Here is a 218,852-nt window from a genome sequence, read left to right as displayed (position 1 = left end):
TGGTTGGGTTTTGTTTGTTAGTTGGTTTTTGTTTGTTTCAGCCTTGTCCTCGGTCTGTATTTTATCCCACGCTAACACTACAACTTGCACCTGTAAGTAGCAGCCCACTTCCACGTCTCACCAATATGCAGGGTGCAAGGCGTCACTTCGGGTGGTGTAAAGGGAGGGGGACAATACGGCTCCCACAGGTTGGGTAGAGAAGGGAAAAATCACCTTTAAATGAGAAATTCTTCTTCCTAACTCTGAACATTTCTAAGCCCGAAAAGACGTAGCAACAGCAAAAGCCACACACCCTGCTAGGCTGGAAACTAGAGTGCTACAAACACCCTTGGGACTGTTCTGGAACAAGCTCCAAAGAGGAGCAAAGAGCCTTGCCGTTCTTAGGGCAGAGCTTGATCAGCCTCCGAAACCACTCTGAAAGCTGGGGAGAGGCCTCAGCAGCTCAGCAGGTCCCTCACACCACACTGTTTTTCTACATTTTACTACTTCTGAGCCCATTACGATACACCTGGCCGATGTCGTCACATAGGTCTTCCCTGGAAGTGTTTATTCCAATGTAAATGTTTCGGTTGTGATTAAGACTAAACCATGTTTTCCCTCAAAGCAAAAATTTAAATTCTTTGTTTTATGTGATGAATATCCTGCTTGCAGATCTCAGGCTCAGAGGTAGGAGTTATCAGTGGGATTTTTAAATATTTACCAAAAGGAGGAAATTAAACATTTAAGGCTTCGTCTGAGTAAAAACACATTCACTGCTGGGAGTTATGCAATTAGTGTAGCAATAGCAAAGTAATAAAAAATATGCGCAAAGATTAAAAACTGATTACCATTTAATTACTTACAGCTAAGTGATCTTTACTGCATTTATTTCTAAAAAAAACACCAAACAAGAAAAAAAAAAAAAAAACAGGGTTTACTTGAAGGCCCAGAGCAGCACCATTACAGAGATGCAATCTAGTCTCCTCCCTGTCGTGCTGAACGTTACCCAGACTGGCTTCAAACCCTGTCTCTCTCCTGCACCATCCTGAGTGCTCTCTGGTGCCAGAGGAGGATATCACAGCCACTGCAGAAACATGACAGTTGAGCTGGTAGGTTACTTCCATGGAGAAAGTGTTAGCACTGACCATCTGTTATTAACCTACCAATTTCTGCTACCAAAAACAACAACAACAAAAAATAAATCAAAAATAAATCTAGGCTTATGAATAGCATAACTATGTGAAGACACAAACTAAGTGCATAGTCTCACTGTGGTCCATATTAAACGTTGAAAGACTCTAAGGAGGAAAGGGATTCATTTAGAGTTTCTGAAGGTCAACAATTTGATAAAACAAGCAATATCAAATATCACGCATGTACTAACATGCAAGTCAGATGTTTTCAGTGTATGGCCTCTTCTGCCTGGGGAATGACCAGACACTGCAGCAGGCAGAGCTGCAGTGGCATGCCTTGTGCAGTCAACAAAACAGCCACAGGCTAAGAGCATGAGTGGTTTGGGAAACTCAGCCACTTGAAAGTGATTTTGAGAAAATGATGCAGTAGTTCAGTAGTTACAAATCTGCTCTGCTGCTATTTTTTTTTTTTAAGGGCAGTTCTTGATACACAGTAGCAGCTCCTAGGTACCATTTTTAAGGGAAAAAAGTATGTTTTCCATCCGAGTAATTTCTTCAAAGACATTTTAGTCTTTTTTTTTCCTTTCCTTTTTTTTCTTTAAATGAGAAAAATATTAAAACATACTTAATATTAGACAGTTGCTTCTATTAAAACAGCCAGTCTATTTTCTTTAGCCAAAGCCTAATGAATGGAACACTTTAATTAGCTGTTCACATACTCATAAACCCTCAGATGCTAACAGATCACCTTGCTACCTTTATTGGTTGTCATTCTTTCCTGTCCAGTACAGTCATGGCACAGAAAAGCATTTGGTTCTGCAGGTATCATGACTTCAGTAAAAGCAAAGGGAGGTCAAAGTTTCACAGACAGCTTTGACGACAAAATGCAAGAGCAGCCAGCCAAGTACCTGCACAGGGACTCTGAGCAGCACAACCTGCTGGGTGCATTTCAGAGCACCCTAGCACATCTCACCAAGCACAGCAGCGTCTGTGTCAACCTTGTTTGTGTTTTGCTGCTTTTTACAGCACATGATAAGAGAGAGGCAGCATCAAATTGCATTGAGGAACAAGCCAATCTAAAGAGGTACCAAGAATCCTGTAAATCTCAGCTAGAAGCTAAATGCCTGGAACTCCATACATCCCCTGGGTGCTCCCAGACTCCAGCGAGGGGGAGGAAAGCCCCAGGAGTCTATGGCTAAGATGTGATCAAACCCAGCATCTGTTCAGTGCAAGCAGCACATCATGTCATGTGGACAGAGTTTATTTTGGAGGTGGAGCTTAACATAAGTCCCTGGCATAATTTTTCTTTCTGATTCTCCCCCTGAGTATAATTAGCATTTTACAGCATCAGCCACTTGTGTTAGATTGTGACTATCTAAACACAAAGCTTGGCAATCCAAGTAAATGCATCAGGATTATTACTCTTGGCTCTTTCAGAAGGAATGGCAGCTGGTGCTGAGAAGGTAAGGGAATAAATGCCGCCAACTGAGGTCCCTCTTTTTTTCAGCAGAGGAACAAAATCCACAAACAGACACAGCTGTTTAGCAAATACTTTTCCCTTCAAAATTGTTCTGAGCTGGAGAGAGGGCATAGTGGTAGCTGCAGACTGCAACAACTGCTGTTTTCCTTCAGAGGGGAGCTGAGGACTGACATATCAGTTTGCATAGAAAAGAGTGTATGTTCATGCTGACTCTCCCAAGGTAAAAGAGTATAAGCTGCTGCCATCAGGCTGCAAATATGCTTCTGAGTCTAGTTGCCCACAGCAGTTGCCAGTGAACATCCCTGAACTGGATGAGTAGAAATCATGCTCAGCCACAGAGGAACCTCAGGACTGTGGTCTATCCTACCATCTGCTTCACTGCTGCCTTGATTCTGGAAGAAGATAACCCCTGCCTCACCCCAAACCACTGTGGTTTGACCATTCCCTCCTGTCAGTAAACCACTTGGTCACAGCTAATCAGTTATGTGCCTGCAGCCATAGCCACATAACCCTTCCTGCTCCTGCAGAGGATCACGGGAGCATGCTGGGGACAGAAATGTCAGGGAGAACTCAGCAGGAGCAGCACTCACAGTGATGCAAGGCTTCTCGTTTATCTGAAGAGCAGCACAGAGACATCAGCTGGGACAGCCACTGACAGATCATCCTTAACAAATCATCTCCATGCTGACGGATGCTTTGGAGCCATGGCTGGGCTTGTCATCACTGTGAGGAATGAAGCTTTACATATCTGGCTGCAGCTGGGAGTCCTGACCCTCAGATCCATAGCAAGAAACACTCATTTCTCTTTCTATCTTTGGAGATGAACCTTTCCTGAATCTAATCTGCTTTAAAGAGATGTGAGGACAAGAAAATGAAAGAAGATTTATAATCTCTTTTGATTAAAAGATAAGAAGAATCTCTTGAAAGGTGATTTCAAGGATGGAAAAAAGGGAAACCATAATCACAGCTGATTCACATGCTTCTTTATCTCTTAGTATGACTTGGCTGCTCTTTTCTTGACCGTCACATGGAGAGCAAAGGGAAGACTGAAATGGTCTAATTGGGAGCATGATGAAGCTTTCTGTCCTATATATAAATTTTCATTTTAACATGGTGTTTCAGTATGATTACTGTATTTCAAATGTCAACTGTACTTGGAATAAAAATTTCCAATGCATACATTACTTTAAATATCCCACTTGTATTAAAAGCAATACTTGTAAGGGATGATAAAAACCTGTGATATCCAGATAACAAACAGTGAACACAGAAGAGTACCCACATATTTTTAATTACAGTTTAAGTTTTGTGTTTTGGTTACCTCAACCAATGAAATAAATCACCATTTTTACTTTTCAGTTCTCATACAGCATAATGCTGCAAGCATACTTTAGATAAACTTTGAAAAACAATGTTCAAATGGCATAGCTTTATTTTCTAAAAGGTTTAAAAATGTTTGAGAAAATACAGGTAGTGTTAAATGCTGCCAGTTTAATTGCGTCTATTTTAAACAAAATACCTTTGTGTTGATTTTAAGATGTTCATTGTCCTTCTTTCAAAAGTCAGGTCCCTTGTGAGATATAATCTCATCTCCCAATAATATGTAGGGTTAACTGACTAACAATAGTGCAAATTATATCACATCAGACTAAAAATATGTGGTGGGTTGGCCCTGGCTGGGCAGCCAGACTCGCACCCAGCTGCCTGCTCCCTCCCCCAGCTGCCTCGCCACCAGCTGGGCAGGGGAGAAAACGAGAACAGGAGCAAGAAATCTCCTGTGCTGAGATAAAGACAAGGACATCACTTAGAAGTTTCTGTCAGGTGCAAAACAGCCTTGATCGGATAATCTACATTTATTATCACTTGAGATCAATATTTGAGTCCTCTCCATGGGCAGCAGTCCCTTTGGCGGGGTTCCTATCCTGGAGTACCTCCTCCTCCTTTTCCTCTGGCCTTGGTGTTCCCCCTCCCCTCTCTGTCCGCCATTTTCTACCCTCCTGTAAATACACCTTCCCCATGGCGCCGCCATTTTGGCTGCTGGGCCCGGCAGAGACCTGCCATGGGCCTGCTGGAGCCTGCTCTGTCCAGCACAGGGCAGCCCCGGCCTCGCCTCACAGAGGAGCCCTGCAACCCCGCTGCCAGCACCTTGCTATTTAAACGCTAAACAATATGTTATTATTCCCATAGAATGATTCTTTTTCATTATTTATAATACTAGTGTTTGTTTCTGAACTATTTTATGTTTATCTCAAGGGAAGCAATTAAAACTAATGTGGAAACAGTGAAAAGCACCAAACATTTTGGAAAGCTTCTCTTCCCCTTTTTATTGCCTACATACTCAGTCACACATGCCTTAATGACAAGGACCTTGAGGTACTGCTAGATCTAATCAGAAACACACAGTAGTAACACAAGGGTCTTACTCTGCGCCTGGGAGTCTCCTCTCTCCAGTCAATTCTGAACCACAAATACAGTTATATACAACACATGACATGCAGTAACATTTATTTTAAAAACTGTAATAGAAAAATGTAGATGATACCAGTTTTGTTGAACATGTTGCAGAAGTACCAACCCAGCAGAGTGAACTATCTCTTGCCTGCACAAACCAACAATCGTGTTTCCTACTCAGCCGTTTATGACTATAGCTAATTTGCAGGACTCGGGTGTATTTCTAAGCTCCTGGATCTTGGCATATGTGCAGCTAAATTAGGAGCCCACACAAGGCAGGACCTCCTTATCCTCAGGCCTTTGTTTCTCTCTCCCTTGAAGGAAGGAAAGAAACTTGGGTGTGCAGACAGTGAAGGAACCAGGAGCATCCTTCAGCCAGGTCAACACTTGGCTGATGGGCGCACCAAGACCTTGGCAAATACTGATCTTTGCCTCTGGAGCCAGTTCTCCTTTCGCCATCATGTGTTTCACACATTTAACCTATCTATCCAAAATGCATTTGAACAGAGCAGTCTTGATTGGAGCACTTTACAGGATGGAGAGCCCATCACTTTCTTGAGTTTGTTCCAGTGTTAAAAATTTTCATCATTAAATGTGTCTTACTTTTCTTTGTACATGTCTTCAGCCCCCAGTCATTAGTGCTTGATTTGCTTTTTCCTGATAAATTAAAGTGCCTTTTGATACCAATATTTTAGTTCAGTTAGGTTTACGAAGATACTGAGAATTATTTAATGATGCTCTTCTCTGAAATAAGCTAAATAAACAAAACTCTTGCTGCAAGGACTTTATTCAGTCTTTGAACTTCACATTTTTTTGACACTCCCCCTTCTTCCAAGATAGTTTAAAAGCCTGGATGTCAGAAGTAGACCCGGTATTTCACCAGGTGAAATTAATTTCCTACTTTCACTGCCCTACTTGCCAATCTAAGGATTGTGCTACCTCTTTCTGCAAGAACATCTCTTAGGATTGCTAACATACCACATTGAGACACTTGTCCATTCTGACCTGTTTCTCCTCATCAGACCTGCAGCTTTCTGAGCTAAATTACTGATTCTGAAGATATGTCCACATTCCTTGCTCTTAAACACCTAACTTCACATTTGTCTATATGGAAAATACATTTTGTTTGTAATGTCTCACTGCCGTGTCTTAGTGCTATTTGCCATCTGGCAGTTTTGTGGCAGTCCACATTTTATCAGCCACAGTTCTGTATTTGCATTTGAGTCCTGATTATTGTCAGATCTAGTACCCATCTCTGCAAAATCTTATCAGAAACTCTCCGTTTAGTGATGATGCCATCTTGCAGGCTACTTCGTGAGATCTTGCAATTAATCTATTTAAAGTACACCTTATTCACACTAATTATTGCTAATTTCTTCTTTGGCATCACAGGCAATGCTTCACCAAATGCCCTGTGAAAGAAATTATATCTGCAAATTGCACCTAAAATTAATTTCTTATGGTTTACATCCTTATATTTCAGTTTTTAACTGACTCCTATATCATCCATTTTATTATTTTGCCTAGTGCTTAGGGTCAGCATGTCTGGCCTGCTACATATTTAATTTTTTCAAATATTGTTAGCTAAGCATTTTCTCGTGATCCTGGAATTTCTCAGGTTATATATGTTAATAAAAATGAACATCCGTCTGGAATTGTCTTCAGCCTGCTCTATACCACTCTTGACCAAAAAAAACAGCCAATTCTCAACCTTCTGAAAAAAAGAGTGAAACAGGACAAACTGACATAGATCAATTTTGGACATTAGTGCAACTCAGTAACTATACTGCCTAAGGAGCGAGTTTGGCAGGACATCCATTTTGTACTTAATTCTAAACACAAGAGTAAATCCATCTGTTTTAGCAGAAAAGGAAGGAAGGCATTAAAAGTGTTCAAGTCTAGCAGTATGTTCTCCAACAGTTGTATGTCATAGCATCTTGAATTGCTCTGGGTGACAAAATATAGCTAGTCAATCCCCACATTTTTTTCATGAACTTTTCTCATATGCTTTGTAGCTTGCCTCATGAGAGAGACTTTCTTATAGAGCTAAAACTGGCTCTGCAGCTTGGAATCGCTTGACACGCTGCTCATTGCCTCCACGCACCCTTTGCTTCTTTGTGCGAGAAAGGAATTTCTTGAGAAGCATTTTATTTTGGGGTTGTACAATAAGTTTCAAGCTGTAGTAGTTTTCCATCCAGTCACTGCTGCTCACAAAAAATGGCTGAGAATTGTTAAAATTATAACTCTTGGGATCAGTCACGAACTAAGTCCAGCTCCTGGTTATTGCTCATTTCATCTGCACTACGAACAACTGGACACCATGCGGCTTGCTTTCTCACATCTCTGCATTGCTCTCAGAGCTCAAATTCTTTGTTGATTCACGCTGCCTCTCCTGGCTGCCTGTGGGCGTACTGTCTGGTCCTCAGGGAATTACAGTGAATATTCCTTCTGCTAGTTTGCTCAAATCCACTGCTTTGCAGTCCCAGGTGATTTCTGTTGCAGCGAGAAGCTGTGTTTCATGTTTACTTTTGTGATGGTAAGACATTGCTGCAGCCTGCACTTCCCTGACCTCCTCTGTCTTTCCAAAGGTGATGTTTGGTCACTTACTGCTGCAGTTTACATGTTCTTTCACCAGCTGCTCCATAGGAAGGCTTCCCTCTGGGTGAATCCACTCAGACGTGATGAAATAGGGTAAGCTGTCCTGCATTCCTATGCTTACCAGTATATGCCTTGAGAACTGGAGGTGGATCTGCCTGCCTGCTTTCCATCTACAACTATGAAGAGAGATGCTCTCCTCAGTCCTTATGTGTTGTTATGAAAGCACTGCATCCTGCCACACTGCAAGAACAGTGCAGATCATGTTCCTTTGAGGCTTAGAGATACACTGGGTGTATCACACAATAGGAAGCCAGAGCATTGTGTTGAAGATGTTTTTATTTTTATTTTTTTATGGCTTGATGAATACATGAAGGGACATAAAGAACATGGCAGATGAAGATAAAGCTATTAGGATGAAACATTAAGGAGCTGAAATAATGGATTATTCAACCATGCTGAGTCAGGCACAGATAACAGTTGTTATAGGGCTTCTCTGTGTCCTTGTGTTAAAAAAAAAAAAAAAATGAGTCAGGAACCACCTGGGAGGAAAAACCAGTTAATTTGGTGAGCTTGCTGTGTATAAAGATCCTGGAAGTAGCACTGAGCTCACAGGCTCAATGAACCAAGGTCAGAAAATTCAGCTACTGGTGGCATTTGAAGTTGCAAAGTTTAATAATGCTTTTTGAAGACATCAGTGCTGCAGGGCTTTGTTCAGATTCTACAGCCTTTGCCAGCCTGCAAGTGATGATTAAGCTTTTAACAATGGTACCCTGCCTGTTGATGACAATTTTTTTCCATTAGAACATTTAAGCTTTACATATTTATCAGTCAAAAATTGATTCATAATACAATGATACACACCCATTGTTTAAAAACACCATAAGCACACAACTTAATATTTTCCCTTGACTTGTTAAAATACTATCAAACACTTGCAAGATTCTATTTCAAACAAAATAATTCTCCTCCATGTCTTACAAATCTTCAGTGAAATGATCTTACCCAGTATCTCTCTTTAGCTTCAACCTCCTGGTAGGGATAGAGTTGGAATTTGCACCTCTTTGTTCAAGCAACAGCATAACTGATTTGGACACGTGCATTGACAGAGGACGACACCCCCAGCTTTAACAAACATGAAAGGCAGCTGTGATGGTCCAAACACCCACTCAGTGTCCAGATTCTCTCTGCCGTCAGTTGTTCAGTCACAGCTTAGAGGACTGAGCAAAACACATTTGCACTGCAGCACCTGTCTCCGAATTCCAGTGTAAATGTACACTGAGCAAACTGACAATCTTTGCACACCCAAAGACAGATGGAGCCTACTGCATTCATTTTTGAGAAAGGCAAATAAAACAAACAAACAAAAAACATATTGACATCATGGGATTTCATGTCACCTATGTTTTAAAGACACCCGATGAAAACTCCTGTGGTTGGAGCTATATCTGCAGGAGTTTTCTATCAGCACCTGTAAAAGCATTAGCAGTGTTACATCCTCCCAAAACCCGTAGACCTGCTACTGCTCCACAAACATCAACCTCAGAGCACTGGACGTTGTGAATTCCTGTGAATATTGTCTAGGCCTGTGTTCCAACCACCTGATATTCTGGGCAAGATCCAAAATTACTGAATCCAAGGCCAAGCTCAAGAATGTCTTCAGTGGGAATTATGTGTGATACGTACCCATCACTTGGGGCACCAACTACACACAGAAAAGACCATCAGACTTTCATGAGAGAATTTAGGAAGTCTGAGTCCTTACAATGGTCACTGATTAGCTCAGGGTCTCATTTGTGACATGAAGAATTCATCCCTTAAACTGACTTTCTCCTGCTGATGACTTGATGAGTTGCCGATGAGATTAAAAACCTTTCTCCATTCCCAAACAGTTATGTTCTTGAAATGAAAACTTGTTTTGGATGTTCTGTTGCATCTCTCTGCACCTTTTGTTGTCATTTTTTGGAAACATCAAACATGACATAAATTTTGCAGCTTCTGTATCATCTGGTAGTGCGAATGATCCTGTGATGTCAATGTCTCATTAACACTCTTTATTCTTTGGATTAAATTAATTCTGTAGTAACAGAAACAATGATGATCTCAGTAGGGGCCATGCTATGTAATGTATCCAATGTTGCCAGTGCCCAGGGAATACACAGGGACTCCTTTGGTTCTCTGTGTCGTAAAACAATTATTTTTCCTAACAAATTCCTCCAGCATCCTTTCCTGAGCAATTTCCAACTCCATTCTTTCTGTTGTTACTTGAAAACATCGTAAATTTCTACCTAGACATCTAGTCATAATGTTTCTATGAAGATGAATCATTTCTATAACAATTCCTCTTGAAGTCGTTATGTGTTCCTTCCCTTACTTTACGTACTGTAATAGGTTTCAGCAACATCAGAGAGGAAATTGGGCAGTTAGCAGACTGACAGAATCTGCCTCATTAGCACTGCCTGCATTCATCTACTACTCTGTTCAAACTTTTCAAACAAGGCTTCAACACCCACCCAATAACTTAAGACCGTATGTACTTATGGGTCTTCATGAGTTATTTTGAAAGTAATTAGTTAAATTGTGCCTCTTCGTTGTTTCATATGATTACTACCTCATTCATATAATTACTTCCTAACTTAACTATTTTGAGAGTAAATTTCATTGTACATCCTGTTCTCTGAGTCTCTTTAAATGATTATTTCTCAATTGCCTGCCACACTAAGAGTCTTCCAAAAGAATTTAGAGACACAATTTAAAGACAGTTGATGTCATCAGTTGTCTGTAAAACTGTACTTAAAACCATTTTAAACATCTGTTCTTTTGACTAAATTGTTTTTGACTTTGTCTCCTGCACTGAGTAGGCTACGCAGAGTAGATTAATGAAGCAATTTGAGTACATGTTTAATAGTGGATTCCATGTTTTGGTCTTTCAGACCTAGCCTCCAGCTTAGGACAGCTGTACTTCTTGGATCTTTTCTTCATTGGTTTGCCTGTAGCCTCACAGATGCAAGCAATCTTGCTATGAGGTTGTTTGTTGTTATTATCCTTAGAAATATAAAAATATTTTCCTAATAATGTTCATGTGGGAACAACTTCTGAAAAAAAAAAAAAAAAAACAGGCTTCCATAGCTGCTGTCTTCCTAGTGGTGATGGTGAGGATGACCATCATTGTATCATTTTGCATTGCTATGTCTGAATGCAACTAATTTACACTTACGTATCAGCTTATGAGTTTTTTTGTTCTCTCAAAAATTTGTTTTTCTGAAGTAAGGTAAGTCCTGTCTCTGCTGCTGATCCACCCCAGCCAGCCTTACAGATTTCCCAGAACTCTGTCCTTTCACAGTGGCTACTGCCTTGCTCTTTGGACAGCTTTTTCGTCATGATACTGATGTATTTCCAATGATACTCAGGCCGTGGCATTTTACTCACACTCATGTTATCCACCGCAGTCTCCAGAGGTGGAATCAGATTGTGGGTTCTGGCAGCTCTCAGAAGGAGACTCTCTGAATTGTCTCCCCAGGGACACTTCACTGGCATCTGGAACTTCTGAAATTCGTAACAGAATTTCCGATGTGAACTGTACATAACCCACGATTTTAGAAAGATGTCTCCTTTTTCACACTCACTGTTGAGTTCTGTTGATTAGACATAAATCTGCAAAAACCTGTGTTTTGTTTTTTTTTAATAAACTGCAAATAAAGTTATTAGTACCGTGTAAATAGGAACAGTAACAGCAGGTTTATGAACAAAACTGGCACCTTGGTTTTAGTGACTATATGGAGAGGTTACAAAATACTCCGCAAGTGATACAGATAGAGCCTGCCAAAATGAATGTTTCCCACCTCAGATTATACTAGCTACCACAGCAGGTCAAGGGAAAAAAGCTATGTTTAAAGACCTGAAGAAAGCAGGCGTGCTTCCCCCATTAGAAAGTGTCATAAAATAATGAGAGAGAGAGAAGTCAAATCACAGTTATGCCACTTCTGAAGACAAGACTCTGCATTTGGCTGCCTCCAAGTGAGGCAATTAGAGACTCTAGGATGTTTGAATCATCTTTAACATCTCCCCTTTGCTACAACCAACTCATACAGACTCTTCTCTGAAATAGACATCCTTTCAGATAACAAAAGTAAAAAAGTCCTAGATGGCTTTGAAAGAAAAACATAGAAATTAATCTCACCAAAACTGTGCAGCAAAGGGAACAAAGATTCTCTTGTTTCAGAGGAAGAAGACTCTCACTACAGAATGCAACAAAACGGGAGGGGAACAAAGAAGTGTTTACTGCAGTTCAGATCTGACTTTTCTCGTTATCCATGGGGAAAGTGAGAAACGGAGGAAAGCATGGAACCATTAGAAAGGCTAAAAATATCAGGAGATGCACAAAGCAAAACATTCCCCCAGATGAATAAGTTTCCCTTTGATCAAACAGAAAAAGATACGAAAATGTGCCTCTCTTAAACAGAGCAGAAACGAGAATACGGAACACAAGCCGTAATGGATGAGGAGTCAGATGAAAGGGCTGAGATGAATTTCAATTGCATGAAGTGCTCCATTTTTATTTTTATTTTTCTGATCTTATGCAACTCCCTCACAATTAGGTAATTGCTTACTTAGCTCCTGCACCTCTCCTGTTAAGACTGAATATAGAAAGCTGGTCTGCTGCTGAAAAAAACTGCAGTAAGAAAAGATTGCTATTTTAATATTGATAGTGATTTTGGTAGTAATGCCAACAGGAAATGGAATAGGCCATTGACCAGAGAACACCACCAACAATAACCTGTCTTGGTGAAAAAGCTCATGGTCCAGCTAGTAGTTATTAAATCACGTATACAAGCTTAAATATATGTACAGCTGCTGTATTCTCAGCTTCTCTTTAAAGAGCCACTGTTTAAATATTGTTTCCTCAATGTCTGCATATTTCCTTCTTACCTCTAAACCAGACAGCATAATTAGAGGGCTCAGGGCACAGGCAGCCCTTGTATTTACCTAAATCATAAAAATAAGATAGCACTATTATCAACAACCACATTTATTTACAAACAACTAGTGGCCACATGTTAAATTTAGCTAGTTCCTCCCAGCAGAGAGGGGCCTTCCAAAAATGATCTTACAGAGCAATGAACCAAAGTTCATTAGCTCAATGCCAAGAGCAAAGGCAACACAAATTGTTGCCCTGCTTGAATCAACTACCAGTACTGTACCTGGCAGAAAACCACAAATTCACACTAAAAATGGATGGGGAAACAGGATATGACTACATTTGAAGCCAATATCCTGGACAAAGAAGGAAAAACCTGAAAACTGCTGGATCCTTGATCTAAAAGGAAACTGCATGAATCAACTCTGTAGCTCATCTGGGCAGTTATTTGCTTAAAGAAACACGGAAACTAGCCAAAGAGGAACAAACAAACAAATAAATAAATAATAAAAAGGCACAAGGCCAAAACAGTGCCATGACCAGAAGCTGTATGGCTGCTCCACTTCTCTTAGGGACAGAGCAACTAATTACATAATCTCTGCATTTTGGCAGGACTTTATTTTTTCCTGAAAACTCATCTGGAGTTACGGGAGATTTCATAATTGTTGGCCCCGCCACTCACTGCCTGAGCAGCACTGATGCTAGAAAAGGACTTTTCCTGTTTGCAGTGCAAGGCACTCAGACCCCGGGCTAGGAGCTTTCCCTTTCTCCTCAGCCCCAGAGGAGCAGATTCTTTTCCCCTGTGCTGCAAAACCCCGCTGGGAGGCAGGTAATGCAAAGCATGAGTTAAGCAGAGGACACTGGCAAATCTCAGACAACCTCACTGCAACAGGGCAATAGAAAGATTCAGCTCTTCTCAAGACTTTTCCTTCTTATAGCTGCCAGAATGAAAATTCTTCTTTCCTCCTAAAGTCAGAGCCCAGCAAGTAATGTTAATCTTATCTCTTCATGTTCCCATGCTGGTCCTTTCCCTCTTTTTTATGCTGCTTATTTTGCTGAATGCTCAACTCAAGAGCAGTGCTGACAGTGTTGGTTTTGACAATGTCACTTCACTGTTTTTTGGAAAAGTCAAATCGGAGACATCTCCAGAGTTAGCAGGTGACCGCGTTATTAGCACAGTGCAGCTGTGCTGTCCTTAACTTTTATACGTATGTGACATCAGTAGTCAAAAAGCAAAGCCAGCAAAGGTGTGGCATTTTTCTCCCAGAAATAGATGATGACACAACTCCTAACTGTAATGACATACAGTAAATTAAAGTTAGAAGACTTGTCCCCAGTATACATTAGGCTCCAGGATTAAGCTTGTTTTAGAAATGCTGGCATGAGAACAGTCACACTGGTTCAAAACGAGAATCCATTTTAGCAGTGTTCTCTCTTACAAAAACCATTTGCAGAGTCCTCCGGAAGAGCAGGAACTAAGCAAATTCATATGGTGCTTCCCCCTAATGCTGACTACTGTCAGCTTAGGGAACTCTCTGCCCCTGCTGTAGTGTGTTCAGCATCCCCACGGATCTCTTTCCTGCACTTTTCCAGTCTCCCTGGAACCGCTATAAACTTCCTCTATCACAGCATCCTTCAGCCAAGTGCTCTGCTGCTCACCTCCTTGAAGAGCCACCTCCTTTGGCTGGACTTCCTGCCCCACGGGCACCTCGCTTTGTTTTCACTTCATGGCTCCCAGCTTTTGGGCAGGAAGAGACGACCTCTGCCTGCCCTCCCACAGTGATCCTGTTCTGGTGGGTCTCCAGCAGCACCTTTAAGATGTCTCTTCCAGGCTGAGGAGTCTCAGCCTTCGCAGCCACTCCTGACAGAAGCTGATTTATGCCTTTAGTTGTCCTTGTTGCCTTCCTGTGAATCCTCTCTAGGTCTAATCTACCTTTTCTAAGACAAGGGGACTGGTACTGCACAGTACACAGAGTGTAGTGAACTACAGTCTTACACAGTGACCTTGTATTTTCTGTTTTGCTGTCAACTCTTTTCCTAATCATTCTCTGTAGTTTCTTCTTTTTACTCTGCTGAGCACCAACCCGACATTTTCACAGAGCTATCTATCAAACTTTAGATGTCTGTCCTGACTGGTGGAGGTCATTTGAGAGACCATTACCGTAAACATGAAGCTAGGACTGCTTTTCTTTTTCCTCACGTGCGTCACTTTACAGTGTATCTACCTACCTTCTGAGTGTCACCTGCCATTTTACTGCCAAGTTTGATAAAGACCTTCTAAGATTCTTCATTATTAGCCACTGCCTTCAGTATTTCGAGTAACTTCATGTCATCAGTAAACTTTGTACCTCAGTGTTCAGGCTCTTTCCAAGGACACCCAAGCATGTGTCAAACAGGGCAGGATCCAGCAGAGACCCCTGTAAAACTCCACAGGGAACCCGGGCCCGTTACGAGAACTCGCTCGGAGAGTCCACACCACGGTTCTCTCATTTATGCCGCAACTGGGACGTGCATTGTGCCAGGTAAGCTACTTTACTACCTTTTTATTTCCTCAGCCCCCAGAATGTTTATGTTAGTAACCATCACAGCATTTTATTCTGTTATTAAAGATCACAGGACAGAGGAATCCCTTGTGGTAATGTTAAAGTTTCCAGCGTTATCAGTGACAATATGAGAAGTACCACAAAACCCAAAGGTAATCTCCTCAAAAAAGAAAGCCAGCAGAGGAGAAATAGCACAAGAACTGGCTGATATCCAGGCAGATAGGAACATTATTACCGAGACACCTTTGCCATCCATCCTCCCATGTGAATGACACAAAGTATGATGGGCTGGTACACAGATCAGGTCCAGTGGAACTCGTGGATACAGTTATTGAAAACAGAAAGCACAGGGGCATCTGGCTATTTATTATTCAGGTCGTTCCAGTGCAGGCTTGTCGTCTGCTTTGAAAGCATTTAAGGTGTTTGACACGATGCAGAATGTAACAAAAGCAAGTCAGGAATTTTCTAGTCTGCAAAATTTTATTAAGCAACAGCTGGACAACTCTTACAACTCCAAATCATCAAGGAAAAAATAGGGCAATCAGTCCATCTCTCAATCATGTAGACAGTAAAGAATTTGGACAAACCACATTTTTATAGGGAAACCAACAATGCTTTCTAGGCACCTCCTGCAAAATCTAGTACACAAGATACATAAAACGAGAGGCAGACCAAAGTATGATTTAAGTACAATGGAAACAAGGTATATCATGGTATATTGAGGAGGGAAAAAAACCAACAAACAAAAAAACCCCACGAGATTCCTGAAAATATGTTTAAAAAATTGTGTAGGTATGTAAAAGTACACAAATTGTGTACCAAATTTTCAAAAGCCTTAAGAAAAACATGCCGGGCTTGCTAGCTTAAGAACGCATGCGCCTGCATGACTATGTGTGCTCATTAAATAAAAAGAAATGGAAAAGAAATCCAAAATCATGTTCAAAGTTGTAGTACCAAAATAATGCATTTATAAACAAATGCAACTCCACTACTTTTTTTCAGGAAACACTACAGTGCCTTTTCAATCAGATGCATCTCCATGCTGTGCCACAACACCATATATTTTATCTACAACAAACAACGAGATCTTGAACAGACAAACCCTTTCCCAAATGCACAACACAAAAAAAGAAAATGACAAAATGAATGAGGAAACAGTGAAGTGAAGGGAAACCAAAGGCAAAACACGTATCAAGCAAATAAAATAAATGAAGGGAAAATTAGGAAAGTTCTGAACAAATAGCTTGAAACAACATAGAAAGAATTACAAACCGAGTGCTATCTCAATGAAATACTTGAAACTCAGGTGTCTGCACACTGGTAGAAAATGTTTCTCTTTTAATGTTAATCCATATTACCAGAAACAACCATCGATTTGGACAGTAAGAAAAATACTCCACAAATAAACAACATTTGTCAGGATTCAGAATCGCTGAAATTAGACAACGTTTTTAAATTTGTAGTTATGTAAATAGGAGGGCAAAGATTAAGAATAAACTGGCAGGTTTTAATATCATACCATCTAATTTTTTCATTGAGCACTTTGGACAGGTAAGTATTCAGTGTTTTCATTTATTTAATTTTAACTCTCACAAAATCATGTTGTTTTGATCCTGCAGTCAGCTAGCTCTGGGTCAGCAAACCTTTGCATTTGCATAGAGCTTCATAACAATCAGTTTGCCTGGAAGCACAAATCTGTCATTACAGATCCATATGAAAAATCAAAAGTTAAAGGGTGAAGTTTTAAATTTTCATAGCAAGAATTGCTTCGCTGAATCCTATTTTATTCTCTTATTTGGTTAATTGCTCTTGTCTTAAAAATCTAACCTCCTAAATGTACCAACAATCCAGCTGCCCAAATAAATGTTCTCCTAATACATCTTCAGAGGTACCAGGTAACATGCAAAGCTGAGTCTTTTAATCTTAAACTTCTCTGCAGGATTTTTTTGGATGAAAATTAAATAAATATGAAGATAAAATCATCCACATAGCCCATCGTTCACAAGTAGTAATTAATCTTATTCCTTCAAGAATGATGCATGTGAATTCCAAACCTTCAAGAAGGACCTGTGGTGCCTACCTGCAGACTACTCCCAAGGGCAGTAGGACTCCAGACTGGTATGTACTGATGGAAGATTGTGCTTGCCTTGAAGGTGAAGGGACTTAAAAATGAAAAACTTCCTCTACCAGAATTGTTCCATTTTTGAAAGCAGTGTGATATTATTTGCTCTCCTATATTGGGAAAAACAGTATGCCAACCTCTAAATAAAACCAGCTCAATCTCCTGTGAGGGAGTCCTCGAAATGAGAATAAAAGACAAAATTCTGAAAGGCTACTGTGGCCGCAATTTTACTTCTAGTGTTCTTTGGGGGGGCTTATACAGAATTGTCAATATAGTTGTTGGTTAATGCTTTATGATTTTCTTAAGTGGGTATATGGGTCAAGTAAGTCATTCTTACCTTATAATCATGCAGTGACAGTAAAGTACATTTGGAGTCAGGTTCCACTGTTACGTATCTTGGTGTAACCACCCAGTGAGGCTAGAAGCTGGCCCTTTGTTAGCACACCAAGCAAATGGCTCATCTGTTACTCACCTCCAACTCAGATTTGCTGGTCTGGAATGGTCTGGGCTCTGCAGAAACGTGTGATTTCCAAACTGTTGCTCTGGCACACACATTCTTAAAAGCTAATAAAAGCTTACTCTGTCTTCTCTCCTTTTTCTCTTAAGTCAGCTTTAGCACGCATTGCTCCCTTCACACAAGGATTTAAACTGTTGCTGACAGGTAACAGGGCACCAAGATAACATAGGATTACACGTGTCAGGCTGCAAAAAAAAAGCAAACGCACAGAAGTTGTCTGAGGCAACAACCAGGCAAGCTCCCAGATTTGTCTGGAATTTCTGAGAGGACACTAAAAAAACACACCAAGGAAAGCCTGGGCCTGTGGAAAGTGAAGGCTCAAGGCAGGTGTCTTTGTCTGACACCTGTGTGCCTTCTTGCATCTTCATAGAAACAATGGAACAAAACCGGAGAGAGAAATGTGGAATCACTTTTCTGTGGCTACATCACAGCAGGCTTACTAACTGGATGAACCTATGCGCAGATTTGCTGTCAGACAGTTGATATTCAGGCAGTTCGTGGCACCTGTTACTGCTGCCTCTGGAACTCAGTGCAAAACTATTAACGTGCCAGTTCCTTTTCTGACTCTTTCATCCCCCTCCCTCCCATACTTTCTTGGAGCACTGTAGAAACATGATATTCCCACTGTTTCAAGATTGAACTGGTTACTGTGTGTGTGGTGCACTTCATGCAAGACTGCAAGTACCAATCTTCATACTCTGTTAGGAGCTTTATTTTGAGGATTTTTTTTTTTGAACGTATCAGGTTTTCCATTGCATCCCTTGCAACTCCAGTGGAGCAGACTCTTGACTCCAAATGGCCACCAGCTGACACGGTGGAGCTTTCTCTGCCTAAAGCTGCTGCAGCTAAACCTGCTGCTCTTGGAGCTGAACTGGAAGGAAGAGTGGAGGAAGGCCTGCTCCGCCAGGTCTTTGGTGGAGCACCTCAAAGAGGCCAAGGTGCTGTAGGCAGTGTCAGGGCTCTGCTCAGTCAGCCCTGTGCAGCACTAGCTTGGTGCCAGCAGCACTGTGGCTGTGCTGGAATCAGCTGAGCCCAGCTGAAGGAGTGTGTTAGTCTGAGCAGAGGGAAACACATCCTGCTGTACTCTTTCTTGTGCCTCAGCCAGCTTATACCAAGCTAGTTTGTGTGTCTCTGCACAGCAATGAAGTATGCCGTTGTTAAACACTACTAAGCTATGCGATGAACTCCTTACAAACTGAGCCTGTATTATACCCTCTTTTATCACGTAAGCCACCATATTTTATATTTCAAGAAAAAAAACATTGTACTAAAGAAGAAGGAAAGCTTTATATTTTTAAAAGCACTCCCAGCTGAAATATATAGTTTGAAACACAGGAGAATACACAACGCAGAAGGACAGATTTCTGCAGGTCCCAAAGAAGTTGTCTATACTCTTCGTAGTCTACACAGTCCCCCAGAGCAAACTCACTGCTTTCAGCTGCCAAAAAAATATTTTTGCCTGCCTGAATTATGAAATTTTGCATAATATCTCACAAAACCAGGTCTTCCTATCTGCATTTTGAACTTCTCGCAGCAAAACATACTGCTAGCAAACAATTACTTACAAAGATGCTCTTTAAATATAAATAAGAAAGTGTGTATAACTCACCGATACATAGTAATAAAATAATCCCTAAATCACTTATTACATTACACAAGATAAATAATTTGTCTTCTGGACGTTAACAGGAATTCTGCATTAAATTATTTTAAAAAAATCCCTCAAAAAAAAAAGGCAAAATAAAACAAACAGCAACATAAAAACCATAAAACCCCTAGGACTGTCACAAATATTGCACAAACAAACAAACAAAAAAAAAGCTTTGGAAAAACATACTCAACCACTGGAAATTACTGTGTGTATAAAAGAACTACATATTTCTGAACACCTTGCTACATTCTTCCTAGAAGAACTTAAGTTATCTACAGAAAACCTGGATTTTACTAACTCAATATAAAATGTAAAATCTATCTATTGGCTGAATGCAACGGCAATCTTCAGGACTTAAGTGATTATTTTGTGGGGAGCTTTTAAATTTGTTTCTTATACTGCATCTCAATGAAAAAATAAAAGAACTGCTGCTTTCACTTGTTCTTTGTATAATTTAGGATCCAGTTCCATTCTCAGAATTTACATAATTTCCACTCATTTTTTTTAAAATTCTACATATTTGAGGACAGTTTATATTTATTATAGTTTTATATCTCTAATACTGGGTATTCCCTACACTATTAAAATCCTCAATTAAAGGGACTCTGTCAAAGTAATTTCAAAAAGACAAAAGAATTATCTTATTCTATAATACCTTCTGACAAGTAAACAGGAAGATTGGAAATTGTATTTATTTTCCCGATTTATGATAATTATTCTTTGTGCTTTGTTGGGCCAAAGAACAATGTCTCTTTCTGTGCCAAGGATCTTTGTAAGTGCTACCAGAATGATACAATCCCAACCTTGGCCAATGAAACCACATTACTAATGCTGTCACTTGATATATCTGGTTTCAGTTTCTGTTTTCACATTAGCATAAATCTGCTGATAATTGGAAAAAAATGATTATGAACCAAGTAAAGAGGAATACTATTCCCTGGAAGGTTAAAGAAACTGCACACAGAAGTCCTTCTTCTTAAATTAGGTTTTGTTCAGAAAAAAAAAAGAAAAGAAAAAAACACACAAGAAAACATTCATGTTCTTTGCATGTGATAAAAATGTTGGCTTAAAACTACACGCAATGTTCCTTTCAGCATGCCTCGATATGTTTCTTGTCTTATGGCGTTCAGCATATGCCTGTTATATTCTAATTAGGGTCTGACTGGTTAGCAGAGACCTTTGGGCAGGAAAGGACACTCATCAGCCAACTTTCCTTCTCGTGTACTGAAATCAATGGACCCGAGAATTCAACCGACTGTCTGCACAGCGTGTAACTCGATATAAACAAGGGGCTTAATAGTGCTTCCTCCACAAAAATCAAAGAGAACAATTTCCACAGATTTAAAAGGGAACAGGACCAAATCCATTTCGGTTCCTCTGTCCCACACACATTACACATATAGGCAGGCAAACTGCTGAGTAAGTCATGCATGTGAGAAGGATGCCCAAATGGGCCCAGACAACGGATAGAAATTCAACAAAATTAATTAATTAAAGCAAACAGCAGTCTGTTAGATGCCAAGGGGAATGTTGTGCCTGACATGCAAGCAGAAGCTGCTGAGCTTTGGCATAATACAGGCATGGAGCCATCTATTCCCCCCTCGTTCTTTCCTGCCTCTACTTCCTCTCTCCAAGGAAACCACCTTGCAGAGGGTTCTTCCTGGACTCACCCTGCAGGACGTTACCTGTGGATGATCTGCCTCGTCATCTCTCTTGGCAGCAACCTGAAACTCCTCTCTGACTGGTATCGTTCCCTCTGTGCTGCACAGCTTTAGAAGCCTCAGCAGAGCAGAAGTTACTACCTCACTGCGTTTTGGTAACTTCTGCTACAGCAGGGTCCTCTCTTCAGTGATATGTTTGTCTAGAAGAAATCAAGTGCAACACAGATCTGTCCTACCACTAGAATTTTAAAAAAGCAATGAGAGAATCACATCTATTCATCTTAAGTTATACAGTTTTTCAAGTAAGAAGTTAAACCGGATGAAAGACAAAGACAAAGCAGCCATCAACACCTCAACCAACCTATCTTCCTCTGTGTGCCTTTCATGTCGAAAGAGTAATTTCTGAAGGAAATCTGCAGTTGCATTTTGTAATCTAATATCCAAACAATTACATGAATGATTATGTTTTTGTGTATTACTGGGGAAACTGCTTCCGTATCAGAACATATTCCATAGCAAAATGCAGTTAAGGAGGAAAGAGAGAAAGCAATTAAACATGTACACAAAAAATGGACGACACAGAAAATCTTCTGTGCAAGCAACCCTTCTGAAATGCTCAGCAGGTCTGCATGTCCACCAGAAAAAAACTGCAGCCAGAAAGAGCTGTGCTACTGTTAATGAGCCTTCACCTGTAACACTCCATTTAAACTTTGGCTTGCCACTCTTATCTGGAGCATTATATTCTCAAACAACAGTCACAAGGACTACTCAAGTAGGAAGGTGATAAAAGGGATGACTCCGTCCAATTTTTCCTTCCACTTTTAACTCATTTGTTCTCCTGCCAGACATGATGTTGTTTCCTGTAATGAAATTGCCTTCCTGATCAAATTACTTCCTGTAATGACTTGCTATGCTTCTGTCTCCTTCCTAATTTTAGCACAGGTACAATGTTGTGGAACTCAATTTGTATTGATTGCTAAGAAGATGAATACACTGGGCCTTCTCATTCACTTGAACAACTTTGTTTATAAAGTGTAAACACATTTAAATGAGGAGCATGTATAGGAGTGGCCTTGGAGGTACATCTGGCCACACTGTACCTCTCCCAGCTGCAGGCCAAATCGAAGAATACTGCTGATCAATATGAGCAAAGAAGCTCATAATTATTTCTTCCCGTCTTTTCTGTCACCCAATGAAAGATGTTTATCCCCAATAACAGCACACAAAACAAGCAGACATCAATTTCTTTGATACACTGGGTTTTAAAACCACCCATTGGTAACAGTTTTGTTTCTCTTCTGAATAACACATCATTATTTATAAATTAAATATTGACCTACATAAGCCTCCTTGGAACTTGTGGTGCTCAGTTATTATCAGAGATCAGAGAAGAAACATGTGTCTTCAAGTATTATAGCTTCTTTTTTTTTTCTTTTTTTTGCTGCTATCTTTGATGTAGTAGTAGTAGTACAAACTGGACCAGAAAAAAAGTTATGTTCCCTGTTTTAAAAAGAACAGCATGATATAAGGCAGTCTATCAAAAAGAGCAGTCTTTTTTAATCCCCCTATGAGCTTACATCAGCTATTGTAGCAAACACGGCAGAACCACCACAACAAGCCAAAAGCCACACTTCTCCACATAACACTGAATGGCTCTCAACCCTTTGCTCTTTCTGAAACCCAGCACGATGCTTTAAAAAAAGAAAACACTTGAAAACAAACAAACAAACAAAACAGAAAAAAGCCCCCCACCCTCCACCCCATGACTGATTAGAGTTAATGCCCTTATGTTGGGCACCAAGAGACTTTTCCAGTTTTACGGCCTTCTTCGCTCCCAGGCACCTCTGTGCACCTAAAGCAGGCTGCTCTGACATTTTCCGGTTTGGACTTTACGAGCAGGTTTTATCAACGTTTTCCTCTCTCCAGTCTCTGCTTGTTCATTTGAGGCGTTGAGTCACATTAGCCAGAGCAACAGCAAAGGCTTGCACTGCAGAAAATGGATACTGAAAGTCCAAAATATAAGCATTGCCATCAATCCTTCCAAACTGCATCACCTGGGAAGCAGGGGAAGAGGAGGAGGGAAGGAAAAAGAGAACAAGGTCAAAAAAAGTGAATCACAGCAAAGAAAACAGAGAATAATGAAATGTTTTTACTCTTTTGTAAGAACACTTCTGTTAATCATCCTCAACTAATGTGAGTGGGGCTGTTCACAGAATGGGGTATGAAGCCAAAGAAGAGTAATACTGGACCACACAGAGTACTTGACTGTAGTATTTGACTCTATAAATTCAGCTTTTAAACATGCTAGACTCTATAAAGCACGGGTGTAAGCAGATTGTTACCAATGACTTCAACAGATGTAGGTCACACCAACATCTTTCTTCCAGCAAGAAAATGATTTTCTCTTGGAGAGATCCTGACATCATCCCATGAGGAAAAGAGATTTTGTTTTCAAAGGAAGGAGCTTTCAGGGAAGGGGAATAACCAACCTCCTGACCACAGCACTTCACACCCAATAAGCTATACTTCCTCTTTTGCATAAATTTCCCTAGCACATAATTACACTGAGAATGAATTAGCAGAGGGGCAGTGGGAGCTGCTTGAAATGTAAAGCGTGGCGACTCAGGTTGTTCTGCTGCAAGGAATATCTGAAGTTTGGCCTCCTATTGCTGCTTTTTCATTTGCTTAATCAGAAGCCCAGATCATATTTTTCCTGCAGTGAAGTTCCTTCAGCTACAATGGAGGCTGTCTGCAAGTGGGGGCAGGCTTTGTCCCATCACCAGCAAAGCCTATGGCCAGCATGGTTTTACACGGGCACGTTTCCATGGTCGCTTCCTTTTCAATGAGTTGTTGCAGATGGACAAAACCAAGAGACTACCACTGGTCATTACATTGGATATTTAAGACACTGAACTCCCAAGTTAAATCAGAGGGAGCTGAGAGCTTTGACGTTTTTAATAAATCAGAAGAGATGTTCAGAGATGGTACAACTGAACTGGGAATTAAATCTATATCTCCCGAGATTCAGTTTGGTGTCCTGCTTATTTGTATCAATTAATGGCCTGGTTTTGATGTGGTAACATCCCATTCAGGCCAAGGTGAGAGAGCCTAAAACTAAATACTTTGATTTTCTGAACTTTCCACAAACTCCTCTACCCACAGGCCATACGTAGCAGGCCACAAGCTGCTCTTGCTAGGGGAAGGTCAGAGCTCCCGTTCGTTCCTTTAGGATTAAGAACCAGCCCCAGAGGCCTGGGAACTCATGAGGGGAAATTTTGAACAAGGGAACCTAATTGTATGTCTATCTGTCTTAGTTATCTGTTGAATGGAGCTGATCTGTGTAACTATCACAAGAACTGAGCACTGCTCATTAAACTATCATCTGCAATAACTGACTTCAAATGCAACTACAGCTGGGGAAATGTATTGCATTTTCCCTTGCACTTTATTACAAAAAACATTTACCTTCAGAAGTAAAAGCCAGTCAGATTAAAGGAGGCCTTTGCTCCTATGACTGACTGGAGTAATTCAAAACATACTTGGTAAATGTACTTTACAGCTGAACTTTGCCCTTAGTTCTGAATCTAGACGTCTGCTTGCTGGCTTTTATGGATTACTTTCTGTGCATAGCAAAGTTTTTTCAAAGAGCCGCTAACACGAGCTAGAGGCACTCTGCCACACGAGGGGCAGATGGCATTCTGGCCCAGCTTTCCCCCCTGCCCTCCCACCCGCAGCGTTTGCTGCCGCCCTCCTACCTGTCGCCCTTCCAGCTCAATCTGGAAGTTTTTTGCAGACTCCTGGGTCACCCGCCCTCCGAAGTCCAGCTGGTAGACTTGCGTTGCCTCGTTCCAGAGCGGCTGCTTGTTGGCCATCACATACACAAAGCCCTGGCTCCCCAGCCTCCCGTCCTCCTTCTCGCTGGCCTTACGGCACTTGAACTCATCCAGCTCACTGGCTGTCCTCAAATTCCTTTTGGTTTTCCAACCCTTTTTGCTGCCCTGACTCTGGTTCATCAGTTCGTCCCCACTGATAAAAAGCTCTGGCTCGCTCTCTGAACTATCCTGAAATTCGTTTGTCTTGTTCAGCTTCTTGGACTTCAGCTGGTCTTTCTGGCTCTTGACTTTCTTCTTCTCTCTCCCCAGCCTCGGGCTGGATATTAGCGAATTGAAGTCAGTCAGTGTCCTCGCCTCTTTTTTGACCTTGCCCTCAGTGATAGCCTGCACGTTTCCTTCCTCAGCGCGACTATCGAGTCGCTTCCGGCTCTTCTTGCCGAATTTGTCTGTCCTTTGAGGAACAGGGCTTTCAGTCAAGGAGAGCACCTCCTGGAAGGTGTCCGCCGTCTCCACCATTACCTCTGTGCCCACGTGGCCCTGAAGCTCTGCCGGCGGGGGAGACATGACCGGCTTCTCCACCACGAGGAGCGGCTTGGGGGGCAGAGTGCCCTGGGGGTTCTGCACGGGTGGGCATGCGCTGTAGGAGCTCCACGGGTGCAAGGCTATCGGTGGCAGCTGTAAACTAGAGCAGGCGCTACTTCCCGGATACATGGGCGGCAGAGGGCAATAGGAGAGGTTGGGCGGATAACCTGGCTGAAGCACTACGGTTGGCTCCTGCTGTGCAAACTGTGTGGGGGCCAGAGCTTCTTTGGGGGAGCAGGGGGGCTGCATTCCCTGAAGGGGGGGGGCACTGTAGCTTCCTGGGTATGGTACTCCAACCCCATAACTCGTCTGGAAAGTGGCAGTGGGACTGGTCGGAGACTTAGGGGAGACGAATGGCACTCGAGACATATCCAGATGCTGCGCTTGTCCGATGATGAGAGGAGCCGGTTTTAGAGGGTTGGGCACTGAGCTCTGAGGTGTCCTTTCCTGAGGAACCCATATCTCTTCACTCACCATAGGGTCCCACTGGTAGGGCGGTGGCCGTTTTACACTGATGGCAGCCTCCGTCAAGGCCACGGGTACGTGCCGTATTGATTTTTCCACTGGGCAGTGCTGAGAAAGGGCCTCATCCTCCGTGAAGGCGGAGTTGATATAATCCGCCCGGTCACGGGAATTGTCAGGCGGGCTCAGCAGGTTGTAGGAGGACTGGGAGGCCAGAGGCGAAGTGCTGACGGAGTGAGCGAGGACAGAGCTGTGCTGGGAGCCACTCCCCGTGCCCAGATCAGGTCTCATGCCACCGATACTGGAAGTGCTGTTGCTAGCGTTGGCGTTAGCCATGCTGCCCATACCACCAGCGCTCGCAGTGCTGCCGCTGCTGCTGCACTGGCTGCAGGTGTACAGGGCGGTGGGTACTCTCTGCTGGTACTGCGCCGTCACCACGCTGCTCTTGGCTTTGGGGGGAAGTTGCAAGGTGGCTCTCTGGCTGTCCACCAGTTGGGCCATTTTCAGTGCCGCCTCCCTGCTGTTCCTCCGCAGAGTGGCGTGAATGATAGTGCTGTCCAGCCTCTGCGCAATGCTCCTGCCCTGCGACAGCTGGCTGGCGATGTCGGGGTACGGCGGCGGATCCCCGGTGGGGATGGAGTAACGGGGAACCGTCAGCCGGTTCAGGGTGGCGCTGGTGCAGGGCTGCTGCATCTTCTTCTCGGCAGCGGTGATACGCAGGGTGGCGGAGCTGCCGGGCCCTGGCAGGGTGTAGGTGCCCTGGGCGCAGAGCATCCGTGTGCGAGGCCGGCACACCTCCTCCACGTTCCCGCTGCTGTCGAACGTTGTTATCCGCTCGTACCCCAGCGGTGGCTGGTAGTGCCCGGCCGGGTAGAGGGAGAACTCCCCCTTTTTCAGGCAGAGGTCGAGGGGCGGCGGCGGGGGGCCGGGCGGTGGTGGCGGGGGCCCGGCGGGAGGAACGGTGCCGGGGTATGGTGGCGGGGGGTTCATCTTGTTCAGCTGCAGCTCCTGGGCGGCCCCGAAGATGACGGCATCGCCTTCCACCAGCTGCGGCCCCGGCCGCGGGGCCTTGGCCTTGGGAGGGGGCTCGTGATCGCGGTCACCGTGGTCCCGGAGGTCGGCGAGGGCCATGGCAGGGGGTGGCGGGGCGATGGCAGGGGGCGCAGGGATGGTGCGGCCCAGCTCCCCGCTGGCCGCCGCCGCCACCGCTGCCATCGCCCCAGGGCCAGGGCCGGGGCCAGGGAAGCGCCCTGGGGCCCCCGGGAAGGGTCCCGTCCCCTCGCCGCCCGCCTCGGCTGGCGGGTTGGCCAGCACGTCCAGCTGCACGTTCTGGTTAGCCAGCAGTGACTGCACCAGGCCGATGCTCTGCGTGGGCGACATGGCCTGGGCCGAGCTGTGGATGGGCGCGATGGGGATGTTGACGGTGCAGGGCGGGCTGCTGGCGGGGGCTCCGGGCGCCCCGGGCACTGCAAGGAACAACACATCCAGTCAACCGATGGCCTCCTCACATGTGGCGAGGCCGCTCACATCCTGCTCGCCCCAGCCCCTGGGCCTTTGCTGAGCGCGGTGCTTAAGCAATCACAAGGACAGCAGGCGCCAAACCTGGGAATGTTCCAGAAATGCCTCACGTGCCATTTGGTTTTCTCCAGCACTCTGCGGAAGGCATGTGGGAGGCTAAAAAATGCAGCACTGGAAAATTTCATGGCAGTGTTTACGCGAAATTCAGGAATTGGAGAGAATTGTTTTTAAAGCTAGTGAGATGAAAAACATGGCCTGTCTTTTGTACTTTGTCATTCCGCTTTACCTTTGACTGCTTAAATAGCCTGCTTATCTTCTGTACTTGCTTAAGCGCTCTGCTGTGTTTGGATGGGCTGCTATCAGCCTCTGAAATCAGACATTAGTTGGAGCAATTAAGCGAGCCTATCTTCACTGACTCCCATTGCACAACAGCTGTTGATCAGCTTTAAGTTAACTTCTAGCAGTGGTGTTTCAGGGCCTTCGTTCAGCCTGCACTGATTCCCATGGACTTTCCCAGAGCAATGAGTGTACCTGATGGGTCCGACCTACCACTCACTCATCATCCAGTTGTAACTACCATAATCAAAGGAATAAAAAGTTTTCTGAATCGCGACTCACATTACTTTTCAGGCAAGTTTTTTGATAATAAATACATTAACACACAATAGAAAAGAAAATCCACTCACAGACCCCTGGCTGCTGCCACTTTTTCTTTGGCCTTTGTACTAGGACCACCCAACGTGGCTCCCTGACTTTCTCTAGGGCTGCTGCTATGTGATGGTGGGGCACAAAACAGTCCCCACCTGCCCAGGCTGACACTCTCTAGAGCCAGTCAGGCTAGAGACCGAGCTTTACGCAGAGGATGCAGTGATGCTCCTCAAGCCTACTCTCTGATCTGATGGCAATTTGCAGCTCTGACTTAGGTGTTTGACGAATAGTGTCTTTAAAAAAATAAAAGTGAAGGAAAAGAAGAAAGTGGAAAGTTTGCACTGAAGGCACTGTATAAATCGTTAGTATAATGTCCCCAAATTCAATGAGCTTAGGCAAACTGGAGAATACAGACACCAGCTGGCCAAAGGGAAGTATTATTATCCCTTGAGTACAGTGAATGACAAAGCAACACAATAAAAGAAGGAAAATGAAACGGAGGGAGGAATATGATGGAATGAAATACAGACAAAACACATAGAAGTTATTGAAAGCAAGTTCTTGTGGAAAAGATGTGAGGAAATAGAAGGGAATCCAGAAAGATTCAAGAAGTAGGTATTATAGTCAGGGCACTTTCAGCTTCAATATTTGGTTGGGCTGCAATCAGAAATGCGAAAAGAAGCAGATGACTATATGAAAAGTTTCCCATACATGGTGGTTAACAAGTGACAGTGCGGCAAGAAGCAGTTCTGACAATTTTAAGCACAAAGCATGGAATTTGCTCCAATTGCTTCTGCTAAAAGGGCCCAGACTGATTCCAACAGGAGCTACCATTGAAAAGCTAGAGAGCAAAAGGGAAATGAGAAAGTTGGAAGCAAGTACAGGTGCAGAAGTCAAAATAAGAATTAACATAATAATGAGGGAAAAGGGTAAGCAATATATAAACAAAAAAAGAACCTAAGAATGTTGCAGAGTCCTTACTAGTTTTCCTGTATTAAAAAAAAAAAAACGAAAATGATAAGTGAGTTGTATCCATGATCACATGTGTGTGGAAATTCTGTGAAGACTTCTGATCTGCAAGATGCGATCAGGCAAAGAATCCATTAGCCATAACTCCTCCAGCCACTGCCCAGTTCCTAATTAATTTCTAATTAAAATTCTAGTCACCTATCCATACTCTATAATTACATCTTAAATAGCATTAGGTTCTTACCAACATCAGTCACCCCAGCAAAAGATAGTAGGTGTACAGATGTTTGTGGCTATGTTGGCTAGCTTTTACAGTAACTCTGCTCATTGCTTTAGAAGAAGGCTGACAGCTAAACTTCACGGACCCTGAGGCAGTGTGATTCTGTGCCTGGCTGGCAGGCCATGCACTCATCCCAATGCCTGCAGGTTAGCAATTTATCCTCCAGAGGCTGAAGTGTAATTGTTAGCTTGGCTTGAGCAATCCCGAACGTTGCTGTCATGGGTATTAAGCCTATCCAAATAACACCTCATTTGTGATGGTGTTGCATAATATCCCAATGTGTTTAAATCCAATGTTTTCTCATTTCTCCAATGTTTTTTAATTGATTTGTTTGCATAATTTGCAAGTTAAATCAATTCGCTGTCCGTTTGCCTTGCCAAGTCTTTACTGACTACATTAAAAAGCACCTGTCCCAAGCGTACTTCACTAATAAATTCCACTGCCCAAGAGCAGCTTTCTACTATTTTTGTTCTTGTTGTGGTTTACTTGTTTTAAATCTGTTATGTAATCATTATCTACACTGCAATATATTTTCCTGTTAGTGTAAGGCACTTTCTTCCATTATATACATGCTTTAAGAAAGGGTATCTCCAAAAGGTTTTAAAATTTAAGTAGTCAAGTCAGAAATGAATGTTCATAAGAAACTTCAAAGAAAAAAGTGGCCAGAAGAGGAAGATTCTTATAGAGGACTGGGTAATGTGACTCTTCTATTACGTTTCTCAAAGAGCTGGAACAAAACTCTATCAATTTTCCCCATATTTCTGTGGTGTTTACCAACTTTTGATTCACAATACTGTTTCAGCTCTTTTAATAATATAAAAAGAAATGATATTGCAGATCCAATTCCCATGAAGGGACAAAAGAACTTTTTATTTTTTTCCTATTCAAATTTTCTATTATGTCTTGTATGCTTGAATCAGGTTTCATACTAGAAAATGTTATTACTTTTTTTCAGATCTTTCTGAAGAAACTCTTTCTTCAAATCCTACAGGTTCATATCAGGTAGACATAAATTAAACAAGCCAAGGCTCAAATCATGAGGGAATGGGCTTCCTTTTAAGCACATGAATATTTCTTTAAAAATTCAGAGAACTACTCTGATGCTTGGGTTAGTCACAAGCTTGGGTGCTTTCAGCAGTCAAAATGATGGTACAAAATAATGTGAGAATTTCTATTTATTTCATTAGATTCTATCTCAAGCTTATAATTGCTTTGCAGTGCTCACACTTCTTCCCCCTTAAAGAGTACTGGCTGTCCATGAAGGCCACTCCTATAGTTCAAAAAAACTGTGACGTGAGAAACAGGAATCCCTCACTGATGTGAGAATTCTGAAATTGTATTATTTTAACTTTTTGGCAATTACGTATTCATTTTATTTGCATGATTTTTTTTTTTTTGATTGCAGAAGGTCTTCAGTACTTTTAGTCCACACTCTTATCACCCCACACGTATCTGTCACACCCATATCACCTGCAACCAAGCCTTCCCTGCACTGCTTGAATGTTCTGCTACCTTCCACCTCAGGGAAATTAGAAATTCCTTCCTGACCCACCTCGTTTATACAACATACTATTATAGCCTCTCTGTAAGACTCGGTACTGATAAAAATCCAAATGGGCTTTTAACACATCTCAAAATGTGGCTGAGTAAGTCAGGAACCTCCCCAGGCTCCTGTCAGCAGATTATGCCTTGATGCCATCGGGTCACAAGAACAACCCTTCTGGGCTTCTGACACAACATAATTCTGGTCTACAAAGATGGGGAATGCAAGGCTTCCATCTACAGAGAATTCTTAGTGAACTAAACAGAAGATGATTAATGTTCCAATGAACTTGAAACTTAGCAGCTCTATGTGGATTATACTTTCCATGTATTTTTATAAAAACAATGTCCGTAATACATATTAGCCTTGTCCTAATTCTATTCTACAGGACTACATCAGAGTAAGGGATTTTGATGTGTGTATTTACCAGAGGGAGCTAGTGACACAAATGATCTGTCCTCCAGCTAGCTTAACCCATAATTTGAAAGACCTCCAGTTCTTCCTTACCCGGTAAATCATCTTCATCTTCACTGAAAACATTTGGATTAAAGACAGGCAGGTTAATGTAGTCCATTGAAATCTTCCGCACTTCTGGGAGATATATTGTCATCTGCCTGGGCTGAAGGTGCAGCAAACTGGTTTTATATATTACTGGAGACAGAGTATAACAAGAAATAAAAAAAATAAAAGAAATCTGTCACACAAAGAGCATCTAAAGCTAAGAGAGAGAATTAATTCAAAGCAGATAGAAGGGTTATGACTATTGTTATATAATTTGTTTATGAACAAATGCATGTATGGGCCATTCTTAACCAAATCACTATGCAATGTTATTTTTGCATAAATAGGATAAAAAGGATTGTTTCTTTCAGCTATTTCTCCTTAAACAGAAGCAGCTTCTCTTTAGTTAAATAAGCTGTGGAAATAATAAATTACTTCATCCTGTATTTGCATCTATATTTAGGAAAGGAAAATATTTCTTCCATTCTACTTTTGGAACTCTTGACCACAGGACTCTACAGACTTATATGAACTCAGGGGAAAACGGGCAAGGTTTCAGAAAGGAAATCTGTTGAGGGTTACCACAGAATGATAGAATCATAGAATGGCTCAGGTTGGAAGGGACCCTGAAGACCATCTAGTTCCAAGCCCCTGCCATAGGCTGGGATGCCACCCACTAGATCAGGTTGCCCAGGGCCCTGTCCAGTCTGGTCCTGAACACCTCCAGGGATGGGGCATCCACAGCTTCTCAGGGCAACCCGTGCCAGTGCCTCACCACCCTCTGAGTGAAGAATTTGCTCCTGTTATTACATATAAAAAAAAACCCTCCTGGCTCAGGAAGTCTGTGGGACCTAAGCCTTGAAGACTGGGAGAATATCTGAAGGAAATACCTCTACACACTTACTCCACGCATATTTACTTACTCCACACTCCTACCATACGTATTTGTCACTGATACTGAGAGAAAATTGAATTAGAAAGACATCTGGTCTGGCACAGTAGGGTCACTCTTACACCATCTTTTGACAATCATTGGAAATGTGGTTGTCAAAAAGTGATAAATGACTTGAAAAACAGAGAGGCTGGAATTAACCTGAGAGTTTGTGTAACACTTTAGTAAATAGTGAGTGCCATTGCCCTATAGTAGTAACACTGGTTGACCCCAGGGTGACAACATCCTGAGGACAACCTTTGTTTGGAGGCTGGGTCAGAGAGGGTTGTCTTGCCAGGAGCTGAGACTCCATGTCTTGTCTGATGGTAGTCAGTATAGACACAGAAGATACCTGTTTAACTAATTCTGCATCCAGGGCATCATTATGTAGTCCTGACCTACGTACATAATTCAGCTCAGGAACAAATACATTTTCCAAAGAGCTCTTAAAACTCCTATAATTACATTAGTATTTCAATTCAGAGCTCAGTTCTGCTACTAATTCTAGGTGGTACCCTGTTCTTTGCTTAGCCTTTTTCCTTTCAACAGGACTATCTAGGGAGAAAAGGCCGACTCAGGAAAAAGTTGAGACTAGACAATTTTTACTTTTAATGAAGGCTATCAGTTTACTGATGATCCAGCAGGAGAACCATGTGAATATTCTAGGCATTGATTTGAAGAATCTTGAGCACGATGCTGTAAGAGTTTTTACATTATTTTGGTATAGTTAGCAGCTAAATGACTAGAAAAATTGGATTTTAAAAAATACTTCTATTACAGTAACTAAAACCCTGTGATTTTTACAGTCTTGCAAAAATTTTGTTTATTCTTTTTTTTGTTGTTGTTATTGTTGTTCAAATACACTGTAAAAATTAAGGTCTGGACTTTACTATTAATTAATCTGTTCATTACAGCTGAGACTTTGTTATTGTATTTATTTGTCATCTTGTTATTGTATTTATAGATTTGAATCTCTTTTAGCTACAGTGAAAATTTGTAAAATCTAATTTCTACTGTCCACAGAAAATAACTGCTTTGTTAAAGAAGATCTCTGATCACCTAAAAAGAATCATACAGCGTAAATTCGTTATTTGTTAGAAACATTGATATGCAAAAAATCAAAAGAATTTACTTTTACCTGCACCAAGGTTCGTTGGTAGGAAAGCAGCCAAACCCACAATTTTAAATTTGGTTCCCCAGATGTTAGATGTGACCTGAGCAAGGTAGTTGTGCTGCAAAGAAAAAACAAGATATTTTTCACCTGATAAAATCTGCATGAAGTTCTAATAAAAACCTGCAGGGCAGTAAAGCTATTGCAAGTGATAATACAGTTGAAGCTTCTTTTATTTTACTGAAACAGCCTAAAGTGTCTTTGTAGCAACTATTATACCCAGTCATTAAGAAGCCTCATTTTGATATCTGAACACCATCAGAAATTATGTCAACAATCATACAGGCTACTTAAAGCTGTTGAAGTGCAGAAGAACATGATAGCTGCTTAGTGAGAATAAGACTGTTTCAGATGTCTGCTTCTCCCACACAGTAAGAGTCCAGCTATTTTGTATTTCAGAAAGAAATGCTGCCTGCCCTTTGGTTCTATGCTTAAAAATCACTTTACAGCACAATAAATAAGACAGAAATGAATTCATAATGAGCTTCCAAAGCAGTTTCCCAAACCACTGCTTCCATGGTAATCAAATTATGGCTACAAAAGATTAAGAAATTTTGAAGTCCAAGAGTTATGCCATCAGCATCAGGAACAGGATCTAAGCCTTTGCTCTCCTGTGCTATTCAAAGGACTTTTGGTTTTATCTACCACTGCTATGTAACTGACCGAGAACATTTTAGTATGAAGGAAAAAGTGAAATGACAGAATGGAAAAAAAGCAACTGAAACAATAGAAAATAAAATGAAAAGAATTCAGATCGGTATTAATGAAATGAGTAACCCAGACAGTTTTACAGGCTGCTAAGTTTCATTTACCCACAGAACGTGAACAACACAAAGAACACAAAATGCTAATTTCTTGCCTTCCTTCCAATTAAGGCTGTTCCAAGCAATTATGAAACAGAACATTTGGCCCTGTAGAGCAATCATTTCCCTGTCTCTGCAGAATCCTAGCAAAGCAGAGAACTATGGTGGCATTAGAACAGCTCTGCAAAAACTAAGAAACACTTTCACATATACTTTCAAACAGCCAACAACATCAACTAGAATAAAATCTCTCACATGGATTCGCATTGGCAGAAGTAATTGGGGAGAGACTTATCAAACAATGCTTGATACTCCATTGATACTTTAGACCATCAATATTGACTTAGAAAATGTGATTCTATAGGTGTGCCATCTAGTAGATGTAATTAAATGAAACTATTCTATTGGTGATCACTGGATCTATATCATAGATTGCTGCCTCTGGAAAGTGATGCATTTGGGCTCAGGTCTGGTAACAATGCACACAATACCTGAGTAATATCTTCTAAAGGAAACTCTCTTCGGGTTAGGCTTGGTGAACCAATAGAAGGTTTCCTTATTGGTAACCTTGGAGATCTTGATATCTCCTGCGCGGCTCGTGACATCTTTGGAGATTTGCGAGCTTCTATATTGATTCTGCATATAAAGCAATAATTAGAATCATCAATTGGCATGCAAAAATGCAAAAAAATCCGTGTCTTGGATGAATATAAAGATGGTAATGAAGACAACTGGTATGGTGTTCTCTAGATGATTAGTGAAGACTGCATAGTCTACAGGACGGAGAGTTATGGTTCAAATTTTGAAGACATAAAAAGCCCAACACATTTGCAGTAACTCAGATCGGATGCCTTCAGATTCATTTAACAAAGCTTACAGCAGTTCTACCAGATGCAATATATCCTCCACTAATCCATAAAAAGGTGTAAGGCTGAATTATTTCAGCTCTGCAGACTTTGAGCAAAGCCTCAAGAAATGGAAACATGACACTTGAGCTGGCAGATCTCTGCAATAGCACAGCAAACCAAGGCTCCACAAACTTCATCAGTGCTCTCACTCTAAGTCAAAAGTTACTCCTAGCCCATGTTATACAAAGGGAGCCATGAATAAGGGGATCATGCAACCGAAAAAGATCATTGGTGGCAAAAATAAAGAACAAAAATTATATTTGAAAAATACACTCTTAGAAAACGAAGACAACAAGGTTCTTCATTTCCCTGAACTATTTCTGTTTTAGGCACAGGAATTCGTGGTTCTGCTGTCAAGGACTACTGAAATAAAACTTTGGTGATTTACACATTACATTCACATATAAAGGGATGCATTTCCTTTGCCTCATTCTAGGACAGTCTCATACTATAAAGTCTTTGGAAAAGCTGCAGCTAGAAGGCCTCAGTGCCACAATCCTGCAACATGAAGCTGGCAGACAGACATCAGTGCCTGTGAGAAGCATCATGGACATCAGTGAGGCTGTGCAGGTGGGAGTTTCTGTCTACACACATAATAAATATGAAGAGCTGGCAGGAAAGCACCAGACAAATAAATAGCTTAGAAACTTGTTTTTCATATTGTTACAGAGCCCGGTCAACCCAATGTTTAGGAGGAAGTTTGCTGAGTCTTCCTTGCAAGGTTGCCACATCAGCAGTGCCACCTAGGCCAGGATCAATTGTGTGGACTTTTGAACTTTAAAATACCCCTGAGAAAGTACAGGCGAGGGATTAACTAGACCAGGGATTCTAAGCACAGAGCACATAAAAACATGGACTATCTAACACAGGAAACATTTAGTGGTGTCAAGAGTTCACATACAGCAAAGGCAGTGGTTGGAGACTTCATAAAGCTTTTCCTTGAGACTGCTGGGGAAGAATGGTGCCTATTGTTTCCCATTACTTTCTGCCCCACAACTTTCCCCAAAGTCCACCTTAACGCCAGTCTCAGATCACTGCAGAACTGCACACTGCAGAGGACCCAACTGCTCCTATCTGCCCAAAGGAGTTCACTTTTAACTTTCTGAGGTGTTAAGACACTGTTTAAAGAAAGAAAAAAAAAATAAAAAAGAAAAAAAAAGAAAAAAAGGAAAGGAAGAAATCTTTTCATCATCTTTTTTTTGGCAAAAAAAGGTGATGAAATATCCAAGCAATGATTACCTGGGGAGTTTGGGTGATTTGCTAGCTCGACTGATTTTGGGAGACTTTTTTGCTGCCCAGTCATCACTCAGTTCGATATCGCTGGAGTCAGAGCAGTTGCAGCTGTCAATCACAGTGGAAATCAAGCTGTTTCCGTAGATTTCATCTATCAAGACAGGCCCCAGAAAATTTAAGTGCTGCTTTAGAAAACTGGTATCAATTACAACTATCAGTCATCAGAAGCATAAATCCGATCCGCATGCAGTAGACAAGATAAAACTATACAGACATAATTAACTGTTCTTCACCTTGCCTTGTATAAAGTCCAAGTTTCCAATGGTCTGAACTCAAGTGCACATGATTCAGACGGGTGAATCACATTCAAATGACTTCAAAATAAAGACTAAAGAATATTTTCTGCTATTAAGACTAAAGAATATTTTCTGCTAATTAGCAATCTATTCAAAATACAAGAAGTTCCCTTTTTGTAAGACAGAAGACTGTATGGTATAATTTGAGAGGCTTGAGCTTAGGTCATGCTAAAAACTTTTTCTCATCAGAAAAAATGAAGATCGGATGCTAGCTTCTATATTGCATACACAGATTTTCTTTAATTCTTGAGGTTTTAATATCTAAAGTCTGTCTTTCTAAATAATTTTTTATACAGAGCTACAATTCACTTCTACCTGCTTTTCCATCTGTTTTAGGATCCATGATGACAAACTCTGGCCGCAACTTGCTGATACGACGTCCTTTGAGGATGGGCACCAGTCCCCCAAGATATTCCAAGTACAGAGTATAACATGGACCACCGACCTCTGGGTCATCTTCTGTCCGCTTCATCGTGCAGTGAAGCCGTTCATTGCCAGCTGTTGGGTAGCTGACAAAATCTCTCATATTGTTTGGGTCTGGGATAGGAGGCTTAATTAAATGAAGGAAGGAAAGAGAAAGTTTCCTATAGGTTATTGGTTTTTTTGTCTGTGGCAACTTAATCCTGACATGACTAACTGAATTTGAATCCACTTCTAACTTGGCAGCTCAAGATTAGTACAGGTTACTGCGTGAGATATGCAAGACCCACATGCAAGACAGAGGTGCTGTATACTATTTAGTTAGGTTAAAAGCAGCTCAAAACTACAAAACTAAAACTAATTACATCAAAGAGAAAGGTAGGACTTGTGGTCGGAGAATTGAATTAGACAACAAACCTGTATTGAAGTCCCAGCTCTATCACAAACTTCTGTTTTAACTTGGGTAATGTGGTCAACAGGTCAAAGTCAGAGTATCTCGCCTCTTGCTGTCCCCCCACGTGAACTTAGCAACTCTTGTTCCCATTCCTAGTTAGTACTGGTGCATGCTATGCCACTATGCTACGATGCTGTCAGCTCTGGAAAAAACTTGTACCTCTTCTATCATCCCATTCCTTTCCAAGTACATGACCCATCTTTGATGAGGGCCTTTTTGCATGCTGTGTTGAGAAATATGAGCCCAAAGCTCAAGGTGGGTTACTTTGCCCTGCTTGCCAGCAGGCTGTATTAATCCATGAAGAGCTCAGTCCTTAAGCAACTAAACTGCTTTTGTCTAAGACAATACAGCCTCTACGACACAAATACTAGTAATGTGTGCTTCTTTACCACTATTCTACTTAATGCTCTGTATCTTTGGAGATCAAGGAGTCATGGTTACAGTAAGGTATTTACTCTTCTTTGACAAGTGGAATGTTTCACAATTGCAGAAATTGCCCTGATTTGCAGTACACAAATGGAACTGTGTTGAATCATTATATTATAGGCATAATTTGGTCTCATTTAAGCTTGGCCAACTCCACAGATTTCAAATTAGCTATTCTAGATCTATATTGTTTTAACAAGGACCTGAAACTCAGAGAAAATGCTGTAATACACACACAAAAAATACATAACACAAAAATACATATTTGAATGTAGGCCATTTACTAGCTAATGCTCTGGTTTACAGGCTGTAATAAAGAGTTTTGAAATCCTGAGATGTGCCGGAGGGCAAAAATACGAAAAAATGGGGTTGAGCAGATGGCTCTGCAAGCAGCCCTGCTAATGTACAGGAAAAGGTGTAATAACTGCTTCATTTTCCCATAGCACTGCTGGAGCAGTAAGGTTAGCAGAACTCATTGTCAGGAGAGATATTTGGGCAGCCACAGGTCTTACGGACTCATGTAACATGCAGGGAGGCAACAATTTTGCCACTGTGAATCTCTCCTGAACTGTGACACAGTACTATCGTTGGCATGAGCTTCTTTGGTAGTCTGCATGAGTCAACAGCATTTTGTACCCTTGGGACACAGCGTATTGTGTCCTCGGAAAGGCCATACACACAGTTTAGCACAGATCAGGGTGTGAGCCCTCTTTTCAGATTTTAGTAGGCACCACACTAATCACTGATCCATGATGTCATTGAAGAGAGGAATTACCCTTAATCAACCTTTTTTATCGTAATTACATGGAGCCAGGATTTTATCCTTTGTCACTTGGGAGCAGCATAGGGGAAGAAAATCAAGCAACCCCTTCCTCTTCCACACATACACATGCTTCTTTCCTTTCACCTTGATTGTTGGTATGAAGGCAGTGGTGAGGTACGAGCAGAGTCGAGGGGGCAGGGTCAGCTTGCTGATATCCTTGTCATCCCGCAGACAGCTAGCGATGGTCTGCTGGCACAGGAGCTGCAGACTGGAGACCCTGTGCTCTACTCTGACAACGTATAACGCCGGTCCAGAAGCCATCAGCAGGCGTGAATCCCTGTGACCCCAGCAGATCGAGATGATGGGACGCTGCATGAAGAGGAAGAGGGCATAACTTAAAAAGATCATACACTTTCACCCAAACAATTGTGCAGGAAGCGTTCATACAAGTTCAGCACCAACTATGTTCCCTTTCATCTTCCAGAAACTTAAACGTGCACGTTATTGTCCACAAAAGTGAGAAAAAATGTGAACATCTGAAATTATTGATAACAGTGGTTGATATTTATATCATGCTTTTTACTCACAAGACTTAAAGCGCTTCACACAAGGAACTGTCTATCCATTTCATGACCCAGATGGGGAAAATGAGGCACTATGAGGACATGTGACTTAAAAGTCACACAGTGTTAAAAAGCAGGATCCTTTGAGGCCCCATCCAGATTGTTTTTTCAGTCATCTAATCAATCTTCATCCACTGGTGATGGCTCATAGTTTACAACTGAAATTCAAACTACATGCCCAGAGACAATTAGTAGACTAGTGAACAAAATCCAATTGGTTTGCTTGTGTTGCACTGAGTCTTCTGCCACACAATGTCTTTTTTGAACCATTCCCAGAGGAAGTGAATTGTAAAAGACCACCATGGGCAAAATGAAGAATGGCCTTTTTGTCTCCTGTTTGTCCACACTGAAAAATGTCTAAGTTCATGGCATTAAGCACAGAAATAGAGTCAGAGGTGATTGGGACAAAGTGTCAGAACTCAGAGCCATATACCAAAATTCAGCTCAGCCCCCCCTTTGGACATCATTCTCTGCTGAAGGAATATGAAGAGTTTACATGATAATAGTGAGTTGTGTGCAAATTTAGAACCATGAAAAAGGATTTCATTGCAGGTCTCAAGTAACAGCCTGACTAAAAACTGAACAGACTGGATAATCTAATGAAAACCAGCTCTTAAGAGATATGGGAACCTGTTTTTAGCAGGGGGGTTGGGCTCGATGATCTCAGAGGTCCCTTCCAACCCCTAGAATTGTGTGATTCTGCGTGATTCTGTAACATGAGTATACTTGTGCTTTGGGGTGCAAGATGATCCTCATGAGTAAAGCTGTCCCACAAACATCTCTGAGCTCTTTCCCAGACAGCTACTTGTGCTTACAAGAAGTTTTCTAAACTATCATGCTAAACCCCATCTTCTTGATGCACAGCACTGGTGTGTTGTGACCTCTTATAGCACTACCACTATTATTTTTGCCCTTCAAGAGGGTTAGCCGCAGCCACATGTCATCTCCCGCCTTCAGTGTTGCAAAACTCTTTACTTGCATATATACACATACCCTATGGAATCTCAATCCCACAGCTGCTATCTCTATACTATATACATATATATATATACACAGCGTGTGTATATATATATATATGTATACATATATATAGTATATACATAGTGAGAGGAAGAAACACTCACTCCATGAAGAATACTGTCCAGCGGGCTGTAACTGGTGAACTGCAAAAGGTTTACTCCTTCCTGTGAAGGGCTCCCTTCTTTTCACGATCCTTGACATTCAAAAGCTTAAGCGAACATATTCTTTAGCTAATTATGAACTGTATTTACTGAAAGGTCAGGGTCTCTTCGGAATATCATAATGTAGCAAACAAGAATTAACTACGTAGAAGATAAAAGTCAAGGCACCATCAGTAGTAACCTTTATCCACTCCTCTCCAGTAATATGGTACCCAGATACACAGTTTGGATCAGCCCAGAAGTTACTAATCTAGTTTGGAGTTAGAAGTTACTAATCTAATTAGAAGTTATTAATCGAGTTTACAAATTCAAAATGCTTAAAGATGAGAAACGAGCACAAGATGTTTTTTTTTCTGTGAATCCCATAAAGCAAAATGCAGTTACACAGAATGACATTGATGTCTATCATCAAGATAAAGGACTGGATGACAGAATTTTTTCAGAAGAAAGATCTTCCCTGCTACGTCATCTTATCCTAGATTTAAATTTCAAAGAAAATATTGGTTTTAAAGTGGTAGGAATAAAGAGCTTCAGAGACAACGCTACAAACAGTTCTATGGGGGCAGAAACCTTCAGGCTGACTGATATGCAAATGAAAAGCAACAACATGTGAACATTATGATTTTCACCATAATTGCTAAAGGCATTTTGTAGTGGAGAACTTCAAAAGAATTGAGAAATCCTTCATGTACCATGAATAATTATTACATAGCTTGTCATAACCATAATTTGTGGGACAGAGTCTCGGATTCGATGAGTGATCACATAAAATGTCCCTACTGATGGGTATTTTCATTATTTGAGAGTGTGCTCAACCCTCATACTGCCTGGCAGTAATGAGACAGTTCATGCTGCTTGCAAAATAAATATGATTGGAAAGGCGCTGACAAAAGTTAGGTACCTGCCAGTTATAGTGTACAACAGCCTGAGGAAGGCACTAGGAGAAGTGACCCTGATTTCCTCAAGGACTGACTTCCAGCATGGGCAGAACTATCTGCCTGATAGTTACTGTGGGAACCAAACCACATCCCTCTGGTCACACTGGATCAAGCAAAGCTTACCTATAAATAAGGTGAGGGAATAAACAAATGTGTGACTTAGCGCAAAAACGTTTATTGCTTACATGAAGTTTAATGCCAGAAGAGATTATGAAGTCTAATATCCCAGCTATCATAATTCAATACACCACACCCAGACAGCCCTACCATGAAGTCTAGCATTTCAGCTATTACAATATTATAATACACCAAGATAGCCCTCTTCTCATCCAGTTATCTGGATCAAATGAAACCATGTCTCTCAGGTTAATGCAGCATGCAGGGAAGAGCAGAGATGCAGACAGTATCAGTGCAAAAACCTGTGCAATCTAAAACATCCCAAGGAGGAATTTTTTCAGTAGCTTTGAAATGCTGCGTGGGACCTTTGGCAATAAAGCACTGTGGAGCTAAGGAACAGTTAGAAAGCCAGAAGCCAAAAGACTCACTGCATGTCTCACTGCATGATTTCATCTTGAATTCCCAATAGGCAATCATAACTCACCCATCTTCTAACTTTTGAACACATGACTGCATTATTTAGGTATTTTTTATGTACGTGCATGCATTTTTATGTATATGTATATAACAATATATGCATGAGTGGGTGCATGTTTAAATAAACGCACACACATAGAATCATAGAATGGCCTGGATTGGAAGGGACCTTAAGGACCACCTAGCTCCAAGCCCCCTGCCATGGGCAGGGACACCTCCCACCAGACCAGGCTGCCCAAAGCCCCATCCAGCCTGGCCTTGAGCACCTCCAGGGATGGGGCATCCACAGCTTCTCTGGGCAGCCTGTGCCAGTGCCTCACCACCCTCTGAGTGAAGAATTTCCTCCTAACATCTAATCTAAATCTCCTCTCTTTTAGTTTAAAACTGTTCCCCCTTCTCCTATAATTAACTGTCCATGTAAAAACTCCCTCCACATCTTTTTTATAAGCCCCATTTAAGTACTGAAAGGCCGCAATGATGTCTCCCCAGAGCCTTCTCTTCTTCAGGCTAAACATCCCCAGCTCTCTCAGCCTTTCTGCACAGGAGAGCTGCTCCAGCCCTCTGATCATCTTTGTAGCCCTCCTCTGGGTCTGCTCCAACAGCCCCACATCTTTCTGCTGCTGGGGGCCCCAGACCTGGATGCAGCACACCAGCACAAGGGCAGAGCAGAGGGGGACAATCCCCTCCCTCCACCTGCTGGCCATACCTCTGTTGATGCAGCCCAGGATGCAGTTGGCCTTCTGGGCTCCAAGCGCGCACTGCTGGCTCATGTCGAGCTTTCTGTCCACCAGAACCCCCAAGTCCTTCTCTGCAGGGCTGCTCTTAGTGTTCTTCTCCTAGTCTGTGCTCACATCTGGGATTGCCCCAACCCAAGCGCAGCACCTTGCACTTGGACTTGCTGAACCTCATTAGGTTTATGTGGGCCCACTTATTTAGCTTGCCCAGGTCCCTTTGGATGGCATCCCTTCCTTCTGGTGTATCGACTGCACCCCTCAGCTTGGTGTCATCTGCAAATCAGCTGAGGGTGCACTCGATCCCACTGTCCGAGTCATAGATAAAGATACTAAACAGATAAAGATATAATACCTACAAGGGAAGAACTGTTTGTAAATCATGACATTTCCACTCTTCCATCTGTATATTTAGTCTGCCCACACACCTCACATTTTAACCTTTATATACTCAGTCTCATCAAGTGGCGCTTGTAAAATATTGGTTTGCCTTTGTGTACTGATTCCCCAGGCAGGCCTTGCCTTCTTTTTCTATGGAATGGTCTGTCCCCCAGTACTCCTCAAGTCTAATATACAGCAACACTTCATTTTCAGGGGAGGTCTAGGACTTACAATGAGGTTCAGAGAAAATTAGCTCATGATTAAAGGCCTGGGGAAATAAAAGATCACCCAAATGCCAGATCTGACCTGACCTTTAAATGTACTGCTCCAATAATATTTCTCAATAACTAGGCTTCCCACTCTTTCCCTTGAAGGACATGGATATGAATCAATTACTACTGCAAGTCAGTTATTAGCTGGCTTCAGCTAATAACTCCAAACTATGCAGAAGAAAAGCAATTGATCTGCCATGTCCGAAGCACAAGTATTGTTCCTTATAAAGCATGCATTTATTTCCATTATTTCGAGTGGGTTTAAAAGTCAGATACATCTACTCAATGCCATTCATCTGTCTCTCTTACAGGAGGAAACACAATTTATCTACTTGTCATCGCTTGTATACAGTTCAGTCAAAGACAACACTGTTCAAGCTGTTCCTTGCTGCATTCCTTCAGCCCAGAAATCCTGAGCTATGTGGCTTGTCTGATGGTTGCACTTGTTCCTTGATTACTGGAACTGGAAGTCCCACTGGTAATGAGATAAACAAAAACAGCATTCCAAGGCAGAAAGTCCAGCAAAGACTGGGATTTTTCTCAGGAGAAATAACCCAACTGCAAAATTGTATCTACTGAATGGCACGTACAAGTGAAAACCCTAACGGACACTGTCTGCTTTCTCTCACTGTACATTGGTGTTGTGGAGATGCATACTTTGCCTTTCTCCCAGCTTTTTTTCAGAGAAACCAGAAGGTGCAATGGCTACAGTGCCCACCTGGCTCTTCTGAATTTTGTGTGCACATCTCTGCACTGCTGTAGAGTTCAAGGATAATTGTTGGAAAGTAATTTAACATCTTCATTCTTCTGTTACCCATATTTACAGTGGGAATAATATTAACTAGCAAGAGAATTGATGGTGATAAAAGCAATAAAGACTATGACATGGTCAGAAATGCTGTGGCCTTACATGATTTTTCATGCAGCAAACTCATTTGATTTGCAGATTTTTCTTATATCCTCTGTTTCTACAGTGACTTTGTTGTTGTTGTTTAGATTTCAATATAACTATGAGACTCCATCCTAGCAGAATGAAACTGTACCTAACCAAGTATAGAAAGACAGGCTGTATTTTGCAGTCCTGATCATGACCCATTTGTGTAGCAGTCAGAAATGATCTTATGGCCTATACAGAAAACACCAAGGTCCTTATTGATATCCCAAAGAATTGTTACGCCAGATAGTTCTAAGCTGTTGCTCTTGTTTTTCATCCTGTAACTCTTTTATTTCTGTAAATAAAATCTTTGAAAGTTTGGTGTCATCCGATGACAACTAAATAGGATTAACTTCAGCCAATAGAAAATGAAAGACAATGTTAATTCAGAAGCAACAACCCTGAACACTGTATGTGAAATAGATGAAGACAAAGTAAGCAAGGTCAGCTCAGCTGGGTAACATAAAAGGCAGCCTCTTCTCTCAAAGTCCTTTTGATGTGAATTTAACCTAACATTGCACCTTCCTTCTCAGGCCTTAGTAAAATAGATTTTACACAATTATCAGGTTTCTGCAGAAGCACACTGTCTTAAATTTAACTGTTCAGATGCCAGGACGTTTCCAGCACAGGAGCAGTCCATGAAACGTCATGAGGGCTTCTGCTGACAGCAGCATGGTTAAAGAAAGTGGGTCTTCTCAAAGACTCCCCAGACCTTCTACCATAAAGATTTAGCCTTTGGTACAAAACTCTGGATTAGGGTTTAAAGTATTACACTGAGAAAAATGTGACTACAGCTTTTCTGCAACATATCTTGTTGTCCGTAAAACATCTGATTCTGGAACGTGCTGAGCTCAGCTCACTCTTCTTCTTTGCACTTTAGGTCTAATCTGTTCCTACAGCAGTTACACAGCAGTATAAAATCATAGGCTAATGTAAATTTACTCTAGGATTATAAATGTATAGATGAGATCAGTATCAGGGTTTCTAAATCCATGATCTTCTTCCCCGGTTCCTCTTTGGGACATGCAAGAAAGAAAATCGTAAAAAACAGAGAAGGAAACTGAAATATAAGCAAAAAATGTGAATCATCAAACAGAATAACTTCACACGTTTGGTGAAGTCAGTAGATAGTCAATTTTTAAGTGGTCCTGCAGGAGACTCTTGAGTTTGAAGTCCAAATAGAAAGACATGAAGTAGTTGTATCCACTCAGAAGTGAATTTTGTGACAGTAGGTATGGTTCATTGATATAATAAATAACCTGTTTGCACATCAGATGAGAAATTCTGAAGTGACAGAACTCAATTGCAGCGTTTCCAGGAAACAATTTTAGCAAGACTGTGACAGTGTTGAATGAGGCCTATTAATATTATTCCCATCCCTGCTTATTGCCAGGAAAAAGTTATGAGGATTTAACAAATAGCATAGGAAATAAACATTCTTCCAATAAAAAAAGAAAAAAGAAAAAAAAAAGAAATTACAACCAGCAGGGCAGCCTGCACTTTTAATAACAGTTTTAAATGCTGGGAAAGCAGGACCATGAAAAAAGCTGTCACCTAAAACAACTGGTCACATTTTTAGTTCATCAGGTTGATGTTTCTATACACAGGGGCGAGAACAGAAAGTACTAAGATTTACAGAAATTGATAGTATATTTTTGCATAGTTACCAGCTGATCAACAACCTTTAAGATATGTTTTTTTTATAAAATAAATAATCAGTATTGACTCTTGGGAGTCACAATATGGACCTGTTTTTGATATAATTGCTTCCGATAACATAAAAGTCTGGTGTGACTTTCTGAAGGGAGTTCAGGAATTTTGTCAACATTCTTTCACAGTTCAAAGCAGTTTGACCCTGTGTAGCAGAAGTCCTTCATTTGCCTAAATTTTAGCAATGCTTTTTCAGTTAATTGCACTATATTCTGCAAATATATATTTTTCAGAATGTCAGGGTGGCAGGCTGAAGCCCCAGTGCAGAGAGCTAGAGACAGTTATAATATGCTAACTCTATCATTCTGTTTATGAATATTATTCTTCAGTGTTCACTTGGATACTTCTAAACAAGTGCAATTTCCCTACCTAGCGTTTTATCGTCAGCAAACTGGGTTTATGAACCGTAAAATCCTACACTGAAGGTGCTTAAGAGAGTTAATCAAATGATATGGAGGATGTCAAAAACATATTAAAGCTGGAGGAGGAGGTGGCATATAAAACACCTTTAAGGGAACCATGACAACAGTCATCATTGGGATCAGTAAACTGCAGTACCCTAATCTATTCTACATTGCGGTTTGCAGTGACTTTATGCTACGTAACATACCAGCCAAGTTGCATATAAATCCCACACCAGTTTTAGATTGACTTTTGCTATAAACAATAAAATTTCTTGTTTCCTGAATACCCCACCAAGATACACAGGATAGACGAACAGCAGGAACAGAGATAGCTGAGTATATTTTACTGATAAAAATTTCAGACATCTGCTTTATCAAAGGACTGGGACAGAGTACCACATAGTTTTGCACCAGTAATCCCCTATTTTCTACATTTGTTGTTGCTTTACTTTCTTTGACCTTCATATTCAGAACAATGCTCATTTGGAATAAATGTGCTTTTCCAGTCACACATTTGCTGCTTCAGAAGAAACAGTTTAAATAGAAGAGTTTGAGACGTGGAAATTCTTTTCTTCTATTTGCTTTCAATAACCAGTGATGAATTTTATGAAATCCCATTACAAGGCTGCCTGCCATATTATAGAAAACTAATGAATTTACTTTGATGAATTTGTCATCAGAAAAATCACTGGGACCACTGACTCATTGTCATCTTTGCATATACATCTTTGGAACAGATGTACAGAACAACGGAAGTTACTAGCAATAATTTTGCAACAGCAGTCTTTATCTGGTTCTGTTAGTAGACTGAACACTTTGCAGTGTTTTAGCATACCTATTATTTAGGTGATAATATTGTTAGACCAGCATTCAAATACATAGAAGCATGAAGTCCACATAAGCAGATACAGGTGTCTTTCAAGACCCCCTCACTTCCTCCTGCAGCTCAGTAAATATGAATTTAAGTGCACTAAATAAAGAGAATAAACCTTGACTAATGACAGGAGAGGAGTGGCTTTAATTTTAGGCAGGTTTATGCCTAAATTTTTTAAATTAACATAAATATAAGAGTTTGATTGATATTTTTAGCCTGGTTTCCTAAGGAAATGAGACTCTGTGATATTAATTGGTGGTTTCCATCTCCCTATCTTTCACTTCCATCCTTGCTTAGTAACCTCTGAAGCTGTAGGCTGTCATCAGAAGTTGAAAAAGAGAGGGAAATCTCCATGATAATAAAATACTGCTAAAATTTCAGTGAAAATTGGCAGCTGGAAAAGCAGAGGAGCTCTGGTTAATTATTTTCACTATGAGACATACTGCATTGTGGCGCAGTTACCTGTTCTGTATGACCTGTCAGTTTGTCCTATGAGTACTCATTTAATGGCAGAATAATTACCTCTCACACCAGCCACAATATGTGCTTATAAATAGAATGGAAAGGAGAAGAGCTGAAAAATATGAAACGAAGGGATGTTGGAAGAACTAGAGGAAATGAAAGCACTGAAGCAAAAGAGAATTTGAGGTTATTGCAAACACATTGGGGGAGAGAGTAATAACAGATGAGTCTGTACAGATGTACATCTTAAGGCAACCTGTCCCCATCCGTTCCACTGCTCAACCAACAACTTGATTTCACAGCTCAACACTGAAGTGTTATACCAGTTCAACAGCTAACATGGACATACTGTATCCGAGAACTAAAGTAACAGAATACAGTTTGTTTTTAACCTGGTCTGGGAATGAGCTGCACCGGTATAAATATGTTTTCTCCAGAAGTGATCCACTGGGGACAGGGCTGTGCTACTTTGCTTAAAGGGCTACGTTTACAACAATAAAACTGTGTGTATGGGTAAGTCTTCTAGATACCTAAATCGGCATTACATATCTCTGCACATATTTAGGTTAGCTTTAGACAACGTTATTTTATACATTATAGAACAAAAGAATTCTATCTAAATTAGAGCACTAATACTAATAAGCACAGCTTAATGCTAAATGTAAGTAAACACAAAAGCTCAGCAGCTGGTTTACTGTGTCATCCTTTTGTATCCATCTCAGATCACAGTACTGAAAAGGAAACAGTAATAGACAGTAACATCATTAATCAGAATTAAGTAAAAATATCTAACATTTTTTGCCACTTTTGGATTTCAAAGTTATTATAAATTAAGTTTCACTAGTAACAGTCAGAAATCGGGATGGAGTTGTCTCTATTCTGCAAAAAAAAAGAAATAAACTGTAGAATGATGTTCCCTGTTTTTTGAAGTATCAGTGAAGACTTATGAAGCACGTGCTCCTGTGCAACACACGTGTTGACATTTGCTTGTCAAGTAACATAACCAAGGTTACAGTGAAAATCTGTACAGTACGTGGGAACAGAAACAAGACTTCCTAATTCACCCTTCTCCATTTGATGCCTGACAAGTAAAATATTGCATCAGATCAACTGATAATACGTTAGGAAATTATAGCACTAACAAAGAGAGAATAACCTTGTGGTACTGATACTGGACTTGGAATATTTTAGTCCACTTCTTGGCACTGCTACAGCATCAAGCAAGTTATCTAGATTTTTGTCCTCACCCATTTCCTGTGAATAACCCCATTTCCCTTTTCTATCTTGTCCACTCATTGCCCGATGGTTTTAGGAAACAGAATGTTTCTTATTTCATATCATACAATACCTAGCCTTAGAATCAGATGTACTCTTGGATATCTACTGTAATACAAATAATTATTTACAGTGCTTTTATATATATATTGTATTTTCCAGTTCACTAAGGACATTTTGCAATCGTTTTCATATTGCAGGTCTACACCTAAAAGCCAATGTGGAAAAATCATGTCAGTAAAGCATTAAGGACTGACTTAAAAAATACCTCCTACCTGCACAGGTGTCTCCAAAGTGTAGATATGTTCCCCACGCACGTTGTAGAACTTGACAAGTGCGCTTTTCAACAGGGAGCCATTGCTAAGTTCAACAAGCTGACACTGCTTCTCCATCCCTGCTACTGCAAGTAGGTCTCCTTGCGTACACCACTGGACCACCACATCTGAAAGAGCAAAGATAGTTTGCAGTAACCAGTTACTAGAATCAATAGGAACAGTGCTTGCAGATGCACAAAAGTGATTTGATAATCTGAATTATACTCTCAGAGGTAACTTGTGTACTTAAAAACCTAAATCTTTTCATCAAAATAGTAGCAAACATGCTGTATATGCACTTCTGAGAATGTCTCTTCCTTTTTATTTTGTGGATTACAAAAAAATGTATAAAAAAACACTAATTTCTCTATCTCTATAATGAGTATAGAATGTAAATCAGTTGTTGTTCCTAAATACGTTAAGTACAAGAATTTATTTGTGATGTTAAAACTGGTGTGGAAGATACAATGTGTATAGCTTTGGGCTAAATAAGTGAAATCAATTTAATGCCCAGATAAATAACCTCACTGACTAAGGGAGCAGCAAATACTATTTGGAGAAGCCTACAGTGCAAAAAAAGCAGCATATTTAGCGATACTTCATGTTCTCACTCTGAATTTAACTTATAAAATAACCCAAGTTTTGTAACATCAAACTTGAAAGCCTTGGATTTTTGTCCATAAACTCATATGGCCTCCAAGTCATAGCTTTTCATTTGACAGGACTTCTGAAAATCTACTCCTTTGTCTAGCAGAAGTTTGCCAGAAGCACACAGGGATTGCTTAGTCTCTCATACACATGGATATGAATATACATATCAGTTACTTCTCCTACAGGCACCTCATAATGAGGAACGCCCACAGCTTAATTTGGGGATGCTAATTTCAAACCGTTATATCCTCCAGCTCTTTGTCACACTTCAACAAGAGCACCAAAACAGTATTTTGTGTTTCTGCTTGTGTTTCAAAGGCAGATTTGCATGTGCAAGGAATACTGAGCTAGTCTATAAACCTTTTTACTCTTAAACCGGAGGTGAAAGGCAGCTATTTTGTGCTGAGACAAAGTGACGGTAAAGACAAAACTTTTGTGCTCTGGGATGCTCAATCTGCCAAGAACCTTTTGAAGACGCTTGTGGGCGAGAAGCTGTCTTCAAATGAAGAAGCAGGAGAGAAATAAGAGTTGGCAGGAAGGATCTCAAAATTGTTTCAAGTTGTCAACTTGTCATTTTCAGAGACTTTTATGTGCAATTTAAAATGGTTTTGTATTATTTCAACTTTCTGATATTTCTCATGGGAATCATGCTTCTGTATGTATCAGAAGCAAGATGCAGGTTTCTCAAGATAATTTTTTCAGAGCTAGGCATTGTATGCCTCTTTTTCTCTTGGACCTTGGCCCTCTAAGTAATCTACAATGGAATTTCATCCATCTTTCTCAAGAGTTTGACGATAGGTATTTTAAGAATCAGTGGGGCAAGCAGATCAACTCCACTTCTGGTAATTAGCTTAACTCCACAACTACCGAAGTGAAACAAGAATCTCATTTGGCTAACTGTCTTCAAGTAAAACTTTCCATTGATCCCCCTATCAAGAGAAAGAGGAGTGATTATTGTGTCCACGAATTTTCTCTCTCTCCAAACTCCTAGAGCAAGGCTGTTGCAAAGGCAGAGAAGTACCAGATGTGGTCCACAGCATTCCCCTGGGACAGAGTGACTCCACAGCATGTTGCACCACCAATGGGGTTTTAGACTAGTTAACCTTGAGATAAAATAGCTCAACGCATAACCAAGTCTCTGTGCAAGCACAGAGATTAGAAATCAGGTGGACATTTCATCTAGGGTACTGATCTGCAAATGAATCAGTGGATCAGAGTCATCCCTCAAAGCTACTTGCCAACCATCACAGATGTGAATATTAACAACTCTTTAACAGAGAGCACTCCAAATGTGCAATAGCTCTGCAGGTAGCAGCTGCAGCTAACTAGTACACCTAGTTTATGTACTTCAGTAGGTAGCACTGAGAATCACTGAGTTAAAAAGTATGAAAAAAGAAAGCATACAGCTGAACAGTTCAGGACCTCTGCTAGAATAGACAAAACTTCCAGGAGTGTTTAAGCTGGATGAAGAGAACTTGTATTTGGGTAATCAAATTCTCATCCAGCAGCAAAAGCTTTCATACATCAATTTAATGTGAATATTGCCAGTAAAATGACAGCTATGCAAAGCTAGTAGAACAGCAAAAATATATTGGTATTGCATGAAAGAGTTTTATAGTTGCCTGCTTTAAAAATACATTTAGTAGCCTACAGCAGCCCATAAAGACAAGGGCATCTGCTACAGAGACCACAATGCAATACTTACACATTTCAGACAGAAACACATGAATTGACTCACATACGGTACTGAAGATACACTCTTAGCTGAGCTCCAAGTGGCTGAAGAGGATGGAGGCCCTGTGCTGGGTGGGTTGCACATTCTTACATGTGATAACAACCAGCAAAATGACAGTTGCTTGACAACATTTTTGATAAGAAGGTACAGAAAATGTGTATATCTATATAACAACTATATGTAAAATACTTTTCATCATACAATGGTTAGCTTCAAAACAAGACAGTGATAACCCAATCACCTTTCTCTCTCTTACATGTTCTGCCAATCCAGCAAGATGTTGCACATTCTTCCTCTACTGATGTCAGTGATGTAGTCAAGTTTACAGTCCATAAAAATATTTCTACTGTAGCTTGCGCACTAATATTTTGCTAGTGGAAGGTGATGTAATTAAGGGATCTTCTATCATTAGTGAAACAAGACATCCTCAACAAGTAGGAGCTCCACAACTCTAAACAGTGAACAAGTTTCTCCTACTGCTTCTAGCCAGAAGCACAGACTAGATGCCAACTCAAGACTACTCACCCAATTTACTATAATTCTATAGTGGTGCTGGGCACACAGGTGGATATCACAAGAGCTTCTCTAAATTGGTTCAGATTTTCCCAGACTTTAAAAGCAGGCTTTCTGGCTGAACTAGTTTTCTGGATCACAGGGTTGCCTCATGAAGCTACTTTTTGCCAGCCACATGCTTCTTGTGTTGGGACAGATGGAAGCAGGAGTGGGACAGAATTCTCAAAGGTGACTTTTTACCTCCTAAGACTCCTGTGAATAGCCGATCACCCAAAAACTACTGTGCTGGAATTAGCATAACTTTTCACCAATATCATACAGTTACAGAAAAGCTAAGGGTTTGCTCTGACAGTTTAGATTTCCTTTTTTTTTTTTTTTGCATCTAATATAAAACTGATTTACCTGTAGAGATCAAAAAGAATCAATGGAGCCCATATTTATGTATTCACTTATGTGCCTTAGTGAATTAAAACTTCTCTGCAGGCAAAACACTATAAATTTTACTGAGGGTGCTGGCAAGGTAAGGGACTTTTTGATAGATAAGAACAGTAAAGATTTCAATGTAAATTAAAGATTTTACATGGAATGCTGATTTTACAAACATTCACACATATCACTTAGCAAGATGGTATAGTAATAATCAGTGGAATTTTCCTTCTGTCAGCATAACTTGCCTCTTTATAATCAATAATTTTAGAAAGTTTCCAAAATTTGTAAGACATTCAAAAGAGTGTTGTGATTCATACCTGGTTACTAAAAGCATGGGAAGAGACATTGTGAATTAAATATATAAACAAAGTGTTATATAAGAGGGCCATTGACACAAACAAGCATAAACTTATTAGCACATTCTGCTGAAAAAAGGCAAACAGATCAATTTGCTCTAGAAAGCTCCCATAAAAACACTATCTCAAAAATTTAAACATTTTTCCAAATACAAAAAAAAATCTATTAACCAAGCACTGCTCCTTCACCAGCAGGTGTCAGTGCTGATAACGGTAATACCAGCAGCTGAGCTCCGGGTGGTAAGAGCTCCTGGGTTAAGAGAGATGAACAGAAAAACATAACCTATACACACATAATTAAAAATACAAGTAAAACAGAGCATAGGAAGGGGGTGAGATGTCTTCCTTTTGTACCTTTCAACCCTGAGCGGATGATAGTAGGAGAGAGGTCATCGTAATTGTTCATTAAACTGATGTCTCCTGACGTGAAGCTGACAGTCAGTAGTGGCTTGGTGTTCTGCACTGGGACTGGGTATGCGGCTGGTCCATCTGCAAAAACAAGGCTCTGGAGTGAGCGAAAAGTGAACAACCGAAGTAATTACATCCAGGTTGAGAGACACTGTAATTAAGCTTGTCCTCATCAGGAATGGTTCCAAGCCTCAAACTCTACCCGCTTATTTCTGTAATGTCTGTAAGCAAAAGCAAAGCAGGTGTAGCTAGTCAGTTTGTCTGGTTTTGTGAAACCCCAACATTTTTTCTTTTTGCATTTTCACTACAGCAAATCCAAAGAAATTTATGGATCTTCTGTTATGATGCATAAAGGTGGTTTTCTATATTTTTTCACTGTGAGCTTCCCAAATTGAAAGCTGGTGCTTTGGAAGGTTTCCTTGGGCCCAAAGTTGTAAGACAGCATAATAAACAGTATAATCATGCTAAAAGCTACTTGTTACATAAATTTTCTGCTTAGGCAAGTGCTGGGGACTCCTGAAGTCACTAGAGACTTTGTAAGAGCTTCTAAGAGAACATACTGACCTTTCACAAATTACTGTATTTTAAATGTTAAGAGCTAGGCAGCAGCATAAAAAATTGCATGCCATCCTTCACAACAGGATCCAATGCACTCAAAGGTGGAGATGAGCTCAAATGGAATACTTTGCTTCCCAAACTATCTCTAGAAAGTCTCTGCTCCTCTGAGCTTACTTTTCAGCATTCACCAAAATTCATTTGTTCAAATACTTAATGACCAATATCACCATCTGCACCATTCACTGTTTAACTCATTTTTTTTTACAAACTTCGACAGGAGGTGCTGCTGGCCCCTGATGAAGTGCTCACAAGGCCTGACCAGCACCTCTTCAGTCATCAAAAATAGCACAGACACTTAAAAGTAATATTGCTTCCTGAACTTGTAAAAGAGATGATCAAAAAGCACTTCAGAGAATGGTATCTAGTAATTAGCAGCTCCGTGTGTGTATATAGTTTGGTAAGAAAAAAACATCAAACTTGCAGTCCTTCCTACACTTCTGTGTGAGTCAAAGGCTTGTCACCTTTGAGAGGTTTATGCTGCATCTGCTCTAAAGAAAACACATCATGTTTGGGTAATCATTAAAAGTAGACTTGTAGGCTTCTAACGAGTACACCCACCCCCTGACTGACTCAGAAAAAGCTAGCACATTTGGATCATTTAAGTTCTCATCTGTGTACTCTGCAACTTCACCATCCCCCAACTGGATTTTTAAAAAACAATAAAAAGACAATTTAATGTTGTTCCTTGTCTTGCATTAGAAGCTTGCTAGGAAACCTGGAAGTCTGTTTTCTTCTAAGGTAACAAATCTCACCAAAAGTGAGACATGAAAGCCAAACAAACCTCAGGCCAAAAGATGCTAACACTTTTTTCAGATGATCACATCATCTTCTATCAGTATTTATTAAATACATACGTTTATTATATTGACATATGTACAGGTGATTCTGGAAAAGATACATTTTTGGATTGGACCCAGATTAGACCTAAAACTGCAAGAGTTCTCCATTCAGTGGTTCAGATGTGAGACGCACATTCAGAATCATCTATAGCAATTACATATTCAAATTTTCCATGATTCAGTACAACCACTGATATAATAGCCCTTAATTTAGTTCAGACATCATATACTGGAACACAGACACAGCTTACCTACATCTTATAGAATAATCAACAGCATTTACAAAAAGCATTATTACTATTACTTGGACTGAGAAGGATGGGGATGAAAGAAGCAATGACATATCCTATCCCAGACCATGCACACACAGTGGTCTGCTAGGTCTTTGCTATTTATGATTTCCAAATAGTTTAAAATCAAAACATGTCACACAATTAGTTTTATACTTAGCGGTCAGGAAGGATTTCTGCCAAACTGGCAATGTGCTCTGAGGCATGGGAATTAGTAACTCCAGACGGCTCAAGTTATCCTCTTTCTACCACATGTAGTTGCAGGAAATACTTTTATTTCCATTCTTCTCTGAAATTTATTGAGCTATTTTTGTCATGACTATCAAGGATGGGACTATAGTTATGAGTATTAACTCCGCTTCACAGGATACCTTTAAAGATGTAGCACCTTCTGCCATGTCTAGTACGGGTGTCTTTGCACACAAATCAATATAATAATGCATTCAGTTTTGTGACTGTCCTCTGACTACCTCCATACATATGAACCACTGGAATACATCATGTCTGCTTATCAGTGACACCTGATGTGCCCTTATCTAGTGTTTTTCACTCGCCCTCCCAAAAAGCTTTGAGTTTTGTGCTGTTACCTCATTTGCACAATTGGAGGCAGAGCAGCACAGATGAGGTATGACTCACAGCAAGTCATACAGCAGGGCTACTGGCAGAGCTGGGGATGAACCCACTCTCTCATACCACTATTCTGCTCCGTCTCTGACTGTACCTCAACAGGAATGCACTGTCTTTCCTCTTCTACCAGCTTAAAACCATGGCCATCCTGCTGTTACAGTACAACATGACCACTCCCTGGTGTTCAAGATGTCTTTATGACCGTCGGCAAAGCTGAAGCAGAAGGACCTGCAAACAACCCTACCTTGCGGTGGGGAATAGTCGTCGGAGTCTGTGTCGCTCTCGCTGCTGTCCTCCACCAGGAAGCTGGGGTAGTTCCAGGACATGCTGAGGATGCCATCTGACTCGTGAAGGAGCACATGGGCCAGCATTCGGCCATGGCAGTCCATGACGATAACCTGACCATCAGCAGTGCCAAACAGTACCTGAAAATAACAGAACAGCCCCCAGTCCCATCAGAGGTCAGTGACCGGACCCTCCTTTGAATGCATCTTGCAATTAACCTGCCATTCTGGAAATAAATTAAAACCAAAGCAGCCAGGGGTTTGAACTGATGCCATAATAGGACACTGCAACCCATCAAAGATGTATATGATGAATGAAGACTAAGCAGCAAAATCTAATTTGCCTGGATTCGGAAAAGCCAGAAGTCATCGGACTTCGTGTCTCTTGCGCGTAAGCATTAAAAGCAGCTTCCGCTGACTCAGAGACAGCTGACATGGGAGAAAATTTGTGTCCAGTTAGTACTTGTGCAGAGTAGTGAGCGATGAGAATCTACAAACTGCCGTAGTTGTTTATTTTATTATGTATCTCAAAAGAAAACATGCAGGCCTATTTGATGTTTCTTGCAAGAGAAGCTGACAGAGGAACAAAAAGTGACAGGGTCTAAGAGGTAAACTCCTAAAATCTGTGAGCGAGTAATGTCTCACAGTGGGATTGATTTTGTTCACTTTAATATGAGCCATTGCACTTTATTTGAACTTGGCCATTACTACCAGTAAAGCAAGCTGGTAGAAGGGCTATCACAGACTCTAAAGTATTCTTGGATTATACAGAAATTTCTAAAATCAGTGGCAGAAATTATGGTATGCTTCAGTTCTAACAAAATCAAAAGACACATCTCACAAAAACGAAATCCTAGCAGAGATATCAAACAGCTCGTGAGAAACAGAAAGCTGAATAGAGGAGGACAGGTTATTTGACTGATGAGCAGAAAGAAGGTGGGAGAATGTCTTCCAAAAACAGAGGCAAAAACAGTATGATCACTCAACTGGAAGTAGATTATTACAGCCTAGGAGGAAGGCAATATGTTACGTGTTCAGGAATAGTGAAGAAGAGCTTCCACCCACCATTTCAAATACAAAATGGGTAAGACAAGGGTTTTTTTCATGCCCTTAAACTGCTCTGTAGGCAATGTGTGCTGATTGAAGTCAGACTGACGGGAACCTACAATTTCTCTTTTATGAACATTTTCTGTCTTGAGGTTTTGAACAAGTTAAGATCCTGTATATTTGATGAATTTTAGAAAAACTTCAGGAAATAAGGATTAATAAATCCACCAAATGATAAATGCATTAGCCAAGGCTGTTGCTGCTACCACATAATTCCAGGCAAATAAGTTTTAAAGGAAAATTAAAGGCACTCATCAATTTGAAAACTAGCCAGCATTTAAAAGGAAGCTAAAAGGAAGGTCAAATCTTATACCTGCCCTTCAGTCTACTACATATTTTGGTTTTATAATCACCCTTTCACATAACTTGATTTCTCCGTTGCCATGTTAAAGAAGTGTACAAACTGAAGGGCAAATTGTCTATACATTGGAAAGAAAATGTCTGAAGTACAGGTTTTATCATTTCTCTGTGAAGGGACGTGTAGATTTAAGATTCTAACAATTGCATACCCAGATCAAAAATTCATCTAGCCTTATATCTTATCTCTAACAGTGATCAAGTATTTGGAGAAGAATAAAAGTACAGGATGTACCGAGCAGGCACCTTCCCTGCATACTCATGTAGCTTCAGATAAAAAATACAACCTCTTCTTTGTTTAAAGCTTGCTAACTGGTAATTTCACTGGGTAACCTTTACCTCTTAACACTATGAGAAATACAGGATAATTGTCCCCTATCTATGCAATAGTACTTACATAGAAAGCAACTGTCATTGCCACTCTTTTGGAAATTTCAGAAAGGAAGTCTGGCTTTGAAGGTCTCAAACAAAAATAAGAAATACTACATGTTTTTCTACAGGTGGTGATCAAGAAACACAGAAAGTTGCAAACCAGAGGAGGGATTCAATAAGACGAACCCAAGTGAAGTTATTAACATCTTAAAGAAATCAACGGAGTCATTTCACATGAACACACGCAACCAAAAAGCAGTACATGGCTTCCTTAACTGTAATCACTACATGATATGAATATCCTTATGTTAAACAGCTGCTGGGTTAAAACAGCAGGTGAAGTTTGTTATGAGTCTCAGACTTCTATTCTTAGCTATAAAAGTAAATTAGAATTATAATTAGAATAATTCACTTGGAAGGGACCTACAAAGACCATCAAGTCCACCTACCTGACCACTTCAGGGCTAACCAGAAGTTAAAGCAGATTATCAAGGGCATCATCCAAATGCTTCTTGAGCATTGACAGGCATAGGGCATCAACCACCTTGCTAGGTAGCCTGTTCCAGTGTTTGACAACCCTCGCTGTAAAGAAATTTTCCCTTATATCTGGTCTGAACCTCCTCTGGCTCAGCTTTGCACCATTCCCTTGTGTTCCATCACTGGATACCAATGAGAAGAGGCCGGCACCCCTCTCTCCACTTCCCCTCCTCAGGAAGTTCCAGCGAGCAACGGGGTCATCTCTCAGCCTCTTTTTCTCCAGACTGGACAACCCAAGAGTCCACATCCTCTCCTCACAGGACATGTCTTCCAGCCCTTTTGCCAGCTTTGTTGCCCTCCTTTGCATATTCGAGATGAGGCCGCACCAACGCTAAATATAGCAGGAGAATCACCTCTTCTGACTGGCTCGCTATGCTGTATTTAATGCATCCCAAAATGCAGTTTACCCTCTCAGCTGCCAGGGCACGCTGCTGGCTCATATTGAGCCTACTGTTGACCAGTACCCCCAGAGCCCTTCCTGCTGAGATGCTCTCCAGCCACTCGTCTCCCCGTCTGTACCTGTGCCCAGCATTACTCCATCCCAGGTGCAGAACTTGGCATTTGCCCTAGTTGATTTTCATGCCTTTGATAATTGCCCAGTGCTCCAGTGTATCTAGATCCCTCTGCAAGTCCTCTTGCTCCATGTACCACAAGCAACCAGTCACCAGCCAGATGGTGCCCCATTCACTACCCTTTGAGCTCTACCACCAAGCCAGTTCATCACCCAGTGTAACATGAACCCGTTTATCTCACAGATGAACAATTTGTCCAGAAGGGTGCTGTGAGGGACAGTATCAAAGGCCTTACTAAAATCCAGAAAGATTACATCCACTGCTTTTCCTTCATCCACCAAGTGGGTGACATTATTGCAGAAGGATATCGAATTAGTAAGATAGGACTTTCCCTTCATGAGCCCATGTCGACTATGCCCATGTAAGATCGAACATATGTAAGAACTCAAGCTTTCATTGCACACTCCCTTTCCTTTTGGTCCTTTATTCTACTCTTCTTCCACTAGCATCATACCATCTCTTTTCATGCTTTTCAACTGCTTTTTCTTCCACAATCAGTGTATAACCACTTTCATAATCTACATTGAGAACTCTACAAAATAAACTCTACAAAGCCCAAATTCTACAGGTTGTCATTGCTAGATTCTCACACCACTTTCAACCAAGCCTATAGACTAGCCTTTTAGCAGTCTCCTATGAGTTTTTATAAGTGCAAAATAGCTAGATAGAGGAGGCAAGACTTTCTGGTGTTTCCAAAAATATCATTATATGAGTTCTGTCTCCTAAAATTCTGTAGAAACACTTTCTAATTGGGTAGGAATAAAATGTTGGGACTCTTTACCCAAAGTTTAGTCTAATCTCAGTCTAAAGCTAATTCTTTTGAGTAGCACTGCCCCCAATTCATTTAAAATTATGAACTTCTACATTAATTTCTAACTCAGATCAGAACAGCTGCATGCGGGCATCTTAATTCTTGCACTGGGACCTAAGATAGCTCTTTAGCAACTTAGAAATGTCAGAGGGTACTCCTTATCTCTTTAGCCAAGCTATAGGTTTCAAGGAGCAGCTTTAAGTTTTCAGGTTATTGTAGCAATACAACCTTTTTGAGGAAAGCATTTATCAGGCTGATAGCCCTGCTGGCTGAACTCCTGCTGAAGCTGTATAAATGTCTAATGGTGTTATCATCCATAACATTACCCAGGCTATAAATGCCATACTCAAGCTACGTTATGTCAGATGAATAAAGCTCTCTTGACCTTCAGAAGAAAAGGTCAAGCCACAGGGTATACTTGAAAGATCCAATGGAAAAATTAAATGGCCGTATTTTAGCTGCCTACATTCATATTCTTCAGGTATTTGCAGATCTATGAAGTCTGAGGGAATGATGGAAAAAGGTAATGAACAAGTCATACTGGTTTGTTAACTCTCAAATACACAAACTAAACAATAATAATAGTGATTAAAAAAAATTCCAAGTACTTATTATGAAGTGGTCCTTTGGCCCTTTGTTCTGTTCTTCTATTTGTTTCATCTCCCTTCCTTTCACACTGTTCATTATTTCAACTGTTATTACATGTATTACCGCTTGCAGAATTGCATTTGATGAATAATACAAAATCTGATAATAAAACACCTTAAATCACATATACATTTAAAGTGTGACTCAGTTAGACAACACAAATACAGTTATTTCCTTGCAAAACATATCAGACATAATGAGTCCTGTACTGTAGTGAAGCTGTAGCTGATTAAAGGTCATATGAATGCAGGAAACAAAAGAGGTACCATTTCTAGAGCAGTCTCCAATGGTGCCCTGACGCTGTATGCTTTGAAGGGAAAACTGATAGACAGCACTATGATAATTCATTCGACATTTTCTAAGCACACTGAGAGCTGAAAGTTGGGTTAAGTCCTCAAACACAGGTGTCTGGGTTCCTCATGAAACCCACGCCTGTGTTGATTTCTATTTATTATAAAAAATCTGTCTATCTGAAAAACAACCTTCTCTGGAATCTGCTGACCTCTTAGCCTCTGAGGTAACTTGTGATGAGTTTCATAAGCTAGTTTTGGTAAATAAAGAGGGGTTTCATCAGTTTTGAAACTATTATCCATGGAATTATCATTCAAGACGGCAATACCCTTTAATTCCCAAGATTTCAAAGTCTTCAATTTGCAGCCAAAAATGCACCAATTCCTAAAAGGCGTGGTAATCGAAAGTTGGGTTATTCCACTCTGAAGTTATTTTTTTATGAAGAGCTGCATATTAGAACAGCCAAGAAGCTAAATAATTCAGTTCAAGAAGAGCAACTCGAACCTGTTCCGTGACTTTGGTATGCATGTATCTGTTGTGCTGAACTGCTGCTATTCCCATAAGATCTGTTGTGATGCTGTAATGCATCTGGATCAGATACAGTGTTAGTATAAATGGTTTGGCAGCACTGAAATTTATGGAGCTATAACAGAGTAACCAAAGATCTAGTGCACTGAAGGTCCAGCTCAGGAGGCCCACTACTTCATAATTCAACTAGAATTTACTAAAGATGATGTTATTTTGGCATGAAAATTATTTTGTTGTTATTTAATTTGGTTTAATGTCCATAAAATGGACTCATCAACAGTAAGAATGCTCAAGCTTTATGTTAATTTTAATAAACCACTACAGTAGGAATGCGGAAGATCCCACCATCTTTCCACATCTGATCATACACAGTAGATGAGAAAAGTCTATAAAACATCACAAATTAATTAAGTAAATGAAGCTGTGTTGAGTTCTACCTGCAGAAAATCTAGCCACTGTTCATTGCTACATCATAGCCTGTCCTCATTGTCAAAGAAGCTTTCCAGAACTAGTCACTTTGACTTTCATAGTAACTGAGGATAATCCAATACCAGAAATAATGTTTTTGATGACTTGATATAAAGAGTTAAAAGACAGAATTACTTCCGATCTAACATTTGGGTTGTACAAACTGAATAGTCAATAGTGCTGCAGAAGGATATTGACAAAATAAGATGTTGCATTCATGACATATATATCAACACTGAAGGTTTCAAATGTTGCTAGTCAAACAAAACTCCCAGGAAATCTGGTCAATACATTTTTGGAACACGTGCCTTCTACTAAAGTATCAGGGCAATGACCGAGTCTTTGTTTAAAGTTCATGCCGAAGTCAGGATAGCTCTTTTTGAAAGAGAGTCCAGTACTATGATGCTACAGGACCAGAAAAGGAACATCTGCTATACTTAATGATGGACCAGGATTTTTAAAAGAATCCCTTTAACTTTTTAAGAATGTACATTTGACAACTGAGGGAAGCAAAACAACTTCACAGACTCAGCTAATTAAAACAAAATTGAAAATGAATATATCCTAGTATTATTTGGTTATTTTAAAATCAAAATTTTTACAGAGACACAGCACTTCCTTGCTGGTCTCCATCTGAGGGCACTAGTCAAGAGACCTGGTTTGGAAAGGAGTAAGCAAAAGATGCTTTGCAGTTCTCAACTCCTGAGTCTTCTAGTTCTGCTTTCAATTTTCTCCATTTTCCTTTTAGAAGACAGTGACTTACCCTGCACACAATATTTCAAGCAAGACCACAGCATTGACTAATGTAACAGTACTGCAACAGTTTTGTACTCCTTATCCATTCTGATATGCTCTTAGGGTCTCTGACTGCAGGTACTAATTCAAGTGAGATCCCACTAAGACTAAGAGACAGACAGGTCCCAACTATAAGTTTAATTTAGAATCCAGTGCAAGTTGCATTGACAACTTGTATTTGCATGTACCAGTTGGATAGAGGGACTTGATGAATTTCAAAATAACCTGTCCCAGGACCCCTTTTTAATTTCATCAGACTGTTAGGAGTTTCTTAACAGTGAAATAGTAGTCCAGGGCACAAATCTCACCAGCATCTTGTGACTAAGGAAATTGTGGATGATCTCACAGTGCTACTGTTCTTACCAATATTTGGTCTAAACTTGCGTTTTAAGAACATTTTCTACACATTTTTTTCCACAAACTCTAGTTGAAGGCCTCCAATTTCTCTCATGGTTTTTTACCTGCTCTGACTTAATGGCTTCAAACATTGTCCACAGTTGCATTTCCAAACTTTGAAGGATTCCTCTTTTACCACACATTTTGCAAACCTTGCTTTTTCAGCATTTTGTTTTACTTTCTGCCTTTCTGGTTCTTTTTCTGTCTAGCCCCACATCTGCTGAAACCTTGCTACCATTGTACCAGGTAGCACCAATGCTGCCACTAACTGTTTATCCTGTGTACCTCTGAATTTGCAGCCACCTTGCCTGATGTTTGTCTCACTGCCATTCCTCTTTCAAATTTTAGACCTGCCTTTATGCGTTTCCTTTAGCCTCCTCCCCCTACACCCTCAGGAGAAAGTCAGCACTGAACTTCAGAAATTAGGTTCTGCAAAAATGCTAATAAAGTCAACTGTGTGCGTTTGCAGTGCCAGAAGATGCTGAGCAGTTCAAGAAAGCTGAATTAGTTCTGTTTCCCTTAATTTAGCCATCTGGCCAAACATTCACATTCATGCTAGGAACAAGCTTTACAGTCATCACCACAATGCCATCATACTAATAGAGATAAATCTATTTCACCGATTCAAGATTAACTGAATTACAAACTGATTAATATACAAAATGATGGATCAAACTTCTATTTATGTAGATATGCTTAGTAGTATGGGAGATATGTGGAAAACGATTGCCTTTAAATATTTCTGTTCCCTAGTACTAGCCAAACAAAAAAGCCTGCCAGTCTTGCAAAGGTTGGGTTAAGACATTTTGCAGTCCGTTTAGTTGCAGTATTAGCATTTTGCATTTTTTGTGCTCTTCTTGTTTATTTTTTCTCCATCAGAAAGCATGAGACAATGCATTAGCAGCCTCTTAGGATACATAAAAATGTGAAAAACATTTTTTTTTCTTAGTGTGGTATCTCTGCCTTTATTCTTTTTACCTCACAATGCAGAGGGAAAGAGAGAACCAAACAGAGGGAGACAGCTGCTTTTCTGCTGAATACTTTTTATTTCCATTAAAAATTGAACTGCTGTAAAATGATTTCTTGAACTGACACTAAAAGAGACATCACCACAATTCACACAAAAAACTCGGGTGGCAAAAAGCACTAGCTTTTTTTTTTCTTTTTGACTGACTTTTTGTCGAAAAAAATGACAAGAATTTTCTGTTTCCTTTAGAAATGAGGAGTTGCCAGGCTGCTCATGGACAATACACCATGAGATCATCCAGCTAACTGCATATATACAGAGCACTGAAATTCCCATTTGAGACTGTTAAAACTTTCAGAAACAGTGCTGGTTTAGTTACCTACTTTCAGGCTTGTTCTTTCTCTCCCTTACAAATTCCATAGGGTTTAGATAACTATTATAGAGCCCTCAAATGAGAAGACAAAGTAAATACACTGGAGATTCTGGTGACAAATCTGTTTAATACAGATTGAAACTCTAAAACCTGGGGATTCAAACCACACTGGCTTTATTTCTCTCTAAAATAGTGTAACATAGTTGAATGACTGTAAATGAGATACAGCTTCACACTTTGTTTCAGAAGTCAGAAACACCAGTATTTTCTCAAAGCAGGATCTCAAATTATACAACTGCTCTGGACATGTGAGGATGGAAGCAATTGTGCAGGTGAAGATAATGTTATTTGAGGCAATCTGGCAAATTACAGAAATGATTATTATATGCCCCTGTAATTATACCCACACTGATTCTGACTTGTATATTTACTGGCACACACACTTCTATATTCTTTCTTCACTCGAGACATTTTTTAGAAAGTATCCTATAACAGATTTTTCAGTGAAAAGAGCAAACCTTCTATATAATGTTTACTTAATTTACAACATGCCTCATTTTACTCTAGGCATTGAAAAGAGTCACTGTTTTATTTTTTTAACCTGTGTTATGTTTCAAATTGCATTTAAAGCAGCATGCAAAATGAACTAAAACCAGCAGCTGGAACATCTTCTCCAGAACATCTTCTGTAGCTTTTAACAAGGACAGAACTCCAGGCCTGGACCCACACCAGAAGTGTGTTGGAACGCTCTTCAAGCAACGTGGTTTTCTGTACTCTCACTAAACTCTGCCAGGAAAATGCACACATACATATGAAGAATGTATTCTTCACATATATCAAATTATACATAGCAACAAAAAGAACTATTTGGTACTGGTAGGTGGGAAAATGTAATTAGTTTTACCAACAACCACTCAATCAGGCAAATGAGTCAACTGACACCCAGAGCGCTCACATACACTTGGCAGTCTCCTGTACTGTTCCCAAGCCAGGGTTTAGCTATTTCCTGAAAGATATGTTGTCTGCTGAAGTTAAAATCACCTTCGGAGTTTTAGAAGTCAGAGTTTTTGCTGGGATTTTTTTTTTCCTAATTGAAAATGATATTACTTAGCAACAAGGATTGCACTCTGGACCAGTGAAAATGCAACACAAAGTATTTTAGAAACAATGTCCTTGCTGTTTTGACTTTCATAATACAGAATCAAGAAGCTCCAGGGTCAAGCTATATGCTGATGGAAGCAAGTGCCCCAACTGCATTCTCTTTCTAGGTCTTGGGTGTTGGCAGAGAGGGGTAACACAGCACGGGCAGGAAATATGTAGAAAGGGTGAGGTCAAGTATAAGGGAGTCAACAGGGAGATACGTTGAGTAATAAACTGTTACCAAAATGAGGCACTGAAGAAGAATGACTTTCCTCCCAAAAGCAAGGAAAGCAGGGAAGGATTAACCCCTTTCCAGCTGATGCAGCTGTCCACAATCCCTGAACATCAGAATACCAACAAGAAACTGGCTCCTGGACAAAGAGCAAAGAGCACAAGTTGAATCCACCACACAGGATGACACCCTGATGGAAAAGGGTTTTGGGAATAAAGAGATGCTGTTTCCACTTTCCATTGGTGCACTACCTCTTGTTGACAAATCTGAGGAAAGACCATATGGTATCGCTTACCAAAAATACCACCTTTCGACTTCCGTTTACTACATGAATTGGCCTTGCTTTCCCAGACAAGACCTACTGCGGAAATCCACAAACGTCCTCTTCCATATTCAATCACTATAATCATTTCTCCCCATGCATGATTCAGACTATGCACAGGCATGAAAATCATACCCAAATTCAGGACCCATGTTGGCTCCCTGTCTTGTTACTAACATCCCCAAAAATTCACAGATCAAGTTGCATTGTTAACAAGGTTTAAACTAACCATGCCAGCAGCTGCATTTCTTTTGAACTATAATCATCACAAAGCTCTGGATGAACCAAATGAGTCCTGGGGCCAAAGCGTTCTCAGTCAAATGGCTTTGGAAACGGAATAACACAGACTGTTTCTGATAAATGCTCTAAATATTCACAGTTTAGAACATTTTTCCTGTGTAAGAAAGAAAAACTTCTACTCACATGCTGTTTCCTGACCAACTCAAAATGTGACCAAACAAATTAAAGGAAAATAGAATTCTGACTTTTTATAAATGACTTTATAAATGACTTTATATAAATGACTTTATAAATGATTTATAAATGACTTTTCAGGAAGAAAGGTGATTTCTGCAGCAGGTGCCATTTTTGCCTGAACTACCTAAAAACCAGCATAAGCATTTGCTGCCACTTTGCACAGGTAGACCGCAAATCCTTGCGCCTACCGTTTGCCCCAGAGCTGAAGCATAACACAATGCTGTTCAGAAACACAGTTACAAGTGAGTGTTCCTTGTCCCAAAGAGCTGAAGACTTCAGGCTACATGAGCAAATCCTTCTATACAAGTACTAGCAAGGTGAGCAGAGAAGCAAACTATTCCTGTCTTCCTGACATTTCCCACAGAAAGACTGGCAGTGTGTCTATTTGCACTCACCTTTATTTTGCTGATTCATATACTGACGGTCCAAAAATGTGAAACAATACTGGGTATAAAAATGCTAAGTGGACACAATAACTGAACGGCACAATGAGTCTTCAGCTCTTTCTCCATCTCGGGTTTGTCATTTCCATTAACATCCTTTCTTTCTTTCTGACAGAGGAAAGACGTGCACAGAGCTTAATAAACCTTAGATTCTTGCCAGCTAAAATAAGAATATTGTGACCTATCCAAGTGTCATGCCAGATCAAGGTAAAGAGTTAGGAGATAGAGTGTTGAAGGTGATCTGAACATCCTTGTACATTGTGCATCCAAGAGGATGCAGAAATCCTTTCTGCCATTTGCTTTTTGCAGCAACAAACATTAAATCCCTTTATCCTGTCTACAGGAGACTGCAACGAGGAGTGAAACATTAAAACATTCGTATTCTTCTTTTCAGACAGAGTCATTAAGGGAAAAAAATTCTTTGCAAGACTCATCTGATACAATGTTGACATGAAACATTGCAGCAGCAATGCGAAACCATGAGCCAGGATGCCGTCAGCACGTAAACAGCCCTATCTTACAGCCCTCGTGACGAGAACAAATAGCTCCATCTCGCCAGCTCTCTCAGTGCCTTGCCACTATAGACAGGTTGAGGAGCATCAAGGGAAATATTAGGCAAGGCACAGATGAAGCTAGTGGGAAGAACAAAACACATTGAAGCATCACCTTGTTGCTCTGCTCCTTCAACTATCTGTTCAATAATTGTGCATTATTGGCCAGGGTTTCTGGCAGAAGAAAACCTTGTCTGGAATAAACCCACAGAGAGATGCTATGGCTCCTGGAGCCGCAAATGAACCCTAGAAGCTCCAGAGAGAGCATATTTACTTTCTGTCCTCCCCAAAACGCAAGGCAAAGCCTATAAAGTCCTCAGCTGAGTACTAAAATCTGCAGTAAAGCCGCTTATTGCTAGTGAGAAAAGGAGAGCACAACTGAAAAGAGACACAGAGCACCAAGCTATTTAACTCTTTTGCTTCCTTCTTTTTGTAAGCCGTATTCTCAGCAGAATGATGCACGAACAGCTACTTGAGACAGAAAAGCGAGAAAAGACAATGTTAATGAAACTATATATAGACACCAGAAAAGAAATCTATTATTTCAGAAATAGCTGCATAATGAAGCTTTAAAACAATATAATAAAAAGAGATGGGAGAAAGAAAGGCTAAATAGCACTTAAAATTCACATTACTTTTTTCACATAAAAACTGTCTGTCACTATTACGTGGCATTGTAAAAATCAAGTCACCAAGCAAAGAACAAAACCAGTGTTACTGGCTTGCAGTATGTATAAATATATAAATCAAGAATCACAGAATCACAGAATGGTTTGGGTTGGAAGGGACCTTAACGACCATCTAATTCCACCCCCCCTGCCATGGGCAGGGACACCTCCCACTAGACCAGGTTGCCCAAAGCCCCATCCAGCCTGGCCTTAAAGACCACTACAGCCTATGAAAAAAACATTCAAATATTCTAACTATATTAAAAAAAAAAATCATATATTTTGTCTATAAAAGGGTACAATAGGATAGTAAACATTCATAGAACACTTAGTGTAAGCAAGAAGAAATAATTTTAATATCAAATCTGCCACAAAGACCTGAAATGCTTCTAAAAATAGTCCAAAATATCAAGACAATTGTGTTGGGTTTTGCTTATCTATGTGTTTTATATAACAAACAGATTTATCTTAAAAGAAGTTTCTTTTATCTGTCCTCTTTTTGCATTTTAATGGTACTTCTCAATTATGGAGCATGCAATGTTAAAATTCTTATATGATTTAACCATTTTCTGAAGTCCTTGTGGCTTGAACAAACCACATAGTTAATTAATGACACTTCTTCAATGCTATAAAAAGCCTCTAGCCATTTTTTCCCAATAATTTATGTAATTCACCCATCAATGAAAATAAGTCTTTCAGTTTTTCCTCAACAACTGTACCTTACACTACAGTTTTGGGCAGCTCTACTTATTGTAAATACATATGTAGGGTCACTTGATAGTCACTGCACCCAAAATTGATGAGGGAAAAGATGTATTTCTACGTGTTAAGCAACAAAAATAGAGGTATTTCCTGGCATTTTATAGGCTCCTTTATCTGAACCTACAAAGATTCTTGGTAGGGACAAGGAACATTCTAATAAAGACCAAAATCATTGCTTATACTTTCAAATTTTACCATCTGTAATTTTTTTTCCTTTTGTCCTTCCAAACCTTCCAATACTCATAATGATTAAGATACATATTTCCCCTTCCTATACCGCCCCAGTCGCCTGTTTGCCTCTTTCATCATTCTGTCAACTCATTAGAAGGCTGTCTTCGAGATGTTTTTTCCACACAGCTAGATGTCTGAGCATAGTTATACTTGATCCGTGTGACTCCTGCAATAGCAGTGACTGCCTGAATCAGATGTGAGCTACAGCACCTGATTAAAATCAAAATGATAGGGGGAATGGAAACACAAATTCCTCATTCCAGAGCATCAGGCAGAAGAAAGCACAGGTGGGAGGATGACATCTTGGCACAAATAGATGCAACATTTTCAAGCACTTAAAAATTCCTTATTTTTAAGCCATGTTCTGGAAGCTAGGTAAGGCTACTATTCCTACTTTCAGTGTAGGGGTGGTTTAGAGTAACTCTTTTGCTGAAAAGGCTGTAGCAACTGCAAGTCATGGACTGTGGATAAAAATGGGGGGATCCAAAAGCAAACTGTACTCAAATAGCCGTGGATTTATTAGTTATTCCTCCCAGGGACTAAAACCACACCAAAACCATAGAACCAGACAGGCAAACTCATGAAAAGCCTGGTGCCACAGTAGCCATTTGACAGTGCTCCTTGTTAATTAGCTATTACCTCCAGGCCTGAGATTTGCTAATGCTGTGATGACTTGGGGAAGATACTGACATGACTAAATGTCATATTACGAGCTTATGACTATGAAAATTGATGCCTCGTGAAGGTCAGCAGCAATCTGCATTCACCTTGCTGGGGCTGCCTCAGCCCAGCCCCTATCAGGCCGGACAGACCAGGCAAAGGCGAGTTCGGTTGTGGAGTCAAGGTGGGAATCACCTTGGGGAAACAGATCTGCCTCAGCTGGGGGGAGTCCTTGTGGACTGCACTGCCGGACCCAGAGAGGTCCAGGCTCCCCTCCTTCACGTGAGCTCCTCTCTGGGTGCAGGGCTCTGCCCTGAAGCATGGGGTGCTCCCGGCAGAAGGAAGGCGCTGCGACCTGCCTCTGCTCTGTGCCTGCCAGGGAAGAAAAGCTGAAGTTTCTGTGGTTGCCATGGGAGTAGGGACGGCGAGCGCCGGGAGCAGGAGTGACTAACAGCCTAGAAACTGCCTTCCTGCACAGCTACTGCAAGCTACAGAAGATTAAAACAAAAAACACAGACCTCCTGCACCCTGCATTTTCAGACAAAACCATTTTATCTGCAATTGGTCTCATAGTTTTTCTTCCGATTTCTCATAAGACCTTACAGTGCACACAGTATCTTTTCCTAATGCTGTGCTTGTTTTCTCTTCCACCAAGATCAGTATTCTACACAATTAGACACATAACAGGTTCAACCTAGGGGCCTTTATTCACACATTCTTAGGACTAATGTACTTTGTATTGTAGTGGGACCATAAAGAACAGTTAATATTGTGCCAGGTGGGATGCGAATCACATTAGTTAACTGCTTGTACATTTATTTTCAAAGCAAACAGAAGGAAGTTCACGTGTACTCATTGTCTGACATATCTTGGTCAAAGAGAATCCTGGTAAGTCTCTGAGTTTCCACTCTACATCACCCTGAGGAAGTACGCTCTGTAGCCTCCTGTAGCCCTTGAAAAATCAATTCAAAAAAAAACAGAAAGGGAGGTCACATTCCTGAGTGATCCCACCCATCCAAGTGTAACACAAACGTCACTCTGCTCAAGATATGGAGGACCCAGCCCTGTGAAGTTTTCATATTGTGTGTATTTGCTCATTATCCTCAAGAGTCCATTGGTATAATGGGGCTGTGTGCTTTGGCCAGAAGCGTGCTCTGGAGATAGAGTATACAGGAATAGGAAACCGCTAAAGCCCTCCACTCTGGCAGGACTGCAGAAATACAATGAAAATGACAAAATTAAATTCTAGTCCTCTTCAATTAACATGCAGAATTACAATCAAAAGGCCTTTGTTTAGAACTAGCTAAAGAATCCCAAGCTCAATGTCCAGACTCAAGACCTAGGTGTGAACTACAGCAAAAATCTGCCAGTGACCTTCACAAGATCATCTGTTGACACAGGATGGTGAGAAAGAAAGCGTTGCAGTCAACCACATTGTACCAAGTCTCCTCTGACTCATAGTAAGTTTGTCCCCAACACACAAGGAGAAAAGACTTTGGGACTCAGAAAGACTTTGGAAAGTATTAACTACGGAGTTTCAACCACAGGTGGCATCAACCACTACCTTGGAGGCCTCACGCACAAGCCTGTATCAGAGCACAGGAAGGACAAAAATCCAGAGGGCACATACGCTCTACCATCATCACAGACACGGTTAAGAGTTTGACTCTCTATTTGCCATATTTGACATGAAAGTATTGCTAACTCACCTTTATGTCAAAACAAGAAGATGGTTAGCAATACTATAGCTCCAACCATTCTTCTCCTCCACCAGAAAGATAGTTGTAGGAAATTCTCTTCTTGCAGAACTGCCAGAGAGCAGCTACAGCAGTCAGTGACAGACTACTGGTGTCAGACAGATGGGAGAAAAGACAGAAAATGAGACTGGAAGCAAAAAGGAGGATGCACGCTGCAGATGACTGAGGGAGAAAGTTGAGAGAACTGCAGAGTGAGGTGAAAGAACAGTCTATATTGAGTGCATTTTTAAGAAGACAATAGAAAAATAATACTGAACAGCACATTTCCCTTGGAAATTTAGCTCTCCAAGTTAATTGTGTCAGAGGTCAAGGTGCTATGGGGTGTAGTTTTCCAGAAATACTTTCAGTAGCAATTTTCATGGTACCAGAGGGGTGACAAAAATAATAATACAAATTTAAATTTTCACATTTACCTTTCACTCTCTGTACAGAGAAATCGATTATATTAGGCAATAGGGAAGATGCTGAAGCTACACTATACTAGAACATTCTTTTCTCATTTGCACAGACAAATCAGGAGAGAAATTAGATAAGGAGATAAGTTAGTAAGTGTATCCATTTCTGTATGAGCTTATTTGTGTGTAATAAATGCAAAGTCTTTTTTCCCCGAAATTTCAATTTTCAGTATGAACAGAGCATAGTCTCTCCTAAGAATCTCAGTGAATTATATTTCTTTGTGTCTCCAGAGACAAATACATCTAAATACATATTAGAAGATCTCTTCTCTTCACCAACTCTGGAGAACAGCACAAGGATTCATCATCAGTTAACATTCAAACCCCATAGTTTGGAGAACTGTGGAGATTAACATCAAACCTGTGGCTGGTTTTGGTTTCTATTTCAGTGAGTTTGTCAACAACAGAATCTCCTAAATCAAGCAAGTGATTTTCACGCAGCTGGAACTGGCCACTATGTTCACATGTGCTTATCTGGACGCTGAACAAGTGTTTGTTTTCTGGAATAAGCACTTACGGAGCATCCAGTTTAGAAAGTACAAACATATTGGCTAATTTGAATTAAAAGGCAGTCAGTCACCCCAAATTAAGCACTCAAGTGATATTTCCAAATACAGCAGCGAACTACAACCAAGAATCATACAAATGGGGTAGCCTCATATTTAAAACATAAGACTGAGAGCTATTAGATGTTAGTTTCTCTCCTACTTCTGCTGCTTGTCTTTTCCTCTTGATCTTGAGTAAATTATTTATTGCTAAGACTCGAATCTCCCTAGATTCAAAAAGAGGCAGTTAGACTCCCTGGCTTTAAAGAGCAGTGTTGCAATAATTAATTCATTATTCTTTACAGAGCACTCTAAAATTATTAGATGCAGCTGTAGAAATGCATATTATTAGCACTACTGTACTCCACTAGCAATTCTCAAAATAAGCCTGCATATATCTTGTATGGATTTGTAGTATTCTGAATTAAAGTCAGTGGTACCTTGAGTCCTGAACTAGTAGGTTGTCTGGAAGGTGTAAAATGAAGAAAGGAAAATAATCTACTCTTGATCATAATGCAGATTCTCTTCGCACTATTCTACTCCCATCATTTCTTTCAGTACTATATTTCACACACATTAACCATAACGATAGCAAGTATGTGGAAGGGAAGACCATTCCGCAAAGGTCAACAGCTGAATGGCAAAGGGCCATTGCAAATTCTGCAAATGAAACCAATGGGCTAGCTCAAGCCCCACTATAAATGGTGAAGTGACCGGTATGATACGCTTTATTAGAAAAGCTGTAAAGAAGATTTTTTTAAACCGTCTTTTTCAAAGCTCAGCAAGTTTTGGGCTCAATGGTTAAAGAATGGCCTTTTTAAAAATGATGTGTTTTGCATAAGGCTGAGAGGCCCCTCTGACACAGTTTGATCCCTTTGCTCATGAGAAGGCAAACATCACTGTATGTCAGTTGAACTGCTTTTGCTGCAAGTGCAAACTGGGCAGCTCTATACTGAAGCAGCTGCTCAGATGTTTACTAGTCTATGCTGTATCTCTGCTCAAATACATATTTTCACAATAGCTGCATCAATGAATTAGGGGTACAATTACAGATTCCCATCTCAAACAACTGAGTCTGAATAAGACTGCATGTGAATCAGGGTGAAAACAGACGATAGGCAACTTGGTACATTAGTATATTTGACTAATGAGAACAATAGGATGGATTTAATTTTCACTATCTGTGGGAGCACCAGTTTTGACAGAAACTGTTCTTACAAAGTGGACATTTTATTTAACGACTTTTTCAGAGATGTATTCTACAGCATACCACTGCAATATAATTAACAGCTTCTAAAAGCCCCATTACCTGTTGGTCGTCTGGAGTCCATATGCCACACGTGATCTGACTCTCCAAGTTTATTTCTGAAGACCAGTGTCTTTGTCCGCTGACTGAACCGACCAGCACAAATCCATCTCTGTAGGAGATAAGGGCTTGAGTCCCATCATGGCTCCATGTAAAGTCGCTTACCTTAATATATCAAAGATAAGAAAATAGATGTATTAGCCATGGCGTAATTTTTCATTGTTTTGGTAAAAGGTAGCACTGCACAGAGACAGGCAGGACAACTCCTTAGCCCAGTAGCAGTTCTGATTTCACGGCTATCAGATAAAGCAACTGTCCTTGCAAAGTGTCTTTGACACTTGCATACTCCTTTCATTAAAGAAATGTTTCATTTTCTCCTGCACATTTCAAAAGGTATAAAGTACTATTCATTGTCCTCTTCATTTTGTCACTCGGGACTTGATCATTCTGGACTGAAGAGAAAACATGCATACCAACCTGTGCCCCACGATCATTCACAAGCTCCACAGACCATCTGCCTTCGTATTGTATCCAAACAAATATTCCTCCATCTGCATCACAGGTTGCTAATTTCTGAAATGGTTCGTTCCATCTAACCAGCACAACCTTAAAAGATTACAAACAAAAACAGCATTACCAAAACTGTGTAGAGTGCTAACAGCTATTTTACAAGAAGCAGTTAAACAATACTGCAAAATAAACAACATTGCATTTAAATTCCGAAGAAGATGTACAAAACAGTAATTTTCAGCACAGCAGTAGGCGTCTCTCAAGAACAGCTGGAATCATTTTGTCATGACTGTCAGCGAACACAGGCTCTCTCCCCAATCAGGCCTTTTTGGAAGGCATCACATGCTTTTAAGAAAAACACACACTACGCTGGAATGTAGCATTTCATTACAGAAACGGCAAACCGAAGGCCCCGTACCCAAACCACTTTCAAATTTTCCTCGTCATGATTTCCCTCATCACAATCTCCAAGGCTCAACTCTGCAAATGAAGTTACAAGCACTGATACAAGATCAAATCTGAATACTCATGTCACCAGTGACATGAAAAAATTTTCTAGAGTCCCAGCTTGTTAAAATACAGAAATTTCATAGAGAAATTGCTTTGCTTCTGAGTGCAGAAGGAATACAAAGCAGTTTTAGGCTCTCTACTTTGTGCATTAGAGCTATCTGAGCTTTTCTGGAGAACCTAATCAAGTCCAAAGCTGCCAAATTGCTCTCTCATTTATAATTAATATCAATTTAACAAACACAGTATCTCTCAAGGCCTCAGTATAGAACTGAAAAAAACCACGTCATCCTAGTGCCTGAAGCAGAAATTAGCTGTAAAACCATTTACCTTCTGTTAATGACTTTTTCTTAGAGCCTTTTTTCCAAATTAGTTCTATTTCAAAAACATTCTGATATGGTTGGGATGCTCACATTCATACACAATGAGCTTTTCCGCCAGTTACGATACAGAGATATAGCATATACAAACAAAGAAAACAAATATGAAATTCTCAATCAGTAGAGTGTTATTTCAACTACTTAATGGGCACCCAGATCTAATGATGCTTTTTCATAAATCTAAATAGATAATTAATCACTTAAAAGAGACAGAAAGAGAAGACTTTCCTGAAATATATTCTGATGTTTACCGGGAAGCAATGATGCTCCTAAATGTTCCAGTCCTAAAATGAACTCTGTGTACACAGATCCACCAGACTTCACAATGAAAACAGCAGTTTTCAGAATTAGGATATAAATATGCATGCCTGAAACCAAAACTTGACAGCTAAAAAAAAAGATGCTCTTACACTTATTTAAGGAGCGCTACATTTATTCGCAGAGTGCTATGGGTCACAACTGCAAAACATGCAAATCAGTGCAGCCCTCCGGTCCCGGAGGATCAACCCTTGAACGATTAAATGGCTAAAAGAAAACTGTTTCTTCATGCATACATAAAGATTATAGGAAGAAGTGAATATGACTAACTACACCCTCTGTTGCTATGCAGCTAGGAAGAATCCCGTTTGGGATGCTGCAGAAAAATGCTTTGCTTTACTTGAACCAAGTAGAACCCAACGCCAAGGTGCTCGTCCTGCCTACAGTTGGGTGGATTATATTGTGACACTTCATGGATTGTGTCATACTTGCTTTTTTTTTTTTTTCCTTTTTTTTTATCTTTTTTGTTTGTTTTTGGAAGAGCAGTAAATAAAATATTCCAGCATAGTAATATAAGCAGCTGTATTTTGGTTGAGGATTCACTCTAGCTCTTCTGTCTAAACAAGAACAGCACAAATTTTTTCTTTTTTTTTTTTTCTATTTCATGTAACTCATATGCACACAGCCATCATTTCAGCCACCTTGAGACAAAACATAACCACTACATAATTGCACTTGCCAGTATTGCCTAATGGCATTAGCAAAGTGAAGAAAACCCCATACATGACATCAGGATAACTGAAAAACCTGGCTTTTGAAGGTTGGCAGCAGCTAAGGCTAACAATAATTCTATATAGAATTGAAGGCACTTATTACCACTGAAAATCAGACCTTTAATGATTAGATGGTCCCCACACTGGACATTTCATAGATCAAACAAAATAAATTGCTAGAGGATTTAGGAACAAAAGATAAAACTAATTCAAATACCATTATGCTTTTTGATGAACACCATCAAAGGTACCACTATCTGCCTCAAAATTGCCCTGCTTTATCTGACAAAGATTTGAGACAAGCATATGATTTTATAGATTAGACAAACCAGCTGACTTAATGATATGAATTATGGGCAAAGTGACAGGAATTACCTTGATGCGATTTGCATCTTTTCTATTTTAAATAGGAATCTTCTTAAAGCTAGAAGATAAGTTCTGAATCAAATGCTGTTCTACCTGTATTTTCCCTCAATTTGACAAAACATCCAAGGACACATTTCAATGTAAATAATATTACCAGTGCTCTCCTCCCTCCTTCCCAATTAGTAACTTCCAAAACCTCTGTCTGGTGAGCTACAAAGGTCAAAACACCAATAAGCCCCTGGCTTTAAGAGTAATAATCTTACCACTTTATAATTACAAATGAAAATGAGACAACGATTTTATATGACTTCTGATAATATGCTCATAAGGAAGTCATTTTGCAATTTGAAAATTCAACTTCTTAAAACACAGAGCAAATGCTACCATTTTATGAGGTCATTTTAAAGCTGTTTTCATCATTTACATTTAACACCTGACTCCAGGTGCTGACTCTACAGCTGCTTTGGGTATTTCCAATTGCATTTGAGGCACTTAACATACTGAAGCAGAGACTAAGAAAAGAAGAAGGTCTGCCCTAAGTATTATGACAACTTTTGTCTTTTATGTTGGTTAGAACATAAACCGTATGAAAACACGTTCCGTTGCCAGTGCACGTAAACGTATAAGCTTGAACTAGCCCTCCAGAAAGAAGAATTTTACTGCTAGCCCATAACACAAAGGTATCGTTACTTTCACTAACAGCTTCAAGTCACAGGGGCCCCATCTTTACTTCTGCTACCTTTATGGTTCTCTGCTTCTCATTCAGCATCTTCCCACAGGTACTCAAGGAATAAACTGTTTTATCTTGTAATGAAAGGAAAAAAAATGTTGGCATGCCAAAGAAAGTTATCTGTGGGCCGTGTGGTCTGCACCGCCTTTGCATACTGGCTATTTATGTATTTATTTTTTTTAAATTACCTATAAAATTACCAATTGTCCTTGTTCTACGCTATAAAAAATTTGTATTACAGACATTAATCAGCTTCTAAATTGGTATCTCATGCAGAAGGCGATCTCCCATAAATAAAATACCAAATAACTCCTAGCCCAATATACTCATTTAAGTACAGCGTAAAGGCCAATGTATCATACCAAACAGGATTCTTGCCATGAAGTTCAAGGAGCTTTTGAATCAAGGTCTTGCGTTTTCTTTGAGCTCCTTTTTAGACAATGCTTAGTAGTGAAAAGTTTATTGAAAAGAGGAACATTTAGCATCATTTATAGCTCTGTTTTAGTTGCCAGCTTGAATTTCAGAAATTAAATTTAGTTAATGTTAAAGATGCTAGAAACTCTCCCCAGGAACTGACTGCATATTATAAAGAAGAAGAATGAAGGCAGGTGTTTAAGTATCTGCATCAACTTCAGATATAAATTTGGTTGGCTAGTTACAATTCACTTTTTATCTTTTGCTGCTTTTGATTCTCTAAAGGTACATGGCTATTTACCAAAGAAAGGTATATACTACATAGAAACTACCATTATTCCAAAGCACGTAGACAATTTGTAAGAAAGCAGGTGTAATTCACTAGGTGAAACAGCAAACGCACACACGATTTTACAAACCATTCCAGTTTCTGCTTTGAATTTTTATTTCCTAGAAGAGTCCAAGCTTGCTAATGGCAAGCAAAACCCCAGCAGAGACCAAAGAAGCCAGGATACAAACGCGCTGGGCTATCACATTCCCCTCACGCTGATGGGGGGCGTGGATTCCCATTTTGAGAGCGCTTCCCCGATAAAGCCACTGTGAAGGTATTTGTTCCTTTTCTCCCATTGAATCCCACCACGCTAATGTTCAGTACCACATCCTTAACATCTTTTATTCACGCATGCATACAAGAAAAAAGGAAGCTCGGGTACAACTATCCTTTCATCTCCATCTCTTCTGGTAATATTGAGATATTTGCAGTGTGATGGACATTCGTTCTCCTCCGTCACTCGGCTTGGCACCACTTTCCACTGTGTATGGGACTAATTGCCGAGCTCTGCTAGTGTCCACCAACTCAGCAGTGAAACCATTCATCTCCAAAAAAACCTTCTGAATGAACACGCCTTAATAAGAGATCACGGAAAGGTGGCGGCACAACTTCTTACCAATGGATATTCCTTTTTGCTGCTGCTGTTTCAGACAAAGTTATCTAACGTCACATAAAATACAAGTCATTAAAATTATTCTAATAAAGAAGAATCCTCTAGTAGAAATCTTTGAAGAAAATAGCTAAGTATAAGGCTGTACCTTGAAGTTTAGAGCATTTACAATGTGAAAAGAATGTGAACTTTAGGTTGGGAAATGAAAAACTTGAATAAATGTGAAAGGTTTAATTTTGGAAAATTGTAGATATAGTATTTTCCTGTTCTGAAATTTCTCTGTGCAAATTGTTTCCTGCACTTTTTATACATGTATGGCAAATGTTAAAGGATTATTATGGCTTTTTAAAAAAAGTATGGAACTTGGAAAAATCACCAAAAACTACATGCTTTTGAATTTTTCTTTCCAAATGACACATATATATGTAGTTTTATTTATTTATTTAAAGCTTCTATTTTGATTAATGTTCATTTTCAACCAACCACTCGGCATTGTAAAAATTCTAACCATCTCTAAGGAAAACCCAGCCACCCTCTGGGAGCATCGGCAGCCTCCCTGCACCGCAGTCAGGACCTGCACACCATGATCATTCCTATCCATGGTCAGTAACACCACAGCTGGTGAAATCTTGGTCCTTGGAAGCCACTTGGTAAACTGCAATGGATTAGAAGCATAACTTGATGGTACCTGGGTTTAGTAACTAGCTTCGTGGTTTTAGTCTAGCTTTCTTTCAGCCCTCTCCCAGTTACATTCTCTCTAGTCATCTCAGCTGGCCCAAGACTTGTTCCTTACAACATTAAAAAACTTGTTTATGCATAAAATTAAAGTGGAAAACACTGGCAACTAATATGCATTCACTTCCACTATAACGGAGTAATCAAAACAAAAATAATTGATAACACTTCTCAATAAAAAATGTTGTGCAAACACGAACAGTTTATGAACAACAGTTACTTCTTGCCTTCACAGACACTCCATTTGGAAAAGGCCTTGTCATATGGCAAAGGAAACACCTGTTTTATTATGATTTAAAAGCACCAGACATTTATTTTTAAGATTACTTAATTATCCTTTAAAATTTCCATTTTTATTTTATTCTAAAGTTTTTTGGTCCATGACTTCAAATAACAAAAGGAAGTCCGATCAGTCACTGGCCTGGAAGATCGTTAAGTTTCTTAGAAAGACACTGCCAGAGAAATACCATCATCCAGCTAGTAACGACAGTATTTATTAAAGTGTTAGACCAAAACTCTTGAGTAATCTCAATTTTGAGGTGGCAAACATATCATTTGTAGTAACTCTGGCTTCTTCCCAATAGAAGCCAGGTTTGGTGATTTAAATTAATTACATAATATTGAGGGCTTTTTCCCCCATATTTTATAGCACAATACTGGACTTCGCTAAAATTTATGATATTCTGAGAGCTTTTCTTATCCCTAATTTCACTAGAGTTTTTGGAGGAGGTAGCTGAAAATATTACAGCAATCAATATTCCAAGAGCAGAAGTCCTTAATCTAGAATGCCATATGATATTAATTACTGAAATCTTACCTCTGCAGTTCTTAAAATATGCCATCTATAATTGCTACAGAGGCAAGGGACAAACATCTAGAGAAAATAAATGAATAAATAGCTAAAGCAATTATCAAATTTAGGAAGATGTTATTACAGAAAAAAAGTGCAGGCACTGTAGTGAGTAATTTTTTTCCACCTCTGATCCTCCATCCATTTTACTGGAGAGCATGCATACGCTAACAATACAAGTCTTCCTCAGCATTGCTCTTCCCTTAGCAACATAAGCTATGGAGATCTGCTTGTATATGGACTACTGCAGCAGTAAAGAGTGGAGAACGCTTGATGGGAAATACTCGATCACAACATGATTTGCCACACGAGAAGAGCTGAATTCCTTTATCTGGTGCTAGCATTTCTGAAACTAGCAGTGAACTAGGCATCTTTGCAGGGTGCAGAGGATTTGATGCACTATAACTCCACTGAGCACATACAGTATTACACAACCGGTGCAATTGCTGGCCTTTCTTCCCCCTTTAAGTCATACTAATTTTCTATTGCTACTGAGAGTGTTGGTATGAGTCCACCTTCCGTGCAGTGAAGGCAGAAGACCTGACTGTTCCTAGGATAGAAACAAAAAAACTGCAGAGGGAGATTGCATTTCATAATGCCTATGAGTACAGGACTCAGTCTATCTGAAGGCTTCCTCCAGTCCTGTACTTTTAAGGAAGCACCTACATTTTTAAAGGAAAATACAAGGCCTGGAACAAAGCATTGGGAAAGAGGACTGGAAAATCTATCTAGAATTGCCCAAGCATCAAGATTTGCTATATTGACTAATCATATTATGCAATCCCCTAATAAGTAGATTGATCTTCACTCATATTTACAAACATATAGAAATGCATGCACATAGTGCATGCACCACACTGGCCCACACTGCTTTATGAGTGACAACAAAGATGAAGAGATGTGTAGGTATACAGCAAAGGCAAAAGACGAGTGTGCAGGGGGGAACAAAAATGAAACACAAAAGCAAAGGGATCAGAGGAACCAATAACCACCTCTATTTGCTAATACAGTTCAGTGTAGCTTTATACATTATATATAAAGACACATATAGTGTATTATGTATTTTACTTACATATAATATGAGTGTGTGCGTGAATGCATACACCTATTAAATCCTTGAGGAAACTACATCGATCTTGCACATTTTGTGACTTGTTAGCTAATCCAAGTGAATTTTTATAATTAGAATGCAATTTAGAAGTGACAACAGGTGCCCAAAATAAGCAATAGCAGTTAACAAGCTGTTCCTTCCCTCTTTAGGTTTCCTATAAGCAATGCTGGGTTCTGAACAGATTCTCAAGGACACCTCGACTCCAGAGCCCCGTTTCTGACTCCCTGCCCATCAGTGCAAACAAAAACGGCTCAAACAAGGGTTTCAGGCTTGCTTCCCAAAAGAACCTGGGAAGTGACTCACTTCCCCACTCGTGAAATTCAGGAGGGAGACCTGGAGCACAGCAGCCTGGCTGCAAGCTCTGCCACCGCTTGCTTTAGCTGGGACAAGCTGTCAGCTCAGCCCTGCAGGTTTCTCACCACTGTAATAGGCGATAAAAGGTAATCGCTGTAAAAATCGCAGCTCCTGTCTTGCAGCAAGACCCATCCGTGCAGATTTCATATGAATTATCTACGCGTGCTCTGTGACAACCAGTGCTTTCCACGGGAAAACGTGAGTTTTTAGGTGTTCTAAAAGATGGAAGAAATTTTGTGGTTCTGGACAGCCCGCAACTGAACGACGATTCTCTGTTAATTTTCAGGAAAATTGGTTCTGCATATGCTTATTTCAATGAAATGCAAAGTTCATCTATTTTTTAAATATCAGTATTCTTAAAATAAAAGCTATTCAAGTCTCTCCCTCCTAATTTCCCATACTGTAAATAAATTGCTTGCAATTTTTCTTCCTTTCATCTTCACTCATGATCTTTACTTCTTGCCATGGTAATAGCATCATGATAATTCTCTCCATTCAAATTACTTCAATTGTGCAGATGAAGAGCATTATGTAGGTATTCTTCCTCCTAATAGTACTAGACAAAAAATCAGCAGATACAGTAGACATACAGCCAGACTACCTCTCTTGGGGTGGCACACCCAAGTTCCTATCCTACTTTTCTTATATTGCCTTCCCTAATGATACCCTCAATGTCTCTCACACACACGCAGAGCTTTGACTTTTTGTTCCCAGAGACATTACACCCAGGTAGAAGTGCTTCGCTTTACATATGTAGCTGTCAGTTTCCAAGGTACAATACGCATAAAGGAATTAAGAAGAAAACTACTACTATTAATAACAAACACTGTGCTGCAGCTGAAGAACTGTAAATTTAGAACAGTCAGTGTCTAAATTTCTTGCTTTCTTTCCCCATCTTTCATCATTTTACTAAGCACATCAAAGTGAAATCACAGCTCCCACTGAAGAGCATGGGAAAAGCTTTCCGAGAGCTGGCGTTAATGAAGGCGACTGAGGAACATTCAGACAGATTGCTCAATTAAGAAAAAGAAATGGGGTTTTCTTCCTATAGTTGGGAAAGTAGCTGTACCATGGATAATTTTGCATATTTGGGGTTAAATTTGTTAGGGAGGGGAAGAGATGGGACCAGAACTGTATCAACAGTCAAAGACTGAACCAGTAAAAAAGTTTGTTTTTTTTTTTTTTAATCTTACACCATTTTCTTCATGCCTTGGAGCATGCACTGCTTGAAGGCATCTTTGGGACATGTCTGATGTGGAGGAACTCAGCCCACCAAGACACACAGCAAGAAAAACATCGTAAATCCTTTCCTTGGCTTCAAAAGGGTTTTCCTGAGCTCTCCAGAAGCAGTTATGCTGACTTTCGTAGCTTCCTGCAAAAGCAGTGACAGCTGGAGCAATTCGTGCTGACCCAGGCTTAGATACCGATTTCTCACTTTGGAGCACAGGGAATTCCTGGGAAGAGGCTGAGTAAAACTGCCAGCTCACAGCAGCGGCTGCATGCGGACTGTGGTCAAATGGATGGTGAAGACATTATCCGAGATAGATGTTTCATTACCAGAAAACACCATCCAAATTCACAGAATCACAGACTGGTTTGGGCTGGAAGGGACCCTAAAGATCATTTAGTTCCAACCCCTGCCATGGGCAGGGACACCTCCCACCAGACCAGGTTGCCCAAAGCCCCATCCAGCCTGGCCTTGAGCACCTCCAGGGATGGGGCATCCACAGCTTCTCTGGGCAGCCTGTGCCAGGGCCTCACCACCCTCATACTGAAAAATTTCTTATAGCCAAGCTAAATTGCTTTCAGTTTACATCTGTTGCCCCTTTTCTGTGTATACAGGCCCTGTTAAAGTCTTTCTCCATCTTCAGAGAAAGAAATTCTCTGTCTCCTTTAGTCTAAATGATAAGAAAATTAACTTTCTTCCTGGAAAGACTGAAGTAGCCTCCAGATATTTCAGGGGTGGCCTTTAATAACCCTTACCTCTGCCACTGGCATTCAGAAAAACTACTGTCACCATCTATGTGCACTGACGGCATTGCAGCTGCCCACAGCCCGCGGGCACGCCTGCTGCAGTGGGCAGCAGCTTCCACTCCACATCCTACATTAAGGGTCTGATGCTTTATCACAGGATTCCACTTTTTACATGAAAAAAGTATATTATTCTGCCAGCAGCTGTCAGCTTGCTTTTTCTGCTCTTCTAAAAGGAGCTTCAATGGCTATAAATTCTATTTAGACAAATAAAGCAAGATTCATGTGAGAGATCGTATAAAAGGTACTAACTTTAGTGTTTTAAAAATACAGAGAAATTCTCACAAGGTCCAAATAACTAACTTTTCCTTCCCTTCCCTTTAACTGGAAATCTAATTTCGTGGTATAATATTATCAATAAGCTAAGTGTGGCATGTGTCCCAGCTGGGGACCCAACCTAAGTGTGATCAGAGGGGAGGCTGGACCAGCCATGAGGTGCTGACCCTACCAGACCTGAAAGATCCAGGTCCAACTCTGCACCTTCTTCTGACCACAGACTACTCTGTGGCTTCATGTGAAAACCTACTCCAAAGCAAGTACATTTCACTAATTCAAACTAATTACTAATACAAACACCTCAGGTGTTTGAAACACCTCAGGCTTCAGAAACTATGTGCCATCTTGTTGGATGTTCTCATTTTTTCCCCTTTCCCCTTTTGTGTTTTCTTTCACAATGCTCAGAGCATGAATGAGGCTGGCAAAGACTCAGATCATCTGTTCAGCTCCAGAAAGAGAAGAGGCCAGGGAGAAGCAGACCAGTTTACCAGCAATAACTCTGTCAGTAAGCCCACAGGAGGTAACCATTCTTGCCCAGGTAGCCAAGAAAGCCAATGGCTCCTGGCCTGCATCAGAAATAGCGTGGCCAGCAGGACCAGCGAAGCATCTGTTACTTCGTATGCAACACTGGTGAGACCGCACCTCAAGTACTGTGTTTCGTTTTGGGCCTCTCGCTATAAGGTGGACATTGAGTTGCTGGAATGCCTTCAGAGAAGAGCAACAAAGCTGCTGAAGGGATGAGAAAACAAGGTATTTGAGGAGCACCTGAGGGAACTCAAGTTCTTTAGTCTGGAGAAGAGAAGGCTGAGGAGAGACGTCATCGCCCTACAACTACCTGAAAGGAGGTTGCAGCGAGGTAGATGTCAGTCTCTCTTCTCAGGTTACATTGACGGGACACACAGAAGCAGCCTCAAGTTCTGTCAGGGGAGGTTTAGATTTGGATGTCAGGAAAAATTACTTCTTGTAGAGGGTGGTAAGGCATTGGAACAGGCTGCCTAGAGAAGTGGTGGAGTCCCCATCCCTGGAGGTATGTAAGAGATGTGTGGATGTGGTGCCAAGGGACGTGGTTTAGTGGTGGGACTTGATGAGTCAGGCTGATGGTTGGACTCAATGATCTTGAAGGTCTTTTCCAATCAAGACGCTTCTGTGATTCATCCACTCTCCATGCGAGCAGCTGGTACCCTTTGCAAGTAACAGTACAGTTGCTCATACACTGGGAAGAGTGTTGATGCTCCCCAGCAAGTTTTGTTTATTTGCTTTGCAGATGAATGCCACGTATGCCTATTTTTAAAAGGTATCTTGGGGATGGCATCCCACCCACCACATATGCCTATTTTTAAAAGGTATCATACAGTTGGCATACAATCCCCAATGGAAGGCAGTCTGACCTTTAAAGGCACTAGGGGATGATTCTGGCAAGTCGGCAACTGCAAGAAAAACTTGTTTGATAACTACTTCGAGGATAAAATGTACTTAGCGTGAGTAAGAAGTCTTTTTAAAAATACCTAGGCTGTCAACATCTCACTGAATACATTTAGGAGCCTTGATAGTAAACTGACAACACGAGGACTCGAAAAGACTCTAAAGCTTTACAAATCTCACATTCCTTAAGTCATACACTTAATCTCAAGAAATACGTGCCAAAAGTGTATTAATCCCAATGTTAAAAGGATTTGCCACACCTGTTCACCTACCTAAGAGGAACGCATCCCTGGTACCCCTCACAGGTACAAAACAAGAAATGCTACACACCTACAAACGAAGAGGCTCGCAGAGCCAGTCCCAAAGGAATTATTTCCACTTCAGAATCACCATGCTTAATTGAGGCTTCAAAGAACTAGAGCTGTAGGGGACATTGGACATTTTCTAAACCAAATTGGAATGGCTACATCCAAGGCATAACCAATAAATGCATTTGGGCAGTTGAGGAGCTCTGTCAGATCACTTGTCAGAACTGGAAGTTGCATGCAAGAAATGGAAATGAGATGTGATACAAACATAAAGTGGATGGCAAGATGTTGTTATCTGTTTCATTTGAATGTTATCTGTTTCATAAATTTTCATTTAAATAAATTTCCTAACTATTCCTTCAAGGGATGTTAAGGAAAATAGTTGAGTATAATCTAAGGAAATGTATTAAGGCACGAATTCAATCACCCATAAGCACAAGCTATCTGTGTAGTATGTTCTTGGAGGGGAAACCGGTAGAGGTCTGCTGCTTCTCCCATTTGAGAGACAAGAGAACTACAGTGATAAGGCTTATAATTTTATATGGTCTGCTCTTGACTCACATCCCTTCACAGGAAGGCTTAAGTTCCAAAAGCTCTTTCACAAAAAAGATACCTGTTTCCATGGAATTTGATTTTATTTTTTTACAGCTATGTCATGCTCACTTCCAGTGAGGGAAACTCCTTTGCAGTATGTACACTGCTACCACTGTCTCTAATTAAGGGTCTTCCTATCCTGAAGCATTCCTGCAAGATACTTCTATTTAATTGCCTGTACACACTCTCTAAAAGTGCAGAGGCAATCCCAAGTTCCCTAAAAATAAATCAAAGCTGAATGTTGATAAGGACGAGCAAAGGATAAAATAGCACTTTCATCTCATTCCTTTTTAAGACATAAGATTTTGCTTTGCTCTCATTTCTGTACAGATAAAATCAGCACAGTACAGAAAGGAGAGACTAAAGAAAGATCCACCACTGTTAGAAATAAGACATGCAATAACCAAGCAGAGCTGAGAGTTCCTTGGGTTCAAGCATTTGGGTTTGAACGAAATATGAAAACAAACAAAAAAAAAGCAGCAAATTTAAAATTCTTCCTTATTTAGCCTACATTATATTAAAAGTCCATGAGCACAAGGCTCATTTAACTAAGGTCTCGTTAAGTCACCTTACAGATGATACAAATCAAGACCACTTAACAGCATCAACATTTACATTCATTTTTGGGCTACGTAAAAGAAAGTCCTGTAAATGTATTTCAAGCTTTAAAAACAAGAACTAAATAACACTTAGTGACATCCACCTATGCACTATTACCATATATTAATTCACAGACAATGCACATCTTCGTTAGAAGTTCTAAGATGAGGGGGCGAGAAAACCAACCTAAATCCACCACACAAGACTTTTTTTTTTCTTCTTCTCAGGATAAAAATTCAGAAAAAACATTGGATGCAGATCCTGTAGCAGATCCTATCTATGGCTTTTATTCCATCTGTTCTTCCTAAAAATATGCAATCAACTAAAAAGTATTATATTCAAAACAATGGATCACCAAATAATCACACACACACACAAAGACAGGATAACAATAAACATTACTGAAAACTATTGAAATGAAATAGATCTACTCAGCTTTCTCAAAAGCAGTTACTTGGGGAATCCTTACTATCTACTTTGTAAATGTTACCTTGTTTGAGAATAACCCCAGGGTAGTGAATCACTGGAAAAAGTCAGTGAAGAGTCTAGGACAAGCATTCTTCCTTCTATTTGATCTTTGCAGTTTGGTGGTGCATTAAGAAGTGCAGTAAAAACTTGAGTTGTTTTTATTTTTTTTTCCAGCAGTGTAAACATAAAAGACCTTAAAATTCAGAGGCACATGTCAAAAACTGTTGTTCAAATGTGATTATTTCTCTGACAGCTACAACACTTCTACCTTTACTATTTTTTTTTCAAACACAAGGAAATAAAAATAATCCAAACTTCAATAAGAGCACAGATCAGCACTTCAAATCTATTAACATTTCTCAGGTGATAATAGCTGTGCACTAATCTAATTAAAGTGAGTTATAAGGCAGAATGGAGACAAATAGTATAGCTGGGCATTTCACTGCTGAAGCGGGACTATTTTACTATCCCAAATTGCCAAAGAAATGCTAAACTATCGTTATCCTGATCATGAAGTTCAACGATGAGACCTCTAAGTGAGTTACGTGCAATTGTAGAACATTCCTAGCCATCTGAGGAGTATCAGGGACTGTAAATTAGTCACAGAAACTGAGAAAAGAAAGCATTTGTATAATCTTTATTTGACTGCTTGGGCTGTCTTTGCATGACCCACAGAGACACCGAGTTCCTAAACCTTTTGTGAGAACGATGAAATTTAACCAAATTAATTTGCAAAGGCAGGACAGCAGCTTTAACACCCACCGTGAAGCCACCACCTGAACCCCAGCCAGCTGCCCCTGCGTGGGTTTGTGTATGTGATGTTCAGCTAGCAGCATCTGGAGCAGCTCTTCAGGTGCCTGTATAATTGCAGACACGGACTTAGAAAATGAAGTAAAAAATGAAATACAGACTATCTGAAGTGCTGCCCCTTGTTCACTTCCCACACACAAACCCAACAGTTCTGGTGAAGCACCCATCTCAGTTCTAGTCAGCCGATCCATCAGGAAAAAAGCACAGGCAAAAGTAAAAGCAAGCACAACTCTGAAGCTGCTAACACCGTCATCCTCCAACAGTATGCAGACCGACCTCACACAGCTGTCGCTACTCCTCTGTGCTTCTTGGCAGCAACCCTTGGTGCAGAAAGGATGGAGAAGTTTTCACGCTGATCCTGTCCCTAAGCAGGACAAGGGTGCAACCACAGCAGTGCAGGTATATTACCCAGAATCCAGGATGACTGTCATATTGATTAACACAGATAAAAATATCCGTCTAGAGCTCAACAGGTGTTAATTTCCACGAAAGTGAGCACAAATCAGTGGCTCCCAAACTGCAGAGCTGATGGGAGGCCGGGACAAGCAGCTGGCTGCCAGTCAACAGAACTGTATTAAATAATACAATTTACCAACTCGTCATCGAGCGTGTCCACCCATGCGGGTCCGTGAGAAAAATTTTAGCACCTCCATTACCAAAGGTTGTCAATCACTGACAACAGGTATCCTGACTGCATACATATCCAGAACTAGCTAAGACAAGCTAAAAAGAGAAAGAGCTGTTTTCCAGACTAAAAGAAATGGAGAAAAAGGGAAGAAGGCAGAAAAAGAAGGATGATGATAAAGAAATGAAACAAGACGAAAGCAAGAAATTGCTCTTTTTTTGGGGGGGTGGGGGGGTGGGGAGTAACACTGATGTACCTCCCTTTATTTTTATTTTAGTTACCACCATCTTAAATAAGTTTACTATTTAGAGTGCATAAATATGTCTGGTTAAGCTGAAGTCTGTAGTCCAGGCAGTTATAGTTAAAAATTTTCTTTTTTCCCCCCTCAAAGAAGTTGCTATGTGGCGTAAACCTACGCTGTACAAAAGCTGCCCTTCTGTCACTCGAACGTCTCCACCCACAGTTTTGGTGCAGGGACCCTTCATTTTTTTTTCCTTGTGATCTTCTGCTTCACACGAAGAGTTCAGCATATTTTCTGACCTTGTTCCCAGACGTCCCTTTAAAGTAATGCCCCTGGGAGGTGAGAAACCCTCCCCGCTGCAGTGGTTTGAGCAGCCAGCAGCACTGCAGCCAGGCAGGGTCCTCTGCTGGCCCTCACCGCCAGGAAGGGGAGCCAGGCCCCCGCTCTTCTGATGCTTCTCTTCTGTGTGTAAGGGACTGTGGCAGGGCAATAGGTCAGTTACTGGTGAAAAAAAAAGCACTTGAAGAGCTGTCGTTTGGAAATGCATTGTGCTCTAGCCAGCGGTACAAAGATGACAGCCTAAACACAGAATCTCTCCTTCTCTCTCCTCGCAGAGGAGACCACTGGTTGCACAAAGTCATCCAACCTTGCCAGAGTGCATCTGCTTTGTTAGGGATGACAAGAAGTGAGTCTCAAAAAACAACTACTCCGTACACTCAAAAAAACATCCAGTTTGCCAGCTGTGTATATATAAAAGTGACGTAAGTGCAAACTTTTGCACTCAAAACACACACACACAAAGCTCCATGTTTTCAGTACACTTCATGTTTTTCTTCCAACAGATTAATCTTTTAAGAAGAGGCGAAAAGATGGTTTTATAAAAAGTTTATCATCCTTTATTACAGCAACATTATTTATGAGGGTGAAGGCTGTCTAGCTCGGAATGGACTCAAGCCTCCACCCACCATTTCAGCCACAAAGATATATTTCACTATTACTCAGACACAGGGAGAAAACTCCTTTTCTTCTTTGTGCAGAGATTCCTCTCCTTGATGAAGCTCCTGAGAAACCTAAGGTTAGGACTGTTTACACTAGCGTATAACTTTCAGGTATCTGCTGCAGTATCTACAATGACGAAAGGGATGAGCAACTCGGATAACCTTGGAAGATCTTCAGCATTACCAGACAGACCCCTGGTCCCTGCCGGCGAGGAGAGGCAGGGACAACAGCTACATGACCCATGCGCTGGAAGCACGATGAATCTCCCTGGGCTCTTTTCAGCTTTTACTTTGAAGCAGCAGCCATCTCATAAGTTTCTGAATTATCATAATCCCCAGCTGTGACCACGATACAAATAACTAAAAATCAAAGTATTTACGAGCAAGACATTCAGTTTAGCATATCATGATAAATAAGATACCAGATACCTACCAGGAATTACTTTGTTATTATATATTACCAACACAGAGGCTCTGATTCAGGTTTGAGATACGCTGGCGCCCACTTCATCTGCAACGGACGCACTACAGACTTCCAACAATATGAACACCAGCTAAAAAAGTGCAATACTCTACGAAATGCCAAATAGCAGATTTTTAAAATGTCACCCCTGTTTTGGCTGGCCTGCAATTCTGTACGGACTGTATTCACAGCTAACCCTGTTAGCAGCTTTGTCTCCATTTCTTATGAAATAAAAACTGTATCATGATGCAGCTGGCCAAGTGACCAATAATTTTACTTCTATTTGACTTTCCAGAGAACACAAGGGAGCAATAAATAAGGAGTTCAATCTGTTACACAGATAGAAAGATTGCAACAGGGAAACTGGACAACCCTGAAAGGCAAGAATTGCTGCTGCTCTTTTTTATCGCTGTAGCATAAAGAAACATCGACCAGAAGAAACCCTCACGTTGCTGGAACTACACAGCCCATTGAAAAGGACAGTCCTTTAAGTTTTTGGTCTCGAAGACAAAGCAAAAAGCAGACTAAGGAAGCACTGCAGGTATGGCTAGCTCTCCCAACACGTAAGATGACTGTACTTGTTCAACACATTTGAGAGGGCTGAATCACAGTTCGGGACTGCAATCCCTGTGTGCCCTAATGTGACGTAAGGGTCACTGTGAGGCTACCAGATGTTGGCCATGAGGATGATAGGAAATGCACACCTGCCTGCCTAGGACAGCACCCAATGCAAATGTTAACAAAGGTACTGATTACCTGTGGCGCAGAAAGCAGTTTTCAAGGAACTGAGCTAAAATTGACCTGTTTCTCAGATACCAAGCGAAACAATATTCAACTTCTAACAGTTCAGCTGGTACATGAACCACAGACTAGAGATGAAAGTTGTCTGATCCACATCCGAAAGCCTGAGCCATTTAGCTTATATAAGCATGGCATCACTGCAAAGTAATTTTTATAATCTAGACAGTTTATCCTTCAGTTCACACAAAAAAGAGAGAGGAAAAGTGATGAGAAGTACATAAAGTTCTGCTCTTTTTTTCCCAGGAGAATCTTTAAGAAAGTTTCACCAGGCAAAACATTTCTACCAATTTATTTCAAAGCAAAGATATTGCCATCTAAATGATGGTTTTGACCTGACAATTTCTACATTTCTGTCAAAGACCTTTAAAGAGTTAGAGTTACCAACTTGAAAACAACTGCCTCAAACAGTTAAGTGTACATATGCCCAGGTGCTATCCTCACCTGTCAGCAGCTGTGCTACCAAATCTTCTGTATCAATTCATTTCAACTTGCCTCCCACAACAAAGCTTTCTTCTGCCTCCACTTTGACATGCTCTCTCTAACTCTTCAGCCATTATCTGTTATTCTCTTTGCAAACACTGATTTTCTACTATTCATCTGCATCATTTCTGATGCCTTTGAGAAAAGAAAAAAAAAAGAAAAAAACACATTTATATTAACCAGAAGAACAATGAAATAAAATAAGATTCTGCAAGAAAATGTAGAACACCATTAAAGTATTCAATACTGTAGATATACAACGTGCATTTAACACAGGTACCATTAAATAAACACTGCCATAATGCAAGAAGTTGTCCACGTGCGCTCCAGGCTGTTCTTTCTGACTGCCACAATTCTATGAAGTCCAATTTCAAAGCAAAAACCACTGACACCGAGACATTCCCTCATCAAGCAACAATGGCATTACCTCAGACTGGGCTGAAGAAAATATTTTTCTTTATTCTGTGCAAAATTTTGCTTTCTTTCCTGTTGATAATTTACAGGTTTGAAAGTAATGGTGGGGTTTTTTTGTTTGTTTTTAACATTCTTAAATGGATTTAAAAAGCAATGTAAGTAATTGAAGATTATGAGATATTGGATTAAAATAATAAACAAAAAATATGCATACTGGCAACACAGAGTCATAAGAAGAGTCAGCAAGTACTGGAATGATGTGGAAAAAAAAAGAAGGGAAGACACTATTAAATGTTACTGTAAGTAGCAGGATGATATTCAGGAAACCGTATTTTAGATTAAATATCAAGAAAAGCTTCCAGCAATGAAAGTAATGGTTGAACAATCTTCCAAAAGAAAATGCAGAATGAAACCAAGCTTTGGAAACACTTCATACGCATTTTTACATAGCATTAGAAAGTATATTGCGGAGGCTTACTTTGTTGTTGTTAACTGACTACACATGGCTATTGCCATTCAGTGATTACACTGCTAGAAATTACTTTCTTATTCATTTACTGAGATTTAAGCAATATCTTTTATCAATAACAAATACCTTTTTTTTTTATTTTCTAACGTTTATAGAACTATAACACTTCAAAGCTCCCTTGAGTGCTGTAGTGTTGTGCAGATATGGAATAGAGACGCATTATTTCAGGACGTGGTAAAAAGGAAGATAGTACCCTGGTTTGTGCATGAGGGCAAGGTGAAATGATCTGTGTCTTTATAAACTATGATTAAATCACGATGTTTGTGTTTATCTGTAGACTGGGGCTCAAGATGATGGCTGCCTAAATGGTCTGCAAGTTGTCTGCATGATTGCACGCAGATCTGCAAGCAATCAGCCATTCCAGTAGGGTTTGTTGCGTGCGTGCTCCTCCTTAAGCTTCAAAATGTCAGTGTGCTGGCATTTTCAAAGTACAGTGTCCTCCTATAGAACAACGGATAAAGTACGGGAGTCATTCACTTTTTCCAAAGCCATTCCACAAAGCGGCGACAGCACCAGCAGCTGACCAAACAAACCCTTTTGGAAATGATTTGTTCTTATTACTAAACATCCAGTGATCGTTGAAGGGAAAGGGAGCTAATCTTATGAGGTGGTTCTGAGCAGATCATGTCATAATATAGTAATTACAGTGTCTCCCTCCTCCAAAGAAGGTAACAGAAAAAAGGGAGTTTTTTATTTTTTTTTAAAAAAATGACTATTTGTTATTATTACACTGTAATTCACTCATAGTACGTTTCTGTAGAAAACACCAGCAAAATGTTGTTGTAGCCGATTACGCCCATGGTATGTGTGATGCCAACACCTTGCCCGCTGCTTTGCGTGGGCCGCGGAAGGGGCACCCAGCCAACACTCGTGACACTGCACGTGCCGACAAATCTAAATTCAGCCTCTGAAGAACAATTTTGTTTTCAACGCAAACTCCACTCTGTTTGAAGCTGACACCTTTGTCAATGGGAAAGAGCATGAGTCGGGGAGTCCTGGATGTTGCACCTCAGCAGACAGCAAGGGAGAGCAGAAGAGGCAGGCTGCTGACAACCCCCTGTGCCCATCCTGACCGACAGCCTCACGGGATCTTGAAATATTAGATTCATCGGCACTAAAAATAAAACTGCCTGATGTGGACTCGTACACTGCTATTTTTTGAGGACTTGTTAGTGTTAGGTCAGAGGTTGGACTAGGCGATCTTGGAGGTCTCTTCCTACCTAGATGATTCTGTGACCTATGCAGGGAAACCACGATAGCTGAGATACTGTAACTGAGCCAGTCACCTAGAGTTTCATTTGCAGTTATGAGCCAGTTAGTTAACACCATTTCAACAGAAATTGTAATGGCAGCCTTTATACCTTTCCCCAAAGTCTATGATTACTGCATAGGCACAATGTACTGCCCTTTGATTTCGTAAAACTCCTAAGCAGGATGTTTTTTCCCCTATCATTTTACTGCTTCCAATCATCAGGTTTGTGTTATGGTTGTTATTTGAAGGCCAAATATCAAAAAATTCCATTAACATTTTGGAATTACCTTATCTTCTGTCATTTAAGTAGAAATTACTTTTTTTTTTTCAATATAGTTTTCCTTTATCAAGAGGATTTGATTCCAAAAGTCCTTTCATGCCTTTGAATGATCTTAAAATATCATGTTGCCTAAAAAGAAGCCCAGCTCAGAGAGTAGCTGTAGACCGACACTGAGATGAATGCACAATTTCCAAGGATGTTGCTATCAGGTGAAATGACAGGACGGCATGAGCTGACTGTGTGACATTCGGTAAGTATCAGCCACACAGTCAAAACCATTTAGGGACAAATATCATTCAATACAACTGAAACCCTGACAAAAACGATCACTGCCATGTATTCGCATGTACATGTAGGCATGAATGCACATCCAGAAAAATCACACTGGCTGTAACTGCACAGAGGAGACACGCGTTTGTATTCTGCCAAGACAAATCTTCCTTCATTTAGGGTTGCCTATTCTCTTCAACAATTTATCTGAGGACTGCACGTAAAGACAACAGTTGCTTATGTCATGCCTCTGAGTCACTCTCAGTGAAATGAACTCCAGAATGCAAATGCAGAACATGCCCCTGCTTTAAGGGCATGGATGAGATGAAGAGCTTTTACTCATACACATAACGTACATACGGCCAAAAAAAGCCACGCGATACTGGCTACCCAAATTCAGAGTCACGTCAGCTCCTGACATTATTGCAGTTCTGGCATCCCGCACCCACACGCTTCTGTTTAGTCACCCCAGAGATGCCAGGCACCACTGCTACGATGCCCTGGGCTGCTCTGTTCAGCCAGCCCCTGGGGACACCTGTATGTCTCTGAACTCAGGGATCCCCCAAACAGGACACCCTGTAGGATTGTCACTGAGGTTTGTGCTACTGGGAACCAAAACTATTCTCACACCTTTTATACAAACATGACACGAATTACAGCACTGAACCCCTGTCTAACACTTTACCCTGGGAAAGAAGAACAACAACCAGCGACGGAACAGAAATGTATTCCTAGTAGCTAGAGATCATCTTGAAAACTCAAATATGAGGCTTAACATCCCCTTCAAAATTTGTCAGCATGGATTACAGCAGCTGTAAATATTTCTGATATTCCTTGAAACAACCCTTTTAAAACCTTGTTAAATTCTTCAGCCTAACAACTTACTGCCATAGTGACTTTTTATAATTTAATCATAGATCTGAACAAAAATTTCCTTTTACCATTTTGAAATTTGCCAGTTTTTCATTTCCCTATCTACCTGCTTTTATGCTTTAAGACAAAGAAATCAGACACTATCCCATTCTATCTTCTCTATTACCATTTACTGTTTTTTTTTACAGCTTCAGCATGTGTCTCCTCTGACTCATCTGCTTTCTAAGGCAAACACTCACGATTTTCTTCAGCCACTCTCCACAACCAAGATTTCCCCGATCTTTATTCAGTTTCAGCTTGTGTTCCCAGAACTCCCACTAACTCCTGAATACTATTTTGAGGTGAGATGAGGGCGTTCTTGATATAACGGCTTTTACTTTTGGTAACATTCTCCATGCTATTCTTTATCACTTTTCTTAGTCTTAATGGTACACTTTCAGAATTACCAGCATCTTTTTCTTCTACTACTGCATTTTTTAAGTCAGCTGCATACTGAGGGGGAGTTTTCTATTCTGAGGTCCAGCTCTGTCCTCAGATCAAAGCCTCCATGGAAGGTGTATGGCTGCCTCATAGCTCCCTATGATTACGGATCAGACACCATTTATACACTTCTGGATTCTGCCTTTTGGCAGGGCTAGCGGGGCAGGCACAATTCTACTCTTATGTGGTTTCACAGCATTATAAATGGACCAGTCCGCAACAGTTTAAAAGGGTGAATTGATTGATATATCACTGTTAGAAGCTAATGGGTTAATGTGCCTTTTCTTTCCATCTCCTACCAGTTTTTGTTAGACCATCTGCATAGGACAATTAAACTTTTGAAGAGTCAGCTAAATCACATGATTTTTTATCTTTCCTAATGCCTTCTTCCACTTCAGCTTCGCATGACACCATTTTCTTCCGTGGCAATCTTGATGGCTGGAGACTGTGAATCATGATGTGTTGGTGACTACCATTTCAGCTCATTTCCCAGCCACCAGCATGGACTGCAGGGGCTGTAAGTCTCCAGGTGCTTCCTAGAGCCTTCTAACAGATTTAGTTTCACATTTTTATTGCATTATTTCTAATAAGAATTAATTTATTTTTGTCTAACACCTTAGTCATTCAGTCTTGTTCTCTCTCAACAAATCTGGATGCACATCTGCAGCGAGGACTGGTACTGATAAATAATTGAACATCTCCGCAATCCTCTACTGTGCTAATTTGCGCCTTCTGCATGTCCGCTACTCCTCTCACCAACTTCAGGCTATGTGCTCCACCATCTGCATTTCACTCTGCATTGAGTCCATTTTTCCCTGGTGTAGGATTATCTTACAGTGCTTATTTTCCTTTAAGAGTCCTACAGATGAAAACCTTCTGAAAAGAGGGTTTTTCCTTTCTCTCACAATCTGGCCAGTCCATACGAGGTGCACGCAGACGACCGTAAGGTTACTGGGTCCTTACTGCGGCACTCCAGGGCAGAGGGACAGTCAAGGACCTGCTGTGGCTGGGAGAACTGCTGAGCCTCGTCCTTCCCTGCTCCTCTCACATGCAGCAATACAGGGAACAAATGCTCTTGGTGCATGGGTTTGTGTAAGGAAGCACTATCCTGCCCAAACCTCACATTTTACTGTAACTTTCTCCACATTTGTTTTGTCTCAAAGCATAAAGGGTGACAAAGAAATTTCATTTGTAGTTTAACAGAAAACAGCTTCAAGTATTTTTCTGCAGTCATCAGGGGTAGAATAATGGATATTAACAGTTCAAAAGACAGGAAGACGTACAAATTTAATATTTTTAAGACAACTTCATACATTTTGGGCTTGAGCCATGACTTTTCGATGCTTGTGCAAAGACATACTATAGACCTTGACAAGAAAAGCAAGACAAGTAATTAGATGGTCCCCCATGGTCTCTTTCGTACAAGATAAGAAGAGTTAATAGCTCCATGCTAGATTCAGGCTGAATCACTCTCTTGCTCTTTGCCCTGCTCACAACATTCATACAGTATCTATACATACAACACTACAAACATGATGTATCTCCCTTCGTGGCCTCCAGCAGAGACATGAGGAGAACATGTAGGGTATGGTAACAGTACAACATGTGCTTAAAAAAAAGGAAAGCTCCACATTGCTTGATCTTTTAATTATTTATAAGTGTAACACACCTTCACATTCCACATTCTTTAGCCTGAACAAGTGTTTATTAGACTATGAACAGGCTCAAAATAAATGACATTTGACTTGCTTTAATACAGGGCATTGCCTTCCATAAAAGTAACCTGACTTGACAGCTGCACTGTGCAATACTACAGTTTTCTAAACAACAGGGCTGTGATGCTTAAAGTAATTTTTACTGTAGCACTGAACAGAATGAACTTGGTTCAGCCGTAAGCAACATGAGGTATGCGTGAAGCAGTACGAACTGCTATATGCTTTCAACAACTTAGAGCTGTTGACTAGTGCCCGTGCAGTGCTTTGGATCTGTGCTGCACAACCACTCCCAGGCTGCTCAGGTCAGAACTGCCAAGTGCCGTGCTTTAGAGCAGACTCAGGAAGAGAAGCTGGATAAATTTTCTTCAGTGGGCAAAGCTCCCATCTCTGCTGCTTATTCCCACGCATGTTTCACATCTTACTGTTCCTTCATTTCTGCCAGTGCAACTGCGCAAGTGGCCACATGGTAAATCAGATGACAGAAATAATCTCTAGTAATAACTAAGCATTGCTGAACTATGGCACAGAATAACAAACCTCTTGAATGAGTTCTGATACCAAAAAGCTGTACATAAAACTGCGTGCATGCTTCTTTGGCACCAGTGCAGTGACAAAAGCGCATGCTGGCAGCACAGTGGGTCACGTTCACCCGATGGTGATGGCCTCCTATGCCCAACTCCTAACCAGTCCTGTCTGCCTTGGTAAACTCCAGGGCTGAAGGAAGGCTGGAGCATGGCATAGCTCCCAAACCCATGTGCCTCCCAGGGCAGCTTTCTGTACCCCTTGCCAGGAGTAAGCCTGTTGCTGAGGTAGGACCCATGGTGTGGAGCACCCCGCCTGGGGGAACACAAACTTTTTTGTTTTTTTTTTTTGTATTTTTGTTTGTATTAACAGCCCAGTAGTCTTGACAACATCTAACACTGAAGTCATCTCTGGCCATCAAAATCAATTCGAAGTAGCAGGAAGGCATCTATGAGTTAAAAGAGGATTATCTGCTGTTCTCATCACTAGGCTCACACATGCCTCAAGATTCTTTCCTAACTATACTTGGAGAAACATTCAGATCATGAGTGAGACTGGTGAATTTTGGGGGGATCTTAGCACTTCTATTTCGGGTGGAATCTTGCCCCAAACTGGCAGCACAACCAAAAACAGAATTGATGATTGAAAGGCTTATTTTTTTCTCCCACAGCACTCTTTCCATCTCCCACATTCACTATAAATAATGCACAACTCTCATGTGAAGTGAATTAAAAAAGGTTGAGGGCCAGAAATATATACTCCACAGCGTGCCCTACAAAAACTTTATTTTCAGGCAGCTAAGTGTTCCAGGCTAACTTGCCACCCACTCAGCATGGACCCGAAGCTAGAGGATATGGTAATTCATCCACAGCGAAGAGATTTTCTTCCTAATTGGCTTTCTGTGAGCTAAATCTGCACTGCTCAAAGACTCAAGCTGTGCATACTCTCACTATTCAACATGACTCTCATTTTAGCCTCATCCCTGCTTATACAGTCCAAGCATTTGGAGGCTGCATAATACTGTTGAGCACTTCTGGTGAACCTCAGAGCCAGCAACCTGACTCTCTGGATATGCAATATACATAATTCCTGTTTTTTTCACAGGGAGCTATCACTACCCAGCAAATGGGAACAGAGCTCCAGAGAAAAAAAAAATGATAAAACACGTTTTTATTTTTTAGTGATAAAGAACTGCTATTTAATTTGTAGTCACTAGCTAAGAGGATTGCAATGCCGTTCCTAAAAAGAGAAAGGAAAATTAAGGGTCTTCCATTGATCACATACTAAGATTATTTCAACAAACTTCTTTATATTTTTTTGTCCTCCTGCTAAAACAAATCCATAGCAGTTAAACCATCTTTCCTGACTACATTCTCTTTTCCTGAAGCATACACCATCTGTGCTTTGGTGTCCACTTTATGCCAGCACTGTGTAACATTACCCACGACATACAGTACCATATTTTGTTCACTGGGGAAGGTACCCCACGACTGATGGCTGCTGGGGTAAGGGCAGCTCAGCACTCCTGCGGTGCTGCTGTTGCTTCTTGCACCGTGTCCCTGGAAGTGTTTAATCTAGGACAGAAGTTCTCAACTTGGGAGCTGTGAATAGCATTCAGGAATTACAACCGCCCTCTCCTAGCTTAAAATAGATGAGAGGAGGTAATCCAAAGAAAATGTTTTTGTAGTAAGTGGTCAGTGCACAAAGACGACCACTCTGTGGCACTGGACTGAATGATTTGGAACAGCTCAGTGACTATTTTCAATCAACAATGCATTGAGGCAAGTATTATGACCACAGAGAAGTATTAAAAAAGCAAGCACATCAACTTGGCAGAGCAATTTTAAAGACTCCTCAGCATAACTGCAGGCACATCATAAGAAATGTAGTCAGCCACAGAGCCAGGCTTTCAAGGAAGAACTGCATCATAAGGCATACAGGTAACAGCCCTTTCACAGTAAAGCAGCACTATATGGAAATGCAACATAAAATGTGATTTATTTAGTGTCTCCAATATAATGTTTTGCAGAACTTTATTTTCCCTGAAAAACATTCAGCATCTATATCTTTTCATCCAGATTTGAGACAAAAGAATGTCAAAATACTTTACCCAAGTCTTTGCTTGTGTTACCTCACAAGGACAGGTTACCAAAGATGAGCTAGGACAGTGACAACTAAAGAAAGAGGCAGAAAGAAATACTGAAGTCGAGAGAGATACCAGACTCTGAAGTTCACAAGTACACGGCTCTTCAAAACCAGCAGAACTGGGCTTGTTCCCAAAAAAGAACATCTGAGAGCTTTAACCTGTTCTCGTATCAACTTCACAGCAGAGCTGGAAGGTTTGGTTCAGGACCAAACTCGCAATGGTGAAGCAGCAGCACAGATGCAGAGCTGCAGAAGGAAGTTGTACAATCTGCTGTGCTCCAGCAGGGACTCACATCTACAAGCATCGGACCTCAAGTACAACACAACAACAAAAAAAAAAACAGGAAGGAGATAAAGATCTTAATCTGATGGGAGAGTTGGTGGCACAGCAACAGCTTGGAAGCTTCTGAGCTTCCCTCAGCCAACTGCCTTTTGAGTCTGACTACTTGCTCAGACTCCTGTGGATGAGAGGATGCACTGATTTCTACTTCAAAAACAAGTAGCAAATGAGATACTTTCTTGACCTTTATAGTACATATGACAGCATCTCCTCCTCTACCAATAACATACCAAAAACTTTCTGACCTGAGAGTGTTCCTCAGTGATTACTTTGACAGAATGAGAAGATGAAAGGGTAGGAAATATAACTGTACAAAATATAACACACAAAGCACTCAGATACAATTACTTCTGTTTGTTGCCAAATACCTTGAAATGGATTCTCATTTGAATTCAAGTCCAAATTCATAAATATAGATGTGTGTTATAAACCAGAATCCTAAGTCTATGGCACTGCACTGACGCACTCTGTGCTTGAAGAGAGCTGTGAACAGTAAACAGTTCAAGAATAAACAAGAAATAAAAATGCTACCTAGTTCAAACTAAGTGCAGCTGTATAAAGTTCTTAAAACTTCCGTGTAACAACGTAGGAAGATAAAGGTGCTGTTCTGCAGTGCCTCCCTGCCCAGCCCAGTCTCTCACCTGGCCGTGTGGAGCCCCGCGGCCTACGTGTTGGCAGCACAAGCGACATTATTGCACCAGCTACACAATGCGTGCTCGGCACCAGGGGCCAAGCCATTCACAACTGCTCCATAAGGCCAGACTCTTCTAAACGATTTCATATAAACTGTGTGTCACTAGGGAGGCCTGTGTGCCTTTGAAATGACTCTCTATGAAGTCTGAGTCGGCCCGGCTGCAGACGCAAATGCGCCCAGTGCTGGCTGCACAGTAAGTCAGGGTAACAGACAAAAGCTGCCACAGCCACACTGTACCTATTACACGCAGCAAGTCCTTCCTTTCTTCTCAGTTTCTATCCTACCACAGTTACACAATGATTCAAAGAGGAGAATGAAATAGCCACCAGCGAGATACAAAGAAACTGTCATTAATAACGCTGGCAGTATCTTTGGCTCTTATGTAAACTGCTGCATTCAGTGAGCTTAATGGCCTCTACAGAGGGTGGTTCGAGATCATTATCCCCAAATTATTGATGAGGAAAATAAAGCACATTAAGGTGAATTCAGTAGTCTGAAATCATACAGCCTGTGAGGCACAGGGTTTGGATAAAAACCCCTGCAGCTGTAGTCCCAAAACACCATCTCCAACAGGGTGGTCAGTTCTGGTCATTAACTGCGCAGGAAGAACAAGGAAGATCTGATGCTGTCGTACACTGACTTTTAAATGGCACCAGGCAGATAAGGCAGTGGCAATTCTGCTCTGATACTTTCAGGTTCTTGTATGCTATATACTGGGTCAAAAGGCCACCTGAATTCTGCCATTTTGACAACTCCAAACAGCGGATTTTTCTACCCTAACGGCCCTTGCATGTTGATCTGACGTCTCTCTGCCATATAAACCAACAGAGTAACTCACAATGTCAGCAGCCTGGTGCCCTGTAGACCCGCATCTCTACACAATGCTGGGAGATATTATTGGTGGGTTTCACAAATGTTTGCTGACAACAGAGATTGGTGAATGCAGGGTTTCATCACAGCTACAGCAGACCATGTTGCTTAATACTGATATGGTCTGCCTTTTCACACCACGCATAAGGTTCTTCCTCCACTTTCTATTCAAACTGTCCTTGGCCACCATCCTGTTTCTTCCCCACCCCCAGATCATCCTCTGACCTCACCCCCTCCACTCCTCACGTCCCAAGGTCCTTGCAAAGAACCATCCGTCCCTCCATCACTTCCTCCATTTTCCCCATTGCCAGTTCCTGCTCAACTCCCCTGCAGGGCTTCCATTTCAGACCCCTCCTGCCCTCCCCAATATACTTTGGCTCACCTCTCCATCTCTTTTCCTAGATTTTTTCAGTCCCCCCCCCCTCCCCACCCCAGCTCTTCCTCACAAACAGCTCTGTTGGTCTCTCCTCCCTCTGGTGCCTCCTTTCAACTTTGTGCACATCACTTTCATCTCTACTGTGCTCCCTGTTTTCCCTATTCCCACCCTGAGCTCACTTGCCTCAATGCAGAAGCAACCAAAGCAGGAACAGTCCAACCTCATCCTTGTAGCATCACTGTATGGAGCCACTTCGTGTGCTGGTCAAGTTACATGTGCACTGGTCCCACAGAGATGGGAAGACAGTCAACAAGGAAGAAATCTTCAAAGATCTAACAGCTAAAGATTACAAGGAGTTATAAATTGGTCAATTTAACAGGCTTGGAGACAGAAATCCCTGTTCCATGTTACAGAGATAACAGCAGTGATCAAAGAAAAAAAATATCATCCCGAGCTAGATATGCAGCTCATAAAAGTTTCAGCCCAAGTGGTTCCAGCTGACACACTTGTAAGCACTATAAAACACAGCGTCCTAATGAGAGGTGTCAGACAACCCCAGTAACAGGCAGAGCTTCCACCTAAGAGTAGCTTGCTGCTTTACCCAGGACACCAAGGCATAATTCCCCTCCCAGCAAAGCCTCCTCTGGTAACCCTATCTGTACTTATTCCAAGGAGCAGCAGCAGAAGTGTCTGCTGTGCCCACTCTATTATTCACACACTAAATAACAACTTTATGTATGCTTTGCCCCTGAAATACATCCTCTGCATAGAAAGTTCACAATATGGATTTTCCAAGCTAAATGAAGCTGTACCAAAATAGATCTATTAATATTCAGTGAAATTGCCACAGCAGTATCAGCTTCTGGTTTGCACACTATTAGCATACAACTGTTGTCTTCAGAAATACTTATTTTAAAACAGTAAAACCTTCCGAAATTAAAATTACTTAACTTCAGATAGGAAGATGTTGAGATGAGCAGCAGGGGAAAGAAGAGGTAAGGACTCCCTCTTTGCTGGCATAAGTTTGGCTGAGAGAAAAAAAACTTTTTTGAAAATTCAGTATAATGATCTCAATGAAGGTAAAGTATTTGATGCAATTATATAATTTACTTGATCTGGCAAGTTTTTTTTTCTTTTTTCTTTTTTCCACTAGACTCGTCTACTTGCTGCGCACTAAGAAATCAGAGGCTTTGAATCGTGGTGACATTCTTCTCCTTAGCAGGTCCTCTCTAGCAGCAGTGAACATCAAAGCAGTATGTCAAAAACAAATTAAGAAAGTTCTGTTGTCAGGCGAGAACTCGGTAACTACACATATTACAAAAGCTACCTCCTGAACACTCCCAGCTTTCATCTGGCTGTCACACACGTCTAAGTACCCAACCCATTAACTCTACATACTGGCTTCAAACTCTTTAAATTATACTAAAAGTTCAGCCTACAGTAGCATCAACAGCTGGCAGCCCAACCACCCCAGGCATCTGTGACCAAAGTAGGACCTTGACTTCAGTAAGATGTTACCTCATCACACCTCTGTTTTCTACCATCTTTTCTTTAAAGAATATTTGCTAGCATTCAGAATAATGGTGAATTTTTAAGTGCATTCTTGTTCCAAATAAAGTGAATAGCGATGATCTGGGTCTGCCTGTAGGAATGCTGTGCAATCTTAACTGTTCAGAGAGTATATTTTAGGAAACCTTTTGTAAATATCACGCTGCAATGACTGATCACGCACCAATAATCCCAAACGGTAACTGTGGCTACGTTAAAACCTGGAAAGCTGACCACACAAAAATTCAGCAAAAACTACTCATAATAGATCCAGGTTATCTAAATTACAATGATGTAATTCACTGATGTAATTCTGGTACGGAGTCAATGGAATTAGTCCAGATTTACATAATGTACCAAAGACCAAACCGCTATAAATTGTCCGCAGTCCACTCAGTTTTTTCACTGTGTGCTTGACCCAGCACTGGGAGCAACAGGTCAAGAGCATGAGCAAGAAAGCGTGAACCCTTCCTGTGCCCTGGAGAAGCTTAAAGCTCCAGCAGCACCTCTGGGACACCAACAGGGCCCTGCTCCGCATTGTGAACAATGCTGATTACGCTGCTAGCATTGCTAGACACCGATTAGAGCTGAAATGACACGAGGAAGCTATTTCAACAGGAGGGTAAAGTCAGAAGCGCTGATGGATGCAGAACTGGAAATTAGGAACTAGTTGCTTGAACAGGGCTGAAATAGGGATAATCAGCTTGGTGTCTCCCTGCTTTGCATTGCTGTAAACACAGAGAGGGCTTTGCATTTTTCAAGCAATTTAAAATATTTTTGGCTCCTATCAAAACATGCTCCTAAAGAGCTTAATTTACTTTGCTTGTTTGAAATTTAGAAATGCTGAGATGCCAAAAAATCCCACAGAGTAAGGACAGAACTTTATTTTCAGCTGAAAGCATTTCAGCTGACGACAATCATCTAGAATGGAGAGAAAACCTTTCCAGAACAGTATTTCTGTGATTATCTACACTAAATCCAGAACATGACCAGTGCATGCAAAGCCCACTTGGTCAATTATTTTAGATAATTTGAAAACAGTGAAGTCACAGAGTTTCATGAGGATGTATGGTTTAATTATAATTTCTATTAGTCTAACTAAAACCTCCAGTCAGCAAGTGTAGCTCTGGTAACAGAAGTGTATCAGAGACATGTCCTCAAATGGTGAACACTCAAATGATGCTGTAAATCTGCTAAAAATACACAAGCTTTGCAAATAACTATTGCTTGGATTTGTACACACATACAATGATGTTTGCTTTCACTTCAATTAAAATTTTTTCCATCGTGAATAATCCATTTAACTAATCAACATATGAATTACTCTAAGGAACACTTCATTCAGTGGAAAATTAAATACAAAAAGAGAGCAAAAAGTAATTACAGGAGGACATTAATAATCTGTCGATTTACTCCTTGTCTTTTGCGAAGTATCGCAGAGCACAAGTATTAAGAAACTTTCAGCATTTGCTGGCTGTAGACCAAAAGTAAAAGCTATGCCAAGCAACGTGAAGAGTTCTCACCTTACCAGATCAGTGCAAGAGAATTAATTTTAAAAACGATTTCTGAAGGGTCTTTCTGATGTTAAATTATAGGCTGTCTTTTGGTCTCAGACACTTTGAAGCATCTACAAAGACACACCAATGAAGTTAGTAGAGGGGCTTGGGATTTACACCACTATACATAAAAACAATACTGGATCTTTTCTTAACAAAACTAAGCAAATAACCAGATGACTGCTTTTTTTTTTCTCATTTTTTTTATTCATTCAACAGCATGCCTAAAAAATAAACAAACAAATCCAGCAATCACTGAAGTAAGATTTTTTTTCCAGATACCGAAAACCACACTCAGCAATAGTGCCCTGCTTAATAAAACAGCACGCTGGGGTTACTACAGAACAGCCTACACGCAAGTTCACAGAGGAGAAAAAGTTGCTGACCTCAAAAGGTCTGCTTGACTTCCAGCATTATGGTTGGAAATATCTAACGCCTCATGAGGGAACACCAAGACCAGCAGCTGCTTTCCCTCACTGACTCCCACTCCCTCACCCCACCGCTTTTTCAGCAAAAAATACTCATTAGGCGGAGGTGGTTAACTACAAGGCTACAAGGCATGGAGGTATTTTCTTTCAAGAAAACATCAAATGACAAGATAAAGATGGGAAGCATATCAAAACACAACCACAATACAGTCACACAGTCATCTCCTGATATTTGTTAGATGAACATTCTCTAAAAGTTTGCTGCAGATCATAAATAGGTGTTAAAAATAGGTCTAATATCATGAATTCAGCATTTCAGTCCAAATGGTTACTACAAATACATCAGTATTCTAATTTAAAATCTCACCTTCTTCCATTTAAAGATTTGCCCACACTGCAGTTTCAGTGAATGGTCCCATCAAAGGCTTATTTTATACCCGAAGGATTATAAATCTATGCACGATATATGCCATGTGCATATGTCCATATGCCATGTATCAAATGTCCATAGTATAACTCAGGATAGCGATATAATTTTTTTTTTAACAAGAGTTAGGCAACAGCAGAGCAAAATATTTGTACAAAATTAAGGAAATAATTCTTATATTACGGTCTTCAAAGCGTAAAGGGCAAATCTACTGCATTTAATCAGTTAGCTACTCAAAGATGTCAGATTTTTTGGGTAATATTTCCTGTGAGGCCCACAGAGTCTTCGGTTCGTATGAACAGTCTTCAGTTCATAACAGAAAACCCGGTTACAGAATATCCTTAACGAAAAAAGCTTAGTGTAGAAGTATGGCTAGAGCAACCATTAATGTGTACGTTAACACGGTCAGAAATGACTCATCGTTATATCTGAAAAAGCTTCAAATTCAGAGACTGAGTAACTAAGCCTAGAACTGGAATCACAGTTTTTATTGCCATCACATGAGAAGCAGTAAGTTCAATCTAAGACTTTCAGGAAAATGAGCAAAAAAAAAAACGGCAAATGGTTTCTCTAAAGAAAAAGGGGTCGTGGGCAGCCATCCCAAACCCTTTTTCATCCCAAAGTGTCCTACAGAGAGTCACGACTAGATTCATTCAAGAGCCAGGAACGAGCTGCATGTACGTTGTATGTGGTTGTATGAAGTTGCTGAACTGAATGCTTGCACGTATGCAAAGACTTTAACCTGAGATTTGTGTGTTTCCTTACCAGGTAAAAGCATGGTTTCCCCTTCAATAAACAAATGGTTCAGTAGCTGTCAGTTGAGTAACCACTGCCTCTAGTCTACCAAAGAGATCCTGCTATTTTCGAAGTGAGACCATTTTACAGATTAAAAGACACCTAGAACTGCCCCCAGCTTTGGATCAGTAATCCTTGTGCAGGCGTAGGAAAGAGGGAAACATAAGAGAGATTTAACTATGAATGAAATGCAAGCAAAAAACAAAAATGGTTGAAGTTTAATACCTCATGCTTTCCCTTAACCCTCTTTCCACTGCTACAACCTAGGAACAGAGGCTTCCTTGGGAAACAGCTTCTCCACAAAGGGTCATCAGCTTCTAACAGCCCATGACCTGTACCACACAGTCAAGAAGGACTACTCTGATTTATCCTAATAGCCAGAATAGCCAGATAATTATGATTTTTTTTCCTTCCTTTTACACCACTTGCATTTTCTGAACTCTAATCTGAACGTTATAAAAAACAACACATTTGCCAGGGTGTTCCAGAAGGGTGATTCATAGCCAGAGCAAACCTCCTCACTGGCAAGCGTGACCTGGCAAGACCCATGGCATCCAAAGTACTCGGGGAAACACCTGCGTTCCCATAGAGTACGACAGGCGGCACATTCCTTCGGTAGCAATAACACTACACAAATTCAGAGGAGGAATGAGTCATTCCTCATTCTGCTACTTACAGACCAAACAGAATTGGTTTGAATTTATGATAAAGCTCTTGCTCCAGCTACAAAGCATACCCTGACATTACAATATAAACCGGTATGAATTTCAGCATATGCATTTACCTCCTCTTTTCCATCTACTTAAGGTCTAAGACACTTTATCAGCAATTATATCTCCCCCAATTATCTACTCTTGCCTGTGCCCCCTGTATATTTTGTTTCTTGCAGTGATTTTGGTTGTTTACTTGCTTTCCAGCAGCGTATGATTAACTAGAAAATGATTTCTTTTCATTATCAGTGCCTATTTGAAAGCTCCAAACTAACAACCACACTTCAAGCAGACAAATGAATCAGGCTGACAGCAGCCCCTTCTCCGGGCTCCAGCCGAACGGCTCCTTAAGCACGTGCTGGGGTGAGCACGCAGGGGTCTCTGCTGAACACAGCCAAGGGGCACACCTTGAGTCATAATGCTCTGGAATTACACCCCCAGAAGGTGGGGCTTGGTGGTGGTGGGTTTTTTTGTTTGGTTGATTTTTTTTTTAAGGGAAAAAAGAAATAAAACCCACAGTCATCCTGTTGTCCCCAAAATATTGTAAATCCCTTCATTCAGAAGTAACTGTCCTCAGGTTCCAGTCCCATCTCTACAGGTTGCCAATGGGTCTGTTTTTCATGTCTTCTACATAGATTACATTGTACTGTTCATATTGGTATCTGGCTTATTTTGTGTTGGTAAACAGAGAAAACCAATATCTAAGAGAGAATGAAACCTCTTCTATACTAGGAAAGGAACAAAGTGAGCTTAGATCTAGCTGCAGTCTCTCATTCAATTTTTAAATGAAAGCCTGAACATGAGATCTGGGAAATACTACTTGTAATATCACTGGACAACCAAGTGTGGTTTGAGGGCTGAGGACAAGCAGAAGAGCAGTGTTCTGTGGTTGAAAAAAAAACGGCTCCACCAACCCACACGGAAGAGGTCTAGCACAGCCCAGAAGACAGCACAGCAAGTGGGGCAGGAAGGAGTGGGCTACAAAGGGCCCTGCTGAAGACTCTCCCTTGTGCCTACTATGCCTTGACAGGTTCCTCCCGAGTTTAGAGCTGATACTGGAGCCGTAAGCAAACCCATACTGCTTGAAGTTGTTTAAAACATCATTGTTCAGTGTCAGAGAACCAGCAAAAAGCCTTAAATTTACAGATCACTAGGTGGAATTCAAACTAGATTCCCAGCCAGAAGAGCAGGGAGTTGAAAAAATGACATTTTAAGAAGACTGCCAGTCCTTTCCAACAACGTACACCAGCGAGAAGACAGGTAACACCTGGAGAAAGGAAGCAAATAACTCTTCTAAACTCGCATCTCTTCCTTCCTAGATGGGTTGTGAATATAATTTCTCTCCCTCACGCTTTCTGGTGTTTCTTCTCCCAATTTCTCCCGTTGGCGTTCCTGTCAAACGCCAGCCCTTGAGCACCACGAAATATAGCGGATAGCATTTTCCTCCCACATAAGGATTGCTTGGCAAACCCCTTGTGTCCTCAACAGGAGAGCAGATGCTTTGCTCTGCAGAAAGCCTAGAAATTAACATATACTGGAGAGTGTATGCTGAAACAGCAAACCTGCTCAAAGCTGGTTAGGCTTCCCCCTCACCACTACAGAGCATATTTCCAGGAATACAACCTTACTCAGAACAGGTCTTCAATTCCATGGTGGCTGCTGTTGCAGCTGACTTATAACAGACCAAAGATTTCCAGTGGTGAAAGAATTAACTGCTGCTGTGCTCTTGCTCAACCTCAGTTATCCACATGTGCATGCTAGACATAGGAAGTGACCCAGAGCACTCAACAGGAGTTTTATGTTCATTATAATACTAAACCTTAAAATGCTCTCTTACATGGCTAGTCCAGAAAGAGGCTGTAGAGTCAGACAGAGATAAGTCTTGAGAAAGATACAGTCTAAACATGACGAGCGTAGAACTAGGATCCTAGAAAAAATAAAAAAAATCACATTATAAAAACAGAAAGAAATCTGAACTTGTATTTCCTATTTGGAGCAAAATATTAGAATAACAGCCCCTGCTTTATTTCCCAAGTTTGGTTCCAAGTCTGAATCAACTGTCCTGATCAACTGTCCCTTGAAGATAAATCTTATCTAATAAGTCTAAATACTAAAAAACAGAGAGAAGAGCAAAGAATCACAGAGTTATCTAAGTTGGAAAAGATCCTCAAGATCACCAAGTCCAACCATTAATCAGACCTACTGAGTCCCATCAATAAACCATGTCTTTTAGTGCCACATCCACACGTCTCTTAAATACCTCCAGGGATAGGGACTCCCCCACTTCCCTGGGCAGCCCATTCCAATGCTTGACCACCTTCTCCATAAAGAAATTCTTCTTAATGTCAAATCTAAACCTCCTCTTCATAATGTCTAATCTAATCTCCCCTAGCACAACTTGAGGCTGTTTTCTTGCATCCTATCACTTGTCACCTGAAGAGCAAAGGAACAGGTGGAAAGCCACTGCTGACCTCAAGAAAACGTATAACGAAATACATCCAGGGAGAAAGTCTTTTTGTATGGGAAATCAGTTTTAAGACGCATAGACTGGTATGAACTGGGATAATGACAGAGAATAAATACACAAGATAGAATATTACATTTATAGAGCAGTAGAATTACTCGGTTTTAGTTTTTTTTATTAAATTATGCAGCCATATAACACAATTAATTGAACTCAAAATAATTAAATTATATTAGAAGCCAATTAGAAGAACAAACTCTTCAAGCAGACAATTCAATTATGTTACTAGTACTACGGGCTTTAGATACAAGAGACAAATTCAGACCTTTCCATCTCAAGATAAAGTACAGTTAATAAGGTGAACAGATGACTTTTCACACACTAATTGCATAGGTTTGAACTTCATGCATCACCTGACTCATTCTGTCAAAAAAAAAAAACATGGATTCAACATCAGCATCTCTTCCAGTTAATGACCTAGGGGCAATCCGAAAATTCTTCCCACAGCAAAGCACTGTATAGAGTAATTATGCACAGCATACCCACACCAGTATTTGTGTAAATATATCTTATTGTATACATTGGGGTTGACACAGACATTGACAAGGGTACTTTAATTTTTTTAATTGTCTTTTAAACTCAATTAAAATTAACAGTCATATATTTCTGCTTATGAACGAATACTGGGAAACCTGATGAATATTACACACTGGTTACTCTGGTGTCCCTGATGTTCTGTGCCATATGGGGTGTACCTTTTTTCTTTTGTTTGCTAAACCTTCGGGGAGAAGTGAATCACCTCTAAGCAAGCAGGGAGCGGTGAATTCTTTCCATTTCAAAGGGAATTTTTCCATATGATACTGAAAAACTAACCAGCAGGGGAATACAGCACCATTTGTTACCCTTTTTATTCTATTTAGAGATTCTCTTTTTCAATAAACTGCTCTTTTTAACTGAAGTCCTGGCCACAAGGCTGTTTGATTTCATCAGGAATAAATGGAGTGCTATATATAAACCGTTTCATCTGTTTTTCTAAAGAGGTCTGTCTGTGGTTGCAATGTAAGTGGACACGGGGAATGCCATCAGCAAAATCAATGGAAATATCCCACATAACAGCTTGAAAAGCAGTGCTTTGAAAAACAGTTTAAGGATGACAAGATCATTGCACAAACCTGCTGCAGCCTTATCGGTCTTTCAAAGGGTTTATGTAAATGTATTTGGCATGAAAAATATTACTGCACACGTTATAAATGACACCTCTTAATATGCAAACATTACAGTCGCCTACATTTCTATGTATCATTATAGCAACCAAAATGAAAAGGTACTCCTAGTCAGTACTCATCAAATTGACCAAAGCCCGTAGGGACATACTGTTGTATTTGGTTCCCAAAGGTAGTCCTTTCCACTAACATTAGGGAAATAAAAAACATGGAATAAGACAGCAGAACTGACAGTGGTCCAACAATGGTCCATCTGATTTCTGCAACTGAACACTAGGTTTAAAATCTGTAAGGAATACCCAAGAATACCCAGTTACACATGAAAAGAAACATTACTAAATATTCCAGCAGAGTAACGCACCTAAACCTGAACTGCACCTAAACCTGAACTTAAATTTTGAGACCAAAATGTGGGCTTAAACACTCCCATGGACTGGAACCATAACATTTGGTTCGTCGTTTCACCTTCTGTCCAATATTCAATATTTCATAGCACATATTGTGCTACCCCAATTTGAGCTCAGAGAAGTTGTGGAGTCACAACTCTTGGGGATACCCAGGTCTGCTCCAGCTGATGCTCCTTTGGACTGGGGGGATGGACTGGACAATCTCCAGAGGTTTCTGCCAGCCTTGAATATTCTGTGATTCTGTACAGTTACACTTTCAGATAAACTCAGCAGAATGAGGCTTTATCCCATTTAAATATTGGTGCTTGAGTGGAGGCTTTTTTCCAGAAACATAGGTGGGCATAAAGAAAACCTCTACAGAACTATGCATTTCATGTGCAAGCACAAAAACATGAAGTGGTTTGATTTTGGCACAGTTAGCATTACTTGCGTGGGATACTTTAACAATAATAATAAAAAACACATTTACATAAGAATTGGCAAGCCTTGTATGCCACTATAAAAGATATACCTGTGTAGGCTACAAGAGGCTAAAACAGGGAGATTTGCAAAGGGAAAATCATTTTGTTCAGTGTGTAAGACTCTTCATTATTCAGTTCTGATAAGCTGCAGTCAAATACAGGCTAGGCAGTATTTTGAGCAAAATCCTTCTTTGTTAATGTTTCAGGAACTTTCTACTTTTCATGAAAGTTTGAAAGAGTGCCAATTACACAGTTCTCTAAAGCAATCAATGAGTAAAGGGAGGACAATTTGGATAACGTATCTTTAAAAGCATTCTTAAATACATTGAAAGGAGAGGAGAGCTGAAGAACATTTACAATGGGATACCTTAGAATACACACACACAAAATGTTATTTCCCTCTTGTCTTCTATACTATCTTCATGAGTAAGGTCTGTCTCAGGTCTACAGTGTGGTCAGAAAAAGCCTAGTTATAAGACAACCGTTGACATAACTGTGTTACCAAAACCCCTAGCATAAATGCATCCGTACAGCACACCACAGTGTTAACCTAACACTGTGAGATACGACATCAAAGCCTACTTCAGGAATATACCAGATAAACATGCTAACATGACCCAAAGGGCATTATAGCCCTTTTTCTTCTCTTTCTTTCAATTCCTGATGTGTAAGATCCCGAAGCCAAGGAGGCACAAAAGGGCATTTCTAACCTTGTGCTGTCCTAACCTCTTCTCCCCTCATCACATACATCATTCACAAGCCACCAGTTCGTTGACCACCTAACACCCACCATATGCATCATTCACAAGGTCTTGTCAATTCACGTACAAGCCAACGTCAAGCTCACAACTTCAGCAGTTGTGCCAGGTCCACATTAGCAAAGGATAAGTGGATATGTTCATTTAAAATATTATTCCAACCAAGCCTTGATGGACTCCAACGACTCTGCACGCACTGTATTTTGGTTCACGTACCCCATGGTTCATCCTGTAAATAGTTCAGGATATTTTAGCTTTAAGCCTCTCTGAAGTCTCACTGAAATAAAAGGTACACAAAGTGTTTTCAGGATCTGATTATCTTCCTGTTTATCTTTTTCTTTCAGCATCAATTCTAAATTATTTTATATTCACATAAAAATATTTACATATCACAGAAAAACATAAGGACAATTTTTGAAATACATTTGGCTTTTTTTTTTATACCCAAAATGAATTATTTTTAATTCTCCTGAACAATAGATATTAACTACTTTCTATTTTCATTTCTGAATCTGGAAAGCAGGAAGGAGTGTTTTTTATTTTTATTTTTTAACCTTTTCTGCTTTGACCCCCCTCCCCCCCCCCAGTATCCTTATGCTGAGGCACACTGCTATTTGCCAGGAGGTAAGAGGGAAGATGAAATCAAATGGGAGATAAGTCACACAAATGGAGAGGTAACAGACTGTGAAGTGCACTAGCCAAAGAAAACAAGTACATACATAACACTTTCTTCCTCTGCGGTAATTTTTTTTCAGATGACTTTTCTCCATTTTACACCAAGTGCTAAAGACCAGTAACCACTTTTAACAAAGTGATCCCATGACCGGGGCTATACTGAAAGCGTGATTTTAGAGGTTGAGTATTGCAACTACCTATCGGAAAGTCCTACTCATTAAGATTAACTGGAGGTAAAAGCGAAAACATGCTGAGGACAAGTTAAAGTTAACATATAATAATGCAAATATTAGGAAACGCCAACCCCTTGAAAGTGCTTAGATTATTGCCTGTACAATTACGTATTTATCATATTCTGTGCTTTAAGGCAAAATAGTATTGTCCAATGCACTCAGAAAATATTGCAAATCTCTCTTCAGATTTCACATCAGAATATCTGATTTATCTTAAAAAGTCACAAATTCAGAAAGCAAATCTCTGAATTAAAAGAAAGCAACATTTTCCAGCTGTGCAACACATGAATTTGGGATGGTGAGTCCAAGCATGCACATCATCGTCCCCTGCCTGTTCTGCATGCAGACACTGAAGCAAAAGTTGCTGCCCAACTTTGCACACCCTGGAGGCATGCTGCTGGTCTGTCCTTCACCAACGTCCCAAGCTTTAGACATAACTTTTTGCTCACGTTGTGCACCACTTACAACATGACCTGTGCAAGGCAAAGGACCCAAAGAATGATACCTAAGAAATACAGTATTGGTGTAGTAAAAGAGCCATAACACATATGAAGAAAATTTGAGGACAGACTAATAACCTGAATTCTAACATTAATTCTCCTTTTCTTGACTTCACATCCTTACTTTCTTTGCAAATGAACTGTTTTGTTTTCCTTGACTTTTGTATCCTCATTTTTTCTTGCTACAGCAAAATACACAGCTGTTACTTCATGACATGAGGGTTAATCATGATAGCAAATAAACTGTGGGAAATGAAAATCCCTGAGTCTATCTGTTCTTAGGTATGGACAGAATGCAATGTAGAGACCACACAACCACGTGTGTAGAGTTATTTGGGTATATTTTTGTGCCATGGAATTTCACCATGGCAAACTCCACTGTAGATTAAAAGGGAGTGGAACTCAGTCAGCAGAGCCTGAAATTCAGATAATTGAACAGAGCAGTAAAGCTTCCAGAAGATTCAAATGTGCAAATACGTATTTGCAGGTTTGGCTCTAAGATAAGTCTCTAAGGCTGAGTATCTACATTTTGCTGCTGTTTCTTTTCCCTGAGCCTTCTGTAGAAAAAAATTATTTAAGTCAGAAAAAAAAATCCTTCCACAAAAATGTTTCCATTCATTTGGGTAATGTTCAGTCATAGGTAATCAACAACGTTCAGTAGCAAAAAAGCAGACATTTACCACTTGATTTTCCAGGCACTGAAATTTTCTAGCAAATGGAAGTCATGATTAAAGTCATACAGGACCATTAGCCTAAGTAGAAGTAGATGCAGCACCGCACTCTCCCACAGCAGTCAACTTGGCCTTTTCAAATGCAGATTGTTTTCAAATGTAGAATTTTTTCAGATAATCCCATATACGTGCACCAGGATGTAGCCACCCAGCACTAACCCGTATCTGCCTGGATCAGTTCCAGGAATGGCTTTCATCCTTTACTCTTCCATATTAACAGCTCTTACGGATCAAATTCTGGAAGGAGTATGGTACATTTGCATACAAATGAGCAGTGCTATAATCTGGTAGTGTCATCCTCTGCCTCCTCTGGATAATTCAGACTCTATTTTTATTTCTGCAGCAGATTATCTCTGTGTTTCAAGTAAGCAGATATATTGAAGGTCTTCCCAGGTGATAGCCTGATTCTACCGATGAGACAATTGATATTTCAGCTCAACTGGAGATTGTGTCTTTAAAATTAAAAAATGAGGCTGGTAACGAAGTGAGACAAAATGTAAACTGCAAATTTATGAATTTTAGATTACGAGAAAGGGCTATTAATCAGAAAATTAAATATTTACAACGTTTTGTCTCAGCAGGGGCTAAGTGCAGTATTTCAGGATTTATTTATAACAACATAATTACAGGGACTGGAGCTTTCAGATACACCCTCCCCCCCTTTCAAGTACAAATTTCAAGTTCTGACCTTCCTGTACTGCAGAAATACCAACTACCTTTTTCTTCCTTTTTTTTTTTTTTTTAAATGTTGTAAGGCTTTCTAGGTAAAGCAACAGATTCAACCACAGTTACACATGAATAATACAGTATATACCAATATAAGCAGGTGCAATACTTCAAGAAAATTCAGAACTCAGGAGGGTAAGCCTAGGTATAAATTAAACTGAAATCAGGTTACTAAAATGCTGAATATCTTGCTTTAAATCATTCCTTTGTCCCAAGCGATCGTAGGGCAATACTGCCTCACATATTGTAAAAGCTCCCTGAAATCTCATGCATCATTCAAAAATTTTGCTTATCTATCTGTTTAAGGATTAACGTCTATGGCATCTTCCCCCACTCTTTTTAAGCTATCAGGGACTGATGACTTCTGCTGCGTAGCAGAGAATTCCATTACGAACTGCACCACAAAGGGATGGTTGTGTCCCTGCGCACCCCAAGGACCAAAGACAAGATCTGGCTTTAGGAAGGATGACAGCCTCTTCTTTCTAAACAGCCACCATCCTCCATAAAGGAAAGAATACACCACAAGGAATGGCTTTGCTAATCCACCTAAAACATTTTCTTTTTATTTTCTGGCTATAAACAAGGGGGAAAAAATAAAACATTGCAATCAATTTTTCTGTCTTTCTAAATTAATCAGCCTGATCCAAACCAGAACACAATAAGACGGAGTCACAATTCTCCTATTACTAAACAGCTCTGCAGAAGACAGATAGTTCATGTATATCAACTACATATTTCTGACCTCAGAAGAAACCTAAACGCACAAAATTTAACATTTGATTCAGAACTCTTAGCATTTGAGGGTTTCCATCTTTAATGTCAGACTTGTTTCTGATCTTTACAATATTTTGTAAATTCACCTCTTGTTCAGATGAGCTCATGCGATAAAAAATTCCTGCATGAAGCCTTCAGCAGTCTGCTGGGTCTTACTTGAGCATCAAACTCAAGAGCTCTCGCTCTCCTTAAGGTTTGGGCTAAGGAGGGGATGGTGCTTATTATTTCTACCGCTAGTCATGTTAGTGAGACTTAGCTAAGATGAGGATCCCAATGTGCTAGATTTTGTGCAAATACACTGTGACAGACTCCCAGAAGTTTAAGATCTACAAACAAAAAGATGGCAAAAGGGAATTAATGCTATTCACATTTTATGAAGGGAGGTAGGGGTGGAGGGAAGAACACAAAAAAAAACATTATCACCAAAACAGTCACTACAAGACTGATCAGTTGGACATGGCCTTGAGTCTTGATTTATTGCTTACTGAAAGACTGTCTGCCTCCTCTGTGAGCTTTTATAGATAATGGTGAGGAACACCACAGGTCCTGAGAGCTTCTGGTCTCCCACTACAAGGGGAGAAGCATCCCTGGCTGTAAAGGAGCAAGCTGGAAAAAAAAAAAAGACCTTTTATCCACACACAGAAAGCTCCATGCAAATGAAAAGAGCAGAAATAATTCACTGTAAGGAAATGACTGAGAAACTACCTCATCTAATCACAAAAAGAAAGACAGACTGGAGAAAGCAAATCCTCTACATTCAATGTAGAAACCAAACTGGCTAGGCTGAACTGACACCAAAGATGCAGCTCCCAGGAGAGCCTCTAAACCAACAAGAGTTTACTCTGAACCTTGTATTTACCACAGCTGCTAAATAATCAGTACCACATGTGCTCATCTTTTTTCAGTTTCAGAAGAACTCAGCTGTTCAGCCAGGCATTTTGCTGCTGAATAGCAGAAATGTTGCCATTGTCCCTGAAACAGCCCTAATGGATGGGAGCCTGACCTATCCTGTGGTTACGCTGGCTTAAAATAACACCTTCACCTTCTCCCTTGAGCTTATTGGCAAACTTGTACTTTTAATTTAAGTACCCTTAGAGTTCCTTTTTCCAGGCTGTAGCAATGCAGGGTCATTATTTCTTTCACCTTGTGGGACAGCCCGAGCAGGATGTCAGCTTCTATCAAACCGCCTTCCAGCCACAGCGTTCCTTGCCTTTCTTTCCTACTTCCCTTGAAAATATTTGGTGGTTTTGTGCTTCTCCTTTCCCCTTCAAATGGCATTCACAACTAAACTCAGACCATGTTATTACCTAACCGCTGCCACATAAAACCCCAATGACTGGCTTAGCAGATTAATATTTACAGTGCGCAAGACTGAAGTGCCCGCAAACTGCTAAGCAATCGGAGAAAGAAATGATGAACAGCTCACGCAGACGATAATCCTTACAGTAAAACTGACTCTTGAAGGGAAGTAATGACCAGTGCCTTTTCCTTCCCCTAAGGAATTAGTTTTCCATGGGCTCAGCAGACCCTCCCTGAAGCTGCTAAGCGCTCAACCTGCTGCAGAGAAAGCAGCAAGGGCACAACGGCCTCCTTGCCTCTTAAGATCCTCTTGGCTTTAACATTGAGGATCAGCATTAATAAATAACTTGGTTAGTAAGAGCAAGTTTAATGAGCTAACATCAATTACCTCATATTTGCTGCAGGCTAAGAGCACACGCATAGAAAATGACCGTGAATTGGAGAAATGAGCAACAGGTCTTCGTCCTCCCAGATCTGTTCTCATGTCCGAGAGCCTGTGCAAGCGCTCACCACCTTGTAGTGTTTAGGGAGTACAGCCCCAGTCCAGTCTCACTGGCTCCAAAATGAGACAATTTCAAAATTATGTCACTTGCAGAAGATTAATGCCTATTACTGGCTTTTACCAGTGCAATTCCAACCTTTGAACACCTGACTCAGCTTGATGCTTCATCATTAGCCTGTACTGATATTTTTATTTCAATTTCTCTAAAAGTAACAGAGTAGAAAACACATTTTCTTATTTTTTAGCACCTGTCAGTGTCATATGTGAAATGGACGTGGTTCTTCATAGCTGCAAATCCTGACACACATCTCCATGCTTATGTGCAACAACTCTACCAAGCGAACCTTGTTAATGAATCCCTTACTACATGCCAATCACTGATCTAAACATTATTTTTAAAGCATTCTACAAAACCATAGGCAACTGGTGGTGACTTTGCACTTAACATGAGTTAGCACTTCTGGCTAGTCTTTTTACTTTTGAACACCATCTATTATTACAAGTGCTAATTACAAGTTGGTTTGGAGGCTCCCAGAATAAATGCAAGCAAACCAGTCATTCTGTAGTATGAAAGGGAGGAAAACCCACTATGTGGTTGTATAATTAAAGACTAGCTCCCAATGCCTGTGCATGAAGTACAGAATTCATGTCACACAGCCCAATTTAATTCAGGAGTTTTGTGACATTTGTGCACTCCGTATTTCATCTGTCATAGTGTTCTTTCACAATTTTTAAAATACATTATGCCCACTCATTTCAACACTAGAACAGGTGCAACATGCCAAGCAACAGCCTAGTACAATTCTATTTCAGATAAAATGTAAGCATTTCATGAGTGAGAAGACGGCTTACCAGCCTGTCAGATGCTTTCAAGTTCAACGCACCAAACCATTTGGGCATTGGACTCTTCTCTCAGTTAGGATTAAAGGTATCATGACACAAAGAAGCTCAATCCAGAGCTACTTTTTCAGTAGAAATAAAATGTGACAACTGTCATCTGCCCTTAATATGCAGTGTGCAATACAAGATCCTATAATACTATAGAAACATTTTTTTATTACTAACTGATCATCTTAAAGAAAAAGCCCTAAAAGACAACTATTGCATAGAATATTTTTAAGGATGTGCATCTTTTCACAGATACATTACTTAGTTTAAAGCTAAAACCATGACTGATTCTATTGGAATCAGAAGATAATTTTCACAGCCTTTGGAGGGCTCAAGATTTGACCCAAAATTTGTGGTTCACCCTCAAAGCAACTGATGAGGCGACAAACTCAGTGTGATAGCGAAGCCAATTCTTGCACCTTGCTTGGGCACTGTACATCAAGAAAAGGAGCAGAAGTAATGCAACCCTTCCTCTCATCCACAACTGCCACTGCACAGGCTGTGCAAAGGGGCCAGTTTACCGCTGTCCAAAAGGAGACACTGGAACAACTGTCCCAAAATACAGAAGCATTAAGCAGCCTTCGGCCCCACTGGCTTTACTGATGCCACACCAGTTCTCCTGAGAGCACAATTCAGCTCTCTTTCTTAGGGTTGCCTGCCCAGGACCGCAGGAGCTGGGATTGCTGCTGAAGCCACGCTCTCAGCTCAGTGCTCAACTCAATTGCCACTCTTCCAGCTGAATACAGATCAGTGCTGACAGGCTCTGAAGTCAGTCTCACCCCAACGCTAGGCTGCAAAAGAAAAAAGAACCTCAACCAATCCATAAGAGAAAGTAATTGCATAGAAATGCTGTCAAGTTAACACTCCAAAATTAATAACTTATTTTGCACTATTAAAATGCATAGTAGCACTGTTCCCCTACAGGCAGAATACAAATCAAGTTTAAGGAGGATGAGCAAAAACTAAATCGATTTTCACCGAGCTCCACACAGATGAATTCACTGCTTAGATTTAACATTCATTATTTATCTTCTTCCTTTAGAAAATGTCCTAAAACCTAAAAAATATAACAGGTGACAAACTCTGTACCTGTTCTAGGCTCTAAAATGTAGGCAGCCTACGAAACAAACCAACAAATGCACCCATGCGTGCACCTCCAAGAAGAGCCATTATGCAGAGCAGCTTTTTCTTTTCCATAATCCTAACTGAATGCATTGATTTCCCAGGAACTTAGTGTAGCCTAAGAGATTTTTATGCAGTGTGTTTAATAGGTATAACTCAGCTCCATTGCACTTACATTTTCATCTCTCCACAGTCCATACATAAGCGGAAAAATGACAGCACTTGCTGAGTTGTCTGCTCATGTAAAGGACTGGTGTGGGGCACTTTGGGTAGTCAATTCAGCAATCACATTAAACGCTACTTCAATTTCCCTTTCCCCAAAGGGAAATACTGAAGTAATTGATTTTGTGAAAATTCTGCAGTCTTTCATTAGAACAACGACAGACAATTTTCAAAGAGCTCCGACAGTATCGAAAGACAACACTGGGAGAGGAGCATCTGGCTACCCGAGCACACAGCTACCGGCAGCCAGCCCTAGGGTGCCATTAACTGCTACCAGTTCATCTGCCTCAGCCTTCCACGTTTCTCTCCTCAGTTAATGTTTCAGTAGTACTTTGAAGCAATGTACAGATTATCAATACTATTGCCACTGGATACCCACCTAGAGGTAAAAATAAAATATTCCAAGGGCTTACAAATTTCATTTCTTCAATGAAATGGAAACTTCAACATCTGGGACAAAAGGAATGTGCTTTTTTTCAACTGCAAGAGATTTTTTTATCCAATAAACGCTGGTTGACCAAATTACCAAGTTACTACAGTCTGCACTGAGCTGTTACAGTTTGTGCCATGCTCCTGGTCACACTGGATGATGCCCAATGTAGACATTCATAAAGAACTTCTCATCACTGTTCACACTGACATTAGCAAATAGCTGAAATAAATACTAGCAATAAATGAATTTTGTTTTGATATAAAATCAGATGATCTACTTTCTACTCAATCTACTCATCTACCTTCTTTCTCAAAATGACCACGTAAGCCTGTTAGCTTTTGTAACTTTCGATCTTTTTTTTTTAATTAACTTTGTTCAAATGGTTTCTTTAAGGTTTTCAAAAACCAGAGCCACTGATTTGAGTTTGTTTCCTAGTAGACTCCTAGAGAACAGCATCCAAGACCAAAGCCCCACAGATAACGACAGAATTTACCAGCACTGGCCATCACAGGTCTGCTGAAAAAAATTAAAATCAACTGATGTTAAAATAAGCCTATTAATCACCATTGAGCTTGGTGTCCTAACAAGAACTTAGTACAGCTCCAAGGCATCAACCAAACCAAAACAAACCACCATTTACTTCCAAAACAACTCAACAGAGGCTTCCAAAGCCATGGAAAATGTGACTACTGAACGACAACTCAGATGAAAAATAAGCTGCATTTCTCAAGTGAACTAAAGAAAGTAAAGCACTAACAAAAATAGGTCATAACAAAAATAGATCCTGCCTATAAAAAGAGCTATCAAGTCCTGGCCACGTGCAGATCTATTTACTCCCAACTGAAAATTCCTGGAAGCCATCACTTAAAAAGCAAGGCTAATGTTCCCACTCTGGTGGGAACATTACTTTTCAACACCATCAAATGGGAGGAGGCACAAAGGCAAATGGGGTCTTGATGGACATTTTCTTCCTCCTTACAGTGAGAGCTCCAGCTTTAATCTCCTTGCTCTCACCACACTGGAACACCACAGCGATAAAAGGGCAGCCAGAGCCAGCTTCCTTCATGCTCCCTCCGGTCAAGTCAAAGCATTTAACTACACAATGCTTTTTATAAGATTTCGTAAGCAAAGTTCCTGCCGTTAATACCTTTTGCAAATGGTCATTACTATTAGCACCATTTTTTTCCAAGTAAACATCTATTAGATTCCCTACGAAACATTTCTTTTCCAACTGACTGAAGCCATGTAGCAACAGCTGACCAGTTTCAATTTCTGAATTTCTTCCATTTATGAGCTAATACGGAAGCCACAATTGGGTGGTTTGATTTGTAAAAACAGCAGACAGCACCTTTCCTCATAAATGGCCATCTAAAGAGTAAGCAAGTACTATCTAATTGAACAGAAAGCTAATTTTTCTTACCTAAATTTGTTCAAAATAGTAAAAAGAACTTAAGCTTTCACAGTATTTTCTTTCTTTAAAAAGACCTATCAAGGTAAAAATTTGGTTCTTCAGATGTCAAAAGCAACATCCTCTCATGCGTTTAAATGCTCCTATTAAAATATTAAATTGCTCCATAGAAATCAAATTTATCTTGTAGCATGCCGCAAGACAGAAAGACTGTCACAGCTGAACTGTAGATGGATTTTCATCCATCATTTATAGGGACACTAAGGTGGTGGGGCCATATGAGAAGCAAGGTCTGGTATCCTATAAAACAGTAACTTCTGCATCAAAGCAGAGTCTAAATTTTATAAGTCTTCATGGTCACAGGAGACTCAAGTGTTATCTAAAACTCTCATATGGAGAATGAGGTAAAATATATTTTATTACTGTTGTGTCACACGTCAGAGAACTAAAATTAAATAAAGCATTTCATATTAAAAGTTTTTTTTCCTAAATGAAGAACATACCCATGGCAGTTGAGAAAAAAAAAGGAAAGAAATAAGATTTATGTCAAAACACTGGGACACAACTTGAAGGCTTGAAAACAGGGAAAACATGCATCAGTGAAACCAGCATCATAAAGATATATTAAGTGATTCTTAGAAGAATGAAAAAAAAAAATCCACCCTGAGTCTCGGCTAAGCCATCTATACTAAGCAACACGTGATAAAAGATTAAGAAAACGACAGTGAAACTGGAATTGGGGCACAAATTCATGCAAGTAAATAAACAAAGACTACTGGTCCGAAAATAATAAGCAACACTTTGCACTTACGTAGCATTTTTCACATTCAAAACACTGCAAAAACACCAACTAACCAAAATCAAAACATACTATGCCATTAGAAAAAAGCTGCAGTTCAGCTCAAGCTATATCAATAATTACAAATGCAAGTCACAGAATGAAGTTCAAAGAAGCAGACACAATTTCCTTCAAATGGAAGTTACTTCTCGCCTTATCAAGCCAACTTCATAGAAAATTCAGTAGGGTCAGCCAGTTAGATTGCATCTCTTGGATCATACAAGCTTATTCTGCCTGTTAGGAAGCAGGCTTTTCCTCTAGAATCCTCTCAAAAGTGCTTTACCTTGTCTAACTTTGCAAACCTGCAACAATCCTGTCCCTCAGTAAGCCTTCAATCAAATTTTGTCTGTATCCTTTATCAAAAGCAAATACTGCTGTCTACAGCCTGCAGCTAAGACTGAAGAATTGATTTTAAAATAGTATTTGAGTAATTCTAAAGTAACTTTAAATTTCAGTGCTTTACATTTTAGTACCAATGTCATCATCATTTTAAATCATGTACCAATACTGAGGTATTTATGCACAAAGTCCTGCCAAATAATCCAATTTGGATGCCAATTAATCTAATTAATTTTGTTCTCCTAGTTAAAAAAAAGTTTCTTGGACAAGAGTCTGCAGATCCCATCAAGAAAACATTAGTAAGCATCCCCGTGAGTCATAAATACCAAATATCTACTCAATCCTGCTAACGAAAGACCCCACCGAGGTTATTTCCGTAAAGCATTCTCCATAACAAGATAGGTTTAATCAAGTGTTACCAAAAAAATTCTATTTTACAGCCAAAGGAGATGGAGCTCCAAATTCACATGAAGGTCTGAAGCTTTGGCTGAGGTTGGTGGGGACCTCTGGAAGCCATTTGGTCCAACTGCTTGCTTAAGTAGGGCCACCTAGAGCAGGTGGCCCAGGACTATGGGCTTTTGTAGATCTCCAGTGCTGGAAACTCTATAGCCTCTCTGGGCAACCTGTGCTAGTTGCTCCATCGACCCTTGTAGCAAAGTGCTTCCCGATATTCAGGAGGAACCTCCTGTGTTCCAGTTTGGGCCCATTGCCTCTTGTTCTGCCACTGGGCACCACTCAGCTCTCTACTCAGACAAAGAAAAAAAAAAATCAGCCTTCCCAAGGTCTTAAAGGAAAATGAAGACGAGTTTGATATTTCAAAGAAAATTTAAGTAAAAAGTAACCTCATTTATGTTCATGTCTGAATTTCTTTGCCAAATTTCTGTTTTTCTGTTTCCCAAAACAATGTTTTATAGGTTTTATCCTTTTACCTACTTTTGAGTATTGGCTTTTTTTCTGATCTTTACAAATTTCTCCTACTAGAATCTCCTTCACCTACTCCTTGAATCTTAATGAGTTCTCAATGGAACATACTAAGTTGCATCATTTCCATACATTTATTTTACTCCATTCAACAATACGGATATTAGGCATTTAATATCTTATTAAACCTCTCTTACTAACCTAAAAAATTGCTTACCATTCTCCAGGTAGACAAATATTACTGAATCAAGGGATCTGCCAGGTGAAATCAGAGTAAAGTAGCCCTATCAGGAAACACAGATGTCTTTATGCCACTATACCCAACATGATCAAAGCTGGGAACGTGCACACCTCTATCAAGATCCACAGGTCTTCCCCTCACGCATTAGATCTTTCCGATAAAGGCAGTCACCAAAACTACTTGGTGGAAAACAAATCAATACTTCAGTACATCAGTATTACTCTGGAGCAGGTTTGCAAAACGGCACATACCTATAACTTGGTCAAGAGAGAGAGAAATCAAGTATGCTGCCTGCATAACACATTTTTAAATGGTCACCTTTCAAGTCAAATAAAGATTATCTTATTTCTGTATCTTATAAATAAAAGCTGTAGATATGAGAAAAACATCTTCAACACAGTTACTTCAAAAATATATTTCCATTAACTCAACAAGTGAACTGCTTCTCTGAATTGTCAATCCCATAACAAGCCCCCACAACCTTCTAGCGAGCAGGTAAGTAACTTCTGCCCAGTTCTAAGGCTTGATGCTGTTTAAAAAAAACTTCTCCAAACTGCACGGGATGGGGTTACTGAGCATAGGCACATGCCTCTTCACCACAAAATTCACTAAACAGTTACGGTCTCAAAGGAAGACTGATTCTGGAAGAAGTCAAAGTACGCTTGCCGTATTTGTTGCTTTTCTTCCCTAACTCCCCTAAGTGGAAAAGTAGCTTCCCCGTGGACCCTTCAAATCTCGACCAAAGGCATGGCTGTGACAGAGACAGCTCTGGGGAGACCCCAGGACCAGGGCCATCAGGTCAGGTGGCACCCCAGAGGACACGCACACGAAGGCTATGAACTTCCAGGAGGGAAACGCGGCTTGCCAGAAGAAGAGATTTAGGGCAAGCCTCTTGCAAGGCCTGTGAAGACGTGGTCAGAGCCAAGCAATCCAGCACCTCTCAGCGGTAACCTTGTCAAACCAAACTCCCTTTTCTCCCATGAACAAAGAGATCTCGGTTGCAGCTCCCACCTGTACGTACAGCGCTCCAGGTCTGCCAGTGCGATTCTGACAGACTGACTGACTGAGCTTTTGAAGCTGTTCAACGTCTTTTATCTGCGTACGTGCGTGCTGAATGCAGCCATCCTTCATGCTGCAAAAAATCATCATCTGTCGCCGCTGTTTTGACAAATATTACACGGAACAAAGAAGTAGGAACTGTACTGGGAGTCCACGTCAGGTCCTCTATCCATCACCGGTTAAAATGTCCCCCACTAGACTCTGTTTCAAAGAAACACATAAGCTCTAACTATAATAAGTGGTAATTGGCATTATTACATTGGCCACCATTCACAGCTGTAAGGGGGTGGAAGAAAATAGGGAAAACAGAAACCATCATTATGCCACTGTGTGGGTTTTCGTTTCTATTATGTGTACTTCTTGTGCCTCTAGTCTTAAAATGGATATAAGGCAACTTGAAAACACATCGAGAGTACAGAAAAAAAAGAAAATTCAAATGGATGGAATAGATTAGGTTCTGTATGAGCTACAGACTAGCACTATTGAAACGAGGAAAATAAATCACTATAAAGGGCTTTCACATAGGTCTATTAAATAATGAGTGGCATGGAATAAATAGGTAACAACTGTTACTGCTTTTTGCAGTGCAGAAAATGAAGGTCATTGAAGCAAATGAGACGGATGGATATTCAAATAACAAAAGAATGTACTTTTTCACAGAACTCGTAGGTAAAATGTACAATTCATTATATATGTCAAAATTTTAAACAGATGCAAAAAAGCAGTTAGGTAAAAGTGGTGCGGACATAAAGTCTGCGCACCTGGCCCAGGAAGCTCCCGAGCTACAGACTCCTGGAGAGCAAGGGGCTGCGTTGGGAAAGTATAACTGTGAGCTCACCAGTGCCTCAGCTCTCTCCTACACGTTGGTACCAGTCATTTCCAGAGAGGCAGGACACTGCCATCTGCACATTTGATCTCATACTCTATGGATGCTCTTTACTACTGTGGACAAAGCCTTCAGCATCTAGGACTGCATGCTGTCCTGTCTCAAATTGGAGACACGCAGGCAGCCACAAATTAATTCTAAAAATTGCCAGTTGCAATTGCCAGCAACAAAGCAGACAGCTGCACATACACCTGTTTCTACAACACACCTCAGCACAGCCTTACCAGGCCAAATGCCCCAAACCACAGTTACAGTGAATACCCTAACACCTTGCAAGACTCCTTTCATTGCATTGCCTCCAGAAAGTCCAGGCAGAAAACTCTGACCCAAACAAATCCATCAGTAAGCAGTGGAAGTCGAGTTGGCACACCAGAAAGTGGAACAGAACTGTTTCACAAATATCTATGGGCTCTGGAGCTGATGTAATTGAGATGAATCAGACCAGCAAGACAAACAGACACTAATTGCCAACTAAGGCTGAAGAGCTCCTCGAATTCCAAAATGAGAACGGAAACTACCAGGAATACAGGAAAAACGGAATTTGTAAATGCCAAAATGACAGATAAAGTGAAAAAAATACTGTTGACTATTGCTGTTCCATTTTCAAACAGCAGCTTATCAGAAAGCTCTGAAGACTGCGGTGTGTTTCATCACAGCCACAAGCCAGTACCACACTAGTCGTTTTCCGAAGTCTCACATAATACTACCAGTGAAGAACAGGAATTGAGATATGCTAAATTTAAGGTTACATACCAGGGTGTAAAAGACTCTTCCTTTCATCATCCTCCTTTTACACCACACTCCTGTATAGTTGAGCATAGGTAGCATCAATCCTTGTGTTCAAAGCTACAGCGAACAGAATGGGGCTTCCTATGGGTATGATGAATTTTGATTTATGAAGACAGCTTAAGGGCCAAGAGAGCTTCAATAAAGTCAAAGTTCTGCTTGATGCAACAGAAATTGCTTCTTTATATACTCTTAGCTATTTTAATTAATGTATGTTTCAAATGAAAACAAGCAACTTCCAGCTTTCCCAAGCACACATTTCACATAAACAGATTTAAAAGGAATGAAGGGAGAACGGCAGAATATGGTAACAACTGAAAACATTAAAATATTTTTAATGCAAAAGGGTGTTATTGCAAGGGGGGAGAGGGAGAGAAAACTACAGGAATGTTACTTGAGAAAAACCAGCAGTGGAACTAAAGATATACTTATTATTATTGCTAACATTAAAATACATACCTAAATAGGGCAAGTGGAAAAAATAACAGTCAGTAAGAATTCCATAAAGCAGCAACTATGCAAAGCAGAAACCAGATGTAGATTGCCAGAAGGTTTAATAAAGGAACAGCATAACGGTCAGGGTGTGTTTGTTTTCAAATGGGTGGATCCTACCAAAAACACCAAGCCACGTGTTAGGCTTTTCTCCAGCCCTCACTAACTGAACCTGCTTTGGGATGACAACTTGGCCCAGGTGAAGTACTACAGTTTGGATTACAGACCTGGCACCAACACAGATTTCATTTAAATGATCTTATAATAGGTAGGGTCTATCCGTAGAGAAATACTTGATTAAAAATAGGATGTTTTAGAGAAGCATTTGTATTTGGTCTTCACTTGTCCATAGCCTTCAGACAGCTACAAGGGGTTTTCTGGGGAAAGAAGAGAAGAAATCAGCAACACCAGAAAAATCCAAAGCCTCCAGAGGAGGCATCTTTTTCACATTCTAGACCTCATCCTGCAAAACATTTTGGTAGGTGGGTCTTCTGTGCGCAGTGGGTGGGATAAAGGCCCTGATGCCATAAATCCAACCAGAGAAAGCAGACCTGTGTTTTGGAAAAGCAGCGTCCTGACTCGTACCAGCACCACAGGCCCCCTCCTTGCAGCCAGCAGTCCCTAGGCAGGCAGAACAACCCAAAGGCAAGGGGCAGGGAGGTGCCAGCCTGCTCCTCATCGCTTACAGGACCAGCGTCCCGCATCGCAAGGCGGCTTCCGGCCGTGTGCAACAACTTGCATCTCTGACTAACATTTCACCATGCCCTTCTTTTCTTGTCCTTTTCTGGCTGCCTCCACTGCGAGTCTTGTTTCTTTCAACAGAGCTATTTTTATCTGGTTTGGGTCCCTTCCCTTTCACTCTTTTAGCCGCTACCCGTGTTTTTCCCATTCCTTTGAGTAGCTGGGAACTAATCCCTTTGTGGGTGGTTTGCAAGAGGTCTGTTGAGTTTGTCCTTGTGCCCGATTATCTTATTTTTTATTTTTAATCTTGCCTGGTTGTGTTTTATTTGGCAGTTTTATGCAGGGATTTGGTTTTAGTGTTTCATATCTGTTTTAATTCAGCCCATAGATGCCTCACAATAGGAAACTTAAGAAATGAGCTAAAATAAATAAGGATGACATTCAAATGGTTTCACACCACACATGGGCAAGAACAGAGTTGCTGCAATAAAGCATTTCAGTGATAAATGAATTAAAAGACCCAGACAAGAGGTAAACATCCAAAGGCGCCATTATCTAATGCCTTTCATCTGAAAGGACCCTGGAGCACTTTATTATATAGCTTTATAAATAAAAGGAGATCATAAAACAGATTAATATTCTGAAAGATCTAGCATGCTATTTGTACTGGAGTTTGTCATATACCCACAGCATTTTACAGCCTTTGGATGTCAGACAGTTCGGCATCCTGGTGACTGAGAGTTCCTGCCGTGGTCATTTCTGCTCTTTAGCTTGACTCAGTCTCTTACCACCGGGGTCCTTCAGTGACAAAAACCCTGCAGAATGGGGGAAGCAAACCCAAATGCTCTGCTACTGTCCAGCTACAGGAACAGCCGGTCTCCAGCGACAGAGCAGCTGCAGCACAGAGCCCTACCATCACACACGCAGTGGCTGGCTCCTGCGACTGTGTAAGGCACAACACTTCATCCCTGCCAGTGGGAGCAGGGCAGTCACATCTCCTTCCTTAGCACAGCCTTGACAAAGCATGAATGCTAGGGCTCCGCATTCCTAGCACATTCAGCAGAACACAGTAAAGAGCATAGCCTACAGCTCTTTGGTTAGAAAGATCAGACGTTGCTGGTCCAGATACATCACACCCCTCATTGCTGCCAACGAGAAGCGTGGTTTAAAATCCCCATCTGATCCCTTGGAACAACGCACTTAAAAATGACAAGTGATAGGAAATTTCAGAACAGATCCCACAGTTATTAGCCTCATCCTAGCCACCCAGAAATGAATAGAAATTGGTGAACAGCCTTCCGTCAAACAATTGTGTGGTTGCCATGATCAGCCTTGTTCCAAAAATTGTCAGCTGATTAAAAAAATCTTGGAAGCATTTTTTATTTCGGAACAGGTCTCTTACTTTCAACTTAAACTATTACTGGCTTGCAGAAATGGAAAATAAAGATCTTCAATTTTCTTTCAAGTATTTCAAGGTTTCCCCTCCCTATTTATTTCAAGTAGTGAACAAAGAAAGCAGCCTTTCTTTAAGAAGAATTACAAAGATCAAGAAGATTGAGTAGCATGGTTTTTGAAAAAAATATTTTTTTTAAGTTCAATACTTTCAAATTGGGGGAAAAAAATCTAACTTTTTCTCTTTATCTGCTTAATTTTTTTCCTCTTCTAAGAAGTAGAAAAAAATAGGCAAAACAGCCGCAAAACAAAATAGAAAGTTGTCACTATCTACAGAGTGGATGAATGTTTTACATAACCCATCATGACCCATTAAAATGAGTACTGGCCATGGGAATAGTTAATTAATAAATAATAACAACCCACCTTTCTCTACTATGGAAAATTATTAGGGAATAATTTCATTTTGCAACAAAGATAGCTAAATCTATACTGACAGAGGCAAGATACCCACAAGCACCACAGCACAGTACAGTGGAATTGTTACTAAAGAACACTTGTCCAAATAATTTGAAAAATTACCCACCATCACATTGGATAGTGAACCCCAAAAAGCCCCCTCCACAACCACTTGGAAACACGAAGAGCATTTAAAAAAAAAAATGCTTTACCCACTTTTTAAAGCCTCCTCTACTGCTTGCACACCTATCTGGAACTTTATGGGCCTCTGCCTCACTCTGGCAATATAAGGGCTTTAAAATGCACCTCCAGCCTTAAGGGTGATTTATTTAACAATAGCAACTGTTTACTCAATAAATTTGCACCCTATGTGTATTCAAAACTCACCTCTGCTGACATTCAAGGTAAGAAGTTATCACTGCAGAGTTAGCATAGTAAAGAAAAAAAGTATACACGCTTTTGTTGTTCCCACAACCAAATCAATCTCTTTGCTATTAAATACAACAGTTCATGCCACTGCATCTGCTTAAGACCACTGAAGACCCTTGTTGAAGAGACGGCATAAGAGACCTGGCCTACATTAATCTACAAAACCTTGATTACTGGTGAGGATGAAGAGCTCAACTTGATTTTCAGTCTAACATGGCATTTGCAGCACTGGTGAGGATGGAGCTAGTTTGTGGTAAACTGTCTGCATTTCTCAGGGGACTCCTGAGTTAGCTGAAAACAAGCAGCTCCTCCCCACATGCTACCTTACGTTCTCCAGCTTCCAGGCCTTCCCAAGGGAGCCACGCTAACGCGCTTCAGATTCAATTACCCATCTCTGATTCGCGCTCTTAATAACCACTGCAGCACATTAAGTACATCACAAAATTTTTAAAGAACACTTTAAGAGTCAAGCTCAACAGGACGAGTTAGATCTAACAACTCTAATGCCGTCAGTATCAGCACTGAACTCGGTTACTAAAACCTCCCATTAGCAAGAACTCTTACACCTCCGCTGGGCGCGATCTGCATCACTGGAATTGTTCTGAAGCTCCGAACAGGTAATTTCGAAGCTGACAGACTTATTGCGACTGAATCATAATAACCTGAATATAAAATACAACTAAAAAAAAAATCTCCATACTCTGACTGTTATAAGCCTTAAGTTTCAAGTTTTAAACTTAGCGATGCTATCCATCAAGGAATAGCTCAAAATTAGCTAGATATATGCCACAGAAGCACTGCATTGGTGCCCACGTGCTGTGGGGCCACATATTACTCATGACCAATCTCTGAAGATGAGTCATGAACATTTATTTTAAAATTGGCTTGTGAAATCAGATCCCCAGAAGAATACCAAGATGGAGTGACAAAAGCAAATGCTTTAAGACCAAGAAATGCTGGCTGTGTGGAATGATATAATATCTGGGCATATAAGAAAATTAATTAATTCTTCTTCACAGCTCCAAAGATGTTAAAATCATTACTTCCATTACTCAGAAAATGAGAAATACACCCTGATTATGGTGAAAAGATCAGCAAGAACCCAATTCTCCACAACATTCAGCTGCCTTGACCGCATGACTTCACGTATCCTCAAGCGGTCCGTGTCCTTCACTGCATATTTATTGATTTTCAAAGCAAATAATACAGAGTTTGTTCAGTAAACCATCCCTCATCTACAAGATACCACCCATGCACTCAATGGATGAGAATTCAAGAAAAAAAGGATGCGGTCAGATAATTAAAAACTGAATCATAATGCATATGTACAAACACAAAAAATGAATTGACATGGTAAATCAACTGCAGATAATTCTGACATTTCATAACTTCTGATAGCTTAATCATCCTGATACACAGTGGATGTCTGACAAATTGTTTAAGCTTTCCAAAAGAAAGAAAACCTTCATGTTGCTCCTGACATCCACCATCAATCCACAAAATGACAGGACTGATACCCACTATCTACATTTAACTAACAACTATTAAAGTTGTCATCTCTGGTTTTGATCACTCACTACAGAAGATAAAGCTATTCTGACCATAACTTGATAGTTGTGCACAAAACAAAGGGAATTTGGGACTGCAGAACAATAGGTCCAACTCCAGGGTCTGGCAGAAAGTCTTGTTACAAAAACAGCAGGTTTTTATACTCTATCCCCTCCAGTTATTCCTGTGCCTTACATCCAAACAGTCCCAAACTCCCACCCAACCCTCCAGGTTGCTCTGTTCCCCAGGTCCCACTCATTCCCACCTCTGCGTAAATTCTCAACTCTTTCCCTGTTCTTATGGACGTTGTTATCAGTTAATGAATAATTATAGTTCCCTACATCAAACTGGTTAACATATCCCCTACTTTAATAAAAACAACAAAAATAATAATGGGTGCTCATCACATAAAATTTTCAATTTTCCAACAGTAAACTAATAATATAGGAAATCTTACAACTTCTGGAGAATGAGTGGAAATAATGCTCAAAACCCAAATGCTACCATTATTTGCAACAGTAATTTAAGAACAACATTTTAATAGCAATCTATTTCTAATATTACTAGTAGTATTAGAAAAATCAACCTAAGAAACAAGGCAGCTTTGGTATTAAAAAGTTTTCAGTGTTTTGTCCTGAAGATTACAAACATAAGGACCACAAGAAACTTAAATAACAGCTACCCCAAAATACCAAGTTTAAAATATCTTAAGTGTGTCTTATCATTTTCAGACAGATACACTTGCTATTAAATCTCTCTGCTTTTCAGTACTAAAGCCTCACTCTGAGAAACTGCCTTAATAAAATATCTCAAGTGAAGTAACAAAATGCCTGTTCCTGCACAGTGATAGTTTTCATCTTGGGTATATATATCAAAAAGGTGTTTAGTTTCAGTTGTTATTACCACTGAGTCTTTACGACACTAAAAATGGGCAACTTGTAGGAAAGTAACACTGAAAGTATATGAATGGCTATAGGAAGAGCAGGCATTATTTCCTTCAAAACAAGACAGCCGAGCAAGCAAAATAGAGGAACAGAAAGCTTAGTCCTTTCCTTCTTCACCCTTCAGGCCCTGAGCAGTGAGCTGGCTGAGTATGTACAAAGTGACCACAGGGACTACTGGAACTGTTACCACAATTAACCCAATGAGATTCCAGTTTCATGTAGGGCCTTCAGTAATACATAATAATAAGGTGCCAAAGCCTAATTTGAATGTGTTTAAATCAACAGAATGATGTTATGGACACCGTAACACCTAACAATTTGAATAAGTAGTACTTATTAAAATGACAATGTTCTAATTTGTTAACCCTCCATGTGGATACATTTCTTCTGTAGTAAGTATTTACAACACAGGAGGACAAATTTTAACCTTAACCTTTCTTAATTTGAAACACCGTTTCATAGAATCATAGAAACACAAGGTTGGAAAGGACCTACAAGATCATCTAGTCCCACTATCGTCATATCACCAGTACTACCCACAAAGCTACTAAATCATATCTAGTCCAGGTGCTTCTTTAACACCGCCAGGGACGGTGACCCCACCACCTCCCTGGGCAGGCTGTTCCAGTGCCTGACCACTCTGAGAGAAACAGTTTTTCCTGATATCTAATCTAAATCTACCTAGGCACAACTTATGGCCATTTCCTTGAGTCCTATCATTAGTTATCTGGGAGAAGAGGCTGACCCCCTTCTCATCACAACCCCCCTTCAGGAAGTTTTAGAGAGCAATGAGGTCTCCCCTGAGCCTCCCCTTTTCCAGACTAAACAACCCCCAATTCCCTCAGCCGCTCCCCATAGGACTTGTGTTCCCAGGCCCCTCACCAGCTTCATAGCCCTTCTCTGGACACGCTCCAGGGCCTCGATGTACTTCTTGTACTGAGGGGCCCAAAGCTGAACACGGTACTCGAGGTGCGGCCTCACCAGAGCTGAGTACAGGGGGACGATCACCTCCCTGGTCCTGCTGGCTACGCTATTTCTAATACAGGCCAGGAAGACTTCTCATTTCCCTCAAACAAAACCAACATATATATTCTAATATATAATTCTCAATAAACAAGTGCTAAGTTTTTAAAATGTTTATAAATATTGCTAATATTCAAGAGACCCTATGACATGCAGACTTCTCTCACAAGTGGAGTGCAGGGTCTACACTCCCTATTTAGTAAAAGGACTAAGTCTGAAGAAACTGCAGGATATTATTCTGGAAGTAGTAAGAATTCTGGAAATGCAATGAAATTTAAATAAATCCTGTATAGGGTTGATAGCATTCCATGAGAAAAGAGCAATTCCTACTTTAACATCTGTGATCAATGGGGTGTCTGCAGGCAAAAGTAGACTTGTTAAGATGACATACGTGAGAAAGCATTTATCTTATGCACTGCTAAACATAACTTATGCTAACTGCTCACTTTGTACAGTAAAGCAGTCTGTGCCAGTAACGTAACATCAAATGTTCTTCCATTTCATACACTTGCTTCAGTACTGGTCCACTTTGGTCATGAACTATATTCCTGTAACTCATGCTGTAACCAGAACGAGAAGTGACAGGTACTTGCAAACTGCAGCCCTTCTTAGCCACTTAGTCATCCTCTGCATACTTTTAAGGACCTCGTATTTCAGGGAACCACATTTTGAGCATCCAGTCTCAGAAGTAAATACAATTCCTCCCACGGCAACGCATTAATTAACAAGGTATTTAACCTTATCACTTGAGTGCAGCTGCTGAAAGCACACCTTTCTCATAGGCTCCCAGAATACTTCTGAACCAAGGAGCAAGACATTTCTGAGACTGGTTCTACTCCAGCTACATCTGCGTCTCTCTCCCACACACACGCAGGTACATGCACTCATTTACCCAAGGTAGTGCTGATGTGCTGGCTGCAGATTTATTGGCAATTCTATTTTGTCTGTCCTTGACAGAACAGTTTCTTGCCATCTTATTTTACACACATTTGAGCCAATGCAGTAATTAGGGCACTACTCTCTTGTGACACAATTTCCCTCAGAAGTCAGATCTTCCCCTGCCTACATTTTGCATTTATGACTTCATTTTACTCGGAGCTGCAGATTTATATACCTTACAACAGACTTATGCTCTGCAGCTTCTACAAAAACTGCTTTCCAAGGGGCATGGGTTTTATTGGTCCTTGTGCCATGTGAACAGTTTCTTCCCCTCTTCAGCTGCTTAGCGAGGAATTTCCTTCTCAAATTCTGCTTCCCTTGTTAAGTTATCCTCACACCCAACAGCTTTGACTTTCTGCATTTTAATCATCTCTACCATTAATTCCTTGTGAGGATTTTGACTGTGCTCTTCAACTGCTTGACAATTTAGAGTATCATCTGGATTTATCCTGAGAAAGATGTTCTCTGCCTCCTCTGGCACATCAGTTTGTTCTTTCATTTTAGCCAAAGTCAAATTGCATCTCTTCATACTTCTACATCTGTATCACTTCCTGCCTGCCTCCAAGAGTTACGGTTTTTGATGTCACTCCACCAGTTTAGAACCAAAGGCTTTCACCTAGATTTACAGACAGCTTTCTGTTGTCTGCAGAGAGCTACCAAAAATGCCAATTGAGGCTCCACCAATGCACATCCTCCACCACCGACCTGAGAACCCTGCTGTTCATCAGGGTGCGTGGTTTAAGCTCCTTCCTGCTGGCATGTCTCTTGAATAGGAATGAATCAACTGTACTTTTGAGTTCCATTACAATCTGACTAGGCTAAACAAAGCTACAATTTTCTTCATTAATAACGTCATCTTTGTAAATTTAATTCCCTTAAAATGCAAAAAAAAAAAAGGGGGGGGGGATGTATAGGGATAGTTTTCCAATACACTCATTTCTCAAATAATTCCAGAGCTGGACTGTCACAATTCTATACTGAAATCTTAAGACTACCAATTCTATTTGAAAATTCACAAACATAAGGTTTCTCAAATAAAGTTAATTATTGTTACTTCCTGTAAAATTTGCTAGACAAACAGATTACTTCTCTTCAAAGAAACTTGTAATGCAAAGAGAATACTGAGAATTCCCTCAGAAATTTTGCACATGTTCATAAGAGACGCTACGAGAGTAGAGATGCTGGTTGCCCAAGGACAAGTGCCTGTATTGTTTTTTGTCTATCCTACTACATTCTGTCTACACTTGACAAGCAATTACTTGGTGCTTTATGTTCAATTATATTGTGAAATGTTTATAGTTTGTAATGGGTATCTTATCTGTTCAGACTATCTGTAATTTGATGAATTCCTCTGGGAACCGTTTAAAGCAAGGCAGTGTCCTTAATGACTATTAAGGCTCAGAAAAGCTATCATAAAACCTGATTTCTCCACTATTCAAATGCTCCGCAGATCCTGTACCTATACATATACAAGGCCTTCACAATTACATATTTAGTTGTGACTTTCCTTATTAAGGTGCTCATATACCAAGCTTAGATACGAACACAGCAGTAATCTCACCTCTTTACTATACCTATAGGGTTTCTAATCGTTAAACTTAAAGAAAAGGCTATGAAAGACTTTTTGCATGCCGTGGAACATATTTAAGCTTCATCAGAAGTCTGATTTAAAATTAATAATTTAAAATACTGGTAAGAAAAAGACTAAGTAATCCTCTTAATGAAGAGGATTAACATGTATTTTAGCTCTTTTAATGCTTGCATTAAGAAATTAAAAGCACACAGCCTAAGCCCACACAGACAGTTCAGAAAAAGTTGTAATAAAGGAGCCTGCATAAAATCTCAGTGTTTGTCCTTTCTGCAAATAAGGACTGAGAAAAGCCTGGCAACATTAGTCACAAAGCAAAAAGTTAACAGAACCAACCCGGTCAGGCACAGGACCCGTTCTCCTGCCGGTCCCTTCTCACAGAAGCACCAATTCTACCTCTCTCTGCAGCACTATATATATATATATATTTTTTGTGGCTACAACCATTTGAGGACAGAGGAAGGGCATGGTTTGTAGACAGATTTCACAACTTTTATTGTATTAGCTAGCAGTGTTGTAAAAACCAGGCAAGCTTTCAGAAATACAAGCGCTTGTATGCCCAAAAGCATACCTTACTTTTCCAATTACACCAGCTTGCCTTAACAAAAACATAGTAATTCTGCCTACAAGCCTTGTCCTGTCTTCTCTGTGCAGTGTCAGGAAAGCAGAAGAGAAGATCTGCAGTACCACTGCAGTTTACATCAGCATGTGCCTTGTACCAACGAGGCGCCTATAGCCAAAAGGCATCATTACGGCATCTCTCTACCTCAAGATTTCTTAAGCGTTCACAAACAGCAGCTGTTCCAGACGTGTCTGAGGACAGCGACTGATACGAGGTACCCATGCTGTCGGCTCACAAGTCAAATCCTTTTTTTTCTAACCGTAACAGAAATCACACTTAAGATTCAAATGCAAGTTACAATTAAAGCAAAGTTCTGTTTTGTGGTTTTTTTTTTTAAATCTGTATTTTTTCCTATGTTCTTACCAGTAACACTACAAACCAACAAACACTGCTGAGAAGGTTTATTTGTTGCTTTTGGTTTTAATGGACTTGCAGAAAGAGCCTGCTCTGCCAGAATTGCTCTGAACTTTCGCACGCAACCCCCAAAAGGTAGGCAGACTAAAGGAAAGCTTTCTTTGTAATACAGGAAAAAAAGGATTTGTAACCTCCTTCCACTCTAAAACAAAACCAAACCAAGAACTGTCCAGAGACTTCCATAACAATAGTAGTATGAGAAGCAGCATTTATTGAATGCTTTTTGAAAGGACAGTGTTCCTTTGAAAAGCTGTAACTAAAAATAATTCATTTGACACCTTAGCTGAGATACATTTACATCCCTTTTCACTTCCAAATCCTGTGCTAAACAAAACGGTGGTTTTTTTTTTTTCTGCAGCTACAGTCATGCACTTGGACACTCCAAGAAAGTCAAATAAATGAGCACTTCACTTTATGTTTACAGTAAAAATCGTTATGCATACTCGCTAATGTATTCAGCATGTTACTTAATTCACTGGATCAGAATTTGCATATCCTTGCACTACTTGGTAATGTTTCAGTCCAGCAATTAGCATACTGAATCTTACTAAATACATCAAAAATGACTTTTTAGTTCGCACAATGAAAAATATACACCTGCAAAACATTTTAAAATACTAATGATTAAGAAACATCAAGTGCCATAGAACCATTAGCATCTTAATACACTAGACACAACAGAATCTATTAAAATAAATGCCTACAACAGCACCATCCAACCAATTTGATTTGCAGGCATCTTGTAAATCTTTCACTGGGAGAGAAGATCCCTGTAAAGCTAATTGATGTCTACAGAGGATAAGGTGTAGGGTGTTTTTTCTTTTAATCATCTTTCACAGACCTCCTTGGAAATAGCTCCCCTGAGACCTCAGGATGGACCAGATGGTATTGTAAAAAATTATTCAGCCTTCAGAACCTACTGGTCACACCAGGTGAAACCCTGCCCTTGCTGAAATGACCAGGTATTTTGCATTTAATCTGTAATTTACTACAGAGTCAGAAAAGGAAAGTACTCAAGTACTTTTCTAACGCTGTTTCCCAATACAGTCAAGAGAAGCCACGTGATGTCAAAATCAGAGACTTCTACACATCACTCCAATTCCTGCACAGCATTGCGTTTACACACGCAGGGAAGGGGAAGGAATATTTTAGGCCACCGCACCTCAGCAGCTCCCTGGCTGCCTTGTGGTACAAGGGCACATCTCCCCGACTTCTAGCCTTTCTCCCACGCTTAAGAAACCCCCAGACCAGCAGCCTCCACCAGTCTCTTCTCAGAGGCCAAGGGAATTGCTCCAGAGCCAAACAGAACCGTGCACCTCCGCGGCCTTTCCCACCTGCTCCATCCACTGTGTGCCCCGAGACACGTCCCCTGCCACGGCCAGGGACGGGAGGTGCTTGCTCCTACCACACATGAAGCAGCCGCAGCTGCACGGCACACGTTTCTCCTTCCTTCTGCACCACAGTTACCTCTGCCTTTGATACACATCAATTTTAATTTTAATTGTTAGAATGCTTACCCTTACGTTAATGAGAATCAGGATTATAAATATTTTTTTTTTAAATAAAAGGGATCTGTCACAAAATGTGCTATTTTCACTTCCTGCCATAGAACAAATGGAATATGCTTATTTTTATCCTTTGTTCTCCCTAGAAACTACAGAAACATCAGGCTGTTAATTAAAGTAATATAGCAGCCACTTCCTAGCTTCCAATTCTAATAACCAACCTTGAAGCAAATGAAAAAAACAACCTTGGCTCAAACTACCAAGCATTTCAGTCGCAATTACTGTCCGATGCGATGAATCATGCGAATGCACCACTGCAACATGCCTGTCAGTAACGCAGTCCTAGGGATTCTTCATTCCCATTTGTTCTGATATGTCTGTACCAGCATGCCTATAGCAGAAAAGGAGCTGTGTACCAAAAGGTTTCAGTGAATCTTTTCAGCAACCATAAAAACATCACAGAAATACATGACTAGCACCCACCTTCACAACCTGCTTAAACACAGGCTCATGTTCTTGCCCCTAAGCAGTGCTGCTTTTACCTTTTCAAGATTTTCACCCTAAAACTGAAATATGACGTACTGCTCTGCCCACAGCATATTACTAATTATACCCCAAACGGAAAGCATTTAGCTTCTGTGTTTTCACCTCTCCTGCTTGTTCATTACCGCATTTGATTCTTTATAATTGAATGCATACTAATATTAAAGCAGCAATGTATGTCAGAAAAAGCAAAAAACTTTACTTGTCACACTAACTTTATCCCAAAGAAAAATGTGCAGATGTATAAATCATTTCTGAGAACAAGATAACACAATGCAATCCCGCAAGTGGTCATTGAAATACACAGGCACTTACATTTTTAAGTCAAAGACACCCTTTGGGCATTTTCTGTACAACAAACGCAACTTTAGTCAGACACATACACCAGGACATGCTTGTAAAATTAGCATTTTTCAATGCATGAGGTGATACACAAAAGACAAGGTTGCTGTTGGCTTCCTATTAAGATGAGAAGGGAAAATAAAAACATGTACTATACTACTTAAGCAAACATCTGCAATAAGTGCTGTTCAACACTTTATTTAAAGAATTTTTCAACAGATCGTTTCTTTAGAAAACATCTTTCCTTCTATAACTATCCTCTTGTACATTCCACTATTTACCTCTAAGTAGTACCAACCCTTGCATTTCAGTTTCATTCCTAGGAAAACCAGTAGGATTATTCCATAAGAGACAGGACAACACTCAGTAAGCCTGGTGAAAAGTATTTTATAATGCATCGTCTCGCATTACTACACCAATGCCCAAAAAGTACCACAGCAGGAAAATTTGACAGCAGCCACAGACTCACCACAAAGCTAGCTGCTCTAAAAGCCATTTCCCTTCTTCCTTAGGTAGGGCACATTTTTGACACCACCACAGCAGCCTTGTACAGAGAAGTGAATGACCAGAATAGAGACCACCAATTCTTACATTTTCTGCTACCAGAAAGACTGTTTACAGAAACACAACCCTTTTTATTTATGACAAGCTTGACTCAGCACAATTTAAGAGCCCAAATCAGGGGAAAAAAAAAAAATCACACATTTTAATTTCATTTGAGATTCTTGTGCCAATCACTGTGAGGGGAAAGGATGCACAAACAGCACAGCTCAATATACACAGCAATGATGCAGCGACCCAGAAAGAGAATCTCATGGCCGATCGCATTAAGTAAAGCAAAACTAGCCCAAACCAAAGGGCAGCATGCACATCAGCATCTTTTTCACTTAACTGGCACATACTTAAGCCTACCCTTGTATTTTCACATTCTGCAACAAGATTTCACGTTCCCATGAACAGCACTTCCTCTGTTGTTTCCAATACACATATTATGCAAAAGCAGAAAAATAGGTGCCCAGTTCACAGAATAGTTAGAGAAGAAAATAAGGAGAAATGGAAATGTGATCTTTGCATCTCGCATTTCAAAAACAAAATCAAATCTGCAACTGAAAGTTCTACTGAGAACACAAGGTGGCCCAGAGCAGACTGCTAGATTAAAACACAGCTCCTCCCTTCAGGAAGAGGCGCATTCAAGTTTTTTTTGACTGTATTCCATACAAATATGTACATGAATCTGTCTCTCATCTATAAACATAATCTATGTAACATACAATACACCCCAGTCTATACATACCTGTGTACAAAGTGTGTGCAAGTAGTTATTTAAGACTAAATAATTATGCCTCACTGCTTTATTCCTTAAAAACTGGATCTTCATTGGTATTAACACAAGAACCAAACCCATCCACCCCCCAATCTTAGGTGCTACTTATGTCAAAAGGGCAATTTGTATTACAGTCAAACAAATAAGTAGCACAAAAGACAAGAAAAAGAGCATTGTATCTTTGGTTTTAACTTCAGAACATATGACATTATTCCTCCTGCAGATCTAGGAGCAAAGCTTTGATACAGACAAACTCTTTTCGAAGAGCATATCCAATGCAAACGTAGCTTAACTAAAACACACGCTTAACACAGCAAGAAAAGAATTCTTACACCTGCCCTTAACAGCCTGCACACTACTGGGCATCCTTGACACTTCCCTTGAAGCGTTATGCAGAGAAACAGATAGATGCCTGGAAGACAATAAAGCACTGCTGAAATACCAGCTTCTACCAACAGATTTACCCCTTTCAGAAAAAATACACTGAAGAGGTTTTGTATCATTGTAATCAGGACAATGCCTTGCATCCTGAAGTTACAGTATTGTACTGCAGGGCACCTTGTCATTTTTCTGGTATGTCCCATTTGTTCCATTTACTAACAAACTTAAATTTTCCTGCAGGTGACAGCTACGACGACACTGCCGCCTGCTGCAGGACAGTCTGGTATGCAGTTTCTGAAAACTGGCAGGCTATATCTGAGCTCCTCTCTCACCCCTCTGCCTTTCCATTACTCTTCGAAGCCAGACTTTAATGTTATGCAAAAGCAGTCAGCTATCACAGTTTTTAATGCTCTTAAATGCATTTGTCGAGTTTGCCTGGAAATTGGGCAAACTCCAGACCTGCTTCCAAAGAACATCCTCACCATAAGCCTCAAGCTTTTCAATCTATCAAAAAAACCTCCAAACACATTTGGATTAGTCCTGAGCCTCCTCCATACTCCTCCCCTACCAGGTTACAAGCAGAAATGCTCTACAAGAATTACTGCTATTATTTGCAAAGCCAGCTCCAAGCTCGATCGTTAAATCGTAACACACGGTTTGCTTACCTCGCTGTTGTGGCCCCTCAAATTGAAGTTGATTCTCTGAGGGGTGTTCCGGTCCCTCCTGCAATGGCTGGAAGTAAAAGTGACGCCTACAACTCCTCTGCCATTGCCTGTTGCCAACCAGCCTTCCTCATAGTACCGCCTCCTGCACACGGGCTTCTCCTTCTCACTTTTGGGAACTCTCCCTTTCCAGGAGAGGCAGAGGATGTTGGAATCGCTGCAAAGAACAGGCCCATGTTCCACTGCTGCATACATGCTTTTTAAATATTTTATTTTTTGACATAAGAAAGTGATGTGTCTAGTGCACAAAATTTAAATCAATTTATTTTTTTTTTTATTGATAAGACTGACCTGGGATAGATCATTGAAAGGGAGGAGGATGGGGTCAGTGTTTATAAATATCCACCAAATGCATAGTGAAAAATTCCTCTATAAAAGATGATGGCAGTTGGCTAAGAAAAAGTAACGCTTAAAAAAAAATTCAGGTTCATTTTTGTTTTCGAGTCTGTAGAGTGAGGGTGCACTTATCCTTTGGAGAAACAGCTACTTCATAAGAGGCGCTCAAGAAATGGTTAAGTCATCTTTTTGCTCAACTTGATATAATCTTTATACAGCCTGAGATTCCAGTTTAGCGTAATGCAATTCCAGAGACAAAGAGTTGCAAATGTGTAGGTTTCAAGTAACTTAAGGCTTTTAAGATTTCCTCCAGTCAGATTTTCTTCAAAAGTTCAGTTGCAGAAATTTAAACACACGCACATACATATATATGTATATATATGACATTCATCTTTTCCAAGCTGCCCTCTGGCATATCTTTTCCATCTGATGTATTTCTGCTGCTAAAGCTGAAAGAGATTGCATAAAGGGAAAAAAAGGCACACAAACCGTGCGAAACAACAGACCCAAACTTGTGCAGGCACTGGTGTGCCAGGCCAGATGTAAAATCCCTCTTGAACTGCTCGTTGGACTCAAAAGTTTTTGCAATCCAAAGCCAATCCAATTTTCATTGCAGCACTTTTTTTCCACCAGAGACCCAACACAGCCTGAACTGTTTATCACGCTATCTTGCCTGCTTTCCCACTTTTTGCCGCCACACACGAATGAAAAAGAAACCCCCTCTTCATTTATAGTGGAATCAAAAACACTCTAAAGCTTTTAGCTTTCAAAGCAGGTAAGTTTGCCTCAGGTGAACCATGAAGTTGTCTCTCGTCCAAAACAGGCTAAAATGTCAAGCTCGTTTTCCTTTACTTTTCCCTTTTTTTCTGCTACAAGGAATCACAGACTTTTCATCCTACTGTAAAAAACAAATGCCAGAATTAAAGCACATCAAGTAAGCGCTCTTTCAAAATCTTCTAAAATTCAAGGAAGGAAGAAATATAATCATCTAAAAAAGAAAAAGAAGCAGCATTAAAAATCTGACTTCCTGGTTTCACTATTTCTCTAGGTATTCTCCTTGCTTGTTTGATCGGATCTTTCCTTCTTGATGCTTGTCTACAGCACAGATTCATAGTTCCAGACACAACATTTGCAGCTGTACAAGAAGGAAACATATGAAGTATTCCAATCGTTTTATTTGAGTAACATTTATGAGCTCAATCAATTAGTATTTATACCACACTAAGTGAAAAGAGGAAAAAGGAGAGGGAGAAAGAATATGCAAGGCGATGAGCTGGTTAACTCAAGAAGGATGACGAGGTTTGCTCAGTTCAATGCCCAGACTTGTCCCATAGTTCCTCAACTTACTTACTTCCAGTCATCATTACTCAACACGTGGTCACGATTTATTAGTCCATTCACAAACTACTGAGGCCAAAGCAAAATGTGCCAAAGATCATACATTATTCCTCTGCAATAGCAAAATCAGTTTCCTCTGCCCTCGGTATTCTTCTGTTTCCCTCACAGTTATTGATTTAGATTGTGGAGGTATTTATTAGGCCTTTTCAGTGTGTAGCGTGTTTTTTCTTCCTCTTCTTGCAAACTTTTTTCACCCGTGAAGACCATGGGGAAAGCTGAACATTACTGGCAGGTGTCTTTTCATGGGTTACCGATTCCTGTGCTGGAAAGGTGCTCCATCTGGTTCTTAAATTAATTTTCATCAATTGCAAAGCTCTCAGGAATACGCAAGAGTAAGTCTATGTGATGACAAGGACATGTGCGTTTTCATGTACATGCAGTACACACCAGCTCAATCAATCTGGTACTCAGAGCTGCATCTGCCTTCTCAGCTTAGCTGTGGTAATCTTGTAAGACGCCCGACATTCAAAGCTTGAAATCCCTGTGTTCTTCCAATTCTGAAAGACAAAACACACACACATACGCACACAAGAAAAAGAAAAAAGTGAAAAAATAAGAAAATAAGCCACAAAACAACTTTGATTACTGTCACAGTAGTTCCTGTATCTCTAAGAATTATGTTTAAGGATTTTATATAGGGCTCCTATAAAATATATGTTGTATATAGATACACGCAATATTCAGACACATAGTACGATATTTTCTTTTTCACAATTGATATGTATAACTAATGAAATGTATCCAGGAAGGATACACTATGAAAAAATTTTGTTGGCCACAGTCACTGGGGAAAACTCTTAGGAAATGATTGCAACTTTGTGGGGCAAGGGTCGGGAAGGGAGGTGACAGCGGCAGAACAGATGCAGAGTTAGATCCCAAGAGACAAAACCAGGATCACAGACTGGCTGGGACCTCTGGAGGCCATCTGGTCCAACCCTCTGCTCAAGCAGGGCCACCCAGAGCAGGCTGCCCAGGACCACATCCGGGCAGCTTTTGAAGATTTCCAAGAAATTCTCTGTAACATCTGTAACATGCCCAGAGATTTTGTAACATCTCTGAACAACTTGTGCCAATGTTTGATGATAACCGTACCCTCACAGTAAAGTGCCTCCTTATGTTCAGGAGAAGCCTCCTGTGCTCCAGCTGGTGCACACTGCCTTTTATCCCAGCACTGGGCACCACCAAAAAGAGCCGGGCTCCATCCTCATTGCACCTTTCCTTCAGGTATTTATAGACATGGATCAGATTCCCCGCCCCCCAAGACTTTTCTCCTCCAGTCTGAACAGTCCTGGCCCTCCCAGCCATTTTTCATATAACAGATGCTCCAAACCACGAGGAAGTGTGTTAAAAGTAACAGTCCCGAAAGAATAAAGCAATCATCTGTCTTTGTATTACTGCTTTCAGGAAGTCTAAGGTGCTACAAAATTAAAGCCTAGATGTTTGAATAAATACAGATGGACTTTAAAGACTACTCAAATCCTACTTAATTCTCCATTTGAAAAAGTGGAAAAAATTACCCCAATTCTGTTTATATGTAAAGCGTATAACTAGAGTAAAAGAGATCAAACAAAAGGGTGCCCAGGATATTCCAGAGATATATCTGAAGTGCAAATGAACAGTTACTACATCTATACAGATACTGCTAAAGGGAACTCATTTAAATTAAGAATTGCATTTGTTACATTCATTGGAACTGTAAAAATGGTCTTGTCTATACTACATATAACACTATTAATCTCACCTTTTGAGTAGCTAACTATTTTTCAGTTTAGCATAGATGTACCAATAATAATTTAATAAATAAACATGGATGGATAGGTAGATAACAAGGCAAGGCCATAAGATGGTTTACAAAACAATTTGGCTAGCAAACTTATCAGGAAAACTATCCATGAGGTTTGGTTAGTCGTTTCAGACTTTTCAGCATTACAACTAGCCAAGATTTAAAAACAATAGTTGTTACCTTTTTTTCCCCCCCCCATCATACCATGAGGATGATATAAGAAATGCTATGTAGATTTCCCAGATCTATGGTGCTTTTCAATTGCATTCCAAAGACAGTTCATATTACAGAAAAATCAGATAAAAACTTTCAGAACGCAACAGTTTGAAGAAGAAAAACTGCATTTATCGTATGAACAAACTTGATCCTGTACCTGGAAAATCAGAGCTATTATTTCCATACCCACTGGCGTGTTCCTCCTGAACAGATTTGCATTCAGGAGTAAACATTTTATAATACCAACATCTATATTATGATGCAAGCTTTATCCTACTGAGACAACAACACTTTTTATTAAGAAGTCTCCGAAACATCAGTAAGAGCAGTATGAGTTAAGTAAACAGAAATGTTTGAACTGTGAAAGTACCGTAACTTCAAGCGGACTTTAAAATACAACTGTAGATCCAGTGGCTTTGCACAACCTCTGAATGCAATTTCTGTCCTCAATCACTGCGTTAGAAAATCAACAAGTTTGAGAAAAGGACCCTTCTAGATCTTGGCCAGCAGATTTCTCTCATCTGAGTCTCATTTGCCGTCACTTTCAGGATTAGAGAAACCAAAGGCTTCTCTTCTTAAAAATACTCTTAACTGCATCAGGAAAGCTGGACAGGGAGAGATGACAAAATCTAAGTACAAAAGGAATAAACTCAGCTATTATTCAAATATCTTTCTCTCCAGGTATACCTTTCTCCTGCCTACAAGACAGGACATTTGTTTAGATCAGTGAGGGCCAACACTTCCTTTATGTTGCATTTGAATTCAGCAGGCAAGTTTAAAAAAAAATACTGCTAAGACAGTAGCGTTAAGTACAGAAAAGATAAGCCAAATTAAGATTATATATTAAGGTTTAATTCTTTCTATTCCCCTCTCCTTCATTTCTGCCCACTCAGTATTTCCTAAGAAATAACCTAATTAAAATATTTAAATGCTAGTCTTCCCCCAAGAAGATCAGTATCTGATTTAGACACACGCACCCCTTCTCTTTTGCCATCACAGCAGTCCTACAGTCCTGCTCTGTTCCACTAGTTCAAAGCAAGCTTTTTGCCTTCTTTTTCCTCACAATAAAATACAAATTAACAGTTACTACCTCTGTTGCAAGGCATGTGGAAGAACTAACAATAAAAAGTATTACATAAGAGCTAGCTGTTATTTGTGTAATCTTACCACTAGTAAGAATTCAGGCTGGGCTCCCCATATAAAGAGAACTTAGTTTTTCAGATGAAATGTTCAAACTAAATTTCCTACTGTAGGATTTTATAGCCAGGCTTTATGCACCTATTCTTTCAGGGCAGGGAAGGGACCAACCCTGGAAGTTCACTAGATCCTGAAGAAATATTTGTGGTTTTTTTCCCCTCTGGTAAGTTATTTCTAGCACTAGTCAGACACTAAATATCAAGAAATTGCAGTAATGTACTTTTACTCTCACTTAAAGGGCAGATTAAAATTCCTGTTCTGGGAGATGCTACTTGAAACCATTCTCTAATACTGCTTTGAGTCTAAGCCCAGTGATGTAAAACATTTCTTAGGCAGAGATATCTAATGAGACAAAAACACATTAGGCCTGCAACACGGGAAAAAAAAAAAGGATCCACAATTATTTGATTCAATTTTGCTTTTCCAATATAGCTCTTCTTCCACACAAAACCAGCAAAAAGTTATGTTCACACACTACAGGAATAAATTCAGATATTAATTTAAGTTAAAAATAATAAAAAAATATTAACAGTGGCTCTCATATTTCAGTGTCAATATTTAACTCATCATTTTTACCTCCTAAGTGCTTCTGTTCACTTATATAAAGTGCAAGTGTTAAGCCAGTTAGACAACCAGAAAAAATATTTGCTTGTTCTCATGCATCTTTCATTGAGGTGTCTCTCTTTTGTTGACAGAAAGAAGTCATGCACAGCCAAGTGTACCAATACTGCAGCAAGCTCTTCAGCATTTTATGTTTATTGAAAACCTCACTCTTCACAGCTTCAGAATAGAGTATCTGAAGGTGACGATATAAGGAGACTGGTAAAAGAAGGAAAGCAGAGAAGGCAAATCCAGGTAAGCAAGTACACAACATTTCTAAATTATCTTAAAAAAAAAAAAAACACACCTCACAACAGGACACATTTTTAAGATTCTGACCACCCAGCAACCTTATGGAAAGAACTGTAAGCCACAGAGTCTTTGAAAAGTCAAGCTACCAGATTTCAGGCTTTTTCAGCCTAACCAAATTTCCTTCCTGTCAAACTTGCATGAGGTCAAAGGAAACAGAAATTTTCCCTCCCCTTGCAGACTAAGATGGGAAAAGATACACATCAGAATCCATAAAGATGGCAAGACACTGAGAAAATGGGAAAAAATAAACTTAAAAAAAGAGAGACCACAAAATTGCATTTTGATCTGAAGGATCAAACCACAAATTGTTCTGCACAAGCTGATGGCAGATGATCCCACTAGCTATCAGACAGTGACTGTGGGATTAACCTTCAAGGTTACTGCTGAACACAGTACTACACAAGTGGCACTTCTGATAGTGCAGTCATTCTATGACAGGCTATACACTTCAGAGCTGAGAGATGGCCAGCTGACACTTGATTGTTTATGTAACCCAACTCACAAAGTAAAGTAAGTTAAGAAATCCTATCCAACATCCAACTATCCAATCCTATCCAAGTTATTTAACAAAATAACTACTCAGTTCCTAAAAGGCTGAAGTAGATAGAAGAAAAGATAACTCATTTGGGGGTGAGATTTTCTTCCTACTAAAAAAGAGACAATTCCATAGGGATAAAATGTAATTTTGAACTGAGTAACTACCGATTTTCCTTTTTCTTTCACTCATCTCCTCTAATTATCCTTACTTCATTCACCTTCCATTGCACTATAGGCCCCATTGAGGTTCTGTATTTCTTTTGTATTACAGAACAACATACAATTTGGAGGACAATTCTAAACATATACCAATAAGGCTGTAAAAATGTTCTTCACTCCTAGGTAGAGAGAAGAAATGTCAGAAGACGTTTAATGTTTTTTCTGTATGTTCTTAAATGGTTCTCTCTCCACAGCTTTCATCCCTGGGTAACTCTAGACGTTCCTCCCCTGCTCCAAGACAGCTGCACGGGCAGGGCAGGACAGTCAGCCGTGCTAATCGGAGATGTGAGGAGGTTGGTAACACCACCAGAGCTGCACAGAAACAGATCCACAGCAAAGGCGCAACACCAGGCACTGTGATCCTAACTGCCAGTCCATTAATACAGACGCTGTACTGTCAGTTATGCACTGTGATATATTGTTAAGCAAATAAAAGAGATAGAAAAACGCATTTGTTGGCATATGGAGAGAAATGAAGCTTATATTAGCGGCTGTTCAGCAGACATTTGTTGTGAATACTGACAGAATTGACTTCAATGCAATGTTCTCACACACAACCACCTCCTCCACCAAGTAAAAATACTAATAGCTGAGCATAGCTGCTGTGCTGAATGACCTTCTGGGCTTCTTTTAACAGGGAAGGCAGCAACATTTGTACACTTTGTACATTTCTAAAAGCAAAAGACCTTTTCTCATGCACAGCTGTCTTATATGAACGATAAGGGCAACATTTGTATTATTTCTAGAACTATTAGATCTATCCCACTTCTGCTGCTTGATGCTACACCATCTGACTTAATGGGGGTTGCATTAAAAATACACTTAGGAAGAACAAGCAAGAAAAAATTAAAAATGTCTTCAGGAAAAATACTTCCAAGAAAAACACCGAGGGTTCTTAAGCAAACTGTTAGAAGCTATTAACTGGCAGTTGCCAAATTTACACACACATTCTCCAGAAGGCGGAGGCCTGGAGACATGAAAGACGGTAAATTGTTAAAACCCGGCCTCTGGAGGAACTGAGGTAAACAAGCAGTTACGTCGTTCATGAGAAGTTAGAAGAGATAAAGGCACTGCAGAAATTGTCTCGCCCAGCCCAAAAGTTAAAGATATTTGATCTAAACAGAAACTACCAAAACATACAGAAGAGATAATACTTAGCCTTTTGTTTTTAATCACTTACTTTAGCAACTCTACTTGAGCTGATTAACTATTACACCTATTTTTGAAAGGCCTGCTGCAAGTCCCTTTAATCTGTTACTGGTCAAACACTCCCAGATGCAAGAAGCTGAAGACATTTCTTCTCCTCACCACTTCCTTCTGAATCCTCACATCACCATGCCCTTATTTATGCCAGGACAATCATTCAAGGTGCTTCAATGTGAACTACATCAGGGAAACGATCTAATTCGAAGGCTCAGACATGAAGCTTCACAACAGCTTAACCGACATAAATCTGGTTTGCTGGATTCAGTCCCACTCTCACCTTCCCTTGAAACAACCCAGGCCCCTCCAGCCTCTCCTCAGAGAGGCACTAGTACTCTCCCAACCAAACAGTTCAGCAAGCTGAGCTAGCCAAAAACACATCCTCCTAAAACAGCAACTGACTTCTATCTGGATCAGTGCCTTGAATCAACTGACTATACACATGCAGCAGCACCCTCCTGATGCAAGATTGGGGTGGGAGGTAGAGTCCACAGCAGCCTAGATGGCTCACTTTGAACTGTACTTAAAACACTTTTTTTTTTTGTTTCAAGCTGAATCAACCCCTAATGCAGTCCCAGCATGGTCCCACGTTCAGCTGCACTGGTAAAATTGTGAAGATGGAGCCGTACAGCAGAAGGGAGAAACGAGAAATAGGGGAAGAGAACTTGCAACCACTATTGCCATTTGAGTACTTTCTAGGATAAAATTTGGGCACAGAGAGTTTCTAAACTCAAGGCATTGCCCTCATAAAGAAAGAAAGCAAAAGCTTGTCTCTTGAGGGATGAATTTGAGATGGTCACCAAGATGTCCTGGAGCAAAGGCCAGGACACATACCTCACCTACAAATAACCTGAGGTGGGCTTAAACACCTCAGATGTTGAAAGAGATGTTTCAAATGTACAAATGAAGCGTATTACCTTTTTAAACAAAATGGAGATTTACACCACTGAACCACACATTTAAAATCCTTAGAGCCAAAAAGAAATGTAAAGTGTGACCAAGAAATTCCCTTCACTTCCAAGTGTGAATCATCTCTCTCAAAAAAGGGCCAAAATCTTCACAGCAGAGAACGCTTACACAATGTATACTGCAGAGGACGATCATTTAAAAAAGTGAAAACAACTGTGTCTTGGTAATGACATTCAAAAATCTTCACCAGAGCCCCAGCTCTTACTACCTCTTTTCCACTGAACTGACTACTCTGACCTTGCCTGTAATTACAGAGCACTTTCTTTCCCTGAGGAACTCTCTGCAGCCTGCAAACATCCCTCGAGCCTGCAGCAGTTCTGTGTAGTTCCTAATTATCTCCAATATCTGCCCACAGGCTCTCTTAACACTTTCTTATGAACATACGTTGAAGTTTTGCTATCCTCCCCCAAAATCCCAATACACCTTTGTATGTGACACTTGCGTTGCAACACTGGAAATAAATAATAAAAAAAACAGGAGGGGGAGCTGACTGAAGAAAACAGCAGGAGCCACCACTTTTTAAAATTCAGAAGAGCCCCATAAAGTAGAATTATTTCTGTTGGACAGCAAGACGTGCTTCAGTCAGAAATTTGCTAAACAGGGGGTATCTACTCAATGTGCTGTGGAGCAGTCCAAGTGCAGTGTGTTGCAGCAGGGAGGGACACGGCATCAGCCTGAAGGGAGGGAGCTCCAGGTGATGCTGCGAGCTGAATCACAGGCGTGAGGCTGACCACGGGTACCAGCTTCCCACCGCCCAGCCCCTTGCTGCCAACAGGCTGCTCCGCTCGAGCTGTGAAGCAAGGCACCTCCCACAGAGTGGGATGGATATTTTAAATATTTTTTTAAATGCAAAAAGATCAGAGACACAGTTTTCAAGGAGTTCGGATTTCTCAGTCTTTGGGTGGGGGAATCAAGAACTTCGCTCTAGTCTTGACTGTCCCTTTAGTGTGCCATAACTGAACATTTCAGCCTGTGTTGGAGGACTTGCATCCATCTCTCAACCACTGCTTGGAGGTCTAGATGTAGAGGACCTCCTTCAAGGTCCCTACCTTCACATAAAAGAGAACCAAAGCTAAGGAACAACTTCGTCTCCTCCCCATAACTTCTGTTTCAATTCTATGTTTTCTGCTCAGGGGTGTGAAAGCTTATGCAAAGGGCTCTGGGTTAAAAGAGTAACGCGTCATGAAGACAGATTCAAAGAGTGGTTGCCTTATAGCGACCTTGAGAAGTGAGTCTCTAAAGAGGCCTTTGTAAAACCTGGGAGCTTTAAATGAATGCTTGCAACAAGCACAGACTTGGGTACAGAAATGACTTGTCACACCAGCAAGGCTTGGAGGGCATCCGATTAGCTGTGCAAATAAGTGCCCAGGGAGGTAAATGATGGTTTTGAAATGCTTTGTCTACATTAATATGGCAAATGTCGACTGGTCACCTCTACAGAGGCAATGAGGCCAGCAAGAAGCAGGCATCCTCTCTCTATGCACAGTAATACTCTCACGGGTGTTTGCCAGAACGGGAGATCCACACCTACGTAAATTGGTACAGCAGTCTTGTGTCCAAGTGTTTTTACTCTGTAAAGGTCTTCACAGTTATCATTCTCTCTTCATCCTGGCCAAGTGCTCCTGTTAGACTTACGAAAGATTTAGGTACATGGCAGTACGCTATAGCTGCAAACAGCTCTATCATTCAAAATGATATAAAATGTGTTAGATGATCACAGATGAACAAAGATGTTCAGAAACTCTGGAAAAACATGTTCAAGGAATTAGTTATTTTTAAAAGAAATTCAAAAATTTCATTTAAATGCTGTCACTGTAAAAAAGAGACTATTTCAATTTTGTTTATAAAATTCATTTTTAGAATTAAGTTAAGATTTAGTTGGGATGCCAATTCTTCCCATTCAGCTTTGTCAATCTGCAAATAAGCAAGCCTTTAACAGGTATAACTTTTAATATAAAATTTATTCATTCAAAATTGTATTGGTATATCTATTTCTTAACATGTTAGCATCCCAAGACATTCAAACTTCATATAAGTCATAACTGCAACCATCAGATAGCACTTGCTTCTATTTATAATCCCAAAGTTATAGAAAATATTCTTTTGAACAAACAGATTTCATCAAGAAAGAAATGTTGTAGATTGACTTTTTTTTTTTAAGTAAAAGTAATATTCTCACTGCTTTATAACTAGTCCTTTAATTGCTTTTCACTTGTTTTTCTTGGGAAGTTATATAAATGCAGTAACTGCCAACTTCTTGGATCCAATTATTTCTCTTCTTCTACGCTACTCTCAATACCTTTCATTATCTTCACCTAATCTACGCTAGTGAGATTTTCTGTTGAAACCCAGCTTCAGAATCTATGAAGCATAAAAATCAAAAGGGAAGATTCATCGTAGCAGCTAAATCTACAGCTTCCAGATAGTTTTTTTTTTTTTGCCCTTTTCTCTTATTGAACATGATAATAAATTCCTTAGGATTCCATCACATTTACAAATTCTACCCAAAAGTAGCAATTAGGAAAAGAAAAGGAATCTGAGGTCACTTCATAAATAATTTTGACTTGAACACACTCTATGTAAGATGGCTTTAAAATTTCTTTCTACACCTAGCATTACTAGATACTTGTACAATTATTTTTCTATTTAGTAAATACTTCACAAAATAGCTCCACATCTGTATAAAAACATAATATTCGCTATATTCAATTATATTTCTGTATGTCTATAGTTAAAGGGTGAAAAGCAGAACACCCAGATGGAAAAAATAAAAATAAAAAACTAGTAACACACAATCCACCCTGACCATTCCCACTATGAAACTCCACATCTGTAGCGTAGGTTCCTTTTCTATGTTGAAAATTCTGCTTGCAAACTGCTCAAGGAAAATGCTGCTGCTTTTTCTGGTAAGCAGCTTGGCAAAGTAACATCTTAATCTCACAGTGTCAGTGGTCCCCTTGAGCTCACAAAGTCTATTAAAACAAATTACACGAAAACATCTTCAGGAGTTCAGTTCTACAGCTTAGGAGGATCAGTATATTTCAGCTTCTTCTGAGATTCAGGGAACATAAGATGGTATAGTACTTCAGTATCTAATGCTGTTACGACACTGTAATACTTTCTCCATTAACTACATATTACCCACAGACCATAGAATAATAGGAGGCTAGTCAGAAAAAGCTACATGCTTTCTTGTTATCTTTATTAACTAGACTGCAATGAAATCTACACCACAGCATCTGTTTGAAACAGCCATTACATTTGATCTCTAGTAAACAGACGCACAAAACAAAAAAGGCAGACAAAAAAATATGCAATACAGTATTTCATAAAGCTGATGCAAAGGTTCTGAAATAGGATAACCCAAAATGACATTTTAAGAAAATTCTACCCCAACAACAAAAATGCCATTATCTTCCACTTACTGTTCTACAGAATGACAGCACGAAACAAGGCTGATGAACAAACAGAAATAACCATGTCAGAATACAGAAATTCTATTCTTAAAACTAAAAGAATGAAAAAAATTAAATTCGGAAAAAAATCTACTTGATTCTAAAACATCAAATAATACTCAATACAGATGGTGATTTCATTGATTAAAACCATAAAAAAAATACAAGAGAAATCTGTTGTACCTTGCATAGAATCAAAAATTATTTGTTTGCTTAAAAACAGCCTACCTTTTTCTAAAGCAATGTAATAAAAAGATATTACACTTAAATACCCTGTCTTGCCTATAGCCATAGACCATCACAGCAACAACATCTGGTCCATTTAAGTCTCTTGCATATATGAAATATTTGTTATTTCTAATGGATAATTTTGTTATTTCTACTGGATATATATTTCTACTGTAGGAGACAGCATTAACAACATTTGTGATTTTTTTAAGGGGAAATACCAATGAAATGATAACATCATATCCAATCATCAGATTTCTTTTCAGTTGCTAAACCGCAATTACTATTTGAAGCCTTGTAACTATTTGAAGCCTTGTAACTGATAGAAGCAAAAAAACACTAGAGAGCTAATACTATCACCCCATGTCCTCTGTTGATTAAAGTTTGAGAAGCTAAAGCTCACATCTGGAAAATGCTACTGCATTTATTAAACAGATATTTCCATGACTTTTATCACACCCAGTAACGTGGGTTTTTATAAAAGTAATACACAAGCTTTAGTTTGCACTTCTATGCTTCTAGATTTTCATTTCAGATGAAGAAGTCCATCTTACAGAGAGCAATAGGAACAGTAAAATAAAGCTAGGCATGACTAGATTACAGACCAACGTGCCGGAGCAACACTGAGCTGCAGAGATCTGATTACAAGCAGCATCCCCTGCTAGGCAGCCAGTCTCCCATGGGGACAGGGAGCACACACATTGGGATGTTCTACACTAAAGCAGCATTTGTTTCTTATACAGAGCCTTACAGATGTCACAGGATTATTGCTGCTCAGTGCTTCCCCATTTAAGTATACCACAATTTTTAAGCAGAGTGTAGCACGACACTTACAGTTTCATAACATTCCCCTTATACAATGTGTTCTGTGATTCTTGGATCTGCTGCTCTCCTTGCAAGAGCCAAAAGGCAAGTACAAAGAACAGCTCTCGGTTGAGAGCGAATATCCTTTATTACTGCTTCTCAGAACTGTGCCCAAAATGGCCAAAGCTCTAACAGACTTGAGTTTCCTTTTAGCCTACCTTCTGTAAGCCCTCATGCAGTTGCAAATAAAATCAGGATACACACAGGTCAGCTCTGTTCAACATTTGTTGCTTTATTTGCTCTGAAGCAGAGCTAGAAATAACTGAAACCTTATCAATTTTCAAAGGAAGCTTCTATAATTACATCGGTATGCCCTATGGAAACACTACTGGGTTTCTCATAGCAACCTTCAATGATTCAAGCAGCTAGCCCTGCTCTTCCCACAGCATTATTAATACTAGGAGCGCTTCACCCTTCTCCAGCAGCAGCAGAACAACCTTCTTAAAAAAACATTTCTGTCTATGTCAGGGCACTAGGACATTTTGCTCTGAGAGCAAATAAGGCCTTACTATTATCTTTAATTACGATTTTTCACAGCACTTCACAACAAAGTGACAGAGTCTTGGCTTTTTTAATTCTTAGTTTATTTTATTGCAGCACTTTAATTACACTCAAACAGCTCACTTTTTCACATTCTTCCATTATTTTTAAATAAAATGTTCTCCTAAATACACACAAAGTTCTGTAACATTTTCAGAACTGTTTTATTTAAATTTGGTAGTGACATCTATTAATATTTCCTATCTTTTGGAATCCACCAGTTTACAAATGTTGAAGTTCTTCCTCCTTAAGTGACTGCACAGCTGACATGGGACAGCAGAATTGCTATTATCAATGGTAATTCAATATCTTTATAATATCTCTTAAGGAATATTTCTTTACAGCAAAATAGCAGCATATTCAGCATACAGCAAGGCAGGATTGCTTCTATAAGCCCTTTCTCAGCACTTACGATGTCTTGAATGCACACATTATAAAACCTTTTTAGCAATCTTGTAAGGTAGCCGAGCATGATTCCTGTTGTAGCAGATGAAGAAACTAAAGGCATAGGCCTACAAGGAAAGCAAACTGTTCAAAGCAGCCAATGCCACAAAGATTTCTTAACCTCCAACACTCCCAAGACCTACTGCAATTTGTTTTCCCAGATTTGGTTGGTCCTCATCCCTCTTCTCGCTGCCTGGTGCCTGTCTGACTCCTCCTTGGGCAGACTCAACACCTTAAACCAGCAGAAAATAAATATCTGAAAATAAAGTGAGGAGTATTAACTGAGCTGAGGGAACTGAATCAACTCACTGAAGGGTCAGCTGAGCATCAGAGCTGCAGCAGGCAGGACCCACAAGGCTTGGGTGTGGGGACACCTTTTAGGAACAGCAAGATGTTAGATCAGTCCAGCTGGACAGCAGACATTCTCCATGGGACAGAGATGGAGCATCTTCCTTAACACTGCAGGGGAAGATAGCATCAAAATAAGCAGCAAGAGTTTACCATTACCAGCATCCAGTCTGTGCTATGATCCTGTCACTCAATCAGAACAGTTCTTCTGATATTTTCCTGTTTCCATCTAGCTTCAGAACTTACCTGTTACAGATTCACAGGAAAGGCCATAACCAATATTCTGCTTTTTGTTCTCCTATTTAAAAATATCCATCAACATTTGGTGAAACACATTGTGTGTCAAAACACTCCTCCTGCAGTTCACTGCAGGAAGATACACACTCAGGCCAGGTTAATTCAAAACGATTTACCGCATCCAAGTGTGGTTATTATTTCAATCATCGAGCAAGGAAACTTGATTTAAATATATAATTTTGATTCTGCATTTCTGCTCCTCCCTTTTCTGACAGAAAGCCTATTGCTAGATAGCAACCTTAAACTGATGCTGATTTTCAAGCAAGCATAGCTTACGCCCCACATTTGATACTTATTTTGCTAACTGGAATGCCATAATGCATTCCAATTTAAGTAATTACATAATTTAAACACATTTATTCAGGTTGATAATTTTCACATTTGATGTTAATGAACAGTAAATGTTCCTTCCCATTTTCTGGGCCAGATGTTCACTGAACTGCCATATAGGTACCACTGACATACACTGTAGGCACACCCCTACCACTGGAAGTACACATGGAAACCCATGAGCATTACAATACCCAGTCTAGAACAAGAAATTACCACTGCCAACTGTCAAATCCAATCTCACCATGGTTGCTGGGGCTAGAAAAAAAAAGTTGCAGTATTGTAAAGGATTACAGTTGAGGATCATTTTGCAAACTCACAACAGTGTCAGGTTGGTTTCAAAAGAACACCACAATTCCATTTAAACAAATCCAAATTTTTGAGATTTAGGCAATGTTACTTACAAACAAACTACATTAGACATTTTGGATGCACATGCCTTTATTATGTTTTGCATTAAAAACTGAATTATAAGTTTGGTTTTGTTTTGTCTTGTTAACAAAGGAAGCGCTATCTTCAGCTAGTAGACTGAGGTGACTGTTTCTGGACACTACATCCCTAACAGAACTACTAGATCTCAACATCACATTTCATTTTCACTACACTTTTAAAACGAGCCTTTTCGCAGTTTCTCATTTTAAAGAAAAAAATTCACAGAGACTATACTGAAATAAACACACAATTTTCTATCTGTGCCTACTGAAGAAAATCCGTTGCAAGCTGATATGCCCCTTCAGCAACCTGAATCCAAATATTTACCCCACGATTTCCCTCATTTTGGTGATCTGATATACTTTAAAAATTCAACAAAAAATAGTTAAGCAATACATAGTCATCATACTTCTTAGCAAAGCTATTTTAATTAAATTTGATGACTTATGCTAAAGGCTAAATTTACTACAAAACTTAGATATAAATTAGCACTTAAAATATTTTTGTGTCCTGTCTTAGCTACTCTGCAAATGCCCTCTAACATATCCCAGTGAAAAATAAAATGAAAGAAGTTTGGGCTACAAAAATCTCCTCCTCCATTTAGGAGGCATCTGGATTGCCACCACAACACAAAAAGGTTCTCAATCTCAGTTTAAAAGCTGGCAACAAAGATAAGGCTGAGCTAAAAAGTCAAATTATGGAGCGAACTGTATGAGATGCAGGCACAAATTCTCTCCTAATGAATCAGCAGTGGAGTGGTGATAGTCTCCACCAGGTACAGCAGGAAAAGAAATATCAGACTGTCACAGCCAGACTTCAGCACGGTTTGTCTGCTAAAGCCCTTTAGAGAGACTAGGGTGTTTTTTTGTTTTGGTTTTGATTAGTTCTGTTTTTTTGTTTTGTTTAAACCAGGAAGGGAGAAATTCTTCATACCTCAAATCTCAACATATGCAAAGTTTCACATGGTCAAACGTGGCATCAACGTCACTTCTCAGACACTTAGAGAGGCCAAGCGGAAATTAGTAGTTCCGCCTTCTCCCCCACCCCAAATCAAAGCAATCTACTTGCACAAACACGAGAAGAAAAATTTTAACATGTTATTTGTCAAGCTCTGCAGTGTCACGTGGCAGCAGTACGGCCAGTCTTTAGAAGCTGGCTCCAACTTGAGCAGTGACTAATCTGCTCCCTTCCCGCAGAGATCAGGTCACAGCATCACCCACCAGGCAGCTCCCTACGAGCCAGAGGGAATCCCTCTGAGGACAGCAGAGGCACAAGGAGCAAGTCTCCTGGGGCAATAAATTAAGGCCGCACAGGGAGCAAGCAGGTGCCTGTTGTAGAAGAGCAGGATAAAAAGATGAACACATGGGATTTAAGCCATCTCGTTTCGAAGCCATGGTGCTAAAGCTCTGAATCAGACTTCAGGCACGGTATCAGTTTCCTGGGCTGAGTAAACATGCCAAGAGCACATACTACACTGTCATCTGCCACCTAATATAAGGGATGATGCATTAGCTTCCTAGGGACACAGGGTGGGGAAAAAATCTGTGCCCTTCATTCTAACAACAACATTTAGAAGACACTCTTACACTCAAAGAAGTAAAAACATAATCAAAATTATTGAAGCAATTTTTACGAGCGTGCCGATGAAATGTTAAATCATCTGACATGAGAAATGAGATGTTCATAAAATCCAGCAAGATAATCCTGTCTCAATAAATGAGACACTTTACATTCATATAGGGAGATGGAAGTATGTTATTAGAAAAAAAACATAAGCAAAACAGAGATAAAATACTGATGAAAAAATTAAGACGGCAGTGATTCCTTTCATATTATTCCCATAACGACCCAACTGATAGAAGTATACAATGTGTTTGCTTTAAAAAATGAATACAAATTGCAAACACCTGAAAGGAGAGTGTTATCCTCATGCTAGATTCTTTCCAGGCATTTTCCAGGATCATTATGATTCTATGATTTTTGGCTGTTGTTGTAATCATATACCATAGCTGGGGCCAGGGGAACAGGACAGAACCAAAAAATACCTCTTTTCAAACAGTATGCCCGTCCCAGCTCCAAAACTCCATATAATGAGTACCTTAATTTAATTTTCATTTCTGCACTACACATACATGCACCAAAAACTAGCAGTAGAAAGCAGGAAATGACCTTTACAGCTTATCAAGACTTAGGTTCAGCAAAATATCTTCCCGCATGCTCAAAGTCCGAACACGCTTGGATACTGATGATTTTGCTCATAACCACAAAGAGCCACAATGTTTGACTGAAGGATGTTATGACTACCATATACTACACAAAATGAACTTCCACAATACCAAGGATCTAACAAGCCACTTGTAATAAACTTTCCTTTTCTAGCTGATAAAAAAAGCTGCTATATTGGAGCAAATTCAGGCTTTCCTCTGGCATCATGTTAAAGAAGAGGCAACTGTCCCAAGGCAGATTTAGATTTATCACCAGCAAGAGAGAACATCTTGTTTATAATTAGACTCATCACTAAGGGTTTCAAAATTTAGAGGACAAAAATCAAACAGACTAAACAAATTACTCTAAGAAAATTTAAGCTTTCTCCCACTTTGTTTGTAAATATCAGAAAAATTATGCAGAAGATATTCCATGTGAATGGATGCTAGGGCAAACAGCTCTCCAAGTCTGAAGTATCATAATGTTTCTTAAGCCTCTGATCCTCCAAACCACACAGAGTGGGGGATATCTGCATATTAAGTGTGAAAATATATGTGTACATATAGTCTGTTTTCGTCAGAGTAGTGTTTTGACTAAGTCAACACTAGAGTTCTGGGCCTGAAATTTTCCAGAACACTGAACAAAAGGTCTTTGGCTGTCAGTTCACAGCAAGCGTGCTGCAAAGTGCACTAGATATCTTAATGTTGCCCAATAAGCTGTGCACTTCTGAGGGTTGTATTTGGTATGGAAACCAGCATCTCCCACAGCTTTTTATTACTCCTCCCTGTTAGCACTTATCCATACTTTAGAACGGACAGCTTTGAAACATCCCACAAGAAAAGCTTGAAAGAGAAGACTGAAGTGCTACAGTACAGGCCACCTAACAAACATCAGAGTACAGACAGAAAAAGTCTTCAACAGTATCACTCTGAGGAACAATGCACAGTATCAATAGCACAGCCACAGGAGCTTGTCCTGAAAGAAAATCTCAAAAATGCAGAGGGACAAGGCGAGAAACATGACAGGGGTATCATCTTTTGACAAATTCAAGCCCCTGAGAGAACCCTGAGTTCACTCAGCTATTCAAAGATGGCAACTAAACCTCTACAGAGTGAGAGAGTTAAGTCTCTCCAAAAATAGAAAGGAAAAAGAGAGGTAAACAAGACACCTTACAAAGAGAGCAGGCAAGCAGCTCAAGGCAAAACACCCAGGAAGCCTCGCACCACAATTTGAAAAACCTAGCAAGGAAAATTATCATGAAAGAATGCAATTTTGTTTCTCCCATTTCTAGATAAACATCTGCAGTGAATCACTGATGAGTCTCAAAACAAGAAGCAAGGACCTCCTTGCCTTTTCTTACTCCTCTCCACGACCTAGGGATTTTGTCTTTGCCTCGTTGCCTTGAATTCTCCTTTTTGCAAGGTCTCTACCTGTACCTGAATAAAGAACAGAACAAACATATCAAAAGAATAAACACATCAAACCTATTAACATGTGGCTGCATGACAGAACGAGCATCACACCTGTAGCATGAATTTAAGTCTAATGACAATAGAAAATCCTATAATTACTCTCTCGGAAGGGAGTAAAGGCAGGGTGGGGATGCAAGAAAAAACAAGACTGCTTCCACCAACACCCAACTCCTTCACACAAAATGCAAACAGTTCCATTTAGAAGTTTAGGCTACATAACCTTAATGCTTAATTCTGGCCCTAACCAATCTATGACAAAGATAGAATGGATTTCGCATATCATATACTGTACCGTTCAAACAAATTTAAGGCATAATAGCTGAGTAAATATCAAAGAAAACTGTTACAGGAATTAAGAGTCTGTCCTCCAGAAACAATGCTAAGCAGGTAGGATGAGATTTTCAAGCAAAGAGCATCCCTGCTTTATTCGTTCTGTTTCAGCAAACACAGACATCACACAAGAATCGTGAAAAATGAAAACACTCCTTACCCAAAAACCTGTGGCCAAAAGGCATCTCTATGGATTAAAAAAAAAGCTGAATAGTCAATAGCCGTGTTTCCTACTACACAGGAGAGAGAAATGCACTAAGCTGCCCAATCAACCCTTCTGTCACAAGCGCATCCTTGCCAATGAGTGATCGATACAGGCTCGTCACTGCTAACACCCAGGGCTCACAACACACCGCATTTAATTCAGTGAATCAAGGAGAGGGTTCGAACTGTTGCTATCTGCTACAAACAGGTGGAGGAGTATATCAACTAAAGCAGTGCTTTAGTGGAGATGTCTGATTACGCCTCACACAGGATGCATTTTTTGCCAGTCTTTTCAAATAATCATTACTTCACAGCATCATTGCTCTGTCTGATGGTTTACAGACATTAAGAGACATCCTGCAAGCTCACAATCCCAAGAATCACCAAGAAGCAAAGGAAATAGAGTCGCATAACAGTATTTATTGCTCACCCTCTCATAATTTGCTCCCCTCCTTTTTTCCATTTTTTTTAAACCTTTACCCAGCCTACTCATCCTCAGTTGAGTAAATGTTCGACTTGCGCCCAACTACGTGATGGTTTCTTTTAATATGACCCTGAACCTTATATCTTTAATCCAGTGTCCTGAAAGTGCTACACTAGCCTCAGCAATCCTAGGAAAAGTAAGAAAACAACATTATTCTAATAGCATACAGCTGAGTAAAAGACAATTATGCACCTCAAGGCAATACAGAAGGTCATGACAGAACTGGGAGAAAAGCAGTCCCAGTCTGCCGCTGTAACCATCAACAATGCACAACAAAAATAAAACCCAAACATAACTGTCAACTTCGACTAACACAGGTTCATTTAAAAAAAAAGAAAAAACATTTCATCAGAGTACTAATCTACATGGGACTGCAGTTGCTTTCTAGTATGTTAGATTTGTGTGGCAGCAACCTCTTGCAGCCTGCCTTTGGCTTCCCAGTCACAAGACACTGCTACAGTAAACACCAGGCAAGCAGAGGCAGCACCTCGGACATAGCCCAGGAATTACTGGAATACCTGAGGTTATCTGGCAGATAAATGGGGCTTCCCCTACACAAAGGACTCTGAAATCTGATTCAGAGGACTCACACACTTATCTATTAGGAAGGACTGGATAAGATCCAGAAGTCATTAGGGTGTCTCAAACGAAGGTAAAACTCAACATCATTAAAATTAAGTGAAAATAGGACAGAACCCTTTTCTAAAGATAGATCTCGCTGTGCAGCCAAGTATGTGTGCATGCAATTGTTATTTATTTCTAAGCTGGGACAACTTTCCAGCTAGATCCTTAGATCAGCTAACATAATGAGGTGTTTTGAAACAAAATCAGAAGATTTCTTTCCCAACTGCATTTGCTATAAAGATGTAGAGGAAACAAGGAAGCAATTATAAAACATATTCTCTCCTACCATACCGCAAAATTGCAAATTTCAATGAAGGGAAACCATGAAATGGGGTCAGAACTCTTAACCAGAAAGATGGGAAGAAATTGTCCTAATCAGTGAAGAAAAAAAAACCACAAAACACAAAAACAAGCTCACACACACATAGCCTAAGGACACAAGCTCAGAAGTCATATACTCTTTAGTACATTCTCCAGCACTTTCTCAATCCCACCTGCATCATCTCAGGCCTAATTTTATCAACAGCGTTATCACCCTACGTATGGAAAAATGCATTCAACAATGTAATTTGGGGTAATCAAAAGAGAGACAGAACTGAGCATTATCGGCATTTAAAGATCTTCCATTGAATGCTTTCATACTACTCCTGCCAGCGAAAAAGGCAGTAAAGCAAGCCTCTTAAAAATATTCCAGGGGAGAATTCCAAGAGCTTGCGTAAGTGTTAGGCTCAGAAAGCAATGAAATCTTCGTCTACATACCCAACAAATCAAAGCAAAAGTAAACACCAGTGAAAACAGACAGTTCCACATCAGTACGGACACTCAGTCATCAGGTGATATTTGTCAAAACTGTGACAATGCAGCTGGAGGCAAATCAGTACAACCCAAATCCTCACAACGCATCTCTGCCATTACATCTTTCCTTTCTAAAACCTTATGAGTAAAAGATCTTCTCCTGGAGACTCATAACAAGCCCGTTATCACTTCCCATGCAAAGGTCCCATGATTGTTTTAGGAGAGTGCTCATTCTCTGCCCAACAGGAAGAAAACTGGCCATTTCCAGCAATACAGATTCTCGTTTTTCACTCTCATCCTTGGACAAGAAGGAAGAAGACATTCAAATGCAAACCAGAGAACAAAGCTTTCCCAGTATTTCTAGAGCTTCAATAAGCAATGCTATTTGTGATTTTAAAACTGGCAAGAGCTCATTCTGTCACCACAACACTAGACAATCGAATCACAAATATTTTTTCTGCAAACCAACTAGAAGTTTCCTCACACCAGAAGCATTTAAACCACATTCCAAAGGGGAAAGGGGATGAGTGAATTAAGTGAAGCATTCAACCTCCCGATGATAGCGACTAAACACTTTTGCATCCTGTGAAAACAGGACATTATCTTTTATGAAATCCTGAAGCATTACTGGTCACTTCTAGCCCGAACAACCACTGTTCTGGCTATCTGCTCTCTGTATTACTAACAACAATTGCAAAACTCACCAACACGGCACTGAAAACAAAACTATTATGAGACTTTCCAATATAATCTTCTTAATCACCTCCAATGCTATAACATTGTTTTTACATCAGTGGTCTCCCGTTTATCTCCTCTGAAGAACAATTTCCAAGACAATTCCTTTATTAATAAAAAGAAGTGCTTGATCTTCTGGAAACGTAAGGGGGGACTAATATTGTACAGGCTCCTAACATACATACATAGGAGCATAGTACATACTCCTAGCACTAGTACCAAGCTCAAAGCGTATGTTTTTAGACAGCATACTTTCCTCGATCTTACCACAGGTCCAGTGAAGACTTCCAAACCCCCCAATTCTCTTTGCAACACTGGGAAACGATGTATATTGGATTTAATATATGTTCCACAGAGGTATTCTACTGCTATAAAGAAAAAAAGAACAGCTCCTCAGCAGGTTGGCAAAATCTGGAAGGAATCCACCTCTGAGAGGTCTGTAACTCAGAGGAAGATGACTTAATCACTTAATCCTATGATTTGTATTTGCTTTTAATAGAACCCTGTTGCTGCACAGAATTTTTTTTTGGTTCACAGAAACAGCCTATTCTTACTCGAGGTGGCCTATTATCATAATAGGGCTTGCTATAGGTATCTTTACAAGAACCACATCTCTTCCCCCATTTTTAGCTCCACTTTGGAAAAGCTACAAATGGTTCCAGATCTTATACTAGTAACATAAGCTTGTTCAATTTTATCCCTTGATCGTTCATCCAAGACAGCAGATTTTCACTGCATAGCTTCCCATGTCTTTATAAGATTCAAATGCATTTATTTAAATCTCTCTCCTAGAATTCAACTACCTTTATTGCTTCATCTAATTAATTTCGTAGAGTTACCAGACAATAGGAGCTGTATCCCCATTTTCTGTTCCGATGAATTAAAAAATAAGAATACAGTGCCTTAAGCATCAATGAAAACATCCTTAAAGATCTACTAACAAACACCAACAATGAAGAGGAGGAAGGAAAAATCCAAGCCAGGGATAAGTTCACATCAAACAGGGAAAGTGCTAGGAAGTCTCCAGAGCAATCTAAGCCTGGAAAAACAAATCAAACCCAAACAACGATTTACATCATTCTTTCTTTACAATCAAAGTGAAAATTCAAGTAATGACTACGGGAAAGAGCCATTTCATTACATACCGTTCTGTTTACAAATTATTCAGGAATGTCTTATTCTGGGAGGATGACCGTGTGATAAAAACAGGTATAACACCAGTCCTCTGCCATTCAACTACAGAAACTGCACACCAAGATTTGAATCAAGACTTTTTCCATTCTTCTAAGTATTCACAAAACTTTCATGGGCTTGCAACCTTTCTGCAGATATGATTCATATACGGATATGAACTCTGAAGTCTGTACAAAAAGATATATTTCTAAGTTCAAAACTGTCTGCAAAATGGAACCTGAGAACTGCTTAATGGAAATGCAAAGTGTAAGCAAATTGGACATTACTAGAAGTGAGATGTTCTAACAAGTTATATTTCCCAGTAAATAGGATAGAGTTGGCACACAAGGTCTGAAATTCCAGATGTACCTACAAAGCAGTAAGCTTTATCCTGACAAGTTTGGTATCAAATTTTAAAAATTAAAAATACCAAGCTTTTACACTATGCAAAGTGAAAGGAGTGGAGGAATGAAACTTTTAACCTGGCACCAGAGTAACTAAAAATGATCACTTGTGCTTTTGTCATTCTTGCACCATCAGATGCTGCAGATGCTAAAGCTTTCGAGGGTAAAAGAAAAAGAAATGCACAAATTCACAACTAGTAAAAGCTAAATGATTAAATACCAAATCATCTGCTCAGAGACCCCTAAACCATATCCTGCTAGAAGCTGGTGATACTTCCTTCAGATACCAGCTACGTGTATGCCCTATGATACTTTTCCGTAGCCATCTGCTATACTCCACTGTCCAAAAGCCAAGACACTGATGTAGAAAACATCTTTGGTTTGAGTTCACATACTGTTCCTTGGTCCGTATTTCTATGCACGGGAGAAAGGAAGGTAAAATATCTAAAGCTGCTTCAACACCTACACTGTTCAATTCCCTCCTTTCCAAACACTATGTAGGGCACTTGTATGGCAGCCAAGATATTTATACAGCAGCAGTTCTTAATATACTTACATCACTCATGAGAGCAGGGGAAGACACCACAAATATATAACTCTTCCTCCTTCTCCCTTAGCTGAAATCACTCCCCCTTTCAAGTTTTACTTAACACCTAAAATAGCTTTCTGAGTAACATTTCTGATATTTTTATACAACGTTAACTATTATCCACAGCCTATCTTGTCTGCAACAGCAGCTTCGAGTTAGTCAACCTCCCTTTCATGTATTTTACCCAGATATTAGACAGGTAGATCTTCAGGGTTGTGTTTTGTTTTTCAGTTATTTATAATTGTAAGGATTTCCTAGAGGTCATTTCACCATGCCACTGAAACAGGGAGACCTGTTCTTTATTGCGTACAGGCAGTAGGAACATTACAAGCGACACTTAGGTGCCCGGCAGCTCAGGGCTCCCACTGTGTGGGCACCCCCCCAGCACAAACATGAGCGCACGTAACCTCTCACGCTGCCCTCTCCCAATTTAAGAACCTCGTCAGCTGAGGTCTTTTTCCAACTAAAGAGCCTCCTGCGGACTGTGATCCACCACAACCACAGTGGGCGACCAACCTCTGCTTTTCGCAATGACTTTATTCCTGCTTGTCTTCCCACGCACTTCTTCGACAATATTTTTAGTATACATGCAAAACACCTCTTTTGTTTCATACTGCATCCAACACTCATTAGTCCTTCCTGCAGTTTTCATCTGCTTAAATGGTGCCAAGTAACACCAGGAAAGTAGTTGCAGTAATTTTCTTCAAATGGCTAAGTGAATAGATATGTGTTTGGCCTTCTTCTAAATTTTACTTTGCAATTATTATTCAAACTAATGAAATGAGATATTTGAAGATTTTATTTAGGAATCAGTTTAGCTGTCAAGATATTTGCTTCAGCAAATATTTAATGAGCAGAATGTCTTCAAAGGAGAGGACTCTATTCCATCACACATACAAAGCAAAAAGAGAAGTGACAGGACGGACTGATAGCAGTACTGAGAAGTGCTAAATCTCTTCTATTCTAATGGGAAAGTTAATCTTCAAACGCACGTTTTGCAAAGAGTGCTCTGCACTAGACAAGGACATCAGGGATGACTTGAACCCAGGAAACTAGGAGAGCATATGACTCCCAGCAGCATCTGCTAGCTCTCAAACTGTGCAGGAGACAACATTCACAAACAAACCGGGACCTCCATGGCATGCAAACGGCCCAGGTTTCCAGTGGGAAGTTCTCCAGACCAGCTTTGATGTATTACAGCTATATCAAGGATTTGATGTGCAGCTGAGGAGCACTAAGGTCTTTTGTAGGTATAAGCACAAAGCGAGAACTATTATTATAGACCATTTAAAAGATATTAAACTTTTAAGTACTGTGAAGTGGTGTAAACAAAGGCATTAGTTAAAAATAACACAGAAATAACCGATCAAGTATACAAGCAAGGATGAAAACAATGGCCCCACACACCCGAGAGCGGGGATGCTGGGTCACAAAATGAAAACAAAAATATGCAGAAAAGTTTCCTCTTGGAAACTGGAGCTCTTGGACCTTCCCCCCACCCCCACCCCCCAAGTAATTTGAATCAATGCAGATCTAACAAGTCTAGATCCTACTCTGCCTACAAGCATGCCCTGCTTAGTCATGGAGTCAACTGAAGTCACTGGTGACACCTATAAGGCTGTCCACAAATGCTTCCTTACAGTAGATAAGCCCTAGTCCCCCATTAATAAAAGGAATTACAGCTTAGACGCAAGTCACATGAGCTATTGTTTTTGGATAGGATCACAAGGAGTTCCCATATAAATAGAACCGTAACACTTCCAATATCAAATGTTTTGTGTATTTCCTAACTTGTACTTTTATCCCTAAATGGCAACGCTTTTATTGTCTTGCATTAAAGCACAAATGAATGGTTTTCTGTTCTATTTAAGAAACCATCAAACCACTATAGAGGATCTCAAGTCTTAAACTTAACTGTCTATTAAAATGCACCCATAATATAATTAGTGATAATAATCTGCACACTAAAATTGGTAGATATAGTTGGAAAACAACTATTTTAGAGTGTGTACAGTGGACCTCTAGTACCAGAAGTTTGTTCTGCTACCAGATGCATTACAAAAAAATAGGACAATTAAGTGGAAGAAACCCAGTCCCAAAAATAAATAAATAAATACATGTGAGATTCCAAATCACTGTGCCTGACCAGCTTTCCAAGTTGAAGAGGAAGGAAACCACAAAAATAGGAAGATCCTGGCTACACAAGTAACTCATTCAAAATCCCCACACCTGCCTCTTTCTAATAGGTATCAAAAGACATCTGTACAAACACTCTTTGTAGCCAATCTCTGTGGAAACAGGAGGTGTGCACCATGATTACTTCGAGTATCTGAACAGAAACCTATCTCAAATCATTCTCTAACTCATCGCTGAATTTGTTTAAGTCTTCTGCAGGGTCTCTTCTGACACTAAGCAGAGAAGTCTGCTCTACTTATAGCACAGGCCTAGCTCCCAACCTTGGTATGGAAGGTACAGTACGAAATGACCTCAGGTGTCATTAAGCAAAAAAAAAAAAGTACAACAAAAAAAATGTACAAAACAAATGTGAGTTTATCATTTTTCGTAGTAAAAAAATCCTATTTTATTGTTCAACCTTTTTATAGGGTTTCTTAGAGCAATCATAGGCAGACAATGATCTCTTTATGAGCACTAGATAAGATTAGAATAATTACCCTCAGATAAGAAAAGAATAATTACGCCGAATTCTTTCACAAGGTGTTTTGAGACCTACTAGTGAAAAGCACTTTTAAAACGCTGTGTATTTTAAGTATGCCTAATAATTACATAAAACAAGTACTACTTTTTCCTAGAGGCTAGTTATAAACAAAATTACTTTTATTTGGAAGTTCAGCAGAACCAATCATTCTGTAATAGAAATATAATTCAGCGAGATAAGGGAAGTTACATTGCAACAATTTTCTTGCTGGAAACCTAAAAGAGAACCACTTAAATCCGTTCATCATCTTCCTGAAGAAAATACATTGAATAAACAACCCATCGTGAACTCAGTTCACAAAATAAACAGGCTTTTTTAGAACAGTTAAATATTTGAAGGGTTTTAAACATCTGTTGACTAGGTGAGAACGAATTCCACAGGCTGTTGCTTGAGGCAGCAACATATTGTACAAAGAAAAAAATAATAAAATCCTTTCCATGAAAGTCATTCAGCTGGAGTCAGTCAACAGTTAGAGCTGTCAGTTTTGTAACCTATTCTCAGTTTTTAAAGTATCTATCCACACGCACACCCACTACCTCCCCTCAGCCCCACAAACAGCGACAGCCACCTCCTTACAAAACCCCACTGGAGGCAGGGGGAAATACAGAATTTCTTGAAACAGCCCTACCACACTTGACATTCACATCGCCTATGAAGAACGAGGTCCACTCGTGCAAATCCTCCTGGTGAGAGCCGCCAGCAGGCTAGGAGCTGCTGGCACGAAGTTGTTTCTCGAGCCGGGGTTGCAGGATCGAGCTGTCCGCTGGCGTCCCTAGGGACCACCAGGATTTTGCTATTACAAAAAGACCTGTGATGGCATTATCGAAACAGTTTGACCAGAAATCTTGATGCAATGAGAAATCTGTTCCATTAACACGTTTTTAAAAGAGAAATGTATTATTTAAGCTTAAATAGAAGTAGTTAAAGGTTAGTGGTTCTTGTAATCGTCTTCGGAGGTGTCGATAGTATGGGAAAAGCCTCGCTTTCCTGAGCAAGTTTTTGCGAATTCCGCGCAAGTCGTCGCCACTCTGCCTTCCGTTAAAGGGCTATTTTAGGCTGGAAGCCTTGAATTTCAGGACTGACTTTCGCAGCCAGCCGTTAGGCAGCGGGTTCACCCCCCACAGCCATCACTCCCACGGAGCTCTTACCTAACCCGGCACGGCACGGCACGGCGCCCCTCGGCCGGGCGGATCTCACCGTGGCAGGACGCAACGAGCGCCTCCGGGAGCGGCTACACCGACCGGAGCAGCGGCACCGGAGGCCTCCTCCTTTTCCTTACCGAAACCCCCGCGGGCACCGGGGGGACACCGGGGGGTTCCGGGGGGGGGGGGGGGGGTACCGGGGCTGAGCGGCAGCGGGGTTTAGCAGGGATATGGGGGGGGATATTTAGGGGGTAGGGGTTGTACCGGCGGCCCGCCGCCCAGCTCGGCGCGGCCGCAGCCGTTACCGTGCCGTTAACGGCCGAGCCCCCCGCCCGCCACCGGCTGCCCTCCCGGGGCCGCCCACCGGAACAAAAGGACGGCAGCTGCGGAGCCGCCCGCAGCGGCGGCAGCCCCCCGTACTCACCTCGGTGGTGGCGGTGCCGGTGGTGCCGGCGGCGGCGGCCGCTCGCAGCCCCGGGCCCCCTCCCCGCGCCCGCCCGCCCGGCTCCGTCTCTCGCCGCTCCCGGAGCGGCGGCAGCGGCGGCGGCTGGGCCCGGCTCCCCCGCCACGTGACCCCGCCGTCACGTGACCCCGCCCGGCCCCGCCCACCGAGTTCGGGAAGGGGAGGGGGGGCGCGCAGCTGAGGGGCTGCCGGGGCTCAAAATGGCGGCCAGGGGGGCTGTGCGTGGGGCTCGGGGGCGCGGTTAGGGACAGGGCGGTAGGAGCAACCCTTAGCGAAGGGTGTCAGCTAGGACGCGCGGCCTAACGGGTCGGGCGTCCCGCAGAGCGGCCCGACAGCCGAAGGCGGGCTTGTCGGAGAGGTGGGACTCCATTTCCCAGTGTGCTAGCACGGGCATCGCCCGCCCGTGAGCTGAGGAGAGCAGGGCCCCTGAGTTACCGCCGCGATTGCTGCCACAGGCAGCGGCAACAAAGGAGATACGCCCTGACCGGCAGGCTTAAATTGGTTGTTCTGGTGTTCAGCATAAAATTTTGAGGGGCTAAAAACACTTACCGCTATCACTGAATTCATTTATCAGCTCCTGGGTTTAACTGAAGCCATACACACCTTAGGTCAATTGCAAACTCACTGGCTGTCATGAGCATCGATTTTAGGTAACAGTTGCAAAAAGCGTCACCAAGAGGTTTCCAAAACACGACCGCACCTTTAACCACCTTTGTATTCCTGTCCTCTTCCCCAGCAGCACAGGAACTACTACACACAGTAACTGCACTGCCTGTTAGTCTCTTCCCTCAGCTCTGTCAGAAGTCCTCTGCAGCTGGGTTCAAAAATCCCAGGAGAAAACTCTGCTCGGCATTTGTTCACCAGCCACCATAAACTATGATCATGACTTTGAGTGCTACCTTGCAGTGTTCCTACCCATCCTGTACCCTAGTACACGCTGAGGACTGAAGGAAAATAAACAGGAAGGAAGACTGACTATCTCATCATCCCTGGAGCTCATGCCATCAACATAATACCTTCATTTTCCAAAAACAAATTCACACAGATGTGCACGAGTCTCTGGAACAAGAACCAGAGGCTGTGTTTAAACCTTGCAACAAGGGAGCAATGCCCCATATTTTTTCCTCTGCATGTGTGAGTCAACAAGTCCTGATTCCAGATCAGGGAGAGACTACAGCACATGCGGAAACAGAATAACAGCAAGCTCAAATAAAGTCCGTGATTTGAGCGACTGGAACCCAGGAGTATCCCTGCAGTTAAGAAATAGCCTCAGCTTCCAAAGCAAAAACAGAAGACGAAAACCTTTATGCTTATAGCAATGGTTGTCCTGTTCTTAATTCATTGGAGAGTTTCACAGACAATCTTGCTCACTGCTTCAAACACAAATTACTCATAGTTTTTCCACATGAAAACTTAACTCATTTTTATTTGTTTTATACACTAACTCTCAAAGGCACTTTCATGTAACTAACCTCACATTTTTCCTCTACCACAGGGGAATGCATCAGAGAAGGAAGCAGGTCAGCCCGCCTGGGAAGGTTCCCCAAAAGAGCAAGGATTTCCTCTGTAGTTGAGGAGAATAGCCAGGCTGACTGACAATTAACCAGAGCCTCCAGTTGACTGGCTTTTGTTCCAGCTTCCTCCTGCTGCATTTTCATTGTAGAAGCAGTTCCATCCCTTCACGTCCATTTTTTTTCCCTCTTTGAGGAGCTTAATGTAACCGGAACAGGGAAAACAAAATACCATCCCAGAATACTGAGAGAACTGATAGAAGCAACAGCTTTGTTTTTGTTTTGTTTTTAAATCAAGTGTGCCAACCCTAGGATATAGAAGAGAAGACATTGTACCTGTATTCAGGAAAGGGAACAATGAGGGCAAATTCAGAATTATTTATCTGGTTTAAATGGCACATAAGGATTTGAAAAACATTTTGCAGGGAACAACAAGACACTTTAGTAAACAGGAAAATGGGACAATATACACTAATTTGAATAGAACTGCAGCCTTTGTATGTTTGCTTCATCGGGTAGCTGAGGTACTAAACAAGGTAGATATATTCATGTATGTCCTAACTCAGCATTTGAAATGGCAAGTTTAATTAAATTGAAGAGATGAGGATGAGTACAGATGGCAAGGAAGAGGAACTAGTAAGGATGGTAGTGGATTGTGCTCAAAAGAAAGCAGACTAAAGAGATGCTACAAATGGAGTCCCTGAGCAATCAGCCATAATACTGTTCAGTTTAATAGTTGTTAGTTGACATTAGAGCAAAAACATGAGTATGCTAAGAAAATTTGCTGATGAGACAAACCTGAGGAGAAACAATACAGATTAGAGTCAGAGTATGTATCAGAAAAGAATAGATGGCATGTAGAAGCAGACTAATAAAAAAGGGATGGAATAGGAGTACAGAGTTCAAAATCATGAGCTTAAGGACTTTGAAGTGTTAATTTTAAACTGAAAGCATCAGCTGGAAAGAAACGACAAGAAAAATTTGTATCTGCCCAGCCCGTCAATAACAGAATATCCACAAGGCATCAATCTGAAGAGATCAAGAAAAAGGACAATACTCCCAGGGGAGTATCAAATGAGTTTTTGTTTTTGTTTTTTGTTTGTTTGTTTGTTTGTTTTTTCCAAGAGGAATCTGGAATATAAATGCTGTCGCACTGGTACTATGAAGACATCACCTAAAATACTGCATACAGTTCTGATCACTGATACTGAAGAAATATAAATTAAACCTGAAATGCACACAGAGAAGGGCCAAGAGAGACAGACATGATTCTGTCTATATGTTACTCTATTAAGCAGACAGTCTATTTTTGCCTATTTCATTTGCTACATCATCTTAGGACCCCTAAGTTGAGTATTATGAAACCCTAGTTGAAAGTAAGACCTTTGAATATAAAAAAAGCTATTAATATAACTTTCTCAGCAAAACCCACATTAAAGTAATAAAATAAATAGCAGCTGATGGAAGTATTTCTAAGCTCCCTACATTTCTCAGACAAATGCTTTCATGGCTGAGAAATTTTGATATTTTTTTAGCTTAAATCTACAGAGAACCATATCATATTTATAGATTCTTCAAAACCTCTTATTTCAAAGTGTGGTCTCACAAGTAGTCCAAGAAGATGGCATAGCAAAGCTTAACCAATCCTTTTTTCCCAAATTCAATGTTGACAACATTCAAGTACAAAAAACAGCATTCATGAAAAATATGAAAGAGTAAGAGATAAATTATCAAAATACTCATCTAAGACATGAAAAGGTGTTAAACACCACAATTATAACAACAGTTTATCACTAAAACCCAAAATAAGTATCCTCTGTACTATCACCCTGCATAGCAGAAAAAACAAATACAGAGATGGTTGCAAACTCAAATTATCAGTTCCTAATAAATAAAATATTTACATCCTGATATCTACATTTGCTGTGGGTAGTCCTATAAACTAACATGATCATTTAAGCCCTTTAACTCTACTGATAAAATAATTTCCGTCTGTAGATTTAACAGTAGGAGAACACACTGCAAGATTATGCTGAATATGCTGCATACAAATTTAATGTATGATTCTGCCCCAGATGTCCCAAGGCAAGCATCTTTACTAGTAGAAACTTTAAAATACTGGCACAAGTGATCAGTCTCAAGCTTGAGCAAAGGTGAAATGTTGCCAATGTCTGACTACTTTTCTTGAATTTATACCCTTTATATCTCTGTATAGTCTTCTCTTTGCTTCTATGACTTGTTTGGTTATGATCTCCATGTAACTATGACAATAATGAATAATTCCACTACATGAATGACTCATTCACTATTGCTTCTTGTGCTTAGCAATATAAATAACCAAAGCTCTCTCCAGCACCTTCACAGTTTTTTATTTTATAGTACATTTAAAGAAAGAAACGAAGTAGAGTAATTCTACATATTGACGAGATTTTTAATACTTGTAGCAAACAACTTTAGGAACCACCTTCTGAAACAGATACACCCTCAGAATCTCTCCTTCCCACCCCCTACAGCTTCTTCTCACTCTTACTGTCACACAGGAGACTAAGCAGGCAGAAATGTCTTTACATGACGCCGTATGATACGGAATACCCCTTTGTCCAGTCGGGGTCAGTGGTCCAGGGTCTGTCCCCTCCCAGCTCCTGCTGCACCCCCCAGCCTCCTCACTGGCAGGGCAGGGTGAGAAGCTGAAAAGTCCTTGACTCCGTGTAAGCACTGCTCTGCAACAATTAAAACAAGTAGGAGACATTTCTTCTCAGAAAGAGCAGTCAGGCATTGGAACGCATTGTTCAGGGAAGTGGTGAAGTCACTGTCCCTGGGGGTGTTCAAGGAAGGGTTGTACCTGGTGCTTAGGGACATGGATTAGTGGGTGACATTGGTAGTAGGGTGATGGTTGGACCAGGTGATCTTGGAGGTCTTTTCCAACCTGAATGTTTCTATGATTCTGTGTTACACTGATGAGAGGCTAGAGCCTGAGCTGGAAAACATGTGGAACAAGGTAGATAAGGCTGCAATTTGCAAGGTCCTGCAGTTTTGCCATCTAATCTAACCCATAAAAACAGCCTAAAAGAAAGCTGGAGGGGGACTCTATCAGGGAGTGTAGCCATGGAACCAGGAATAATGGCTTTGAACAAATGGAGGGGAGATTTAGATTAGATGTGACGTGGGGAAGAAATTCTTCACTCAGAGCGCAAAGCGCACCTGGGAATTAGGGCTGAAGATGCACCTTGCTTCTGTTCTTTTCTGTGAAGAGTAGCATGAAATTACCTAAAAAACAGTGTTAAAAATAAACCCAGGGCACAGGATGGGAGGTGCAGGGCAGTCCCTGTGGCCAAGGGGCAGCCTTTCTCTCTGGCAAGCCAAATGGCCCGGGGGAGCCAGCCCCAGAAAAGGGGCCCTCACCCCCCCCAACCCTCCTCCTTATTCCACGTGAGGGCATCTTCCAGGCTGCTCCCAACACGGCCACCTTTGGCCACCTGTGGGCCGCTCCATCACAAAGGCTTGCTGAGGTCACAGTGGCCACCACTGCCCCGCCTTTGCTGCGGGCCCTATAAAACAGGACCCCTGCAGCTGGCCCACCAGTCGCTGAGCTTCTAGGCACTCTGACGGCCAGCATCTGCGGCAGGAGGAAGACCAGAAGCAGGAAGGCGAGTGGCAGGCCTCCTCGGTGTGAGGAGAGCAATGCAGTCTGAGGAAGCACCGAGAAGGAACACACCTAACAAGAAGTGTCGTGGGCAGAGGGAAAGCGCCTGTAGCACAACTGACACCAGTGCTCAGGGGACCTCTGGCACCCAGCCCACAGACACTTACAGGCAGTACCACCGGCACTGCAGCAATGCAGGGAACAGGCCGCCCCCTCAGCCACACAGCGACAGGGGGCCTGGGCCTTCCCGTTGGTGCAACGGTGGCATGGGGTGAAGGCAGGAGCGTCAGCCGGACAGCCGTGTGGAGATCAGGTGTGCCCATAATCCAGAATACAGCGTGGGACCCAGGCATGGCCTTAAAACAAACAGCAGCGTCAAACCCACGCATGAAAATCAACCCGACAGTGGCATGGGACCTGGGCATGGAACTGGGCGACCCCCTGGTTCAGCACCCTGGCCTGAAAACATTCCAGATGGAAGGCATCCCATCTGGGCAGTCCCGGGTAAGGACTGGCTTGTCCTGCTGCCAAACACCATGGAGCCCATGGAGCTGGATCCACGAGATGTGGAGGAGCCGATGGAAGTGGATCCACCTCGGCCAGAGCAGACCTGTGACTACCCTGGCATGTCATTGCTCTCTGCCATCAGAGCGCTCAAACAGCATCGCAGCAGTGCCTGGCGAGCTCCCTACTCGTTGCTCAAGCTCCATGCCAAGCATTAACTTGGAGCTGCCAAACGCCATGGACATCCAGCAGGCTTACCTGCAAGACATCCCGGCAATAAACCACTCTGTTGCTGATTCTCAGGGCTTGCGTGACTGCTTCTTTCCCTACCCCTAGCCGTGGTGCGAGAGGTGGCATCCCTTGTGCACAGAGCCTCGAGGAAGAGCACAAGAGAGGACCCAGCTCCCTTCGGGCTGCTGCGCGGGGGGGGCAGGAGGAGTCCCCGAGGGCCACCATGCGCCTTTAACATTTGTGAAAATAAAGTGAGGGGTGAAAATAGGAGTGTGTAAGTGATTATGGGTGGCTAATTTCTTATATTAGGAGTGAGTTTCTGTATCTGAGTAATTGGCAACGACAGACGTGGAGAAGGCTGAGGTACTCAGCAACATCTTTGCCTCCACCTGCACTGGTAGGCGGGCTTCCCAAGTCTTTCATTTTCCTGAACCCGTAGATGGAGGCTGGGGGGATCAAAGTCCCACCCACCGTAAGGGAAGAGCAGGTTCGAGACCACCTGGTGAATCTAAAAGGTGCAAGTGTATGGGACCTGATGATATGAATCCCAGGGTCCTGAGGGAACTGGCTGATGGAGTTGCCAAGCCTCTCTCCATCCTAGTTGAAAAGTCCTGGCAGTCAGGCGATGTCCCTGGTGAGTGGAAAAGGGGAAACATCACACCCCTTTTTAGAAAGGAATGAGAAAGTCAGGTTGTTTATAAAGCAGAGGAACTCCTACTCAGACTGGGGAGGGAGAAGAAGACGAGATAGGCTACTCCAAAGTGGCTGGGCCATCAGAGGAACAGGAAGACAAAGTAGAAGATCTCATAAGGGCATCAAGAACTTCCCGAGGCCGATACCAGCGTGAGCCTAACTGGGAATGAGTGGCAAAAGCACCCTATTGTGACTGGCCCGGATGCTCCGTGCATCCTTGGCATAGGCTACCTAAGGAGAGGATATTTCAAGGACCTTTTTTCTTCAGGGAGCCAATATATGCAGGGGACTGCCGGAGATGATTTTTCCCACTTGTTCACTCTCCCTTTCTCCTTCACCTGCTTATTCTCCTCCAGGCTAGTTACGATAGCTCTTCAGGTCTTTCAATATCCTGTGGATGTTCAGACCAGCATGTTCTTATTGTAACATCTCCTGAGTGCGCTTCAGGTGTTGTCCAAGGTTAACCAACTACTTAGGAATGCCATCCAGAGATCTGTTCTGAGGCAGAAGAGTTATGAGTGGCAGGCAGTGTTGGAGGATATGGGCAGGCATCTAGAGCAGTGGACATCTCCAGTGCTTGGGAAATTCACCCCTGAACAGGTGCAAAATCCTAAAAAAATGAAAGAATGAAAGGCTTGAAGAAGGTGTGTCATCGCCCTAGCAATTCCAGAGAGACACAAATCACTGCAACGTGCTGGGGCTTGGCCCAATGCAGTTGCTCACCACCCACTGACCGATGCCCAGCCTGTCCCCAAGCAGCCGGTACCCCACAGTACTTGTCCAGCATGACGCCATACGGTACGGAATACCCCTTTGGCCAGTTGGGGTCAGCTGTCCTGCTTCTGTCCCCTCCCAGCTCCTCCTGCACACCCAGCCTCCTCACTGGCAGGGCAGCGTGAGAAGCTGAAACGTCCTTGACTCAGTGTAAGCACTGCCCTTCAACAATTCAAACAAGTAGAAGACATTTCTTCTCAGAAAGAGTGGTCAGGCATTGGAACGGGTTGCCCAGGGAGGTGGTGGTGTCACCGTCCCTGGGGGTGTTGAGTGCTGACTGGAGTGCTGCAGTGACTGGCTATATGCTCTTCAGAAGGGCCAGGCAGCAGAGAACGGGTGGTGGTGTGGCTCTCTATATTAGAGAGTGTTTTGATGTTGTGGAACTCGAGACTGGGAATGGCAAGGTTGAGTCCCTATGGGTTAGGATCAGCGGGAAGGCCAACAAGGCAGGCATCCTGGTCGGGGCCTGTTATAGTCCGCCAGACCAGGATGAGGAGACGGATGAGGAGTTCTACAGGCAGCTGGCAGCAGCTGCGAAATCGCCAGCACTTGTTCTCGTGGGGGACTTCAACTTCCCAGACATATCCTGGAAATACAATACAGCTCAGAGGAAGCAGTCTAGGAAGTTTCTGGAGAACGTGGAAAATAGTTTCCTGACACAGCTGGTTAGTGAGCCTGTTAGGGGAGGTGCCCCGCTAGACCTTCTGTTCACAAACAGAGAAGGACTGGTGGGAGCTGTCGTGGGCAGAGTGACCACGAAATGGTAGAGTTCTCTATTCTTGGCAAAGTCAGGAGGGGGACCAGTAAAACTGCTGTCTTGTTTACCAAAAGGGTTGTTAGGCATTGGAATGGGCTGCCCAGGGAAGTGGTTGAGTCACCACCCCTGGAGGCCTTTCAAAGACGTTTAGATGTAGAGCTTAGTGATACGGTTTAGTGGAGGACTTGTTAGTGTTAGGTCAGAGGTTGGACTAGGTGATCTTGGAGGTCTCTTCCAACCTCAATGATTCTGTCATTCTGTGTGATTCTGTGTTCAAGGAAAGGTTGGACCTGGTGCGTAGGAACATGGTTTAGTGGGTGACATTGGTAGCAGGGTGATGGTTGGACCAGATGATCTTGGAGGTCTTTTCCAACCTGAATGTTTCTATGATTCTGTGTTACACTGATGAGAGGCTAGAGCCTGAGCTGGAAAAGATCATGTGGAACACGGGGAACAAGGTAGGTAGGGCTGCAATTTGCAAGGTCCTGCGTTTTTGCCACCTAACCTTACCCGTAAAAGTGGCCTAAAAAAAAAAAAACAAAAACGGAGAGGGACTCCATCAGGGAGTGTAGCCATGGAACCAGGAATCATGGCTTTGAACAAATGGAGGGGAGATTTCGATTAGATGTGACGTGGGGAAGAAATTCTTCACTCAGAGCGCAAAGCGCACCTGGGAATTAGGGCTGAAGATGCACCTTGCTTCTGTTCTTTTCTGTGAAGAGTAGCATGAAATTACCTAAAACCCAGTGTTAAAAATAAACCCAGGGCACAGGATGGGAGGTGCAGGGCAGTCCCTGTGGCCGAGGGGCAGCCTTTCTCTCTGGCAAGCCAAATGGCCCGGGGGAGCCAGCCCCAGAAAAGGGGCCCTCACCCCCCCCAACCCTCCTCCCTCTTCCACGTGAGGGCGTCGCCCAGGCTGCCCCCAACACAGCCGCCCAAATCTGGCCAATCAGGGGCCGCTCCATCACAGAGCCTTGCTGAGGTCACAATGGCCACCACTGCCCCGCCTTTGCCGCGGGCCCTATAAAAGGGGCCCCCCTGCCGCTGGCCCCCCACTCGCTCAGCGACTAGGTCCTCTGACGGCCAGCATCCGCGGCAGGAGGAAGACCAGAAGCAGCAAGGCGAGAGGCAGCCCTCGTTGGTGTGAGAGGACAGCGATGCAGTCCCAGCAAGCACCAACAAGGACGGCAGATGACGAGAAGAAGAAGCGTCATGGGCGAAGGCAGAGCGCCGGCGGCACAAAAGACACCAGTGCCCAAGGGAGCTCTGGCGCGCAGCCCCCAGACGCTTACAGGCGGTACCATCGGCACCGCAACGACGCGGGGAACAGGCAGGCCCCTCAAGCGCACAGCGACAGGGGGCCTGGGCCTTCTCCTAGTCGAAACGGCGGCGTGAGGCAAAGGCAAGAACATCAGCCAGAGAGCCGCAAGGAGCATAGGCGTGATCATAGCGCGCGACACAGTGTGGGACCCAAGCATGGCCATACACCAGATGGCAGCGACAGACCCACAAATGGAAACGAAGCGCAGAGTGGCACGGGACCTCGTCGTGGAAGAGAACGAGCCCGTGGTTCGGCACCCCGGCCTGAAAAGTCTCCTGAACAAAGGCATCGCGTGCGGCCAGGCCCCAGCAAGGACGGGCTCAAACCTCAGCAACTCCAAGCCGAGCGCCATCCTTCCCCCAAAGCAGACAGCGACTCGGGCCATGGGCCTTACAATTCACGCAACGGTCGCGTGGGGCGAAGGCAGGAACATCGGCCAGACAGCCGCATGGAGCAGAGGCGTGCCCGTAGTCCACAACACAGCGTGGGACGCAGACACGGCCAGAAACAAGATGACAGCGTCGGACCCACGAACGGAAATCCACCGCAGAGTGGCACGGGACCTACGCGTGGGAGTGAACGACCCCGTGGTTCGGCACCCCGGCCGGAAAGATCTCCTGATCGAAGACATCGCGTGCGGCCAGTCCCCAGCAAGGACGGGCTCAAACATCGGCAACTCCAAGCCGTGCGCCGTCCTTCCCCCAAACCAGACAGCGACTCGGGGCATGGACCTTCCAACTGTCGCAATGACGGCATGGGGAAAAGGCAGGAACGTCGGCCAGACAGCCGCACAGAGCAGAGGCGAGCCTATCAAACAAGCCCGGACACCTATAAGCGGTACCATTGGCACCGCAACGATGCGGGGAACAGGCCATCCCCTCAAACACGCAGTGACAGGGGGCCTGGGCCTTCCCATAGTTGCAACAGTGGTGTGAGGCAAAGGGAGGAACACCAGCCAGAGAGCCGCAGGGAGCACAGGCGTGCCTATCACAGGGAACACAGTGCGGGACCCAGCCAGGGCCGTAAAACAGACGGCAGTGTCAGACCCACGCATGAAAATCAACCCGACAGTGGCGTGGGACCAAGGCGTGGGACCGGACGACCCCCTGGTTCGGCACCCTGGCCGGAAAACATTCCAGATGGAAGGCATCCCGTCTGGGCAGTCCCGGGCAAGGACTGGCTTATCCTTCTGCCCAACACCGTGGAGCCCATGGAGCTGGATCCACCAGAGGACGTGGAGGAAGCAATGGAAGTGGATCCACCTCCACCAGAACAGACCTGGGACTCCCGCAGCATGTCTCTGCTCTCTGCTCTCCAAGCGCACAAACAGCATCGCAGGAGTGCCCGTCCAGCTCCCTACTCGTTGTCACGCAGGCTCCATCCCAAGCACTAGCTTGGAGCCACCGAATGCCACGGACATCCCGCAGGATTACCTGCAAGACATCCCGGCAATAAACCACTCTGTTGCTGATTCTCAGGGCTTGCGTGACTGCTTCTTTCCCTACCCCTAGCCGTGGTGCGAGAGGTGGCATCCCTTGTGCACAGAGCCTCGAGGAAGAGCACAAGAGAGGACCCAGCTCCCTTCGGGCTGCTGCGCGGGGGGGGCAGGAGGAGTCCCCGAGGGCCACCATGCGCCTTTAACATTTGTGAAAATAAAGTGAGGGGTGAAAATAGGAGTGTGTAAGTGATTATGGGTGGCTAATTTCTTATATTAGGAGTGAGTTTCTGTATCTGAGTAATTGGCAACGACAGACGTGGAGAAGGCTGAGGTACTCAGCAACATCTTTGCCTCCACCTGCACTGGTAGGCGGGCTTCCCAAGTCTTTCATTTTCCTGAACCCGTAGATGGAGGCTGGGGGGATCAAAGTCCCACCCACCGTAAGGGAAGAGCAGGTTCGAGACCACCTGGTGAATCTAAAAGGTGCAAGTGTATGGGACCTGATGACATGAATCCCAGGGTCCTGAGGGAACTGGCTGATGGAGTTGCCAAGCCTCTCTCCATCCTAGTTGAAAAGTCCTGGCAGTCAGGCGATGTCCCTGGTGAGTGGAAAAGGGGAAACATCACACCCCTTTTTAGAAAGGAATGAGAAAGTCAGGTTGTTTATAAAGCAGAGGAACTCCTACTCAGACTGGGGAGGGAGAAGAAGACGAGATAGGCTACTCCAAAGTGGCTGGGCCATCAGAGGAACAGGAAGACAAAGTAGAAGATCTCATAAGGGCATCAAGAACTTCCCGAGGCCGATACCAGCGTGAGCCTAACTGGGAATGAGTGGCAAAAGCACCCTATTGTGACTGGCCCGGATGCTCCGTGCATCCTTGGCATAGGCTACCTAAGGAGAGGATATTTCAAGGACCTTTTTTCTTCAGGGAGCCAATATATGCAGGGGACTGCTGGAGATGATTTTTCCCACTTGTTCACTCTCCCTTTCTCCTTCACCTGCCTATTCTCCTCCAGGCTAGTTACGATAGCTCTTCAGGTCTTTCAATATCCTGTGGATGTTCAGACCAGCATGTTCTTATTGTAACATCTCCTGAGTGCGCTTCAGGTGTTGTCCAAGGTTAACCAACTACTTAGGAATGCCATCCAGAGATCTGTTCTGAGGCAGAAGAGTTATGAGTGGCAGGCAGTGTTGGAGGATATGGGCAGGCATCTAGAGCAGTGGACATCTCCAGTGCTTGGGAAATTCACCCCTGAACAGGTGCAAAATCCTAAAAAAATGGAAGAATGAAAGGCTTGAAGAAGGTGTGTCATCGCCCTAGCAATTCCAGAGAGACACAAATCACTGCAACGTGCTGGGGTTTGGCCCAATGCAGTTGCTCACCACCCACTGACCGATGCCCAGCCTGTCCCCAAGCAGCCGGTACCCCACAGTACTTGTCCAGCATGACGCCATACGGTACGGAATACCCCTTTGGCCAGTTGGGGTCAGCTGTCCTGCTTCTGTCCCCTCCCAGCTCCTCCTGCACACCCAGCCTCCTCACTGGCAGGGCAGCGTGAGAAGCTGAAACGTCCTTGACTCAGTGTAAGCACTGCCCTTCAACAATTCAAACAAGTAGAAGACATTTCTTCTCAGAAAGAGTGGTCAGGCATTGGAACGGGTTGCCCAGGGAGGTGGTGGTGTCACCGTCCCTGGGGGTGTTGAGTGCTGACTGGAGTGCTGCAGTGACTGGCTATATGCTCTTCAGAAGGGCCAGGCAGCAGAGAACGGGTGGTGGTGTGGCTCTCTATATTAGAGAGTGTTTTGATGTTGTGGAACTCGAGACTGGGAATGGCAAGGTTGAGTCCCTATGGGTTAGGATCAGCGGGAAGGCCAACAAGGCAGGCATCCTGGTCGGGGCCTGTTATAGTCCGCCAGACCAGGATGAGGAGACGGATGAGGAGTTCTACAGGCAGCTGGCAGCAGCTGCGAAATCGCCAGCACTTGTTCTCGTGGGGGACTTCAACTTCCCAGACATATCCTGGAAATACAATACAGCTCAGAGGAAGCAGTCTAGGAAGTTTCTGGAGAACGTGGAAAATAGTTTCCTGACACAGCTGGTTAGTGAGCCTGTTAGGGGAGGTGCCCCGCTAGACCTTCTGTTCACAAACAGAGAAGGACTGGTGGGAGCTGTCGTGGGCAGAGTGACCACGAAATGGTAGAGTTCTCTATTCTTGGCAAAGTCAGGAGGGGGACCAGTAAAACTGCTGTCTTGTTTACCAAAAGGGTTGTTAGGCATTGGAATGGGCTGCCCAGGGAAGTGGTTGAGTCACCACCCCTGGAGGCCTTTCAAAGACGTTTAGATGTAGAGCTTAGTGATACGGTTTAGTGGAGGACTTGTTAGTGTTAGGTCAGAGGTTGGACTAGGTGATCTTGGAGGTCTCTTCCAACCTCAATGATTCTGTCATTCTGTGTGATTCTGTGTTCAAGGAAAGGTTGGACCTGGTGCGTAGGAACATGGTTTAGTGGGTGACATTGGTAGCAGGGTGATGGTTGGACCAGATGATCTTGGAGGTCTTTTCCAACCTGAATGTTTCTATGATTCTATGTTACACTGATGAGAGGCTAGAGCCTGAGCTGGAAAAGATCATGTGGAACACGGGGAACAAGGTAGGTAGGGCTGCAATTTGCAAGGTCCTGCGTTTTTGCCACCTAACCTTACCCGTAAAAGTGGCCTAAAAAAAAAAAAACAAAAACGGAGAGGGACTCCATCAGGGAGTGTAGCCATGGAACCAGGAATCATGGCTTTGAACAAATGGAGGGGAGATTTCGATTAGATGTGACGTGGGGAAGAAATTCTTCACTCAGAGCGCAAAGCGCACCTGGGAATTAGGGCTGAAGATGCACCTTGCTTCTGTTCTTTTCTGTGAAGAGTAGCATGAAATTACCTAAAACCCAGTGTTAAAAATAAACCCAGGGCACAGGATGGGAGGTGCAGGGCAGTCCCTGTGGCCGAGGGGCAGCCTTTCTCTCTGGCAAGCCAAATGGCCCGGGGGAGCCAGCCCCAGAAAAGGGGCCCTCACCCCCCCCAACCCTCCTCCCTCTTCCACGTGAGGGCGTCGCCCAGGCTGCCCCCAACACAGCCGCCCAAATCTGGCCAATCAGGGGCCGCTCCATCACAGAGGCTTGCTGAGGTCACAATGGCCACCACTGCCCCGCCTTTGCCGCGGGCCCTATAAAAGGGGCCCCCCTGCCGCTGGCCCCCCACTCGCTCAGCGACTAGGTCCTCTGACGGCCAGCATCCGCGGCAGGAGGAAGACCAGAAGCAGCAAGGCGAGAGGCAGCCCTCGTTGGTGTGAGAGGACAGCGATGCAGTCCCAGCAAGCACCAACAAGGACGGCAGATGACGAGAAGAAGAAGCGTCATGGGCGAAGGCAGAGCGCCGGCGGCACAAAAGACACCAGTGCCCAAGGGAGCTCTGGCGCGCAGCCCCCAGACGCTTACAGGCGGTACCATCGGCACCGCAACGACGCGGGGAACAGGCAGGCCCCTCAAGCGCACAGCGACAGGGGGCCTGGGCCTTCTCCTAGTCGAAACGGCGGCGTGAGGCAAAGGCAAGAACATCAGCCAGAGAGCCGCAAGGAGCATAGGCGTGATCATAGCGCGCGACACAGTGTGGGACCCAAGCATGGCCATACACCAGATGGCAGCGACAGACCCACAAATGGAAACGAAGCGCAGAGTGGCACGGGACCTCGTCGTGGAAGAGAACGAGCCCGTGGTTCGGCACCCCGGCCTGAAAAGTCTCCTGAACAAAGGCATCGCGTGCGGCCAGGCCCCAGCAAGGACGGGCTCAAACCTCAGCAACTCCAAGCCGAGCGCCATCCTTCCCCCAAAGCAGACAGCGACTCGGGCCATGGGCCTTACAATTCACGCAACGGTCGCGTGGGGCGAAGGCAGGAACATCGGCCAGACAGCCGCATGGAGCAGAGGCGTGCCCGTAGTCCACAACACAGCGTGGGACGCAGACACGGCCAGAAACAAGATGACAGCGTCGGACCCACGAACGGAAATCCACCGCAGAGTGGCACGGGACCTACGCGTGGGAGTGAACGACCCCGTGGTTCGGCACCCCGGCCGGAAAGATCTCCTGATCGAAGGCATCGCGTGCGGCCAGTCCCCAGCAAGGACGGGCTCAAACATCGGCAACTCCAAGCCGTGCGCCGTCCTTCCCCCAAACCAGACAGCGACTCGGGGCATGGACCTTCCAACTGTCGCAATGACGGCATGGGGAAAAGGCAGGAACGTCGGCCAGACAGCCGCACAGAGCAGAGGCGAGCCTATCAAACAAGCCCGGACACCTATAAGCGGTACCATTGGCACCGCAACGATGCGGGGAACAGGCCATCCCCTCAAACACGCAGTGACAGGGGGCCTGGGCCTTCCCATAGTTGCAACAGTGGTGTGAGGCAAAGGGAGGAACACCAGCCAGAGAGCCGCAGGGAGCACAGGCGTGCCTATCACAGGGAACACAGTGCGGGACCCAGCCAGGGCCGTAAAACAGACGGCAGTGTCAGACCCACGCATGAAAATCAACCCGACAGTGGCGTGGGACCAAGGCGTGGGACCGGACGACCCCCTGGTTCGGCACCCTGGCCGGAAAACATTCCAGATGGAAGGCATCCCGTCTGGGCAGTCCCGGGCAAGGACTGGCTTATCCTTCTGCCCAACACCGTGGAGCCCATGGAGCTGGATCCACCAGAGGACGTGGAGGAAGCAATGGAAGTGGATCCACCTCCACCAGAACAGACCTGGGACTCCCGCAGCATGTCTCTGCTCTCTGCTCTCCAAGCGCACAAACAGCATCGCAGGAGTGCCCGTCCAGCTCCCTACTCGTTGTCACGCAGGCTCCATCCCAAGCACTAGCTTGGAGCCACCGAATGCCACGGACATCCCGCAGGATTACCTGCAAGACATCCCGGCAATAAACCACTCTGTTGCTGATTCTCAGGGCTTGCGTGACTGCTTCTTTCCCTACCCCTAGCCGTGGTGCGAGAGGTGGCATCCCTTGTGCACAGAGCCTCGAGGAAGAGCACAAGAGAGGACCCAGCTCCCTTCGGGCTGCTGCGCGGGGGGGGCAGGAGGAGTCCCCGAGGGCCACCATGCGCCTTTAACATTTGTGAAAATAAAGTGAGGGGTGAAAATAGGAGTGTGTAAGTGATTATGGGTGGCTAATTTCTTATATTAGGAGTGAGTTTCTGTATCTGAGTAATTGGCAACGACAGACGTGGAGAAGGCTGAGGTACTCAGCAACATCTTTGCCTCCACCTGCACTGGTAGGCGGGCTTCCCAAGTCTTTCATTTTCCTGAACCCGTAGATGGAGGCTGGGGGAATCAAAGTCCCACCCACCGTAAGGGAAGAGCAGGTTCGAGACCACCTGGTGAATCTAAAAGGTGCAAGTGTATGGGACCTGATGACATGAATCCCAGGGTCCTGAGGGAACTGGCTGATGGAGTTGCCAAGCCTCTCTCCATCCTAGTTGAAAAGTCCTGGCAGTCAGGCGATGTCCCTGGTGAGTGGAAAAGGGGAAACATCACACCCCTTTTTAGAAAGGAATGAGAAAGTCAGGTTGTTTATAAAGCAGAGGAACTCCTACTCAGACTGGGGAGGGAGAAGAAGACGAGATAGGCTACTCCAAAGTGGCTGGGCCATCAGAGGAACAGGAAGACAAAGTAGAAGATCTCATAAGGGCATCAAGAACTTCCCGAGGCCGATACCAGCGTGAGCCTAACTGGGAATGAGTGGCAAAAGCACCCTATTGTGACTGGCCCGGATGCTCCGTGCATCCTTGGCATAGGCTACCTAAGGAGAGGATATTTCAAGGACCTTTTTTCTTCAGGGAGCCAATATATGCAGGGGACTGCTGGAGATGATTTTTCCCACTTGTTCACTCTCCCTTTCTCCTTCACCTGCCTATTCTCCTCCAGGCTAGTTACGATAGCTCTTCAGGTCTTTCAATATCCTGTGGATGTTCAGACCAGCATGTTCTTATTGTAACATCTCCTGAGTGCGCTTCAGGTGTTGTCCAAGGTTAACCAACTACTTAGGAATGCCATCCAGAGATCTGTTCTGAGGCAGAAGAGTTATGAGTGGCAGGCAGTGTTGGAGGATATGGGCAGGCATCTAGAGCAGTGGACATCTCCAGTGCTTGGGAAATTCACCCCTGAACAGGTGCAAAATCCTAAAAAAATGGAAGAATGAAAGGCTTGAAGAAGGTGTGTCATCGCCCTAGCAATTCCAGAGAGACACAAATCACTGCAACGTGCTGGGGTTTGGCCCAATGCAGTTGCTCACCACCCACTGACCGATGCCCAGCCTGTCCCCAAGCAGCCGGTACCCCACAGTACTTGTCCAGCATGACGCCATACGGTACGGAATACCCCTTTGGCCAGTTGGGGTCAGCTGTCCTGCTTCTGTCCCCTCCCAGCTCCTCCTGCACGCCCAGCCTCCTCACTGGCAGGGCAGCGTGAGAAGCTGAAACGTCCTTGACTCAGTGTAAGCACTGCCCTTCAACAATTCAAACAAGTAGAAGACATTTCTTCTCAGAAAGAGTGGTCAGGCATTGGAACGGGTTGCCCAGGGAGGTGGTGGTGTCACCGTCCCTGGGGGTGTTGAGTGCTGACTGGAGTGCTGCAGTGACTGGCTATATGCTCTTCAGAAGGGCCAGGCAGCAGAGAACGGGTGGTGGTGTGGCTCTCTATATTAGAGAGTGTTTTGATGTTGTGGAACTCGAGACTGGGAATGGCAAGGTTGAGTCCCTATGGGTTAGGATCAGCGGGAAGGCCAACAAGGCAGGCATCCTGGTCGGGGCCTGTTATAGTCCGCCAGACCAGGATGAGGAGACGGATGAGGAGTTCTACAGGCAGCTGGCAGCAGCTGCGAAATCGCCAGCACTTGTTCTCATGGGGGACTTCAACTTCCCAGACATATCCTGGAAATACAATACAGCTCAGAGGAAGCAGTCTAGGAAGTTTCTGGAGAACGTGGAAAATAGTTTCCTGACACAGCTGGTTAGTGAGCCTGTTAGGGGAGGTGCCCCGCTAGACCTTCTGTTCACAAACAGAGAAGGACTGGTGGGAGCTGTCGTGGGCAGAGTGACCACGAAATGGTAGAGTTCTCTATTCTTGGCAAAGTCAGGAGGGGGACCAGTAAAACTGCTGTCTTGTTTACCAAAAGGGTTGTTAGGCATTGGAATGGGCTGCCCAGGGAAGTGGTTGAGTCACCACCCCTGGAGGCCTTTCAAAGACGTTTAGATGTAGAGCTTAGTGATACGGTTTAGTGGAGGACTTGTTAGTGTTAGGTCAGAGGTTGGACTAGGTGATCTTGGAGGTCTCTTCCAACCTCAATGATTCTGTCATTCTGTGTGATTCTGTGTTCAAGGAAAGGTTGGACCTGGTGCGTAGGAACATGGTTTAGTGGGTGACATTGGTAGCAGGGTGATGGTTGGACCAGATGATCTTGGAGGTCTTTTCCAACCTGAATGTTTCTATGATTCTATGTTACACTGATGAGAGGCTAGAGCCTGAGCTGGAAAAGATCATGTGGAACACGGGGAACAAGGTAGGTAGGGCTGCAATTTGCAAGGTCCTGCGTTTTTGCCACCTAACCTTACCCGTAAAAGTGGCCTAAAAAAAAAAAAACAAAAACGGAGAGGGACTCCATCAGGGAGTGTAGCCATGGAACCAGGAATCATGGCTTTGAACAAATGGAGGGGAGATTTCGATTAGATGTGACGTGGGGAAGAAATTCTTCACTCAGAGCGCAAAGCGCACCTGGGAATTAGGGCTGAAGATGCACCTTGCTTCTGTTCTTTTCTGTGAAGAGTAGCATGAAATTACCTAAAACCCAGTGTTAAAAATAAACCCAGGGCACAGGATGGGAGGTGCAGGGCAGTCCCTGTGGCCGAGGGGCAGCCTTTCTCTCTGGCAAGCCAAATGGCCCGGGGGAGCCAGCCCCAGAAAAGGGGCCCTCACCCCCCCCAACCCTCCTCCCTCTTCCACGTGAGGGCGTCGCCCAGGCTGCCCCCAACACGGCCGCCCAAATCTGGCCAATCAGGGGCCGCTCCATCACAGAGGCTTGCTGAGGTCACAATGGCCACCACTGCCCCGCCTTTGCCGCGGGCCCTATAAAAGGGGCCCCCCTGCCGCTGGCCCCCCACTCGCTCAGCGACTAGGTCCTCTGACGGCCAGCATCCGCGGCAGGAGGAAGACCAGAAGCAGCAAGGCGAGAGGCAGCCCTCGTTGGTGTGAGAGGACAGCGATGCAGTCCCAGCAAGCACCAACAAGGACGGCAGATGACGAGAAGAAGAAGCGTCATGGGCGAAGGCAGAGCGCCGGCGGCACAAAAGACACCAGTGCCCAAGGGAGCTCTGGCGCGCAGCCCCCAGACGCTTACAGGCGGTACCATCGGCACCGCAACGACGCGGGGAACAGGCAGGCCCCTCAAGCGCACAGCGACAGGGGGCCTGGGCCTTCTCCTAGTCGAAACGGCGGCGTGAGGCAAAGGCAAGAACATCAGCCAGAGAGCCGCAAGGAGCATAGGCGTGATCATAGCGCGCGACACAGTGTGGGACCCAAGCATGGCCATACACCAGATGGCAGCGACAGACCCACAAATGGAAACGAAGCGCAGAGTGGCACGGGACCTCGTCGTGGAAGAGAACGAGCCCGTGGTTCGGCACCCCGGCCTGAAAAGTCTCCTGAACAAAGGCATCGCGTGCGGCCAGGCCCCAGCAAGGACGGGCTCAAACCTCAGCAACTCCAAGCCGAGCGCCATCCTTCCCCCAAAGCAGACAGCGACTCGGGCCATGGGCCTTACAATTCACGCAACGGTCGCGTGGGGCGAAGGCAGGAACATCGGCCAGACAGCCGCATGGAGCAGAGGCGTGCCCGTAGTCCACAACACAGCGTGGGACGCAGACACGGCCAGAAACAAGATGACAGCGTCGGACCCACGAACGGAAATCCACCGCAGAGTGGCACGGGACCTACGCGTGGGAGTGAACGACCCCGTGGTTCGGCACCCCGGCCGGAAAGATCTCCTGATCGAAGGCATCGCGTGCGGCCAGTCCCCAGCAAGGACGGGCTCAAACATCGGCAACTCCAAGCCGTGCGCCGTCCTTCCCCCAAACCAGACAGCGACTCGGGGCATGGACCTTCCAACTGTCGCAATGACGGCATGGGGAAAAGGCAGGAACGTCGGCCAGACAGCCGCACAGAGCAGAGGCGAGCCTATCAAACAAGCCCGGACACCTATAAGCGGTACCATTGGCACCGCAACGATGCGGGGAACAGGCCATCCCCTCAAACACGCAGTGACAGGGGGCCTGGGCCTTCCCATAGTTGCAACAGTGGTGTGAGGCAAAGGGAGGAACACCAGCCAGAGAGCCGCAGGGAGCACAGGCGTGCCTATCACAGGGAACACAGTGCGGGACCCAGCCAGGGCCGTAAAACAGACGGCAGTGTCAGACCCACGCATGAAAATCAACCCGACAGTGGCGTGGGACCAAGGCGTGGGACCGGACGACCCCCTGGTTCGGCACCCTGGCCGGAAAACATTCCAGATGGAAGGCATCCCGTCTGGGCAGTCCCGGGCAAGGACTGGCTTATCCTTCTGCCCAACACCGTGGAGCCCATGGAGCTGGATCCACCAGAGGACGTGGAGGAAGCAATGGAAGTGGATCCACCTCCACCAGAACAGACCTGGGACTCCCGCAGCATGTCTCTGCTCTCTGCTCTCCAAGCGCACAAACAGCATCGCAGGAGTGCCCGTCCAGCTCCCTACTCGTTGTCACGCAGGCTCCATCCCAAGCACTAGCTTGGAGCCACCGAATGCCACGGACATCCCGCAGGATTACCTGCAAGACATCCCGGCAATAAACCACTCTGTTGCTGATTCTCAGGGCTTGCGTGACTGCTTCTTTCCCTACCCCTAGCCGTGGTGCGAGAGGTGGCATCCCTTGTGCACAGAGCCTCGAGGAAGAGCACAAGAGAGGACCCAGCTCCCTTCGGGCTGCTGCGCGGGGGGGGCAGGAGGAGTCCCCGAGGGCCACCATGCGCCTTTAACATTTGTGAAAATAAAGTGAGGGGTGAAAATAGGAGTGTGTAAGTGATTATGGGTGGCTAATTTCTTATATTAGGAGTGAGTTTCTGTATCTGAGTAATTGGCAACGACAGACGTGGAGAAGGCTGAGGTACTCAGCAACATCTTTGCCTCCACCTGCACTGGTAGGCGGGCTTCCCAAGTCTTTCATTTTCCTGAACCCGTAGATGGAGGCTGGGGGGATCAAAGTCCCACCCACCGTAAGGGAAGAGCAGGTTCGAGACCACCTGGTGAATCTAAAAGGTGCAAGTGTATGGGACCTGATGACATGAATCCCAGGGTCCTGAGGGAACTGGCTGATGGAGTTGCCAAGCCTCTCTCCATCCTAGTTGAAAAGTCCTGGCAGTCAGGCGATGTCCCTGGTGAGTGGAAAAGGGGAAACATCACACCCCTTTTTAGAAAGGAATGAGAAAGTCAGGTTGTTTATAAAGCAGAGGAACTCCTACTCAGACTGGGGAGGGAGAAGAAGACGAGATAGGCTACTCCAAAGTGGCTGGGCCATCAGAGGAACAGGAAGACAAAGTAGAAGATCTCATAAGGGCATCAAGAACTTCCCGAGGCCGATACCAGCGTGAGCCTAACTGGGAATGAGTGGCAAAAGCACCCTATTGTGACTGGCCCGGATGCTCCGTGCATCCTTGGCATAGGCTACCTAAGGAGAGGATATTTCAAGGACCTTTTTTCTTCAGGGAGCCAATATATGCAGGGGACTGCTGGAGATGATTTTTCCCACTTGTTCACTCTCCCTTTCTCCTTCACCTGCCTATTCTCCTCCAGGCTAGTTACGATAGCTCTTCAGGTCTTTCAATATCCTGTGGATGTTCAGACCAGCATGTTCTTATTGTAACATCTCCTGAGTGCGCTTCAGGTGTTGTCCAAGGTTAACCAACTACTTAGGAATGCCATCCAGAGATCTGTTCTGAGGCAGAAGAGTTATGAGTGGCAGGCAGTGTTGGAGGATATGGGCAGGCATCTAGAGCAGTGGACATCTCCAGTGCTTGGGAAATTCACCCCTGAACAGGTGCAAAATCCTAAAAAAATGGAAGAATGAAAGGCTTGAAGAAGGTGTGTCATCGCCCTAGCAATTCCAGAGAGACACAAATCACTGCAACGTGCTGGGGTTTGGCCCAATGCAGTTGCTCACCACCCACTGACCGATGCCCAGCCTGTCCCCAAGCAGCCGGTACCCCACAGTACTTGTCCAGCATGACGCCATACGGTACGGAATACCCCTTTGGCCAGTTGGGGTCAGCTGTCCTGCTTCTGTCCCCTCCCAGCTCCTCCTGCACACCCAGCCTCCTCACTGGCAGGGCAGCGTGAGAAGCTGAAACGTCCTTGACTCAGTGTAAGCACTGCCCTTCAACAATTCAAACAAGTAGAAGACATTTCTTCTCAGAAAGAGTGGTCAGGCATTGGAACGGGTTGCCCAGGGAGGTGGTGGTGTCACCGTCCCTGGGGGTGTTGAGTGCTGACTGGAGTGCTGCAGTGACTGGCTATATGCTCTTCAGAAGGGCCAGGCAGCAGAGAACGGGTGGTGGTGTGGCTCTCTATATTAGAGAGTGTTTTGATGTTGTGGAACTCGAGACTGGGAATGGCAAGGTTGAGTCCCTATGGGTTAGGATCAGCGGGAAGGCCAACAAGGCAGGCATCCTGGTCGGGGCCTGTTATAGTCCGCCAGACCAGGATGAGGAGACGGATGAGGAGTTCTACAGGCAGCTGGCAGCAGCTGCGAAATCGCCAGCACTTGTTCTCATGGGGGACTTCAACTTCCCAGACATATCCTGGAAATACAATACAGCTCAGAGGAAGCAGTCTAGGAAGTTTCTGGAGAACGTGGAAAATAGTTTCCTGACACAGCTGGTTAGTGAGCCTGTTAGGGGAGGTGCCCCGCTAGACCTTCTGTTCACAAACAGAGAAGGACTGGTGGGAGCTGTCGTGGGCAGAGTGACCACGAAATGGTAGAGTTCTCTATTCTTGGCAAAGTCAGGAGGGGGACCAGTAAAACTGCTGTCTTGTTTACCAAAAGGGTTGTTAGGCATTGGAATGGGCTGCCCAGGGAAGTGGTTGAGTCACCACCCCTGGAGGCCTTTCAAAGACGTTTAGATGTAGAGCTTAGTGATACGGTTTAGTGGAGGACTTGTTAGTGTTAGGTCAGAGGTTGGACTAGGTGATCTTGGAGGTCTCTTCCAACCTCAATGATTCTGTCATTCTGTGTGATTCTGTGTTCAAGGAAAGGTTGGACCTGGTGCGTAGGAACATGGTTTAGTGGGTGACATTGGTAGCAGGGTGATGGTTGGACCAGATGATCTTGGAGGTCTTTTCCAACCTGAATGTTTCTATGATTCTATGTTACACTGATGAGAGGCTAGAGCCTGAGCTGGAAAAGATCATGTGGAACACGGGGAACAAGGTAGGTAGGGCTGCAATTTGCAAGGTCCTGCGTTTTTGCCACCTAACCTTACCCGTAAAAGTGGCCTAAAAAAAAAAAAACAAAAACGGAGAGGGACTCCATCAGGGAGTGTAGCCATGGAACCAGGAATCATGGCTTTGAACAAATGGAGGGGAGATTTCGATTAGATGTGACGTGGGGAAGAAATTCTTCACTCAGAGCGCAAAGCGCACCTGGGAATTAGGGCTGAAGATGCACCTTGCTTCTGTTCTTTTCTGTGAAGAGTAGCATGAAATTACCTAAAACCCAGTGTTAAAAATAAACCCAGGGCACAGGATGGGAGGTGCAGGGCAGTCCCTGTGGCCGAGGGGCAGCCTTTCTCTCTGGCAAGCCAAATGGCCCGGGGGAGCCAGCCCCAGAAAAGGGGCCCTCACCCCCCCCAACCCTCCTCCCTCTTCCACGTGAGGGCGTCGCCCAGGCTGCCCCCAACACAGCCGCCCAAATCTGGCCAATCAGGGGCCGCTCCATCACAGAGCCTTGCTGAGGTCACAATGGCCACCACTGCCCCGCCTTTGCCGCGGGCCCTATAAAAGGGGCCCCCCTGCCGCTGGCCCCCCACTCGCTCAGCGACTAGGTCCTCTGACGGCCAGCATCCGCGGCAGGAGGAAGACCAGAAGCAGCAAGGCGAGAGGCAGCCCTCGTTGGTGTGAGAGGACAGCGATGCAGTCCCAGCAAGCACCAACAAGGACGGCAGATGACGAGAAGAAGAAGCGTCATGGGCGAAGGCAGAGCGCCGGCGGCACAAAAGACACCAGTGCCCAAGGGAGCTCTGGCGCGCAGCCCCCAGACGCTTACAGGCGGTACCATCGGCACCGCAACGACGCGGGGAACAGGCAGGCCCCTCAAGCGCACAGCGACAGGGGGCCTGGGCCTTCTCCTAGTCGAAACGGCGGCGTGAGGCAAAGGCAAGAACATCAGCCAGAGAGCCGCAAGGAGCATAGGCGTGATCATAGCGCGCGACACAGTGTGGGACCCAAGCATGGCCATACACCAGATGGCAGCGACAGACCCACAAATGGAAACGAAGCGCAGAGTGGCACGGGACCTCGTCGTGGAAGAGAACGAGCCCGTGGTTCGGCACCCCGGCCTGAAAAGTCTCCTGAACAAAGGCATCGCGTGCGGCCAGGCCCCAGCAAGGACGGGCTCAAACCTCAGCAACTCCAAGCCGAGCGCCATCCTTCCCCTAAAGCAGACAGCGACTCGGGCCATGGGCCTTACAATTCACGCAACGGTCGCGTGGGGCGAAGGCAGGAACATCGGCCAGACAGCCGCATGGAGCAGAGGCGTGCCCGTAGTCCACAACACAGCGTGGGACGCAGACACGGCCAGAAACAAGATGACAGCGTCGGACCCACGAACGGAAATCCACCGCAGAGTGGCACGGGACCTACGCGTGGGAGTGAACGACCCCGTGGTTCGGCACCCCGGCCGGAAAGATCTCCTGATCGAAGGCATCGCGTGCGGCCAGTCCCCAGCAAGGACGGGCTCAAACATCGGCAACTCCAAGCCGTGCGCCGTCCTTCCCCCAAACCAGACAGCGACTCGGGGCATGGACCTTCCAACTGTCGCAATGACGGCATGGGGAAAAGGCAGGAACGTCGGCCAGACAGCCGCACAGAGCAGAGGCGAGCCTATCAAACAAGCCCGGACACCTATAAGCGGTACCATTGGCACCGCAACGATGCGGGGAACAGGCCATCCCCTCAAACACGCAGTGACAGGGGGCCTGGGCCTTCCCATAGTTGCAACAGTGGTGTGAGGCAAAGGGAGGAACACCAGCCAGAGAGCCGCAGGGAGCACAGGCGTGCCTATCACAGGGAACACAGTGCGGGACCCAGCCAGGGCCGTAAAACAGACGGCAGTGTCAGACCCACGCATGAAAATCAACCCGACAGTGGCGTGGGACCAAGGCGTGGGACCGGACGACCCCCTGGTTCGGCACCCTGGCCGGAAAACATTCCAGATGGAAGGCATCCCGTCTGGGCAGTCCCGGGCAAGGACTGGCTTATCCTTCTGCCCAACACCGTGGAGCCCATGGAGCTGGATCCACCAGAGGACGTGGAGGAAGCAATGGAAGTGGATCCACCTCCACCAGAACAGACCTGGGACTCCCGCAGCATGTCTCTGCTCTCTGCTCTCCAAGCGCACAAACAGCATCGCAGGAGTGCCCGTCCAGCTCCCTACTCGTTGTCACGCAGGCTCCATCCCAAGCACTAGCTTGGAGCCACCGAATGCCACGGACATCCCGCAGGATTACCTGCAAGACATCCCGGCAATAAACCACTCTGTTGCTGATTCTCAGGGCTTGCGTGACTGCTTCTTTCCCTACCCCTAGCCGTGGTGCGAGAGGTGGCATCCCTTGTGCACAGAGCCTCGAGGAAGAGCACAAGAGAGGACCCAGCTCCCTTCGGGCTGCTGCGCGGGGGGGGCAGGAGGAGTCCCCGAGGGCCACCATGCGCCTTTAACATTTGTGAAAATAAAGTGAGGGGTGAAAATAGGAGTGTGTAAGTGATTATGGGTGGCTAATTTCTTATATTAGGAGTGAGTTTCTGTATCTGAGTAATTGGCAACGACAGACATGGAGAAGGCTGAGGTACTCAGCAACATCTTTGCCTCCACCTGCACTGGTAGGCGGGCTTCCCAAGTCTTTCATTTTCCTGAACCCGTAGATGGAGGCTGGGGGGATCAAAGTCCCACCCACCGTAAGGGAAGAGCAGGTTCGAGACCACCTGGTGAATCTAAAAGGTGCAAGTGTATGGGACCTGATGACATGAATCCCAGGGTCCTGAGGGAACTGGCTGATGGAGTTGCCAAGCCTCTCTCCATCCTAGTTGAAAAGTCCTGGCAGTCAGGCGATGTCCCTGGTGAGTGGAAAAGGGGAAACATCACACCCCTTTTTAGAAAGGAATGAGAAAGTCAGGTTGTTTATAAAGCAGAGGAACTCCTACTCAGACTGGGGAGGGAGAAGAAGACGAGATAGGCTACTCCAAAGTGGCTGGGCCATCAGAGGAACAGGAAGACAAAGTAGAAGATCTCATAAGGGCATCAAGAACTTCCCGAGGCCGATACCAGCGTGAGCCTAACTGGGAATGAGTGGCAAAAGCACCCTATTGTGACTGGCCCGGATGCTCCGTGCATCCTTGGCATAGGCTACCTAAGGAGAGGATATTTCAAGGACCTTTTTTCTTCAGGGAGCCAATATATGCAGGGGACTGCTGGAGATGATTTTTCCCACTTGTTCACTCTCCCTTTCTCCTTCACCTGCCTATTCTCCTCCAGGCTAGTTACGATAGCTCTTCAGGTCTTTCAATATCCTGTGGATGTTCAGACCAGCATGTTCTTATTGTAACATCTCCTGAGTGCGCTTCAGGTGTTGTCCAAGGTTAACCAACTACTTAGGAATGCCATCCAGAGATCTGTTCTGAGGCAGAAGAGTTATGAGTGGCAGGCAGTGTTGGAGGATATGGGCAGGCATCTAGAGCAGTGGACATCTCCAGTGCTTGGGAAATTCACCCCTGAACAGGTGCAAAATCCTAAAAAAATGGAAGAATGAAAGGCTTGAAGAAGGTGTGTCATCGCCCTAGCAATTCCAGAGAGACACAAATCACTGCAACGTGCTGGGGTTTGGCCCAATGCAGTTGCTCACCACCCACTGACCGATGCCCAGCCTGTCCCCAAGCAGCCGGTACCCCACAGTACTTGTCCAGCATGACGCCATACGGTACGGAATACCCCTTTGGCCAGTTGGGGTCAGCTGTCCTGCTTCTGTCCCCTCCCAGCTCCTCCTGCACACCCAGCCTCCTCACTGGCAGGGCAGCGTGAGAAGCTGAAACGTCCTTGACTCAGTGTAAGCACTGCCCTTCAACAATTCAAACAAGTAGAAGACATTTCTTCTCAGAAAGAGTGGTCAGGCATTGGAACGGGTTGCCCAGGGAGGTGGTGGTGTCACCGTCCCTGGGGGTGTTGAGTGCTGACTGGAGTGCTGCAGTGACTGGCTATATGCTCTTCAGAAGGGCCAGGCAGCAGAGAACGGGTGGTGGTGTGGCTCTCTATATTAGAGAGTGTTTTGATGTTGTGGAACTCGAGACTGGGAATGGCAAGGTTGAGTCCCTATGGGTTAGGATCAGCGGGAAGGCCAACAAGGCAGGCATCCTGGTCGGGGCCTGTTATAGTCCGCCAGACCAGGATGAGGAGACGGATGAGGAGTTCTACAGGCAGCTGGCAGCAGCTGCGAAATCGCCAGCACTTGTTCTCATGGGGGACTTCAACTTCCCAGACATATCCTGGAAATACAATACAGCTCAGAGGAAGCAGTCTAGGAAGTTTCTGGAGAACGTGGAAAATAGTTTCCTGACACAGCTGGTTAGTGAGCCTGTTAGGGGAGGTGCGCCGCTAGACCTTCTGTTCACAAACAGAGAAGGACTGGTGGGAGCTGTCGTGGGCAGAGTGACCACGAAATGGTAGAGTTCTCTATTCTTGGCAAAGTCAGGAGGGGGACCAGTAAAACTGCTGTCTTGTTTACCAAAAGGGTTGTTAGGCATTGGAATGGGCTGCCCAGGGAAGTGGTTGAGTCACCACCCCTGGAGGCCTTTCAAAGACGTTTAGATGTAGAGCTTAGTGATACGGTTTAGTGGAGGACTTGTTAGTGTTAGGTCAGAGGTTGGACTAGGTGATCTTGGAGGTCTCTTCCAACCTCAATGATTCTGTCATTCTGTGTGATTCTGTGTTCAAGGAAAGGTTGGACCTGGTGCGTAGGAACATGGTTTAGTGGGTGACATTGGTAGCAGGGTGATGGTTGGACCAGATGATCTTGGAGGTCTTTTCCAACCTGAATGTTTCTATGATTCTATGTTACACTGATGAGAGGCTAGAGCCTGAGCTGGAAAAGATCATGTGGAACACGGGGAACAAGGTAGGTAGGGCTGCAATTTGCAAGGTCCTGCGTTTTTGCCACCTAACCTTACCCGTAAAAGTGGCCTAAAAAAAAAAAAACAAAAACGGAGAGGGACTCCATCAGGGAGTGTAGCCATGGAACCAGGAATCATGGCTTTGAACAAATGGAGGGGAGATTTCGATTAGATGTGACGTGGGGAAGAAATTCTTCACTCAGAGCGCAAAGCGCACCTGGGAATTAGGGCTGAAGATGCACCTTGCTTCTGTTCTTTTCTGTGAAGAGTAGCATGAAATTACCTAAAACCCAGTGTTAAAAATAAACCCAGGGCACAGGATGGGAGGTGCAGGGCAGTCCCTGTGGCCGAGGGGCAGCCTTTCTCTCTGGCAAGCCAAATGGCCCGGGGGAGCCAGCCCCAGAAAAGGGGCCCTCACCCCCCCCAACCCTCCTCCCTCTTCCACGTGAGGGCGTCGCCCAGGCTGCCCCCAACACAGCCGCCCAAATCTGGCCAATCAGGGGCCGCTCCATCACAGAGGCTTGCTGAGGTCACAATGGCCACCACTGCCCCGCCTTTGCCGCGGGCCCTATAAAAGGGGCCCCCCTGCCGCTGGCCCCCCACTCGCTCAGCGACTAGGTCCTCTGACGGCCAGCATCCGCGGCAGGAGGAAGACCAGAAGCAGCAAGGCGAGAGGCAGCCCTCGTTGGTGTGAGAGGACAGCGATGCAGTCCCAGCAAGCACCAACAAGGACGGCAGATGACGAGAAGAAGAAGCGTCATGGGCGAAGGCAGAGCGCCGGCGGCACAAAAGACACCAGTGCCCAAGGGAGCTCTGGCGCGCAGCCCCCAGACGCTTACAGGCGGTACCATCGGCACCGCAACGACGCGGGGAACAGGCAGGCCCCTCAAGCGCACAGCGACAGGGGGCCTGGGCCTTCTCCTAGTCGAAACGGCGGCGTGAGGCAAAGGCAAGAACATCAGCCAGAGAGCCGCAAGGAGCATAGGCGTGATCATAGCGCGCGACACAGTGTGGGACCCAAGCATGGCCATACACCAGATGGCAGCGACAGACCCACAAATGGAAACGAAGCGCAGAGTGGCACGGGACCTCGTCGTGGAAGAGAACGAGCCCGTGGTTCGGCACCCCGGCCTGAAAAGTCTCCTGAACAAAGGCATCGCGTGCGGCCAGGCCCCAGCAAGGACGGGCTCAAACCTCAGCAACTCCAAGCCGAGCGCCATCCTTCCCCCAAAGCAGACAGCGACTCGGGCCATGGGCCTTACAATTCACGCAACGGTCGCGTGGGGCGAAGGCAGGAACATCGGCCAGACAGCCGCATGGAGCAGAGGCGTGCCCGTAGTCCACAACACAGCGTGGGACGCAGACACGGCCAGAAACAAGATGACAGCGTCGGACCCACGAACGGAAATCCACCGCAGAGTGGCACGGGACCTACGCGTGGGAGTGAACGACCCCGTGGTTCGGCACCCCGGCCGGAAAGATCTCCTGATCGAAGGCATCGCGTGCGGCCAGTCCCCAGCAAGGACGGGCTCAAACATCGGCAACTCCAAGCCGTGCGCCGTCCTTCCCCCAAACCAGACAGCGACTCGGGGCATGGACCTTCCAACTGTCGCAATGACGGCATGGGGAAAAGGCAGGAACGTCGGCCAGACAGCCGCACAGAGCAGAGGCGAGCCTATCAAACAAGCCCGGACACCTATAAGCGGTACCATTGGCACCGCAACGATGCGGGGAACAGGCCATCCCCTCAAACACGCAGTGACAGGGGGCCTGGGCCTTCCCATAGTTGCAACAGTGGTGTGAGGCAAAGGGAGGAACACCAGCCAGAGAGCCGCAGGGAGCACAGGCGTGCCTATCACAGGGAACACAGTGCGGGACCCAGCCAGGGCCGTAAAACAGACGGCAGTGTCAGACCCACGCATGAAAATCAACCCGACAGTGGCGTGGGACCAAGGCGTGGGACCGGACGACCCCCTGGTTCGGCACCCTGGCCGGAAAACATTCCAGATGGAAGGCATCCCGTCTGGGCAGTCCCGGGCAAGGACTGGCTTATCCTTCTGCCCAACACCGTGGAGCCCATGGAGCTGGATCCACCAGAGGACGTGGAGGAAGCAATGGAAGTGGATCCACCTCCACCAGAACAGACCTGGGACTCCCGCAGCATGTCTCTGCTCTCTGCTCTCCAAGCGCACAAACAGCATCGCAGGAGTGCCCGTCCAGCTCCCTACTCGTTGTCACGCAGGCTCCATCCCAAGCACTAGCTTGGAGCCACCGAATGCCACGGACATCCCGCAGGATTACCTGCAAGACATCCCGGCAATAAACCACTCTGTTGCTGATTCTCAGGGCTTGCGTGACTGCTTCTTTCCCTACCCCTAGCCGTGGTGCGAGAGGTGGCATCCCTTGTGCACAGAGCCTCGAGGAAGAGCACAAGAGAGGACCCAGCTCCCTTCGGGCTGCTGCGCGGGGGGGGCAGGAGGAGTCCCCGAGGGCCACCATGCGCCTTTAACATTTGTGAAAATAAAGTGAGGGGTGAAAATAGGAGTGTGTAAGTGATTATGGGTGGCTAATTTCTTATATTAGGAGTGAGTTTCTGTATCTGAGTAATTGGCAACGACAGACGTGGAGAAGGCTGAGGTACTCAGCAACATCTTTGCCTCCACCTGCACTGGTAGGCGGGCTTCCCAAGTCTTTCATTTTCCTGAACCCGTAGATGGAGGCTGGGGGAATCAAAGTCCCACCCACCGTAAGGGAAGAGCAGGTTCGAGACCACCTGGTGAATCTAAAAGGTGCAAGTGTATGGGACCTGATGACATGAATCCCAGGGTCCTGAGGGAACTGGCTGATGGAGTTGCCAAGCCTCTCTCCATCCTAGTTGAAAAGTCCTGGCAGTCAGGCGATGTCCCTGGTGAGTGGAAAAGGGGAAACATCACACCCCTTTTTAGAAAGGAATGAGAAAGTCAGGTTGTTTATAAAGCAGAGGAACTCCTACTCAGACTGGGGAGGGAGAAGAAGACGAGATAGGCTACTCCAAAGTGGCTGGGCCATCAGAGGAACAGGAAGACAAAGTAGAAGATCTCATAAGGGCATCAAGAACTTCCCGAGGCCGATACCAGCGTGAGCCTAACTGGGAATGAGTGGCAAAAGCACCCTATTGTGACTGGCCCGGATGCTCCGTGCATCCTTGGCATAGGCTACCTAAGGAGAGGATATTTCAAGGACCTTTTTTCTTCAGGGAGCCAATATATGCAGGGGACTGCTGGAGATGATTTTTCCCACTTGTTCACTCTCCCTTTCTCCTTCACCTGCCTATTCTCCTCCAGGCTAGTTACGATAGCTCTTCAGGTCTTTCAATATCCTGTGGATGTTCAGACCAGCATGTTCTTATTGTAACATCTCCTGAGTGCGCTTCAGGTGTTGTCCAAGGTTAACCAACTACTTAGGAATGCCATCCAGAGATCTGTTCTGAGGCAGAAGAGTTATGAGTGGCAGGCAGTGTTGGAGGATATGGGCAGGCATCTAGAGCAGTGGACATCTCCAGTGCTTGGGAAATTCACCCCTGAACAGGTGCAAAATCCTAAAAAAATGGAAGAATGAAAGGCTTGAAGAAGGTGTGTCATCGCCCTAGCAATTCCAGAGAGACACAAATCACTGCAACGTGCTGGGGTTTGGCCCAATGCAGTTGCTCACCACCCACTGACCGATGCCCAGCCTGTCCCCAAGCAGCCGGTACCCCACAGTACTTGTCCAGCATGACGCCATACGGTACGGAATACCCCTTTGGCCAGTTGGGGTCAGCTGTCCTGCTTCTGTCCCCTCCCAGCTCCTCCTGCACACCCAGCCTCCTCACTGGCAGGGCAGCGTGAGAAGCTGAAACGTCCTTGACTCAGTGTAAGCACTGCCCTTCAACAATTCAAACAAGTAGAAGACATTTCTTCTCAGAAAGAGTGGTCAGGCATTGGAACGGGTTGCCCAGGGAGGTGGTGGTGTCACCGTCCCTGGGGGTGTTGAGTGCTGACTGGAGTGCTGCAGTGACTGGCTATATGCTCTTCAGAAGGGCCAGGCAGCAGAGAACGGGTGGTGGTGTGGCTCTCTATATTAGAGAGTGTTTTGATGTTGTGGAACTCGAGACTGGGAATGGCAAGGTTGAGTCCCTATGGGTTAGGATCAGCGGGAAGGCCAACAAGGCAGGCATCCTGGTCGGGGCCTGTTATAGTCCGCCAGACCAGGATGAGGAGACGGATGAGGAGTTCTACAGGCAGCTGGCAGCAGCTGCGAAATCGCCAGCACTTGTTCTCATGGGGGACTTCAACTTCCCAGACATATCCTGGAAATACAATACAGCTCAGAGGAAGCAGTCTAGGAAGTTTCTGGAGAACGTGGAAAATAGTTTCCTGACACAGCTGGTTAGTGAGCCTGTTAGGGGAGGTGCCCCGCTAGACCTTCTGTTCACAAACAGAGAAGGACTGGTGGGAGCTGTCGTGGGCAGAGTGACCACGAAATGGTAGAGTTCTCTATTCTTGGCAAAGTCAGGAGGGGGACCAGTAAAACTGCTGTCTTGTTTACCAAAAGGGTTGTTAGGCATTGGAATGGGCTGCCCAGGGAAGTGGTTGAGTCACCACCCCTGGAGGCCTTTCAAAGACGTTTAGATGTAGAGCTTAGTGATACGGTTTAGTGGAGGACTTGTTAGTGTTAGGTCAGAGGTTGGACTAGGTGATCTTGGAGGTCTCTTCCAACCTCAATGATTCTGTCATTCTGTGTGATTCTGTGTTCAAGGAAAGGTTGGACCTGGTGCGTAGGAACATGGTTTAGTGGGTGACATTGGTAGCAGGGTGATGGTTGGACCAGATGATCTTGGAGGTCTTTTCCAACCTGAATGTTTCTATGATTCTATGTTACACTGATGAGAGGCTAGAGCCTGAGCTGGAAAAGATCATGTGGAACACGGGGAACAAGGTAGGTAGGGCTGCAATTTGCAAGGTCCTGCGTTTTTGCCACCTAACCTTACCCGTAAAAGTGGCCTAAAAAAAAAAAAACAAAAACGGAGAGGGACTCCATCAGGGAGTGTAGCCATGGAACCAGGAATCATGGCTTTGAACAAATGGAGGGGAGATTTCGATTAGATGTGACGTGGGGAAGAAATTCTTCACTCAGAGCGCAAAGCGCACCTGGGAATTAGGGCTGAAGATGCACCTTGCTTCTGTTCTTTTCTGTGAAGAGTAGCATGAAATTACCTAAAACCCAGTGTTAAAAATAAACCCAGGGCACAGGATGGGAGGTGCAGGGCAGTCCCTGTGGCCGAGGGGCAGCCTTTCTCTCTGGCAAGCCAAATGGCCCAGGGGAGCCAGCCCCAGAAAAGGGGCCCTCACCCCCCCCAACCCTCCTCCCTCTTCCACGTGAGGGCGTCGCCCAGGCTGCCCCCAACACAGCCGCCCAAATCTGGCCAATCAGGGGCCGCTCCATCACAGAGGCTTGCTGAGGTCACAATGGCCACCACTGCCCCGCCTTTGCCGCGGGCCCTATAAAAGGGGCCCCCCTGCCGCTGGCCCCCCACTCGCTCAGCGACTAGGTCCTCTGACGGCCAGCATCCGCGGCAGGAGGAAGACCAGAAGCAGCAAGGCGAGAGGCAGCCCTCGTTGGTGTGAGAGGACAGCGATGCAGTCCCAGCAAGCACCAACAAGGACGGCAGATGACGAGAAGAAGAAGCGTCATGGGCGAAGGCAGAGCGCCGGCGGCACAAAAGACACCAGTGCCCAAGGGAGCTCTGGCGCGCAGCCCCCAGACGCTTACAGGCGGTACCATCGGCACCGCAACGACGCGGGGAACAGGCAGGCCCCTCAAGCGCACAGCGACAGGGGGCCTGGGCCTTCTCCTAGTCGAAACGGCGGCGTGAGGCAAAGGCAAGAACATCAGCCAGAGAGCCGCAAGGAGCATAGGCGTGATCATAGCGCGCGACACAGTGTGGGACCCAAGCATGGCCATACACCAGATGGCAGCGACAGACCCACAAATGGAAACGAAGCGCAGAGTGGCACGGGACCTCGTCGTGGAAGAGAACGAGCCCGTGGTTCGGCACCCCGGCCTGAAAAGTCTCCTGAACAAAGGCATCGCGTGCGGCCAGGCCCCAGCAAGGACGGGCTCAAACCTCAGCAACTCCAAGCCGAGCGCCATCCTTCCCCCAAAGCAGACAGCGACTCGGGCCATGGGCCTTACAATTCACGCAACGGTCGCGTGGGGCGAAGGCAGGAACATCGGCCAGACAGCCGCATGGAGCAGAGGCGTGCCCGTAGTCCACAACACAGCGTGGGACGCAGACACGGCCAGAAACAAGATGACAGCGTCGGACCCACGAACGGAAATCCACCGCAGAGTGGCACGGGACCTACGCGTGGGAGTGAACGACCCCGTGGTTCGGCACCCCGGCCGGAAAGATCTCCTGATCGAAGGCATCGCGTGCGGCCAGTCCCCAGCAAGGACGGGCTCAAACATCGGCAACTCCAAGCCGTGCGCCGTCCTTCCCCCAAACCAGACAGCGACTCGGGGCATGGACCTTCCAACTGTCGCAATGACGGCATGGGGAAAAGGCAGGAACGTCGGCCAGACAGCCGCACAGAGCAGAGGCGAGCCTATCAAACAAGCCCGGACACCTATAAGCGGTACCATTGGCACCGCAACGATGCGGGGAACAGGCCATCCCCTCAAACACGCAGTGACAGGGGGCCTGGGCCTTCCCATAGTTGCAACAGTGGTGTGAGGCAAAGGGAGGAACACCAGCCAGAGAGCCGCAGGGAGCACAGGCGTGCCTATCACAGGGAACACAGTGCGGGACCCAGCCAGGGCCGTAAAACAGACGGCAGTGTCAGACCCACGCATGAAAATCAACCCGACAGTGGCGTGGGACCAAGGCGTGGGACCGGACGACCCCCTGGTTCGGCACCCTGGCCGGAAAACATTCCAGATGGAAGGCATCCCGTCTGGGCAGTCCCGGGCAAGGACTGGCTTATCCTTCTGCCCAACACCGTGGAGCCCATGGAGCTGGATCCACCAGAGGACGTGGAGGAAGCAATGGAAGTGGATCCACCTCCACCAGAACAGACCTGGGACTCCCGCAGCATGTCTCTGCTCTCTGCTCTCCAAGCGCACAAACAGCATCGCAGGAGTGCCCGTCCAGCTCCCTACTCGTTGTCACGCAGGCTCCATCCCAAGCACTAGCTTGGAGCCACCGAATGCCACGGACATCCCGCAGGATTACCTGCAAGACATCCCGGCAATAAACCACTCTGTTGCTGATTCTCAGGGCTTGCGTGACTGCTTCTTTCCCTACCCCTAGCCGTGGTGCGAGAGGTGGCATCCCTTGTGCACAGAGCCTCGAGGAAGAGCACAAGAGAGGACCCAGCTCCCTTCGGGCTGCTGCGCGGGGGGGGCAGGAGGAGTCCCCGAGGGCCACCATGCGCCTTTAACATTTGTGAAAATAAAGTGAGGGGTGAAAATAGGAGTGTGTAAGTGATTATGGGTGGCTAATTTCTTATATTAGGAGTGAGTTTCTGTATCTGAGTAATTGGCAACGACAGACGTGGAGAAGGCTGAGGTACTCAGCAACATCTTTGCCTCCACCTGCACTGGTAGGCGGGCTTCCCAAGTCTTTCATTTTCCTGAACCCGTAGATGGAGGCTGGGGGGATCAAAGTCCCACCCACCGTAAGGGAAGAGCAGGTTCGAGACCACCTGGTGAATCTAAAAGGTGCAAGTGTATGGGACCTGATGACATGAATCCCAGGGTCCTGAGGGAACTGGCTGATGGAGTTGCCAAGCCTCTCTCCATCCTAGTTGAAAAGTCCTGGCAGTCAGGCGATGTCCCTGGTGAGTGGAAAAGGGGAAACATCACACCCCTTTTTAGAAAGGAATGAGAAAGTCAGGTTGTTTATAAAGCAGAGGAACTCCTACTCAGACTGGGGAGGGAGAAGAAGACGAGATAGGCTACTCCAAAGTGGCTGGGCCATCAGAGGAACAGGAAGACAAAGTAGAAGATCTCATAAGGGCATCAAGAACTTCCCGAGGCCGATACCAGCGTGAGCCTAACTGGGAATGAGTGGCAAAAGCACCCTATTGTGACTGGCCCGGATGCTCCGTGCATCCTTGGCATAGGCTACCTAAGGAGAGGATATTTCAAGGACCTTTTTTCTTCAGGGAGCCAATATATGCAGGGGACTGCTGGAGATGATTTTTCCCACTTGTTCACTCTCCCTTTCTCCTTCACCTGCCTATTCTCCTCCAGGCTAGTTACGATAGCTCTTCAGGTCTTTCAATATCCTGTGGATGTTCAGACCAGCATGTTCTTATTGTAACATCTCCTGAGTGCGCTTCAGGTGTTGTCCAAGGTTAACCAACTACTTAGGAATGCCATCCAGAGATCTGTTCTGAGGCAGAAGAGTTATGAGTGGCAGGCAGTGTTGGAGGATATGGGCAGGCATCTAGAGCAGTGGACATCTCCAGTGCTTGGGAAATTCACCCCTGAACAGGTGCAAAATCCTAAAAAAATGGAAGAATGAAAGGCTTGAAGAAGGTGTGTCATCGCCCTAGCAATTCCAGAGAGACACAAATCACTGCAACGTGCTGGGGTTTGGCCCAATGCAGTTGCTCACCACCCACTGACCGATGCCCAGCCTGTCCCCAAGCAGCCGGTACCCCACAGTACTTGTCCAGCATGACGCCATACGGTACGGAATACCCCTTTGGCCAGTTGGGGTCAGCTGTCCTGCTTCTGTCCCCTCCCAGCTCCTCCTGCACACCCAGCCTCCTCACTGGCAGGGCAGCGTGAGAAGCTGAAACGTCCTTGACTCAGTGTAAGCACTGCCCTTCAACAATTCAAACAAGTAGAAGACATTTCTTCTCAGAAAGAGTGGTCAGGCATTGGAACGGGTTGCCCAGGGAGGTGGTGGTGTCACCGTCCCTGGGGGTGTTGAGTGCTGACTGGAGTGCTGCAGTGACTGGCTATATGCTCTTCAGAAGGGCCAGGCAGCAGAGAACGGGTGGTGGTGTGGCTCTCTATATTAGAGAGTGTTTTGATGTTGTGGAACTCGAGACTGGGAATGGCAAGGTTGAGTCCCTATGGGTTAGGATCAGCGGGAAGGCCAACAAGGCAGGCATCCTGGTCGGGGCCTGTTATAGTCCGCCAGACCAGGATGAGGAGACGGATGAGGAGTTCTACAGGCAGCTGGCAGCAGCTGCGAAATCGCCAGCACTTGTTCTCATGGGGGACTTCAACTTCCCAGACATATCCTGGAAATACAATACAGCTCAGAGGAAGCAGTCTAGGAAGTTTCTGGAGAACGTGGAAAATAGTTTCCTGACACAGCTGGTTAGTGAGCCTGTTAGGGGAGGTGCCCCGCTAGACCTTCTGTTCACAAACAGAGAAGGACTGGTGGGAGCTGTCGTGGGCAGAGTGACCACGAAATGGTAGAGTTCTCTATTCTTGGCAAAGTCAGGAGGGGGACCAGTAAAACTGCTGTCTTGTTTACCAAAAGGGTTGTTAGGCATTGGAATGGGCTGCCCAGGGAAGTGGTTGAGTCACCACCCCTGGAGGCCTTTCAAAGACGTTTAGATGTAGAGCTTAGTGATACGGTTTAGTGGAGGACTTGTTAGTGTTAGGTCAGAGGTTGGACTAGGTGATCTTGGAGGTCTCTTCCAACCTCAATGATTCTGTCATTCTGTGTGATTCTGTGTTCAAGGAAAGGTTGGACCTGGTGCGTAGGAACATGGTTTAGTGGGTGACATTGGTAGCAGGGTGATGGTTGGACCAGATGATCTTGGAGGTCTTTTCCAACCTGAATGTTTCTATGATTCTATGTTACACTGATGAGAGGCTAGAGCCTGAGCTGGAAAAGATCATGTGGAACACGGGGAACAAGGTAGGTAGGGCTGCAATTTGCAAGGTCCTGCGTTTTTGCCACCTAACCTTACCCGTAAAAGTGGCCTAAAAAAAAAAAAACAAAAACGGAGAGGGACTCCATCAGGGAGTGTAGCCATGGAACCAGGAATCATGGCTTTGAACAAATGGAGGGGAGATTTCGATTAGATGTGACGTGGGGAAGAAATTCTTCACTCAGAGCGCAAAGCGCACCTGGGAATTAGGGCTGAAGATGCACCTTGCTTCTGTTCTTTTCTGTGAAGAGTAGCATGAAATTACCTAAAACCCAGTGTTAAAAATAAACCCAGGGCACAGGATGGGAGGTGCAGGGCAGTCCCTGTGGCCGAGGGGCAGCCTTTCTCTCTGGCAAGCCAAATGGCCCGGGGGAGCCAGCCCCAGAAAAGGGGCCCTCACCCCCCCCAACCCTCCTCCCTCTTCCACGTGAGGGCGTCGCCCAGGCTGCCCCCAACACAGCCGCCCAAATCTGGCCAATCAGGGGCCGCTCCATCACAGAGGCTTGCTGAGGTCACAATGGCCACCACTGCCCCGCCTTTGCCGCGGGCCCTATAAAAGGGGCCCCCCTGCCGCTGGCCCCCCACTCGCTCAGCGACTAGGTCCTCTGACGGCCAGCATCCGCGGCAGGAGGAAGACCAGAAGCAGCAAGGCGAGAGGCAGCCCTCGTTGGTGTGAGAGGACAGCGATGCAGTCCCAGCAAGCACCAACAAGGACGGCAGATGACGAGAAGAAGAAGCGTCATGGGCGAAGGCAGAGCGCCGGCGGCACAAAAGACACCAGTGCCCAAGGGAGCTCTGGCGCGCAGCCCCCAGACGCTTACAGGCGGTACCATCGGCACCGCAACGACGCGGGGAACAGGCAGGCCCCTCAAGCGCACAGCGACAGGGGGCCTGGGCCTTCTCCTAGTCGAAACGGCGGCGTGAGGCAAAGGCAAGAACATCAGCCAGAGAGCCGCAAGGAGCATAGGCGTGATCATAGCGCGCGACACAGTGTGGGACCCAAGCATGGCCATACACCAGATGGCAGCGACAGACCCACAAATGGAAACGAAGCGCAGAGTGGCACGGGACCTCGTCGTGGAAGAGAACGAGCCCGTGGTTCGGCACCCCGGCCTGAAAAGTCTCCTGAACAAAGGCATCGCGTGCGGCCAGGCCCCAGCAAGGACGGGCTCAAACCTCAGCAACTCCAAGCCGAGCGCCATCCTTCCCCCAAAGCAGACAGCGACTCGGGCCATGGGCCTTACAATTCACGCAACGGTCGCGTGGGGCGAAGGCAGGAACATCGGCCAGACAGCCGCATGGAGCAGAGGCGTGCCCGTAGTCCACAACACAGCGTGGGACGCAGACACGGCCAGAAACAAGATGACAGCGTCGGACCCACGAACGGAAATCCACCGCAGAGTGGCACGGGACCTACGCGTGGGAGTGAACGACCCCGTGGTTCGGCACCCCGGCCGGAAAGATCTCCTGATCGAAGGCATCGCGTGCGGCCAGTCCCCAGCAAGGACGGGCTCAAACATCGGCAACTCCAAGCCGTGCGCCGTCCTTCCCCCAAACCAGACAGCGACTCCGGGCATGGACCTTCCAACTGTCGCAATGACGGCATGGGGAAAAGGCAGGAACGTCGGCCAGACAGCCGCACAGAGCAGAGGCGAGCCTATCAAACAAGCCCGGACACCTATAAGCGGTACCATTGGCACCGCAACGATGCGGGGAACAGGCCATCCCCTCAAACACGCAGTGACAGGGGGCCTGGGCCTTCCCATAGTTGCAACAGTGGTGTGAGGCAAAGGGAGGAACACCAGCCAGAGAGCCGCAGGGAGCACAGGCGTGCCTATCACAGGGAACACAGTGCGGGACCCAGCCAGGGCCGTAAAACAGACGGCAGTGTCAGACCCACGCATGAAAATCAACCCGACAGTGGCGTGGGACCAAGGCGTGGGACCGGACGACCCCCTGGTTCGGCACCCTGGCCGGAAAACATTCCAGATGGAAGGCATCCCGTCTGGGCAGTCCCGGGCAAGGACTGGCTTATCCTTCTGCCCAACACCGTGGAGCCCATGGAGCTGGATCCACCAGAGGACGTGGAGGAAGCAATGGAAGTGGATCCACCTCCACCAGAACAGACCTGGGACTCCCGCAGCATGTCTCTGCTCTCTGCTCTCCAAGCGCACAAACAGCATCGCAGGAGTGCCCGTCCAGCTCCCTACTCGTTGTCACGCAGGCTCCATCCCAAGCACTAGCTTGGAGCCACCGAATGCCACGGACATCCCGCAGGATTACCTGCAAGACATCCCGGCAATAAACCACTCTGTTGCTGATTCTCAGGGCTTGCGTGACTGCTTCTTTCCCTACCCCTAGCCGTGGTGCGAGAGGTGGCATCCCTTGTGCACAGAGCCTCGAGGAAGAGCACAAGAGAGGACCCAGCTCCCTTCGGGCTGCTGCGCGGGGGGGGCAGGAGGAGTCCCCGAGGGCCACCATGCGCCTTTAACATTTGTGAAAATAAAGTGAGGGGTGAAAATAGGAGTGTGTAAGTGATTATGGGTGGCTAATTTCTTATATTAGGAGTGAGTTTCTGTATCTGAGTAATTGGCAACGACAGACGTGGAGAAGGCTGAGGTACTCAGCAACATCTTTGCCTCCACCTGCACTGGTAGGCGGGCTTCCCAAGTCTTTCATTTTCCTGAACCCGTAGATGGAGGCTGGGGGGATCAAAGTCCCACCCACCGTAAGGGAAGAGCAGGTTCGAGACCACCTGGTGAATCTAAAAGGTGCAAGTGTATGGGACCTGATGACATGAATCCCAGGGTCCTGAGGGAACTGGCTGATGGAGTTGCCAAGCCTCTCTCCATCCTAGTTGAAAAGTCCTGGCAGTCAGGCGATGTCCCTGGTGAGTGGAAAAGGGGAAACATCACACCCCTTTTTAGAAAGGAATGAGAAAGTCAGGTTGTTTATAAAGCAGAGGAACTCCTACTCAGACTGGGGAGGGAGAAGAAGACGAGATAGGCTACTCCAAAGTGGCTGGGCCATCAGAGGAACAGGAAGACAAAGTAGAAGATCTCATAAGGGCATCAAGAACTTCCCGAGGCCGATACCAGCGTGAGCCTAACTGGGAATGAGTGGCAAAAGCACCCTATTGTGACTGGCCCGGATGCTCCGTGCATCCTTGGCATAGGCTACCTAAGGAGAGGATATTTCAAGGACCTTTTTTCTTCAGGGAGCCAATATATGCAGGGGACTGCTGGAGATGATTTTTCCCACTTGTTCACTCTCCCTTTCTCCTTCACCTGCCTATTCTCCTCCAGGCTAGTTACGATAGCTCTTCAGGTCTTTCAATATCCTGTGGATGTTCAGACCAGCATGTTCTTATTGTAACATCTCCTGAGTGCGCTTCAGGTGTTGTCCAAGGTTAACCAACTACTTAGGAATGCCATCCAGAGATCTGTTCTGAGGCAGAAGAGTTATGAGTGGCAGGCAGTGTTGGAGGATATGGGCAGGCATCTAGAGCAGTGGACATCTCCAGTGCTTGGGAAATTCACCCCTGAACAGGTGCAAAATCCTAAAAAAATGGAAGAATGAAAGGCTTGAAGAAGGTGTGTCATCGCCCTAGCAATTCCAGAGAGACACAAATCACTGCAACGTGCTGGGGTTTGGCCCAATGCAGTTGCTCACCACCCACTGACCGATGCCCAGCCTGTCCCCAAGCAGCCGGTACCCCACAGTACTTGTCCAGCATGACGCCATACGGTACGGAATACCCCTTTGGCCAGTTGGGGTCAGCTGTCCTGCTTCTGTCCCCTCCCAGCTCCTCCTGCACACCCAGCCTCCTCACTGGCAGGGCAGCGTGAGAAGCTGAAACGTCCTTGACTCAGTGTAAGCACTGCCCTTCAACAATTCAAACAAGTAGAAGACATTTCTTCTCAGAAAGAGTGGTCAGGCATTGGAACGGGTTGCCCAGGGAGGTGGTGGTGTCACCGTCCCTGGGGGTGTTGAGTGCTGACTGGAGTGCTGCAGTGACTGGCTATATGCTCTTCAGAAGGGCCAGGCAGCAGAGAACGGGTGGTGGTGTGGCTCTCTATATTAGAGAGTGTTTTGATGTTGTGGAACTCGAGACTGGGAATGGCAAGGTTGAGTCCCTATGGGTTAGGATCAGCGGGAAGGCCAACAAGGCAGGCATCCTGGTCGGGGCCTGTTATAGTCCGCCAGACCAGGATGAGGAGACGGATGAGGAGTTCTACAGGCAGCTGGCAGCAGCTGCGAAATCGCCAGCACTTGTTCTCATGGGGGACTTCAACTTCCCAGACATATCCTGGAAATACAATACAGCTCAGAGGAAGCAGTCTAGGAAGTTTCTGGAGAACGTGGAAAATAGTTTCCTGACACAGCTGGTTAGTGAGCCTGTTAGGGGAGGTGCCCCGCTAGACCTTCTGTTCACAAACAGAGAAGGACTGGTGGGAGCTGTCGTGGGCAGAGTGACCACGAAATGGTAGAGTTCTCTATTCTTGGCAAAGTCAGGAGGGGGACCAGTAAAACTGCTGTCTTGTTTACCAAAAGGGTTGTTAGGCATTGGAATGGGCTGCCCAGGGAAGTGGTTGAGTCACCACCCCTGGAGGCCTTTCAAAGACGTTCAGATGTAGAGCTTAGTGATACGGTTTAGTGGAGGACTTGTTAGTGTTAGGTCAGAGGTTGGACTAGGTGATCTTGGAGGTCTCTTCCAACCTCAATGATTCTGTCATTCTGTGTGATTCTGTGTTCAAGGAAAGGTTGGACCTGGTGCGTAGGAACATGGTTTAGTGGGTGACATTGGTAGCAGGGTGATGGTTGGACCAGATGATCTTGGAGGTCTTTTCCAACCTGAATGTTTCTATGATTCTATGTTACACTGATGAGAGGCTAGAGCCTGAGCTGGAAAAGATCATGTGGAACACGGGGAACAAGGTAGGTAGGGCTGCAATTTGCAAGGTCCTGCGTTTTTGCCACCTAACCTTACCCGTAAAAGTGGCCTAAAAAAAAAAAAACAAAAACGGAGAGGGACTCCATCAGGGAGTGTAGCCATGGAACCAGGAATCATGGCTTTGAACAAATGGAGGGGAGATTTCGATTAGATGTGACGTGGGGAAGAAATTCTTCACTCAGAGCGCAAAGCGCACCTGGGAATTAGGGCTGAAGATGCACCTTGCTTCTGTTCTTTTCTGTGAAGAGTAGCATGAAATTACCTAAAACCCAGTGTTAAAAATAAACCCAGGGCACAGGATGGGAGGTGCAGGGCAGTCCCTGTGGCCGAGGGGCAGCCTTTCTCTCTGGCAAGCCAAATGGCCCGGGGGAGCCAGCCCCAGAAAAGGGGCCCTCACCCCCCCCAACCCTCCTCCCTCTTCCACGTGAGGGCGTCGCCCAGGCTGCCCCCAACACAGCCGCCCAAATCTGGCCAATCAGGGGCCGCTCCATCACAGAGCCTTGCTGAGGTCACAATGGCCACCACTGCCCCGCCTTTGCCGCGGGCCCTATAAAAGGGGCCCCCCTGCCGCTGGCCCCCCACTCGCTCAGCGACTAGGTCCTCTGACGGCCAGCATCCGCGGCAGGAGGAAGACCAGAAGCAGCAAGGCGAGAGGCAGCCCTCGTTGGTGTGAGAGGACAGCGATGCAGTCCCAGCAAGCACCAACAAGGACGGCAGATGACGAGAAGAAGAAGCGTCATGGGCGAAGGCAGAGCGCCGGCGGCACAAAAGACACCAGTGCCCAAGGGAGCTCTGGCGCGCAGCCCCCAGACGCTTACAGGCGGTACCATCGGCACCGCAACGACGCGGGGAACAGGCAGGCCCCTCAAGCGCACAGCGACAGGGGGCCTGGGCCTTCTCCTAGTCGAAACGGCGGTGTGAGGCAAAGGCAAGAACATCAGCCAGAGAGCCGCAAGGAGCATAGGCGTGATCATAGCGCGCGACACAGTGTGGGACCCAAGCATGGCCATACACCAGATGGCAGCGACAGACCCACAAATGGAAACGAAGCGCAGAGTGGCACGGGACCTCGTCGTGGAAGAGAACGAGCCCGTGGTTCGGCACCCCGGCCTGAAAAGTCTCCTGAACAAAGGCATCGCGTGCGGCCAGGCCCCAGCAAGGACGGGCTCAAACCTCAGCAACTCCAAGCCGAGCGCCATCCTTCCCCCAAAGCAGACAGCGACTCGGGCCATGGGCCTTACAATTCACGCAACGGTCGCGTGGGGCGAAGGCAGGAACATCGGCCAGACAGCCGCATGGAGCAGAGGCGTGCCCGTAGTCCACAACACAGCGTGGGACGCAGACACGGCCAGAAACAAGATGACAGCGTCGGACCCACGAACGGAAATCCACCGCAGAGTGGCACGGGACCTACGCGTGGGAGTGAACGACCCCGTGGTTCGGCACCCCGGCCGGAAAGATCTCCTGATCGAAGGCATCGCGTGCGGCCAGTCCCCAGCAAGGACGGGCTCAAACATCGGCAACTCCAAGCCGTGCGCCGTCCTTCCCCCAAACCAGACAGCGACTCGGGGCATGGACCTTCCAACTGTCGCAATGACGGCATGGGGAAAAGGCAGGAACGTCGGCCAGACAGCCGCACAGAGCAGAGGCGAGCCTATCAAACAAGCCCGGACACCTATAAGCGGTACCATTGGCACCGCAACGATGCGGGGAACAGGCCATCCCCTCAAACACGCAGTGACAGGGGGCCTGGGCCTTCCCATAGTTGCAACAGTGGTGTGAGGCAAAGGGAGGAACACCAGCCAGAGAGCCGCAGGGAGCACAGGCGTGCCTATCACAGGGAACACAGTGCGGGACCCAGCCAGGGCCGTAAAACAGACGGCAGTGTCAGACCCACGCATGAAAATCAACCCGACAGTGGCGTGGGACCAAGGCGTGGGACCGGACGACCCCCTGGTTCGGCACCCTGGCCGGAAAACATTCCAGATGGAAGGCATCCCGTCTGGGCAGTCCCGGGCAAGGACTGGCTTATCCTTCTGCCCAACACCGTGGAGCCCATGGAGCTGGATCCACCAGAGGACGTGGAGGAAGCAATGGAAGTGGATCCACCTCCACCAGAACAGACCTGGGACTCCCGCAGCATGTCTCTGCTCTCTGCTCTCCAAGCGCACAAACAGCATCGCAGGAGTGCCCGTCCAGCTCCCTACTCGTTGTCACGCAGGCTCCATCCCAAGCACTAGCTTGGAGCCACCGAATGCCACGGACATCCCGCAGGATTACCTGCAAGACATCCCGGCAATAAACCACTCTGTTGCTGATTCTCAGGGCTTGCGTGACTGCTTCTTTCCCTACCCCTAGCCGTGGTGCGAGAGGTGGCATCCCTTGTGCACAGAGCCTCGAGGAAGAGCACAAGAGAGGACCCAGCTCCCTTCGGGCTGCTGCGCGGGGGGGGCAGGAGGAGTCCCCGAGGGCCACCATGCGCCTTTAACATTTGTGAAAATAAAGTGAGGGGTGAAAATAGGAGTGTGTAAGTGATTATGGGTGGCTAATTTCTTATATTAGGAGTGAGTTTCTGTATCTGAGTAATTGGCAACGACAGACGTGGAGAAGGCTGAGGTACTCAGCAACATCTTTGCCTCCACCTGCACTGGTAGGCGGGCTTCCCAAGTCTTTCATTTTCCTGAACCCGTAGATGGAGGCTGGGGGGATCAAAGTCCCACCCACCGTAAGGGAAGAGCAGGTTCGAGACCACCTGGTGAATCTAAAAGGTGCAAGTGTATGGGACCTGATGACATGAATCCCAGGGTCCTGAGGGAACTGGCTGATGGAGTTGCCAAGCCTCTCTCCATCCTAGTTGAAAAGTCCTGGCAGTCAGGCGATGTCCCTGGTGAGTGGAAAAGGGGAAACATCACACCCCTTTTTAGAAAGGAATGAGAAAGTCAGGTTGTTTATAAAGCAGAGGAACTCCTACTCAGACTGGGGAGG

General features: G+C 43.2%; 1 protein-coding gene across 7 annotated transcripts; it reads right to left on the bottom strand.

The window, feature by feature from the left end:
• Positions 1-15,560: 15,560 nt before the first annotated feature.
• Positions 15,561-173,365, bottom strand: TULP4 (TUB like protein 4). 7 transcript variants are annotated; one of them, XM_080584400.1, is made up of 18 exons: positions 172,585-172,717; positions 158,190-158,339; positions 158,024-158,112; positions 151,358-157,948; positions 143,523-145,810; positions 74,543-74,671; positions 74,069-74,230; positions 56,255-56,435; positions 53,583-53,717; positions 49,506-49,672; positions 38,996-39,220; positions 37,104-37,338; positions 36,439-36,583; positions 34,783-34,927; positions 33,456-33,549; positions 31,393-31,536; positions 24,806-27,393; positions 15,561-23,104 (listed from the first exon to the last, which is right to left on the bottom strand). In XM_080584400.1, exons 5-18 carry the CDS (start codon positions 143,772-143,774, stop codon positions 22,988-22,990), a joined length of 4,719 nt encoding a protein of 1,572 aa, XP_080440526.1. In that variant the 5' UTR covers positions 143,775-145,810; positions 151,358-157,948; positions 158,024-158,112; positions 158,190-158,339; positions 172,585-172,717; the 3' UTR covers positions 15,561-22,987. The 7 variants fall into 7 exon arrangements, with proteins under 7 accessions (XP_080440526.1, XP_080440525.1, XP_080440527.1 ...); XM_080584399.1 differs by lacking the exon at positions 172,585-172,717 and having other exon boundaries at positions 158,190-169,835; XM_080584401.1 differs by lacking the exon at positions 172,585-172,717 and having other exon boundaries at positions 151,358-157,934; positions 158,190-169,835.
• Between the last annotated feature and the right edge of the window lie 45,487 nt (positions 173,366-218,852).

Source organism: Anser brachyrhynchus (assembly GCF_964034855.1).
Source record: "Anser brachyrhynchus genome assembly, chromosome: 3".
NCBI lineage: Eukaryota > Metazoa > Chordata > Aves > Anseriformes > Anatidae > Anser > Anser brachyrhynchus.
This window is presented reverse-complemented; position numbering and strand designations above follow the sequence as displayed.

Coding starts and splice junctions, on each gene's coding strand:
- TULP4 (XM_080584404.1), bottom strand. CDS start 143,774: ATGTATGCAGCAGTGGAACATGGGCCTGTTCTTTGCAGCGATTCCAAC. Junction 56,436..74,068: donor GGACTCCAGACGACCAACAG/GTAATGGGGCTT, acceptor TGTTATTTTCAG/GTACTGTTTGGCACTGCTGA. Junction 27,394..31,392: donor AGATGAAGATGATTTACCGG/GTAAGGAAGAAC, acceptor TGTTCCTTGCAG/TGCCCGGGGCGCCCGGAGCC.